This window comes from Oncorhynchus keta, chromosome 21 (genome assembly GCF_023373465.1).
Source record: "Oncorhynchus keta strain PuntledgeMale-10-30-2019 chromosome 21, Oket_V2, whole genome shotgun sequence".
Lineage (NCBI taxonomy): Eukaryota > Metazoa > Chordata > Actinopteri > Salmoniformes > Salmonidae > Oncorhynchus > Oncorhynchus keta.
The window spans coordinates 10,644,126-10,932,483 of NC_068441.1; the positions used below are offsets into that span (position 1 = coordinate 10,644,126).

At 42.0% G+C, this 288,358-nt stretch overlaps 9 protein-coding genes and 2 pseudogenes across 27 annotated transcripts; 1 reads left to right on the forward strand and 10 right to left on the reverse strand.

Moving 5' to 3' along the window:
* Positions 1 to 53,212: 53,212 nt before the first annotated feature.
* Positions 53,213 to 81,570, reverse strand: LOC118400088 (macrophage-stimulating protein receptor-like). Of its 2 annotated transcripts, XM_052473306.1 has the most exons (22): positions 81,343 to 81,570; positions 77,720 to 79,040; positions 66,050 to 66,226; positions 65,788 to 65,910; positions 65,512 to 65,682; positions 65,035 to 65,195; positions 63,409 to 63,544; positions 63,040 to 63,176; positions 61,808 to 61,987; positions 61,572 to 61,671; positions 61,246 to 61,464; positions 60,944 to 61,087; positions 60,494 to 60,647; positions 60,199 to 60,288; positions 59,516 to 59,734; positions 59,234 to 59,314; positions 58,791 to 58,972; positions 58,539 to 58,648; positions 58,179 to 58,344; positions 57,861 to 57,997; positions 55,917 to 56,161; positions 53,213 to 55,558 (listed from the first exon to the last, which is right to left on the reverse strand). In XM_052473306.1, the coding sequence occupies exons 2-21, from the start codon at positions 78,935 to 78,937 to the stop codon at positions 55,933 to 55,935; spliced, it is 4,134 nt and encodes a 1,377-aa protein (XP_052329266.1). In that variant the 5' UTR covers positions 78,938 to 79,040; positions 81,343 to 81,570; the 3' UTR covers positions 53,213 to 55,558; positions 55,917 to 55,932. The 2 variants fall into 2 exon arrangements, with proteins under 2 accessions (XP_052329266.1, XP_035652435.1); XM_035796542.2 differs by having other exon boundaries at positions 53,213 to 56,161.
* Positions 81,571 to 88,443: 6,873 nt separating this feature from the next.
* On the reverse strand, positions 88,444 to 102,109 carry LOC118400090 (protein SAND-like; annotated as a pseudogene).
* On the forward strand, positions 89,393 to 107,022 carry traip (TRAF-interacting protein). 2 transcript variants are annotated; one of them, XM_052473307.1, is made up of 16 exons: positions 89,393 to 89,522; positions 102,624 to 102,735; positions 102,885 to 102,942; positions 103,084 to 103,170; positions 103,293 to 103,332; positions 103,448 to 103,575; positions 103,650 to 103,744; positions 103,869 to 103,982; positions 104,579 to 104,666; positions 104,793 to 104,882; positions 105,021 to 105,109; positions 105,225 to 105,380; positions 105,493 to 105,544; positions 105,699 to 105,806; positions 106,036 to 106,086; positions 106,312 to 107,022. In XM_052473307.1, exons 2-16 carry the CDS (start codon positions 102,638 to 102,640, stop codon positions 106,423 to 106,425), a joined length of 1,368 nt encoding a protein of 455 aa, XP_052329267.1. In that variant the 5' UTR covers positions 89,393 to 89,522; positions 102,624 to 102,637; the 3' UTR covers positions 106,426 to 107,022. The 2 variants fall into 2 exon arrangements, with proteins under 2 accessions (XP_052329267.1, XP_035652437.1); XM_035796544.2 differs by lacking the exon at positions 89,393 to 89,522 and adding an exon at positions 102,213 to 102,369.
* A 599-nt stretch (positions 107,023 to 107,621) lies between these two features.
* LOC118400091 (metabotropic glutamate receptor 6-like) lies at positions 107,622 to 145,969 on the reverse strand. 3 transcript variants are annotated; one of them, XM_035796547.2, is made up of 12 exons: positions 144,900 to 145,969; positions 143,131 to 143,741; positions 116,986 to 117,202; positions 116,694 to 116,829; positions 116,392 to 116,546; positions 116,107 to 116,247; positions 115,792 to 115,992; positions 114,907 to 115,046; positions 114,033 to 114,656; positions 113,548 to 113,859; positions 109,141 to 109,376; positions 107,622 to 109,006 (listed from the first exon to the last, which is right to left on the reverse strand). In XM_035796547.2, the coding sequence occupies exons 2-12, from the start codon at positions 143,671 to 143,673 to the stop codon at positions 109,003 to 109,005; spliced, it is 2,709 nt and encodes a 902-aa protein (XP_035652440.1). In that variant the 5' UTR covers positions 143,674 to 143,741; positions 144,900 to 145,969; the 3' UTR covers positions 107,622 to 109,002. The 3 variants fall into 3 exon arrangements, 2 of the variants coding, with proteins under 2 accessions (XP_035652440.1, XP_035652441.1); XM_035796548.2 differs by lacking the exons at positions 143,131 to 143,741; positions 144,900 to 145,969 and adding an exon at positions 123,245 to 123,598; XR_004828969.2 differs by lacking the exons at positions 107,622 to 109,006; positions 109,141 to 109,376; positions 113,548 to 113,859 and adding an exon at positions 115,517 to 115,589 and having other exon boundaries at positions 114,510 to 114,656.
* A 145-nt stretch (positions 145,970 to 146,114) lies between these two features.
* On the reverse strand, positions 146,115 to 151,728 carry LOC118400093 (catechol O-methyltransferase B-like). 2 transcript variants are annotated; one of them, XM_035796552.2, is made up of 6 exons: positions 151,589 to 151,728; positions 149,097 to 149,268; positions 147,745 to 147,862; positions 146,996 to 147,189; positions 146,714 to 146,845; positions 146,115 to 146,474 (listed from the first exon to the last, which is right to left on the reverse strand). In XM_035796552.2, exons 2-6 carry the CDS (start codon positions 149,265 to 149,267, stop codon positions 146,292 to 146,294), a joined length of 798 nt encoding a protein of 265 aa, XP_035652445.1. In that variant the 5' UTR covers position 149,268; positions 151,589 to 151,728; the 3' UTR covers positions 146,115 to 146,291. The 2 variants fall into 2 exon arrangements, with proteins under 2 accessions (XP_035652445.1, XP_035652444.1); XM_035796551.1 differs by lacking the exon at positions 151,589 to 151,728 and adding an exon at positions 151,116 to 151,271.
* Positions 151,729 to 151,813: 85 nt separating this feature from the next.
* Positions 151,814 to 161,548, reverse strand: LOC118400092 (SRSF protein kinase 3-like). 3 transcript variants are annotated; one of them, XM_035796549.2, is made up of 15 exons: positions 161,037 to 161,182; positions 157,971 to 158,331; positions 157,753 to 157,861; positions 157,545 to 157,632; positions 157,267 to 157,354; positions 157,034 to 157,140; positions 156,725 to 156,890; positions 156,441 to 156,466; positions 156,238 to 156,294; positions 155,213 to 155,585; positions 154,404 to 154,501; positions 153,476 to 153,583; positions 153,325 to 153,394; positions 153,102 to 153,194; positions 151,814 to 152,924 (listed from the first exon to the last, which is right to left on the reverse strand). In XM_035796549.2, exons 2-15 carry the CDS (start codon positions 158,218 to 158,220, stop codon positions 152,740 to 152,742), a joined length of 1,818 nt encoding a protein of 605 aa, XP_035652442.1. In that variant the 5' UTR covers positions 158,221 to 158,331; positions 161,037 to 161,182; the 3' UTR covers positions 151,814 to 152,739. The 3 variants fall into 3 exon arrangements, with proteins under 3 accessions (XP_035652442.1, XP_052329268.1, XP_035652443.1); XM_052473308.1 differs by lacking the exon at positions 157,971 to 158,331 and having other exon boundaries at positions 161,037 to 161,548; XM_035796550.2 differs by lacking the exon at positions 156,238 to 156,294.
* Positions 161,549 to 162,176: 628 nt separating this feature from the next.
* Positions 162,177 to 189,070, reverse strand: LOC118400095 (coiled-coil domain-containing protein 120-like). 2 transcript variants are annotated; one of them, XM_035796559.2, is made up of 11 exons: positions 188,920 to 189,070; positions 170,745 to 170,906; positions 170,551 to 170,653; positions 169,965 to 170,083; positions 168,896 to 169,000; positions 168,671 to 168,791; positions 168,043 to 168,102; positions 167,462 to 167,618; positions 167,274 to 167,375; positions 165,899 to 166,918; positions 162,177 to 165,796 (listed from the first exon to the last, which is right to left on the reverse strand). In XM_035796559.2, the coding sequence occupies exons 3-11, from the start codon at positions 170,597 to 170,599 to the stop codon at positions 165,700 to 165,702; spliced, it is 1,830 nt and encodes a 609-aa protein (XP_035652452.1). In that variant the 5' UTR covers positions 170,600 to 170,653; positions 170,745 to 170,906; positions 188,920 to 189,070; the 3' UTR covers positions 162,177 to 165,699. The 2 variants fall into 2 exon arrangements, with proteins under 2 accessions (XP_035652452.1, XP_035652453.1); XM_035796560.2 differs by lacking the exon at positions 170,745 to 170,906 and having other exon boundaries at positions 188,920 to 189,037.
* A 1,252-nt stretch (positions 189,071 to 190,322) lies between these two features.
* On the reverse strand, positions 190,323 to 202,821 carry LOC118400094 (uncharacterized). 5 transcript variants are annotated; one of them, XM_035796558.2, is made up of 17 exons: positions 202,667 to 202,821; positions 200,824 to 201,531; positions 200,127 to 200,270; positions 199,685 to 199,823; positions 199,240 to 199,562; positions 198,101 to 198,183; positions 197,879 to 197,928; positions 197,543 to 197,683; positions 197,406 to 197,459; positions 197,170 to 197,190; positions 193,864 to 193,962; positions 193,419 to 193,583; positions 193,011 to 193,199; positions 192,802 to 192,873; positions 192,407 to 192,493; positions 192,074 to 192,250; positions 190,323 to 191,851 (listed from the first exon to the last, which is right to left on the reverse strand). In XM_035796558.2, the coding sequence occupies exons 2-17, from the start codon at positions 201,297 to 201,299 to the stop codon at positions 191,375 to 191,377; spliced, it is 2,697 nt and encodes an 898-aa protein (XP_035652451.1). In that variant the 5' UTR covers positions 201,300 to 201,531; positions 202,667 to 202,821; the 3' UTR covers positions 190,323 to 191,374. The 5 variants fall into 5 exon arrangements, with proteins under 5 accessions (XP_035652451.1, XP_035652446.1, XP_035652449.1 ...); XM_035796553.2 differs by having other exon boundaries at positions 193,011 to 193,220; positions 202,667 to 202,820; XM_035796556.2 differs by lacking the exon at positions 202,667 to 202,821 and adding an exon at positions 202,571 to 202,641 and having other exon boundaries at positions 193,011 to 193,220.
* A 1,214-nt stretch (positions 202,822 to 204,035) lies between these two features.
* LOC118400096 (CXXC-type zinc finger protein 1-like) lies at positions 204,036 to 213,829 on the reverse strand. Of its 6 annotated transcripts, none has more exons than XM_035796562.2 (14): positions 213,713 to 213,829; positions 209,186 to 209,298; positions 208,992 to 209,092; positions 208,756 to 208,898; positions 207,128 to 207,283; positions 206,858 to 207,004; positions 206,596 to 206,703; positions 206,193 to 206,371; positions 205,901 to 206,108; positions 205,649 to 205,759; positions 205,250 to 205,299; positions 205,068 to 205,164; positions 204,794 to 204,946; positions 204,036 to 204,479 (listed from the first exon to the last, which is right to left on the reverse strand). In XM_035796562.2, the coding sequence occupies exons 1-14, from the start codon at positions 213,713 to 213,715 to the stop codon at positions 204,333 to 204,335; spliced, it is 1,716 nt and encodes a 571-aa protein (XP_035652455.1). In that variant the 5' UTR covers positions 213,716 to 213,829; the 3' UTR covers positions 204,036 to 204,332. The 6 variants fall into 6 exon arrangements, with proteins under 6 accessions (XP_035652455.1, XP_035652454.1, XP_035652457.1 ...); XM_035796561.2 differs by having other exon boundaries at positions 208,992 to 209,116; XM_035796564.2 differs by lacking the exon at positions 213,713 to 213,829 and adding an exon at positions 213,307 to 213,472.
* An 18,922-nt stretch (positions 213,830 to 232,751) lies between these two features.
* On the reverse strand, positions 232,752 to 246,384 carry tfe3b (transcription factor binding to IGHM enhancer 3b). 2 transcript variants are annotated; one of them, XM_052473312.1, is made up of 9 exons: positions 246,110 to 246,384; positions 243,146 to 243,357; positions 242,764 to 242,988; positions 240,653 to 240,748; positions 238,610 to 238,721; positions 238,337 to 238,387; positions 238,124 to 238,199; positions 237,446 to 237,593; positions 232,752 to 235,100 (listed from the first exon to the last, which is right to left on the reverse strand). In XM_052473312.1, exons 2-9 carry the CDS (start codon positions 243,335 to 243,337, stop codon positions 234,654 to 234,656), a joined length of 1,347 nt encoding a protein of 448 aa, XP_052329272.1. In that variant the 5' UTR covers positions 243,338 to 243,357; positions 246,110 to 246,384; the 3' UTR covers positions 232,752 to 234,653. The 2 variants fall into 2 exon arrangements, with proteins under 2 accessions (XP_052329272.1, XP_035652460.1); XM_035796567.2 differs by lacking the exon at positions 246,110 to 246,384 and adding an exon at positions 244,953 to 245,404.
* Positions 246,385 to 258,343: 11,959 nt separating this feature from the next.
* On the reverse strand, positions 258,344 to 260,577 carry LOC118400099 (red-sensitive opsin-1-like; annotated as a pseudogene).
* Positions 260,578 to 288,358: the final 27,781 nt, after the last annotated feature.

Genomic DNA, 288,358 nt, shown 5'->3' on the forward strand with positions numbered 1-288,358 from the left:
TTTTCTCTTACTGATCTACACACATTACCCCATAATGACGAAGTGAAAACATGTTTTTTGACAATTTTGCAAATGTATTGAACAGGGTTGCAAACCAGTCACCTTTTGGCGATCTTTGCGATTTTTAATCCAAAATAGGTGATTTACGTGATTTGTGTAGATCTAATGAGAGATTTTTGGGCGGGGGGGGTGGGGCTTTGGATCACTACTGGCTTTAAGTGAACAAGTGATGTGCGTTTGGAGCAATGCTGGCTGTATTCAAGGCTCAGAAAATCATTCACATAACAGAATGCAGCACGTGATTGAGAGAGAAGAGACAACCAATTTGCTAGTTACAGCATCAGCGTGCGCTCTGGAAAGACCGAGGGGACGGGGGTGAGAAGGTGATGAAGCATACTTCATGAGCTGTAACCGAAAAACAACTGGCATTTGGAAAGTTTGAGGTGAGGGAGAAAGTGTGGTGGAACATCATTGGGAAATGAAAAATATGGAACTACTCAGACTGCATTGAGCTGGCCGGCTGAGGAAACTGGGCAAAAAGGCCTTGGTCAGAGAGGTATCCAAGAACCCAATGACCAGACACAAATCAAATCAAATTGTATTAGTTACATGCGCCGAATACAACAGAATACCTTACAGTACAATGCAGAGAGAACAGTCTATGGCTAGGGTGGCTGGAGTCTTTGACCATTTTTAGAGCCTTCCTCTGGTATAGAGGTTCTGGATGGCAGGAAGCTTGGCCCTAGTGATGTACTGGGCCGTTCGCACTACCCTCTGTAGTGCCTTGCGGTCAGAGGCCGAGCAGTTGCCATACCAGGCAGTAATGCAACCAGTCAGAATGCTCTCGATGGTGCAACTGTAGAACATTTTGAGGATCTGAGGACCCATCCCAAATCTTTTCAGTCTCCTGAGGGGAAATAGGCTTTTTCGTGCCAGCTTCACGACTGTCATGGTATGTTGGACCATGTTTGTTTGTTGGTGATGTGGACACCAAGGAACGTGAAGCTCTCAACCTGCTACACTGTAGCCCTGTCGATGAGAATGGCAGTGTGCTCGGTCCTCTTATTCCTGTAGTCCACAATCATCTCCTTTGTCTTGATCACGTTGAGGGATAGGTTGTTGTCCTTGCACCACATGGCCTGGTCTCTGACCTCCTCCCTAAAGACTGTCTTGTCGTTGTCGGTGATCAGGCCTACCACTGTTGTGTCATCGGCAAATTTAATGATGGTGCTGGAGTCATGCCTGGCCATGCAGTCATGAGGGAACAGGGAGTACGGGAAGGGGCAAAGCACGCACTCCTGAGGGGCCACTGTGTTGAGGATCAGCCTGGCGGATGTGTTGTTACCTACCCTTACCACCTGGGGGCGGCCCGTCAGGAAGTCCAGGATCCAGTTGCAGAGGGAGGTGTTTAGTCCCAGGGTCCTTAGCTTAGTGATTAGCTTTGAGGGCACTATGGTGTAGAACGCTGAGCTGTAGTCAATGAATAGCATTCTCACATAGGTGGTCCTTTTGTCCAGGTGAGGAAGGGCAGTGTGGAGTGCATAAGGGTGTTGATGTGATCCATGACCAGCCTTTCAAAGCACTTCAATGCTACAGACATGAGTGCTACGGGTCGGTAGTCATTTAGGCAGGTTACCTCAGTGTTTTTGGGCACAGGCACTATGGTGGTCTGCTTAAAACATGTTGGTATTGCAGACTCAGACAGGGAGAGGTTGAAAATGTCTGTGAAGGCACTTGCTAGTTGGTCAGCACATGTGCAGAGTACACGTCCTGGTAATCGTCTGGCCTTGCGGCCTTGTGAATGTTGACCTGTCTAAAGGTCTTACATCGGCTGCGGAGAGGGTGTTCACACAGTCGTCCGGTACAGCTGGTGCTCTCATGCGTGTTTCTGTTATTTGCCTCGAAGCGAGCATAGAAGTTATTTAGCTCGTCCGGTAGGCTTGTGTCACTGGGCAGCTCTCTGCTGTGCTTCCCTTTTGTAGTCTGTAATGGTTTTCAGTCCCTGCCACATCCGACGAGTGTCAGAGCCGGTGTAGTACGACTTGGTCTTAGTCCTGTATTGACACTTTGCCTGTTTGATGGTTCGTTGGAGGGCATAGCAGGATTTCTTATAAGCTTCCGGGTTAGAGTCCCGCTCCTTGAAAGAGACAGCTCTAGCCTTTAGCTCAGTGCGGATGCTGCTTGTAATCCATGGCTTCTGGTTGGCGTATGTACGTATGGTCACTGTGGGGACGACGTCATCGGTGCACTTATTGATGAAGCTAATGACAGATGTGGTGTACTCCTCAATACCATTGGAGGAATCCGGAACATAGTCCAGTCTGTGCTAGCAAAACAGTCCTGTAGCTTTGCATCTGCTTCATCTGACCACTTTTTTATTGATCTAGTCACTGGTGCTTACTACTTTAATTTTTGCTTGTAATCAGGAGGATCGAATTATGGTCAGATTTGCCAAATGGAGGGCGCAGGAGAGTTTTGTATGCATCTTTGTGTATGGAGTTATTTTCCCTCTAGTTGCTGATCGAAATTTGGTAAAACTGATTTTAAGTTACCCTGTATTCAATGCTATCTTAGTGCCAGCCTCTGACTGTGGTGGTATGTAAACGGCTACAAAGAATATAGATGAAAACACTCTCAGTAGGTAATGTGGTCTGCAGCTTATCATGAGAAACTCTACCTCAGGTGAGCAATAGCTCGAGAATTCCTTGGATATCGTGCACCAGCTGTTGTTTACAAAAAATATATAGACCGCCGCCCCTTACCAGACGCCGCTGTTCTATCCTGACGGTACATCGTATAACCAGCCAGCTGTATGTTTATATTGTCTTCGTTCAGCCACGACTCAGTGAAGCATAAGATGTTAGTTTTTGTCCCATTGTTAGTTTAATCTTCCCAATAACTTGTCAATTTTATTGTCCAAATATTACATGTTTGTTAGTTGAATTGAGGGAAGTGGGGGTTTATTTTGACAGAACTACAGAGCACAGAGTTCGTTGGTTGAGATGGGGGAACCTGCCAGAAGGGCAAGTCTCTACAGCGCTTTACCAATCTGGGATTTATGGGAGAGTGACCAGACGGAAGCCACTACTGAGAAAAAGGCACATGGCAGCACACCTGGAGGTTGCAAAAAGGCAAGTGAAAGACTGAGATCATAAGGCAAACTATTATGTGGTCTGATGAGACAACACTTTGACTTGGATGCAAAATGCTATATCTGGAGAAAACCAGGCACAGCTAATCACCCATCTAACACCATCCCTACCGTGAAGCGTGGTGATGGCAACATCATGCTATGTGGATGCTTTTCATCGGCAGGGACTGGGAGAGAACAATGAATGTAGCCAAATGCAGACAAATCCTTGATGAGAACCTGCTTCAAAGTGCAAATGAACTTAGATGTTCCAACAGGACAATGACCCCAAGTATACAGCCACAATAATGCTGGAATGGCTTCGGATCAAGAATGTGAAAGGCCTTGAGTGGCCCAGCCAATGACCAGAATTAAATCCCAATGAAAATCTTTGGAAAGACCTAAAGATTGGTGTTCCTCATCGACCCTTAATAGAGCTTGAGAATGGGGGACAAATCCTCAAATCCAGATGAGGAAAACTGATAGACATTCCCAAGATGACTCAACGCTGTAATCACTGCAAAAGATACTTCTAAAAAGTAATGACTCGGGGGTGTGAGAACTTAGTGCATTCGGAAAGTTTTCAAACCCCTTGACTTTTTAGTTTGTTACATTAGTCTTATTCTAAAAAGTGTTCATTTTTTTCTTCTCATCAATCGACACACAAAACCCCATACTGACAATGCAAAAACAGGTAATATTTTTTGCAAATGTATTAAAAATAAAATGGAAATATGACATTTTTACATAAGTAATTTCAGCCTTTAGTCTTCTTAGCTATGACACTACTTGCTAGGCACAGCTGTATTTGGGGAGATTCTCCCATTCTTCTCTGCAGATCCTCTCAAGCTCTGTCAGGTTGGATGGTGAGCATCACTGCACAGCAATTTCAGGTCTCTCCAGAAATGTTCGATTGGGTTCAAGTCCGAGCTCTGGCTGGTCCACTCAAGGACATTCAGAGACTCCTGTGTTGTCTTGGCTGTGTGATTGGGGTCGTTGTCCTGTTGGAAGGTCAACCTTCACCCCAGTCTGAGGTTCTGAGCACTCTGGAGAAGGTTTTCATCAAGGATATCTCTGTACTTTACTCTGTTCATCTTTCCCTTGATCCTGACTACTCTCCCAGTCCCTGCCGCTGAAAAACATTACCACAGCATGATGCTGCCAACACCATGCTTCACCATGGGAATGGTACCAGATTTCCTCCAGATGTGACACTTGGCAGTCAGGCCAAAGAGTTTCATCAGACCAGAGAATCTTGTTTCTCATGGCTGAGAGTCCTTTAGGTGCCTTTTTGGCAAACTCCAAGCAGACTGTCGTGCTTTTTACTGAGGAGTGGCTTACGTCTGGCCGCTCTACCATAAAGGCCAGATTGGTGGAGTGCTGGAGAAATGGTTGTCCTTCTGGAAGGTTCTTCATCTCCGCAGAGGAATGGAGCTCTGTCAGAGTGACCTGTGGTACCTTATATAGACAGACGTATGCCTTTTCAAATCATACAAATTTCATTTATCACAGGTGGACTCCAATGACGTTGTAGAAACAGCTCAAGGATGATCAATGGAAACAGGATGCACCTGAGCTCAATTTTGAGCTTCACAGCAATGGGTCTGAATATTTATGTTTAAGTTATTTCAGTTTTTTTTATATATATACATTTGCAAAAATGTATAGCCTGTTTTCACTTTGTCATTATCGGGTATTGTGTATAGATTGATGAAGAAACCGTTTTTAATACATTTTGGAATAAGGCTGTAACATAACAAATGTGGAAAAAGTCAAGGGGTATGAACACTTTCTGAAGGCACTGTATATCTGTTGATGTATATTTTTAAATCTCACAATAGACCCAGACTCTGCAAGACTGCACTGGTTGCCATAGTTATGGGAAGGCAGTGGAAAAAACACAGCTCAATGAAGAAATTATTTATAAATGAATAAGACCATGCTTCTGCACAGAGCGATTGCATGCACATGTTCTGCAGAGTATGCTAATAACATCCCTGCCTGTGTAAAGACAATAGAAAATGGCTTCACAATTGCACAGCTCAATTTAATACAACAGTTGATTTGTTGTTCTGGATGCAGTCCATTTTATGCTTAATTGAAAGATCAGTGTGTTTTTGGATGCAGAGATGGTATATTTGCTGGAAAGGGAAGAACTCAAATTACCTCTTTTCTTCACTGAAACATTTTGACCATCGCATGACTACCCAACCAGTGTCAAACGCCTCTTTTATTCCAGGTGTTTGTTAAAAACCGATAACCATGCTGCATTAAAGAAAAGCACATTGTTTCCTGTGGAATCGGACAGAGAATTCAGCAACCCACTCCAAAATATATGAACCGCTGATCCTCTGGTTGACAGATGCAACACTGCCATTAAAAGGGAGAGGCAGCCATATAGAACAAATGGACATAGCATGAATTGTAGACTTGGCCTAAGCCTTTGTTTATGACGTTTGTGTGGGTGTATGTGTGAATGTACAGATCTCTGTTACCATGTGTGAGAATGCAGGTTAATAAATTAGCAGGTTTTTTGACATGTTGGTTCACACTCCACAGTAAACGACCCAGATGAGGTGATTTTATTGTTTTACTGTTCCATTGTGATTCATGAAGCCTGTTTATCGACACGTCTCCATAGTCAATCTGTACCCACAGACACCTAAGGCACCAATGCTCAATGGCCTCCGTATAGTCAATTTGACTGCTGTCTCAGTGTTTCTAATCAAGTGTTTGCAGCTGCCATAGAGCTCCCCAAAGTGTCCATATTCCATGATGACATCCTCAGTTCATGAGAGCCCTTATGTCAATCCAAATAATGAAGTGGCCACTAAAACACGACCACAGATTAGGTCCTCGTGAGGCCTGCAGAGATGATGGTGAGGATGATGATGATTGGGGGGGGGGGACTTGACTACTGCCCTCCTGATCCCACTCCCCTTTATGTACACCACACAATCAGGAAATTCATCAACACTGCCCTGGCAACGGCTGACGTGTGTAAGGTCAGTAGTGCACAGTGGCGTGGGTCGGGAAATGCCGTGGTATGCTAGGTGGAGGGGATGATGATTATAATGGTCAGGTGGGGGTAGGGTGTGTAAAGGCTCTTCATCACTCTTCAGAGTGATTACTCAGTTTAGACCACACTATTACATAAACCAGCTCTCAGGTCCTATAGCAGCCAGCCCAGTCTGCAGTTCCAAATCAACATACCTGGGTAGAGGTAGAGTAGGACTACATTATTGTGGATAATCATGTTCTTTTGGGCCAAGGGCATAATTGTAGGTTGCGGCTAAAGCTTGTCTGTTGCACAAATACATATTTGCTCTTTACATAACTAATGTCAGCAAATAAGTTAGAGTAAATTGTTGTAAAAAATATGTGTTTTTTCATTACGAGCAAACTGGGATAATTGCTTTTTAATTGCAACCATTAATACTGCTAATGCCAATCTGTAGTGATTGATGATTGGGGATTACACTGGACACTGATTTAATATTAAGTATTTGCCCCCTTTCTAATTTGCTCTACTTTTGCATATGTTTGTAATTGAATGCTATTAGATAAAGAGAAATTGAGTGAACAAATAACACAAATGACATACTTTATCACACAGTGGCATTGGATGTTGCATAACTTTATGAAATAAATGAAATTAGTAATTGCCATTTACACTCAATAACTGGTTGTGCTGCCTTTACCTGCAATGACTCAAACCCAGCGCTGCTTGTACAGTGTTTGGTTTTCGACAGGCATAAGCATAATGGGACCCATGTCGTCCAAAAAGTTATACTTTCGACTTATCAGTCCGTCGAACATTCTTCCAAGAGTCTTGATGATCATCCAGGTGCTTCCCGGTGCTTTTTGGCAAACTTAAATCAACTGTTTGGATGAGATGGGTCCCATTATGTCTGGCGAAAACCAAACACTGCATTCCACAGCAAGAATCTCATACAAAACGGTCAAGCATGGTGGTGGTAGTGTGATGGTTTGGGTATGCTTTGCTACTTCAGGTCCTGGGCGACTGGCCTTAATAGAAGAAACTATGATTTATGCTCTGTATCAGAGAATTCTACAGGAGATTGTCAGGTCATCCATCTGTGAGCTGAAGCGCTGCTGGGTCATGCAGCAAGACAATAATCCAAAACACACAATCAGATCTACATGAAAATGGTTAAAAAGCTACAAATTTGAAGTTTTGGAATGGCCTAGTCAAAGTGCAGACCTAATCTGATTACCAGGTGGCGAATCGCATCTCTGCATGTCTGGCAGACATATCAGTGTGGATGACGGATCACCACCTCAAGCTGAACCTCGGCAAGACGGAGCTGCTCTTCCTTCCGGGGAAGGACTGCCCGTTCCATGATCTCGCCATCACGGTTGACAACTCCATTGTGTCCTCCTCCCAGAGCGCTAAGAACCTTGGCGTGATCCTGGACAACACCCTGTCGTTCTCAACTAACATCAAGGCGGTGGCCCGTTCCTGTAGGTTCATGCTCTACAACATCCGCAGAGTACGACCCTGCCTCACACAGGAAGCGGCGCAGGTCCTAATCCAAGCACTTGTCATCTCCCGTCTGGATTACTGCAACTCGCTGTTGGCTGGGCTCCCTGCCTGTGCCATTAAACCCCTACAACTCATCCAGAAGGCCGCAGCCCGTCTGGTGTTCAACCTTCCCAAGTTCTCTCACGTCACCCCGCTCCTCCGCTCTCTCCACTGGCTTCCAGTTGAAGCTCGCATCCGCTACAAGACCATGGTGCTTGCCTACGGAGCTGTGAGGGGAACGGCACCTCAGTACCTCCAGGCTCTGATCAGGCCCTACACCCAAACAAGGGCACTGCGTTCATCCACCTCTGGCCTGCTCGCCTCCCTACCACTGAGGAAGTACAGTTCCCGCTCAGCCCAGTCAAAACTGTTCGCTGCTCTGGCCCCCAATGGTGGAACAAACTCCCTCACGACGCCAGGACAGCGGAGTCAATCACCACCTTCCGGAGACACCTGAAACCCCACCTCTTTAAGGAATACCTAGGATAGGATAAAGTAATCCTTCTCACCCCCCTTAAAAGATTTAGATGCACTATTGTAAAGTGGCTGTTCCACTGGATGTCATAAGGTGAATGCACCAATTTGTAAGTCGCTCTGGATAAGAGCGTCTGCTAAATGACTTAAATGTAAATGTAAATGTAAATGTAATCCCAATTGATATGTTGTGGCAGGACTTGAAACGAGCATTTCACGTTTGAAAACTCACAAATGTCACTGAGTTAAAGTTCTGCATGCAAGACTTTTCCCACACAGTTGGGTGTTGCATAACTTGGTTAATTAAATAAATAAAATAAGAATACATTTTGTTTTGTTATTTGCAAACTCAGGTTCCCTTTATCAAATATTAAGTTTTGGTTGAATATCTAACATTCTGTATCAAAAATATGCAAAAATAGAGTATCAGAAAGGAGGCAAATATTTTTACAAATCACTATACCTCCTACTGTATGTCAAGGTCTTATGATTAGGCAGGGAGTTGTGTATTCCTGTATTTATTCATTATTTGTGACCAACTTTTATTTAGTTCTGTATTTTTTTCAGAGGGGGGTGGGGTTACAGGTACAAAAACAATCAAAGAAATGCATAAAAAGATAACCCCAACCAATTCCCCCCTCAGTCCCCATCCACTCTCCAGCATCGTCCCTCCCCACCCGGAAGCCATGTTTCCCACCCGCCTAGTAGTAACTGTATCCACTGGTTAAAATGGGAGCAAGTGAGATGGTTGCCATCTTAGAGCCAACATTTTTGCCTGCCATCAGTAATCTTCTGATTATTGATTTAGAGATTCAAGGAGCTATAATCGTTAAGTAGCATAGTAAATGTAGTCCCGTATTTCTTCAAGGAAAACATGTCCTACTTAGGTGCTCCTCTCATTTCAATATTTATTTGGGACTCCCCTACATCAATTGCGCAACGTTGTTTCCAATACGGCAGTCCTGTTTTCTTATCCTCATCCAAAATCAAATCAAAATGTATTGGTCACATACACATGGTTAGCAGATATTAATGCAAGTGTAGCGAAATGCTTGTGCTTCAAATGAAAGGGGGTACATACTGGCGACAGAGAAGTCAGATGCAGGAGAGCAAAAACTGTGTTTCCAAACGGCACAGTTTAATAACAAAAAAACTCACCGGGAAACAGAACAATCAAATAATGTGTACATAACCCGACGCACACCAGAACAGACGTGCACAAGTACTTACAACAAACAATCACCAACAAGGACGTGAGGGGGAACAGAGGGTTAAATACACAACATGTAATGGATGGGATAGGATAGGAAGCAGGTGTGATGGAAGACAAGACAAAACCAAAGGAAAATGAAAAAAAGATCAGTGTGTCACGTTCTGACCTTAGTTCTTTTATTTAGGTCTTTGTTTTAGTATGGTCAATGCGTGAGTTGGGTGGGTTGTCTGTGTTCGTTTTTCTATGTTGGTTTTTCAGTTTGGCCTGGTATGGTTCTCAATCAGAGGCAGGTGTCGTTAGTTGTCTCTGATTGAGAATCATACTTTTCCACCTGTGTTTCGTGGGTGTTTATTTTCTGTTCTGTGTGTTGTTGCACCGTTCAGGACTGTTCGTTTGTCGTGTATTGTTTTTGTTTCAGTATTCATTCTTTATTAAATTACAATGAATACTTACCACGCTGCACATTGGTCCTCTCTTTCTCCCGACGACAACCGTTACACAGTGATGGCTAGAAGGTCGGTGACTTCGAACGCCGTCCAAACAAGGAGAGGGACCAACTTCGGCGGAAGTCGTGACATCTAGTTCTGACCATGCAGTAATATCTAACAAGTAATCAAATAATTTCACAACAACAAAGGAATGACTAAGAATATGTACATATAAATATATGGATGAGCGATGGCCAAACGGCATAGGCAAGATGCAGTAGATGGTATAGAGTACAGTGTATATACATATGAGATGAGTAATGTAGGGTATGTAAACATTATATAAAGTGGCACTGTTAAGTGACTTGTGATACATTTATTACATCCAACTTTTAATTATCAAAGCGGCTAGAGATTTGAGTCAGTACGTTGGCAGCAGCCACTTAATGTTAGTGATGGCTGTTTAACAGTCTGATTGAAGCTGTTTTTCAGTCTCTCGGTCCCAGCTTTGATGCACCTGTACTGGCCTCGCCTTCTGGATGATAGCGGGGTGAGCAGGCAGTGGCTCGGGTGGTTGTTGTACTTGATGATCTTTTTGGCCTTCCTGTGACATCGGGTGGTGTAGGTGTTCTGGAGGGCAGGTAGTTTACCCCCGGTGATGCGTTGTACAGACCTCACTACCCTCTGGAGAGCCTTACGGTTGTGGGCGGAGAAGTTGCCGTACCAGGCGGTGATACAGCCCGACAGGATGCTCTCGATTGTGCATCTGTAAAAGTTTGAGAGTTTTTGGTGACAAGCCAAATTTCTTCAGCCTCCTGAAGTTGAAGAGGTGCTGTTGCACCTTCTTCACCACGCTTTCTGTGTGGGTGGACCATTTCAGTTTGTCCGTGATGTGTACACCGAGGAACTTAAAACTTTCCACCTTCTCCACTACTGTCCCGTCGATGTGGATAGGGGGGGGGGGGTGCTCTCTCTGCTGTTTCCTGAAGTCCACGATCATGGGTGAACATGGAGTACAGGAGAGGGATGAGAATGCTCCTTTGTGGGGCCCCAGTGTTGAGGATCAGCGGGGCGGAGATGTTTCCTACCCTCACCACCTGGGGGCGTCCCGTCAAAGTCCAGGACCCAGTTGCACAGGTCGGGGTCGAGTGCCTTTTAATCTGCATATGTACTGTACTCAAGACTTCTCCCAATGGAACTCCTATACACATTTACACAAGATATTGATGGACCTAAAATATTGTTTGATGTGTTTGAACTTAATTTCAATTACCTTCCATATCAAAATCAAACGATTTGATTAGCACATTCTGACATTCTGCATAAATGCAAACACATATTTATTTGAAATGCAGCTGGGAATTGTGCCTTTGTGTTTCATGTTTAGAGTTAGATCTAAAAATAGCCGTACGAATGTTCAGAGGACCAGTAATGTAGTCAGTTGATTTCTGAACCTCAGCTTTCCTGCAGCAGGCCATTCCAATGCCAGGTCAGGGTGGCTTGTCCAGTTAGAGTATCCCATCAACCTTAATCCCGGGAGGTACTCCCACTTCCCCATTAACATTTAAACTGGCAAGAATGATCCTCAGATCCTCCAAAAATTCTACAGCTGCACCAATGAGAGCATCTTGACTGGTTGCATCACCGCTTGGTATGGCAGCTGCTCGGCATCCGACCGTAAGGCGCTACAGACGGTAGTGCATACGGCCCAGTACATCACTGGGGCCGAGCTCCCTGCTGTCCAGGACCTCTAGACCAGGTGGTGTCCGTGGAAGGCCCTAAAAATAGTCAAAGACTCAAGTCATAGACTGTTCTCTCTGCTACCGCATGGCAAGTGGTACCGGAGCGCCATGTCTGGAACCAAAAGGCTCCTTAACAGCTGCTACCCCCAAGCCATTAGACTGCTGAACAGTTAATCAAATGGCTACCTGGACTATTTGCATTGACTCCCTTGTTTTTGTGCACTGACTCTCTTGTACTGGCTCTATGCACACTCCCTGGACTCTACTCACACATATTATTACACTGACACTCCAACACACACACACTACATAGGCTCACCCACTCACACACACAAAACACACACACACATGCATATTGATGCCACACACAGACACACTCACACAGACACACTTTCACACACTTCACATACGCTGCTGCTACTCTGTTTATTATTTATCCTGATTGCCTAGTGACTTTTACCCCTAACTACATATTACCTTAACTACCTTGTACCCCTGCACATTGGCTCGGTACCGGTATACCTTGTATATAGCCTCATTATTGTTATTTTATAGTGTTGTTATTTCCTTTTTTTAATTGAGCAAAATTGGTCTTACTTTTTAAATCTGCATTGTTGGAAAGGGCTCGTTAGTAAGCATTTCCCTGTAAAGTCAACACCTGTTTTATTCGGCGCATGCGACAAATAAAATTTGATTTGAATGAGCTGAATCATTCAGTTACGCAATTTTGCTCTGGGTAAGGAGCACGTTGGTGTTTGCTTCATCCTCAGGCCATACCCTATGACATTCCCATTCCCAGCTCTTAATGCTGATGAAAGGTGTTGCTGGGTGGGAATGATGGCTCCAACAGCGGAGGACCCAATGGTGACAGGGCATAGTACGTTACTGCACGAATAGGTTTGTGGAACTCACTTCCCATGCTCAAGACAACGGCGAAGCTATTAGAAAACATTGACTTGCCATGTGTGATTTGCTTTTAATTTATCAGGAGCAATCCAAGATGCATCTCATTCTTGTTGGTCTTTTAATTTGTTTGTCTCCTTGACATTCAATTATTACTTTTCATGTACAATTTTCTGATATAACAGTGTGATAAGTAGATGCAATATGCTAGATTTATCAAGTCCTACTAGCAGTTGTTGTGTTTCAAACGTGAACCATGGGGAACATGCTATATCCTTGTAGTGCCTCCAACTATTTTGTTGTTTTTCAATTTGTCCTACTTGTGCAAAATGCGCAAGTTGAACAAACATAACATAAGCCTACATAGCGTAAACATTTGAGAAAAAAGGTGTGATTTTGCCTGGAGTTGAGATTGTCCAAGCACACACAATATATCCCTTCATGCTGAACCTAATCCATTATTCACAAAATGTATTCCTCACAGAAGCCAGAGCAGCAGCATTTTGATCTGGTTTTCGGAAGAAATTTCCTTCACACCAAGACAATCAAAATAGCTAGTGCTTCCTACAACTAGAAAACAAATACATATTTCCAAATGTAACTCAACTATGTTGCAATGTAGAAATAAAGACGTATATTGTATGTTGAACCAAATTCTTGCATCGCTTTTGGCAACCTACACATCCTCATTACAAAAACAGCAGTTACCTTGGCAACAAGCGCACCACAATAAGGGCATGTTGGGAGACAAACGGATCGTGCTGTGAGGTGGAGGCTGGATCCATGTAATAGATTTACGTAATCGAGGACATTTTACTGTACAGCTACTTATACTGAGATCTTGGGTGAAATCTCCACAGCAACACCCATGGAGACCATTCTGTCACATGGACACTGCAGTTCCTTTTTTCTCACACTTACTATCACTGTAGAGGAGGTGGGATTCTCACATGCAGCAGCCAAGTTGCTCAGTCCTGGTTTGAAACGGTGCCAGATGGCACTCTGGTACCTCACAAAGGAGGAAAACCTCAGTCCGTCTATACAGTATGTTTGGTGAATGCTTGATGAATTGATGCCAAAATGGTTGGCAGGTGGTATCTCTCGACCCTATTGGATCTGAATTTCATCCAGCCACTGCTGCTGATAACATTTCACACACTTCAACTGCTTGGCCCATTTCAGTTAAGCACTGAACAAAGAATGATTCCTCTGGGGGAGGTTTTATATTGCTGCTGCTTGTAATGCTGAAGGCTCCAGAGGCATCTCATTATGTCACTTGACTGAATTATTGTTAGGAATAGATTCTGTCTAGATGTGACTTTTCCATGTGGGCCTTTTGCCAAGCAACACCAGCCAGCTCAGCTTCACACCTAGACTGCAGCTCATGGAAAATACTGGAGCATGGATGGCTTCATTAGGGCCCTGTCGTATGATGGGCCACCATGTGTGCTCATGCCCAAACACAGCCGCTAACAAGGAAGTCATGACAGAAGAATCGCACCAGAGCGACAGCCTTGGATAATTGTACTAAGACCTACATTCTGTTTGCCTGGAGGAACTGCACCCATCCAAAATTGAATTACCGCCTACCTTGCTATTCTGGCAAGGGAAATGTGGCAAACATGATTTGGTCTGCATACACACTCAATCACTGATGAAGTTCATCTGGAGCTCGATTATCATGTCCCTGCCCTGAGCAGGAGCCAGGGTTTGTTTGTTTGGTTGTTTTTACATCATTAATTTTGATGTTCAGTTATGAAATACAGAATTGTTGGAATGTATTCAAGATCAGAAAAGTCAAAGTTACAACATTAAAAGGCCACTTGTGGAATAAGTAAGTCATTTATGTGGGACATTGTGCAAGAGAAGTGGTGTATTTAAAGGAAAACAAGCAGGATTACACAGACAACATTGCATATATTGTAATACTGAAACAAATCTAATATTATTTGTTACATGCGCTGAATATAACAGGTTTATAACTTACAGTGAAATGCTTATTTACAAGCCCTTAAACAACAATGTAGTTAAGAAAATAGCCCAACAAAGTAAGAGATAAGAATACCAAATAATTAAAGAGCAGCAGTAAATAACAATAGCGGCACTATATACAAGGCTACCGGTACAGAGTCAATGTGCGGGGGCACCGGTGTCGAGGTAATTGAGGTAATATGTACATGTAGGTAGAGTTATCAAAGTGACTATGCATTGATATTAAAAGAGTAGCAGCAGTGTAGAATAGGGAGAGGTGGGGGGAATGCAAATAGTCTGGTTAGCCATTTGATTAGCTGTTCAGGAGTCTTATGGCTTGGGAGTAGAAGCTGTTTAGAAGCCTTTTTTACCAAGATTGCGCTCCGGTACCATTTGCAGTGCGGTAGCAGAGAGAACAGTCTATGACTAGGGTGGAGTCTGACCATTTTTAGGGCCTTCCTCTGACACCGCCTGGTATAGAGGTCCTGGATGGCAGGAAGCTTGGCCCCGGTGATGTACTGGGCCGTATGCACTACCCTCTATGCTCTATGCACTACCCTCTTGTGGTTGGAGGCCTAGCAGTTGCCATACCAGGCAGTGATGCAACCTGCCAAAGTGGTCTCGATGGTGCAGCTGTTAAACCTCTTGAGATTCTGAGGACCCATGCCAAATCTTTTCAGTCTCCTGAGGGGAATAGGTTTTGTCGTGCCCTCTTCACAACTGTCATGGTGTGCTTGGACCATGTTAGTTTGTTGGTGATGTGGACACCAAGGAACTTGAAGCTCTCAACCTGCTCCACTACAGTACCATTGATGAGAATGGGGGCGTGCTCGGTCCACAATCATCTTCTTTGTCTTGAACACGTTGAGGGAGAAGTTGTCCTTGCACCACATGGTCAGGTCTCTGACCTCCTCCCTAAAAGCTGTCTCATCATTGTCGGTGACACTGTTATGTCATCAGCAAACTTAATGATGGTGTTGGAGTCGTGCCTGGCCGTGCAGTCATGAGTGAACAGAGAATACAGGAGGGGACTGAGCACCTCACCCCTGAGGGGCCCCCATGTTGAGGATCTGTGTTTTTACCTACCCTTATCACCTGGGGTGGCCCGTCAGGAAGTCCAGGATCCAGTTGCAGAGGGAGGTGTTAAGTCCCAGGGTCCTTGCTTAGTTATGAGCTTTGAGGGCACTATGGTGTTGAATGCTGAGCTGTAGTCAATGATTAACATTCTCACATAGGTAGGTGTTCCTTTTGCCCAGGTGTGAAAGGGCAGTGTGTAGTGCAATAGAGATGGCATCATCTGTGGATCTTTTGGTGTGGTATTAAAATGGGAGTGGGTCTAGGGTTTCTGAGATAAGGGTGTTGATGTGAACCATGACCAGCCTTTCAAAGCATTTCATGGCTACAGGCGTGAGTGCTACGGGTCGGTAGCCATTTCGGCAGGTTACCTTAGTGTTCTTGGGCACAGGGACTATGGTGGTCTGCTTGAAACATGTTGGTATTACAGAATCAGACAGGGAGAGGTTGAAAATATTAGTGAGGACACTTGCCAGTTGGTCAGCGCATGCTCGGAGTACACATCCTTGTAATTTGTCTGGCCCTGCGGCCTTGTGAATGTTGACCTGTCTAAAGGTCTTACTTACATCGGCTGCGGAAAGCGTGATCACACTGTCATCCGGAACAGCTGATGCTCTCATGTATGTTTCAGTGTTACTTGCCTCAAAGCAAGCATAGAAGTTATTTTCCTTTTTGATAATGTCGCAAAGCTAACTAAAAAGCAGCATTCCCCAAGAGAGGATGGCTTTCACTTCAGCAGTAATAAATTCATGAACTTCTTTGAGGAAAAGATCATGATTATTAGAAAGCAAATTTCGGACTCCTCTTTAAATCTATGTATTCCTTCAAAGCTCAGTTGTCCTGAGTCTGCACAACTCTGCCAGGACCTAGGATCAAGAGAGACACTCAAGTGTTTTAGTACTAGATCTCTTGACACAATGATGAAAATAATCATGGCCTCTAAACCTTCAAGCTGCATACTGGACATTATTCCAACTAAACTACTGAAAGAGCTGCTTCTTGTGCTTGGCCCTCCTATGTTGAACATAATAAACGGCTCTCTATCCACCGGATGTGTACCAAACTCACTAAAAGTGGCAGTAATAAAGCCTCTCTTGAAAAAGCCAAACCTTGACCCAGAAAATATTAAAAACTATCGGCTATATCGAATCTTCCATTCCTCTCAAAAACTCACTGCCTTCCTGAAGACAAACAATATCTACGAAATGCTTCAGTCTGGTTTAAGACCCCATCATAGCACTGAGACTGCACTTGTGAAGGTGGTAAATGATCTTTTAATGGCATCAGACCGAGGCTCTGCATCTGTTCTCGTGCTCCTAGACCTTAGTGCTGCTTTTGATACCATCGATCACCACAGTCTTATGGAGAGATTGGAAACCCAAATTGGTCTACACGGAAGAGTTCTGGCCTGGTTTAGATCTTATCTGTCGGAAAGATATCAGTTTGTCTCTGTGAATGGTTTGTCCTTTGACAAATCAACTGTAAATTTCGGTGTTCCTCAAGGTTCCGTTTTAGGACCACTATTGTTTTCACTATATATTTTACCTCTTGGGGATGTCATTCGAAAACATAATGTTAACTTTCACTGCTATGGTGAAGCCCCAAAATTGCCCTCGCTAGAATCATGTGTTTCAGAAATAAGGAAGTGGATGGCTGCAAAACTTTCTACTTTTAAACTCGGACAAAACAGAGATGCTTGTTCTAGGTCCCAAGAAACAAAGAGATCTTCTGTTGAATCTGACAATTAATCTTAACCTGTTGCAACGAGCAATCCCGTATCCGGGATCCTATTTATAGCCTCAAGCTCATTACCATAACGCAACGTTAACTATTCATGAAAATCACAAATGAAATGAAATAAGTATATTTGCTCTCAAGCTTAGCCTTTTGTTAACAACACTGTCATCTCAGATTTTCAAAATATGCTTTTGAACCATAGCTAAACAAGGATTTGTGTAAGAGTATTGATAGCCTAGCACAGCATTAAGCCTAGCATTCAGCATGCAACATTTTCTCAAAAACAAGTAAAGCATTCAAATAAAATAATTTACCTTTGAAGAACTTCAGATGTTTTCAATGAGGAGACTCTCAGTTAGATAGCAAATGTTCAGTTTTTCTAAAAATATTATTTGTGTAGGACAAATCGCTCCGTTTTGTTCATCACGTTTGGCTACGAAAAAAACCTGTATCCAGGAGTGTAATTATCGCCGCAAGCTCATTAGCATAACGCAACGTTAACTATTCATGAAAATCGCAAATGAAATAAATATATTAGCTCTCAAGCGTAGCCTTTTGTTAACAACACTGTCATCTCAGATTTTCAAAATATGCTTTTGAACCATAGCTAAACAAGCATTTGTGTAAGAGTATTGATAGCCTAGCATAGCATTAAGCCTAGCATTCAGCATGCAACATTTTCACAAAATCAAGAAAAGCATTCAAATAAAATCATTTACCTTTGAAGAACTTCAGATGTTTTCAATGAGGAGACTCTCAGTTAGATAGCAAATGTTCAGTTTTTCCAAAAATATTATTTGTGTAGGACAAATCGCTCTGTTTTGTTCATCACGTTTGGGTAAGAAAAAAAACTAAAATTAAGTCATTACAACGCAAACTTTTTTCAAAATTAACTCCATAATATCCACAGAAACATGGCAAACGTTGTTTAGAATCAATCCTCAAGGTGTTTTTCACATATCTATCGATGATAAATCATTTGTGGCAGTTTGGTTTCTCCTCTGAAGAAAATGGAACGCGCATGGACCTGGAGATTACGCAATAATTTTGATGGAGGACACCGGGCGGACACCTGGTAAATGTAGTCTCTTATGGTCAATCTTCCAATGATATGCCTACAAATACGTCACAATGCTGCAGACACCTTGGGGAAACGACAGAAAGTGCAGGCTCATTTCTGGCGCATTCACAGCCATATAAGGAGACATTGGAACACAGGGCATTCAAAATCTGGACCATTTCCTGTATGAAATTTAATCATGGTTTCGCCAGTAGCATTAGTTCTGGGGCACTCACAGAAAATATATTTGCAGTTTTGGAAACGTCAGAGTTTTTTCTTTCTAAAGCTGTCAATTACATGCATAGTCGAGCATCTTTTCGTGACAAAATATCTTGTTTAAAACGGGAACGTTTTAATTGCAAAAATCAGAAACTTTCTGTCCAAAAATTATGCAGAAAAATTCATCCATTCTTTTGTCACTTCTAGGTTAGACTACTGCAAGGCTCTACTTTCCGGCTACCCGGATAAAGCACTAAATAATCTTCAGTTAGTTCTAAATACGGCTGCTCGAATCCTGACTAGAACCAAAAAGTTTGATCATATTACTCCAGTGCTAGCCTCCCTACACTTGCTTCCTGTCAAGGCAAGGGCTGATTTCAAGGTTTTACTACTAACTTACAAAGCATTACATGGGATTGCTCCGACCTATCTCTCTGGTCCAGGAGTGTGAAGGTGAACAGAAAGGCTCTGGAGGAACGAACCGCCCTTGCTGTCTCTGCCTGGCCGGTTCCCCTCTTTCTACTGGGATTATCTGCCTCTAACCCTATTACAGGGGCTGAGTCACTGGCTTACTAGGGCTCTTTCATACCGTCCCTAGGAGGGGTGCGTCACTTGAGTGGGCTGAGTCACTGATGTGATCTTCCTGTCTGGGTTGGCGTCCCCTCTTGGGTTGTGCCGTGGTGGAGATCTTTGTGGGCTATACTCGGCCTTGTCTCAGGATGGTAAGTTGGTGGTTGAAGATATCCCTCTAGTGGTGTGAGGGCTGTGCTTTGGCAAAGTGGGTGGGGTAATATCCTTCCTGTTTGGCCCTGTCCAGGGGTGTCATCGGATGGGGCCACAGTGTCTCCTGACCCCTCCTGTCTCAGCCTCCAGTATTTATGCTGCAGTAGTTTATGTGTCGGGGGCTAGGGTCAGTTTGTTATATCTGGAGTACTTCTCCTGTCTTATCCGGTGTCCTGTGGGAATTTAAGTATGCCCCAGTCCACCTGGCCGTGCTGCTGTTCTGCCTGTGATTATTATTATTTGACCATGCTGGTCATGTATGAACATTTGAACATCTTGGCCATGTTCTGTTATAATCTCCACCCGGCACAGCCAGAAGAGGACTGGCCACCCCACATAGCCTGGTTCCTCTCTAGGTTTCTTGTAGAAGCCACCGTGCTTCTACACCTGCATTGCTTGCTGTTTGGGGTTTTAGGCTGGGTTTCTGTACAGCACTTTGAGATATCAGCTGATGTACGAAGGGCTATATAAATAATTTTGATTTGATTTAGCTTGTCTGGTAGGCTTGTGTCACTGGGCAGCTCTCGTCTGTGCTTCCCTTTCTAGTCTGTAATAGTTTGCAAGTCCTGCCACATCCAACGAGCATCAAAGCCGGTGTAGTACGATTCGATCTTAGTCCTGTATTGATGCTTTGCCTGTTTGATGGTTCGTCGGAGGGCATAGCAGAATTTCTTATAAGCTTCTGGGTAAGATTTCCGCTCCTTGAAAGTGGCAGTTCTGCCGTTTAGCTCAGTGCGAATATTGCCTGTAATCCATGGCTTCTGTTTGGGGTATGTACGTACAGTCACTGTGGGGACGACGTCCTCGATGCACTTATTGATAAAGCCAGTGACTGATGTGGTGTACTCCTCAATACCATAGGAAGAATCACGTAACATATTCCAGTCTGTGCTAGCAATATAGTCCTGTAGTTTAGCATCTGCTTCATCTGACCACTTCTTTATAGACTGAGTCACTGGTGCTTCCTGCTTTAATTTTAGCAGGTAAGCAGCAATCAGGAGGATAGAATTATGGTCAGATTTGCCAAATGGAGGGCGAGGGAGAGCTTTGTATGCATCTCTTTGTGTGGAGTAAAGGTGGTCTAGAATTTAAGTTTCCCTGCATTAAAGACCCCGGGCCACTAGGAGTGCTGCCTCTGGATGAGCGTTTTCCTGTTTGCTTATGGCGGTATACAGCTCACTGAGTGCGGATTTAGTGTCAGCATCGGTCTGTGGTGGTATGTAGACAGCTACGAAATATACAGATGAAATCTCTCTAGGTAGATAGTGTGGTCTACAGTTTATCATGAGGTACTCTACCTCAGGTGAGCAACTCATTGAAGAAAAACTCTGTCTAATCTGAGGTGAGTAATCGCAGTTCTGATGTCCAGAAGCTCTTTTCGGTCATAAGAGACGGTAGCAGCAACATTATGTACAAAACAAGTTACGAACAATGCAAAAAAAAACAAGCAAAATAGCATGGTTGGTTTAGAGCCGATAATATAATGGTTGGTTAAGAGCTGTAAATCGTAATATATGAGTAAAATATGACACCCACCAGACATATTCAGACACCGTAGCAGGTCAACAGAGTGGGTTGGTTTGTGTTAGTCCGCTCACAGACAGGCCTAAGACAATGACAATAAATACAATTATCCTACCACACCTCATTCATTCTAACCTAGTATATCTACACTGTTTGCCAAAGTTTAATTGGCTGTTGTGAGTGTGAGGAGTTACTGAAATATAGAAAACAATTGGTTTGGACTTTCCTTCAATTTTCAGAGACGGTTCGATAGAATGCTACGTTGATTCATTCCTCATTTTTGTTGTTTTGTCTTGATTATGGCAACATTTACATATTTGTTGCCTTGCCATGGTCTCAGAACAACAGTAGACCTCCTATGTTATTCCACCCCGTCACTAATTATTCCTGCAGATGTATTGGCTCCGAGCGGAGAAGCAGTCTAAGGCACTGCATCTCAGTGCTAGAGACGTCACTACAGACCCTGCTGTGATCCCGGGCTGTATCACAACCGGCCGTGATAGGGAGTCCCATAGGGCGGCCACAATTGGCCCATGTCACACCCTGATCTGTTTCGCCTATCTTTGTGCTTGCCTCCAACCCCCTCCAGGTGTCGTCCATCTTCCCCATTTTCCCCGGTGTATTTATACCCGTGTTCTCTGTTTGTCTATTGCCAGTTTGTTTTGTTCGTCAAGCCTACCAGCGTTTTCCCCTTGCTCCTGTCTTTTTCTAGTTCCTGTTTTCTAGTTTTCCTGGTTTAGACCATTCTGCATGCCCTGAACCTGAGCCTGCCTGCCGTTCTGTACCTTATGGACTCTGGACTACTGACCTTTGCCTGCCCCCGACCTGTCATTTTGCCTGCCCCCTGTTCTAGTAATAAACTTTTGTTACTTCAACACTGTCTGCATCTGGGTCTTAACCCAGTGTCGTTCGGGTTAGGAGGGTTTGGTCAGGGTAAGCCGTCATTGTAAAGTAAGAATTTGTTCTTGACTGACTTGCCTAGTTAAATAAAATATTGGAGTACCCTGATTAATGTGACTTATCTGGGTGACCCAGTTGGCCTGTTGCTTTTTATCAACTCATATTTAAAGTTGGAATAATTTCAATAACACCAAATGTCACAAGGACTACAACCCACAACAGGATATGTTCCATTTAGTATGCCAGCTAGCTAATGAACACGCAATGGCAAATTGTGGAATTGCAGGACATTAGCTTTAAAACTGCAAAATGTCCTCTTATCCCCATGGCAAAATATGAAGAATGTCACGCCCTGACCTTAGAGAGCCATTTTATTTCTCTATTTGGTTAGGTCAGGGTGTGATGTGGGGTGGGCATTCTACGTTTTGTTTTCTATGTTTCTTTATTTCTATGTTTTGGCCGGGTATGGTTCTCAATCAGGGACAGCTGTCTATTGTTGTCTCTGATTGGGAATCATACTTAGGTAGCACTTTTTCCCTCCTTTCAGTGTGGGTAGTTGACTTTTGTTACTGGCACTGTAGCCCTGTAAGCTTCACGGTTGTTTCTTCGTTTGTTGTTTTGTTGGCGACATTTTAAGTAAAAGGAAAATGTACGCTCACCACGCTGCACTTTGGTCCACTTCTTTCGACGGCCGTGACAAAGAATAGCATAAGATGAGGTATAAAACAGCACATTTTTCTTTCTCCCCCACGGCAAAGTGTGTGGAATTGCAGGAAATGAACTTTAAAACTGCAACATTTTCTCTCAGCCTCATGACAAAATGTGTAGAATAGCATTATATAACAGCAAATGGAGATATGTGGCCCGGGGCCCCAAATGCCTTAGTCCTACCCTGATGATATTATAGTTCCCCAGTCTGAGTTTAAAGTACATAATTACAACATGTCTATGAGACAAATCATTCTACAGTATCTTGGCCTGAAACATTTGTATTGGGAAATTCCACGATAACAGGATTCTACAAACTGGCTAATTTAATGAGTTCCGTCACCAAACAAGACCAAATTTGGTTGGTCCGGATAGGACCAATTCTTAACGGATCATAGCCGTCTATGTTTCACAAGTTTGGACATCAAAGTACAGTACAATACATTGTCTACTCAACGCTAGTGTGCTCTACTGTGTACTGTACTGTACCAAATTTCAACAACTTTTCAACGTCCATGGACATCCGATGTCAGTCAGTGCTCAGTGGGTGAGGATGCTGGTTACAGTAAATGGTAAGATAGGGGGCTCATGGGTAGGTGCTCACCAAATTAGTGTCTTAGGAGCAACAGTGCATGAGGACAAACAAACAAGCACTGGTGACAAAACATTTTAGAGTTTGCAGCACGCTGGTTTTCACAGCATTTCTGTGTTATTTCGATATGAGCTAAAGCTGCAGCAAGAGGGGAGAAATGGTCTACAATGCTGGCGATATCATTATTTTACGTTTCAAAGTGATATTTGGCTGTAAAAGCCAAATGAGGGACAAGAAGTAGTCACAATGAGGTTAGGTTTGACATGACTTGAGTTGTATTTTGAGGGGTGTATGGAGTGGTCTTTTTTTACATTTAATTTAACATTTATTTAACTAGGCAAGTCAGTTAAGAACAAATGCTTATTTACAATAACGGCCTACCTCAGCCAAACCCTAACCTGGACGACGCTGGGCCAATTGTGCGCCGCCCTATGGGACTCCCAATCACAGCCGGTTGTGATACAGGAATAACCCCACCAGAAAAAAAAAATGTAGGATTTTTTTTTAATTAGGGGGGGTAAACACCTAACTTCATGCATTTCAACACATTTTGTCACGAGTCTGGGAGAAAATTGTGCAGTTTTAAAGCAAATTTCCTTCCGTAGCTGGGATCTCACCTCGTTGTAGGTTACCCTCTGTTTCAGCAGCTTGGCACTCAGACCTTGGCAGATGCTGATCCTCTTCTCAGCATAGGTCAGAGCCCCCGATTCTGCTGCGACGTTTGAATTCAAAATTGTGGATTCGTACAATCATGCGCAATGTTTATCAGCAACAAGGGACACAGCTTCAGTTCAGAGAAAAGATTGCTCATGAAGGAAGTTGGATTGCCTGTTTCCACACCAGTTTCAAGTCCTGTGACACACACATTGAATTTACAGGAATGATTTGATGGATTTCGTTTTCTTATTTAGAAGACATTCTTGTTATTTCCTTATAGTTGAAGATGATAAGCGGGCAATCAGCTGTCTACTTGCATGAATATTTGTAATGGCCGGTATAAACCCACATCATTCTGTTGTTGGGGTACACCCACACCATTCCAACACAGAAAAACTGCTTTTTAACATACATAATAACAACATTTGGGAAGGAAAAAGATTTAATTTCGACTTTGGTCAAAATGTTTAAAATAATGGCTTTAAACTGTATAACTGATCGACGCACCATCATACCAGGTTATTTCATGCTTAAAAACAAAAACGAAATGGGATGAATAAGATACCGTGTTTGGCTACAGAAGTGCCATTTTTTTTATCAATCTCTACAACTTCTGTCCAAAGACAAATCCTGTGGAATGACGTCAACGCATACTGAAGGAGTTACTGGCTGGCTACAAGTGGCTAGCTTAGCTAACAAACTAGCTACGTCGTGGCGTGCATGGTCAGAATGACACATTGATGAACCATCAAATGCACATCCCATTTCTGTTTGAAAATGTTTGAGTTTTACATGCCCAAAGTTGCCCATTTAAAGCTAATTTCCTACAATTCTACACATTTTGCTGTTGCTTATGACGTGTTAATATGCTATCCTCCCAAATATTAAACTTTAAACATTTTAAAGTTCGATTTAATTCGATTTTATTGTATTTGACTATTTAAAATACATACAGAAGCCACACCAGGCAACCAATTCATGTACCAAAACTGACGAAGATTATACACACAAAAAGACAACGACTTGTTTCCATTGTGGTCCTCTATTGGGGAGACGAATCGACTCCTGCTTGTTTTACGTTTGTACGCACAGGGCATGATGATGTCCACTTTTTAACAAAACAAATGCATGACACATTGCAAAAATACTATGCATATTATGCATAAATCTGACTAAATTTAATCATCATGGGTATGGTGTATATGGGGTATTCCTTCAGTCACCATGAAATGACCTCTTCCTATTTGGTCACATGATACATTTTTTTTGTATGGTTTCCTAGAAGCAAGGGATGGCCCAACTAACCTTTTGGCTCAACTTACCCCACTCTTCCCTACTGCTGGAGTGTGTGAAATGTGAAGGAATGACCAAGAGCCATACAGTATGTCACAGATCCAAGTAGGCAAGATGAGTTGCACTAGAAGAGACAGAGTACCTTGTGAGTGATGTCAGGCCCCAGATGCCTGAGGGACAGCCTTGGACTCACTGGTCCTTGTACAGAGACAAATCCTGGGATGGTTACTATAGCTCCATGTGCTCTGATATGATAGGCAAGTCTCACTGTCCAAAACAGCCTTCAACACAATACTGGCCAACGCTTTCCATCTGTTCATCTTGGAAGGTTTTCAAAAGACCACATTGTCATCAGCATACCCAAATGTCACTGTTTTGATTGAATTTCTTTACATAACAACATTGTGGTAAAACTCAACTGTGTTATATCTGAAACCAATTTATTGGAATAAGGTGCATTGGTCTGTAAATATCTGACATGAGAAACTGGTAGAGAATTATACATGATGTATGCTTTCATTGCATTGTTCATAGTCTCTCTAGTCTATAAGTATAATAGGAAATGTTGAAATATCCAATTATTCAAAATTTAACTTAAAAAAATGTCCAAACATCCTCATTGTATTCTGATGCAAATACAACATTTAACACCAGTTTGATGTTGTATAACACAATTCCTTATAATCTCCTTAACTCAAACATTTTCCTTCGCTATTATCTTTTGTCACCCTTGAAATATATTGGCAGACACTTTATTTGCATTAATTAGTAAATTTGAGGAGAAAATAGTTCATTCTTTTCAGGTGAACATTATATCGTATGGTGTTTATTCAGGTGGTAGCATGGCAATGCTTTTTTTGGTCAATAATGGCTCTCAAAAACGCACAGATATCATAGAGAAAATATGACCAAACAATCTTTTTTGAGAATTATTTATCAATTCCATAACAGCTGCCTTCAGAAAGGCCTAATGACTGAGTCTCATTATACAGTATGCTCCATCCCAAATATTGCTTGCGCTTAACCAAACAGAGGAAATGTATTATTTAAAATAATATAGTAAACAGGCCATGGGTTCTATGGCATTTAATGGGTCAGCATTATTAAGACAAAAACAAAACTGCAAGATGTTTAAAATGTCACTTCAGAGTAGACTTTTACTTCCAGGAAGCATACTGTATTCTAGTATTATCTAACTCGTGCCAAAAGCACACATATTTCCAGTGAACCTATATCTGTCAAAAATGTGTATAAGTCCCAGATAATCGCTTCACTTTGCTAATACAAAATGACTCGGCAGTTTCAAACCTTTAACGAGTGTGAGGACAAGCAGCACAACAACTATCGACACAACTCCACTTTACTCAGATCTGGGGCAGTGAAGGAAAAAAACAAATCTCAAATCCAGGAAAAGAAAAAGGGAAAATCTGGGATAGCAGTGAGTTGCTGACGGCATGCCTGAGCTCCAATCACTCTCTCCTTTTCCTGTGTGTGATTAGCAGGAGTCTGAGATGAGGTGAGAACATTTGGAGAGAGGTGTCACTGGGTCCAGAAATAGGGTAGAGTAAGAGAGGCTCATTAGAACAACAATGTAGCAAGACACCACCCAAGGGCCAGAGAACCACTGGCATGATGCATCTTTCTCCATCTCTCAGATGATACTGCCTGGTCACATACTTCACCACGGCATTGTGGTAATATGGTATTGATTATAATTCACGAGGTGTTTTGAACCCAACGTCAACATATTACATGTCGTATAAATTAATTCTCAATCAAATAACAATTAAGTTGTGTCAAGGCAAGAGGGTAATGTCAGGTTACAATATGTGTGGCTTGTCTGGAAGAAACCCCATTATAATGTACAACTAACTGGAATGGCCAAACATGTCCTTATCGTGTACTCTCTTGCTGTATTTAGCAAGCTGTATCTGTCAGTGGAATGTGACGTGTTCTCAGGACTGGGAGACAATATTTCGACAAGTTATTATTCATTATAACATGATTGATCTTTTCTGAGGGGTTCGAATATTTACTGTAACAAAAGGGCAAGCTCCTCAATGTGCATACCCTGAGTATACTACTGATGAAATCACTGTGACACAATGCCCTACTATAACCTCAACCCACTGTACTGGCATTGCCATAATTACAAAAAAATACAATCAAATATACTGTAACTGTAACCTTACAGCTTACTTACTGCACAAGCTCTTTCCCAATAATGCAGAGTTAAATAAGAAAATAAAAACACATGAGAAATAAACACACAAGAATGAATCTATATACAAGGAGTACCAATACCATATCAATGTGCAGGGTTGTGAGGTAGTTGAGGTAGATATTTCATGTAGACAGGGGTAAAGTGACTAGGCATCAAGATAGATAATGATAACAGTAAAAAAAAAGTTGCAGCAGCGTGTGTGTGTATGTAGGTGTGTGTCTGTGTGTGTGTGATAGTGTCAGTGTAAGTGTGTGGATAGAGACCTGTGAGTGTGCATAAAGTCAGTGCAGATTGTCCAGGCAGCCATTGACCAGCTATTTAACAGTCTTATTGCTCACAGACAGAAGCTGTCATAGAGCCTGTTGGTCCGAGACCTGATGCTCCGGTACGACTTGCAGTACGATATCAGAAAGAACAGTCCATATCTTGGGCAATTTTATGGGCCTTCCTCTGACACCAGCTGGTATAAAGGTCCTGGATGGCAGCGAGCTCAGCCTCTGTAATGTACTGGACCAGACACAGTACCCTCTGAAGTTGTCATGCTATATTTGGCTTCTCTTATTGTTTCATTGACCACAGACAGCATTCAGAGAAAGGTCATACCATGTTTTTTGTTCGTGGGAAATTCTACTTGAGAACAAGAACATGAGATCGGTTGTTGTCAAGAGCTGTGTCTGTAGCGTACATATTGCAACTGTAGCGTACATATTGCAATGACCACCTTAGCTATTCCTATGTTATTGAATCATTGTGAATTCAGCTGGCAGGGGTGTGCTCTGCAGTCCTACCCCTGCCGTCATTTCAATGTTGTAATTAAGTATTTTGTTAATTGCCATTGCTGGGGTTGTGGAGTTGCAGGTTTTCATTAGCTCCTGGGACAAGTACTTATTTCTTAAGGGGAGGAAGCCAAATCAAATCTAATCATTATTATGCGCTGAATACAACAGGTGTAGGTAGACCTTACAGTGAAACGCTTACTTACAAGCCCCTAACCAACAATGTAATTTAACAAAATATTAATAAGAATAAGAAATAAAATAAACAAGTCATTAAAGAGCAGCAGTAAAATAACAAAAGCAAGACTATATACAGGGGGTACCAATACAGAGTCAATGTGCAGGGGCACCGGTTAGTCGAGGTAATTGAGGTAATATGTATGTAACGGCAGATTTCCTCTTCGTCTGAAGAGGAGTAAGGGTCGGACCAAGATGCAGCGTGGTAAGTGTTCATGGCGATTTATTAAAAACGAACTGAACACTGAAATACATAACAATAAACGATGTGATGAAAACCGAAACAGTACCGTGTGGCGACAAACACTCACATGGAAACAAACACCCACAAACCAACAGTGAAACCCAGGCTACCTAAGTATGATTCTCAATCGGAGACAACTAACGACACCTGCCTCTGATTGAGAACCATACGAGGCTGAACACAAAAACCAACATAGAAAAACAAACATAGACTGCCCACCCCAACTCACGCCCTGACCATACTAAATAAAGACAAAACAAAGGAAATAAAGGTCAGAATGTGACAGTACCCCCCCAAGGTGCGGACTCCGGCCACAAAAACTGAACCTATAGGGGAGGGTCTGGGTGGGCGTCTGTCCGCAGTGGCGGTTCTGGCGCGGAACGTGGACTCCACTTCACCATAGTTTTAGTGCGCCTCTTAGCCGGCCTTCATGGCCTCTTTAGAGCGGCGACCCTCGCTGCCGACCTTGGACTGGGGACCCACACCACGGGTCCCGAATGGACGGGAGACTCCGGCAGCGCCGGACAGGCAGGAGACTTCGGCAGCGACGGCCAGGCGGGAGACTCCGGCAGCGCAGGACAGGCGGGAGTGAAGGGCGATTCCGGCATCGCCGACGTGACAGGTGGCTCTGGCAGCTCCTGGCTGGCTGACGGCTCTGGCAGCTCCTGGCTGACTGACGGCTCTGGCAGATCTTGGCTGACTGACGGCTCTGGCAGCTCCTGGCTGACTGACGGCTCTGGCAGATCTTGGCTGACTGACGGCTCTGGCAGCTCCTGGCTGACTGACGGCTCTAGCAGCTCAGGACAGACGGGCGGCTCTAGCAGCTCAGGACAGACGGGAGACTCAAGCAGCTCAGGACAGACAGGAGACTCTAGCAGCTCAGGACAGACGGGAGACTAGCAGCTCAGGACAAACAGGAGACTCTAGCAGCTCAGGACAGAGGGGAGACTCTAGCAGCTCAGGACAGACGGGAGACTCTAGCAGCTCAGGACAGGAGGAAGGCTCTGGCAGCGCTGGACAGGCGGGAGCACCTGTAGGCAGAAGACTGAGAGACAGCCTGGTGCAGGGGGCTGCCACCGGAGGGCTGGTGCGTGGAGGTGGCACTGGATAGACCGGACCGTGCAGGCGCACTGGAGCTCTTGAGCATCGAGCCTGCCCAACCTTACCTGGTTGAATGCTCCTGGTAGCCAGGCCAGTGCAGCGAGGTGGAATAGCCCGCACTGGGCTGTGCTGGCGAACCGGGGACACCATGCGTAAGGCTGGTGCCATGTACGCCGTCCCGAGAAGACGCACTGGAGACCAGATGCGTAAAGCCGGCTTCATGGCACCTGGCTTGATGCCCACTCTAGCCCGGCCAATACGAGGAGCTGGAATGTACCGCACCGGGCTATGCACATGCACTGGGGAGACTGTGCGCTCCGCAAAACATGGTGCCTGCCCGGTCCCTCTCTCTCTCTGGTAAGCACGGGAAGTTAGCGCAGGTCTCCCACCTGGCTTCACCCCACTCTCCATGTGCCACCCCTCCCAAGGAAATTTTGGGGCTGCTTCTCGGGCTTCCAGCCGCGCTGCCGTGCTGCCTCCTCATACCAGCGCCTCTCTGCCTTCGCTGCCTCCAGCTCTGCCTTGGGATGGCGATATTCCCCTGGCTGTGCCCAGGGTCCTTTACCGTCCATAATCTCCTCCCAAGTACAGGAGTCTTGTGTTCGCTGCTGCTGCTGCCCGTTACCACGCCGCTTGGTCCTTTTGTGGTGGATGTTTCTGTAATGGCAGATTTCCACTTCGTCTGAAGAGGAGTAAGGATCGGACCAAGATGCAGCGTGGTAAGTGTTCATGACGATTTATTAAAAACAAACTGAATACTGAAATACAAAATGGTGTAACTGAGTCAGGTTTGTAGGCCTCCTTGCTCGCACACGCTTTTTCAGTTCTGCCCAAAAATGTTCTATAGGATTGAGGTCAGGGCTTTGTGATGGCCACTCCAATACCTTGACTTTGTTGTCCTTAGGCCATTTTGCCACAACTTTGGAAGTATGCTTGGGGTCATTGTCCATTTGGAAGACCCATTTGTGACCAAGTTTTAACTTCCTGACTTGAGATGTCTTCAGATGTTGCTTCAATATATCCACATAATTTTCCTCTCATGATGCCTTCTATTTTGTATAGTGCACCAGTCCCTCCTGCAGCAAAGCATCCCCACAACATGATGCTGCCACCCCCGTGCTTCACGGTTGGGATGGTGTTCTTCGGCTTGCAAGCCTCCCCCTTTTTCCTCCAAACATAACGATGGTCATTATGGCCAAACAGTTCTATATTTGTTTCATCAGACCAGAGGACATTTCTCCAAAAGGTACAATCTTTGTCCCCATGTGTAGTTGCAAACTGTAGTCTGGCTTTTTTATGGCGGTTTTGTAGCAGTGGCTTCTTCCTTGCTGAGTGGCCTTTCAGGTTATGTCGAGATAGGACTTGTTTTACTGTGGATATAGATGCTTTTGTACCTGTTTCCTCCAGCATCTTCACAAGGTCCTTTGCTGTTCTTCTGGGATTGATTTGCAATTTTCGCACCAAAGTACGTTCATCTCTAGGAGACTGAACGCGTCTCCTTCCTGAGCGGTATGACGGCTGTGTGGTCCCATGGTATTTATACTTGCGTACTATTGTTTGTACAGATGAACGTGGTACCTTCAGGTGTTTGGAAATTGCTCGCAAGGATGAACCAGATTTGTGGAGGTCTACTATTTCTTTCTGAGGTCTTGGCTGATTTCTTTTGATTTTCCCATAATGTCAAGCAAAGAGGCACTGAGTTTGGAGATAGGCCTTGAAATACATCCACAGGTACACCTCCAATTGACTCAAATGATGTCAATTAGCAGCTTCTGTCAATCAGAAGCTTCTAAAGCCATGACATCATTTTCTGGAATTTTCCAAGCTGTTTAAAGACACAGTCAACTTAGTGTATGTAAACTTCTGACCCACTGGATTTGTGATTATAAATGAAATTATAAGTGAAATAATCTGTGAATTATAAGTGCAATAATCTGTCTGTTAACAATTGTTGGAAAAATTACTTGTGACATGCACAAAGTAGATGTCCCAACCAACTTGCCAAAACTATAGTTTGTTAACACGAAGTTTGTGGAGTGATTGAAAAAGGAGTTTTAATGACTCCAACCTAAGTGTATGTAAACTTTCGACAACTGTAATAACAGAGAGTAGCAGCGGCGTTAAATATGCGTTGGGGGGGGGCAATGCAAATAGTCTGGGTAGCCCTTTGGTTAGATGTTCAGGAGTCTTATGGCTTGGTGGTAGAAGCTGTTTAGAAGCCTCTTGGACCTAGACTTGGCGCTCCGGTACCGCTTGCCTTGCGATGGCAGAGAGAACGGTCTATGACTAGGGTGGCTGGAGTCTTTGACAATTGTTAGGGCCTTCCTCTGACACCACCTGGTATAGAGGTCCTGGATGGAAGGAAGCTTGGCCCCAGTGATGTACTGGGCCGTACTCACTACCCTCTCTAGTGCCTTGCGGTCGGAGGCCTAGCAGTTTCCGTACCAGGCAACGATGCAACTAGTCAGGATGCTCTCGATAGTGTAGCTGTAGAACCTTTTCAGAACCAATGCCAAATCTTTTCAGTCTCCTGAGGGGGAATAGGTTTTGTCGTGCCCTCGTCATGGGAGGACCATCTCTGTGTAACACTGGATCATAATTATACTCTGTTTTTTACAGGGAAGTGGGAGGGCCATGGTTGCGCCAGAAGTCAGATGAGACAGATTGGAGGTTTACATGTGCATACTATAATATGTGATCCAGATTCTTGTAACTATGCCCCCAACTGTGGTTTCCATTGTCAATAGGAAATCATATACAGTATATCACATATACAGTATATCATAAAGTACACCCCTCACATTTTTGTAAATATTTGAGTATATCTTTTCATGTGACAACACTGAAGAAATGACACTTTGCTACAATGTAAAGTATTGAGTGTACAGCTTTTATAACAGTGTAAATTTGCTGTCCCCTTAAAATAACTCAACACACAGCCATTAATGTCTAAACCGATTGGCAACAAAAGTGAGTACACCCCTAAGTGAAAATGTCCAAATTGGGCCCAATTAGCCATTTTCCCTCCCCGGTGTCATGTGACTCGTTAGTGTTACAAGGTCTCAGGTGTGAATGGGGAGCAGGTGTGTTAAATATACATAAATGTGAGGGGTGTACTCACTTTTGTGATATACTGTTTATATATAATGTTTTGGCACTTCAACAGCAAGATACAATCCCATTTTTGAATAAGAAAACTGAAATTTCTACAAATGTTTCCATTTGACTGATCTGGCCCTGGTGAGAGCTATTAACCAGAGGTAACAACACATAGGGGCTTGCCTGCTTGTGTTCACTGGAGTCAGTGTGGCAGAGGGAGAATGGTAATTTGCCAGGTGTTGCTCCGGGACAGTTCGTAACCTCTGGGTGTGAGACTGTAGCATGCCCAGTGAACTTAGCATGGCATCGTACAGTACAGCAGGACTTCTGGAGCCAATGGCAACACAAGAACCACCAGAATATCTGACATGTTGTTGTCTAATTCTCATTCTATCATCTTTCAACCATCATTTGTCATCAGTGTCTTGCTATATCATTCTCTTTTTGCTTCTTCTCTTTCAAAGATAGAATCATACGCTCACAAACATAATTGAGGAACAGCATTGTGTTTTGTGTTTTGTGACTATTTAAGATCCCTGGGTATAAGTCAGCTTTAGGATAAAACATCTATTGAAGGCATATTTAGCCATTTATTTTAGTTTATGAAGTTGTTGATTTCTTAGATGCATATTTAATGGTTGTGAATATAAGTTATTGCAATAAAGGTCCATCCAAAGATTTGTATTCCCAGGTCAAATAGATTTACATAATATAATATGCAAATATACACACACACACGCAAACTCTACTCAACTCTAACCCCAACACCAATCAAAACTTTAAAGCTATTACTGACACATCATCAAGGTAAAAACTGCCATTTAATAGGGAACACATCAAGAATGAACCAGGTTAACAATACTGTACACATTTTGAAGTAAACACACATAATTTGAAGGACTTGTAATAATAAAGTGAAAGAAGAGGACTGTTTGAATGCCTTGTGTAACGGTCACCTAAATAGCTCTGACACTCCACAGACGTGTCAGGAGAGGTAGGCAGCCGTTCCAACACTATTTCAACATAACAGCGGTAAGAGCTCTTATCCCTCTCTGCAAGCCCACACTCGGACAGGGGCTGAGGCACTTGGCAAGCACGAGCAACAGCAAGACCAGATACCACAATTAAAAATGGATGTAATAGTTGTAGTGTCCAGACATTTTTTTTAGCGATTTGACTTATTTTTGATAAACTTACCCCAGCGTTGATTTTCTCATCCTCGTTCTTCAGTATGAGGGCTAAAATAAAAATATATATACAAAAGCTCCATAACATACAAATAAGTAATTTTAGAAATGGACAGTATAGTGACGTAGGTCTTTGGATGTTGTACACATGAAACTATATTCCAATTTCTTTACTATACAGAGCTGTAAAAAATGTTTTTGTATATATATACATGTAACTCCCAATGTTTATTGACTTAATTATTCCTGTCATTCTTAGTTTAGCTAAATGGTATAGTCGTTGTAGAGCTCAACACCTGTTAAATATGTCCGGTGTCAGTAAACGTCAGCAAAAAAAGCATAATTAAATTGTTGCCAGCAGCACAGTTACAGTCACCAACGCTTTGGATAACATGAAAACTGTCTAACCAGCTCTGCTAGGATGAGTAAATTGGTCAGAGTGGTCTCATTTATGTCTGGACGTAGCTAGCAAGCTAGCCAACATTAGCGTTGGTGCTTGACTGCCGTTGTAAGGTCAGAAAGCTCAAATCAACCCTACTCCTCGGCCGAGTGTCCAGTGTGCACTCCGAGAGCGAAACGCTCTGAATTTACAAACGGACAATCTGACAACGCGCTGAATTTACGAGCACACTCTGGCACTCCAGATTGAATTTAAGAACACACCCGAAGTCGTATAATATCTAACTAGTAATTTATGCTAACTAGCTAGCAAGAGGTTGCATAGCAACAGCATCAACTTCTGGTAGACAGGCGAAGAGCTAGTACGCTCAACTGAAATTATAGCGTTTGTTTACAGTATACTAAATTTAGCTAATAATATGTATTATAAATTGGGTGGTTTGAGGCCTGAATGCTGATTGGCTGACAACTGAGGTATATCACGGGTATGACAAAACATTTATTTTTACTGCTGTAAATATATTGATAACCAGTTTATAATAGCAATAAAGCACCTCAGGAGTTTGTGATATATAGCCAATATACCAAGGGCTGTGTCCAGGCACTCCGAGTTAAGAAGAGAACAGCCCTTAGCCGTGATATATTGGCCATATACCACACATCCTCGGGCCTTATTGCTTAAGTATATACTCATTAAGTGTGTAGTAAACAGTATGTTAGTATGGGTATTCGAACACAGCTATGGTCTCTTTGTAGTTTTTTTTGAGTAAGGCAGCTCCAAAATTAAGGTGTTTTAGCCTAGCTCAGTGCTTTTTGTGGTCGTGGGGCAGACAGAGGAAAATACTGAGTGTAGGGTTTGGTAATGTTCTCTAATTGTGCTGTGATTGGCTCAGTGTTCTCACTCATGGGGACACTACGTCACCACCAAATCTAAGTGTAGAGCTGGAAAATTCAAGCCCCTTGGATGCTGCCATGGAGTTACATTAGAAGTGACCATCCAAAAAGGCTCAAGGTCATTGGCCACAGATAAAATGACGTCAAATCATGTTATATCTACATTAGCTTTGATTGGACTGATCATGTCAACATCATACTTTCAACATCTTAACTAGCAGTCATCATCACGAATCAAGTCGACAATCTACTGCCAAATCCTTTTTAATCATTGTCATATGAAGAGAAATAATGAAGAGAATTGGACATAAACATTTCATAACAAGTTGGAAATCGCAAATTCAACAATGAGTGGTTTGGAAGGAATCCGTGGCTAACTGTAAGCATTGAAAAGCAATCACTACATTTACATTTACATTTAAGTCATTTAGCAGACGCTCTTATCCAGAGCGACTTAGCCCGCTATTCAGTGGAGTGGCTGTGTGGTCCCAAGTCTGGGTTTAACCCTTGAGTAGTCTTAATATTCTGTAAAAAATTACCCGCCTTCACTAAACCCTTAAAATAAAGCAGCTTAATTTAATTTTAAACCCCAAATATATTTTGCATGACGAAACAACCTGTCATTCATCACAAACTTTGTGAATATCTTGATTTTCCCTCTTCACAATGCAGAAAGACGGCATTTAATCAGTGGACACCATACATTTTTATTACAACACACCTGTCATAATTGTGTTTTTATAAAGTAGAGGTTTATTATTGTTTTTATTGGTAAAGGTACTACATAGGTGTAAACATACCTTTTTAAAGTACAGTGGCTTGCGAAAGTATTCACCCACCTTGACGTTTTTCCTATTTTGTTGCCTTACAACCTGGAATTAAAATTGATTTTTGGGGGATTTGTATTATTTGATTTACACAACATTCGTACCACTTTGAAAATGCAAAGTCTGTTTTACAAACAAGAAATAATACAAAAAGACTGAACTTGAGCGTGCATAACTATTCAATCCCCCCCCCACCACCACCTTTTCAGACACCTTTTGCAGCAATTACAGCTGCAAGTCTCTTGGAGTATGTCTCTCTATAAGCTCGGCACATCTAGCCGCTGAGATTTTTGCGCCCATTCTTCTAGGCAAAACTGCTCCAGCTCCTTCAAGTTGGTTGAGTTCCACGTGTGTACAGCAATCTTTGAGTCATACCACAGATTCTCAATTGGATTGAGGTCTGGGCTTTGACTAGACCATTCCAAGACATTTAAATGTTTCCCGTTAAACCACTCAAGCGTTTCTTTAGCAGCATGCTTAGGGTCAATGTCCTGCTGGAAGGTGAACCCCAGTCTCAAATCTCTGAAAGACTGGAACAGGTTTCCCTCAAGAATTTCCCTCTATTATTATATATTATATTTAGCGCCATCCATCATTCCTTCAATTCTAACCAGTTTCCCAGTCCCTGCCGATGAAAAACATCCCTGCAGCATGATGCTGCCACCACCATGCTTGACTGTGGGGATGATATTTTCGGGGTGAGGCGAGGTGTTGGGTTTGCGCCAGACATAGCATTTTCCTTGATGGCCAAAAAGGTACCAGAGTACCTTCTTTCATATGTTTGGGGAGTCTCCCACATGCCTTTTGGCGAACACCAAACATGTTCGCTTATTTTTTTCTGGCCACTCTTCCATAAAGTACAGCCCTGTGGAGTGTATGGCTTAAAGTGGTCCTATGGACAGATACTCCAATCTCCGCTGTGAGAGCTTTGCAGCTCCTTCACTGTTATCATTGGTCTCTTTGTTGCCTCTCTGATTAACACCCTCCTTGCCTGGTCCTTGAGTTTTGGTGGGCGGCCCTCTCTTGGCAGGTTTGTGGTGGTGCCATATTCTTTACATTTTTTATGGATTTAATGGTGCTCTCTGGGATGTTCAAAGTTTCTGATATTTTTTTACAACCCAACCCTGATCTGACCTTTTCCACAATTTTGTCCCTGACCTGTTTGGAGAGTTCCTTGGTCTTCATAGTGCCGCTTGCATGGTGGTGCCCCTTGCTTGATGGTGTTGCAGACTCTGGGGCTTTTCAGAACAGGTACTGAGATCATGTGACAGATCATGTGACACTTTGATTGCACACAGGTGGATTTGATTTAACTAATTATGTGTCTTCTGTAGGTAATTGGTTGCACCAGATCTTATTTACGGGCTTCATAGCAAAGGGTACATATGCATGCACCACTTTTCCGTTTTGAATTTTTTTGAATTTTTGGAAAAAAGTTATTTTTTTCATTTCACATCACCAATTTGGACAATGTTGTGTATGTCCATTACATGAAATCCAAATAAAAATACATTTAAATTACAAGTTGTAATGCAACAAAATAGGAAAAACGCTAAGAGGGATAATACTTTTGCAAGGCACTGTAACACTGTCACACCACCACATATCCAAAACACAAAATGTGTGATACCACCACACAACAATATTACAATGTGTGTAAAGTGCATGTGCTAGTAGTTGAAACAAAAATCTTGGTACATTCAGTTTGTCAATACTTCTTACAAAAACAAGTAGTGATGCAGTAAATCTCTCCTCCACTTTGAGCCATGAGAGATTGACATGCATTTCATTAATGTTAGCTCTCCATGTACATTTAAGGACCAGCTGTGCTACCCTGTTCTGAGCCAATTGTAATTTTCCTAAATCATTCTATGAATTTGAAGGGAAAGGAACGTTCTGGCCTCAGCTCGTCAAAGGGTGTACAGGAGAGAACAGTTTTTATTCAGCAGACTCTTTTGGTGTTTCTCTCTGTCTCTCTCTCTCTCTTACTCTGAAATGCCGAGACACAAGTTCTTTTGATTACAGAAAAACATCTGAAACCTTGAGCAGTGCTGACTGGCTTTACTTTTCCACAGATATTTCCACAGGCGCAGGCCTCTAAAGGATAAAAAACAAGCCAGTGCCTCAAACAAATATACTCATACACCTCTGAAACAATCAAGTCTTACTGGCTGAATACATTTGAATTCCATTCTTGCATTTTTCCCTGAGGTCATTCTGATTCACTGTAATAAGATGGACGTTCATGCAAAGGCTGACTGTCTACATGCAATTTCTGTAACAAACCCTGACCTCCAGCAGAGCAGATGAGTATCTGCTACTCAACATAATCCATTAGCAAATACTCTTGTTGGCACTGAGGTGATGTGAGGATAATGTGGATGTTGTTGCAAATCTGTTCGCCTACTTAAACCATTTCTTGTGAGATGGGGAGTGGTTGACTTATCACAGGAGAACCCTATCACATACAGTACCGTGATGAAGTCTAATTTTGCACAGGTATTTTCAAAAACTGGATTGTAATTATAAGGCTTGTTCAGTCGCTGGATTCAGCTGCCATTTGCATATAAGAGCTTAGAATCCTTATGTGTTAATTGTAGAACAAAATTATTGAAAGATAATCAGATGAGCACAGGGACAACATTTTTGCACATGTTAGCTACATTTTTTCTGGCTCAGTTCGTGTGAAGCACAGGCAGTCTCACGGTGCTATTGCGAGATGATTTACTCTGGGGTGATTCAGTCCTGTTGTTGGACAAACAAACACCACCCTGTAGGTCACTGTGAAGCCAATGAGATGGTGAGTGACTAAGTGTTTGCCATTGTAAATTATTCTTCCAGTTCCCCAAACAGTTCACATGCTGAGCTGCTCGCTTGGGGGTTTATTGTACTTTAGCATGGACGGTAAGCAGTGTCAGTAATTATTAATAAAACAGGCTTTTCATGACATAAAGAGCTGCACGGCCATATCATAAACAAGATACAGTGTACATTATAAAGAATGTATGGATTTGGACCAAGGGGCAGACTGAACAAGGTGGTCAGTTTGACCTGTCCTTGACTCCATTCGAACACATGTATAGCAAGGTTATTATAGCAAACTGAAAATGAAAACTAATCATGATAAAAAAAATGAAAAAATAATAATAATTAACAAACCTGTTTGAAAAACTAAAACTGCACTGAAACTATTATCTTTGAAAACTATTATCTCCAAAACAAACAAAAAAAACATCATGAATTATGTTCCGTTTTAGTTTTTGGGGGGAAAAGTGTAATGTTGTTTTCAAGTACTTTTTCTAATGGTGTTTTCAAGCTTTGAATCTGGCGGTGCACATTTACCTTTAAATGATCAAATAAATCTCGACTCAGCATGATGTTGCCACAAGCATCACCGCAGATATTGGGAGCATTTGAGTGGTAAGGCTAAAGCAACCGACTGTAGACAACAGTCGAGGAGTGAAGTCGGGGGAAGGTGCATCAGCGACAGCCGCAAGTCTGTTTTCTAACAGCAAGGCTCAGATCAACATGGCAGTGTTGCCATTGTTTATAAACATATTTTTTACCCAGAGAAGAAGGAAGTAGGGGTGCGGGTATGTGGCAGCAGGGGGTGTTGCCGCATAACCGCACCCCTACTTCCTCCGCACACTCACTAGACTATATAGAGTATACACACCATATACACACTCACTCACACACACACTAAATTGACACTCCCACACAAAATCCACACACATGAACATACACTAGATATGCATACACACAGTGCCTCCAGAAAGTATTCACACATCTTCACCTCTTTTTCCACATTTTGTGGTTTTACAGCCTGAATTTAAAATGGCTACAATTTAGATTTCTTTGTTACTGGCTGTCACAACTTCCGCCGAAGTCGGTCGACAAATAAATGAGCTTAACAAGTCACATAATAAGTTGCATGGACTCACTCTGTGTACAATGAGAGTGTAGGCATGATTTTTGCATCCTGATTGCGACAATGCACTAAGGTAATACTGCAAAAAAAATTGGCAATGCAATTAACTTCTTATCCTGAATACAAAGTGCTATGTAGGGCAAATCCAGTACAACACGTTACTGAGTGACACTCTCCATATTTTCAAGCATAGTTGAGGCTGCATCGTGTTATGGGTATGCTTGTAGATGAAAAAACATGAGCTGGCGCACACCCAGACAAATTTGCTTGTGTGGAGGCGCTGACTAACGGTGAATAAACTATAAACTATCAAAATAAAGAAAGTTGCACAGTCCATACCAGCAATTTAATGCGTATTTATCAACATCACTGTGCCTTCTTCAGGGTAATGTCATGAATACTTGAACCAGGTTATATAGACAAACAGTGCAATTAGTGCAACCAATGACAATGGTGAGGGGTGTATCATAATGAGTAAATTAATTCAAATTAATTAGTGCAAATGTTAATTAAAACATTTTTTTTTTTTTTATGGCATATTAAATGTATTACGCTATTATCATTTAGAAACAATTGAATATTGTACAGTATTGTTTAATTCAATATCACATAATTGTTTTGTATTTCATTTCATATTTGTTACGTGTAATCTTTTGGTTTAACTTTAATATACAATGAGCATCATCAACAGGGGGAACATATTAGATGTACGCTAATAAGCGTACAAGAATATATCAATTTCTAAGACGTGTTCATAAAATAAAGATTTGTTCATAAGAAGGCCTGAGATCAAAGTCAATATTTAGACCACTAGGGGTCAATGTTTTTAGATAGGATCTCCAGTAAGCCTCCCTTTGTAGTAGTAGGATCTCGATGTTACCTCCTCTCCTTGGTAGAGCAATATCCTCAATGCCTGTTTATTTGAGGGAGGAGATTGGATGGTTAGCGTCAACAAAGTGAGCTGCTACTGGATAGTCAATGTTCTTACACCTGTTTGAGCTGCGGTGTTCAGCTATGCATTGTTTTAATAGTCTTTTAGTTTGTCCTACGTAGGCTTTTCCACGTGAACAGGTGATGAGATCGATTACTCCTTTGGTCTGGCATGAGATGGTACCCCTAACAGGGATCTTTCGACCTGTATGTGGTTGTCTGAAGAAAGACGTTTTATAGTGCTATTGCACTGTTCGCATGAGCCACATTTGTAGTTCCCATTTGGGATAGGTGTCAGGAGTGTCTGAGTGGGCTCAGGGGGCAGGTCAGATCTCACCAAGCTATCTCCAATATTAAGACCACGCTAATAGACTACCAGTGAGGGTTGCTTGAAGAGGTGTGCAATATTTTTTTTTTGTCTGATTGCAGTATATGCCAGTGTTTTATCAGGATTGCTTTCATTTTCTCCGAACCCTTGGTGTACTTAGTGCAAAGGACGGTTGCGTTGTTTTTTTTCTTTGGTTGAGTTTTTAGTAATTCCTCTCTTGGTTTTTGAGATATGTTCATCATTGCAGTATCAGTAATTAGTGCATAATTGGCTATATGGTAGACCATTCTTGAGGGGAAGGGGATGCATACTATCCTCACATAGCAAGGTGTTGCGATCTTTGGGCTTTGTATATAAGACTGTGTGTAATGCATCATTCTCTTTAATAGTCCATAAGTCTAGGTAGTTTTTTCTCTCATCAGTCTGCATGGTGAATTTCAGAACTCTCGTTCAGTAGAGTTTGTAATTAATTTAGTTCCTGCTAACTTCCTTCCCAGAGCACAAAGACATCTATGTATCTCTTCCATGGGAGTATTTTAGAAAGTAAGGGGTGTGTCTCTGTTTTATGAAGGAATGCTTCTTCAAATTGTCCCACATACAGGTAGGTTTGCATAGTTGGGGGGGAAAAGGGGAGCCCATGGCTACACCCCGAAGTAATACCAGTTCAGTCATTTGTACGATGCAATCATTGGATGGAGCAAAGGAAGAATCTCTCTGCTGAAGGAAGTGTTGGAGCGCCTGCAAGCCTCCAGTGTGTGGGGTGTTAGTGTACAAGCTCTCCACATAAAAAGTGGCCAGCAGGGTATGCTTGTAATCATTAAGGATTGGAGAGATTTGTTACAATAAAAATGGAAAGGAATGGAGCTAAGCACAGGCAAAATCCTAGAGGAAAACCTGGTTGACTGCTTTCCACCAGACACTGAGAAATTAATTCACCTTTCAGCAGGACAATAACCTAAAACACAAGCCCAAATCTACACTGGAGTTTCCTTCCAAGAGGACAGGGAATGTTCCTGAGTGGTCGAGTTAGTTTTGACATAAATCTGATTGGTTGTACCGGAGCGGTACCGGAGCACCATGTCTTCTATATATCGACATAACCTGAAAGGCCGCCGCTCAGCATTGAAGAAGCCACATCTCCAAAACCGCCAAAATAAATCCAGACTACGGTTTGCAACTACACATGGGTACAAAGATCGTACTTTTTGGAGAAATGTCCTCTGGTCTAATGAAACAAAAATAGAACTGTTTGGCCATAATGACCATCATTATGTTTGGAGGAAAAAGGGGGAGCCTTGCAAGGCGAAGAACACCATCCCAACCGTGAAGCACGGAGGTGGCAGCATCATGTTGTGGTGGTGTTTTGCTGCAGGAGGGACTGGTGCACTTCACAAAATAGATGGTATGAGGAGGAAAATTATGTGGATATATTGAAGCAACATCTCAAGACATCAGTCAGGAAGTTAATAAAGCTTGGTCACAAATGGGTCTTCCACTGACCTAAAACAGGGAATTTTTACTTGGATTAAATGTCAGGAATTGTGAAAAAATGAGTTTAAATGTACTGTAGATCTGGTACTCCCTGTATATAGCTCCCTTCTTGTGTATTCTATTTTATTCCTCTAGTGTTACTATTTTAAACTCTGCATCATTGGAAAAGGCTCCTAAGCAAGCATTTCATGGTAAAGTCCACACCAGTTGTATTCACCACATGTGACAAATAAAATTTGGTTTGGGATCATGACGCGCGCAGACAGCAGTGGACACATAAATCAATTCAGAATACAAGTGTGCCTAATGAAATTGCCGAATGTCATTACATTTTCGGTGTTCTAAGATGAATGGCAGATGCACAGTGCACTGTTTTAGATGCTGGAATCAATATAAAGGTGATTGAACGTGCACAGGTAGCCTACTTTTTGAAGTGATTTGTTTGACAATCAGATAAAAACATCATGCCTCGTTTTGTTCATGCCAAAAGTTAATAGATTTTTTTTTTTTACAGTTAAATGACGTCTTTACTATTATGCACAATGGAGGTCCCGCACCCCCTTTGAAAAAATCCTGTTCTAACCCCCATATCACATACTCACAAACTGAAAGCATAATATAATATTGTGTACACATTGTACAGTCAATTAGTGAGAGAACCTCATATCACATTCATTAGTATATGTAAACTGTACACAAATCACAGCAAATTGGTTCCTGTTTCAGTCATGTCTAAGGTCACGTTCACGTGAGTCAAACAAAAACACCCTAATGATTGGTTGACAATAGAGCCTCCCACAATGCAGGTGATGGCAGCAGGATGAAGTTGGTGAAGAGCAACTGCAGAAACTTGCAGTCAAAACTTCATGAGCTTTGGTTGGATTTAAACCCTTCTCTTACAGTGAGTCAGACACAGCAGTGTTTTAAACACAAACCCATGTTCTTTCTTAAACACTACTACTTGAGGTGAGAATGGGCCTGAATAACTATTCACATTCTTGATGAGGATTTACTGCTGTCCAGAGATAAAGTTTGCTAAAGACTGATGTCAGCAAGAAGTCATTAGCCCTGCTCCTCCATCTTCGATTGGGACATACCATGAAGTCCCAGGCCAAGTCCATTTGAGGGTTGAAAAGAGGAGGAAAATGCTAGACTCTGACTAGTATTGTTGGAGGACAGATGGGTCAGAACCACTGAGAGACCTTCTGTTTAAGGAAAATATATGGTACTTCTTCAGAATGCATCAGACAAGTTGTATTACCATAAGCAATCATTTACTTGGGAGAGACGGCATTAATCATTGATTTGTCTGTGTCTGCTTTTAGGATTCCAATTTCCTAATCCACTAACTGTAATGAGCAGGATTAACAGAGGTAATCAATTTGGAAAATGAAAACTACTTTCAAAATCTGAGACAAAATATATTGGAACTATGCAAATACTAAGCAAACAGTGTCTTTCCATTCACCAAAACCATACAGTTTATGGGTTTTTCACCTGGAGTGCAACATTTCAAAGAAAATATGTATATTCCTAAAGCTCTAGGTGCCAAACAATATTCCTAACCGGATTCTTTACACTTAATTGTTTTTACATCTCTTCTCTCTCAATCCATGCAAAGTGTTTCCAAAGAAATTAACAATAAGATTTATTGACCTCTTGCGGCAAATAATTCAGACATGTTGCTGTGAAATCAATAGCTTTTAACATCACCATATTTCAAACCCATCTTCCCGGACACTGGACCAATATCGGCTTGTCAGAATGAATCTCCTCTCTGCTGTCAACACAGTCTGCAGAGAAAAGGTTAGATTTTTTTGCTCCACTTTCAAAAAATGTGTAAATTATTCATGGCTTGTATTAAAGATGCAGACTGGATCTCTCTGGGGAGTAAAGACTTCTTCCAGATGAAGAACTGACGTAGTCCTAACAGTGTGCATTCTTCTCATCTGCTCTGTTGAGCTCAAGCCCCAATCAGCAGAACTAGGCAGGCTCTGTCAGAGGCCTATATACACTACTGATGGACGGCTGGATCAACACTGTCAGTCACTCACCATACCTCTTACATTACTGAATTATATTCTGACACATTGCTTTGTGCGCAAGAAACTAACCTTGATTTACCAGGAACCGGCCAAACGCATTGATAATGTGGAATTATTGTTACGAAATCAGCTAGCCAGCCCTCTGAAATGTCTACTCTCGCTGTGTCTAGGGTTCTAGGCATAACTAACTGAACCTATCTGAATGTGTGCATTTAAAACGTTAAAGTAAGAGTCCGGGGACAGGGTGTTGGATGCATGTGTCTAGCCAACAGCTTACTCACCAGGGTCCAGGGCAGCTCTGTCCGGACTCCAACAGTCGGGAAACCCAAGAAGGTTATGATCAGTTGGGTGACAATAAAACAATTATTGGGCTCCCGAGTGGCGCTGCCGTCTAAGGCACTGCATCTCAGTGCTAGAGGCGCCACTACAGACCCTGGTTCGATTCCAGGCTGTATCACAACCGGCCATGATTGGGAGTCCCATAGGGCGGCTCCCACAATTAGCCCAGCATCGTCCGAGTTTTGTAATTTAGTATTTGTTCTTAACTGACTTGCCTAGTTAAAGGAAGGTTAAATAAAATGAAAATTAAAAAATAAACAAAAAGATGGCATTCTGACACTGAAGATATAAACAATGCCAAAATCCAGATGCTACTTCAGCCTCACTGCATTCATCTAACACCCCCAAATCACCCGCACGGTGCGTAATTATTCACTTATCACGGGTAGCTGCTGGCTGCTGACTCCTAGATGTGGGTTGTGGAAGGGTACCTTTTACCTGTGCACCTAAGCACTTACTTACCTCCATTCCTGCCAGTGATTACACTGATTACACTAGCTTACGCTATAATCATACTGCAGTGCATGATACTATGTCTATAGCATTTGTTGAATCATTAAAGATATTGTACAACCTATAGTTTCAGCTGAGAATGCACTTGAATGAATATGTATTGAATGTGTATTGCCTGTACATGGCGAGAAGAATCCCTCTATAATAAGAGACCCAACATTGAACCGACAGAGATTCTTGGTCAGATAAAGATGAAAAGGAGAAGCATGCAGGTTGAGATGTGGGTTGCAACACACTGGCTCAGATTGTCGTGAAATAGACACATATTACGTATTTGTGACAGGCACAAGATTTTCTTCATAATGCATTCGTGTCCAGTGCACGATTTCCGTGTCCACCACACGATTTTCTTCATAACACATTCCATTTTTCTGTAGCAAACACGATAGCTAGGTGGCTAATGTTAGCTAGACCAAGGGGTTAAGGTTAGGGGTTAATGATAGGGTAAGGCCTGTCAACTATGTGTCTGTCTATCCCTGTTATCTCCTCTCTGCACAGACCATACAAACGCTCCACACCGCGTGGCCGCGGCCACCCTAATCTGGTGGTCCCAGCGCGCACGACCCACGTGGAGTTCCAGGTCTCCGGTAGCCTCTGGAACTGCCGATCTGCGGCCAACAAGGCAGAGTTCATCTCAGCCTATGCCTCCCTCCAGTCCCTCGACTTCTTGGCACTGACGGAAACATGGATCACCACAGATAACACTGCTACTCCTACTGCTCTCTCTTCGTCCGCCCACGTGTTCTCGCACACCCCGAGAGCTTCTGGTCAGCGGGGTGGTGGCACCGGGATCCTCATCTCTCCCAAGTGGTCATTCTCTCTTTCTCCCCTTACCCATCTGTCTATCGCCTCCTTTGAATTTCATGCTGTCACAGTTACCAGCCCTTTCAAGCTTAACATCCTTATCATTTATCGCCCTCCAGGTCCCCTCGGAGAGTTCATCAATGAGCTTGATGTCTTGATAAGCTCCTTTCCTGAGGACGGCTCACCTCTCACAGTTCTGGGCGACTTTAACCTCCCCACGTCTACCTTTGACTCATTCCTCTCTGCCTCCTTCTTTCCACTCCTTTCCTCTTTTGACCTCACCCTCTCACCTTCCCCCTACTCACAAGGCAGGCAATACGCTCGACCTCATCTTTACTAGATGCTGTTCTTCCACTAACCTCATTGCAACTCCCCTCCAAGTCTCCGACCACTACCTTGTATCCTTTTCCCTCTCGCTCTCATCCAACACTTCCCACACTGCCCCTACTCGGATGGTATCGCGCCGTCCCAACCTTCGCTCTCTCTCCCCCGCTACTCTCTCCTTTTCCATCCTATCATCTCTTCCCTCTGCTCAAACCTTCTCCAACCTATCTCCTGATTCTGCCTCCTCTCTTCCCTTTCTGCATCCTTTGACTCTCTATGTCCCCTATCTTCCAGGCCGGCTCGGTCCCCCCCTCCCGCTCCGTGGCTCGACGACTCATTGCGAGCTCACAGAACAGGGCTCCGGGCAGCCGAGCGGAAATGGAGGAAAACTCGCCTCCCTGCGGACCTGGCATCCTTTCGCTCCCTCCTCTCTACATTTTCCTCCTCTGTCTCTGCTGCTAAAGCCACTTTCTACCACTCTAAATTCCAAGCATCTGCCTCTAACCCTAGGAAGCTCTTTGCCACCTTCTCCTCCCTCCTGAATCCTCCTCCCCCTCCTCCCTCTCTGCAGATGACTTCGTCAACCATTTTGAAAAGAAGGTCGACGACATCCGATCCTCGTTTGCTAAGTCAAACGACACCGCTGGTTCTGCTCACACTGCCCTACCCTGTGCTCTGACCTCTTTCTCCCCTCTCTCTCCAGATGAAATCTCGCGTCTTGTGACGGCCGGCCGCCCAACAACCTGCCCGCTCGACCCTATCCCCTCCTCTCTTCTCCAGACCATTTCCGGAGACCTTCTCCCTTACCTCACCTCGTTCATCAACTCATCCCTGACCGCTGGCTACGTCCCTTCCGTCTTCAAGAGAGCGAGAGTTGCACCCCTTCTGAAAAAACCTACACTCGATCCCTCCGATGTCAACAACTACAGACCAGTATCCCTTCTTTCTTTTCTCTCCAAAACTCTTGAACGTGCCGTCCTTGGCCAGCTCTCCCGCTATCTCTCTCAGAATGACCTTCTTGATCCAAATCAGTCAGGTTTCAAGACTAGTCATTCAACTGAGACTGCTCTTCTCTGTATCACGGAGGCGCTCCGCACTGCTAAAGCTAACTCTCTCTCCTCTGCTCTCATCCTTCTAGACCTATCGGCTGCCTTCGATACTGTGAACCATCAGATCCTCCTCTCCACCCTCTCCGAGTTGGGCATCTCCGGCGCGGCCCACGCTTGGATTGCGTCCTATCTGACAGGTCGCTCCTACCAGGTGGCGTGGCGAGAATCTGTCTCCTCACCACGCGCTCTCACCACTGGTGTCCCCCAGGGCTCTGTTCTAGGCCCTCTCCTATTCTCGCTATACACCAAGTCACTTGGCTCTGTCATAACCTCACATGGTCTCTCCTATCATTGCTATGCAGACGACACACAATTAATCTTCTCCTTTCCCCCTTCTGATGACCAGGTGGCGAATCGCATCTCTGCATGTCTGGCAGACATATCAGTGTGGATGACGGATCACCACCTCAAGCTGAACCTCAGCAAGACGGAGCTGCTCTTCCTCCCGGGAAGGACTGCCCGTTCCATGATCTCGCCATCACGGTTGACAACTCCATTGTGTCCTCCTCCCAGAGCGCTAAGAACCTTGGCGTGATCCTGGACAACACCCTGTCGTTCTCAACTAACATCAAGGCGGTGGCCCGTTCCTGTAGGTTCATGCTCTACAACATTCGCAGAGTACGACCCTGCCTCACACAGGAAGCGGCGCAGGTCCTAATCCAGGCACTTGTCATCTCCCGTCTGGATTACTGCAACTCGCTGTTGGCTGGGCTCCCTGCCTGTGCCATTAAACCCCTACAACTCATCCAGAACGCCGCAGCCCGTCTGGTGTTCAACCTTCCCAAGTTATCTCACGTCACCCCGCTCCTCCGCTCTCTCCACTGGCTTCCAGTTGAAGCTCGCATCCGCTACAAGACCATGGTGCTTGCCTACGGAGCTGTGAGGGGAACGGCACCTCAGTACCTCCAGGCTCTGATCAGGCCCTACACCCAAACAATGGCACTGCGTTCATCCACCTCTGGCCTGCTCGCCTCCCTACCACTGAGGAAGTACAGTTCCCGCTCAGCCCAGTCAAAACTGTTCGCTGCTCTGGCTTCCCAATGGTGGAACACACTCCCTCACGACGCCAGGACAGCGGAGTCAATCACCACCTTCCGGAGACACCTGAAACCCCACCTCTTTAAGGAATACCTAGGATAGGATAAAGTAATCCTTCTCACCCCCCTTAAAAGATTTAGATGCACTATTGTAAAGTGGCTGTTCCACTGGATGTCATAAGGTGAATGCACCAATTTGTAAGTCGCTCTGGATAAGAGCGTCTGCTAAATGACTTAAATGTAAATGTAAAATGTAAGGGTTAGCTAACATGTAGTTGCAAAGTTGCTAAATAGCTAAAATACTAAAGTTGTCGATCATGTGATTCAACGGTTGGATTACTACTGTAGATTTTAGCCTTATACGCCCAAACATCCTCCCTGACCAACCTCCCTCCTATCGTTTCTGTCTTAAGTAACCTACTTCTTTAACCCTTCTGTTGTGTTCGTTTCATGTTAATTCATTCTGTGTTCCCGGTCCAAAATTACTGCCACATATAATATCACCTAATGTTGTGTTAGATCTTTTTATCAACTTAAGTTCTTGTGAACATTACACGTTTTGAACTTCTATTGGCTATTTATGGCCTGTAGGCCACATTGACCTGAGCTCATACAACTCATTCTTGAGTAAAAAAAAACGTAATGTATTAATTATTTTGACTATCCATCGATAAAAGACAGTACTGTGCAGCTGTCTTCATCGACCTGGCCAAGGCTTTCGACTCTGCCAATCAACGTATTCTTATCGGCAGACTCAATAGCCTTGGTTTCTCAATTGACTGCCTCGCCTGGTTCACCAACTACTTCTCAGACAGAGTTCAGTGTGTAAAATCGGAGGGCCTGTTGTCCGGACCTCTGACAGTCTCTATGGGGGTACCACAGGGTTGAATTCTCGGGCCGACTGTGTTCTCTGTATATGTCAACGATGTCGCTCTTGCTGCGTGATTCCCAGGTGATTCCCTGATCCACCTCAACGCAGACGACACATTCTGTATACATCTGGCACTTCTTTGGACACTGTGTTAACTAACCTCCAAACGAGCTTCAATGCCATACAACACTCCTTCTGTGGCCTCCAACTGCTCTTAAACGCTAGCAAAAACAAATGCATGCTTTTCAACCGTTCGCTGCCCGCACCCGCCCGCCCGACTAGCATCACTACTCTGGACGGTTCTGACCAAGAATATGTGGACAACTACAAATACCTAGGTGTCTGGCTAGACTGTAAACTCTCCTTCCAGACTCATATCAAACATCTCCAATCCAAAATCAAAACTAGAATTGGCTTTCTATTTTGCAACAAAGCCTCCTTCACTCATGCCACTAAACTTACCCTTGTAAAACTGACTATTCTATCGATCCTCGACTTCGGCGATGTCATATACAAAATAGCTTCTAATACTCTACTCAGCAAATTGGATGAAGTCTATCACAGTGCCATCCGTTTTGTCACCAAAGCGCCTTATACCACCCACCACTGTATGCTCTAGTCGGCTGGCCCAAGCCTGTATGCTCTCGTCGGCTGGCCCTCGCTATATATTCGTCGCCAGACCCACTGGCTCCAGGTCATCTATAAGTCTATGCTAGGTAAAGCTCCGCCTTATCTCAGCTCACTGGTCACGATAACAACACCCACCCGTAGCACGCGCTCCAGCGGGTGTATCTCACTGGTCATCCCCAAAGCCAGCACCTCCTTTGGCCGCCTTTCCTGACAGTTCTCTGCTGCCAGTGACTGGGAAAAAAATCGCTGAAGCTGGAGACTTACATTTCCCTCACTAACCTTATACATCAGCTATCTGAGCAGCTAACCGATCGCTGCAGCTGTACATAGTCCATCTGTAAATAGCCCACCCAATCTACCTACCTCATCCCAATATTGTTTTTATTTATTTTTTGCTGCTCTTTTGCACACCAGTATCACTACTTATACACCATCATCTGTTTATCATCATCTGCTCATCTATCACAGTGTTAATCGGCTAAATTGTAATTACTTTGCTACTATGGCCTATTTATTGCCTTACCTATATATCAAACAATGTTGCGATTGTTTGTAAGTGTGTGTGTGTGTGTGTGTGTGTGTGTGTGTGTGTGTGTGTGTGTGTGTGTGTGTGTGTGTGTGTGTGTGTGTGTGTGTGTGTGTGTGTGTGTGTGTGTGTGTGTGTGTGTGTGTGTGTGTGTGTGTGTGTGTGTGTGTGTGTGTGTGTGTGAGACCGGGAACACCACAGGTGTACAAGAGTTAAGAAAACACCCAAAATGTAATGAAAATCATAATCATGTATTTTGTGTGTTCAGATGCCCTTTGTGGACAAAGTCATGGAACCACATAACAATCTAATTAAATTAACACAAATTGTTAGAGCGAAAACTTGTAAATCGGTCCAATTCAACTGGATTGCAGCAGGAGGGTTAATATGTTTAGTTTAGTTTATTAGGATCCCCATTAGCTACTGCACCTGCAGCAGCTACTCTTCCTGGGGTCCACATAAAATGTACAAATACATGACAAAGTACAGAACAGTTATAGGCAAGAACACCACAAGATATCACATTAAATTCAAAATTAACAATAGACAGTTATATAGTGTAAAGACACCAAGAGACATCCAAAATACTTGTTACACACTATTCATGTATACATATTCATGTTCTTACACAGTGCCTTCAAAAAGTATTCAGACTCCACTTTGTTACGTTACAGCCTTATTCTAAAATGTATTAAATCGTTTTTTCCCTCATCAATCTACACAATAAGCCATAATGACAAAGCAAACTTTTTTTTGTTGAAATTGTTGCTAGTTTATTAAAAATAAAAAACTTAAATATCACATTTACAAAAGTATTCAGACCCTTTACTCAGTACTTCGTTGAAGAACCTTTGGCAGAGATTACAGCATCGAGTCTCCTTGGGTATGACGCTACAAGCTTGACACACCTGTATTTGGAATAGTCTCCCAGTCTCTGCCGCTTTAAAACATCCCCACAGCATGATGCCATCACCACCATGCTTCACCGTAGGGATGAAGCATTCTGACGCTTGGCATTCTGGCCAAATAATTCAATCTTGGTTTCATCAGACCAGAGAACCTTGCTTATCATGGTCTGAGAGTCTTTAGGTGTCTTTTGGCAAACTCCAAGCGGGCTGGCATGTGCCCTTTACTGAGGATTGGCTGTCATATGGCCACTACTAAGGCCTGATCGGTGGAGTGCTGTAAAGATGGTTGTCCTTCTGGAAGGTTCTCCCATCTCCACAGAGGAACTCTGGAGCTCTGTCAGAGTGACCATCGGGTTCTTGGTCACCTCCCTGACCGAGGCCCTTCTGCACCGATTTCTCAATTTGGCCAGATGCCCAGTTCTAGGAAGGGCCTTGGTGGATCCAAACGTTTTCCATTTAAGAATGATTGAGGCCACTGTGTACATGCAGACCTTCAATGTGACAGAAACATTTTGGTACCCTTCCCCAGATCTGTGCCTCAATACTTCAGACAATTCCTTCAACCTCCTGGCCTGTTTCTTTTGTTGACATGCACTGTCAACTGTTGGACCTTATATAGACAGGTGTGTGCCTTTCCAAATCATGTCCAATCAATTGAATTTACCACAGGAGGACTCAAATGAAGTTGTAGAAACATCTTAAGGATGATCAATGGAAACAGGATGCACCTGCGCTCAATTTATTTCGAGTCTCGTAGCAAAGGGTCTGAATAGCTATGTAATTAAGCTATTTCTGTTTTTTATTTGTAATACATTTGCAAACATTTCCAAAAACCTGTTTTCACATTGTCATTATGGGGTATTGTGTAGATTGCTGAGGAACAAAAACTATTTAATCAATTTTAGAATAAGGCTGTAACGTAACAAAATGTGGAAAAAGACAAGGGGTCTGAATACTTTCCAAATGCACTGTATACAGTACAGTTAAATTAGGTATTTAGAAAGAGGAGAGGCGCTGTGACACAAGATGATTTTATCTGTTTTTTAAAGCTAAACTTGCTTTTTTCCTGAGTAACCTCTGGTGGCATAACATTCCACGATGGCATGGCGCTATAGATAACTGAGTGATGCATTAAATCTGTTTTTGGTTTGGGTACCATGAAGAAACCCATAGTGGCATGTCTGGTGGGGTATGCATGTCTGTTTGAAGTGTATGCAATTGGATTATACAAGTAGTTAGGCATTTTCAACACTCAAATGTTTCTTAACCTTTTACTGTAGTGGGCTAAATCAGGGTCACACAGAGTGATTAAACAAATCTAATTTGAAACAAAAGTATGCACCTCACACACATGGTTATGGGCTTAACAAAAAGAAGACACCTGTACTACGACAGAGTTTGCACCCCAATATTACACTTAATATACATCACAGAAGAAGAGAAATATAACAAAACCATTTTGACATCAACACCAGATGTTTGGGGGGGGTGATAATCTGTATTAATTATGAAACTATGAAAAATATGAATAACATTCCACCCATGAGGCCATTGACTGCAGGAACGGGCTACAAAGACTATAAGATAAGTAGATTTCTCCTCAACCATGAAAGACTATTATGCATGCTGTTGATGTTAGTTCTGTGTGTGCAGTTAAGGGCAAGGCGTGCTGTTTTGTTTTGAGCAGCTGCAACTTTGCTAGGTCTTTCTTTGCAGCACTTGACCATATTACTGGACAGTAATCGAGATTGGACAAGATCAAAGCCTGAATCAAAGTTGATCTTTGTGTCAAAAACACAGAACGTCTTTTTTTATAACAGACATACCTCTTCTCATCTTCACTACAACTTTGGCCATATGACTTGACCATGATAACTGACCATCCAATGTCACTCCTAGGATCCGATGTTCAATGGTTACACCCTTTACTCACAACTCAAGTTGAGGTTTAAGTCTAAGAGAAGGCTTTGAATCAAATACAATGCTTTTGGTTTTAGATGTATTTAAGACCCATTTATTAATATTACCCATTCTGACACTGACTGTAACTCTTAGCACGCACACAGGCAGGCAGGCAGGCAGTGCGGTGAGAGAAAGAGCAGGCTCTTCATCCCCTCCTTCTATAAAACCCAGGGTTCTGCCCTCCCCGGTATCCAGACACATTTTTTGACGATGTGCGTTTCTCTCAGAACGAATCAAAGTCTCCGCCATCTGGGAATTCACTTTTGTTCTTTGGTAGCTTGGAAATAAAGAAACACTTTGTTTATTTCCCTCTGGTTTTATTTGTCTTTTATTATTTTTGTGTGCAAGAGGTGGGATTATTGTGACTTCTTTTTCAACTTTGCTGCTATTTTCCACAGAAAGTCAGCTCGTCTTTGGATGAGTGTTTTATGGTTGTTCTTCCCATTTATTCATTACAAAAACAACTCATGAGCTGCTGGCCACTGTGTGCAGTCTTAAAGATAGATAGATATGCAATTTGAGAGTAAGGAAAGGATGTGATTCATATGGAAAGTACACCAATACATGTTTTTCAATGAGATGTCTCCATTTTACTTTATGGTGTTCAGGAAATTTGATTTACATATTAAAGTGCTGTGTTTTCACCATAGTTCTCCAGTGTTCTAGTAAAACACTGGCCTCTAGTGGAAGTCTTGCTCAATGACAGTCTTGATGGACAACTCATGAGGGTTTGCCAGTGATGGTTTACACAAGTCTCATTTGTATCTGTTACTGTAAGTGTACAGTAACAATGGATGAAGCCACCACATGGGAAGAAGCTCATGTTAAAAAATAAATACTACTTAAATGGCAGATGAAGAATCTAGAATAAATATGTCAATTTATTACACTCTATCTAAAACACATTGTGCATGTGTAAAGGTGCAATTCAATTGTTACATTCCTGAATAAAATGGGTATTACGCCACCTCCTGGTAGATTAGTGTGTTTACATTGTCTAATACACTTAGTGATAAAGGCATGGGATTCTGGTTAATCAACAGTAGATTTATGGAGAATTTCTATGAGTGAGTTGAAAATTGAATGGTCCCGGGATAGAAATGTAATAAATTGACATTACATCATAAAATCCAGATTTTACATCATACATTAGCAATTGATGTTATTAGTAACTACTATTGTTTGCTTGGCATTAAATAAGCCACTCTATATTTGTTATTTGCGGAATCTCAGTTTTCCATGTGGGTTTTAAGCAAGCTAAAATTCCCACTTTGACGTTGGTAACTCGAAAATGCATCTTCTTTAGGAGTGATATTTATATCTTGTAGACTACTGACCATTCATCCATACTGTGTGTATCCCATCATTGCAAGTAATTTATGACAAATGTATAAAGTATATGTTTTATAAACTCATGAACATCAGCCAGTTTAATAGCCTGGTTTTGTTAGTTTAGGAAAAGATGTGGCACATTCTATGTATATTATATTTCTTCACCACAAATGTGACAATTTGTTCAGGTTAAGTTTATATATTTTGGATACTAAAATGGATGATAGTTTATTGTGATGTTGTAAATATGAGATTACACATGGAAACAATGTATTTATTTTATTATAGTTAGGAATTAGGAATTTTTAGAAATGGTTAAATCCACCATACGATCACAATGACTTTGATAGACATTTCAATTGTTTTGTTTTTTTGTTAGTATATTACACAGCAGATTTATGAAGAATCACTGTGGGAGTTCTATTTATATCCTGTCGACTCCTGACCATTCATCCATACTGTGTGTGTCACGTCATTGCAGCTTTGGAAATAAATGAACTATCCATCCATTGCTCCTTCCTGTGTTGACTCACTGACTTGAGGGACGGGACCAGGAAGGTCACACATGAAATAAAAGTAACAATGACAGGTCACTGTTAAAACGTTAGGGTCCATTTTGTTTTGTAAAAGTATGATCCAAATGATACAGTATAATTACTTTATCTCAAAAACAATTAATAGAAAACATATGGACATTACATCCACTCTTATAATACAAAAAACTTTGCCAGGTAGTATACTATAATGTGAATGGGGGAAGAACTTTCAAGTCCCTTAGACTTTGTGCATTGCAACTGCTTCCTATCGACACTAGGTAGTAAAAGATAATCAACAACCTTTAGTTAGACTTTTTGAGGTCCTTGTGCTCATAGCACCAAACCATACTACATGTACCTGTCCTGGTGTGACATCAGGACACTGAGCGTGTGTCTTCAGTGTCTGAGGAATCACACTCGTCTGCGGACTCAGTGAGGGCGGGATAGGGGCGTGGCTGGTCCAGGTTGACATAGGTGACCTTGAGGTTGATGTAGTGCTCCCCCTCCAGGCCAGACAGGATGGTCAGGACAGCAGACACCAGCGTGGCGAAGCTGGGCCTCACTTCTGGGTCTGGGTCCCAACACTGCAGCATGATGGCATACCTGGAGAGAGTTACATATAGCACTTAAATCAAATCAAATGTAGTGCCTTGGACCGCACTTACAGTTTTACTCAATCGCGTACAAGCATTTTTGGATCTGTGTTGAAATTTAACTATACAACTGACATTAAATTGCTTGTTACTGGGTAAGTACTTAGTAAATATGTGTATATCCATTGCAACAACATTGTAATTACAGAGTTGGTTGTTAAAGATTGTTATATTGTAAGTACAATGTAACTAAAAGGGATTAAATTACTGTTCTCCTGTCCCTTAATTTCTCCTAGTAATCTTATTGTCGGCAAAGGTTGTTTCATTCTAACTACATAGTAATTATAAAGGTTATACCCTACTGGGTTTCACTTTACATTGTAAGTTGTTAGCTCCTGGGTTGGTACATGAAAACTACAAGTATATCTTATGTAACTACATTGTTCTTACATTTCACTTTATTCAGTATACCCTTTGAGCCGGGTATGTATTGTAAGTAAATACATGTATTATTAAGTAAATACATTTATATTTAAATACGTACATGTATTGATCTACTGGGATTTTAAAAAGACAGACTAACTTTCTGTTTTGTCTGCTTGGACTCAAGAGGTAAATATGGTTGTGTTCATCTTTTTGCATGCAGTTTCTTTTGATTGATGTATTTGCAATTTTGACAGTATAATATATTTTTGACGGCCAAACCTGGGGCAATTGTGTGCCAGCCTATGGGACTCCCAATCACGGCCGGTTGTGATACAGCCAGGAATAGAAGCAAGGTCTGTAGTGACACCTCTAGCACTGAGATGTAGTGCCTTAGACCGCTGCGCCACTCAGGAGATCATCATGATTTAGTGACTGCAAAAAAAAAGTATTGATCTACTGGGATTTTAAAAAGAGAGACTAACTTTCTGTTTAGTCTGCTTGGACTCGAAATAAGTATGGTTAAGTTAATATTTTTGTAGACAGATTCTTTTGATTATACGAAAATCAACAACATTGTCTTGAGAAAAACTGTAATGTGGTGCTTTCTTATAGCAATAGGAGTATAATTCCTACAAAATGCTTAACTGAAATAAAATAGTATTGTACTAGCTATGTACTCATTGAAATTTACAGACATTTACCGAAATTATTAAGCAAAAGCGATAGGGAGGTGATATATGGCTTTTACATATTTGAGATATTGAGACCCATGTTTGTTCCCACATGGAAAAGTCAGCCATTATGTTGTGTTCTTCTTCTCTACAGTTTTTTTCTCAATCGTTAATCTGTCTTTCAACACTTCCTATTTATCACGGTGTGTGTGTGTGTTTGTGTGTGCACTTGCGCATGTGAGGATGTCTTTGAAGTGAAGCAAAGTGGTGATCATTAACTCTCAGACTACATTGCTTAACCATATTCGGATATGACTGTGCTGGACATTTACGAGTTTCACACTGCAGGTTGACCTTTCCAACATCCTTTAATTACTGGCTAGACTTTCCTGTTCCTCTTTGTTGCAACTGAAGGGGTGGGAAATTCATACTCCATAACTGTCTGATTTGTTTTAAGCCTCTCTGTTACAGTATAACAATATTTACTATAGACATATTTATTTTCTTTGAACAGGGCTTTTCTTCTTCTTTTGAGTTCTAATATGAGGAATAAAATATTTAAATACATTTAAAAAAATGAAATGTCACTAGACTATCATTACCACTACTTACAAAGGGTCAGGACAGAACTGTGGTTGGGGGAGTCTCCTGCCTTTCAGTAGGTAATGTGTGATGTCATAGGGGTCCACCTCTGGGTAGGGGCTTGCTCCTCTCGTTAACATCTCCCACATCAACACCCCAAAGGACCACTGCAGGGGGCGCATGATGAGAAACTTAGCTTGGTGAGAAAGGATTTGGGGGTAATATAAAGTTGCTCTTATTACTGTGTATGAACACTATAATTATTCAAGTAACAACATAGTCCGTTCTAATTCCACAAATGCTGCCTAATTCTTATTGTTGTTATCAGAAAGTAATTCCTTCCCTTACTACGTCTGACTTGGCAGTGAATTTCTGTGTCTGGAGGCTCTCGATGGCCATCCACTTGACTGGTAACTTAGCCTTCCTGTGGTCCTGAATGCTGTAGTACTCCTTATCAAACACATCCCTAGCCATGCCGAAGTCTGCCACCTTCACGGTGTACGACTCATCCAGCCTGCACAGACAATAACAAGGACAAACAGAAGGGCCCCAGATTGGTGATCTGTGAAAGCAAGCCTGCAACTATCGTACAGCAGCATTACTAAGTAAAATATCATCTGTTTGCTTATGTCAGGTCTAATGTATAGTTTAAATTGGCGACTAGCCCCAGTTACAGAGAACTGAACTGATTGCTTAACCCTGACTTACATGCAGTTGCGTGCTGCAAGGTCCCTGTGCACAAACTTCATATGTGCTAAGTACTCCATCCCCTTGGCAACCTGAAGCCCAAAGCCAATCAGGTCCTTCACTGTGGGGTTCTACAGGAAGAATCAATACCACACAAGAATAATGTCTGTCACATAAGCCTTGAGACACACTGTATCGTTGAGGTGTTAATGGAATCCCTTGTATGCTGATGAAAGTGAACAGATGGTAGTTATTGTTTTGTCACTTCCTTACCCTTTTCTCACAGCGTATGAAGTGGCGGAGGTCCCCGTGTTTCATATAAGGTAGTACCACCAGGGGTAGCCCTTCCTGAGGCAACAGGATGCCCAGCAGAGAGAGAACGTTGGTGTGATGGAACCCCTTCATCAGGATGCCCTCCTTCAGAAACTGCTCTACCTCCTCTACATCTGTTATCCCTGATATGACACACACACACATGCATGTACGTACGCAGGGCATACATACATATATTAACGTAAAAACTGCTTATGAACAGTCAACATTTACAGATAAAGCTTAAAAACCATAAACAAACCACATTTAACCGAGTTTGCATGTTCAATAATCCCCACACACGAGCAGGGTTGTTCCATATTTACCCAGTTGGTCACATGTACAGGTGACTAATGCTCAGTCCACCTGGTTCAGCTCTAGAACATTGTGAAGGAGATACTCACTGTTCAATGACTTGACAGCACAATGGATTTCTCTGTTGTTGTGGTCTGTGAAGTAGCCATGATAAACTGTGCCAAAGTGACCTGAGGGAGATAAGAGAACATTATAATTGGAAGGAGATGGGTTTAAGTTCCTATTATTTAAAATGGCCAATTTGATTTATATGGTATAATAACAGAGACTAAAAGGTATGGGAGTAGTAGCCTATGTGCATTTGATTGTCTAAAAAACGCAATTAAAAAGCACTCTATGTATAGTGCTGTACACACTATAATGAGACTGACCCTTGCCAATGATCTGGCAATGCTGGACAATGAGCATGTCTGCTGGGATCAGCACATCCTTCACCTCTTCCAGGAGCTCTGGTCTGAAGCTGGAAATGGAGATCTTCTCAGGGGGTAGGAGGGGGGTGAGTGTGGGGTCCATTCTGCCTGCAGGGTAGGCCAGACTGGGGAACACCACTGGGCTTCCCAGAGCCAAACTTGGCCTCTGAGGCAGGACTACTAGAGTGGAAAAGGGCAAGGTCAGTAGAGTTCCTTCAGTATGTGTAGGTAATGCACATACATTAGTATGTGTAGATAATGCATGTGTAGATAATGCACATACATCAGTATGTGTAGATAATGCACATACATCAGTATGTGTAGATAATGCACATACATCAGTATGTGCAGATAATGCACACACATCAGTATGTGTAGATAATGCACATACATCAGTATGTGTAGATAATGTACATACATCAGTATGTGTAGATAATGCACACACATCAGTATGTGTAGATAATGCACATACATCAGTATGTGTAGATAATGTACACACATCAGTATGTGTAGATAATGCACATACATTAGTATGTGTAGATAATGCACATACATCAGTATGTGTAGACTTCAACCACTGTTGTTGAAACCAAAGAATAGAAACTGATCGAAACACAATATATATTAGCCAATTAGAGTCTCACCTCTTCTGTAGTCAGCTACAGATGACAGTTCCAGACTACTGCTGTTGGAGCGGTTATGGTTTTGGGCCAAACGGGTCTCCACCTGAGAGTCTGGAAATGTGACAAGAGTTTTCAATCGTAAACCACGGGAGAAGGAAAATGCATCAAAATTCAGCAAGACAATGTTAGCTACCACTGTCACTGTGCATGGCTGTAGATGTCCTACGTTAAACCAGTTGCATAAGACATCCTCATTACCGGTCATGGGGTTGTGTAAGATGACCTGATCAAAGTCCAGACAGACAGGGAACCCCACCTTTCTTCTGCTTCCTCAGGTGCTTCATGACTACGAAGGCCAGCACAGCCCCCGCCACCAGGGCCCCCAGTATCCCCAGTACGATGCCCACCATGTAGTGATTACTGACCAGGACCACAGCCCCAACGTTGTGAACCTGCCCATTGATGGAGATCTGGGGATGGAGAGACAGTGGGTGGGTCTTGATTGATTGATTTTATTTCCTAGTTTTAAAAAAAACACATTCACACATAGATACAGATGTTTTTTTTTTGTCAGCTTTTGACATTCTTTTTAAACTAAATTATTGTCGGCATGGTCACACACTACTGCCAGAGACTGCTGTCTTGTTTTCCTGTAATTTCACCACACATGTAGGGAAAACAACCAAGTACAGACCAATAGTAGGATGTTTATTGTTAACATACTCTAATGTTGAATGCACAACATAGTGTCCAGTAACCAACAAACCTTCACAGGCAGTCCTTCACTGATGGTTACGTTTCTGGGGATCCTGCAGGTGATTTCATTGTCCAGGACTTTCGCGTCACAATCCACTCCTCCCACTGTCATAGTGATTGTCATGCAGGAACTCACAAGGTTCAGTTTCTGGTGCTGTGATGGGGAAGAAAATGAGACTTCTGAGTTTTCCTTCTTGAAAATGTTTAAACAATACGTAAGCAATATAAAACTATATTCCTACTCCTTCTGACAGTAACTGGCAGTCAAATAGACATTAATAAGGTGTGTTGTTATGGAACTGTTGCACTTACATGCAGTGACACTTCATCTTGTCCATGGTACAGCCTAAGTACATGGCCCTCAGTTTCAAAGGGTATGGGCTCGCCATAGGGGTGGTAGGAGAACTCTCCATTCCACAGTCCAACAGCTCCATCCATATCAAAGGAGAGCTCCCCTTCCTCTGTTTCTTCCCGGAGGAGAGCAGGAGTTATGCACTCCATCCGTGTAGGCAAAGACTTGCCTTTGCACACCTGGAGAGAATTATAAAAGAGTTGTATGCATCTGATTACATGAGGAAGAAAGAAGTTTTATCTCTATCATGTGGTATGTGGTTGTATAATATTTTATTGGACCGTACTCTGATGACAGGCTTCAGGTGGCCCTCATTGGGCTTAAAGCGGATGATGGTCCTGTAAACAGAGTCCAAGTTCTTCCCTTCAATGATTATCTTTGAGCCCCTGGAGTCGACAGAGAAAAACAATGGAGTGGAGCGAGTGACAATAACAGATTCTACAGAAACCCACCAGCAGTGCTTAGATCTATCCACCTTTTATTTTGGTTGAGATGGTGACAGATTGTAAAGGCTTGGCCTACCTGTCGAAACTGCAGTCTGGGAGGACAGCTGTGACCTCTGGGTTTTCTTTGTAGTAGAAGACTTTGGTGGTAAGGACAGGGGACTTGTCTATGAACACAGTGAGGGGGACGTCCCTCACCTCCGCGATGGGCTGAGACAGACAGATGATGGAGGACATGTTCCCTCTGGGCGCTGTGACACTGGAGGCAGGTGAAGTAGGGAGAAAGTCCAGGGTTAGTATACTCCTACAGGTAGGACTTATGGTCACCTCACTCCCCATGTGGCTTTATGTGTTTATCACCCCACAACATGAAAATGACTACTTAGAAGATATGTATATTTTGAAAAGAAATAAAAGGATACACCACACTGAGTTAGTCAGCACAACTACTAGTTTTTCATTCACTCCCTGTAATTGAACGGTACACAGTCAGATTGCGATCAGTTTGCGATTACTGTACACACACATGCTGGGACAAGCATGGGGCTCACACAGGTAAATAGTCGATAGTAAATGATGTCATACAGGCAGGTATTTTAGAAGTACAGGTTAGAGGAAACAGGCTTTGGGTGAAAACATCACAGGAGAGCCATAATGACATAACCAGTAACTGGATCGTTCCACGAAATGAGTGGCTTTGCATCCTTTGATATTTTAATTAGACATTTTGCACCAAAATTGAAATTAAAAGCCTGTTATATTCAACTAAGTGGCCATTAACATAGACCACATGGAAAATTGAATACCGGTAAATGTGTTTATTTTTAATAAAGACTTAATAACGGGCCAAAATCATAATTGTAAAGCCTTAGTTATTTTGTTTCTTTGACAAAGTCATTTCTGAAGATGATTATTTCTTTCATGTGATTAATGATTCATTTGATTAGGGATTCGTCCCATTTTTTAAGGTCAACCATGTTACGTGAATTGAACTCTCGTTTTAATATGGTTAAACAATTCCATTTAATTATTATTTTCAAAAGAAACATTGAACATCTTAATAGTCAAATCATAGTGAAAAAGCAGGTGAGCTGATCTGTCAATTTTCTGATGTTTTGTGATGGAAAACATAGTAGTCATTTTGTAGTCATTTTGTTATTTAACCTCTTGAGATGGAAAAACTTGTTTGTTATTCAGTTGAACATGCGCTTTATGACAATGTAGAACATTTTTGAAATCAACAGGTTTTTTTTCACCAAGTTACACATCTTAAAATGCACCGAATTGGTGGAATGACCCAACTTCATCCACCTGGTGATTGGGCAGGGATCTCCATTTAGAGTGACCCTCCTGTTCTTCCCAGCGTCCAGGTGAGGCCCAGTCACAGTAATCAGAGTTCCCCCAACACGAGGCCCGTAGTTGGGCTGGATGTCTGTGATGTTGGGAATCTGCCAAAGGGAGCAAAATGTCACCAATTTAATCCTAAAGCCATTCATAAAGTACCCCTGAAAGAGTGATGGTGACTTTGTATGTACAACAGAGGACACTTCCAAACTCACTTTGATATTTACAGTGTGTCTCTGTTACATGCAATAATACATCGTATTATTAACAGAGACATAATCAAATGAGTCACCCAACTGAAAATAGGTAGTGCAATCAATTGTAGATTCAAATTACCACAAAGGTAAATCCTGGCGTTTCTGATTTTCCGTCGATGGAGTAGCGGCCCTCTATCTTCTCCTCATGCACCTCCACAGTGATGTTAACTGATTTGGACAGCTCAATGGGCCCAGAGTGGATCTTACACACCAGGCTAAGGAGCGGCACAACAACAGTGTCAAAGTAACATAAAATGTCAAAAAGATGAAGCAGAAATCACCATGAGACGTTTCAGTTGAGTTAACATCTACAGTATGTTTCCTTAATGGCCCATACTAGTTGAGTAAAACCTACCTAATGTACATACAATAAACCTATATGTCAATATGACTAATATGATCCACTGTGCATCTCAAATCAAATCAAAACTTTCACATGCGCCGAACACAACAGGTGTAGACTTAACCGTGAAATGCTTACTTACAATCCCTTTCCCAAAAATGCAGAGTTAAAAAGTAAGAAAAATGTGCACCAAAACAAAAGGAAATAGTGACACAATAAAATAACAATAGCAAGACTATATACAAGGTGCACCGGTACTGAGTCAATGTGCAGGGGTACGAGGGAGTTGAGGTAATATGTACATGTAGGTAGGGGTAAAAGTCACTAGGCAATCTGGATAGATAATAAACAGAGTCACAGCAGCGTATGTTAAGAGTGTGAAAGTGTGTCTATGTGTGAGTGTGTGTATGGTGTCCATATGCATGCATGTGTGTGTGTGTGTGCGTGCACGTGTGTCCGTGCATGCGTGTGTGTTGGCATCTCAGTGTTGTATATGTGAGTGTGTGGTTAGAGTCCGGGGGAGTGTGCATACAGCCGGTGCAAGAGAGTTAGTGCAAATAAAAAGGTAGTCAATGCAAATAGTCCGGGTAGCCATTTGATTAACCATTCAGCAGTCTTGGCACTCTGGTACCACTTGCCGTTGAGTAGCAGAGGGAACAGTCTATGACTTGGATTGCTGGAGTCTCTGACACCGCCTGGTATAGAGGTTGTGGATGGCAGGGAGCTTGGCCCCAGTGATGTACCGGGCCGTAAAAACTGCCTTTGTAGCGCCTTACGGTCGGATGCCAAGCAGTTGCAATACCAAGCGGTGATGCAGCCAGTCAAGATGCTCTCAATGGTGCAGCTGTAGAAGTTTGAGAATCTGAGGGCCCATGCCAAATCTTTTCAGCCTCCTTAGGGGGGAAAAGCGTTGTCGTACCCTCTTCATGACTGTGTTGGTGTGTTTGGAACATGAGCGGTCCTTAGTGATGTGGACACCGAGGAACTTGAAGCTCTCGACCCGCTCTACTACAGCCCCATCTATGTGAATAGGGGCGTGCTCTGCCCTCCATTTCCTGTAGTCTACAATCAGCTCCTTTGTCTTGCTGACATTAAGGAAGAGGTTGTTGTCCTGCCACCACACTGCCAGGTTTCTGACCTCCTCCCTATAGGCTGTCTTATCATCATCTGTGATCAGGCCTACCACCATCGTGTCATCGGCAAACTTAATGACAGTGTTGGAGATGTGCGCGGCCACGCAGTCGTGGGTGAACAGAGAGTATAGGAGGGGACTAAGCATGCACCCCTGAGGGGCCCCCATGTTGAGGGTCAGCGTGGTGGATGTGTTGTTGCCGACCCTCTGTCATTGTGAGTGGTACTCACTGTGTGTTGTTGCTCTTCAGTGGCAGTATGGAGCAGGCTGTCTGTCCCAGTCTCACCAGGTGGGTTCTGGAGCTGATGGCAGGCCTCAGGGGAGACTGAAACTCCCAGCCACACAGAGTCAGCTCTGATTGACCATCAGGGGGAGCTGTCTTGGGGAAGAACTAGGCCAAACAGGAACAAACAGATTCAGCATATGAACTTTCAATCACAACCTATCATTATCACAACATACAAATACTATACAAAGTTATGGTCACGTTATGGTTATGCCCAGGTAATCTGTGACTATGGACAATCTCAAACATATCTTTATGATAACCATAAAGATATGTTTGGCATTTCTTTGAATTCAACAACACATTATTCCACATAGAACCTAGCCAGCAGTAAGATCCATTGTATGGTAGGGTAGCTAATTTCTCCAATCCAAACCTCCCTGCACAAAACAAACACATTCCTCTCCCCAGTTCTTCTCACCCCGGAAATACCAGGGGGGCAAGACTCGTTCCTCCAGTGGCCACTGCACTCCTCCTCCCAGGAACACTCTCCAGAGCACCAGCCACAGACCATAAACTCAGGGGCTGTCAGGCACATGGCACAGGTCATGAAGTGCTGGCAGCCTGGCCCCCTCTGAGGCACCTGGATCACCTGCCAGCCAAAGAGAGCGATTTGATTAACTTTGATTCAATCAAAGAGTCACTTTGATTGCTGTTTTTGCTAACTGTAACTGATTTTGAACTGGCTTTTCCAAACCTTGTCTCCAACCACAAACAGTAGAGATTCTGACGAGTACACAGCAGCAATTGGGGAGACCCTCTGGTTCTCTACCAAGGTGTAATTGGCAAAGATAATAGGGCTTGATCTTCTCAAAACAAGCTGCCAAAAAGACAGAGCAGATCGTTAATAATCTATCAAAGAAGAGCAGAACTATAATATGTTCACATTTTTTATTTAACTCCATCTTGGATTAGATCATCTTGGATCAGGAGCTGTTGTGAGCTGTCCCCCTCCATACCTGGAGGAGCCGTCCAGTGGAGGTGCCAATGTGTGCCACGGTCTTGTTCTCTATGGTGGTGACAAGCAGGGAGGTGAGCAGGATGTCATTCATCTGCCTGTTGAAGAGGTCCACTCTGTAATAGGGCTTAGACACCATGGTGGGGTGGTCCCTGCAGGTGGCGTTGTTCTCCATGCTCTGGTCACAGGGAGATGGGGCATAGTAAATAGGGAGATGTACGTTCTGAGTAGGGCCAGGAGTTTTTTCTGGTCACGAGCCTAGAGCGGGAAAATAATTGGGACCTAGATCCCAGAGTTTTTTCTGGTCAAGATTAATCAGAATAATTCTGGGCTGCAAACCAAGGACTCATAGGGGCATGTGTTATTAAATCTACTTGTGCTATTCAAATAACATATTCAAAACTACTTACACAATACTTAGATAATACGTTTTCAGCTTTTGGTAATTTAGTGTTATCTTGATCCATGTACAATGTGTTCACATTTTGGAAAAAAAGAAATATTACAAAAGCTCTCTATCTACAACCTGTTAAAGTGCAATAGTAAATGTAGGGTATTATATCTGGTACTTGACATCAGGCCTTGAGGCACTAAAGCCTACTGCTGTTGTTTCGTGAACAGATGTTCTCGGAACAAGGAACTGGGTGAGCAGCTTACCTGATGCCAAGTGAAAAACGAAGAAAAGGTTTTAAAGCAAATGCACCCCAGCTTGTGTCATGCTTTAGAAGGGAACACTTTGAGAACACACTGACCAATGAGTTCCTCCACAGCTCTGATAGTATTATATCAGCTATAGACTGTGCAACTTTATTGACTGATTTTGCCCACCTTCCTCATGGGACCAGAAACTTTCCTGAATGAACCACAATGGCTCTCGCTACTATATTATATTTATCATACTGACTTGGTGCAAAGAAACTCCATCTAAAGAGGTACAAATAACATGTTAAAAAAAACCATAATCAATTGTCTCAGATCTCAAGTTCCAACAGTCATTGTCATGAATATGCACAAAAACTAGAAGAACAAGGATATAACCAAGGAACAGTATGTGGTTATTAGTTCAGGTTCAACAGAACTGTTGGTGCTATTTGGGAATCAGAATTTGTACTACTGATACAGATGCCAAAATGGAATATGCCTTATCAGTGTATTTTTATGACACTCTGTATGTATATGTTTTCTCCCACAATACTGTCCTTGAAAAAGGTTGGCGATGGAGGATTTGTTTCCATGGTTTCATAACATCTGAGCATGCTGGAGGTAGACAGTGTGGCAAAGACCAGACAACAATAAGCACTCAATGCCAGGAACCAGTAAAAGTACACATAAATAGGCTTCAAATTATATAATAATTATATAGACAATGACACTCATGGGAGGTGTAGTTGTTCTTGTGAGATGCAGGGTTATTGGTAGCAGCTGTGAGATAATGTTGGAGAGTGAGGGACCCGGATTTCAGATTCCTGTCAATTCCAGCTGGCAGGCCACTCCTGTCCTGAATTGTGAAAACACAATGAAACAGCCAAGTACTGTGAAACTGTGGTTACGTTGGTCGTACTGGGGTACGGATGTAAAAATCCCTCCAAATCTGCTGTTGATTCAAATTAGCCCCCCTGAAGAATTTCAGAGCCAGAGGTCTGTAGAGGTCGGGGAATATTTGGGGAGTCAAATGTGATCTCATAGTAGTAACACTCACTGGCATGTTTTCAGCTATTTGCTGAGTAAATATAACATTTTAAAAGAACAGTCAAAAATGCAAATGGTCGTTATGGCAGACACGCAGTTCAATTTCACAGTATTAAAACATGTTCATTCCCAGATAAATGAGGCATACAATTCATTTGACTGACAATAAAACATTGCCAAAGGCACCGTTCCATGAGAGATTTATTCAAAGACGCATATCCGGAAACAAGTTTAAAAGCTAACTAACTCCCAAATACGTTGGCCTCTGTCCAAAATCATGTTCTTTTTCAGCTATTTGTGTTGCTATCTTGTGTTGGCTGTTTTCTTTTGTTGGCAACCTGTTGTGTCCTTTTTCCATGAAGCAGTTTTCCATCCCACAAAAAAAGCTTCCAAACAAATGGATTGCTCTCTAGAGGAGTCAAGAGCCAGTGAATGCTATTGGTTGCTACAGGAATCATGTTACAACTGTGTCATGGCCTTGTCTATCCTGAACCTGATCAAAAGGATAACAGCCTAATTAGATTTCAAAGACACTGTTTGGCTTACTGCTAAATATACATGTAAACTGGCAACTAAAGAATTTTGATTGTGCCTAAATCACAGTTTTCTTTTTATGGATATGTCATCTGGATCATGTGAGATATAGAGGATGTGTGCATAGTGGATCGACTACCCAAGGCAGAGAAGACAAATAACTTGAACACACTATAAAGTCTCTGCTTTAGACTGGGCAATACAGAAACATTTTGTGGAGCAATTGCATTATGACGTCAATGGATTTCTCTGTGCCTAGATTGCTGTTTGCACATGAAAATAGAGATAAAGGATTTTTTGTTGTTGTGATTAGTGATTGCTGTCGGAATCAAAATAACTCCTTCCTTTCAACCCTCCTCTGCTCCTGTGTCAACCAAATTTAGCAGGTTGAGACAACCTATTGCGTGACTAAATACAGACCATTAAACTCTGACATGCCTGCTTTTGTTTAACAGCCTTGTCATGTCCATGCACTTACTGTAAGAGAAAACATCATCCTTTACTTACCACCCACAAGAAATTCCATTGGCTCTTACTATACCTAGCCTACAGTGGCAGTCGGTGTCATTTAAGATGAGGGAGGACGATTATTTTTTGGGAGCATGGCCATATTTCTATTACAGCATACTGGATGACTGTCATTCAAACTCCATTCACCCAGTTCAATGTAACATTGATAAGTTTAGGCTACTACATGCTACTCAAATATTGCCGATACCCATCATGAGATTGTGACAAACGAGCCTATGAATTAAAGTTTTCAGTGTAGGTGCACAGTTTGAGAGAAATTTGAGTAATCAAGGGGACAGACATTGACACATTCAATACTGCCTTGTACAATCCTGCCTGCATCTAGCTGATCTAGGATGTAATCATTAGTCCAACCGTTGCAAACAAGAGTTTCTATTGGACAAATTCACGTATGTTTATCCCCGTTTCATTCGGTTTGCTTCCGTTTAAGAAACTATTTTTCCAACAGAATTGGCAGAGAGAATACACCCCTGATCACACGCAAACACAGTTCACTTTCATAGCAGCCACATACAAATAGCATGATTCCTTTTATCATTGGGATAATTCCTTCTCACATCTACACGCTCTCCTCCTCTCACCTATTCCCGTCGCTTGTGGACTTCAGTGCACAACACATCAGCTGTCTGTGACATGGCAAAAAAAACTTTCCAAGCCAAACCTTCATATAATAACCTCTAACCCCTACACACAGCCTACATCGTTGTCACCATATTAGCTAACATAGCTACTAGAACTAATGCGTTAGAAAAGCCGCTACAATCATACAGTACAGTGTACAGTTTGCAAGCAATTTAGCAGTTACAATACATCGGCGGGCCCCAGTGACAATCCATTAAAGTTAAGCTTAACTTGACTTGGAATAATTCCAGTGTTGGATAGCCATAGCCAGCTAGGTAGCATAGCATCCCTCTCTGTTTGAGCCAGGTGTTTGAGTAAGCTAAACAAGCTAGCTGCATATGCTAGCTAAGAAAGTTCATATACAAAATACAGCTCTCTCTCTCTCTCTCTCTCTTGCTTCTCCTTAATTTTTTAAGAAATTAATTTGTTCAAAACTGTTCAACTATTGTCTTTCTCTCTCTTTGAGTCAACTGCTCACCACATGTTATGCACTGCAGTGCTAGCTGGCTGTAGCTTATGTTTTCTGTACTATATTAATTATCTGATCCTTTCATGGGTGGGCAAGAGCTCTGATAGGTTTGATGACGTCCTCCGGAAGTTGTTATCACTACGTGTAAGTTTATGGAAGGGGGAGAGAACCACGAGTCTCCTAGGTTTTGTATTGAAGTCAGTGTACACAGAGGAGGATGGAAACTAGCTGTCCTCTGGCTACACCATGGTGTTACCCTACAGAGTGCTATTGAGGCTACGGTATACCATCATTGCAAAACAGTGTGTTTTAATCAATTATTTGGTGACATGAGTATATTTAGGATATATAAAAAGGACGTAGTTTTTAATGTTTCACTAGTTTAATTTTTATGAAATTCCCTGAGGAGCCTGGTCCTCCCATTCCTCCTCTGAGCAGCCTCCACTGATACACAGGAATGAGAGTCATTGAAATAATCTGTTTTTCTGCCGAAAGTGTAGTACAGGATGTTCCATTACTCCTCTGGAGAGTCCACTTCTTCCTGGTTGGAAAATAGCTCACATTTTTGTACAGTTGTTTTTTAAATTTTATCACTGGATCACCCACTCTCGCTGACTCCACAGACATCCAAGTCTCCATTTTACCAGTCCAGCCAGACATGTACGTAACGCATCTAGGCTCAGGGCCGGTCCGTCCTAGTCAAGACAAATAAATTGCAGCCCCTACTAGAATAGTCCCAGTAACCAAAATGACGTTGAAAAGATATCTAAAATACATATTTTCCAGATATCAAAGTTGGGTTCACTTTAGGTTCTGAATGAATGTGAAAATATGTGTTTTCCAGACGTTGAAATCAGGTTCATTTTCAGTTCAGAATGAAAGTTGAAAATACGTATTTTCCCTACATTGAAAATATGTATTTCCTGGGCATTGAGATCAGATTCAATGAAAGTTGAAAATACCTATTTTTCGGACATTGAAAATACGTATTTTCCGGATGTTGAAATCAGGTTCATTTTTGGTTCTCAATTAAAGCTGAAAATACTCTGTTTATAAACATTTATGTTTGGGCCAAATCAAGGCTGGTCCAGACGGACAAAATCTGAACAACACGTCCGTGGATGTGGAAATCAAGGCCGGTCCGGACTGCACCAAAAAAGAACGTTCAAAAGTATTTTAGGAAAGCCGATCTATGTGGTAAGCCTACCATATGTGACCGACCGTCTAGATTCGGTCTTATGTAGTGAACTTTTAAAGGGTGTTGACTGACTAAATAAAAGCAGGGCATCCTACTGGAGAATTTTAGAACTTGGACACTGTCTCATTGACCTAACGTTATATCCTAATTTGACTTTGATGCAGGTCATGTTGTTCTTCACATGACCTTCTATGGTAAACACACACTATATCAAATACAATCAATGTTTATTTGTTAAATGCACAGGACACAGAAGGTGTAAACGGGACAGTGAAATGGTTAGTAGCATAGTGGAGTCTTTTGTTTAGACATGTAGCTAGTTTAACAATGAACCATAATCCCAACTCATAACATTACTACCCTTCTAACGGCGTTCTTCGTTTGTGGAAAGAGAGTCGGACCGAAATGCAGCGTAGTGGTTACTCATGACTTTAATAGAAAAAGTGACAAATGAAATAACGATACCAAATACAAAACAACAAACGGAACGTGAAACCTAATTACAGCCTATCTGGTGAAACTACACAGAGGCAGGAACAATTACCCACGAAATACGAAGCGAAACCAGACTACCTAAATACGGTTCCCAATCAGAGACAACGAGAATCACCTGACTCTGATTGAGAACCGCCTCAGGCAGCCAAGCCCATACAACACCCCTACTCAGCCGCAATCCCAATAATACAAAAACCCCAATACGAAATATAACAACATAAACCCATGTCACACCCTGGCCTGACCAAAATTATAACGAAAACACAAAATACAATGACCAAGGCGTGACAGAACCCCCCCCCCCCTGAGGTGCGGACTCCCGGACGCACCTCAAAACCATAGGGAGGGTCCGGGTGGGCGTCTGTCCATGGTGGCGGTTCCGGCTCGGGACGTGGACCCCACTCCATTAAAGTCATAGTTCCTCCCCTTCGCGTCCTGGGATAATCCACCTTCGCCGCCGACCATGGCCTAATAGTCCTCACCCAGAACCCCACAGAACTGAGGAACAGCTCGTGACTGAGGGGCATCTCGGGACTGAGGGGCAGCTCGGGACTGAGGGGCAGCCCGGAACTGAGGGGCAGCCCGGAACTGAGGGGCAGCCTGGAACTGAGGGGAAGCCCGGAACTGAGGGGAAGCCCAGTACTGAGAGGAAGCCCAGTACTGAGATGAAGCTCAGGCAGGTAGTAGGCTCCGGTAGATCCTGGCTGGCTGGCGGATCTGGAAGATTCTGGTTTACTGGCAGATCTGGAAGAGACTGGTTGACTGGCAGATCTGGAAGAGACTGGTTGACTGGCAGATCTGGAAGAGACTGGTTGACTGGCAGATCTGGAAGAGACTGGTTGACTGGCAGATCTGGAAGAGACTGGTTGACTGGCAGATCTGGAAGAGACTGGTTGACAGGCAGATCTGGAAGAGACTGGTTACTGGCAAACCTGGAAGAGACTGGTTGACTGGCAGATCTAGAAGATCATGGCTGACTGGCGGATCTAGCTGCTCTATGCAGACTGACAGCTCCTTGCAGACTGACAGCTCTGGCAGCTCCATGCAGGCTGACAGCTCCTTGCAGACTGGCAACTCTTTGCAGACTGACAGCTCTTTGCAGACTGACAGCTCTGACTGCTCCATGCAGGCTGGCAGCACCTTGCAGACTGGCAGCTCCTTGCAGACTAGCAGCTCCTTGCAGACTGGCAGCTCTGGCTGCTTCATGCAGACTGACAGCTCTTTGCAGACTGACAGCTCTGACTGCTCCATGCAGGCTGGCAGCACCTTGCAGACTGGCAGCTCCTTGCAGACTAGCAGCTCCTTGCAGACTGGCAGCTCTGGCTGCTTCATGCAGACTGACAGCTCTGGCTGCTTCATACAGACTGATGGCTCTGACTGCTCCATGCAGGCTGACAGCTCTGACTGCTCCATGCAGGCTGACAGCTCTGACTGCTCCATGCAGGCTGACAGCTCTGACTGCTCCATGCAGGCTGGCAGCACCTTGCAGACTGGCAGCTCCTTGCAGACTAGCAGCTCCTTGCAGACTGGCAGCTCTGGCTGCTTCATGCAGACTGACAGCTCTGGCTGCTTCATACAGACTGATGGCTCTGACTGCTCCAAGCAGGCTGACAGCTCTGACTGCTCCATGCAGGCTGACAGCTCTGACTGCTCCATGCAGGCTGACAGCTCTGACTGCTCCATGCAGGCTGGCAGCACCTTGCAGACTGGCAGCTCCTTGCAGACTAGCAGCTCCTTGCAGACTGGCAGTTCTGGCTGCTTTATGCAGACTGACAGCTCTGGCTGCTTCATACAGACTGACAGCTCTGACTGCTCCGTGCAGGCTGACAGCTCTGACTGCTCCATGCAGGCTGGCAGCACCTTGCAGACTGGCAGCTCCTTGCAGACTGACAGCTCTGGCTGCTTCATGAAGACTGACAGCTCTGGTTGCTTAATGCAGACTGACAGCACCTTGCAGACTGACAGCTCCCTGCAGACTGGCAGCTCAGGCTGCTCCGAACAGGCAGGAGGCTCCGGCAGCGCTGTAGAGGAGGAAGGCTCTGATAGCGCTGAACAGGCGGGAGACTCCGACAGCGCAGGAGGGAAGGAAGGCTCTGATAGCGCTGAACAGGCGGGAGACTCCGACAGCGCAGGAGGGAAGGAAGGCTCTGGCTGTGCTGAACAGGCGAGGCGCACAGAAGGCCTGGTGCGTGGTGCTGGAACTGGTGCTACAGGATTGACGACACGCACAGGAAGCCTGGTGCGGGGAGCTGCTTACCGGAGGACTGGTGTGTGAAGGTGGCACAGGAAGACTGGACCGTGAAGGTGTACTGGAGAGCCTGAGAGCAGGACTGGCACAAGACGTGCAAGGCTAGGTAGGTTCACAGGAGGCCTGGTGCGTGAGGCTGGCACATTTTTCACCAGCCGACTAACACGCACCTCAGGACGAGTATGGAGCGCTGACCCAGGTGCCATTAAATCCCCGACACGCTCCGTCGGACGAATATCGTACCTATAGCTCCATGCTAGCAACTCCCTCATTACTCTCTCCTCCACTTTCCCCATTAACTCCTTCACAGTCTCTGCTTCGCTCACCTCTAACACCGGCTCTGGTTCTGGTCTCCTCCTTGGCTCCTCACGATAAACAAGGAGAGTTGGCTCTGGATAGACCGGACCGTGCAGGCGCACTGGAGCTCTTGAGCACCGAGCCTGCCCAACCTTACCTGGCTCGATTCCCCCTCTAGCCCGGCCAATACGAAGGGCTGATATGTGCCGCACCGGGCTATGCACCCGCACTGGAAACACTGTGCGCTCCATAGCATAACACGGTGCCCCCCCGGTCTCTCTAGCCCCCCGGTAAGCACAGGGAGTTTGCGCAGGTCTCCTACCTGGCATAGCCATACTCTCTTTAAGCCCCCCCCCCCCAATAATTTTTTGGGGCTGCTTTTCGGGCTTCCTTGCCAACCGTGTTCCCTCGTATCGTCGGCTCCTATCTCCGGCTGCCTCTGCTCTCCTTAGTGCCTCCACCTGTTCCCATGGGAGGCGATCTCTTCCGGCCAGTATCTCCTCCCAAGTGTAACAACCTTTACCATCCAACACGTCTTCCCATGTCCATTCTCCGAATAATTCATCCTCCACGCCACTCGGTCCGTGTGTGGTGGGTGATTCTGTAACGTCGTTCTTCGTTTGTCGAAAGAGAGTCGGACCGAAATGCAGCGTAGTGGTTACTCATGACTTTAATAGAAAAAGTGACACATGAAATAACGATACAAAATACAAAACAACAAACGGAACGTGAAACCTAATTACAGCCTATCTGGTGAAACTACACAGAGACAGTAACAATCACCCACGAAATACAAAGCGAAACCAGGCTACCTAAATACGGTTCCCAATCAGAGACAACGAGAATCACCTGACTCTGATTGAGAACCGCCTCAGGCAGCCAAGCCCATACAACACCCCTACTCAGCCGCAATCCCAATAATACAAAAACCCCAATACGAAATATAACAACATAAACCCATGTCACACCCTGGCCTAACCAAAATTATAACGAAAACACAAAATACAATGACCAAGGCGTGACAACCCTGTATGAATCTACTGGTAGCTAAAGCTAACCAACTAGCTAGGTTCAATGTGAGCCAGCTAGCTAGCTAACATTAGGCTATAACTAGAAATGCAAATGGCTCTGAAATATGAATAATATTAGTACACAGATCATACAGCTAACAGTATGCTTTAACTTGCAATGAAAACTACTTTCTGACTAAATTAGAAACATATAATATCTGATAATATAGCTTTTTTTTTTACCCGTATACATGGATGAACGCTTCTCCCTCTCTGTCATGGATGCTATGGTTGCCCTTAGTTTGAAGATGTCATCCGGAGACAGATGTTTTATACAACAGCCTTCTTCTGTGTGTTCTCTTTTCGACTCCCTCCGCAAATTCATAGCGGCAGATATGAGACCCTTCTCTGTGGTAGAGAATGCGGGGTTCAGAAAAATGTTTAAAGTGGTCGAGCCGCACTTCACTACTCCTTCCCGTACACTAATACCTGCCTTACACAACAACAAAAAATATAACAACTTGAGAGCGAGTTGTCAGAAACGTGGTCTGTTGCTCTAACCACAGACAGTTGGACATCTAGAAGTACCTTCCTGTAACGGCTCATTTCATTACGGCAGAGTGGGAGATAAAAAGCCATATCCTTCAAACACGTCCCCTTAAGAGTAGTCACACCAGTGTAAACTTGGGGGAAGAGCTAAGGGAAGTAGTCGCAGTGTGGAAGTTGGAGGGGGATAATGTAATGATTCCTGTGACCACTGATAACACTAGAAATATTGTAAATGCAGTTGCGCTACCTGGATTAAGGCCACAGACAGGATGCTTTGCTCACGTTATTCATCTAGCATCTCAAAAAGCAATGGCAGTGAATCCAATCTCTCGCCTCTTAGCAAAGATCAGGAAGGTGGTATCCTTCTTTCATAAAACCACAACTGCTGCACATGTTTTCAAGACAAAACAGGACCACAAACTAATCCAAGATGTCCCTACTAGATGGAATTCAAGCCATGACATGTTTGAGAGATACCTTGAGCAGAAAGTTGCGGTGTATTCTACACTGACTGATCAAGCTGTGAGGAACAATGTCAAAGATATTATGACTTTGTCTGAAAATGACATAAGACAAGCAGAGGAAGTAATCAAAGCGTGCAAACCTCTCAAAACAGTGCATTCCATCAGTTTCCATGGTCCTGCCTATGAAAACAATGATCCTGAAATCAATGATGGCATCTGATAAAGATGAACCCGTAGTAAGGGATGTCAAGACTGCTATCAGAGTTAACCTGGAGCCTAGTATGCTGACCATGGTGTCCAAGACTTCTGACACAAGAGCACCGCTTTGGACCCCCGGTTCAAGTCCCTGCTGCACCTGGATGCTGCTGCTCGTCTGAGAGTCTACAATGAACTCACAGCAGAGATTGTGACCAACATACAACAGGTATTGTAATTATTTTGTTAATGTGACGCTTATTTTATTAATTAGTGATTTAACTATTCATTATAAAGCAATAATTGTAATTGTCATAATAGCGTCTGATATATATATTTCTAAAAACAAATCATATTTTTAAAGCCACTTCAGAGATTTTAATCTAATTTAATTCTGCCGGGTAAAGCCACAGATACCACAGGAGCCAACCCCTCTCCAGAGACGACAGGCGACAGGGGTTCTCCTCCAGAAAATAAGTCTGCCATGGCTGAGCATTTTGGGGAGTTGCTCACGACCCAGGAGCAGGGAACCAAGTCAAAGGTCAAGGTCGTAGAGGAGGAGGTGACCTCATACAGGGAAGTGGACCTTATTCCTCTGGATGCTGATCCACTTACATGTTGGAAGACCAAAGAGTTAATATACCCTCATGTTACCATGTTAGCAAGGCACTACCTGGCTGTGCCTGGGACCTCTGTCCCTAGCGAGAGGGTATTCTCCACGGCGGCTGACATTGTCACAGTAAGCCGATCTGTGCTCACTACAGATAATGTGGATAGACTAATCCTCTGAAATAAAAACTAGAAAATCTGATTATTATTATTATTTATTTTTTCAAGTAACCAGTCTCAAGTGGTCCTATTTTGTTTAAAGCACTGCTATGTGACTTAATTTTGGTATATGCTGCTGGACTAAACACTTGTTGAAGTTCTGTTTTAAATGACTATATTACTTCCTGTTTTAAGGCAGGCACTGCTGATTTTTGTTGTCCCTTTGTTTCCATATCCTCCTGAGAATTCAAGCTACCCATGTTTACTATTATAATACATGGAAAATCTAAATACAAATTACATATTTCTCTGGCATTTATTTTGTGGATGTATCGAAACCGTACCGAACCGTGACACCACAGTACAGTATCGTACCGAACCATGAGTTTTGTGAATCGTTTCACCCCTATTAAGTAGCCAAACTAACTAACGTTTACCCAGTCTGTCACAAATATTACAGTGAAGTGAGGGAATAACTCTCATGCTATCTATGCATTGTGAAGACAACCTGAACAGACTGTGTACGCATAATGTATATAACACAATTTACCAACACCTCTCTGGATCAACCTGTGTGAGTGAGTGTTGAGTTGGTGGGCTCACCTCATGAGGACAGCTCTCGCAGGCCTGGAAGTGGCAAAGTCCCCGGGACAGCTGCTCCGGGCCAGACTTACAGCAGTCATCCACCCCGTCATCGATGGCCTTGTTCACATTGTCCATTGGAAAGGCACAGAGGGCTGAGTCGTGCTCTGTGACCCTATTGTCATCTGTGACAGCGAACACTCCATACAGGATGTCATCCTCTTCCTCTGCTCCAAGTTCTTCCGCCAGCTCACTGCCTGCCTTCCCAAAGTGGGCGGCCTGCACCATGTTGTACACCACATCCTTAAAGGCCTCACTCCCGCTTACCGTGTTCCTTCTCCTCCGTTTGGGTTCAAACCGGCACTCCAGAACCACCTCCCGGTACCTCCTCATCTCCCACTCATTCCTCGGCAGGCGGCCCAGCCGCGTCTGAAACGGGGAGAACTCTTGGTCAGGGCTCTCTCTCTGGACGGACAGGAAGTAGACAAACTCCTGGGTGAAGAAGCTGTAGACATACTCAATGTTGTAGGTCCTGCGCAGGCTAGGCAGAACGGTCAGTCCCCGCACGTCATTGTAAAAACCGTCTTCTGACGCCAATGGCCGGCGCACTGATATGGACTTCCTGTCATATCTCTGTGTCATGCTATCATTTACAGTGGAAGCCACAAAAAAGTATACAGTCTGTCCCTCCTCCACCATGGTGACTTTGGTGCCCAGCGGGCTGGCAAGGCAGTCAGGGCAATAGGCAGCAGAGTTAGATTCTTTTCTGAATAAACACTTAGATGAATTCTTATTGGGTGGTTGTCCATCTGTCTTAAGTTGGTGGAAATGGCATACACCATATTGAGAACTCCCACAAGAGTATAAATACATAAAGAATGTATCCAACAATAATACCTCATTGTCAGTGTTCTCTAGGAAGTTGGGATCCTTGTCAACGTCACACAAATCACAAATCTTACACTCAGGGCCGCCCACTGGGCCTGTAGGAAGCTCCCACACCTTCTCCAAACTCATGTTCACAGCCTCGATCACATTCTGAGATGCCACATACACTTCCTGGTACATTGAGTTGGTCACTATGTTTTGGATGGGGCTCTTTGTTTGGAAGAAGGGCATGGTGTAGACCACAGAGAAGTTGACAGGGCTAGGGGTTGTGGAGGGGCAGGTGTCCAATGTGGAGGTCAAGACAGTCTGGAGCCAGACACATGTCAACCACTGTGTGGCCCAGTGGACCATCTCCACTCTCAGATGCAGAGAGAAGGGGGGACTGACGTCCTTGCGTTACCTCCAGGTCTGATTGTTGGACAATGTCATCCTTATTGAGACCAGCTGCAGATCTCTGAGGAAAATAAAAAATTAGAAATGATTAAAGTGGTCCTGACTGTCCACAAGATTGCAATCAATATGATTCCTAAGCTATAAACATAATGGGATTCTATCTAAAATAACATAGAGTATAGTACTTTCTGGTCGAGACAAGTATGAGAGAGACAGTGATTGAAGAGATGTGGTCATATGGAAGCAATGTTAAAAGCTTCTGTTGTCTCATAGTAAACAACAGCCTAATAGGAAATGTTTAGATACCGGTAGCCTAAAAAGAGCTGTGTTGGTATTACACAGTATGTGTCTGTGAAACCTCTTCCATCATGACATACAAAAGCCTTTTTTTAATTAACAATCTGAAGTATTTCAAAGTGCCTGAAAATGTCATGCTCTGTCCTTTGAGCTTGAAAATGCCTTGCTAAAGCACAATCTAATAACCTAATAACGTAAAAGCCCTAGTAGCGTCGAAGCATCTACCCCAGATTGTGCCATGTTCTCATACAAAGCAGGTAAAAGTCATTCAAACCCTCTGTCTTTCCAGTGCAATACAGATCAATAATCCAGACATCTTCTAATGCAAGAGAATAGCGATTTCCCTAGAAGCTTTAATTTCCCTAGAGGTCTTTACGTTCCAATGATGAATGGGTTAAACACATTCTAATTGCTAATCAATACTGAGCCATGATATGACATACATGTAGCTACTGCTGAAGTTGACCAGAGCACTTCATTTTCCTGGGTAGTTGACCAGAGCACTTCATTTTCCTGGGTAGTTGACCAGAGCACTTCATTTTCCTGGGTAGTTGACCAGAGCACTTCATTTTCCTGGGTAGTTGACCAGAGCACTTCATTTTCCTGGGTAGTTGACCAGAGCACTTCATTTTCCTGGGTAGTTGACCAGAGCACTTAATTTTCCTCGGTAGTTGACCAGAGCACTTCATTTTCCTGGGTAGTTGACCAGAGCACTCCATGTCCCGGACATTGTGCATTTGCATTGAGCCACATCCCCTGGGTTGATGATTAACCAGACATATCACAGCCAGGTCACAGGTAGCACTCAGGAACCTGGGCCTCTCTACTTTGCATTCCTGTCACAACCGCTACATGCCTTTCAGGGAAAGAGATGCACACGGACTGATGGCCATACAATACATGCCTCTTAAGTCCCACATGGAAAGCGGGACTTCTCAAAAAACGAGTTGTAGAATTTCAACAACAGAAGCATTATATATGTGGTTATATAACAGTATTCAAGATACAGTAAAAAAAAGACCTATTATAAAGTTATTAGCCTTTAGACTTGATGAAAAGTTGGAAATCTGAATTTATATATATATACAGTATATCAATAATTAATCAATAATTCATAGAATAGCATTGGCATACATGTTACATTTTAACACCTTCAACTTCATGCCAAACAAACAGAGGTTTCCTGTTTAAAAGCAGCAGGGACATGGGTGTAAGGACTGAGTGACTTTCTTCATGCTCATGGTTAATAAACCAAAGGTTTGAAATTGAGTTTCCATTCGTTGCCATTTACAGGTAGGCATGCAACGCATTGCAATCTGGTCTTGGTCATTGAAAAGTCACAAATAGCATTATCCTCATTCAGGTGCTTTCTGCAAAGGTCATTTGAAGAGTAGAGCATTTCAATATGTATCAATGAATAGAGTGGAGTTCAGTAGTTCTGAGAATCCCATGATTTGTCTCTGCAGCTTGGTCCACTGTCTGAGCTTGTGAACATGTCCAATAGCGCTAATACATGTTTTAGCTATTCAAAACTACAGAGACGTGATTAATAGGTTTATAATTCCCACATACACCCTGTTAAACATGCAATAACGCAATATGAGCATATCTGGCTTGCAGGAAATGCCATGTGTATATCATATTGAAACAGTTATGATAAGGTACACAATTCCTCATAAATCCAGGTCGACACATACGGTCGTAATCAATACACTGATAGTATATCATTTGGGGATTTCAGCAACTATAAATCAAATTCAAAGACTGACAAAAACAACAAACCGAATAAATGTTCTGTCATTCAAGTGGAGTAGATATAAACAGAATATAGAATACCATATAAACAGAAATAATGGAGTTGACACGTTAGGAAATGTTTCAGATTATTAAATCAATCAGTGTTTACAATATACATTTTAATTCACTATAAAGTTGAATATATTCGATGATGTTGTCTAAAAATCACAATATAGATTTTTGGGTGAGAACCACAAAGAACGAATAAACTCAGAACTATGCAAAATTATGTAACACATGTTACTAAACCATAACTTTTCGCTACTTACCTGTTTGATGTAATGCACGAACGTCACGAATCTCAGAGTTGTCCTCTTGACAGCATAACTGACAATTCATTGACCACGCGCGGACTTCGAAAAGTTTTCCCTTCACCAATATTTATTTTCATGGAGAATGTGCTGTATGCGTAGCCTACGCTATTTTTCAAACAATGAAAACAGTTTCTATTTCCAGGCGAAAGGTGAATCATAGACTGCAGTGCACCAGACGGTTTGCTGTACTCTTCAACTGAGCGCATGCATTCACCTCCTCTTCGCGCATAATACAGCGTGCCAACTTCCAAGTGCATAAAATGACAGTGAAGTAGATAATGCAGCTTGCCACTTCACTTAAAACATTTATTTCCAATTTCATTATTCTAAAATAGTCAGTCATTTTTGCCAGTTCCTGTTGGATATATTCCGACATTTTGGTTGAACATAAATGGTTATAAGCCTACTGTACTTTGTTTCGGTCTTGTTCTTGGAATAATGAAAATCTTACAAAAAAATAAACAAAATCTATACGATCTCTTTTTATTTTACATAATAGTTTGTTACACTCCAGATACAAACGAACAACAATTTACAGACACACAAACAATGACTACATCTCATCTGGCCGGACACGCATGCTTACATGCGTTGGTGGTTGACATGGTGCTAGGGCTAGGCTGAGAGCTCTTGTAAAAAAATACAATTGTAAAACTTTCAAATCCATAATTTTTTCGTTGCTAAATCTCTTTTTTGTAGAATATTAAAACATACAATCTACTTGCAGTGAAGCCACTCAACATTTACATTATATTCAGTCATCTAACAGACTCCCATCCAGTGACCCACAGTAGCATCCAGGGTCAAAGTCCTGCTCAAGGGAACGTCGACAGATCTCCCACAAGATCAAAAACGAGGGCCAAACCAGCGACCTATCAGCCACAGGCGAAAGCTCCCAACCACCACGTTTTTTTCTCACCATCAAATATGGTAGGTAGTGAGAGGAAGTCCAGTCCCAGGTAATGGGAGAGGATGGATTTTTGTGAAACTGGGCCAACATTCTGCAAATCTTCTGATCAATAAAACATCTGATCTCAATAAATGTTTCTGTTTCCAAAACTAGAAACTGTTACAAACCCAGTGCACTAAGTTTTATAGACTTGACGCTTTGCCAAAGTAAAAAAAAAAAAATTAAAGTGTTGTTCAGAAGGAGTGCAAGGTTGAATTAAGTTTGTGCACATGCACACTTCACTGAGGAGGCATTCCCTAATGGAAATATGCAATTCATGCTACAACACGCCAATTGGATCTCAGAAGCTCGTGATTGGCTTTGCCCACCTCCTTGTTGTTCTGCTCACTATGCTTCTCCCACAGTAAATGACACAGGTGAACTGTCTTAGGTTAGCGATAAATATCTTTGGTTATACTTCTGACAGCCAACGTTCTAGCTACACCCACAACTTCCAGACTTTATAGCATTCCCAGAAAGCTTGGATTCTTGAGTCATTATTGGTTTTACACTTAAGACATTACTACTAGTGTGCTGTATAATTTGTGAATGTTGTCTCTTGTATAATGCATTCTATACATTAGTTTATACTGGATAACATGTTCCAACTTTCCCTCCATCTTGTGCCAACATCAGTTCTTTTTAAGTCTTGGTTCTAATAGTTTAAATCAAATCAAATCAAATTGTATTTGTCACATACACATGGTTGGCAGATGTTAATGCGAGTGTAGCGAAATGCTTGTGCTTCTAGTTCCGACAATGCAGTGATAACCAACAAGTAATCTAACTAACAATTCCAAAACTACTGTCTTATACACAGTGTAAGGGGATAAGGAATATGTACATAAGGATATATGAATGAGTGATGGTACAGAGCAGCATACAGTAGATGGTATCGAGTACAGTATATACATATGAGATGAGTATGTAGACAAAGTAAACAAAGTGGCATAGTTAAAGTGGCTAGTGATACATGTATTACATAAGGATGCAGTCGATGATGTAGAGTACAGTATATACATATGCATATGAGATGAATAATGTAGGGTAAGTAACATTATATAAGGTAGCATTGTTTAAAGTGGCTAGTGATATATTTACATCATTTCCCATCAATTCCCATTATTAAAGTGGCTGGAGTTGGGTCAGTGTCAATGACAGTGTGTTGGCAGCAGCCACTCAATGTTAGTGGTGGCTGTTTAACAGTCTGATGGCCTTGAGATAGAAGCTGTTTTTCAGTCTCTCGGTCCCAGCTTTGATGCACCTGTACTGACCTCGCCTTCTGGATGATAGCGGGGTGAACAGGCAGTGGTTCGGGTGGTTGATGTCCTTGATGATCTTTATGGCCTTCCTGTAACATCGGGTGGTGTAGGTGTCCTGGAGGGCAGGTAGTTTGCCCCGGTGATGCGTTGTGCAGACCTCACTACCCTCTGGAGAGCCTTACGGTTGAGGGCGGAGCAGTTGCCGTACCAGGCGCCCGCCAGGATGCTCTCGATTGTGCATCTGTAGAAGTTTGTGAGTGCTTTTGGTGACAAGCCAAATTTCTTCAGCCTCCTGAGGTTGAAGAGGCGCTGCTGCGCCTTCTTCACGACGCTGTCAGTGTGAGTGGACCAATTCAGTTTGTCTGTGATGTGTATGCCGAGGAACTTAAAACTTGCTACCCTCTCCACTACTGTTCCATCGATGTGGATAGGGGGTGTTCCCTCTGGTGTTTCCTGAAGTCCACAATCATCTCCTTAGTTTTGTTGACGTTGGGTGTGAGGTTATTTTCCTGACACCACACTCCGAGGGCCCTCACCTCCTCCCTGTAGGCCGTCTCGTCGTTGTTGGTAATCAAGCCTACCACTGTTGTGTCGTCCGCAAACTTGATGATTGAGTTGGAGGCGTGAGTGGCCACGCAGTCGTGGGTGAACAGGGAGTACAGGAGAGGGCTCAGAACGCACCCTTGTGGGGCCCCCGTGTTAAGGATCAGCGGGGAGGAGATGTTGTTGCCTACCCTCACCACCTGGGGGCGGCCCGTCAGGAAGTCCAGTACCCAGTTGCACAGGGCGGGGTCGAGACCCAGGGTCTCGAGCTTGATGACGAGCTTGGAGGGTACTATGGTGTTGAATGCCGAGCTGTAGTCGATGAACAGCATTCTCACATAGGTATTCCTCTTGTCCAGGTGGGTTAGGGCAGTGTGCAGTGTGGTTGAGATTGCATCGTCTGTGGACCTATTTGGGCGGTAAGCAAATTGGAGTGGGTCTAGGGTGTCAGGTAGGGTGGAGGTGATATGGTCCTTGACTAGTCTCTCAAAGCACTTCATGATGACGGAAGTGAGTGCTACGGGGCGGTAGTCGTTTAGCTCAGTTACCTTAGCTTTCTTGGGAACAGGAACAATGGTGGCCCTCTTGAAGCATGTGGGAACAGCAGACTGGTATAGGGATTGATTGAATATGTCCGTAAACACACCGGCCAGCTGGTCTGCGCATGCTCTGAGGGCCCGGCTGGGGATGCCGTCTGGGCCTGCAGCCTTGCGAGGGTTAACACGTTTAAATGTCTTACTCACCTCGGCTGCAGTGAAGGAGAGACCGCATGTTTTCGTTGCAGGCCGTGTCAGTGGCACTGTATTGTCCTCAAAGCGGGCAAAAAAGTTATTTAGTCTGCCTGGGAGCAAGACATCCTGGTCCGTGACTGGGCTGGGTTTCATCTTGTAGTCCGTGATTGACTGTAGACCCTGCCACATGCCTCTTGTGTCTGAGCCATTGAATTGAGATTCCACTTTGTCTCTGTACTGACGCTTAGCTTGTTTAATAGCCTTGCGGAGGGAATAGCTGCATTGTTTATATTCGGACATGTTACCAGACACCTTGCCCTGATTAAAAGCAGTGGTTCACGCTTTCAGTTTCACGCGAATGCTGCCATCAATCCACGGTTTCTGGTTTGGGGATGTTTTTATCGTTGCTATGGGAACGACATCTTCGACGCACGTTCTAATGAACTCGCACACCGAATCAGCGTATTCGTCAATATGCTTGGGGGGGGTTTATATATTTGTTCTAAGATATTGTCAGTTGGATATGCTCTCTGCAAGATTTTATATATCTTCCCTGTCATATGAACATCCTTTTCTGACTCAAATAAGATTTCAAAGACACTTTTGGCTTGCTGCTAAATATAAATTGACAACTAAATAATTTTTGATGAATCCTGGATATGTAATCTGGATCATGTGAGATATAAAGAAGGTGTGCATATGGGATCAACTACCCCCAACAGGATAAGAAAAATAACTTGAACACACAATAATGTCTCTGCTTTGGACTGGGCAATACATGTATCTCCAGGCCAGAAAAATGTTGTGGAGCTTGCATTATGTGGGCAATGGATTTATCTGTGTCTAGAAACCCGTTTGCACATGAAAACACAGTTAAAGGATATATTTAGTGATAAGTGATTATTGTATGTTGGAATCAAAATAAACCCTCCTCTGCTTCTGTGTAAACCAAATTGAGCAGGTTGAGACAAACCATTGCTTGATTAAATACAGACCCTTAAACTCTGACACCCTGGTTTTGTATGACATCCTAGTCAAGTCCATACACTTACTCTAAGAGAAAACATAATCCTAGACTTACCACCACCACAACATTCAATTGACTCTTAATATACCCAGCCTACTCCCTGAGTCAGCAAGAGAATGGATGACACCCCCCAAAAAAACTGTTCAATTGAATGCCTTTCATGATGCCCATCTTGACCCATTTAATAGATCACACTGTACATCATGAAAAATACCATCTAAAAATCATATCACATATAGAATATACATTATCTTATACTGTATCTTCATATACACAGGAATGGGAATCATTAAAATAATCTGGATTCCTGCCAAGAGTAGTACAGGAAGTTCCATTGCTCCTCTGGAGAGTCCCTCAAGGTTGCTCTGTTACCCAAAATACTTCAAATCAAAATATTATGATATGTAACTTTTAAGTTGCATGTACAATATTTGAAACTATTGGTCAGTCCAAAACGTATTTTTAATTCTGTCATGGAAATACATGTATTTCCTGTTGCCATGTCATTTACGGACTCTATGCCTTTAGTCTTCAATGTGGACCAATGTATTGGGGAATTCTGAAAAGCTAACCAAGGATTGCTCCAGAAAGGTTTTGTTTTCAGGGTGTTATATTGGTTCTTGTAGAATACGTTTCATTTTCTTCCATGTTGTTATAGTGTTCTTCACTATGAAGTTGTTCATGTTCTTAGCTTTATCGTTTATCCACATAAAAAGATCCTGGAGATGAGCATGTGCATCTTCAATATGTACCCATTACTCCTCTTTAGTGCATTTAACTATATGTCGCAAGTAGAAGCCTTGGGTGGCATGTTGATACCATTCCAAGTCTGGAAGGTTACAACCACTATCAGACTTAAGAAGATGTAAAACTTTCCTTTTTATTAATAGAATTGTATTTGCCCATATGAAGTCTATACTGTCTCTTGTAAGTAGCCTATGTGGTTAAAGTGGCAACAGCAGATGAAACAAAAAGTGTCCCCTGCCACTGCTTCGCTAAAAGGCTTAGGAGAGAAATGTAACCACTATCACATTTATAGACAGAGCTATGGATACAAGGACTGACCATCCATGATATCAACATTATACTTTTAACCATGTTTTGAAGCGATATAGTGTTTGTTTACATTTACTTTGTTTAGAAACATTGGAGTAAAACAAGCTTATAGTTTGTGTTCAGATTGAATACGGCAGTTGAACTAAGCTCATGGGGCATTTATAAATGAAATCCTTTAAGAATCAATGGGTACATATCATTCATATTACAAGTCAAAAAATGGATGTTGCTACTGCAGATTGCTAGCCTGACAACTCACACTAAAATCTTCCGCTGCTCTGTCGTTCGCTACATACTTTAGTCTGAGACTGCCATCATTGAAGTCGTTTGTGGTGACGAAGGGCAAGAAGGGCGTTGTGCAATAAAAAATTATCAGCGATTGTATCGTCTCTAACCAATCAGAGGGTCAAAGCCAATGAAGAATTTTCAAACCACCACTTTTCCCACGTGTGTTCTGGCTTTGGCCCAACCCATCAGTTTCTGGACCAATCAGATGGCCCAGAACGTGTTCGCATTCGGTGAAGGGTTAGAGAGGTACTCAGATCCAGGCTCATTGCGTAGAAGACACTAACGTCTCTGGGCGTAGCCTAGCGTTTGGCCGGAGCAAGGAGTCTGGGTAGCCAGGCAAGCAGATTGGTTTTTATTTAGTAACTATTTAAGCGGAAAATTCATGACAGGTCTATTACAGTTTCAAATAATCATCATCTTATAGCAATTGGGACACCCATCACAGATTTTGGCATTGTTATTAATAGAAATGTCTGCTGCATATCTCTCAATTCCCAATAAGTCAACCACCAATTAAAATCATGAAATTCTGTTTGATAAAACATAGCTTTACCCTCATTGTGATTACCTAATGCAATTTCAAAATTGGGTAGTGTTTTCCTCTTGTCATGTCAGTCATGCATACCATAGAGAGCTATTTATAACTTGTCAGAAATGTCCACATCAACTAGTCCATGCCAGCTAACATTTTTAGCTGGGTTTTTTAGCCCATAGAATTTGTTGTAATGTTTGAGTCACTTAAATATCACACATTAGACATGGCAAAATGTGGTCCTTCTGTAGCTCAGTTGGTAGAGCATGGCGCTTGTAACGCCAGGGTAGTGGGTTCAATTCCCGGGACCACCCATACGTAGAATGTATGCACACATGACTGTAAGTCGCTTTGGATAAAAGCGTCCGCTAAATGGCATATATTTATTATTATTATATATTAGAATTGCAAGAACATTTGCTTTAAAACTGCTACATTTGCTCTGCACCCCATAACAAAAATGTATAGAATTGCAGGAAAGCTTTAAAGCTGAAAAAAATATATTCACCAACATGAGGGGTGTGAAGAGTTTGTACCATGAAAAGTGCTTGTGCTAATAGAAATAGACATGGCATGCAGGGGGGGGGGATGTTCCCCAATACTTGAAAGGAGGGCCTGAAAGAAAAACTTTGGGAACCCCTGTTGTACATTACATAAATCGTCCATACTCACCTTGTGTAGATTCTAGAGGTCTTGGACTTGTACAGAAAGTGTCTGAGCTCTGGGATGCCGACCTGGCTGACAGAGTAGCTGGGGCACTTCAGTGCCTCATTCAAGGCCTTGTAGGCAGTGCGTTGGCTCAGCTGCTCCAGGAGGCGGTGCTTGCAATCAAAAAGGTTAAAGAATTCCTCCCGGTCGGCGGACACCAGGGTGAAGCAAAGGTCAGAGGCCGGCTCCAGGTAAGAGATGTGGGTGTGGAAGAAGCCAGCAGTGCTGAACTTAGGGTGACAGATGGGCGTCCAGCCTTCACCCTCGTGGAAAGAGGACGCCCACCAGGTTGAAGAGCAGGTGCAGGTCCATATGGTGCAGGTACTGGTCCTTCTTGCGTACCAGGGTGACCAGGCAGTCCCCAGCCAGGAGGATGGAGAAGACCAGGTTCTTGGTCTTGGCAGCCTGGGGGAGACCAAGTCGCTGGTGGAGCTGGCAAGGTGGAGGCAAGTGACAGTGCTGACGAGCAGGCCCGGGTCATGGTCCAACAGACGCAGCAGGTTGTCCGTGAGATGCTCGGAGCCTGTCAGTAGGCGGCCCAGGTCATAGTTCTGCTTGTGCTGGAAGATGTGGTTGAGCTGGGTGAGGTTGAGCAGGCTGACGATCTGGTGGTAGATGTACTGCAGCTCACGCGTCAGCTCTCTATCTGACTGACAGGTCCGGGATACGCCCACCAGGACCAGAGGAGTTTCGGGAAGGAACACCACTTTGTAACCATCTTGAACAGAAGATTTGAATGAGAGGGCAATGACACATCTACAGTACAGACAGATTTTTTTTTTGCAATATGGCATATTTTACTGACTGAGGTTTGAATTGCATAGCCTACTTTATAGTTGTTCACTATGATTCACTGACAAAAACTATGACAAAGCTACTTTACCCTCTAACTCTAATTTTCCACTCCACAGAGATACTCCCCAAGTCTTCTACTCACTTGCGTGAATGGAGCAAATGATACTGTTGTCTGCCTTCACGACGGAGACCAGGCACCATCACGACCCCATGGTGCTGGAGAGGGCCTCCTTTGTGCCGTAGCGTGAGTAGATGGGCTTGCCTGCCTCGCTCAGTACAAACACATGTTTCCTGTGGCTACGACAGGTCTCACTGCACACATCCTCTTCCTTAATCCTGCTTTCTGGGCACACCTCCTCCTCTACCTCCACTTTAGGCAGCTGCTCCTTCTGGGTCTCCTCCTCAGCCCCCAGACACAGAGCCTCCTCCTTTACAGACGGTCTTGACTCCCAAAGCACAGAGTCTCTTTCAGTTTCCATCTCAGTAGTCACCTCACTGTCAGCAGTCAGGTCCTCAAAGGACTGTGCATGAACAAACACTCTCCTGGTCAGCACCTGTGGAGATGAGATGTTTTTAATACAGTGAATCTTGACATAAACCCATTCACGTAAAAACAAAAAAAGGTGAATACAGGGGGAGCATCATAACACCACTATGACGTGGGTGCCTGAGGGGAATGGTAAAACGAGGGAGGCCATCTTTCATTGAACGACAGCAAGTCATATCCCATTAAGATATTGATCTAATCTAGATGACACTTGCATCTACCGTAAAAGAGTTCAAGTCTTTTGCCAGGTCAGATAATGATTTAAGTTCTCCCCTGGAAATATAAAATTGATGAAAACAAAGTTGAAACTCTCAGTCTAAAACAGAGCAAAACCTACCACTTATTTAAAATACCACTTATTCTAACTCCAGTTTTTTTTTAAAGTATGTGGATGAGAAAGGATACATGTGACCCCTTGTACACGGACATTCCTACTCCCCCTTATCCAGGCAACACACACTGACGGTTTGTACACATTTGATTTCAATCACTTTTTGACTGAACCCCTTGACTTGAAAACGTCCCATATATATTTGCCCATGGTAAAAGTGGTCAGTAAGTAACTTTCTGGACCTGAATACCAAAACATTAAGAAGACAGAAATGCTCTAAATTAGCCCATTTTGCATACCCCACCCTCCCACACTGTCTTTTATTTACATGCTCCCTCTTGGCCAAATCCTCTGAGATTATAACATCAACTTCTACACTGACAATAACCAGGTTCACATCAACACCAAACCGGACACCATCTCTGCCTTAGCAAAACTTAGCAGCTACCTAGAGGACATCAGGGCATGGATGAAAGAGAACGTCCTCCAGTTGAACAGAAGCAAGACTGCGGCTATACTTATTGGAACACCCAAGCAGGTCACCAATGCTGGAAACATCTGCCCTACAATCAACAGTCACCTGTTATCTCCAACCCAGGAGTCAAGTTTGATTCTTCTCTGTTCTTTAAATGCCCACATAAAACAAATATGTAAAACATAATTTTTTCAAAACATTGCCTGGGTCATGCATCCCATCAGCCTCCCAGTCAGATGCAGAGAATCTCAACCACGCCATCATTTTCTTTCAGATCGACTACGGAAATGTTTGTGGGCCTCCCAGCCAAATCACTACAGAGGATCCAACTAATCCAGAACAGTGATGCCAGGGTCCTTACCTGGACCAAGAAGTCAGACCAAATCAACCCGATCCTGGGCCAACTCCACTGGCTACAGGTGTTAGCAATTGCTGTTATTCTTCAATAACACAAGCCCCAAAACAAATCAGGGGGAGAAAAATAGGTTTATTTGAGAAGGACAAATCAAGATGTGATGCTGGGAGGTAGATGTTCAGTCTCCTCTGTCCTCAGCTTCTCCACTGAACAAAGGAACAGGATGCCATTTTTAACCCCTCACGGTAGCCTGGGATTAACCAATCAGAAGTCCTTGCAGTACGACTGGACTAATGTCCAAATAACAAGTATCCTGCTCCCGACTCAATGTACAGAACGTAGCACACGTAGCTTTGAGTTCAGAAGTGACATTCCACAGATTCTAAACAGCTGTTGAACTGAAACCCATCTCCTATTTACAATTCCCTATTGACCATTAGTACTCTAGTTTTTAGTCCTCTCAAACTCTGCAATGTGTATTTATCTTCAAAATAATCTTATACCGGTCAATTACAGGATCAACTTCAAAATCCTCATGCTTGTATTTAAAGCCTTGAATGGATTGAGGCCAACCGAAATCAGCAACCTCATCTTAATCAGCGAGCTACTTTGCACTCTCCGCTCCAGCCACTTCCTACTGCTTCAAGTCCCCAAACACGTCTGCGAACTATGAAGGTATGAGCCTTCTGCTCCCTTGCCCCTCGCCTATGGAATGCTCTCCCTGACAACTCTGAACTTTTAAAACGGGCCTTAAAACCCATTTCTACTGACTGTCTTTTTCATGGATGTCTCCAGCTATCACTGCTACCTAGTCTCAATCTAAAATGTATTGAGCACCTAGCGCACTATTGCTATTTTAACTGGCTTGATTCTAAATGTATGTTGTTTTTAACTCAGTAGAGCTTTGAGATAACACCGTTATGAAAAGGACCTTGCTGCAGCTGTACATAGTCCATCTGTAAATAGCCCACCCAATTTAGCTACCTCATCCCCATACTGTTTTTATTTATTTACTTTTCTGCTCTTTTGCACACCAGTATCTCTACCTGCACATGACCATCTGATCATTTATCACTCCAGTGTTAATCTGCAAAATTGTAATTATTCGCCTACCTCCTCATGCCTTTTGCACAATGTATATAGACTCTTTTTTTCAAATGTGTTATTGACTTGTTTATTGTTTACTCCATGTGTAACTCTGTGTTGTTGTCTGTTCACACTGCTATGCTTTATCTTGGCCAGGTCGCAGTTGCAAATGAGAACTTGTTCTCAACTAGCCTACCTGGTTAAATAAAGGTGAAATATATATATATTTTTAAAATTAACCTCCTGTAATTATAGTGTTTCTTAATAGGGAGAATCCATATTTATGAACAGAACACAATTTTCGTAGGTTTTGTCAAACTAAATTATATTGAAAACGTGTTTTAATGACTAGATTACTAATCTACTCCCTTCCCTGAAAATCCCACCCCTAATAATGAATTGACAGGTCTGAAACCCTACGAACCCTGTGGCTCAAACATCCCACCCATAGTGATTGATTGACAGGTTTAAAACCCTACCAACTCAGTGACTCTCACAAATATCCTGATCCTCCTCTGACAATCCCACCCACAGTGCTCGATTGACAGGCCAAACTGTTAAGAATGTGGCCAGAATAACAATGAGGAAATTCATTTTTTTTAAATGGGAGGAATAATATTATAATACTGTTAGAATTTTGCACTTGGTAGGTCAAGAAGAATCAAATGTTATTTGTCACATGTGCAGAATACAACAGGTGTAGAGCTTACAGTGAAATGCTTACTTACAAACCCACAATGCTTTAAAAAATTGTTAATTAAAAAATAGATAAGTAAAAAAAAAATTTTAAAAAAAAATTGAAAATAAAAGTAACAAATAATTAACAGAAGCAGTAAAACAGCAATAGCACGGCTATATACACGGGGTACAGGTACAGAGTCAATGTGTGGGGGCACCAGTTAGTCGAGGTAATATGTACATGTAGGCAGAGTGGTTAAAACTTCTTAAGGCTAGGGGGGACTATTTTCACATCCGGATGAAACGTGTGCCCAAAGTAAACTGCCTGCTACTCAGGCCCAGTAGCTAGGATATGCATATTATTGGGAGATTTGGATAGAAGAAGAAGTTTCTAAAACTGTTTGAATGATGTCTGTGAGTATAACAGAACTTATTTGGCAGGCGAAACCCAGAGGACAAACCATCCAGAGAAAAGAAATTGGAGGTCACACTCTTTTCAATGAACTTTCTATGGAGATCTAGATTTCTAAGTCACTTGCTTGCAGTTACTATCGCTTCCACTAGATTTCAACAGTCTTTAGAAATTGTTTGATGTTTTTCCTTTGAGAAATGAAGAAGTAAGGCAGTTCAAAACAAGGGTCGAGTGAAGTGTACTGTTTGTTAGAGGCGTGTGACCTGAAAGCTCGCTCCACTTTGTTTTTATCCGTTATTGAATGCAGTTTATCCCGTCTTACATTTTATCAATTATTTACGTTAAATTAATTAATTATATGTTATTTCTGATTTTTGTGTTGTGCCTGGTGGGTTGAATTATGATTTTCATGTGCATGTTTGATGGGGTGCTGTCCTTAGATAATAGCGTGGTTTGCTTTCGCCGTAAAGCCTTTTTGAAATCTGACACTGTGGCTGGATTAACAAGATGTTAATCTTTAAACACTTGTGTGTATAACACTTGTATGATTTATGAATTATTATGAGTATTTGTTTTTTAATTTGGCGAGCTGCTATTTCACTGGGTGTTGTCAAATCAATCACTAAGAAGTTCAATTGGACATTGAGTTTTCATATTGTCGTCACAAATAATGTGATCACAATCACGTACTACAATTACAAATGTGAACTTTGATCTTTTAATGATTTTCTTTCTCAATATGACAGTGTTATCTGGAAGGGCTTTGAACAAGAACTGTCATCTTGAAAATACAGTTTTGCAAATTAAAGTTGGTCATTGATCATGTTCACATAAAAACAATATTGCAAACACATTATTAATTTATCTGTATACAATTAGGATTTTTTGGGAAGCTATATATGCAGTACCAGTCAAAACTTTGGACACACCTACTTATTCCAAGGTTTTTTTTATTTTGACCGTTTTCTACAAGACATCAAAACAATGAAATAACACATGGAATCATGTGGTAAGCAAAAAAGTGTGAAACAAATATATTTCATATTTGAGAGTCTTCAAAGTAGCCACCTTTAGGACAGCTTTGCACACTCTTAGCATTCTCTCAACCAGCTACACCTGGAATGCTTTTCCAACAGTCTTGAAGGAGTTCCACATATGCTAAGCACTTGTTGGCTGCTTTTCCTTCACTCCGCGATCAAAATCATCCCAAACAATCTCAATTGGGTTGAGGTCAGGTGATTGTGGAGGCCAGGTCATCTGATGCAGCACTCCTTCACTCTCCTTATTGGTCAAATAGCCCTTACATAGCCTGGAGGTGTGTTGGGTCATTTTCCTGTTGAAAAACAAATGATAGTCCCACTAGGCGCAAACCAGATGGGATGGCGTATCACTGCAAAATGCTGTGGTAGCCATGCTGGTTAAGTGTGCCTTGAATTCTAAATAAACCACAGACAGTGTCACCAGCAAAACACCCCCAACCCCCCACCACACATGTAGAGATCATCTGTTCACCTACTCTAAATTAACTTAAGGCACACCTGTTAATTGAAATGCATTCCAGATGACTACCTCATGAAGCTGGTTTAGAGAATGCCAAGAGTGTGCAAAGCTGTCATCAAGGCAAAGGGTGGCTACTTTGAAGAATCTCATATTTTGATTTGTTTAACACTTTCTTTGGTTACTACATGATTCCATGTGTTTTTTTGCATAGTCTTGATGTCTTCACTACTATTCTACAATGTAGAAAATAGTAAAAAATAAAGAAACCCTTGAATGAGTAGGTGTGTCCAAACTTTTGACTGGTACTGTATATCCATAAATTGCGTCCCTGAACCTGCAATATAAATTCTAAAATGTTGCTCCGATAATATTGGACATGTTTGGGCTAGAGCAGCCTGGGTTTCCAACCATTTATTTAATAAAGGTTAGTTCATAAAACAGAAATCAAGAGCTACAAACAGCCTGCATATTTTGTTATTGTGCAGGCCTAATTTGATAAATAGAAACAAAAAACAGTACTGCATACATAATGTAATTGCATTTTGATTTGAACAAAAAAATATTCTACTGTTAGCCTCCCTTGAGAATCTTGCCTTTTTAAAATGAGAGAAAATATATGGGTTTTACATTTGAATCTGTAGCCTGCAGTTACAGGACTAGGCTACTATCAATTATTTGCATTTTGTCATTTTCAACAACCACATTGAGTTTGCGACATACTTTACTTGATAATAAATCGTGAAGGAAAATAATCATTATGAAAAGTATGAGGAATAACGTGTATTAATTGACCGTTCTGTTTCCCCCCCAACATGTACTTTTTTTGCCACTTTTGTTTGAAGCACTGTTACGGTCACCGTGAACATTTTTAAAATAGTCTCAGTAGCATACATATTTGATGCAAAGAGGGTAGATATTGTTTATTTTTTTCGATATTACTTACCAAGCCATGCAACGCTGTTTGTTTTAAAAACCTGTCTAGGACACAGGCTCCGCTAACGGAACTCCCCCCCCCCCCAACATTCCGCTGAAAAGGCAGCGCTGGAAATTCAAAAATATTTTTTAGAAATATTTAACTTTTACACATTAACAAGGCCAATACAGCAAATGAAAGATAAACATCATGTTAATCTACCCATCCTGTCCGATTTTTAAAACGTTTTACAGCGAAAACACAACATATATTTATGTTAGATCACCACCAAATCCAAAAACACACAGCCATTTTTCCCTGCCAAAGATAGTCACAAAAGCAGAATTAGAGATAAAATGAATCACTAACCTTTGATAATCTTCATCAGATGACACTCATATGACATCATGTTACACAATACAGTTATGTTTTGTTCGATAATAAGCATATTTATATCCACAAATCTCAGTTTACATTGGCGCTATGTTCAGAAATACCTCCAAAATATCCGGAGTAATTACAGAGAGCCACGTCATATAACAGAAATACTCATCATAAACTTTGACCAAAGATACATGTTTTACATATAATTAACGATACACTGGTTGTTAATGCAACTGCTGTGTCAGATTTTTTTTTAAACGTTATGAAAAAAGCATATCATGCAATAATCTGAGACGGCGCTCAGATGTAAATATATTTCTCCGCCATGTTGGAGTCAACAGAAATATGAAATTACATCATAAATATTCCCTTACCTTTGATGATCTTTCATCAGAATGCAGTGCAAGGAAACCTAGTTCCGCAATAAATTGTTGTTTTGTTCCATAATGTCCATTCCAATTAGCTACTTTTGCTAGCACGTTTAGTTCACATGTCCAAAAGCTGGCGCTGGTCCAGGCGAACTCGGACGAAAACTTCAAAAAGTTATATTCCAGGTCGAATAAACTGGTCAAACTAAGGAGAGAATCAATCTTCAGGATGCTATTATCATATATATCCAATAATGTTCCAACCGGAGCATTCGTTTTTGTCTACAGAGTAATGGAACGCAAGGCAATATAATGACTACTGCACGTAACCAGGAACTGGCATTCTGCCAGACCAGTGACTCAAATAGCTGCCATCCGGGCCCACATCACACTAGAGGCTTCATTCCAAGTTCTACTGACTGTTGACATCTAGTGGAAGGCGTAGGAAGTGCGAACAGATCCATATCTTATGTGAATAGATGATGAGAATTTCCACTTCCTGTTTGGAAGTTTGCCTGCCCTATGAGTTCTGTTATACTCACAGACATAGTTCAAACGGCTTTAGAAACTTCAGAGTGTTTTCTATCCAATAGTAATAATAATATGCATCTATTAGCATCTGGGACAGAGTAGGGGGCAGTTCACTATGGGCACGCAATTCATCCAAAGTGAAAATGCTGCCCCCTATCCCTAAAAGTTTTTAACGAGGTATAAATTACCCTGTGCTTTTTCATTTGACGCATTTGCGCGAATACACAGCTACAGGCAATTAGGAAATTATACAATGAATTAGCTCATGATGCACGCTGCTCAAATGATGAAACAACGAAACAAATGTAACAACATTTTTTTTAAACATTTTCTTTTGCAGGTGCCTTTTCATTGTATACACCAGCAGCGCGACCAGTGCTTTCTAATTGCACTGAACTAAAATAGTGGTGCGTGGGCGTGAAGCAAAACTTCTCAGTGGTCAAAACCATTCATCTTGAGGCGACGGGGTGCAAAATGCAATCTGTTAGTATGTATTAAAATAGATAATTATCTCAAAACATTACTCATAATAGAATATGACAAATGACCCAACGGATTATGATTTTCTGGTAAAAAAATAATAATAAAAAGTGGGGTGCAAAAAAACGTTTACTCACGCGACTATGTATGCAACAGTTCTTTCACTGCTGCTGTCTCTCTTGGGAAACCATGACACAGCGAGAGCCGTTACCGTAATCAATTGCGAATGTGGCTTGTACAGTATTTATTCTAAACTATTTCCAATAAGGAAATATCCAATATTAAAATAATTATTCTAATTCCTGTTGTCATTGGAGTAAATTTAGCCTATGTTCAAGTGGCCATATATTTCAATTAGAGAACTATTAATTTTCATTGTTCAGGACAACCACTGGATTTTGTATCCCCGACAAGGGAGCTGTTCTGTAGTAACATGACATCTACAGTAGGTAGACTACAAGTGGACATTGTTTGCTGGAGCACAATGCCACCATTAGAGTTGCCTTGCCCACCTGGTTCTGTGCCCTCCACCAGGCCTGTGGTGGGGCTTTCAGTCCTGTCCTTGCAGAGACGGTCCATTGGTGCCATTCTGTTGGACCTCTCATGAAACACCCCTGTTGTGGACGTCTCCAGCCATCACTGCTACCTAAGTAACTAAGGGACAACCACCTGAAACACAAGATAGTAGATACCAAGTCTGTCAACATCACAGATGGGGTGAAGGTCAACATTTGCTTACAAAACAGTGAGTTTCCGGATGAGCAATAGTGTCGTTGTGCATCCTGCCTCAGTTTTGAGTATGATACACTGACAGTTTTTCTGTGTGACTATGTTGCAATCATGATAAAAATAAAAGGGAAATATGACTGGTACAACACTCTTCAGTCAATGGCTATGGTCATAGAGATGGAAAGAGGCCTCATCATTGTACCTGTGCCATTATGGTGTATGTGACAGCATGAGCAATGCCATTGAGCTTATCTCCATTTTAGGGAATATGTTTTCTTCTTCACAATTGGCAGATCCCTCCTGATGACCCAGTTGGACATGACTCCAACAGGGTCACCAGGAGGGATCAGCCAATGAAGTTGGAAGTCACACAGTTGCCTACATTAAAATAGTGGAAGCGCTCAATGGCGCTGTGGTGCCAATGCTAAGACAGCCTTTCGGCCACTAGAGGCCTCTATCATTCTCTATGGCAATAATGTAAAACCACAATGTTAACAACTTGAGCTGAACTTCTTTGAGCTGTTCCTGATCTGCTGAGACGGAAAACAGAACAACGAGACAGACATTTCACCAGATGTATAAATGTGAAGCATCCGATTGGCATTTCCACTCACTACCAAATATGGTGGTGAGAGGAAGCCCAGTTGCCGGCAGTGGGAAATGATGGAACTTTGGCCTTGCTACATTCTTCAAATGTTCTCATTGATGAAACATGTGATCTCAATACAGTTTTGTTTCCAAAATTCAAATCTGTTACGAGCAGAGTGGGCCGTTTTGTCGACTTTACATTTTACATTACATTTAAGTCATTTAGCAGACGCTCTTATCCAGAGCGACTTACAAATTGGTGCATTCACCTTATGACATCCAGTGGAACAGCCACTTTACAATAGTGCATCTAAATCTTTTAAGGGGAGGGGGTGAGAAGGATTACTTTATCCTATCCTAGGTATTCCTTAAAGAGGTTGGGTTTCAGGTGTCTCCGGAAGGTGGTGATTGACTCCGCTGTCCTGGCGTCGTGAGGGAGTTTGTTCCACCATTGGGGGCCAGAGCAGCGAACAGTTTTGACTGGGCTGAGCGGGAACTGTACTTCCTCAGTGGTAGGGAGGCGAGCAGGCCAGAGGTGGATGAACGCAGTGCCCTTGTTTGGGTGTAGGGCCTGATCAGAGCCTGGAGGTACTGAGGTGCCGTTCCCCTCACAGCTCCGTAGGCAAGCACCATGGTCTTGTAGCGGATGCGAGCTTCAACTGGAAGCCAGTGGAGAGAGCGGAGGAGCGGGGTGACGTGAGAGAACTTGGGAAGGTTGAACACCAGACGGGCTGCGGCGTTCTGGATGAGTTGTAGGGGTTTAATGGCACAGGCAGGGAGCCCAGCCAACAGCAAGTTGCAGTAATCCAGACGGGAGATGACAAGTGCCTGGATTAGGACCTGCGCCGCTTCCTGTGTGAGGTAGGGTCGTACTCTGCGGATGTTGTAGAGCATGAACCTACAGGAACGGGCCACCGCCTTGATGTTAGTTGAGAACGACAGGGTGTTGTCCAGGATCACGCCAAGGTTCTTAGCGCTCTGGGAGGAGGACACAATGGAGTTGTCAACCGTGATGGCGAGATCATGGAACGGGCAGTCCTTCCCGGGAGGAAGAGCAGCTCCGTCTTGCCGAGGTTCAGCTTGAGGTGGTGATCCGTCATCCACACTGATATGTCTGCCAGACATGCAGAGATGCGATTCGCCACCTGGTCATCAGAAGGGGGAAAGGAGAAGATTAATTGTGTGTCGTCTGCATAGCAATGATAGGAGAGACCATGTGAGGTTATGACAGAGCCAAGTGACTTGGTGTATAGCGAGAATAGGAGAGGGCCTAGAACAGAGCCCTGGGGACACCAGTGGTGAGAGCGCGTGGTGAGGAGACAGATTCTCGCCACGCCACCTGGTAGGAGCGACCTGTCAGGTAGGACGCAATCCAAGCGTGGGCCGCGCCGGAGATGCCCAACTCGGAGAGGGTGGAGAGGAGGATCTGATGGTTCACAGTATCGAAGGCAGCCGATAGGTCTAGAAGGATGAGAGCAGAGGAGAGAGAGTTAGCTTTAGCAGTGTGGAGCGCCTCCGTGATACAGAGAAGAGCAGTCTCAGTTGAATGACTAGTCTTGAAACCTGACTGATTTGGATCAAGAAGGTCATTCTGAGAGAGATAGCGGGAGAGCTGGCCAAGGACGGCACGTTCAAGAGTTTTGGAGAGAAAAGAAAGAAGGGATACTGGTCTGTAGTTGTTGACATCGGAGGGATCGAGTGTAGGTTTTTTCAGAAGGGTGCAACTCTCGCTCTCTTGAAGACGGAAGGGACGAAGCCAGCGGTCAGGGATGAGTTGATGAGCGAGGTGAGGTAAGGGAGAAGGTCTCCGGAAATGGTCTGGAGAAGAGAGGAGGGGATAGGGTCAAGCGGGCAGGTTGTTGGGCGGCCGGCCGTCACAAGACGCGAGATTTCATCTGGAGAGAGAGGGGAGAAAGAGGTCAGAGCACAGGGTAGGGCAGTGTGAGCAGAACCAGCGGTGTCGTTTGACTTAGCAAACGAGGATCGGATGTCGTCGACCTTCTTTTCAAAATGGTTGACGAAGTCATCTGCAGAGAGGGAGGAGGGGGGATTCAGGAGGGAGGAGAAGGTGGCAAAGAGCTTCCTAGGGTTAGAGGCAGATGCTTGGAATTTAGAGTGGTAGAAAGTGGCTTTAGCAGCAGAGACAGAGGAGGAAAATGTAGAGAGGAGGGAGTGAAAGGATGCCAGGTCCGCAGGGAGGCGAGTTTTCCTCCATTTCCGCTCGGCTGCCCGGAGCCCTGTTCTGTGAGCTCGCAATGAGTCGTCGAGCCACGGAGCGGGAGGGGAGGACCGAGCCGGCCTGGAGGATAGGGGACATAGAGAGTCAAAGGATGCAGAAAGGGAGGAGAGGAGGGTTAAGGAGGCAGAATCAGGAGATTGGAGAAGGTTTGAGCAGAGGGAAGAGATGATAGGATGGAAGAGGAGAGAGTAGCGGGGAGAGAGAGCGAAGGTTGGGACGGCGCGATACCATCCGAGTAGGGGCAGTGTGGGAAGTGTTGGATGAGAGCGAGAGGGAAAAGGATACAAGGTAGTGGTCGGAGACTTGGAGGGGAGTTGCAATGAGGTTAGTGGAAGAACAGCATCTAGTAAAGATGAGGTCGAGCGTATTGCCTGCCTTGTGAGTAGGGGGAGGTGAGAGGGTGAGGTCAAAAGAGGAGAGGAGTGGAAAGAAGGAGGCAGAGAGGAATGAGTCGAAGGTAGACGTGGGGAGGTTAAAGTCGCCCAGAACTGTGAGAGGTGAGCCGTCCTCAGGAAAGGAGCTTATCAAGGCATCAAGCTCATTGATGAACTCTCCGAGGGGACCTGGAGGGCGATAAATGATAAGGATGTTAAGCTTGAAAGGGCTGGTAACTGTGACAGCATGAAATTCAAAGGAGGCGATAGACAGATGGGTAAGGGGAGAAAGAGAGAATGACCACTTGGGAGAGATGAGGATCCCGGTGCCACCACCCCGCTGACCAGAAGCTCTCGGGGTGTGCGAGAACACGTGAGCGGACGTTACTCAGTCAAAGTTTCCAAAAAGTGCTAGATTCCAATCTCGCTAGATCCTGCTTGGCTCTGCCCCTCTCCTTGCTTGTTATGTCCACTATTACTAATTTGTTCACATTGGAAACGACAGGCCGTGGTCTATCTTGAGTTAGTTATGAATATCATTTAGCTGCTAGATATGCAGCTAAATAGAATAGTTAAGAAGCTGAAGAATTTTCCTGCGTGTAACGTTACACAAAATATTCTTAAATCATAGCTACCTCTAATTTCTTCGAGTCGAGTTAAAATGCATATTGAATGTTGTAACGTTGACTGTCACTGTGTAAAATAATACCACTCGCTTGGGCTGGCTAGCACATCATTTTCTGACAGGGAAGGTACAGGGGTGCAATCATTAGTACACAGTTTCGTTTTGCAACAGAAACTAGTTTATTTTCGACAAATTCAGGTATGTCCCTCCCCGTTTCGTTCAGTTAAAGAAACGTTTAGCAACAGAATCGTTGTAATGAATACGCCCCAGTTGTTTCGCTATCATTGAATCTTCTGGAAGATATCTGAACGTACCATTTCGATGATTACGTACACGCAAGGGGCGGGGACTTTTACGTTCGAACTGCGCGGCGCGAGTGTTGTGCGTGCTAGCTAGGCGTAAACAGGATTTCATAGTTATTCGAACTGCAATGAATAATATACGTATTAATGTAACAAATACTCAATAACTTTAAGGTAAATACGGGCGAATGTAAGCAACACAGCCTGCTGTATCGTAGGTGACAATGAGGGTTAACAGCTATCTAGTTGGCTAACGCGATCTAGCCGGCTAGCTAGGTTGCTAACTAATGGTTAGATAACTATTGGCAATAATAACAAAGCTAGCTAGCTAGCTAGCAATTTCGCTACCGGTAGCTGATATCAACATTAGAACCAGCAAACATGACTATGTTGAACACAAATATGATAACTTGCTTTTTTCTTGACAGGGTGGTCTTCAAAAATGCCTATTCGTGCCTACTGTACCATCTGTTCAGATTTCTTCGATCACTCCAGAGATGTGGCTGCCATCCACTGTGGGCACACCTTCCACTATGAATGGTGAGTTACCAATGACTGTCTGATGAATCAGTCTATACATTAAGGAAATAGTTTGACTAGCCAGTACTTGTGGCCTAGCCAAATTTAATAGTCTAGCTATTGTTGAATGTCAGTTGTGTGTAACTTTTCACTCTTTCCTCTGCTTACAGTCTTCTTCAGTGGTTTCAGACTGCCCCCAACAAGACATGTCCACAATGTAGAAAACAGGTAGGACTAACTTGCTATACTACTGACCCCTTCTGAACACTGGTGTTTCATTCTGTACTTGTTACATCAATCCCATTCATCTCAAAATAACCCTACAAATACTTTTCTACATTTTTATCTTTGTCTGGACTCTCCCCTCAGGTTAGCACCAGACACATTATCAACAAGTTGTTCTTTGACATTGGTGGTGAAGGAGAGGGATCCTCTGCGGATCCAGAGTGTTTGCAGGTAGGCCTACACCATCTTGACTCACGTTGTGGCAACATTGAATAGAACATTGTCATGGCGTGTGAATTTGGGATATTATTGTATGACATTGCTTATTCAGTGTTTCATTTTTTCTTCTGCAGAACGAGCTCGATAGAATGAAAGCTGTTTTAAGTACCAAAGGTAAGAGGCCAGTGAACACAACTGATGCTTGCTTTGAGACCACATGCTATTATGATGGTGTAACTGTTTTTGGCATTTGGATGGCTGAAACATTGACTTGTATTTCTATCCTCAGAGAGAGACTGGGGGGACAGACTGAAGATGGTAGAGGGCTTGAAGGAGACTGTGGACAGGCAGAAGAAAGACTTGGACATTGTTCGGAAGGAGATTGGCGAGAAAGATATGCTCTGCTCAGTTCTCAGGGTAAGATGTTACATGCTCCTTTCTCTCCTTTCTACCTCACATCTCTAACATTTTGAGGGTTTTGGAACTTTCAGAAACAGATGAAATACCTGGAGAACCAGCAGAGTGAGACTCAGGCTGCTAAGGAGGAGGCCCGACGACTTAGGACCAAAATGAAAACATATGAGAGGTAGCCCACAGACTCGCACAATAATAATTTTCTGACTTTTGTGCCAACCCAAACCATACTGTGCTGGCCTGTATATTTTACTTGTGTGTGTGTGTGTGTGTGTGTGTGTGTGTGTCCTTCCCAGTCTGGATGTGGTGTTACAGGGTCAGAGGGCTGAGGTGGAATCCATGATCAGTGACATGGGTGTTGGCCAGGCTGCCATGGAGGAGCTCTCCATCTACTGCATCTCTCTCAAGAAGTAAGGAATGTCAAACATTTACATTATACACTGAGTATAGCAAACATTAGGAACGCCTTCCTAATATCAAGTTGCATCCCTCCCTTGCCCTCAGAACAGCCTCAATTCATCAGGGAATGGACTCTACAAGGTGTCAAGCGTTCCACAGGGATGCTGGCCCATGTTGACTCCAATGCTTCCCATAGTTGTGTCAAGTTAGCTGGATGTCCTTTGGGGGGTGGACCATTCTTCATACACACAGGAAACTGTTAAGCATGAAAAACACAGCAGCGTTGCAGTTCTTGCGTCTGGCACCTGCTACCATACCCCGTTCAAAGGCACTTAAATGTTTTGTCTTGTCCATTCACCCTGAGAATGGCACACATACACAATCCATGCCTTAGTTGTCTCAAGGCTTAAAGACCCTTCTTTAACTGGGCTCTTCCCCTTTATCTACACTGATTTAAATTATATCAATAAGGGATCATAGCTTTCACCTGGTCAGTCTGTCATGGAAAGAGCATGTGTTCTTAATATTTTGCATTCTCAGTTTACATTGTCAGGGCAACAGTGTTTTGTAAGGATATTTATCAAGTAATTCCTATTATCCTTTGCAGAGAGTATGAGAACCTAAAAGGGAGCCTCAGATATTCAAATGAAATGTCTGAAAAGCTCAAAAGGGAGGTGTTTGCTTCAAACAACAAGGTAATACATGTAAAAAAATATATATATATTTTTTTAGAAACACATTAATTGAATTGTTCTGTGATAATGTGGGATGTCTCACCTACTTCCAATCTGAGACTGACACAGTTTCTAAAATCTCTGTAGTTGCAGAAAGCCACAATGGAGATGAACAGGACCAATGATGACATGAAAGCTGTCCAAAATGACTTGACCAACGCAGACAAAGAGATCACTGTAAGGAGCCCTCAATTCTGTAAATTATCAGCACTATACAATTTGCAAAGCTATGTTATATTTGGGTAATTAAAAATACTAATGTATTTGAAAATCTGAGTTTACTATTCCACTACTTTGTGTTTTTAACACTGTTAGAGTCTGAAGAAAAAAGTTGAGATTCTTCAAAAGACCCTGAGCACACCAACCCGCACTAACGAAGCCTTGAGCCGACTAGTCTTCGAGAGGTTTGTCACTTCACCAATCGATTTTCTACACAGCGCGTGCTACTTAGTATATAGATACCTTCTTGGTAGATCTGTTGTTAGTCACTGATTGGGGTCTTTCCCCCTTGTCTTTCAGCCCTGCCCCAGTGCAGCTGCAACAGCCCCGTCTCCACCAGCCTGCCAACAGTGAGGACATTGACCTTAACATGACCTTTGACGTCACCACACCTGACCTGGTGGATAAGAGGGCGTCACAGGTCCCATCCAAAAAGATGCGTCTGGATCCAGCCACGTGAGTCTCCCTCTACAGTGTGTCATTGACGAGGGACACATGCTCCTGACACTTATTTGTTCAACGTTTCTGAAGTATTGATCATATTTATCTTATGTTCTTTCTTTCTCAGGTTGTCGTCCTCACCAACCAAACACCGTGACAGCGCCTCGTTTGGAAGCAAGGTATTTTACCACTTCCAAGGGTTCACTTAACACATGCACCACATGTACTGACTTTGTGATGACCACATTGCTTTGGATACATTTTAAAGCTAGACGTGTTGTACTTTAGTGTGCATGGCATGCCATAAGCTTCTGTGTTTATGAATTCTCCCAGGCCAGAGAGGAGGAGGTGCCAATGGGTACATTCTTCCGTAACTCCATTCTGTTCAGGAAGAAGACCTTTGGCAGCATGCTGGACCCCCAGAGGAGTAAACTGGGAGCTGTAAGTAACCTGACTCTATTCTCTTTCCCTCACAACACTACAGTTACTGTATGATTGTTCTGGTGTTTTTCTTACTATGAACCTGTTCCACATTTTCACACCCTCAATTACAGTGAAGTACAGTGCATTCCACCTAATGACTTCCAAAACATGACCTACAATTGCCCTTGCTTCCCTGTCTTGTTCCTGTCAATGAAATAACAAAATGTATGACTATCTCATATTCCAGGTCAGAAGTGGTTATGATGGACTTGGAGGGAGAACCAAATTCTTCCAACCTGTATCCTTTTCTTAAACCGTACAATTCAGGTTTCCTGACTGGTATTTCTCATTGAAGCGGGTGTTGAAGAACATATTTTGACTGTATTATATCCTCTATGATGTCTATTGATAAATGTCTGTTATACATTACTGTAACTAATCTCATAGGAAACAATCAGGGGGGAACTGGAAAATGCCATTTGTTATGGAATGCAATTTTCCTTAATTCGGCCACCCACACCAGTCTCCTTTGTCAGAGATTCGCCCGCTCATGATGAAGGCAAAGAGAAAAAAGGTTTCCCGACCAGCTCCTGCCAAGATCTCCACCTGTCTTACTCTGGACAGTTATCTGGAGTGACCTATGACCTGTCCATCCCTGACTAATACAGACGTGTCAGATGCAACTCTGACACTAGGGGCCAGCCGGTCTGGAACAATCGAGGGAGGCGCAACCTGAATAGGTTTACCGGTCCAGTAAAAGGACTATGATCTACTTTGGTTTGCACTTCTTACTTGAGGGCTTGCTCCAGGCTTTGGGCATGAATGGGCACAGCAGATGGTTTTGTTGTAGAATATTTGTTTTGGTGTATTGAGACTTCTTTTGTTTCATCATGAAATTGTGTAGTAATCTTCAGTTTCATCTAATTGTAATTAAGTGTGCGGTACAGAGTTATTCTAGGAACTTTCCTGTATTATGAGCATCTGTGAAATGTCAGCCATTTGACTGTTGCACATTACAAAAAAAGTTATCTTTCGCACTTGAACATTTATTGTTTTACTAACACTGTCTGAATATTGTAATACAGCACGGTATTGAATATTTGTTTCCCACTTCCCCAGAACTTCATCCTCTTGTCTTTTAGTGCTATTTATTTTAGATACATACATACTTTTACTTGTGATTATTGTGTAAGATCTCTTATGTTTGTGAAATAATAAACTATAGTTTCCTTAACTTGAGTGGGGTATGTTAATGTATGTTTTTTTTTATTTTAGTTTCCACACTATGCATCTCACTATGATACTGTAGCAGAGACGTCCTCTCCACCGCATGGTCCAGTAATGTGTCCCACAGTCCACTCTCCATGCTACAGAATGGTTAATTAAGTTTCTTTGCCAGCACGTTGCTGTTTTACTGTACATTATTAATAAATCTCCAGCAGGGGGCAGTGTAAGGATGGTGGCAGCCTCACAATGGCTACAGTTACAGAAGTGCAATAGTACGAAGGTGGAATTATTGGGTTTTATCTATATTTTCGTTTTCACAGTATTTTTAAGTTAAAATGATTATTTTTTTAATTAAAAACTTTGTTTCCTGAACTTGAGCATAATCCCAGCCAAGCCAAAAAAGAATCTTACTGCAAATAACGTAATGGAAACTGCCACATCCACTGCATTGTGTTCTGACAAAATCAGAACGCAATACCGCTCCGCACAGAGTGAATGCTACAATCATGCGATGTAGGACTGCTTGGAGTGTGACCTGAACTGGGCTACCGTCATTTTGTGTACCATTACAGTGCCAAAGTATTCATTTTCAAATCCGTTTACATAATTTAAATGATATAGTAATTTTATTTTAAGGGAAACTTGAAACATACATTTTGAGAACACAGAGTGATTTAATGGCACAATATTGAAGAACACAAGTGATCATTGATGCTAAAACCAGTGATATTCTCAGTGAACTCAAGTGTTACCATCAACTGTTCTCACAACCGCAACACCAGCAGCACTATAAAGAAATTAGGAACAATCTACGGAAATGCCATACGTTGCTGTCTAGTGTCTACCATGTGTTGTAGTGATTCTAACAACAATTGTCTCAGAACACAATATCCTGTTCAGAACCACTGCTTCTCAATTTTGAAAGTAGCATCGTATAGAAGTTATTACTGCTAAAGCAATTAACAGCAAACTAAACCAAAGCATAACAGAAAATGTTATAATATTAAAATGGTACCTTACATGAGATCTGGCAGTATTGATGTCAGTAATCAGAATTCCCTACATTTGTTTCTCTTTATCACTATGTCATTCAAGAACCCAACACTAGTTATTCCAGGATAAAGTGGTGCATAGAGAAGCTAATTCCTTCCAGTGTAATCAGTCAAATATAACCACGTGTCAAAGTTGTGACACCCATACAAACACTACTGTGGAAACATTCGTATAATGTACACACAAACTCACAACCCATGCAGTGCTGATAAATCACATAAACAACAAAGCTTGTTCTCAAAGGATCCTACTTTAGGTCCTCCAGTCAGGAAAAGGTTTAACATTTTATTCACTATTGATCCAACTAATTGTCCTGAGAGAAATCAAAGAGAGCTAATTCATTGCCATGGTCGCTTAGACATATCCTAATGTAAAAGGAGACTTTGTCCTGAAATCTAGCAAAGCTGTCCACGATGTTCATTGTGTTCTGTTCAGGATTCAGGATGATCCAGGATGATCCAATGCGTCGACTGTTCCATTTACAGTCAGGTCACAGCATCTGTGGCGAGTCAGTGAGTGTGTATTTCAAATTACAGAAAAGGTAGCATCTCCATTTTCCTTTATTTCCATTCCACCCATGAGACAATGTAGCCTTCACCACTGATCAAAAACTGTCTCCTTTTATTTATTTATTAGAATTTTAACTAGGCAAGTCAGTTAAGAACAAATTCTTATTTACAATGACGGCCTACCCTGGCCAAACCATAAGCCGGACGACGCTAGGCCAATTGTGCGCCGCCCTATGGGACTCCCAATCACAGCCAGTTGTGATACAGCCTGGAATCGAACCAGGGTCTGTAGTGACGCCTTAGACCGCTGCGCCACTCGGGAGCCCCCTCTCTGCATGTGAGGGAGTGCTTTGCCAAGGGAGACCATTATAAGCTGTCGTCTGTTAGGTGCCAGGTGTCGTATTCATCTCTGGTTTCCTGCTGGATTATCTAAAATCATTGAAGAGAGAGACCATTACCAATTGTTTTAGTGAAAAATGAACACTAATCTGTTTCTATATCATTGTGAATACATAAGGTAGCACAGGTGAGGGATCAGTGGATATCACCGCTGCTTTACTCACTGTGATCGGTCAGGCACTATGGCACTACTTTTGGACTCTCCGTTCTGCTTGTCGTCTTTCTGGGAGAGTTGTGAGGTCACTGTGGAAGCCACAGCCTTGGAGCTGCGCTTGCGTTTCTGTATGTTCTGCTCCGGTTGGAAGATGATGACATAGACCTTAGGGACGTACAACATGCCCAGGGACACAGTGGCACTCAGGCTCATGGACACCGTCAGGGTGGTGGTCTGGATGAACATCTAGAGCAGAGGGAAAGCAGGATGAAGGTTAATAATAAATACCTGAGTATACACCTAGACATTTTACAATAGGGTTTGGATTGCCTGGCTGAGTACTAAATGAACTGTTTGTGTTGCGTTCACAATTCAAAAGACACATTTTCCTAATTTTCCTTTCTATCCTATGCCTATCCTTCCATCTATTCATCTGATAATACCCCGAGATTGAGAATATAGTATTCTGATAATATTCTGAGAATACAGTAAAACTGTACATTCAATAAATATTCATAATAATGTATGGAGGTTGTCTTACATAATATTTTCCATGGCAATCCCCATGACATACCTTTATTATACCTAATTATTGTATGAAGAATTGATCGACAGCAGGTCAAATAGGAGGTACACAGTATACAGACGTTGTTTCTTCATCTGAATGCTCAAGGAGACAGTTGTGTTTTTAGCCTGGGATGAATGATTTATATCCCAGTATAAGCACTGATGAGTGGTGCTCTATTTATGGGCCTTCAACATGTCTCTTCACGTGTTGTTCCTCTGTTGTCAGGCTGGCAACAACAATACTGAGAACAGACTTGTGATCTGAGTCCGATGCACTGACAATTCAAACGCAGTACATGTCATGAATAAATGAAGAAATACATGCCATAAAAAAATTAATTAACAAAGACCTAATGTGCATTTGGAAAGTATTCAGACCCCTTGACTTTTCCCTCATTTTGTTACGTTACAGCCTTATTCTAAAATGGATTGAATTGTGTTTTTCCCCTCATCAGTCTACACACAATACCCCATAATGACAAAGCAAAAATAGGCTTTTAGACATTTTTGCAAATCTATAAAAAATATCACACGTAAACCCTTTACTCAGTACTTTGTTTAAGCACCTTTAGAGGCGATTACAGCCTCAAGTCTTCTTGAGTATGATGCTACAAGCTTGGCACACCTGTATTTGGGGAGTTTCTCCCGTTCTTCTCTGCAGATCCACTCAAGCTCTGCCAGGTTGGATGGGGAGCGTCGCTGCACAGGTTTTTTCAGGTCTCTCCAGAGATGGGTTCAAGTCCGAGCCCTGGCTGGGCCACTCAAAGATATTCAAAGACTTGCCCTGAAGCCACTCTTGCGTCGTCTTGGCTGTGCGCTTAAGGCCGTTGTCCTGTTGGAAGGTGAACCTTCACCCCAGTCTGAGGTCCTGAGAACTCTTGAAAAGGTTTTCATCAAGGATCTCTCTGCACTTTGCTCCATTCATCTTTCCCTCAAACCTGACTAGTCTCCCAGTCCCTGCTGCTGAAAACAATCCTCACAGCATGATGCTGCTACCATCATGCTACAATTTATGGATGGTGCCAAGTTTCTTCCAGACTTGAGGCTTGGCATTCAGGACAAAGAGTTCAATCTTGGTTTCATCAGACCAGAGAATCTTGTTTCTCATGGTCTGAGAGTCTTTAGGTGCCTTTTGGCAAACTCCAAGTGGGCTGTCATGTGCGTTTTACTGAGGAGTGGCTTACATCTGGCCACTCTAACATAAAGGCCTGATTGGTGGAATGCTGCAGAGATGGTTGTCCTTCTGGAAGGTTCTCCCATCTCCACCGAGGAACTCTGTAGTTCTGTCAGAGTGACCATCGGGTTCTTGGTTACCTCCCTGACCAAGGCCCTTCTCCCCCGATTGCTCATTTAAGAATGATGGAGGCCACTGTGTTTTTGGGGACCTTCAATCCTGCAGAAATGTTTTGGTACCCTTCCCCAGACACAATCCTGTCTAGGATTGGGACAAGACTGTACCTACCAATTGGATATCACGAAATTGGGGAGAAAAAGGGGGTAGAGTAAAAAATAAAAAAACATATATATATATATATATATATATATATATAAAATAATAATTCACACATTGAGGGAAGTCAGTAGAAAAATGTAAGAAAAATAGCCAACCTCCTAAGTTTGCCAACACCTTACATTCACACTTCCCTATTGATCAACTTGCAATTCTTTACACTTTTCTGAGTACCTCTCAAAGTCTAATGCATCAATAACCTTGCATCCAATCTAAGAACACTCCTTCCCTGTTACTGTAATGTTGTAATACTGTCTGGTCAAAAATGTCAACTAATGCGATCTGAGAACTAAATGTTATTGATGCTATTTTTAGATGTTCTAAGCTGTAAGTGTGTAATTGAATAGCATGCAGTGGATATTTATTTGTCTCTCAGAGACCCATTTTATCACTGAGCTTATCTGACCTCTTTTTTGACCTCTTTGATTCATTTAATTTCGATTTGCAGAGGTGAAAAGACTTTAAAGACTTAATTTAGGCTGACTGATTTAACAACATACTCTACTAAACTGAACATACACTACATTGCTAAAAGTAAGTGGACACATGCTCGTAGACTCTCTCATTCCAAAATCATGTACATTAATATGGAGTTGGTCCCCCCTTTGCTGCTTTAACAGCCTCCACTAATCTTGGAAGACTTTCCCCTAGATGTTGGAATATTGCTGCGGGGACTTGCTTCCATTCATCCACAAGAATATTAGTGAGGTCGGGCTCTAATGTTGGGAAATTAGGCCTGGCTTGCAGTTGGTGTTCCAATTCATCACAAAGGTGTATGATGGGGTTGAGATCTGAGATCTCTGTGCAGGCCAGTCAAGTTCTGCCACATTGATATCAACAAACCACTTCTGTATGGACCTCGCTTTGTGCACGGGGGCATTGTCATGCTGAAACAGGGAAGGGCCTTCCCCAATCTGTTGGCACAATGTTGGAAGCACAGAATCATCTAGAATGTCATTGTATGCTGTAGTGTTGAGATTTCCCTTCACTGGAATTAAGGGACCTAGCCAGACCATGAAAAACAGCCCCAGACCATTATTCCCCCTCCACCGAACTTTACAGTGGGCACTATGCATTCGGGCAGGTAGCGTTCTCCTGGCATCCGCCAAACCAAGATTCATCCATCAGACTGCCAAATGGTGAAGCATGATTCAACACTCCAGAGAAGGCATTTTCACTGCTCCAGAGACCAATGGTGGAGAGCTTTACACCACTCCAGGTGACGCTTGGCATTGCACATGGTGATCTTAGGCTTGTGTGTGGCTGCTCGGCCATGGAAACCCATTTCATGAAGCTCCTGATGAACAATTATTGTGCTGACTGTCAAGCCCTGACCGTAGAGAGCGTGTTATGTCTCTATTTTGGTTTGGTCAGGGTGTGATTTGGGTGGGCAGTCTATGTTCTATGATTTTCTATTTCTATGTGTTTGGCCGGGTGTGGTTCTCAATCAGAGGCAGCTGTCTATCATTGTCTCTGATTGAGAACCATACTTAGGTACCCTTTTCCCCCACCTGTTTTGTGGGAAGTTAACTTTGTCTTAGTTCAGAGCCCAAAGCGTAACGGTTTGGTTTTTGTTCTTCGTTTTGTCGGCGTCATTTTTGAATAAAGAAAAAATGCACGCTTACCATGCTGCACCTTGGTCCAGTCCTTCAGCCAGCCGTGACACTGACGTTGCTTCCAGAGGCAGTTTGAAACTCGGTAGTGAGTGTTGCAACTGAGGACAGACAAGTTTTTACCTGCTACACGCTTCAGGACTCGGTGGTTCCCTTCTGTGAGCTTGTGTTGACTACCACTTTGCGTCTGAGCCGTTGTTGCTCCTAGACGTTTCCACTTCACAATAACAGCACTTACAGTTGACCGGGGCAGCTCTAGCAGGGCAGAAATGTTACGAACTAACTTGTTTGAAAGATGACATCCTATGATGGTGCCACGTTGAAAGTCACTGAGCTCTTGAGTAAGGCCATTCTACTGCCAATGTGTGTCTATGGAGATTGCATGGCTGTGTGCTCGATTTTACAGACCTGTCAGAAAAGGGTGTGGCTGAAATAGCCGAATCCACTCATTTGAAGGGGCGTCCACATACTTTTGTATTATAGTGTACTTCCTTATTTTAAATCCTGACCATTGTTCCGCTGTAAGTCAATGAAGAGGATGCTGAACATACTGTGAGTGCCTCATGGAAAGAAATCTGATATTAAAGGTAACAAACAAGCATTTGATAACAGTCTAGAACCTATTCTAGAAAACATACTGATAGTTCTAGGGTTGCTTTTTTAAGTATATAAAAAATGATCTTTCTCTGCCAATGGATAAATACCAGCAAATATAGAAATGTCAAACCTTCTCAGTAGACTGTGCTGTACCAAAGAAGATGGGCACAAAGGCCAGCCAGATGATACAGGTGGTGTACATGGTGAAGCCAATGGGCTTGGCCTCGTTGAAGGTCTCTGGCACCCCTCTGCTCTTGATGGCATACACAGTGCAGGTCACCATCAGCACGATACTGTAGCTCAAGCAGAGGACCAGGGCCAGGTCGGACATGTCACATTTCAGGACCCCACGTGCAAACTCTGGGTTGGGCGGACGCTGCTCCTCATAGTCTATGATGGTGTGTGGGGGCACCACTCCGAACCAGATGAAAATGCCAAGTAACTGTGGAGATACAGAGAATGATCCAAAGATTGATGTGGCCCATGATTCAGCAGATCAATCTAATTCTCCTGTATACCATTCCAGATACCATTTCCTGTGTCTTTAACAAGCACTGTTGTATTACTGCCTTGTTTTCATCAAATGCAATAGGAGAGAGGCAGCAACTCACTCACCTGCACTCCAATGAGTATGAAGGTGATGATCAGCTGAGAAGCAGGGCTGATGAATGGAGGTGGCGTGACTGCTTTCTTGCCCTGCTCAAAAATACGGTAAATGCGGTTGGTCTTGGTGAGCATAGCTGAGTAGGTAATACACATGCCCAGGCCCAGCAGCAGCCTGCGGAATGCACACACTGGGGCGCTGGGCTCTGCGATCATGAGGAAGGTGATCAGGTAGATGAGGAAGATGCCTGTCAGGAGAACGTAGCTGAGCTCCCGACCGGAGGCTCGGACGATGGGGGTGTCGTTAAAGCGGATGAAGGTGATGATGCATCCGGAGGTGGCCAGGATGCCCAGGACAGCCAGGAACACAGGGATGATGGCCCAGGGGGAACTCCACTCCAGTTTGATGATGGGTGTGGACCGGCAGCCCGTTCGGTTTGGCATGGGACGCATATCGAAGGGACACATGTCACAGTTTAGCTCATCTAGCTGGTATTGATATCCGTCGCACAGTTCGCAGTGCCAGCAACAGGGTACACCCTTCACCATCTTCTTCCTCTCTCCTAGCTCACAGGGGAAACTGCACACCGAGTCAGGGACTGCACGGTCCCCACCCGACCACTGCATCTCCTCAGCCTTTAACAGAGACAGAGACAATGTTGAAGAACATCAAGTGAACTCCTGAAGTAGTCACATCATGTCATACTGGGGGAAAGAGAATGACTAAATGGAGCTAAATAAAAGTGCATGAATAACTGGAATGAGTTTGGTTCAATTGAAAGGTTGTTAACTCAAAACACAAACAGTACATTCCTCAATGCAATAGCAACACTGATAAAGTGAACATCATCATTGAAAAATAAAATAGACCAAAACAAATATTTACATTGAGTCGCAGATTGTTTGTCCACTGGCCAATACACCGGTAGCCGGGGTTGGTGGTGTTGGAAAGTTGGAACTGGAAGATGTCATAGCGACCAGGAGCATCTCCATTCTCATTGAACATGACCCCAGTCCCTGCACTGCCTGTTGGATAGAGGAGCAAGGATTTTTAACAGGGCTACCCGCTAGTGGGCCGTGCAATGCTTTTACCTTTGAACAAAGAAAAATGAAACCTACGGTGAACCTAAAGCTCATGTCTTATGCAACCAGTGCAAAGCTGAGCATAAGATTCTTCCTGCTGAGGGTTCCTTTCCATACATGCCGCTATTTCTGTACTCTCTGTTCCCTTCAAGCATTCAATCAGAGGGCTTCCACACAAGCAAAGGTCATCCACAAACAGGGAAAAGGAAATAGCTTTGCTTTTCATAGAAAGCTCCTTGGACTCCAAGAAAAATATTTTTCGTGAAAGATGGAGATGAAAAGAGGAGTGTTTCTTGTGTATGAAGAAAGAAGAGAGGCTGCCCTGTGGAAGAATAGTGCATTGAAGAGGTTAACACAGAGTGCAGTGATGTCTTCAGACTGACTTCCATGCACACTTTTTTGGAGTGACTGACCTCTCTGGTGGGATGTGATGGGAACCAGTAGTGGAAAAGGCTTCATGAAACCAGGACATTTCCTCTGTTTGGGCTTTAATTATAAAAATATATAATTTCAATTATCAAGAGTATTATCTGACTTGACAGCCACAACAAAAAGAAAAGTCAGGTTAGAAGATACAATTTCAAACTCGATCCAAACAAAGTTTATTGAACGTTCCCAGACCTGCTGCTTCAACAAAATTTCTCAAGACCCTTTTTAACAATCCCTGGTCTGTACATTTCCAACTCACCATTAAAGTTGACTGAGCGAATGTAATGGAGCAGCTGACTCCCTTCCACTGGGTCCATCTTCTCACAGATGCCCATGGAGCCCGGACAGAGGTCCAGGTGCATGCTGTGTAAGGCATGGGCCATGGCATACACCGCGTCTATCACAAACTGTACTTTCCCTTCCTGCTCGTACTGAGATTCCTGTGCGATTCTCTCTTCCCCTGAAGATGGGAGGAAGGGTGGCATACAATGGATAAAACCTGTGTAGCCTGTAAGTAAATCTGCTTATTTGAGATAAACCTTTGAAATATGTCAGAAATAACCTTTTTTCCTACCTGTACATTTTCTTCTACCAAGGTCGTACTTGATACCTGGTCGAGTGAGTTTACATTTGAAGTCGTCCTCCCAGTATTCTGCAAACCAAATGTTCCTTCTGTTGTTTTTCAGAGATCTCGAGGTGAAGTAGTTGTCGAACCCTGGGCAAAGGACCAACAGAGCATCACTATCACCTTATGTTTAAGACTTTCCCAGACTTTCCCATCCCCCACTAAAGTTAAATTCATATTGAACACCAAAATACAATGTATCTCTGCAATATCTTTTTCATGTGTTTGCCTTACCATCGATGGAGGCCCTCTTGGGGAGGATGGTGACAGCCCCCTCAGCCACATCCTCCTGGTCTAGGATGGGGGAGCTCTTGGCACCCCAGCTGTCAGAGCCCACAAACAGGAAGTGACCCGTCAGGTTAGCCCTCTTTGCTGCCTCCAAGACACGTCTGTGATAAGTGGTGATAATGGATTAGCACACTGGACCTTCATGAGCTTTGAGTCTATAGAAACTTGGTACTGTGGTGCTTAGAGAACAAGCAGCATGGTGGTTATGTGACAACAGTCCTAGGGAAAGGAACTAGTTTGCCACTAACCTGATGTCATCCTCATTGGCAAAGATGATGACCCCACGAGCATTAGAGGTCTCCATTAGTCTCTTGATGATCTTATCAAATCCACCTGGTTTCGGCTCTCGAGGGATTTTGATGGATTGGCCGATGCATAAACCTCCTGAATGAAGGGAGAAGAAAGACAAGACCCAAACCAAGGCTGCTCCTCCATTGGACGTCATGTCCTCCCCATATAGTACCATCAGTTCCAACACCATGTTGGCCATGGTTAGGCTACACCAGTACATTTGAATTCCCCACTAAATTCGGTACAAACCTGCCTCTCGTGAAATCTGGAGGAAGGCATCGACGCCGCTCTCACCGTAGTTTCCTTCTGAGGCCAGTGTAGATACATAGTTCCACCCCATAGCCTTGACGATGTCCACCATGGCCTGGGCCTGGTAGGAGTCAGGAGGGACCACGCGGGAGAAGAACTCATAACGACTTTTGTCACTCAGCTCTGGAGCCGTGGACGCATAACTAATCTGGGGGATCTGAAAGATACATACGTTACATGATGTTAATGGCTGCATGGTTTTAAGAAGAGACCGGAGACAGTCATTAGATTCAAAAGGAGGGTTAATGGACGTTGGACAGCTACTGAACCAGACACCATGTGTTATTATCAAATCAATCTTCGTCGGGATAAGTCAGACACAGTTGGTGATCTAACCACTTAATACCTTATGATGATACGTTGCCAGTAATTGAGAGTACTGAATAGTTCTCACATGTCCAGCCAATGTAATCCACTAGGACATGGCGACAATCATCCACTGTAATATTTCTAGAGCTTTACTACTGGTCTATGTCGGCCATAAAAACCAACGTCATGGTGAAATGCAGATGGTAAATTTCACTGCTGTAAAAGCATTTGTTTGAAAAAAATGAATGGATTAGAGGATTAATTTACTGGTGTGCTACTTCCTTAATGACATAGTTTATGTGAGTGGGCTTGACTCTGATCCCACTAATGCCCGCCCATGGCTTGATGAGAGGTTCTTTAGAGGGAGTAGAGAAAGGTAGACAAACAAAGGGTTGTGAAGGGAGAAGAAGAGAAGAGGGAGAGAACCATTTCACAGATTATCTGGAAGGATTATATGGGTTTTAGTCTAATTACATTGAACACAGAGGGACAGAGACAGAGATCAAGAGACAAGGTTACCATATCTCAGCTGTAAGCCATACAATATATTTAATTCTGATGGTCACGTGCAACTTACATTTGTTGCTTTACTTGAACTCTTTCTCTCTAGAACATTCATCTATTACTGTGATAGGTATGGCTCCTACTAGTTTATGATCTTTTGTCTGGGAGGGTGATATTCGATACACCAAACATTGATGTGATCAATGATAACATCATTTTCAAATGTTTACATTCCATCACTAATTCCTAAAGCAAAAAGGAAGCCTCCTTTAATCCAATATACAAGGATGGCATAATTTATCTTCAAAATCAAGTAATTATGGCTGTCAGACAGTCCATAAAAAATACATCTGTAGACTGTTATGCTATGTTGCAACCCTAACTGGTTCTTTGGCCCTGCTATGTTCATTTCAGTGCCATGCGTGTTGAGTTCCATGACATATCCAAGGATCTCTGACCTCAACCCCATAGACAAACCTAACCTTTTTCTGACAGGAACATTTAGAGCATAATTATTTAGATTTCCATTCAAATGTTGTTGTAATCCTTATCATTGGCATAAATCACTCATAACTTAACTGACCTAGAGTAGCTGACATGTTATTTCAAGGTGTTATGACACATTCCTCTTCTGTGCAAACCCTTTTCATTCAGAATATACTGAAATTACTGATGGCAAAGCATCAGTAGGCTAAGTATTGTTCCGTAAGTGCACTAGCACTCTCCATTTATAGAATCCTATAGAAGCTCTTACAATTCAATCTCAATGTGTGTGTCGTCACAATTCAAATGTCTGTGCTGAAATTCAATAAAATACCACAAAGAACATTTAGTTCAGATGTCATGTTAAAATATTATGTAATGTGATTAAAGAGAACAATCATTCAAATATCTGATATGGGCAGAAAGCTTAAATTATTTTTAATCTGACTGCACTGTCCAATTTACAGTAGCTATTACAATGAAAGAATACCATGCTATTATTTGAGGAGAGTGCACAATTATGAACTTGAAAATGTATATAATAAACCAATTCGGCACAGTTGGGCAGACAGGCAACATTTTGAACAGATATGCAATGGTTCATTGGATCAGTCTAAACTGCTGCCATCTAGTGGCCAAATTCTAAATTGCGCCTGGGCCTTTCTCTTGCATTTCAAAGATGATAGTGCAAAAAAGCATGTTTATTTCTTTGTATTATCTTTTACCAGATCGAATGTGTTATATTCTCCTACATTAATTTCCACAATTATTTCCATACACTTCAAAGTGTTTCCTTTCAAATGGTATCATGAATATGCATATCTTTGCTTCAGGTCCTGAGCTACAGGCAGTTAGATTTGGGTATGTGATTTTAGACAAATTTGAAAAAAAGGGTCAGATCTTAACGGAGTAACTGTGCATACTCTAAAAAAAAGTGCCTACTGGGAAATGCCAAAATAAAGGAATCACTTGATTAAATGAGGGATAGAAAGTATATCGAAACCACAGGTGTTTCCACACAAGTGTGGTTTCTGAGTTAATTCAGCAATGAATTCCATCATGTTTAGGGTAATGTCACATAATAGAGTCAGCTATAACTCTGAGTTGGACGGGGACAGACTGTATAGAGCACTGAGATGGACAGTATAGCAAGCAACTGGACGGACCCGCCAGGAGGAACCCTCGAATGGATGTTGAACTGGATGCAGTTCAACAATTGAAACAATTTTTATTGTTTCAAACATTTGTTTTGGTTGTAGCAGTTGGGCTAGCTAGCATGCTAGCTAACAATCATACTGGTTTGGTTAGCTAGTTAGCTAATACACACTAGCTATCTAGCTAGCACAATACAGCACTAGCTAGTTGGGTTTGGCTAGCTAGCTAGTACACATTAGCTAGCTAGCACAATGCAACACTAGCTATTTGGGTTTGTCTAGCTGGCACAATACAACACTTGATATGTAGCTAGTACAACACTCGCTAGTACACATATGTGCTTGAGCCAGACCCTACTGAACCCAACTCTTGCTTGGTACTACTTGGTGGGCACGGAGTGTAGTTGATCGTCACTACACATTGCGACCCACATGCCGTGCACCCCTGATAGACCCTACTCATCTAGCCTAGTTATTTGGATTCCAGTCTGTCCATGTAGCCAGTTGGCTCTTTGCTATGTGAAAATGTGTTATTTGTTCTAATGTCTCCAATTCATAAATGGTCAATGTCAAAACATAATTTGATAAACCACCAACGAGGCATTTTACCATTCAATTCAGCATGTATTTTTTCAATATTAGTGTACAAGATAACTTTACAGTGATCACAACTTTAGTTGGGTGATTCTGCAACTACGGACACTTCTACAGTGGGGCAAAAAAGTATTTAGTCAGCCACCAATTGTGCAAGTTCTCCCACTTAAAAAGATGAGAGAGGCCTGTAATTTTCACCATAGGTACACTTCAACTATGACAGACAAAATGAGAAAAGAATCCAGAAAATCACATTGTAGGATTTTTAATGAATTTCTTTGCAAATTATGGTGGAAAATACGTTTTTTTTCCCCCACAGTATGTCCTCTGGGTAAATGTTGAGGATTTTATTTCACAACATTCTTTTCTTCATACACAGTACCAGTCAAAAGTTTGGACACACCTGCTCATTCAAGGGTTTTTCATTATTTTCCTGTTTTCAACATCACAGATTAATTGTGAAGACATCAAAACCATGAAATAACACATATGGAATCATGTAGTAACCAAAAAAGTGTTAAGTAAGTCAATATATATTTTAGATTCTTCAAAGTAGCCACCCTTTGCTTTGATGACAGCTTTGCACATTCTTGGCATTCGCTCAACCAGCTTGAAGGAGTTCCCACATATGCTGAGCACTTGTTGACTGCTTTTCCTTCACTTTGCGGTCCAACTCATCCCTAACCATCTTAATTGGATTGAGGTCAGGTGATTGTGGAGGCCAGGTCATCTGATGCAGCACTCCATCGCTCTCCTTATTGGTCAAATAGCCCTTACACAGCCTGGAGGTGTGTTTTGGTCATTGTCCTGTTGAAAAACAAATGACAGTCCCACTAAGAGCAAACCAGATGGGATGGCATATCGCTGCAGAATTCTGTGGTAGCCATGCTGGTTAAGTGTGCCTTGAATTCTAAATCACAACAGTGTCACCAGCAAAAGCACCGCCACACAATCAAACCTCGTCCTCCATGCTTCACGGTGGGAACCACGCATGCAGAGATCATCTGTTCACCTACTCTGTGTTTCACAAAGACATGGCGGTTGGCACCAAAAATATCCAATTTGGAGACCAAAGGATATATTTCCACCAGTTCATTACTTGTGCTTCTTGGCCAAGCAAGTCTCCTATTTTATTGGTGTCCTTTTGCTGTTTTTTTGCAGCAACGAAGGCCTGATTCACGCATTCTCCTCTGAACAGTTGAAGTTGAGATGTGTCTGTTACTTGAACTCTGTGAAGCATTTATTTTTGCAATTTCTGAGGCTGGTAATTCTAATGAACTTATCCTCTGCAGCAAAGGTCTTCCTTTCCTGTGTCGGTCCTTATGAGAGTCAGCTTCATCATAGTGCTTGATGGTTTTTGCGACTGCACTTAAAGAAAAGTTATTGACATTTTCCTTATTGACTGACCTTCATGTCTTAAAGTAACGGACTGTGGTTTCTCTTTGCTTATTTGAGCTGTTCTTGCCATAATATGGACATGGTCTTTTACCAAATAGGGCTATCTTCTGTATACCAACCCTACCTTGTCACAACACAACTGATTGGCTCAAACCCATTAAGGAAGAAAGAAATCCCACAAATTAACAAGGCACCCCTATCAATTGAAATGCATTCCAGTTGACTACCTCATGAAGCTGATTGACAGAATGCCAAGAGTGTGTAAATCTGTCATCAAGGCAAAGGGTGGCTACTTTGAAGAATCTAAAATATACAGTATGATGACTTATTTAACAGTTTTTTGGTTACTACATGATTACATATTGTAACGACTCTCGTGGGTTGAAGAAGGAGACCAAGGTGCAGCGTTGTAGGTGTTCATGATTTTTAATAAATTGAACACCACAACAAAATAACAAAGCAGAAAAACAAGAGCACAGTTCTGTTAGGCAACAAAACAGCTAAACAGAAAATAACTCCCCACAAAACCCAAATGGAAAATCACAACTTATATATGATCCCCAATCAGAGACAACGATAGACAGCTGCCTCTGATTGGGAACCACACTAGGCTAAAACAACAAAGAAATAGAAAACATAGATTCTCCCACACGAGTCGCACCCTGACCAAACCAACTATGTGTTATTTCATGGTTGTGATGTCTTCACAATTATTCTACAATGTAGAAAATAGTAAAAAATAAAGAAAATCCCTTGAATGAGTATGTGTGTCCAAACTTTTGACTGGTACTGTATATGTTAAGTTCACACAACAATCACCCCAGAATTTTTTTTAACACCTTTCTATCAAGTATTTTAGCTACTTTTCAGATACATTTTATACCTACATTTCACTGTTTTGCTCTTGTCCCTGACCCAGACATTTGAGCTTCTACTATGTTTTTCTATGAGAAGACATTAATAATTACACATTATATAATGTTATCTACTATAGAAAGAGTCAATGGCATAAAATCTATATCAATATTTATTTTGAGTATGCCCTTTATATATTTTTTTCACACAAAATGTACCTGTCCTTTGGTAGTGGTGTCATTTCCACCACTGAGGACAAATAACTCATTGATAAACTTTTTTTAAGAGAATGTTACCATGGAAACTTAATGTGACACTGAAGCAGATGGCTGCAGCGGACATTTGTTCCAGATGTGATGTACAGAAGTTTGCTTGTGTAGAGAATAGTCTTTTTGTCAGACATTTCTTAACAGGCTATAATTTCTTTAATTTGTGGTAGAATTTTGTATATTTTTATGTATTTATTGTAAACTATATGCTAGTTGTAATACTAGCCAAAGCATATTAAACAGTCTGTCATTTTTCTCCAAAAACTGTATTAAGCATAATTTCCACCACAGTAATTTCCGTTACAAACTTAACTATGGTGGAAATGACAGAACGTGGTGCAAATGATCCATTATGTTTTTTACTTTAGGTTTATTTAATCATGTTTTAAATTAATTAGAAGATGCCACATAAAACTGCACAGACATAGAAACAAAATAAAAAAGGATCCTGTACGATACCAGGAACATCTGCAAACAGACAGGGAGAGATACTGGAAGAAAAAAGAGAAGGGAGAAGTGAAATCTATCTCTGAATTTACAAAGCGAGAACAAAGAAGCAAGCGAAGAATATAGAAATGCAACCAATGGAATAGAAGACAGGCTTTAAAGATAAAAGTTGCAATGGAGACCTACCTATCAGGCAACACACCACCTCAGTCACCAGATGACTTGCAGCCAGAGGTCAACATAACTGCCCCTAACTTACCTACCCCGATGCATGCCCTAATACCCCTTCCTCATTGTCTGCAAGAGGAATGAAAAGTTGAATACTCGCAGGAAGGAAAAAGGTTGGAAGAGGTCGCTCAAAAACATACAGAGATCTTTGCATGACAAATGTCAAACTTCATAATGCTTTACAGGAAAGCTGAGAAATACAAAAAAGGTATTCCCCAAAGACAAAGACAAAACAGCAAATGAAGGGAACTCTGAATGACTTGAGAAGGATTTAATTGTTTCAAGATTCCATCATTGCAGAGTTAAAGCAAAAGTATCAAAACATGTTCAGTGCCAAGGACAAACAAGTGGCTTCAAAAATGCTCAGAGGCTACATCCTGAGAAAGTATGGCCTGGTCAAAGCCACAAACAGAGAATGAGGGAAAAGGGAAACAGGCCAACAAGTCTTCAATACTCCATTAAAAACAGATGTATTACAGCCGCAGGAGACAAAATCACTAGATTCTATGAACGTGATGACAACAGAGCAGCAACCGGGAAAAAGGACACACTAACGAGGAACAAGAAGAAAAATATATGCTTCTTGAATGGTACATTTCAGAACCTTTATCATAAGTTTAAGAGGGAATATTCAGAGATTAAAATGTCCTACTATGAATTCTTCAAAAGAAGAATTTGGGTTGTCAAGCCAACAGTCCAGAATAGGGACACATGCCTCTGCAAAATCCACGTCAACCTCCAGTTCATGGTGGACAAACGACAGTATCACAATGTGATCAGCTGCAACAACATTGAGAACCTTATTGAGTCTTTCTGCTGTGAGGACCTAAAGAAAGAGTGCATGTACACAGAGTGCTCCCTTTGCCAAGCAAAAGAGCTTAAACATCTGACTTTGATGCTGGTGAGCAGACATGCTGGTTTAGGTGGAAAAACAAAGCTGAAGAGACAGAGAGAAGACAAACAAAGAGGGAACCATGGAGAAGTTCACGGTACATTTGACACTAAAATAAAATGTGTGCGGCACACTACAGACTCTACTGGAGTACTTCTCCAAAGGAATGAAAGAGAACTTTGGCAAACACGTGTACAATATTCGACATCAATAAAGACAGTACTGTGCAGCCGTCTTCATCGACCTTGCCAAGGCTTTTGACTCTGTCAATCACCATATTCTTATCGGCAGACTCAGTAGCCTCGGTTTTTCGGATGACTGCCTTGCCTGGTTCACCAACTACTTTGCAGACAGAGTTCAGTGTGTCAAATCGGAGGGCATGCTGTCCGGTCCTCTGGCAGTCTCTATGGGGGTGCCACAGGGTTCAATTCTCGGGCCGACTCTTTTCTCTGTATATATCAATGATGTTGCTCTTGCTGCGGGCGATTCCCTGATTCACCTCTACGCAGACGACACCATTCTGTATACTTCTGGCCCGTCCTTGGACACTGTGCTATCTAACCTCCAAACGAGCTTCAATGCCATACAACACTCCTTCCGTGGCCTCCAACTGCTCTTAAACGCTAGTAAAAACCAAATGCATGCTTTTCAACCGTTCGCTGCCTGCACCCACACGCCCGACTAGCATCACCACCCTGGATGGTTCTGACCTTGAATATGTGGACATCTATAAGTACCTAGGTGTCTGACTAGACTGTAAACTCTCCTTCCAGACTCATATCAAACATCTCCAATCGAAAATCAAATCTAGAGTCGGCTTTCTATTCCGCAACAAAGCCTCCTTCACTCACGCCGCCAAACTTACCCTAGTAAAACTGAATATCCTACCGATCCTCGACTTCGGCGATGTTATCTATAAAATAGCTTCCAACACTCTACTCAGCAAACTGGATGCAGTTTATCACAGTGCCATCCGTTTTGTCACTAAAGCACCTTATACCACCCACCACTGCGACCTGTATGCTCTAGTCGGCTGGCCCTCGCTACATATTCGTCGCCAGACCCACTGGCTCCAGGTCATCTACAAGTCCATGCTAGGTAAAGCTCCACCTTATCTCAGTTCACTGGTCACGATGGCAACACCAACCCGTAGCACGCGCTCCAGCAGGTGTATCTCACTGATCATCCCTAAAGCCAACACCTCATTTGGCCACCTTTAGTTCCAGTTCTCTGCTGCCAGTGACTGGAACGAATTGCAAAAATCGCTGAAGTTGGAGACTTTTATCTCCCTCACCAACTTCAAACATCTGCTATCTGAGCAGCTAACCGATCGCTGCAGCTGTACATAGTCTATCGGTAAATAGCCCACCCATTTTTACCTACCGCATCCCCATACTGTTTTTATTTATTTACTTTTCTGCTCTTTTGCACACCTATATCTCTACCTGTACATGACCATCTGATCATTTATCACTCCAGTGTTAATCTGTAAAATTGTAATTATTCGCCTACCTCCTCATGCCTTTTGCACACAATGTATATAGACAATTTTTTTATATTTTCTACTGTGTTATTGACTTGTTAATTGTTTACTCCATGTGTAACTCTGTGTTGTCTGTTCACACTGCTATGCTTTATCTTGGCCAGGTCGCAGTTGCAAATGAGAACTGGTTCTCAACTAGCCTACCTGGTTAAATAAAGGTGAAATAAAAAAAATAAAAAATCATTGTGCATATTGACTTTGCAGAGAACCACTTCTGTAAATACACCAGTGAAATCCAGGCAGTTCACGTTGGTGATTCTCACAAGCAGGTGGCCCTCCACACCTGTGTTGGATATACCACAAACTATACAGTTTCACTTTGCTCACTGAGCTCTGCAGCTTGACCCCTCAGCTATCTGGGCCCATCACTTAGAAACACTGGCCTACTTCCTTGAGCTCTGCCCATTGGCTACTTTTGGAATCTTACTTTGTCTTATATTAATTCAATGTTTAACAATGGTTGTTGTTTCAAAATGTTTGCAATAAAATATTGTTTTCATATGTTTTGTTTTAACATACTGTAGATGTAATTTCCACCACACCCATATTTTCTGGGTAAATTAGTATAGTATATATCATTTACATTGATTGGTTTGTTTTAGATAGGTGGTTGATATCATAATCTCACAAAACGTTTGGGTGGAAATATTTTATTTTTCAGGATAGATAAACCTTTTCACCTGTCTCAAAGGCAAATTTATTGAATTATTAGTATTAGGAAAACCTTAAACATCACTTAAAATAATATTGAATACAAGTTCATGTACAAATGTATAAGAAATGTTCTAAATAAATTGTATGATATTTCATTTTCAACTAAAATGGATTTTTAATGACGTGATGGAATTGACATTTGTCCATGGCTGTCTGGGGAAAATGACAAAAATATATAAATTCCTGAATAGTACGATCACAGCCATTATCAGATATTGTTTCTAGACAAATCAAAGACAATTATAATACTGGTCAAATGGTGTTTCAATAAGTTTCAATTTCTGAAATCTTGCAGGGCCAAAGTGCCCGAAGTTGCAGAATCACCCAGTTACCATGTTGATCATTTTACATTTGTCTATCTACTGTTGCCAACTTTAAGGTAGACCCACAACATGTTGATGCTCTCATTATCACTGTGTTGACACATACTGCTTTATTATGTTACTATTTTGCATGGGTGAGCCTGGTGGATGCCACACCACTAACTCAAGCTGAACGGAAAGAGGTGGCTGCAGCTTTGGTCCATGTTGTGTCTAGAACTGTCTCCACACTGACAGGAAAACACACGCACTGCTGTGAAGAAGCTTTCCAGACCCAAATGCTTCAAATGACACAATTACATAAGGGGCTGTCTGTTTGACAATGTGTTTATCAAAAGGAAACCACCAGAACAATCCCTCACAAGGTTGACTAAAAACTGTGAAAAAAGTACATTTATTGAAACTGTTTTATCATAAACTAATGATTCATTAATTACATGTTGCCTTTCCTGATGCCATTTAATAAATCCTGACTGCTGTCTCTAGGTTAGTATTATATGGCACTTGTAGCTGAATGTATTGCTAATACCGCCTCAAAAACATCGCCATTCCCATGCTGTTTCATTCTGTGTATCTCATTAATCATTTACATAAACATCTGTGTGAGCTATGTTGTGTTGTTATTCCTGTGTTGACAGCTGGTCAAAATGGCAAGAATTACAAATATATTTATACATTTTCTTTCATTGATTTTGATCTCAGTGCCAGTTCCAACATCATAAATGGTGTACTCTTCCAGGTCTGAACTACATGCTCTCTGTGGTATTTTATTGAATTTGGCCAGTTCATTAAGTACACGTCCCTGTGACTTGCTATATAAAGCAGGCAGACGGGCATCGATGCATTCCATTACTGTTCGATTGAATGGTCAAAACGAGTGACCTAAGAGACTTTGTGCATGATATGATCATTGGTGCCAGGCGTGCCGGTTCCAGTATCTCAGAAACGGACGGTGTCTTGGGTTTACCAAGAATGTGGCGACAAACAAAAAACATCCAGTCAGCGGCAGTCCTTTGGGCGAAAACAGCTTGCGGGTGAGAGAGGTCGAAGTAGAATGGCAAGAATCGTGCAAGCTAACAGGCGGGCCACAAACAGGCAAATAACGATGCAGTACAACAGTGGTCTGCAGAACGGCATTTCGGAAAGAACAACTTCTCGGTCCTTGTCATGGTTGGGCTATTGCAGCAGAAGACCACACTGGGTTCCACTCCTATCAGCTAAAATCAAGAAGAAGTGGCTCCAGTGGGCACGCGATCACCAACACTGGACAATTGAGGAGTGGAAAAACATTGCCTGGTCCAACGAATCCCGGTTCCTGTTGTGTCATGCTGATGACAGAGTCAGGATTTGGTATAAGCAGTATGAGTCCATGGCCCCATCCTGCCTGGGGTCAATGGGACAGGCTGTTCTGAATTCAGGCTGTTCTGGAGGTCTGACCCGCTACTAGATGGGTGTGGCCAATAAACTGTCAAGCGAATGTATATATTTAGCTGTAGAGGAATAAGTGTGTTGACTACCGATGCCACCCCAGGTTTAAACGAGAGCATGTAGAGCTCTGCCTAGTAATACAGTACAATACAGGTTCTTAGATCTGATGGGAACTCCCACTGTTTCACCCAGGGAAGAGGCTAAGACTGAAATAACTTTCTGGGATTTGCTTATTTTAATGTTACTTTTAAAGGTAGAGTCAGCGATATGACATTGATACAGACGTAAATGCGTCCTTTCTGGTCCAAGGCAACATAATATACTGTAAGTTGGGCTAACATGAACAAAAGGTTTGGGTTAACAGGATCACATTGTGTTTATGAACAGTGAGCCTCAAAAGTACTGGGACAATGACACACTTGTTTGTTGTTTTGGGTCTGTACCCCAGTACATTGGATTAGAATTTATATGATGACTATGAGGTTAAAGTTCAGACTGTCAGCTCTAATTTGAGGGTATTTTCATCCATATCGGGTGACACCTGTTCTGCCAGTCACATTCTGTTAAAGGTCCCTAAAGCACACACATCCTTGGGTCACTTGTCTTTTCAGTTCGCTGCAGCTAGTGACTGGAACAAGCTGCAACAAACACTCAAACTGGAAAGTTTTATCTCAATCTCTTCATTCAGACTTGATCGTGGACACTCTTATTGACAGTTGTGGCTTTGTATGATGTATTGTTGTCTCTAGCTTCTTTCCCTTTGTGCTGTCGTCTGTGCCCAATAATGTTTTTAGCGTGTTTTGTGTTGCTACCATGTTGTGCTGCTGCCATGTTGTGTTGCTATCATGTTGTTGTCATGTTGTGTTGCTACCATGCTGTGTTGTCATGTGTTGCTGCCATGCTATGTTGTTGTCTTAGGTCTCTCTTTATGTAGTGTTGTGTTGTCTCTCTTGTCATGTAGTGTGTTTGTCATATTTTTTATTTTATTTATTTTATTTTGAATCGCAGCCCACAACTCCACAAGAGGCCTTTTGCCTTTTGGTAGGCCGTCATTGTAAATAAGAATTCGTTCTTAATTAACTGACTCGCCTAGTTAAATCAAGGTTAAATAAAATGGTAAAATTAACAGATATCTCAATATCAACTGTTCAGAGGAGACTGTGTGAATCAGGCCTTCATGATCGAATTGCTGCAAAGAACCCACTACTAAAGGAAAACTATAAATAAAATAAAATAAATTGTATTGGTCACATACACATGGTTAGCAGATGTTATTGCGAGTGTAGCGAAATCCTTGTGCTTCTAGTTCCAACAATACAGCAATATCTAACAAGTAATCTAACAATTCCACAACAACAACCTAATGCACACAAATCTCAGTAAAGGGATGGAATAAGAATATGTACATATAAATATATGGATGGGCCGGCATAGACAAGATGCAACAGCTGGTATAAAATCAGTAGAAACATCTGGGATGAGTAGTGCAAGATATGTAAACATTATTAAAGTGACATTAATAAAGTGACGGGTGATCCATTTGTTAGAGTGGCCAATGATTTCAAGTCTGTATGTAGGCAGCAGCCTTTCTGTGTTAGTGATGGCTGTTAACAGTCTGATGGTCATGAGATAGAAACTATTTTTCAGTCTCTCGGTCCCAGCTTTGTTGCACCTGCACTGACCTCGCCTTTTGGTTGGTAACGGAGTGAACAGGCAGTGGCTCGGGTGGTTGATGTCCTTGATGATCTTTTTGACCTTCCTGTGACATTGGGTGCTGTAGGTGTCTTGGAGGGCAGGTAGTTTGCTCCCGGTGATGCGTTGGGCAGACTGCACCACCCTCTGGAGAGCCCTGTGGTTGTGGGCGGTGCAGTTGTCATACCAGGCGATGATACAGCACGACAGGATGCTCTCAATTGTGCATCTGTAGAAGTTTGTGAGGGTTTTAGGTGACAAGCCAAATTTCTTCAGCCTCCTGAGGTTGAAGGGGACAGCAGTGGAGAAACTTGAAACTTTCCACGAGAAACTTGAAACTTTCCACCTTCTCCACTGCTGTCCCATCGATGTGGATAGGGGGGTGCTCCCTCTGCTGTTCCTGAAGTCCACGATCATCTCCTTCTTTTGTTGATGTTGAGTGAGAGGTTGTTTTCCTGACACCACACTCCGAGTTCCCTCACCTCCTATCTATAGGCTGTCTCATCGTTGTTGGTGATCAAGCCTACTACTGTTGTGTCGTCTGCAAACTTGATGATCGAGTTGAATGGCCACGCAGTCACAGGTGAACAGGGAGTACAGGAGGGGTCTGAGAACGCACCCATGTGGGGCCCCAGTGTTGGATCAGCAAAGTGGAGATGTTGTTTCCTACCTTCCCCACTTGGGGGTGGCCCATCAGGAAGTCCAGGACCAAATCGCACAGGGCGGGGTTGGGACCCAGGGCCTCAAGATTAATGATGACCTTGGAGGGTACTATAGTGTTGAATGCTGAGCTGTAGTCAATGAACAGCATTCTTACATAGATATTCCTCTTGTCTAGATGGGATAGGGTAGTGTGCAGTGTGATGGCAATTGCATCGTCTGTGGACCTATTGGGGTGGTATCCAAATTGCAGTGGGTCTAGGGTGACAGGTAAGGTGGAGGTGATATGATCCTTGAATAGTCTCTCAAGGCACTTCATGATGACAGTCCAGTTACCTTTGCCTTCTTGGGTACATGAACAATGGTGGCCATCTTGAAGCATATGGGGACAGCAGACTGGGATAGGGAGAGATTGAATATGTCCATAAACACACCAGCGAGCTGGTCTGCGCATTCTCTGAGGACGAGGCTAGGAATGCCATCTGGGCCGCAGCCTTGCGAGGGTTAACACATTTAAATGTCTTACTCATGTTGGCCATGGAGAAGGACAGGGGAGGGCACAGTCCTTGATGGCGGGCCACGTCAGTGGCATTGTATTATCCTCAAGGCGGGCAAAGAAGGTGTTTAGTTTTGCTGGAAGCAAGATGTCGGTGTCCGTGACATGGTGGTTTTCTTTTGGCAGTCCGTGATTGCCTGTAGACCCTGCCAAATAGGTCTTGTGTCTGAGTCGTTGAATTGCGACTCCACTTTGTCCCTATTCTGACTTTTCGCTTGTTTGATTGCTTTGTGGAGGGATTAACTATACTGTTTGTATTCGGCCATATTCCCGGTCATCTTTCTATGGTTTAACGCGGCTGGACACGCTTTCAGTTTTGCGCGAATGCCGCCATCTAGCCACGGTTTCTGGTTAGGGTAGGTTTTTATAGTCACAGTGGAAACAACATCTCCTATGCACTTCCTTATAATCTCCCTCACTGAATCAGCGTATAAACCTATATTATTTTCTGAGGCTATCTGGAACATGTCCCAGTCTGCGTGATCAAAACAATCTTGAAGTGTGGATTCCGATTGGTCAGACCAGCGTTGAATGGTCCTCGTCACGGGTACATCCTGTTTGAGTTTCTGCCTATAGGAGGCGAGAAGCAAAATGGAGTCGTGGTCGGATTTGGCGAACGGAGGGCAAGGGAGGAACTTGTATGCATCGTGGAAGATAGAGTAGCAGTGATCCAGTGTTTTGCCAGCCTGGGTACTACAATCGATATGCTGATAGAATTTAGGTAAGCTTCTTCTCAAATTTGCTTTGTTAAAATCCCCAGCTACAATAAAAGCAGCCTCCGGATATATGGTTTCCAGTTTGCATAGAGTACAGTTGAGTTCCTTGAGGGCCGTCGTGGTGTCTGCTTGGGAGGGGATATACACCGCAGTGACAATAACCGATGAGAATTCTCTTGGGAGATAATACGGATGGCATTTGATTGTGAGGAATTCTAGGTCCAGTAAACAGAACGACTTGAGTTCCTGTACTGTATGTTGTTACAATTACACCATGAGTTGTTAATCATGAAACATACACCCCCACCCCCAATGTTTATTCCTCTCGTCGTGACGCACAAAGAATCCCGGTGGCTGTAACCGATTCCGACAGCATGTCCCCAAAGAGCCATGTTTCCATGAAACAGAGTATGTTACAGTCCCGGATGTCTCTCTGGAAAGCAACCCTAGCCCTAATTCCGTCTACCGTGTTATCAAGAATCTGGACATTAGGGAGTTAGATACTCGGAAGCGGTAGGTGGTGTCTGACCAAGTCTGACCAGAAGGCCGCTCCGTCTACCTCTCCTGCGGTGACGTTGTTTTGGGTCAGCCTCTGGAAACATTTTGAATGCCTTAGGTGGTTTGAACAAAAGATCCGCTTCAGGAAAGTCATATTGCTGGTCGTAGTGCTGGTAAGTTGATGTCGCTCTGATATCCAATAGTTCTTCCCGGCTGTATGTAATAATACTTCAGATTTTCTAGGCTAACAATGCAAGAAATAATAAATAAAAAAACAAAATACTGCATAGTTTCCTAAGGACTTGATGTGAGGTGACCCTCTCTGTCGACGCCATCTTGCTAAGAAGAAGAGATTTGCTTGGTCCAAGAAAAACGAGCAATGGACATTAGACTGGTGGAAATGTGAGATTTTTGATTCCAACCGCTGTGTGATTGTGAGACGCAGAGTAGATGAATGGATGATCTCCGCATGTGTGATTCCCGCCATGAAGCATGGAGGGGGAGGTGTGGTGGTGCTGGAGTGCTTTGCTGGTGACACTGTCAGTGATTTATTTAAAATTCAAGGCCCACTTAACCAGCATGGATCCCACAGCATTCTGCAGTGATACGCCATCCCATCTGGTTTGCTCTTAGTGAGACTACAATTTGTTTTTCAACAGGACAATGACCCAAAACACACCTCCAGGGTGTGTAAGGGCTATTTGACAAATAAGGATAGTGATGGAGTGCGCATCAGATGACCTGGCCTCCAAAATTCCCCGACCTCAACCCAATTGAGATGGTTTGTGATGAGTTAGACCGCAGAGTGAAGGAAAAGTAACCAACGAGTGCAAAGCATATGTGGGAACTCCTTCAAGACTGTTGGAAAAGCATTCCAGGTGAAGCTGGTTGAGAGAATGCCAAGAGTGTGCAAAGTTTTCATCAAGGCAAAGGGTGGCTACTTTGAAGAATCTAAAATTCTTCAAATTCTTCAAAGTACAGTGAGTACAGGAGGGAACTGAGCATGCACCCCTGAGGGGCACCAGTGTTAAGGATCAGCATGGCGGATGTGAATTTACCTACCCTTACCACCTGGATGCAGCCCATCCAGGATCCAGTTGCAGAGGGAGGTGGTTAGTCCCAGGGTCCTTAGCTTAGTGATGAGCTTTGAGGGCACTATGGTGCTGAATGCTGAGCTGTAGTCAATGAATAGCATTCTCACATAGGTGTTCCTTTTGTCCAGGTGTGAAAGGGCAGTGTGGAGTGTGGTGGTGTGCAAATTGGAGTGGGTTTAGGGTTTCTGGGATAATGGTGTTGATTTGAGCCATGCCCAGCCTTTCATAGCACTTCATGGCTACAGATATGAGTGCTACGGGTCGGGAGTCATTTAGACAGGTTACTTTAGTATTCTTGGGCACAGCGACTATGGTGGTCTGCTTGAAACATGTTGGTATTACCGACTCAGACAGGGAAAGGTTGAAAATGTCAGTGAAGACACTTTCCAGTTGGTCAGTGCATGCTCATAGTACACGTCCTGGTAATTCGTCTGGCCCTGCGGCCTTGTGAATGTTGACCTGTTTAAAGGTCTCACTCACATCGGCTGTGGAGAGAGTGATCAGACAGTCGTCCAGAACAGCTGGTGCTCTCATGCAGCGTTACTTGCCTCGAAGAGAGCATAAAAGTAATTTCGCTCGTCTGGTAGGCTCCTGTCACTGGGCAGTGCTTCTGTGCTTCCCTTTGTAGTCTGTAATTGTTTGTAAACCCTGAAACCTCTGACGAGCGTTGGAGCCGGTGTAGTATGACAGTGCCGACTGAGATGGTAGCATAGCGACTAGCTCTTAGAAAACTTTGCAGTATTTTTATTTTTTTTGTACTATTTTTTACATTATTAGCTCAGGAAATGTTTTGTGTCTTTATGTACAGTTGGGAAGAACTATTGGATATTAGAGCGGCGGTAACTCACCAGAACTACCAGCATTATGTCCAGGAATACAACTTCCATGGAGAAGATTCTTTGTTTACTCTCCCCAGAGCAATTTAACTTATTCCAGAGGCCAACCCAAACCATCACTGGCAGTGGAGAGGCACTCAAGGTGGTCTACTGGTACACGCATACCACCCACCGCTTCCGAGTATATTACTCGCCAATGTTCAGTCTTTGGATAACGAAGTTGATGAGCTTAGAGCAAGGATTTCTTCCAGAGAGACATCGGGGCCTGTAACATACTTTGTGTCGGAGTCGGTAAAGCCAGCAGGATTCTCAGTACATTGCTCAGACAGGAATAAATATTTATCCGGGAAGCAGAAGGGTGGAGGGGTGGGTTTCATGATTAACGACTCATGGTGTAATTCTAGGAACATACAGGAACTCAAGTCATTTTGTCCACCCGACCTATAATATCGCACAATTAAATGCCGACCTTATTATCTCCCAAGAGAATTCTCCCCCATCATCGCCACGGCCGTTTACATCGTACCTCAAGCCTTTGATGGCCCTCAAAGAAGTTCACTGGACTTTATGCAAAATGGAACCCACATATCCTGAGGCTCAATTTATTGTAGCAGGGGATTTTAACAAAGAAAATCTGAGGACTAGGCTGCCGAAGCTCTATCAAAATTTTGACTGACTTTCTCGCGCTACTAAGACTCTCGACCATTGCTATTCAAACTTCTGGAATGCTTACAAGGCCCTCCCACTCACTCCCTTTGGAAAATCTGACCACGACTCCATCTTGCTCCTCCCGTTCTATAGACAGTAACTTACAGGAAGTGCCCGTGCTTCGTACTATTCAACACTGGCCTGAACAATCAGAATCCACTCTTCAGGATTGTTTTGATCATGTGGACTGGGATATGTCCAAGGCAGCTTGCGAAAATCATCTAGACGCATACACAGATACGGTGACTGAGTTCATAAGAAAGTGTATATGAGATGTAGTACCCACTGTGACTATTAAAACCTACCCTAACCAGAAACCGTGGATAGATGGTAACATTCATCCGAATCTGAAAGCGCGAACCACCACATTTAACCATGTCAAGGTGACTGGTAATATGGCAGAATATAACAGTATAGTTATTCACTATGCAAGGTAATCAAACAAGCTAAACGTCAGTATAGAGATAAAATGGAGTCGCAATTCAACGACTCAGACACGAGACCTATGAGGCAGGGACTACAGACATTCACGGACTACAAAAGCAAAATCAGCCACATCGCAGAGACCAACGTCTTGCTTCCGGACAGGCTAAACACATTCTTCGCACACTTTGAGGATAACACAGTGCCTCCGACGCGGCCCACTACCAAGGACTGTGGGCTCTCTATTATTGGTAACATTTGAAAGGAAACACTTTCAAGTTTATGGACATGTGAATGGAATGTAGTAGAATATAACACAATCGATCTGGTAAAAGATCAAATAAATAAAAAACCAACCGTTCTTTTGTATTTTTTTTGTATTTCATCTTTGAAATGCAAGAGAAAGGACATAATGTATTATTCCAGCCCAGGTGCAATTTAGATTTTGGCCACTAGATGGCATCAGTGTATGTGCAAAGTTTTAGACTGATCCAATGAACCATTGTATTTATGTTGAACATTTTTAAAGACTGCCCAAATGTGCCTAATTTGATTATTAATAACTTTTCATGTTCAAAATTGTGCACTCTCCTCAAACAATAGCATGGTATTATTTCACTGTAATAGCTACTGTAAATTGGACAGTGCAGTTATATTAACAATACTTTAAGCTTTCTGCCAATATTAGATATGTCTATGTCCTGGGAAATGTTCTTGTTACTTACAACCACATGCTAATCATATTAGCCTACGTTAGCTCAACCGTCCCATAGAAAGGACACCAATCCAGAAGAAGATTTATTAACCCTTGCAAGGCTGCCGGCCCTGACAGTATCCCTAGCCGCGTCATCAGAGCATGAGCAGACCAGCTGGTTTGTGGGTTTACGGGAATATTCAATCTCTCCCTATCCCAATCTGCTGTCCCCACATGCTTCAATATGGCCACCATTGTTCCTGTGCCCAAGAAGGCAAAGGTAAATTAACTTAATGACTATCGCCCCGTAGCACTCACCTCTGTCATCATGAAGTGCTTTGAGAGACTAGTCAAGAATCATATCACCTCTACTTTACCTGCCACCCGAGATTCACTTCAATTTGCTTACTGCCCCAATAGATCCACAGACTATCCAATCTCCGTCACTCTGCACACTGCCCTATCCCACCTGGACAAGAGGAATACCTACGTAAGAATGCTTTTTATTGGCTATAGCTCAGCGTTCAACACCATAGTACCCTCCAAGCTCATCATTAAGAGGCCCTGTGTCTGAACCCCATCCTGTGCAACAGGGTCCTGGAGTTCCTGACGGGCCACCGACAGGTGGTGAAGGTAGGAAACATCACCTCCACTCCACTGATCCTCAACACTGGGGCCCCACAAGGGTGCGTGCTTAGCCCCCTCCTGTACTCCCTGTTCACCCATGACTGCGTGGCCAAGCACGCCTCCATCTCAATCATCAAGTCTGCAGACGACACAGTTGTAGGCTTGATTACCAACAATGACAAGACAGCCTACAGGGAGGAGGTGAGGGCTCTGGGAGTGTGGTGCCAGGAAAACACCCTCTCACTCGATGTCAACAAAACAAAGGAGATGATAGTGGACTTTGGGAAACAGCAGAGGGTGCCCCCCCTATCTATGTCTACGGGACCGCAGTGGAGAAGGTGAAAAGCTTCAGGTTCCTTGGTGTACACATCACTGACAAACTGAAATGGACAACCCACACAGACAGTTGCGAGGTCAGTACAGGTGCATCAAAGCTGTGACCGAGAGACTGAAAAACAGCTTCTATCTCAAGGCCATCAGACTCTTAAACAGCCATCACTAGCACATTAGAGGCTGCTGCCTATAGGCATAGACTAGGAATCACTGGCCACTTTAAGGAATGGAACACTAGTCACTTTAATAATGTTTACATATGTTGCATTACTCATCTCATATGTATATACTGTATTCTATACTATTCTACGATATCTTAGTCACTTAATAATGTTTACACATCTTGCATTACTCATCTCATATGTATACACTGTATTCTATATTATTCTACGATATCTTAGTCACTTAATACCGTTTACATATCTTGCATTACTCATATCATATGTATATACTGCTGTTTTCTATACTATTCTACTATATCTTAGTCTATTCCGCTCTGACATCGCTCATCCATATGTATATAGTCTTAATTCATTCCTACTTAGATTTGTGTGAATTGAGTATATGTTGTGTAATTTGTTAGATATTGCTTTTTTGATATTACTGCACTGTCGGAGCTAGAAGCACAAGCATTTCGCTACACCCACAATAACATCTGCTAATCACGTGTATGTGACCAATAAAATTTGATTTGATGATTCGAACTTAGTCCTGTTGTCATGCCCTGACCTTAGAGAGCCTTTTTATTTCTCTCTTTGGGTAGATCAAGGTGTGATTTGGGTGGGCAATATAGTTTTCTATTTATTTGTTGGCCAGGTATGGTTCCCAATCAGAGGCAGCAGTCTATCGTTGTCTCTGATTGGGAATCATACTTAGGCAGCCTGTTTTCTACCCTATTTTGTTGGATCTTGTTTTAGTACAGTTATTGTCTAGCCTGCAGAACGTTATGTTCATTTATCTTTTTTTTTTTTTGGTGTTCATAAAAATAAAGAAAGATGTACGCTTACCACGCTGCGCCTTGGTCTCATTCCAACAACGGACGTAACAGCTGTATTGACACATTGCCTGTTTAACGGTTCGGCGGAGGGCGTAGCGGGATTTCTTATAAGCTTCCGTGTTAGAGTCCCGCTCCTTGAAAGCGACAGCTCTACCCTTTTAGCTCAGTGCCTGTGATCTATGGCTTCTGGTTGGGGTATGTACGTACAGTCACTGTGGGGACGACATCATCGATCCACTTATTGATGGAGCCAGTGACTGATGTGTTGTGCTCCTCAATGCCATTGGAAGAATCCCGGAACATTTTCTAGTTTGTGCTAGCAAAACAGTCCTGTAGCTTAGCATCTGCTTTATCTGACCCCTTTTTTATTGACACTGAGTCACTGGTGCTTCCTGCTATAATTTTAGCTTGTAAGCAGGAATCAGGAGAATATAATTATGGTCAGATTTGCCAAATGGAGGGCGAGGGAGAGCTTTGTACGCGTCTCTGTGTGTGGAGTAAAGGTGGTCTAGTGTTTTTTTCCTTCAGGTTGCCCATTTAACATGCTGATAGAAATGAGGTAAAACAGATAAAAGTTTCCCTGCATTAAAGTCCCCAGCCACTAGGAACGCTGCCTCTGGATGTGTATTTTCCTGTTTGGTTATAGTGGTATACAGCTCATTGAGTGTGGTCTTATAGTGAAAGCATCGGTCTGTGGTGGTGGTATGTAGACAGCTACGAAAAATACAGATAGTGTGGTCTACAGCTTATCAGGAGATACTCTACCTCAGGCGAGCAAAACCTTGAGACTTCCTTAGATATCGTGCACCAGCTGTTGTTTACAAATATACATAGACCGCACCCATTGTCTTACCAGAGGCTGATGTTCTATCCTGCCAATGCAGTGTGTAACCTACCAGCTGTATGTTAATCATGTCGTTGTTCAGCCATGACTTGGTGAAACATAAAATATTACAGTTTTTTATGACCCGTTGGTAGGATATATGTGCCTTTAGCTCGTCCAATTTAGTATCCAGCGATTGTGCGTTGGCAGTAGTACGGATGGCAAGGGCAGATTAGCCACTCAATCTCTTTCTGCGATATCTTTTCCGTCTCTTTCTCCTGCGAATAACGGGGATGAGGGTCTGTTCGAGTGTCTGGAGTAAATCCCTCTCGTTCGACTCATTCAAAATAAATTATTTGTCCAGTTCAAAGTGAGAAATCGCTGTTCTGATTTCCAGAAGCTCTTTTTGGTCATAGACGGTAGCAGCAACATTATGTACAAAATAAGTTACAAAAAATGTGAAAAAAACGAACAAAATTGCACGTTTGGTTAAGAGCCCATGAAACGGCAGCCATCCTCTCCGGCTCCATCTTACTTGCGCCAATTGTTTACAGATCCTTGCAACATGGGGCCATACATTATCATGATGAAACATGAGGGGATGGCGGCACGACAATGGGTCTCAGGATCTCGTCACAGTATCTCTGTGCATTCAAATTGCCATTGATAAAATGCAATTGTGTTTGTTGTCTGTAGCTTATGCCTGCCCATACCACAACCCAATCCACCACCATGGGGCACTCTGTTCACAACGTTGACATCAGCAAACCTCTCGCCCAAACGACACCACACATTCTGTCAGCCATCTGCCCAGTAACCGGGATTCATCCGAGAAGAACCTACTTCTCCGGGGCATCGAAGGTGAGCATTTGCCCACTGAAGTTGGTTATGATATTGAACTGCAGTCAGGTAAAGACCCTGGTGACAATGACAAGCACGCAGATGAGCTTTCCTGAGACGGTTTCTGACAGTTTGTTGTGCAAACCCACAGTTTCTTCAGCTGTCCAGGTGGCTCGTCTCAGATGATCCCGCAAGTGAAGAAGCTGAATGTGGAGGTCCTGGGCTGGCATAGTTACACGTGGTCTGCTGTTGTGAGACCGGTTGGACGTACTGCCAAATTCTCTAAAATGACTTTGGAGGTGGCTTATGATAGAGAAATGAACATGCAATTATCTGGCAACAGCTATGGTTGACAGTCAGTATGCCAATTGCACGCTCCCTCAAAACTTGAGACATCTGTGGCATTGTGTTGTGTGACAAAATTGCACATAATAGAGTGGCTTTTATTGTCCCCAGCTCAAGGTGCACCTGTGTAATGATCATGCTTCAGCTTCTTGATATGCCATACCTGCCAGGTGGATGGATTATCTTGGTAAAGGAGAAATGCTCACTAACAGGGATGTAAACAAATTTGTGTACAACGTTTTAAAGAAATTGGCTTTGCTTTTTGTGTGTATGAAAAATGTCTGGGTTCTTTTATTTCAGATCATGAAACACGGGACCAACACTTTACATGTTGCATTTATATTTTTGTTCAGTGTATGTGAAAATATGTGAAAATGTTTGCTATTGGACTGAATGTAAATATATACTTTTACATAATCTATACAGCTAAAAACAACAATGGCATTGACATTGAGGTTAAGAACGTGTACTATATCAATTTACCTAATTTTGCTAACCGTTACTCTGGACAAAAACATCAGTATTGTTTAATGCTTTAAATATAAAAACTAAATCCTAAAATTACAGCACAATGAGCAAACTCTGAAATTTCAATTAATCTTAATTAATCACAGCAAATCCTACGATTAACTTGATTGCATGTGAAAATCCATGTGGAACTTCACATGTCCTAAAACCACGTGTCTGACTCATGTGAAAGATATAACAATATATTGTGTTTTTCTTTACGTGTCATTTGTCACTTGTGTCCGAAAGCCACATATTATTTTTTTTCCACAATATTGTTTTAGCACATTTGGTTCTTTGGAAGTTATGGGAACATATGTTTTTGGTTTCACATTGGTTGGGGGAACAAAATCATACGTTTCCTGCAAGCACATTTATTTTTTATTGTGAAACAGCATAATTGAGATTCACACTTATAATCTTCTGGTCTCTATCTGTGGAATTAGACCACTGCACCACCAGAATAGAGCTACCATGCCATGTTTTCTTAAGTGTGCAAAGCTGTTTATTTTAGTTGATTCAAATTAGAGGATAGACAGAGTTTTGTTGATGCTGAGAAAGGAATGTATATGTTTTTATATAACATTCTTAGAACGTTCTCTGAACGTAATTAAAGTTTTATTGTGTTTTTTTATGGATAGTTTTCTTAACGTTCTCTGAACAATTTGAGATCATGACTTTAAAATAGAACAATGAAGAACCCTGTAGGGAACGTTATGCTGAAGTACTGAAATTCCCACAGAAGAACATTATTTCTTAACATTCTTAACACAATGAGTAGATTACTTTAAATAGAATCATGAGGAAAGCTTATGCTGAAGTACTGAAATTCTGAAGTACTGTTGTTTCTTAATGTTTCTTAATGTTCTCAATGTTTTTTCTTAATGTTTTCTAAACTACAGGACCAGTCAAAAGTTTGGACACCCCTACTCATCCAAGTGTTGTTGTTTTTTTTACTATCTTCTACATTGTTGAATAATAGTAAAGACATAAAAACTATGAAATAACACATATGGATTAATGTAGTATCCAAAAAAGTTTTAAACAATTAAAAATATATTTTATATTTGAGATTCTTAAAAGTAGCCACCCTTTGCCATGATGACAGCATTGAGGTGCAGTTAATTGCCGATTTCTGAGGCTGGTAAATCTAATGAACTCTGCAGCAGAGGTAACTCTGGGTCTTCCTTTCCTGTGGCGGTCCTCATGAGTGGCAGTTTTATCATTGCGCTTGATGGTTTTTGCGACTGCAATTGAAGAAACTTTCAAAGTTCTTGAAATTTTCCAGATTGACTGACATTAATGCCTTAAAGCAGGGGTGGGCAATTCCAGTCCTCAAGGGCCTGAATGGTGTCACAGTTTTGCCCCAGACCCAGCTAACACACCTGACTTCAATAATCACCTAATCATGATCATCAGTTTAGAATGCAATTTGATTAATCAGCTGTGGGGGATGGAGAAAAAGTGTGACACCAATCAGGCCCTCGAGAACTGGAGTTGCCAAAGCCTGCATTAAAGTAATGATGGACTGTCGTTTCACTTTGCTTATTTGAGCTGTTCTTGCCATAATACGGACTTGGTCTTTTACCAAATATGTCTATCTTCTGTATACTACCCCTACCTTGTCACAGCACAACTGATTGGTTCAAATGCATGAAGGAAAGAAATTCCACAAATAAACTCTAAACAAGTGACACCTGTTAATTGAAATTCATTACAGGTAGCTGGTTGAGAGAATGCTAAGAGTGTGCAAAGCTGTCTTCAAGGCAAAGGGTGGCTACTTTGAAGAAACTAAAATCTAAAATATATTTTCATTTGTTTAACACTTATTTGGTTACTACATGATTCCTTATGTGTTATTTCATAGTTTTGATGTCCTCACTATTATCCTACAATGTAGAAAATAGTAAAAATAAAGAAAAACCCTTGAATGAGTAGGCGTGTGCAAACTTTTGACTGGTACTGTAAGTCTGTAACCTCTCATATATTTTAAATATTAACTCATGCAAAAATCAGTAGCTGTGCATTGGTAAAATCACTGTGGAAGTCAAGCCCCCCAAAAAAAAAAAAAACATATTACAACTTACATGTTGTGATAATTGCGTTGTTTGCATTAAAGGGATGACACACACTGTCATTGCACTCTGAAAATTCTCAAAGGGAAACGCTGTTGTAATACCTTTCATGGCAGGCCTCTGGAAGAATCACAATACCATAGTAACAATGGTGAACTTTTGACTTTTAAGGCACACCTGTTCATTGAAATGCATTCCAGGTAACTACCTCATGAAGCTGGTTGAGAGTATGCAAAGCTGTCATCAAGGAAAAGAGTGGCTGCTTTGAAAAATTTCAAATATATTTTGATATTCTGTTTAACACTTTTTTGGTTACGACATAGTTTTGATGTCTTCACTACTATTTTACAGTGTAAAAAATAGTACAAATTAAGAAAAACCCTTGAATAAGTAGGTGTGTCCAAACTTTTGACTGGTACTGTATATTAACTCTGATGAAGAAAATGTGTGTGAGGATGAGAATTCAGCATGGGATTATAGTATAGGGAGGGCTAAAAATGCACAGCACAGGAAGGAGTCTCACCGCAAAGAGTCTCAGCACGTTGGCCACCATGATGGACACAGAGCTGCCTGATGCTCCGATTACTCCCACCACCCTCTCTGGTTTGCGAATAATGGGTGGCTCATTGTTGGAGCAACGCACGTCTGAGTTATCCTTCTGGATGAGGGCCTGGACGAAGGTGAGTGACTGCTCCAGAGCGTAGGTGTCTCTGGAGCAGGTGTCCAGGACCATGGCCCCCAGGGTGATGTTAGGAAGGAGGTCAGGGTCACTGTTGATCTGATCCAGCGCATACAGCATGGCCTCCATTCGGTGGATCCCCTTCTCCCTCTTGATCTCCCCACAGGGCACACCGGCTGGCCCACGGGAGTGCACTGGAAACAGGCCACCCAGGGTGATGTCCCCCTTGATCTTGATGGAGTGTGGTTGTGTGCTCTGCTGAGCCCATGCATATGAACTTAGACCCAGAAACAGCATCCACAGTAACCTGAGCAATGTAGTTACATGGCATCCAAACAGTGGACCAAATTGACAGCAGAACTGTGATGTGTGGCACTGTGATATCATGATTCTGGCCACCAAAGGTTCCTGTATCCAGTGTTAAAGTACCAGGCTTCTCCCTCTACATGTGATACCTGTGAACAGTAATGAGGACATGTTGGTCTTTGGTTTAAGTTCAGTTATAGCTTTTGTTACATCAATTTTAGACTAACACTGAGTGAATAAAATAACTGTTAATCATACAAATGGATCTGCAAGCGCTCTTACCATGACATCAGAAATTACTATACAGTATGACTTGGCATCAATGGCATATTACCAAACATTATCATTCAATCGGACAATAAAGGACATGCCACTTCAGTTCTTCACCACAATCTTAAAATGGGAATAAAAATATGTCTGTGGAAGAGAAGATCTACTGCTTCTAGACTTAAACATAGTCACACTCAAACTCCACAGCAAAGAGTCTTCTAAGTAAAGGGTATCTGCATGGTTAGACAAGTAAAACACAGCCAAGAGAGCAGCAAAGAGCATAGTGATAACATCTCATAAATATTGCACAAAAGCTAACATGGACAGATATGTGTTTTATGAATGTTTTTTTATGTTCTGTAATACTATTTATGTTTAAGGAAACATAAGGGAAACATTGGGGTGAGAAATAGAATTAAGGGGCTTGATCAAGATACAAATATGTGTTACGCAAAGATCAAGTCTTATCCTGATTCATTTCATCCTAATATGAAGCTAAGAATATAAATATATACTGAAATATTTATAGCTCCGTTTGACTGCCTATCCAGCTTACTTTCCTTCCAATTTCACTGTGTCATCCAATTAAGTTATGACAGTATTGAAAAATGGCATATGATGTAAAAGATTTGGTTTAAGACAAATCTGACTAAAGATATTGAAATTACAAATATGATGTTCCACCGAGTAAGTTTAATTAAAGTTGTATCTGTTCACGTTTTTTTGCAAAACAGATTTTAATCTTAGTTGTATGATTAGCATCCAACCAAACATTATATTCTATAATTTGATGCAACATATCAATATTGTGCAAACAATGAAAAAACTGCATTGGATACTGGCATGAAGTTTACACAAATGATGCAATGAATTGAAATAGAGATATGCCTCACAGAGATGACATGTTCAATACACAGTATGGGTAGCAAGTTTAACATGTATATGACACATATAATAAAAGAGTCAAATGTGACCTAGGTACTTGAAATCTGAAAAGAGGTTTATGGGTGTAATAAATATAAGAATTGACTGCTTACCTGAACATTCCATTTGGACCAGTCTTGATTTGACCCATCACTCCAACACTCCCAAACAGGTCTATTCCCATATTCAATATGTGATGAGGTTCAGTGCCAGATTCTTCATTGTTTTAGCAAAAAGTAAATCCATTAACATCTCAGACATTATATGTATTTTCTAAAAAATAACTGGAATGGACTCAAATCCTTCAATAACATAACATTTTTTTTAGTTAGCAAAAAAAGATCGAACATTTTGGCTTTCGAGTCTTTAGTGTATAGCATTGTCTGAATCACGGAAAAGTAGAAAAAACACCATATTATGCCACTGAGATTCTACAAATTACTGCCAAATCCCTTTAAAGTTCTCTCCCACTTGCTCTCTGTTTATGTCTCTGCCTCGCTCTCTCTGTTGAACCCTCTTCTCTCTCAGTGCACTAATGGGCACGGATTGAGATTATCATACGCCCGTCTGTGAAGAAATCCCTAGGTGGACTAGCCTTTATATTTGTATGCAGCTGTACTATATGTAGTACCCTCCCCCTTTTATGATGGAACTCCCTCACTTTGCAGGGGAGATTAGAAAGGCAGCGACATGAGAATACATTCTCATACACACCTGTAGAATATCATGTTCTAACTACTGAAACATGTTCAACTAAAACAATAGTGATTCACACAATCACATGGAAATTAAAAAAGATGCATCTGTTTCTCTGCTGTATAGACAAAATCATTTTCTATAGCATCCCCAGGATCAGTCACATTAAATAGTACTGTTAATCCACGGCGTAAATTGATATTTTCGTGATCTGTTCGATACCCATTGGATTTGATCAAATCAACGATTTTGGTGCAACAGACCTTTCTCACATAATATTTAATAACTAAATGGAGACCTGATACAGATTCATAACAAAACATAAATAATTATTTCCAGTTGCTAGATATGGTGTGAGATTTTAGTCTGTTTTCTGCCTGCCTGTAGCTGAAAGAACATACATGCTATGAAGATATGATGGGGCCACTTTGCAAGCTGCTTTTCAGTTGTTTGATTGGAATCTCTAAAAAGGCACACTACTGCCACCTAGTGTATTAGATCCATGTTTGACATCACACTACCGTAATCCGGCAGCGGTAAAACTGACAGCACTAAATGTAACTGTCAAGACCTGACATTTTAACAATTTGCATAGCTAGATAGCATTGTGACAAAGTCAAAACACACAGAAATACTTTTCAAAGACATATTGGTTTACTCTAGATAAATATACAGGGCAAGAAATGCTTAGCACAGTAAGTTACAGTATGTCATAACTCAGATGTAAGGCAGCGCTTAAATTGAAACAAACAAAAAAATACATTACAAAGAGAGTTACAGTGTTTTAAAACAAGAGGTTCAATGTTTGGCTAGTACCCTAAGAACACAGACTTCTCCAAGCCGTCCTCTGCTTTAGTGTACTCCAGGTGGGATCTGTAGTACTGGCTGTTGTAGTGAGGGCTGTTGCGGACATACTCCAGATAGTCAGGGGTTCCTGGACAGATTACATTGTCTGCCAGCAGCACTGTGCCTTTCTGTATGAGACCACACTCCTAGAGAGAGAGGGATATAGGAAGAGATATAGTTGGGGGAATGGGAGAAAGAGAGGGAGATGGGAAGAGACATAGTTAGGGAGATGGGAGATGGGAAGATATATAGTTAGGGGAATGGGAGAAAGAGGGAGAAAAGAGAGAATTGACATGTGTTTTGTTTATTCATATCGGGGTAAGAGTGTAGGACTATCAATGCTTCACTATCATCACAGGATGATCAGACTAGTTATCTTACTTACCTCCAGCAGTTTTGTGTCAGGAAGGTAGCGCTCTTTCCAGTGGTCCAGGAAAACTAAGTCAAACGCCTGGACCCCGAAATGCTCCTTCATCCAAGGGATCCAGTCTCCTGAGGCTCCCTCCACTAGCTGCACCTGGACAACAGTAATGAGATCTCATCTAAGCTTCTGAGTTTACAACTGACCCGTATCTTTTAACATCTACTACCCACCCATATTTACATGAATGTACATCACGTTCATCATCAGATGTAATTATATTCATCTATCCTAATCTCCTTTTACCTTATCTTCCAGTCCTGACCATTTGATGACTTGACGAGCAATGGCAGCATAATCTGGGTTGAACTCCAAGGTAATGACACAGGCTCCAGGGGGTAATAGGCGGGCTATGCGTACTGTTGAGTAGCCACAGTAAGTGCCTAACTCCAAGACAGTGACTGGACTCACTTCATTGACCACCGAGTCCAGAATGGAGCCTGTAATGAAGTCACAATATATAGACACACACACGAAGATGTGGACACAGTCAAGACCAGGCAGACATGTGGCCTGGGGTGGTCTAGAGGTCTAAGAACACATCCTGTATATACGGCTGCAACATGGGTTAATTCAATCTGACTGCTCTTTCAGCTCTCTCCCCTACCTTTCACCTCTATCTATCCAATAAACATACAAAATATTTACTATATACTGTGTTTGTGTATATATATATGTATATATGTGTGTATATATATATATATATATATATATATATATATATATATATATATATATATATATATATATATATATATATATGTGTATATATATATATGTGTATATATTTATATATTATTTAGGTTTTAAATATCAGGCAGACTGATGATAGGGTAAAGATCAATTAAAGACTTTAATTCTCATTTAGCTGGTTATCTGAGGCCACCTGATTATAAAATCTATGCACACATGACTAAGTCGCTTTGGATAAAAGCGTCTGCTAAATGGCATTTGTTATTATTATTAATAACCCATTCAAAGCACACGTAGAGTACCTTTCTCATCCCCCACATTCATGGCCCATTCTCTATGTCTGCAGAAGTGGTCGATGGCTGTGATCACACTCTGGGGGTCTCCTACAGTGGCTTTCGTCTGCACTGCCTTCAGAATACGCTAGATATTTCAGAGGGAAAAATTAAGGATGGTATTGTACCTACGATGATGCCTACATTACATTTAGTATTTACTATTTTATTAGGATCCAAATGAGCTGCTGCCAAGGCAGCTGCTTCTCTTCCTGGCGTCCAAACAAGAATAAAGCGACACATCACAACAAAACAATAGTCTACTCTACATCATAAATAAAACAACACATCACACAATACATTGTGCACTATACACATTTACACTGGTCCACCATAACAAATGTACAATATAACATGTACAACATTACACCAATACAATATCACAAATACAATGTGTGTGTGTGTGTGTGTACGTGCATGCATGCGTGGCAATGGGTGTGTGTGCGTGTCTCTTTACAGTCCACTATTGTCACGCTCTGACCTTAGATATCTCTGTTTTCTTTATATTTTGGTTAGGTCAGGGTGTGACGAGGGTGGGTATGCATGTTTTTGTATTGTTTAGGGTTTTTGTATGTCTAGGGGTTTTGTAGGTCTAGGTAATATTTATGTCTATGGTGGCCTGATATGGTTCCCAATCAGAGGCAGCTGTTTATTGTTGTCTCTGATTGGGGATCATATTTAGGTAGCCGTTTTCCCTTTTGTGTTCGTTGATTCTTGTCTATGTGTCGTTGCCTGTCAGCACACATTTGTATAGCTTCACATGTTGTTTTGTTATTTTGGTTTGTTCAGTGTTCATTCTTATAATGAACACTGAGCAAAAGGTGGCTACTTTGAAGAAACTAAAATCTAAAATATATTTTCATTTGTTCAACACTTTTTTTGGTTACTACATGATTCCTTATGTGTTATTTCATAGTTTTGGTGTCTTCACTATTATTCTAAAATGTGGAAAATAGTATAAATAAAACCGATTGAATGACTAGGTGTATGCAAACTTTTGACTGGTACTGTAGGTCTATAACCTCTCACATAGTTTTAATATTAACTCATGCAAAAATCAGTAGCGGTGCATTGGTAAAATCTCTGTGGAAGCCAAGCCCCCCCCCCATTTAAAAGAATATATATATTACAACTAATATGTTGTGATAATTGCGTTGTTTGCATTAAGAGGATGGCACACACCCTGTCATTTCACTCTGAAAACTCTCAAAGGGAAACGCTGTCGTTATACCTTTCATGACAGGTCTCTGGAAGAACCACAATACTATAGTAACAATGGTGAACACCAAAGACTGAACTATACATCTGTTTAGAGAGCTCACTTGAGGACGTGAAGTCCGGGTCAAGGTGTCCAGTGCACGCTCCACGATGACATCATGCCACAGTAGTGCCAGTCCTCCATGATACTGCACAGCCATGGGGATCACCCAGCGGTAAAGAACAAAGAGGACAGTCGCTCCCATGATCAAACCAGAAAGAAGGCTCAGCAACATCCTAGGACACACAAAGATGACTGTCATAAAAATGAATTCACTGTAATATAAACTATTTCTAATTTAGTTATGAAGACAGAAAAACAGATAAATAACCATAGACACACTGTACCCATTTTAAAAGATTTTGCAATACAGTATGTCCTCTTATAAACAACAAGAAATCTGTGTGATCATAATGAAATGAATACTGATGGAAATCAATGCCCACGTCCATCAGATGTTGTATCTCTCCTTTCGTTCCTCCTTTTGTACTAGGCTAATGAAATGGGTATTTACTATGCAGCTGATGACACTCAAACATGTCCTCCTCTCATTATCATTCAACCACTGTTGTCATATCCACTCATTACTCTCCATCACTCTCACCATCACTCATCAAGGGGAAATGTATTTCATGATTGGCACTTTATATTAATATTTTTAACAAATACATTCATGTGTCCATGTGTTTCAAAATAATACTAACTAAATCACACTGGACTATGAAAAAGTAACAACAAACACAACAAGTGTCTATTCGTGAAGAAAAGTCAACAACCTAGTTGTTACGTTCTGACCATCGTTCGTGTGTGTTTTCCTTGTTTTAGTGTTGGTCAGGACGTGAGCTGGGTGGGCATTCTATGTTGTGTGTCTGGTTTGTCTATTTCTATGTTTGGCCTGATACGGTTCTCAATCAGAGGCAGGTGTTAGTCATTGTCTCTGATTGGGAACCATATTTAGGTAGCCTGTTTTGTGTTGGGTTTTGTGGGTGATTGTTTCTGTCTCTGTGTTTGCACCAGATAGGACTGTTTAGGTTTTCACTTTTCTTGTTTTGTTTAGTCTGTTCATGTATAGTGTCTTTATAAATTAAACATGAATAACCACCACGCTGCATTTTGGTCCGCCTCTCTTTCACCAGAAGAAAACCCTTACACTAGTGCTCATATTGAAAATCAAAAACAGCTCTGAAACATGGTGGTTGAGTTGAGAAAAGTGCAAAAAGGGATAAGAACAAAGCCTAAATCCACTACAAAACAAATGATTTGCACGTATGGAGGCGGGGGGTGGGAGGGTGGACTCTTGAACCTTTCATAGAGAATGCAACTCATGTCTATAAGCCCAGGAGAGGCTGAGCGGAGGTAATGCCTCGAGGTGGGCTTTGCGTTGCATAGCAACGGGCAGAACAGGTCAAGCTGTGAGACAAAACCCATGGCACTTGGGCTGAGACCATCTTTACTTAGCCTTTCTGACATGTACGTGTACTGTAGCTACACACATAAAAGCTTCTGGAAATGTAGTCAGGCGCTTTGAGAGAGTGCCTTCATTAGATGGCAAATATACAGCAAATTGTTTGATGAAGCGGATTAACTGTACCATATTCCAGTGGGCCTTGCACCCTCAAGGTGCTTGAGATGTATAAAATGTATAAAGACAAAATAAAACGTATAAAGACAAAATATTAACATCCGCTTACACTAAATAATTATAAACTGCAGTGTACAGAGAGAGAGCTCAATAAAACAACTCTGATCGTTCCAGGACATCATGAGGTGAAGAGGGGCATGCGAATCAGATGATAGAAAACACATGCCACATATATTTAACCCAATCCCCTCTGATGTAATTATGGAATCTAAACAGTTCCAATGAAATCGACACAATTCAGTCAGTCAAACATCAGAATGCTCCGCAACATCTTAAGCTTTTTAAAAAGGGAGAAGACAATTTACTGCACTGTTATCATGAAACCACAGTTGAAACCAACAATGTAAGCATGTAAAAAGTAGAAGCTATTTCCTATACTATTTCAGCATGCAAAGGTAGATTAAAGACATGTCAATGGCATAATAACATGGCTATACTTACATCTGAAGCTTGTCAGTCTCCAATCAGGATGGAGATATTCTTCCTTTTCTTCACTTACACTTCTCCTTCTTGATGCCACCTCTCTCGCCATAAAACTGTTCCACACCTTCCAGCACAGTTCGTCTCACACACCAGCGCACGCACATTTTCACGAGACTAAACCCTCCCTACTTGCCAACCCTCCCCCTCACTTTCCGCTGCTGAATAATTAGCTAACCCTTAGTGTGAACAGAGAGGAATCCCACTGGGCACGGACGTCAATTTAACATCTGGTCCACGTTGGATCGACATAGCTTTGTTGAAATGTGGAAACAACGTTGAATCGACCAGTGCGTGCCCAGTGGGATGTGGAGGTCTCACTAGAGAAAGCCCACTTTCAGTCATCAACACACTCACAGCCCACCTCACGCATAAGTTGGATCAGAAGGGACAACACAGAAGGAAGCAACGAAAAGAGAGGAGGTATGGCTTACCTTGCATGGACTGGGTGACCGGGTTGCAGTTTTGAACCCTACTCATCAGTATCCTAATCCCCTTTGAAGCCACTCCTCCTCTGTCATTCCACGAGATCTCATCACAGGAGTCAGGTGAATCAGAGTATTATGAATTCATGCATTAATTGGCTAAATTAACACAACGTCTAATTCTAACCCGATTTCTATTAATTGTTTTAAGAAACGTGGTAGATAATGAAAGCCTTGTATAAACAAATAGCATTTATTCAATGAAAGACAACAACAAAAGTAATGTTCCCAGTGTCCTTTTGAAAAGGCAGTATTCCAGTAAGTCTTGCCTTCTTTATGATTTTGGTCATTGATGTGCTCCAATTTCAATAATCTGAACACAGGCCATCACATCAGAAGTAATCTGGAATATCAAATGAATATCTAAAGAGAGCTGTAAAATTAAACAGTGACAGTTTTACATAAACTGGATTTGTTTCTCATGTCATCTCTCCATATCAAAAGTTATTTCCTCCACATCAAACGCTTCAAATCACCCAACAAAATATAGTGATAATTGATTGCTCTCGCAGAGCAAACAGAAAAATAGCACATGATGAAAATCACTTGCTGAATTTCATACGTGACCCACAAAACCCCTTCCCCCACTTTAATGGCAATTCTGCCACTTTTCAACCTCATAATTATCACCAGCACCAAACCAGTGTCTACATACGGTATGTGAAAACAGCACGTTTCTATGATCTGTGGTTAAACAGATAAGGTCCTAAAAAAGACTTCTATGTGACATCAGCTCCACACGTTGCCGCGTATCTCACAGTGTTAGAAAATCACTTTTTCTTTTTTATGTTTCAACTCCTGATGATGTCATCGCGTTTAACTTTTTAAATTTATATTTTGTTCTACAAAAAGTAGAAATACGCTAATTTCATATTTAGACACTGGTATTGTGCTTGAGATAATGACATGAGGTTTAAAATGGGTGGAATTGCCCTTGAAATCATCATCATATTATGGGACTTCACCTCTGTAACCTCTGTGGCCTCGGTGAGACGGCTGTGTCTATGATGTAATTCAGGGTGGTTCAGACACTGAGCAGTGGTGGCGACTCTGTGTCCATGAGGGGATCCAGAGGGGTTCAGACACTAGCAGTATGATGTCTATGAGGAGATCCAGGGATGTTTTAAACACTGGGAAGCGGTGGCTCTCTTCTCTGGGAGGGGCTCCAGCATGGTGAGGAGGAAGGCACTGAACTGGACTGCCTGCTCCCGTGGCCACTCGTATTTATCCAGCAGGATCTCACACAAACTCCACGGCTTCAGCCTTGAGATGCGCCGCAGATGCCCTGTTAGCAAACAAAGGAAAGAGTCTTAGTATTGACTGAACAGAATATGTCAAATTAATTTGATAGTCATTGTGTGGGTGAAATTAAAACAAGGGTGATTCACATAAATATGAATCAGATGCTACAAGAAACCCTTTGTGGAAACAACAGTTCACAAGTCATTGTGAATAGATATACCTTTGTGATTGAAATATCGCCTGGAGTTTCTCCCTGAGAGGGCAAACTGGGATGGAAGGGGTCCCAGCAACTCAATTATGTGAGCAATGTGATCTGAAAGGAGACATTGGACTATGCTGGTGAAATAAATATTATAGCATGTATTTTCTTTCCTTTTTTTTATGAGCAAGACCAATCACCAGGAAAAACACAGGACAGAGAGGAGAAAGGACAAGGCTTTTACCTTCCTCTCGAGAGAAGTTGTCCCCTGAATGGGGTTCAAACAGATATTCTCCAGTGGCCAGCTCAAATGCCTGTATGGAAATGTTAAGAGTTCTTAGTAATAGATATTATGGACAGTCATTAGGGTGGATGTGGTGCTCCTGGGTTCTCACCATGCAGGCTGTGCTCCAGATGTCTGCAGGAGTGCCATAGCCAGCCCCAATCAGGACCTCCACAGAACGGTACTGACAGGTCTGGATGTCCTCTGTGAAGTGTTTGTACTGGAGAGCAGACGTGAAGAATTAGCCCTCCATACTATGAGCAATTACTTGATATTAGCCTGTTGAATGTTATATTAATGTATTTTGTCATCTAAGGTACCATATTTAATACCTATACAGTACCAGTCCAAAGTTTGGACACACCTTCTCATTACAGGGTTTTTCTTAATTTTGACTATTTTCTACATTGTAGAATAAAAGTGAAGACATGAAAACAATGAAATAACACATATGGAATCATGTAGTAACCAAAAAAGGTGTTAAACAAATATATTTTAAATTTGAGAATATTCAAAGTAGCCACCCTTTGCCTTGATGACAGCTTTGCACACTCTTGGCATTCTGTCAAACAGCTTCATGAGGTAGTCACCTGGAATGCATTTCAATGAACAGGTGTGCCTTAAAAGTTGAAAGTTAATTTGTGGAATTTCTTTCCTTCTTAATGCATTTGAGCCAATCAAGGGTGTTGTGACAAGGTAGAGTTGGTATATAGAAGATAGCCATATTTGGTGGATTCCCAAGTCCATTTTATGGCAAGAACAGCTCAAATAAGCAAAGAGAAATGACGGTCCATCATTACTTTAAGGCATTTTCCCACATAATTTTGCACGCCCAATTTTTCAGTTATTGATTTTGAAATATCCAATAAATGTCGTTCCACTTCATGATTGTGTCCCACTTGTTGTTGATTCTTCACAAAAAAATACAGTTTTATATCTTTATGTTTGAAGCCTGAAATGTGGCAAAAGGTCGCAAAGTTCAAGGGGGCCGAATACTTTCGTACGGCACTGTACATAACGTCTGTCAGATAGTAACTCACCACCCAGCAGGCATTGCCCAGATCTGCAATCTTGATGCTGATTTCATCAGCATTCTGTGGCTTCAGAAGATTCACCAACATATCTGTTTCACTGAACCCTGAAACAAAATACAAGACAGATGGTGCAGATAGATATTATGGTAGATGGATGTGCCGTGAGTGCTCTGGTGTAAAATGGATGCTATGTATGATGTATTACAACATAAATATCATTCATATACACTGAGCATACAAAACATTAGGAACACCTGCTCTTTCCATGACATAGATATGAAATGAAAGCTATGATCCCATATTAATGTAATTTGTGAATTCTGCTTCAATCAGTGTAGATGAAGGGGAGGAGAGAGGTTAAATTAAAGAAGGATTTATAATCCTTGAGACAATTGAGACATGGATTGTGTTTGTGTGCCATTCGGTGGGTGAATGGGAAAAAACACGCTCAAGTTTCCCTGTGTATCAAGAATGGTCCACCACCCAAAGGACAGCCAGCCAATTTGACACAACTGTGGGAAGCATTGGAGTCAACATGGGCCAGCATCCCTGTGGAATGCTTGACACCTCGTAGAGTCCATGCCCCAACGAATTAAGGATGTTATGAGGGCAAAAAGCATTGAAACTCAATATTAGGAACGTGTTCCTAATGTTTTGTACACTTCATGTAACTTAATCATCAGCATATGCATGAAATACTGTAATGCAAATCATGAAAGTTCAATTGAAACACTGAACAGGTATTCTGACATATACTATACGGAAATATGCTGTGACAATATACTCTATACAGGGGGCTCCAGATCAAGACTGACCATGTGATGGTGATGAGGGCTGCTTGTCTCTCTGGGTAGAAGGATGCAACACTGTAGATTGTCTAGAGCAGTGAGACTTTGTAGTCAATGATGGTGCATCTTCTATCGGTGACGAGACTGACTCCTTGCTGTCAGAGCCCATTGCTTCTTCATGCAGCAGGTTCCGTCTCCAAGTAGTACGCACAGAACCTGAAGGCTTAGGGGGAGAGGTGGAACTGGGAGGGCTACAGGGAGTGGTGATATTGGAGAATGACACATGAGGTTTTGCCCTCTTCTGACGGTCAACTAAAGTGTCCTCGCCCTGCTGCGGCTGTTGATGTTTGTTCTCCTTCCTCGACAACCTGGCCCTCGGGATCCTGGAAACCTTCCCGGTCTATGAGCACAGTCACAGGACTTTGATGGGAAACTTAAAATGAGACGTCTCTCATTTTGCAGCATGCAACAGTGTTAAATATATTTTAAACCAATCTCTGCAAATAAGGTACATTTCTTTAAATATTAGTACCACAAATCACTTTTGCATGCAGTGCATGCTAATTTTCAATGAATTGTTCAAGGTGAACAATTTCACTACAAACACAAAGGTATAGTTATACATACTGAATGTATACAAATAGCAATTAGTAAACTGTGCATCTTCATTCATAAATGCTGTGCAAGTTAATGATTAATACACATTTGTTATAACACACACACACCACTGCTGGTCCTTCTGTAGCTCAGTTGGTAGAGCATGGCGCTTGTAACGCCAGGGTAGTGGGTTCGATTCCCGGGACCACCCATACGTAGAATGTATGCACACATGACTGTAAGTCGCTTTGGATAAAAGCGTCTGCTAAATGGCATATTATTATTATTATTATTATTATTATTATATTAAAGGTTGAATGAGTAGAACACCTGAAACAATACTGTAACTATTGACAACAGCCAGATTCACAGATCAATGCTTTCCTCCAGAAGAACCTTAATAGGGCCAAGATGCAGTGAATCAGCACACACTCACAATGCCAAGGCCATCTTACCCAAACCCCAAGAGTCTGGAAAGCCGCAGTCAACTTCCCCAAAAAGTTTGACACAATCTAATACCAAAAGTATGATAGGAGGGGTCAGAAAGACATAGGTGAAAGATGAGGTCATCAAAAGATTACCAGAAACTATGTTTCCCCCTTTGTAGCATTATGGTTGGTTCATGATTTGAGACAAGACAAAGAGTTGATTGCCATACCTGCTTCTCTCTTAGACTGGTATTTTCTGGCATCAGTAGTAGATGAAGAGATCAGCAAGGCACAAGAGAGCATGAAATCAAATCATAGAGAACAAAAATAATAACATTAGGTAATATTAAACTTTGACTCCTAATATTCAACATTGTTATTGCATCTCCATCTCTCTGTAACAAATCTTTAACATTTCCCTCCATCTAAAAAATAAAATACGTTTAAAAAAGACAAGAGGGAATTGTACTTAATAACACATGTATGCCAACTTCGAATAGAGAGCAATCCTAACCTGAACAGCTTGTGGGAGCAGGAGAAACTGGCAGCTCCTGTAGGTTGGTGTCGGCTGCCAGCTCCTGGACGTAAACATCATCCACTCTCAAAAGGATGTTCTCTGGCTTGATGTCTGTGTGGATAATCTTGCATTTAGTGTGCAAGTAATCTAAGCCCTGGAAAACCTGTGATATGAGACAACAATGGTGATATACTATGGCTACATGACACCAGGGAACACACAAACGAGATCATCCTTTCACAAAAGCTGCTCTGGATGATAAAACGGTAGAGACAGGATTTAGAGATCACAGGGGAAAGACACCACCTGTCTGAGGATGCTCTTAACGCAGGGCAGGGGAAGGCCAGTGTAGTTGGATTTGATGATCCACTTCAGCAGTTGGTGACCCAGCACTTCAAGAACCATGCATACATCTGACACATAGCTGAATTAAGGAGAAACCATTTCACTCAGATGTGCAAGTTAACATACGACACATACTGTATGAGAAATAGATCACGGGTAAAATGATAACACGTGGAGGACTTTTAAAAGGATACGCTCCCCATTGACTCCAGAGACCTTGAAGTCATCGATAAGTTGCACAACAGTGTCTCGTTTAGGGTCAGATGGGTCACTGTCCCTTACCTAAATGCAATTGATAACAGGACATAACTGGGGAGTAAACATGTGACTTTTCATTATCACCATTGTGCAATTAATAAAAGGCAATATTTCCTAATAAGCTTGGCTCTGGTTGATGAACAAGCAAGGTATTAGACTGATTAAGCCTATGTAGCAGAGAATAAAAGGTTGAACATGGGTATACAATACTAACACATTTCAGAAGCTTGATCTCATCCAAACCAGTCTCTGTGAAGGTTGGAGCACTCTTTACCACCTTCAGAGCCACAAAACGCCTCTTCCTGCTCATACAAATACAAAATGTGAATCACTTGCTTCAACTGTCATAATCACAATATGAAACCGAAGGTCAATCAATAACAAAAACAATGTTATCAGTATACTGTAACTATTATACTTACTCAATGTCCCAGCCTAGCCACACAGTGGAGAAGTGGCCCCATCCCAACTTCTTCACCACCTGGTAACGGTCAATGAATATTGCTCCAATTTCCACTGGGTAGTAGCCACCTACAATGAACATTGAAGCCTCTTTCCGATCAACAATAAACTGTATAAAAACTCCTACCACACAATATTGTATTGTTGTTTGGTGATATTTGGCACACTGGTGAAGTACCTATACAGTAATCAGATGGATTCTCCTGTTCCTCATCATCGGATCCGAAAATCTCAGGTGAAGGGGAATATGATGATAGTTTGATGGTAAGGGGTGGTTTGGGGGTAGGGTCAACTAGTGGTTTAGGGGTCAGGGATTTGGGGGTAAGGGATGATTTGGGGGTAAGCGGTGGGTTGGGGTTAACAGCAGGTAAACTGAGGGAAAGGGCTGATATTGCAGCAGCATATCTAGATGAAGGCACATTGGACATTGTCAAAGGACACAATAGAACAGGGAGCCGACGCCTTCTAGCCTAGGCAGCACAGGTCATGCAAGTGTAGGGTTGAAGGAAATGGAGATGAAGATGGTACACGCAGAAGGTCTACGGCAAAAAGAAAAACAGACACACTTTTCATTAAACACTTTCACACTATTATAAATTGACATCCTAAGCATTTATACATAGGATATATGAGGTTAAATCAGGCAACACAACGTGACCAATGTACAGGTAACTGCCAAAATAAAGGAAACACCAGCATAAAGTGTCTTAATAGGGTGTTTGGCCACCACAAACCCCTCTTTTAAAGTCGTGAGATCTCTTCTAGCCATGGTAGTCAAAACAATGGGAAATGGGCATTTTCATACATGACCCTAAGCCACTGATGCAGACCTTTGGAACACCTACATTTTAAAAAGTCTAATAAAATCCATGTAATATATCCTACACCATATCCTACACCTTCACAATGAATCCATTATTTATTTTAGACAGGTCTAAAGAAACATGATATGAAGAAAATGTAGCCTATTTCAGAAGAATGAATAGCATACTTTGAGTTGTCCTTAATTAGTTCCTAATATGGCTATGCTATGGCTGTGGGCTACACTAGTTCATTTAACAGACAAGACTTGCTTAGAATTCCGTGGCATTATTTCATATTATTTTGTATTATGAAGAATACAATTGAACAAAGCTGAATAAAATAGACAGGATATATTCTCCAACTGATTTGAGGCAGTGCACACGTGGCTATTCTGTTGAGCAATTAACAAAAAAATATGTACTCCTATATGCTTATTGATAGGTATTAATGTAACTTTAGTTGTTCTACAAAAACTGGGCTATATGTTTGGATTTGTTAATACATTGTAAGGCTGAATGATGCGACTCTAATGATGATTTTTAAAAAGTTGCTTGGAAGACATGAGCTCTGCTGTTTTTTTTTGTTGCGAAGTCTGTACACTCTTTGTCAGTCTCTACATTACAAATTGAGAAGCACTTGATTATGCCTCGAATTTCCCGGCGGCCTCCCCTTTGTGTGGCGATAATGCACCCTAAAATCAGAAGCACCTGGGACGCAACTTTGCGTGTCCTTATCCAATTCCGAGGTGCATATTGAAGATATAGCCAACAAGATGAATAGGCTTAACGAACTGCAAAAGCACTAGCCTATGTCAATCTACTATCCCCCATAGTACAAATTCTACTCTGTGGGATAAATACATATCCCAAACATACAGTTGTAAGATGCGATAGATCCCAAATTAATATAATTTTTTTACGCAATGAGGCTGACGCAACAGATCAGAACATTTAGCTAAAAATGTTGATAAACTATTCGGCTATATCTTCCCATTATAAGTACAGTAATGCACACACAGCAGTAGGTTATAAGCGCAAATGTTCCATTAGCGGGAAAACACCATTATCAAAAGTGACCATGAATGCGATTATGCATGTAATGCTTTTATTATAAAGATGCATTTTTATGGTGAAAATTATATTTCCCAAACTTGAAACTCACGCGCAGTATGTATGCCCGTTAGGCTCTGCACCCCTTGTAAAGAGGATTAATGTACTTCATTTTAAGAAGTTTTTTGGCCACTTTAGTTATGATTACAAACCTTATCAAAACATATAGGCCTATGGGTTAGGCTACATGAGGTGTCCGACTCTGATTCGAAACAGTCACACAAAAATCTTGTCTTGACATATAATAAATGATATATGTGTGAAATTCGCTTTGATTTAGAATGGCACTGTTATTTAAATGTAATGTAAATGTTATTGGAGAAGCCCAATAACAGTGACTGAAAGGTCACGTGGAATTTGACTGCCTTCATGACTGGTGGCACACGGTGTTGCGGTAATAGGGTCACCACAAAAGCCCTAGGTGTGAATACTTATGTAAATTAGGTATTTACTTTTGATTTTCAATAAATCTGCAAAATATGTCTTCACTTTGTAATTACGAGGTATTGTGTATAGATGGGTGAGATTTTTATTTGATTCATTTTTAATTCAGGCTGTATGTAACAACACAATTGTGAGTAAGTCAAGGGGTACGAATACTTTCTGAAGGCACTGTACTTGGTATTCCTCAATTACTGAAGTATTTTCCTTTATTATGGCACTTAATTGTATCTACTAAAGAGTAAAGCCTATTCAAATTCTAAATTTAGTAAATCTTATCATTCTAGATACTGTCTGCAAATACATTTTCAGGATCCAGTGAATGTGCAAGAGACAGTTTATTTTTAGCTGGGTTTCGATGAATGGCTTGTCAACTTAAATAGCTCTTCAAAGCTGGCCTGTAACTATTGACTGGTTGCATGCTCTCAAGCAGAGTCCTTCTTGTAAACATGTCACAACTATAGCTAGATGGGGCCGTCTGTGAAGTCATTCTCTCAGTCAAGTCATGAAGGTGTCAAACACAACCTCCAGTTTGAGTTGTTTGGTAAGACCTCAGCACTGCCAAGTACAGCAAACCTGTCCTCTAAATAAAACAAATGTTTAAAAAATGTAACAGATGATTTACATTTGTGTAACTGATTTATAAAAGTAACTATCGAAGGCAAAACAGAAATTAGCGTGCTAATAATAGTCGTTAGGTAGCCTGAGTCTGTTCTCGACAAAAGTTGTTTATATGTTGCAGTTTGTCATTGTTTTGAAGCTGATATCAGCGAACAACTTCAAGTTCATGGAGTTATTACACGGTGACACATTAAATAACAATTGGTTCTAAACTTTATTACACTCTGTAACTGTGAAATTATTTTTCAAATATTTACCCAAATACTTACATATAATAGTGAAAAACGGTGTCCTCCGATTTCTCTGGCAGCTGAGGGACCGTTCTTCCCTCGTCAATGTTTGCTCTGCGTGCCTGCCTGCTTGCCCATAAGCACAGCACATGTTCTGAAAATGACGTGAGCTGAGCTGAGCTGTGCTGGTGGCTGGCAGGACACTGGTTTCCACTTTCCACTAGAATCAGTGGTATTTAACTGGGTCTCCGCGGCCCGCTGTAGGGGGTTTCAATGTTTTTATGAATATTGCTAGAAACAACAGAATACGTTCATTTGGAATTTCAAACCTACAAGTGTATGTGCCGCTGCCTGCTGGTAAGGTTTCTTAACTTGGACATACATTTTTGCCAACACATGGCTAACCTTTGTTTAACCAGCTAAACAGCTGCTCCTAGTGAAAATGTGTTTGGGAGTTATCTTTCTAGCTAATAGGCTATGCTAGAGTGTACAATTCCGCTTCCAATTATAATGTGGGGTGGTTAAAATAATGAAAAACTGTCTACCAAATCTATTCATTTTAAAATGTTGATTACTTCTCCGTCCCATTATCATTCACCTGATGAGAAAACATGATTGGGTCACTGGTTTGCCTGGGAGGGGGTCCCTGGGCAATATATTTTTTTAAAGACCACTGCACTAGATAACACAGCCAAAGTCAAATTGGCTATATTATAAAGATTCATGCTTTTTGGTCTAAATTTAAGGTTAGGGTTAGGCATAAGGTTAGCAGTGTGTTAAAAGTTAGGGTTTAAGGTTAGGTTTAACATTTTAACTCACTCATGCGCTCTTTCCCTCACTCACAAACTCCCTTCAGGGGTGGAAAGAGTACTGAAATATCCTATTCAGGTACTGTGACTTTAATAACATTTTACTTCAGTAGAAGTAAAGTTACTCAGAAAATCTATTCAATTTTAGTAACAAGAGTATTTGCAATTAGTTACTTTGCACCTCTGTAAAAAAGTAATCTGTCAAATTGTGTCATTCTTCAAGCAAAGCCAAAGCCATTAGAATTAGGCTAATAAGGATGAACTGATGAAATGTCCTATGCTACTTATTTTATTTAACTGAGGCAAATCACTCACAGTCATTACATTGTAAATACATGAAAATCAATATACTGTAAGTTTTCTTTTTGAATGATTCCATTTCAACATGTTTAATTAACCATGATTACACTTTATTAAAAAAAGATCAATAAATGCACCCCATCCTCCTCCCACACAAAATGTACAGTATGTCTCACCCCTTTCAAATATGGTCATCGTGTAATGGGATGAAAAAAACATGTCTCAACTCATTCCAGTCAATCAATATAACTCATTTGTGGCATTACTCCAAAAATCGAAAAACAAATACATTTGTAAATGTCAATTAACACCACACTTATCTTGCTGGTGCTGAGAATTGTATGGGCTTTATGACAGAAGTGTATTTCACAAAAAGATACAAAATATTATAAGTTCATAAATATACAATATATATTCTGGATAAATTTGCTTTGAGCTGAGTGTATATTCATTTATGTTTTACAGACATTAGTTACATCACCTGAAAAATACATTTACGACCCCCAATGCACAGCAGTTTGGTCATCAGTTTCAGGTTTAAACTAGCTGGAAGAATTTCACAGACTAACTACTGAATGGGAAAACAGCAACATTTAAAACCATATAACATTCCACTAAAGGTACTTGAGAAGAAAGGAACATTTTCAGCTGTAAAACATGTCAATAGATGAAAAGCCATGGCATTCATGAGTCTATTATCCTCAGTAAAAATGAAAGATCATTATTAGCTACGTACATACTTTTTTTGTTTTCAGATGACAGTTTGCACCATAATGATCAATGAAGAAATACACTTACACTTTCAATATTATTCCAGAGGTATTCCTTTCCTACCATTAATTTAGTTAATTTTGCACTTTTATAATGGTATAATCATGAACCTATGATACACAAGAACAGGCAAGCACATACACTATAAATACAAAAGTATGTGGACACCCCTTCAAATTAGCGGATTCTGTTATTTCAGCCACAACCATTACGGACAGGTGTATAAAATCGAGCACACAGTAATGCAATCTCCTTTGACAAACATTGGCAGTAGAATGGCCTTTTCTGAAGAGCTCAGTGACTTTTAATGAGGCACCGTCATAGGATGCCACCTTTCCAACAAGTCAGTTAATCAAATTTCTGCCCTGCTAGAGCTGCCCCGGTCAACTGTAAGTGCTGTTATTGTGAAGTGGAAACGTCTAGGAGCAACAACGGCTCAGCAGCTAAGTGGTAGGCCACACAAGCTCACAGAACGGGACCGCTGAGTGCTAAAGCGCGTAGTGCATAAAAATCGCCTGTTCTTGGTTGCAACACTCACTACAGAGTTCCAAACTGCCTCTGGAAGCAAAGTCAGCACAATAAGTGTTAGTCTGGAGCTTCATAAAATGGGTTTCCATGGCCGAGCAGCCACAGACAAGCCTAAGATCACCACGCGCAATGCCAAGCTTCGGCTAGGGTGGTGTAAAGCTCGCCATCATTGGACTCTGGAGCAGTGGAAACGCGTTCTCTGGAGTGATGAATCACGCTTCACCATCTGGCAGTCCAACGGACAAATCTGGGTTTTAGAGGATGCCAGGAGAATGCTACCTGCCCCAATGCATAGTGCCAACTGTGAAGTTGGTGGAGGAGGAATAATGGTCTGGGGCTGTTTTTCACGGTTTGGGCTAGGCCCCTTAGTACCAGTGAAGGGAGGTCTTAACGCTACAGCATACAATGACATTCTAGACAATTCTGTGCATCCAATTCTGTGACAACATTTGGGGAAGGCCCTTTTCTGTTTCAGCATGACAATTCCCTCGTGTACAAGGCGAGGTCCATACAGAAAGGGTTTGTTGAGATTGGTGTGGAAGAACTTCACTAGCCTGCACAGAGGCCTGACCTCAACCCCATCGATCACCTTTGGGATGAATTGGAACGCTGACTGCGAGCCAGGTTTAATCGCCCAACATCAGTGCCTGACCTCACTAATGCACTTGTGGCTGAATGGGAGAAAGTCCCAGTAGCAATGTTCCAACATCTATTGGAAGGGCTTCCCAGAAGAGTGGAGGCTGTTATAGCAACAAAGGGGGGACCAACTCCATATTAATGCCCATGATTTTGGAATGAGACGTTCGATTAGCAGGTGTCCACATAATTTTGGTCACGTAGCACATCATGGGAAGCTTATAAAAGGGTCATTCTTGAATTGTGGTGGCATTAATGACTTAAAATATTTGTATCATTATGATAACATTGTGCCAACACTAGTAGTAGCGTATGACAACATGATACATTGGAAATGGAATCTCCTACTAGCACAGTTCTGACATAAGGCCTGCTCATGCCATCATTCAGCAGTGCCATCCCTAGCCCTGTTCTTGTTAGATCCTTTTAAAAGGAATTTATTGTCAAATCTTTCTTATTATCATGATATATACAGATCCAAATATGTGGTTTATTGTTGATCTTGAATGTCCAATTGGGCCACACATTTTCTTATTTGCTCAAACTTGATACCCTGTCAACCATTTTCTGGTTTTCAAGTGTTCTCTCTTGGGGAAAATGTCCCATCCCACTGTTCTACTTGCTTTTGAGGGGTTAAGGCTTTTGACATTCATAAAGTGCTCTGAAGAAAAACATGCTACGCAACTGAATGAATAAAAATGACTAGAAAGTTCATTAAACGACTGTCCTAGACCAGTAAAAGCCCTCTGAACTTTACTATTATGACTTTCAGCAGCTGGACTCAAAAAATGCAGAAAAATGAGATTGCATGAAACAACTCAATTTGGCAACAACAGGCATTACTTTCATTTGTTGATTGAAGACCAAGCTTTGAAAGGATTAGTGTTAGCATTGCAGATTATTAGAAAACACTAACGTTTTTACAAAAGGTAGGGTTCTGTTTTAAACACAGAGCCACAGCTCCTGTTCCTCAGTCTACGATATTGCAATGTAAGTCCCCATTCATTTAACAAAAATGAGAAATAGCAAGCCAATGCATGTTTGATGGACAGATGAAAAGATAAGACAGATGTAATATATTCATCTTTACAAACATGTACATTTACACATTCACTGGTGTCTAAATACTTTTTAGATCATATGAGTTCATTACATATGTTTGTAAATCACAAGACTAATGAGCAATACATGACCTGTTCTATATCTATTCTTTATACCTCATAAGATACAAAATAGTTATTTAGAATACATATACTATATTCTGTAAAAAAATTATATCTTGGGAGATTTGTTAGGTTAAACAAGGAGGATGTTTGTTACATGTGGCTTGGGTCTGACCAACGATAGAATACAATACAGTATACGGTAGCTACAGAATAACAGGGCATTCAGAACGGCTTTACAGTCTTTTTCTGCTGGGGTTGTAATGTGTTTTTTTTAGCTTGTGAGGTCACCTTATATCAGCTCCTTTTACATTGTCTGGATCTCTGTGTGTGTGTGTGTGTGTGTGTGTGTGTGTGTGTGTGTGTGTGTGTGTGTGTGTGTGTGTGTGTGTGTGTGTGTGTGTGTGTGTGTGTGTGTGTGTGTGTGTGTGTGTGTGTGTGTGTGTGTGTGTGTGTGTGTGTGCAAGTATGTGTTTAAAAAATGATTCAGCTACATTAGACCAACGTGCCAGGGTCAGCGCTGGGCTCCTTCGGAGTCATGTCTTGCATCTGAGGATGAACGGGCTCTTGATACAGTGAGAACTCCATTGACCTGCCATAGAGAGAGCACAAATCATCACAGCACTCAAAAGTACCAGAATCTGTACCTATGTGAATGTTACCAACAATCATTACAAAGTACAGAAATACTCACCTTCCATGCAGTGGGTGGCCATGGAAGCTGGCTGACTGAGACATCTGGGACCTATGGAGTGGATCACCTTGTATAGACTGAGCCTGGTGCACCAAAGGGTGTGAGAGGCGGGAGACCCCTGAATCATGCCCCTTTGACGTGGTAGTAGGATAGCCAAGGGCGTTCCTCAGGTACCAGTCTCTGAGACCCTCCAGCGCCAGAGCTTTATGTAGACTCCTCGTCGAGTCCTCCGGGGTTGGGCGAGAGAACTGGGGAGGCCTGTGATTGAATGAGGGGCCGGACAGCTCAGTCTGGTAGGGGTGCAGGTTGGGAATGGAGGAGGTAGTGGAGCTTGGGGCAGGGTGGGGAGACTCATAGGCAGAGAGCAGGATGGTGTCATGCTGCAGGGGGATGAAGGGTCCACAGGACTTGGTCCGCGTGACTTTGACTCTGTGAGGCTCAGCCTGGGAGCCACGGATCACCATGGGGCTGTAGGGTGGGGCAGCACTGGGTAGATGCACCTGGGATAGGGAGAAGCCGTTGGCTTGAGGAGGCACTGCAGCAGTGGACGATCGAGGAGAGGAAATGTCCTGCCAGATTCTACCTGTTGATTGGTACAGCTGGTGTTGCACTTGAATCCTCTGTTGCTTCCCCCAGATGTAATCCATTAGGAGCTCGTTGTAACCCCCTCCCCCTGCTTCTCCTCTCCCACCCATGGACAGCCTGTTGCCCTGCTCCACAGAGCCGTCCAAGTGTCTCTCAGGACTGCCCAGGTGGATGTGCCTCAGCTTGCCATCAGTGAGGGTCTCAGAGCTTTTGTAAGGCCCTCCTTTGGCGGGCATCCCGTTCCTGGGGCCTGGGTCCTCGGGGAGACTGGAGCGGTCAAGCAAGGCCTCAGAACTGTTGCTCCGCCGGGCACGGGAGCTGTACGGGCAGCCTCTGCGCTCCGAGGAGGAGCCTTCCTGGGTTAAGGGCACCATATGAGGTACATCCAGGCTGCCAGACCACTGCTTTAGTGCAATCCCACCAGAGCCATCCGATCTGAAGGAGAGAAAGAGAGCAAGGAGCTTATTGTAATAGGTTAGTCCTAATGTAAACACAGTATCTTTACCTTTCATATTCCATTGATTGAATGTGTGATATCAACGGGAGCATGATATAAGTATCTATGGCACTAAGCATCTGACTTCTCACAAAATAAATCATCTTAAGAGCTTTGATGATAAAATGTTGATGCAAATGTTGATGCAATGTTTACCATGGCTGGCATGTTCTGTAGTCTAATTACCTGCTGCACTCATCTGTTATTCTGTCAGCCTCTCTGTCATCATAGTGGGTGGGTAGCAGTGGATGTGCTGCATTAAGCAGAAGCACTGGACCAGAAGAGGAATATTACCTGACATGAACACTGATTGGGGCAGTCCGGGCGATGAGGGGGGTAGCAGGAACACTTCTGCCTTCAACATTAGATGTACTCCTTGGTAGAGAATGACTAGGGCTAGCAAAAAAACACGAGTTCATAGCTTTAGACCCATGAAGAAGGAGAGCATTACACGTGTACACACACACACACACTGACAATACCTGATGGAGCTGGTCACAGAGTTACGGCGCGTCCTCATTTCATAGTATATCTCCACTGGGGACAGTTTCCTACAGACCTGGTGGTCTGGGCTGCCCAGGGACAGACGGGGCTGGGACATGGAGCGGTGGTCTGCTGCCACACTGGGAGAGGACTCCTCTAAGGGAGGGAGAAGATGAGGTTTGGTCAACTTGAGTCACCCTAACTCACAATCGACACGCAAATACAGTACATTCTCAGAACATTCTCTTTCATGAACATAATCAGACAGCAGCCGTGTAATTCTGAATTTAAGGAAGACAAATGTAAGTCTTCGCTCTTCTCATTTTTGCGATAGGTACTGAAATGTGATCTGTCATCTAGTAACTGATTATAAACTGAGTATGCACAGTACCAATCATCCAATCTCTCTTTTCATGTAGCCTCACCGAATAACGCAATGAAAACAAACTCTGTCTAGACGTTTGGATAATATTTTGCAAGACTTCAGTGTTTGGGTGAAACAGACAAAGATAACTGCTCAATCATTTTTACCCACTAGCATTAACAGATTTGGTTGTTATGATTGCTCTGGCTAGCTCACCGTTGTCATGGGATGTTGAATCTGACATGGAGCTAGTGCTCTCTGACATCACCGTGTCCTCTGCAAGAAAAACAAACACACAACCTCTTTATATCACAGGGAGTAGAGACCAAATACACATACTGTACCATCACATCATTGGAGGGGACAGGAGAGGAAACTGGCTCATATCAAAGTGAACTTCTGTGAGGTTAACCTTTCACTGCAGTGGGCTAAATCAGGGTGAACACAGAGAGTTTCTTGGTAGTCTTAAACAAATACACATGACACACATGGTTATAGGCTTTAAAACAAGAAGACACCTGTACCATGTCGGATATAGAGTTGAAATGTATTACATTTTGAGTTTGCATCCCAATATTACACTTTATATACATCACAGAAGATTGAAATATAACAAATAATTGAAATGGAATCACTGGATTTCCAGCAGTAAATTTGTATTTATTTGATTAATTATCAAATGATGAAAAATATGAATAACATTCCTCCAATGAAGCCACTAGGTAATGTGACTGCAGGAAAGGGCTACCCAGTACCCAGTTGTTTGGCCTAGATAGATATCATGGAAACATTTATAAAGATATGTATGTATAGCTGTGAACACGTCTTTGAACTCCTGCCTTACCTGTGTGGCATCCCCGGTGAACGGTCCTCCTGCTGTTGGGGACATTCCTGTCTGACTCTGAGTGCCTGTACAGAGCACCACTGAAGATTGTTTTCATCTGCCTTCGCTGACCTGTCTCATCCTGCACAAAGCAATAGTTTAGTCAGTGATGTGTTGATAACCAGTATTAACAGACATTCAGGACCTCTGTGACCAGTGTCATAGTATTTGAGAAAGTCCTCTGACCTCTCCCCTGGTGTTGTTATGTGGCAGGCCAGACCTGCGCTGTACAACGGGAGCTCTCTCTCCTGTCTCCAGGGGGAAAACATGTGGGACCTTCCCGGTCAGCTCCTGCAGACAAAATACATGCCACAGAATTAGCCTAGTTAGATTAAAAAGTGAACACTGTTTTCATACAGCCAATGCCAAGTCAAATGTCATACTGTCTGTTATATAATATAGTTATATAATTGAGCAATAGAAACAAATGTAATAAACACCGATACATATCCTGTTAGTCTCCAGTCTTTGTATCTTAAAATAGTTCATTGTTGCGCTTGAATACATGTGCTAGAACTAACGTGATAATAGTCCAATGAAGATTAAACCATGTTGTTCAAGAATAGTATCATTTGAATGGTGGTACATCCGACCACCAAATCAAAAGTACTGCATATAGAGAGTATATAGAGAGTGTTCCCCATGCATTAATAATCTTATTCTAGAGAGAAGCTGAGACACATCTGTGTTCAATTTCAAACCAAAAGCAGGGGGATGTGTGAAACAGCTGTGAGTGAAAAGCTGGAGCTGCTGCCTGGTATGTCTGGCTCTGCCTCTGGAGAAAATCAGGCTAACATTGATACGCTGTCGCTACATATTCTTGACTCATGCAGCTCTGGAAGGGGAAAGCTTTAAACTTCGCTATGTAACAAAAGTTGCCAAATGTTGTTCTTTCATCTGTAGCCAAACTCAGTGAGCCTGAGTTACAATTTCAGGTGGTTGAGGTTTACAGGGGTTTAGACCTGCTCCGTACTGAGTCAGATACAGAAAACAAACCCAAAGTTGGTTTATGCTTTTCAATAATCTGATAAAGCACACGTCTCTATATCATGGCTTGGGTGAATGGAGCCATTCCCTCTAACCTGACCTGAGACCTACAATGGTTCAAAGGTAGGAAAGAGGAACTGACCTGAGACCTACAATGGTTCAAAGGTAGGAAAGAGGAACTGACCTGATACCTACAATGGTTCAAAGGTAGGAAAGAGGAACTGACCTGAGACCTACAATGGTTAAAAGGTAGGAAAGAGGAACTGACCGCCTCCAGCAGACACACTTGTCTCAGCTCTCCCACTCGGCTGCTGAGGAGGTCCTCCAGGAGTTGCTTTCTCTCCTGCAGTGCTGAGATGCGTTCAGCTTGCAGCTTGCTGTCCTGATCTGCACACCAACACACACATCAACACATGCAGCTGAGACAACAACCATTTATACAATTACTTTGTTGCAACAATTGTGTTACTAGGTAATTACAGTATTACTGAGCACTTAAAATATTGTGTAATTGCATCAGATTATCAATTAAATTCTGGGGGCAGATCTGTTAGAAAAGATACTAGAACGAGGAGCGGAAGCAGGGCGGTAGTTCCACCCCCCTGTCTCTGCAAGTTCCAGGCAAGTCTATGGGCCAAATGTCCCCTCCCCGAAAGATGTGAACACCTGCGAAATTGGGATTTGTCTGAAGGATCAGTGACGGAAAAATCTGTGCACCGGAACAAAGTTAGTTGTTAGTCGTTACATCCCACAGGCTGTTGACAGATGCTACGATACCATCTTATGTTACATGCGTCTGTCCACAAGAAATTAGTAAGTAACCCCAAATCTCTCTGTGGAGGTGTAAAACTCACCTGGAGCCCCCACACTCATGGATGTGATGAGGCGCCCTTTGACCTCCATGTGGTCTGATTTGTGAGGTCGTGCTTCTCAAACCTCAGCCAATCAAAACCTCACCTGTTGAGAGAGAGCACTGTGATTACCTAATAGAAATGGAACAAATAATGTGGGCCTAGAGCACAGGTTGGTTTAAATACATTCATCTTACCTAGCAACTTCAAGCATGTGTTCTCCAGTAGTTTGGTTAGCCATCTATTTTTGTTAAACCAGTAAGAATGTGTCTTCCACTAGTCAAAAACAATAAAGTGATCCCAGCCACCGCCAGTGGGGGGAGCCTCTGTGATTCTTTTCAGGTCTCTAATGCTAAATCCTGTAACAGAGAGGCAGAGTTTACATTTTTGGTGTGACTAAAAACAAATTGGCCTACAGTTAATATAGAATAAGAACCGTGTGTGTTGTTTCAATGATAGACTATCAGGCCTAGCCTGTCTATGTCCATCGTATGTGCATTATATAAAATGTATGCTTGGTGGCATAGGATGGCTTCATGTTAACAGGATAATTCAAAAGTGTGCTTAATAGAGTGTTTAACATGATAGTGTAGACTGTGCCAACATAATAATATTAAAGCAATTGTACGAGGGCATGGCATGCCTGCCTGTATCTCTTAGCTCTGACAATCATGTCTTTCGAAGAGGAGTGAGAGTGAAACAGAATTAATAACATATGGAGAAGAACAGATGGAGAGAAACCTAAACTGTGTTTCATGTCTCAATTTCCAAAGGTAACCAACACAAAATAAAATAATACCAAAAGTAGTACCAAAAGTAACAGCAATAACTTTTCACTGAAAGTAAGACACAACCTGCTCTGTTTATGCCCAGTTGCACACATTCAGTGAAGACAACTTACACCAGCATTCCCCAAGTGAGGATGGCTTTCACTTCAGCAGTAATAAATTCATGAACTAAATTCATGAACTTTTTCGAGGAAAAGATCATGATCATTTGAAAGCAAATTACGGACTCCTCTTTAAATCTGCGTATTCCTCCAAAGCTCAGTTGTCCTGAGTCTGCACAACTCTGCCAGGACCTAGGATCAAGAGAGACACTCAAGTGTTTTAGTACTATATCTCTTGACGCAATGATGAAAATAATAATGGCCTCTAAACTTTCAAGCTGCATACTGGACCCTATTCCAACTAAACTACTGAAAGAGCTGCTTCCTGTGCTTGGCCCTCCTATGTTGAACATAATAAACGGCTCTCTATCCACCGGATGTGTACCAAACTCACAAAAAAGCGGCAGTAATAAAGCCTCTCTTGAAAAAGCCCAACCTTGACCCAGAAAATATAAAAAAATATCGGCCTATATCGAATCTTCCATTCCTCTCAAAAATTGTAGAAAAAGCTGTTGCGCAGCAACTCACTGCCTCCCCGAAGACAAACAATGTATACGAAATGCTCCAGTCTGGTTTTAGACCCAATCATAGCACTGAGACTGCACTTGTGAAGGTGGTAAATGACCTTTTAATGGCATCAGACCGAGGCTTGGCATCTGTCCTCGTGCTCCTAGACCTTAGTGCTGCTTTTGATACCATCGATCACCAAATTCTTTTGGAGAGATTGGAAACCCAAATTGGTCTACACTGACAAGTTCTGGCCTGGTTTATATCTTATCTGTCAGAACGATATCAGTTTGTCTCTGTGAAAGGTTTGTCCTCTGACAATTCAAATGTACATTTCGGTGTTCCTCAAGGTTCCGTTTTAGGACCACTATTGTTTTCACTATATATTTTACCTCTTGGGGATGTCATTAGAAAACATAATGTTAACTTTCACTGCTATGCGGATGACACACAGCTGTACATTTGAAACATGGTGAAGCCCCAAAATTGCCCTCGCTAGAAGCCTGTGCCGTGGCAGAGATCTTTGTGGGATATACTCTGCCTCATCTCAGGATGGTACATTTACATTACATTTAAGTCATTTAGCAGACGCTCTTATCCAGAGCGACTTACAAATTGGAAGGTAAGTTGGTGGTTGAAGATATCCCTCTAGTGTGGGGGCTGTGCTTGGCAAAGTGGGTGGGGTTATATCCTTCCTGTTTGGCCCTGTCCGGGGGTATCATCGGATGGGGCCACAGTGTCTCCTGACCCCTCCTGTCTCAGCCTCCAGTATTTATGCGGGCACATTTCATCCGAGTACTTCCATGGCAATCAACAATGGATGGAGGGCTTCAGCAAAAATGTGCTTCTCAAAGTGGATGCTGCACCTACCATTAATGTTGCTTCTTAAGCATCTCAGACAGCTAGCAACACCAGCAGAGACCGCAAGTATGATCACTGGCATGGAAGTGAACCAGGTAATTGAAAGAGCAAGCTAGCATGCTACCTCTATGCTAATGTTAGCTAGCTGTAGAGCTACCACATTTAGCTGACGTCTTTTATCTAAATAACACTGATAAAACTACGCACATGTAAACACATCTATCATCTAACTGCTGATGCTGTCCTAGATAGGCTTGTACTATGGGAAATAGTTTTCAAGGTCTTTTGGGGGGCTGCGTGTTGCGGTAATTTGTCACTCTGTGGCTATAGGGGAGTTTGCTATACGGCCTGCTGAGTGCGGGCTAAACTGAAATGCTATGCTTTGGCCATGGCTCGGACCGTGGATCGGGTGTCACTTCAGATAAGCCCCGGAGCCATGTTTTCTTTTGAGGGGTGGATTTTGGTCCATGGGAAAGTTTATTTTTGGATCTTAGGATCAATGTAGTCACAGTTGTTTCTTGTTGAAGAGACAGCAGATAACATTAGCTTGCTATCCTCTTACTCCGTGTCTATATGACTTTGTGGCTAGATTTTGTTTGTGTACTACCATATGTCGATAACATAGCGAAGTTTATCACTGGTATGGGCTAGTAAATATCCTAAACCTAGCCAGTTAAACAGTGATAGCTGCAAGCTAAACCTTTGGATAAACCTTTCTGTTTCATCTGCAGCTGGCTTTCTGGTGTTCACTCAAATCTGTTTTTACACATTTAATTATTGAAATTATATTTTTGTTCTATAAAGATTGTAATTGTATCAATATGTTGTGAATATTGTTGAAAATCCTCAGAGCCATTTTACATACAAAAAATGAAGTTCAGGCAACATGTTCCTCCACCGTGTGAGAAATGACAATCTTGCTTTCTGGGTTTTCCGGCAGTCTACATGGTTTTTATAGCATAAATTGTACAATTTGTAAACTAACAAATCATTTTCAAGTTAGAACCCATGTATACTGAACAAACTTTAAAACGCAACATGTAGATCCCAGATCACAAAAACTCACAAAAAGCTAAATTCTCTCAAATTCTGTCCACAAATTTGGTTACATCCCAGTTAGTGAGCATTTCTTCCTTGCCAAGATAATCCATCCACCTGACAAGTGTGGCATATCAAGAAGTTTAATAAAAAGCATGATCATTACACAGGTGCACCTTGTGCTGGGGGGAAATAATTCTGTATACATCTGGCTCTTCTTTGGACACTGTGTTAACAAACCTCCAGATGAGCTTCAATGCCATACAACACTCCTTACGTGGCCTCCAACTGCTCTTAAATGCAAGTAAAACTAAATGCATGCTCTTCAACCGATCGCTGCCCGCACCTGCCCGCCCGTCTAGCATCACTACTCTGGACGTACTATATATATGTGGACAATATGTGGACAACTACAAATACCTAGGTGTCTGGTTAGACTGTAAACTCTCCTTCCAGACTCACATTAAGCATCTCCAGTCCAAAATTAAATCTAGAATCAGCTTCCTATTTCGAAACAAAGCATCCTTCACTCATGCTGCCAAACATACCCTTGTAAAACTGACTATCCTGCCGATCCTTGACTTGGGCGATGTAATTTACAAAATAGCCTCCAACACTCTACTCAGCAATTTGGATGTAGTCTATAACAGTGCCATTCGTTTTGTCACCAAAGCCCCATATACTACCCACCACTGAGACCTGTATGCTCTTGTTGACTGGCCCTCGCTTCATATTCGTCGTCAAACCCACTGGCTCCAGATCATCTATAAGTCTTTGCTAGGTAAAGCTCACTCCGCCTTATCTCAGCTCACTAGTCACCATAGCAGCACCCACCCATAGCACGCTCTCCAGCAGGTATATTTCACTGGTCATCCCCAAAGCCAACTCCTACTTTGGCCGCCTTTCCTTCCAGTTCTCTGTTGCCAATGACTGCAACGAATTGCAAAAATCACTGAAGCTGGAGTCTTATATCTCCCTCACTAACTTTAAGCTTCAGCTGTCAGAGCAACTTACCGATCATTGCACCTGTACATAGCCCATCTGTAAATAGCCCACCCAACTACCTCATTGCCATATTGTTATTTATTTTTTGCTCCTTTGCACCCCAGTATCTCTACTTGCACATTCATCTTCTGCACATCTACCACTCCAGTGTTTATTGTAAAATTGTAATTATTTTGCCACTATGGCCTATTTATTGCCTTACCTCCCTAATCTTACTACATTTGCACACACTGTATATAGACTTTTCTATTGTGTTATTGACTGTACGTTTGTTTATCCCATGTGTAACTCTGTGTTGTTTGTGTCACATTGCTTTGCTTTATCTTGGCCAGGTCGCAGTTGTAAACGATAATTTTTTTTCTCAACTAGCCTACCTGGTTAAAGGTGAAATAGAAAATAAAATGCCACTCTAAAATGTGCAATTTTGACACACAACACAATGCCACAGATGTCTCAAGTTTTGAGGGAGCATGCAATTGGCATGTTGACTGCAGGAATATCCACTAGAACTGTTGCCATAGAATTTCATGTTCATTTTCTACCATAATCTGCTTCCAACACAGTTTTAGAGAATTTGGCAGTACATCCAACCGGCCTCACAACCGCAGACCACGTGTAACCACGCCAGCCCAAGACCTCCACATCCGGCTTCTTCCCCTGCGGGTTAATCTGAGACCAGCCACCCAGACAGCTGATGAAACTGAGGAGTATTTCTGTCTGTAATAAAGCCCTTTTGTGTGGAAAAACTGGCTCCCAAGTGGGCGGGCCTACCTACCTTCCCAAGTTCACCCATGGCTGTGCCCCTGCCCAATCATGTGAAATCCATAGATTTGGGTCTAATGCATTTATTTCAATTGATTGATTTCCTTGTATGAACTGTAACTGTAAAAAATGTTGCATGTTGCATTTATATTTTTGTTCTGTATATATGAGTGGAGACCATCCTCCTCAGTGAAAAATAAAAATAGTAAAACATTAAAGGTATCCTTTTTAGATAAGACTCTACTAAATATATTCACGTCACCAAATAATTGATTAAAACACACTGTTTTGCAATGAAGATGTACAGTAGCCTCAGCCGCACTCTGTAGGGTAGCACCATGTTTTAGCCAGAGGACAGCTAGTTTCCTTCCTCCTCTGGGTACATTGACTTCATTACAATACCTAGGAGACTCATGGTTCTCACCCCCTTCCATAGACTTACACAGTAATTATGACAACTTCCAGAGAACATCCTCCAACCTATCAGAGCTCTTGCAGAATGAATTGACATGTTGTCCACCTAATCAAAGGATCAGATAATTAATCTATTATTGAAAGCATAAGATACAGCTAGCTAGCACTGTAGTGCACAACATGTGGTGAGTAATTGACTCAAAGAGAGAAAGACAATAGTTGAAAAGTTTTGAACAAATTAAGGAGAAGCAAGAGAGAGAGAGCTAGCTATATTTCATAGTGTATATATTTGTTTTAACTTTCACTTACTTAGCTAGCTAGTTTAGCCTACACAAATAGCTGGCTCAAACAGAGATGGGTGACGTGTTAGTTAGCTGGCTATGGCTATCCAACACTGGAACTCTTCCAAGTCAAGTTAAGCTTTTGGTTTTATTAATTTATTGCCACTGGGCCCTGCCGGTGTAACTGCTTAACTGCTTGCTGCTGACTGTACACAGTACTTCATGATTGTAGCGGGTTTAGTAACGCGTTAGTTCTAGTAGCTATGTTGACTATGACGTGACAACGATGTAGGCTGTGTAGCGGTTAGTGGCCATGATATGAAGGTTTGGCTTGGAAAAGTTGTTTCACCAGGTCACAGACAGCTGATGTGTTGGGTACTGAAGTCCACAAGCGAAGGGAAAAGGTGAGAGGAGGATAGCGAGTAAATCGATGCGAGAAGGAATGATATACAGTGGGGTAAAAAAGTATTTAGTCAGCCAATTGTGCAAGTTCTGCCACTTAAAAAGATGAGAGGCCTGTAATTTTCATCATAGGTACACTTCAACTATGACAGACAAAATGAGAAAGAAAATCCAGAAAATCACATTGTAGGATTTTTTATGAATTTATTTGCAAATTATGGTGGAAAATAAATATTTGGTCGATAACAAAAGTGACTGGCCTAGCCAGTCTCCAGATCTCAATCCCATAGAAAATCTTTGGAGGGAGTTGAAAGTCTGTGTTGCCCAGCAACAGCCCCAAAACATCACTGCTCTAGAGGAGATCTGCATGGAGGAATGGGCCAAAATACCAGCAACAGTGTGTGAAAACCTTGTGAAGACTTACAGAAAACGTTTGACCTCTTGTCATTGCCAACAAAGTGTATATAACAATGTATTGAGATAAACTTATTATAGTTGAAGTGTACCTATGGTGAAAATTACAGGCCTCTCTCATCTTTTTAAGTGGGAGAACTTGCACAATTGGTGGCTGACTGAATACTTTTTTGCCCCACTGTATATTAGTTCATATACAGCACCAACTAAATAAACATCAGATAAGGTTCATTATCTACTGCCTGGACTTTAAAGCCTGCCAGCAATGGCCAAAGCAGGAGGTTTCTCATCTCAGTCTAAAGAAGTCAGGGGTAGCCTATCATTTTTATTTATGGTATTATTCAGAATTCCATGCAAGCTTGTTCCAAATCAGGCCTTATTCCCTTATGCTGCATAGAGAACAAACAATAGTGATTCTCTTCAGTGCCAGAGCATCTCTCACTCCAGAATCTTAATCATAAAGAACAGGCAGCTCCTTGCAGTTTACTAAATAACCACATCCTTCTTTCCTAAGCAAAACACCATCAACAACACAGAATGTCTCAAGAGCTAAGAGTAAGGTGGGAACATTTTTAAGATGTGTACAGAGAACGGCACCATATTATCATCGTAAAAAAACAAAACATGTATCTACCACCTCATTCATACCATATGGGAGATTCATGCTTCAAATACCTCACACATTTAACATGGGGTCCAGTCCTGGAGTTGAGACGGTCCAGCTTACACGTACTAGTGTGAAATTCCCCTTGTGTGACTTCCCATTGATAGACACCGTTTCTTAAACGGAAGCAAACGGATTCAGTTGTTTGTCTTAAACAAACAACTGACACGGTAATGATTCACTGTCCATTGACACTGATAGTCTGGCCCAACCCATTGCATGAATCCACTCCAGTCCTAGTCAATCGATTATTCTTCATTTAACTTAATGTGCACTGAAGAGGACATCATGTTATTGACCAGAGGGAGGTGGTGTACCAAACTTCGACCAAAATTATTAATAAATGTGCCATTCAACAGTCTAAAAACATGGGGGGAAAGGGGAAAGACTGAGAGATTGATAGGAAAAATGGCCGAGACAGACAGGAACAGTTGGTTGTCCACTTTGACGGAAGTGTGGTGAGTTGATGCCTGGAGCCATAAGGCCGGCACGTCATCTAGGAAGGTTTTCTTCCACACAAACCAAGTAATACACACAGCACAGAAAGGCAGTGTGAGCAGCTAGATCTCTACTTTCCACAATCAGTTTAGAAAGTTCATAAATAATGAAGGTACGTTCATAAATAATCAAGGGAAACATGGCATGAGAGGGATGAGGAGCGGGGGAGCTGGTAAAATACAACAGGACTCCTATCTTACTGTTCTGGATTTACTGCCTTTTGAACCTAGAACCAAATAAAGCACACCTGAAAGGACTGCTGATCCCATGGTGTGAGTCAGAGGTAACTACCGTACTGGCACATCTGGAGGGCAGATGTGTTCAGAGACACAGGTACAATAACTCAGCACTAAACTCACATTCCTGAGTGAATCCTACGGGAAAGAAAGAAGGTTTAGAGTCAGACCAAATGAGGTAAGAGACAGTGAGATGAGTGGGATGATCAGAGAAACAAGACGGAGTGACTATTGACAGTATAAGAACGAGATGGACACTTGGGAGACCCAGCCGGAATATGCTAGGAGTGAGACGATGGTTATCGTGATACAGATGAGCTGTGGAGAGAAACAGGCGGATTAAAACATGAGCTTTGAGCGCAGGCAGGCAGCCCGTGTGCAGCTCGCATCACACGCATGCAAAATGCAAATCAGCCAGGAGTTTAATATTCAAGTCCAGGGGGGCCACATAGTCAATGGTGCAGGGCAGGCCTCTCTTTCTCTTCTACTATGTCCACACATCTTTACAAGCTTAGCCTATTATATGATAATATTCACAGGCCGTATAGCCCCACCACTGCAGGGCAGGCAAAAATCCATCACAGCTCAGTAAACAATGCGTTATTCCAGCCCATTTAAAGATACTAAAATGGTTTTCTTCTGTAGCACGGATAGTCCAAATACGTATTAATTTGCATATTTTTGTGCATACTACTTTGAATACTGTGATGTAGGCTACTATATCTTTGCCAAATGGAAATAGTTTCTTATTTATAGGTACCCAATGCTTTGATACCATTATGATGTTGATGCTACTAGCAGAGACGCGAAGAAGAGCAGCTGAAATGTGTCCTCGGCTCCAGTGCAGATAGACCATCGGTGATGCTACAGTGACACACTCAATCCTGGTGGTGGCTACAACCATTGTTTACACAGCTGCTGCCTGCTCCTGTCATGAATTGTCAAATGACACACAAACTCACCTCAACAGACATACTATAAATATATATACTCAGCATCAGATTTTTATTTTTTTTAAAGGACAAGCATTCTTTTTATTTTTTAGAAGAGATCTCTCTCATAAGTAAGCATTGCTGTATCAAACAGATTTTACCTGCTCTGTTCTGTAGCTCTGGCACATTTTCTCTATGTTCATTTGTGTAACATTCCTGACTTGACCTCAGATAATAATAATAGTATAGTAAGTATGCAGTATTCCTGGAGGACAGTTATGGAGACGAAAGCTTTAGCATAAGACAGTGGGTGGGGGATAGAAAGTTAACAATATAACAGAGGAAATGTCCACACCTGGGAAGGAACTTCAATTGAAAATGCAGAGTTTGAAATGTATATCTTACCATATGCATTTTGGCCGAATTTTTTCTGTTTAGTTCATTTTATTGTCATTTTCATTTGCGTACCCCTCTAAAGGTCCCTGACTCCTGTTGCTTTTGCAAGAGATACACTACCAAAAGTATGTGGACACCTGCTTGTCGAACATCTCATTCCAAAATCATGGGCATTAATTTGGAGTTGGTACCCCCTTTACTGCCATAACAGCCTACACTCTTCTGGGAAGGCTTTCCAATAGATGTTGGAACATTGCTGCGGGGACTTGCTTCCAATCAGCCACGAGCATTAGTGAGGTCGGAAACTGATGTTTGGCGTTTAGGCCTGGCTTGCAGTCAGTGTTCCAATTCATCCCAAAGGTGTTCGATAGGGTTGAAGTCGGGCCTCTGTGCAGGCCAGTTCTTCCACACCGATCTCGACAAACCATTTCTGTATTGACTTCGCTTTATGCAAGAGGGCATTGGCATGCTGAAACAGGTAGGGACCTTCCCGAAACGGTTGCCACAAAGTTGGGAGCACAGAATCGTCTAGAAAGTCACTGTATGCTGTAGCGTTAAGATTTCCCTTCACTGGAACTAAGGGGCCTAGCCCAAACCATGAATATCAGCCCCGGGACATTATTCCTCCACCGCCAAACTTTACAGTTGGCACGATGCATTGGGGCAGGTAGAGTTTTCCTGGCATCTGCCAAACCCAGATTCGTCCGTCAGATTGCCAGATGTTGAAGCTTCCCTCCAGAGAACGCGTTTCCACTGCTCGAGAGTCCAATGGTGGCAAGCTCTACACCATTCCAGCCGACGCTTGGTATTGCGCATGGTGATCTTAGGCTTGTGTGCGGCTGCTTGGCCATGGAAACCCATTTCATGACACTCCTGAGGAACAGTTATTGCTAACATTGCTTCCGGAGGCAGTTTGGAACTCAGGAGTGAGTGTTGCAACTGAGGACAGACAATTTTTATACGCTATGTGCTTCAGCACTCGCCAGTCCCATTCTGTGAGCTTGTGTGGCCAACCACTTCGCGTCTGAGCCATTGTTGCTCCTAGACATTTCCACTTCACAATAACAGCACTTACAGTTGACTGGGGCAGCTCTAGCAGGGCAGACATTTGTTGGAAAGATGGAATCCTATGAAGGTGCCACGTTGAAAGTCACTGAGATCTTCAGTAAGGCCATTCTAATGACAATGTTTGTTTATTTAAGGAGATTGCATGGCTGTGTGCTACATTGGTGCACTAAAACTCGTAATGTTTTAAGTACACTCTTAGAAAAAAGGTTTCCAAAGGGGTTCTTCGGCTGTCCCCATGGCATAGGATAATCCTTTTTGGTTCAAGGTAGAACCATTTTTGGTTCCAGGTAGAATCATTTTAGGTTCTAGATGGCACTTTTTTTAAGAGTGTGCAGTCGTGGCCTAAAGTTTTGAGAATGACACAAATATTAATTTTCACAAAGTCTGCTGCCTCAGTTTGTATGATGGCAATTTGCATATACTCCAGAATGTTATGAAAAGTGATCAGATGAATTGCAATTAATTGCAAAGTCCCTATTTGCCATGCAAATGAACTGAAACCCCCAAAAACATTTCCACTGCATTTCAGCCCTGCCACAAACGGACCAGCTGACATCATGTCAGTGATTCTCTCGTTAACACAGGTGTGAGTGTTGACGAGGACAAGGCTGGAGATCAGTCTGTCATGCTGATTGAGTTCAAATAACAGACTGGAAGCTTAAAAAGGAGGGTGGTGCTTGGAATCATTGTTCTTCCTCTGTCAACCATGGTTACCTGCAAGGAAACAAGTGCCATCATCATTGCTTTGCACAAAAAGGGCTTCACAGACAAGGATATTGCTGCCAGTAAGATTGCACCTAAATCAAGCATTTATCAGATCATCAAGAACTTCAAGGAGAGCGGTTCAATTGTTGTGAAGATGGCTTCAGGGTGCCCAAGAAAGTCCAGCAAGCACCAGCAAGCACCATCTGCTAAAGTTGATTCAGCTGCGGGATCGGGGCACCACCAGTACAGAGCTTGCTCAGGAATGGCAGCAGGCAGGTGTGAGTGCATCTGCACGCACAGTGAGGCGAAGACTTTTGGAGGATGGCCTGGTGTCAAGAAGGGCAGCAAAGAAGCCACTTCTCTCTCTCCAGGAAAAACATCAGGGACAGACTGATATTCTGCAAAAGGTACAGGGATTGGACTGCTGAGGACTGGGGTAAAGTCATCTCTGATGAATCCCCTTTCCGATTGTTTGGGGCATCCGGAACAAAGCTTGTAAGTTCTGTGTCATGCAAACAGTAAAACATCCTGAGACCATTCATGTGTAGGGTTGCTTCTCAGCCAAGGGAGTGGGCTCACTCACAATTTTGCCTAAGAACACAGCCGTGAATAAAGAATGGTACCAACACATCCTCCGAGAGCAACTTCTCCCAACCCTCCAGGTACAGTTTGTTGGCGAACAATGCCATTACAAAAAGTCATTACAAAAATGACAGACAAACAACGTGGAAAAACTACAAGTAATCTAGTAAAAACCACAGAATTCACAAGAGTATAACCAAATCAAAAACTGCTAATTAAAAACATTGACGGGTCAGTGAATCAGTCTCAAGATCATTCATCAGTGATTTAAAATACCAATCGGGACAAGTTCTTCCAGTTTAAAAGTATTTTGTAAGGCAAGAATTAGTCAGGATGTGGCCCAGATGTTAATTGACAGTATGCCAGGGCGGATTGCAGAGGTCTTGAAAAAGAAGGGTCAACACTGCAAATATTGACTATTTGCATCAACTTAATGTAATTTCAATAAAAGCCTTTGACACTTATGACATGCTTGTAATTACACTTCAGCATTCCACAGTAACATCTGACAAAAATACCTAAAGACACTGAAGCAGCAGACTTTGTGGAAATTAATATTTGTGTCATTCTCAAAACTTTTGGCCACAACTGTAGGCAGAGGGAGGGAAGCCATTTCGTTGGTGGGTGAGTGAGGCTTCGATTTTAAAAAAAATATTGTAAATACAGTCTTCAGGATTTATTACAGTCATTCTGTCTCTCATTCAACAAGCTGCACCTGAACAGCCAGCCACCAGCTGGACCCTGTGGAGAGATTATGGAGGGTCAGGTGACCTTCCAATATGATATCGTCTCACTCTCTGTGCCTCCCTGAACTACTGATTATAACATGCTTATCAGCAAGACCCAGAGCAGCTTTGCACATGGTGGCCAATCCTATGGCTAGCGCAGTATTCCCATTTTGAAATCCTACTCCCTCCCCTCTGCCCTTGATGGCTCGCTACCCTACGCAGATCTGAAACAACAGTATAGGTGAAAGCAATCTGGTGTGTCCTCCTACTACTAGATTTCTGGTAGGTTCAAGGTAGAACAGAATGTAATAAAAAATGGAATGTGGCCCTATGTCAATAGAGATTATTACTACACTGTTTTCCCACATGAAGGGATCTCTGTATCTATTCCAAATCCTTGCAGTGAAAATGTTTTGTCCTAATCCCCAAGCCCTTTATACTGGTTCAAATCCTCGCTGTTGGATGACACAGAGTCTCATTGGCACATCACAATGTGTACGATACAAGGTAACACTTTCGGCACCTTCGCCTATCCAGCTGAGTCTGGGTCAGTGTGTGGGTGGGACCCAAAAATGTTATTGTATAGGCTACTTTAGACAGAGTGTACAAAACATTAAGGACACCTGCTCTTTCCATGACATAGACTGACCAGTTGAATCCAGGTGAACGCTATGATCCCTTATTGATGTCACTTGTTAAATCCACTTCTATCAGTGTAGATAAAAGGGAGGAGACAGGTTAAAATAAAGATTGTTAAGCCTTTAGACTATTGAGACATGGATTGTGTACCGTGCCTTCGGAAAGTATTCTGAAAGAATAAAAACATGTACTCAGCCATCTACACACAATACCCCATAATGACAAATGCTCTGGGTTGACGTGTACAACAGCGTGTTCAGGTTTCCGCCAATATCCAGCAGCTTCGCACAGCCATTGAAGAGTGTGAAAACATTCCACAGAACACAATCAGCATCCTGATCAACTCTATGCAAAGGTGATGTGTCAGGCTGCATGGCAAAAATGGTGGTTCTGATCTACGGCCCATTTTCTTTAAGGTACAGTGCATTCAGAAAGTATTCGGACTCCTAGACCTTTCCACATTGTTACATTACAGCCTTATTCTAAACTGGATTATATAAATGTTTTCTCAATCCAACACACACACTAGCCCATCATGACAAAGTGCAAACATGTTTAGAAATATTTGCACATTTATAAAAAATAAAACCGAAATACCTTATTTACATAAGTATTCAGACCCTTTGCTATGAGACTCGAAATTGAGCTCAGGTGCATCCTGTTTCCATTGATCATTCTTGAGATGTTTCTACAACTTGATTGGAGTCCACCTGGGGTAAATTCAATTGATTGGACATGATTTGGAAAGGCACACACTTGTCTATACAAGGTTCCACAGTGCATTTCAAAGCAAAAACAAGCCATCAGGTGAAAGGAATTATAAGTAGAGCTCCGAGACAGGATTGTGTGGAGACACATATCAGGGGGAAGGGTACCAAAAAATATCTCCAGCATTGAAGGTCACCAAGAACACAGTGGCCTCCATCATTCTTAAATGGAAGAAGTTTGAAACCACCAAGACTCTTCCCACAGCTGGCCGCACGGCCAAACTGAGCAATCGGGGGAGAAGGGCCTTGGTCAGGGAGGTGACAAAGAACCCGATGGTCACTTAGACAGAGCTCTAGAGTTCCTCTTTGGAGATGGGAGAACCTTCAAGAAGGACAACCATCTCTGCAGCACTCCACTAATCAGGTCTTTATGGTAGAGTGGCCAGACAGAAGCCAATCCTCAGTAAAAGGCACATAACAGGCCACTTGGTGTTTGCCAAAAGGCACCTATAGACTCTCAGACCATGGTAAAAAAAAGATTCTTTGGTCTGATGAAACCAAGATTGAACTCTGGCCAGAATGCCAAGCGTCACGTCTGGAGGAAAACTAGCACCACCCCTATGGTAGCAGAATCATGCTGTGAGGATTTCTTTTCAGCGGCAGGGACTGGGAGACGAGTCGGGTTTGAGGGAAAGATGAACGGAGCAAAGTACAGAGCGCTCAGGAACTCAGATTGGACAACAACCCTAAGCACACAGCCAAGACAACGCAGAGGAGTGGCTTAGGGAAAAGTCTCTGAATATCCTTGAGTGGCCCAGCCAGAACCCAGACTTGAACCAAATCAAACAACTCTGGAGAGGCCTGAAAATAACCAACCTGTCCAGGCTTGAGAGGATCTGCAGAGAAGAATGGGAGAAACTCCCCAAATACAGGTGTGCAAAGCTTGTAGCGTCATACCCAAGAAGACTTGATGCTGCAATCGCTGCAAAGTAAAGAGTAAAGGGTCTAAATACTTATGTAAATGTGACATTTTATACATTAGCAACAATTTCTAAAAAACTGTTTTTGCTTTGTCATTATGGGGTATTGTGTGTAGATTGATGAGGGGAAAAAACTATTGAATCAATTTTAGAATAAGGCTATAACTATCAAAATGTGGAAAAAGTCAAAGGGTCTGAATACTTTCCGAAGGCACTATGTGTGCCATTTAGAGGGTGAATGGGCAAGACAAACGATTTAAGTGCCTTTGAACGGGGTATGGTAGTATGTGCCAGGTGCACCAGTTTGTGTCAAGAACTGCAATGCTTCTAGGTTTTTCACGCTCAACAGTTTCCTGTTTGTATCAAAAATGGTCCAACACCCAAAGGACATCCAGGCAACTTGACATAACTGTGGGAAGCATTGGAGTCAACATTGGCCAGCATCCCTGTGAAACGCTTTCGACACCTTGTAGAGTCCACACCCTGAAGAATTGGGGCTGTTCTGAGGGCAAAAGTGGTGCACCGATATAACATTGTTTGGCCGATACCGATATCCGATATTTTCCTTGGCAAAAATAAATAAATACTATAAATTTCTTGTACCCATCGAAGCAGCGGTCCTTGTACATAGCATCGAGCATGGTGGCGACACAGTGAAGAGAGAATGCCACCGAATCGCTTGTTCACAGCCTGCCGCCAGTTTTGTTGAGCAGGTGTTTCAATGCCATGACAGAGGGTATCTCGTCTGCTGCAGGCGCAGTTGATGAGCTTATTTCTAGAGTCAGTTGTTTGAATGGAGCTAGCTAGTGTGTTCATGATTCCAAGTTTCAAACATGTTCTCAAATGCATTGAAATGGCATTCATGAGCATGAAATACGACTTTCCTCAGTATGAAATCCTCGGTGACCCACTGTGCTGTCAGACTCAGCATGCTCATGGAGCTGATATCGCTGGTCCAAATGTCAATCATGAAGCTAATAGCAGTGAAGCTATTACTGTGTAACTCCTGTAGGCCAACATCTGACAAATAGCGCACTTGGGAACTTAGTGTGTGCCGGTGCTCGACCACTCGGTGAGCCAACATCACCCACGACAGAGAACGGTTGATTGTCAAGGGCAATGAATTCCATTATCTTGGCGTTAATGGATTTTGCCTTTTGAGTTGTCTGGCTGAAATGTTCTTACTCTTTCAAATGACTGCTCGACGTGTTGACTGCTCGATCCACACAGCAGACATTGTTGGCTATGTTAGGAATGCGGTGTTGCATGTGTAGCACTAAATCTTATGTGGCGTCATTACGTCATGTACCTACGTTATATAGGTATGCACATCAGCTTTGACATCGGTTTTGCACATCGCCGTTAAACTAGATATCGGGCCGATGTCGATGTTGGCATTTTAAGCTAATATCGGCCAACTCCGATATCTTCACCAATATATTGTGCATCCCTATTAGGAAGGTGTCCTTAGTGTTTTGTACACTCAGTGTATATCTGGTAGCTGATAACTACATTCATGGAACATCAAACCAGCTTCTCAAATCCCGTCAGTCCGTTCCAGTTCAACATCCAATAAATGGCATGGATATGGTGTCTCCTTGGCGCAACAGCCAATTATAATGTTTGTGTTCACCTGAGTCTGAAAACTGTACACAAGTTCAGAGCATGCTTTATAGAAAAGTAGAATAATAATTATACTTGATATACTTGATTTATATGAAACAATGACATGATGAGGGGAAGAAGGCCAAACCAACCTGCAGCTCTAGTTTACTTTGGCTACAAGAAAACAGTGTGCACAAACGATACTCCTAGACAAGCATTCAAAAAGGTTTACTGTCTGCCGCCCACTGATTTCCAGACCATTCTTTAACTTCATGGATGTACTGTGACCATCCTCTAATGGCCGTGCTCAATGAACTCAAAGACCATGTGAAAAGGATCACTTCTAAAGTGATCAGTGCCAAGCATCACTGCATTTTGCAACAATATAGAAAATCCTTTTCTGAGAACACTGCAGTGTTTCCCAGACAGACCAAAGCGGCAGCAGCAGTGATTTACCCCGAGGCGCTGTCCGGGTGAACAGATTTGGACAAGTACCTCAGATCCTGGCAAATCTGGATATCCTTGTTCATGAATGTTTCTACAATAGTGTTAATATCAGTGCCGGTCAATGAGTGTGGGAACATGCACAACCTACAGACCTCGTCTCTAACAACTCTACTGTTAAAGCTGAAATGATAAATATAAGTAACATAATATAACCACCATAAAGGTTGAGAAAATATCAAAAATATTTATCCTAAATATATATAACATAATGAACCATCTTAAAGGATGAGAAAATAAAGAAATATTTAATTATGTTGGATAGTCAGACAATAACAGGGACAGATTACATGAAAATGGCTTTTGAGAACAACAAGGCTCTAGGTAGTAACTGTATAAACTATTGATGGGCCCAGTGTATGTATGTATGTATGTATGTTCCATATCATCATCATATGCAGCAACAGCTCGAGGACATTAAAGCCCCCCCATCATACATGTGCCTCAGTAAATCCTACAAACATAGAGTTTCATAGTATTCAGAATAAAATCTTAATATCTTTTTGAAATGTAGTATGTGTCAAACATATGGGAATTCATCAATGTGTCATGATGAAACGTCAAAATGTAAGGTACAACTAGAAGAAATCACAACCAAAAATAGGCAGATGTTTTGGTTTTTCATGTGACAGGAACACAGTGGAAAGGCTACACAAATATTACAGTAGCAGTGGTGAGGTTGTTGAATAGAAGATATTTAATTATAAAAATTATATTTAAAAAAGAGCATGCCACCTCCCCATTCAATTAAGCCCATCTTAATAGGCTAAAAGAGCAGGAGCCTACCCTACATCTGCATAGATGCTGCAGATGGACACATTAGACTGGTACAGCCTAATCAAAAACAGCTGTGGGTTGATGAAGGCATCTCATATTGCATTTCTTAATTGCATTGCGTCAGGAAATAATTTGAATGCACGTTTTTGTTGTAAAGTAATTCTACAAAATGATATTGCTGAAGGTTTTACTTGCCTGAAGGGAACCCCGTGATGACGAAGATTTGAATCTCAAATGAATTAAGACGTGCCATGAACTCATGGCTTGAGTATATTATTGGCTATAGGCTAATATTTTCCATGATGTACACTTGCCTATACTGTTACAACGAAGAGGACACATTAGAGCCTATAGAATCCCCTTCACTGGGAGTATGACCGGTGTGTGCAGAGGTCTCCATGGTGCTGTTCAATGTGGTAATACCACGGGAGACGGCCCGATCAAAGCGCTCGAGGTTATGTTCTTTGACTAAAATGTTAGTGTAGCAATCAATGGACCATTCGCTACAATTTCACGATATTCTTCTTCTGTTTATCCAATGTGGCTCCATATTCCAATTGAAATGCATCAGCTGCCCCTTTCTCGCGCGTCTAAAACCCCCATTCTCCCTTGCGTCGACGCCTTCCGCATCTCAAACGTGAAATCTGTCTTCACGGTAAAGGTTGTCCTACCTAGTGCAACGGACAAGATATAGAACGTTTTGAATAGCAGGTTTCCTATCACACAGACCTATTAGTATAATTTCACTATCAGTCATGTTTCAGAATTAAATAAATACCTGCGTTTTGCCTACATTTCCAATCCGTGGCGCGCTCCGTGTCGTCCTACATTATAGCCTATACTGTTTGCTAAATTCACAAACCATGGTCACCACACCTTGTATGTAAATTAGTAGCGTGCTCAACCCTTGATAAAGAAGCAAATAGGCTTGTAGCTAGAATAGCAAGTTTTTATTTTCATACGGTCCTTCACTGCCTCCTGTTGTAGCCGAACTGACATTTTACAATGAATCCTATCCTGATAAAAAAAAATGTATTTGCCCTAAATACTATATAAATTCGTATAATGAATCACAGCCACAAAACTAACGGCCAAAATACTTATATTTTCATCATAAACCACCACTTTTATTTTTTTAATTGGCTTTATTATATCACCAGAATTTCCCACTTTACAGATGCAGATTTCTCCACGATACCAACAGTTACAAAGAAACCATATCGAATAACTGAAGTAGAAAAGAAAAAAAAACACGGACCAGCCCCATAGGAATATAATTCACATGCTTCAAACAAGGGGCAATAAGAGGGATAATAATAATAATTTCGGGGTTAATTTTTATATATTTTTAAATACAAATATTACTTATATAAACTAAAATAGCTGTACAGAAAACGAAATAGTGCTTAAATTTTAGCACATCTGTATTTTTCAGATGTATATCTGAAGAGTACATCTTCAACAGAGACCTGACTGTAGTTCTGTAGCAACGTTTCCATGAGCACTGTCAAAGATACAGCATAACATGCTTAATTCAAATCAAGCAAGCCATTTGGTTGTGGTTCTCTTCAGATGATGATTGACAGTGGCAATAGGAAGATAATGCTTGAGAATTATCACTGTCTGTCACCCTCTAGAAGAGGTTCTGGAAGCCTTTCTCTCAAAACAACATTGTGTTAAATGATTGACAATGTGATAATCCCATCACAGGAGGTTGGTGTTACCTTAATTGGAGGATGGGCTTGTGCTAATGGCTGGAGAGGATTCAGGGAAATGGTACCAAATACAGGTTTTTGATGCCATTCCATTTACTCCATTCTGGCCATTATTATGCACCGTCCTCCCCTCTGCAGCCTCCTGTGAATCCCATCCATGTTGGTCTTCATTTAGGGCATTGGTTTCACATATTGATTTTCACATCAATGATCTAATCAAACAATATTCATGTGCTAATGGTCAATAACTTGAAGGTTTCTTACTTTCCCAAGATAATCAGTGGTTTATCTACACAAGGAAATGTGGACACACCGACCTTCCACCTTGAGCACTAAACAGAAGAAAAATAAACAGGACACACGGCTCACATTGGATGTCAGAGAGCAGCTGAAAGCTATATCTGTATGTTGTACTAGTTCTCCAATCAACCTGAACACCTATTGGAAAAAAGCAGGCTTTAAACCCTCATGATTTGTACATTTATTTGTAAGACAAAATGGGCTATAAACAAAATGGGCTATAAAAAAAACACTTTCCTCAATTTCTTAAATATAATTGCAAAGTCTAGTGGTAAAAGTGTAAAATACTACAGTCCTGGTTGTCCATTGCCAGCAGACTTGAAATGTTCTTTAAGGGCAGAGCTGTGATGCTCTGTACTGTGACACTGCTAAGTGCTGGTGACTCTTAACCCTGCGGCACCAAATGTTTTTAAGGCCAGGCACCACAGGCTGAAATGACATCACAGCATCTACCTATCAATTTTTAGATTTGTTGGTATTTTGGTCCATTAACATTAGTATTTTCAAAAAGTAAACAAAAATGACAATCTTGATAGTGCATATTTTCATTAGTTTATCATACTAGTCATCAAAATGTCATTAATTTTAACCACTTTAAAATGGACAAACATCCATAATTTCAAAGCCCACTACATTGGATTACACAATTTACAAGCCCATTTCATAGAAAATGTAAAAAACTGAACTATATGTAGTAACTTACTTTGAAGAGATGGTGATTGGGTCTAAATAGGTGTTTGTTAGTCTAAATTCAGTGTACTTGTCGAACTGCCAATTCCGAAAAGTCAAGACTCTTCCCACATGTCAACTAATTTCCCCCAGCTTCAGAAGCAAATAGATATATTCTCATACTTGCCTAAATATGTTTGTTTTTTAATGTGCCAAAATGCATTTTACTTTCATGTCTTTAGTATTTTACAGATTAAAAATATTTTTCAAGTATTTGTCCACAATGCACTGAGTAAGTCCGGTCATGGAGTGTCTTAACAATATGAAACCAAAAATATTTAGGCTGACTTAATCCAGTGTCCAGACTTTTTTTGTGTGTGGGATATGCAAATATTTAATTGAGATGTCACCTAGTTTATATATTTGAATTTTTTTTTAAATCTGAAATTGTAATACAAAAAAATATTATTTGTGCCTACATTCAACTGTAGAAAGTTGATTGTGATATGATTAAGGGGGGGAATCTCTATTACGGTGTGGTGTCTGGCCTTAATAGCTGCAGGATAAGGCCTTACACCTCACACAGTGCTCGGTTTCTTTAAGTACCAGAAAGTCACAGGTTGATGCCCGCTCAATGATAATTGGAGCCTGGCTGAATGGCTGTTCCTTGGTCGGGACCCCCTGGCACACGTTGTACTTCTCCAGATCCAGGAGCAGGTTCGCCACCTGGGGCACAGATGTCAAGCAGGATGGGTGAGCTTCATACAGCGGGTGGGTGAGGAGCAGCGGCTGGCCCTGTACACAGATCTGATAGTAGAAGCTCGGGTCAATCTGCACGGTTGTGTCCACCATGTGGGAGAGCTTAGAGCACTGCAGTAGCTGTAGTGTCGGGCCCTCCACCATTATGGCAAACCAGAGTGTGGGGAGTGCAGAGCTGTGAATGGACTTCAGTAGCTTTAACAGCTCATGTTCTTGGTCGATCCCACTTGTTCCTGCACTGTCAGCAAGACTGAAGATCTGAGTGATCTAAACAGAACATATTAGGGGTAACAAAATACAGTTGGAATCAATTCCGAGTTACAGATTTACTTTCACATGCATCTCCTATAGAATATTTTAAGATCCAAGCAATCCAATGTAATCCCTAACTTCTTGTAGTTTGAAATTGAAAGGTAATTATTGGCCTTAAATATCAGTTACAATGTTGTAAAGTGTACTTATGCACCAAAGCAGGAAGTGGTCACTTACCATAGGTGTGACCTCCTCCACTTCTGGCTCCACAGACGGCGTTTCTACATCCATGTCCACACTTGGCCTTCCTCCATTCATTCCACTCTGTCTGTCCGGAGCTGCTGAGGATGTATTCTCAACTGGGGGTCCAACATATTTCACCGCGGGGTCTGCCGGTTTGAACAGTGTGCAATACTGGGCAATAAGAAAGAAATACACCATTACACCATACTCCAGTCTAAATGTTAAAAAAGGTAAACACTGAAGAGCACACGAGTCATGGGATTTTATTATACTGTAAAACATTACATGCTTAAGAGAATTTCAATAAGGTAGAGAAGGGTGACTCACTGCTGGAGAACTTATAAGGTTGAGGATATCTGGGACATGCTCCAGAAGTGAATTATTTTTGACAATTTCCACAGTCTCTTTGTGAGCCTGTAAAATATGAAACATCTGTTGAAAATATTGTGAATTTGAAAGATAAGAGCATTTTTAACCAATATAAATGCCAAAAGGCAGATGCCACAAAAGTAAACATAAACAGAAGCTTAAAAGGGAAAAACCATTGCATTTTGCACCATCATGATGTGGCCAGTGACACTTCTAGATCTTGAAAACCTGACTGCTGACATGCAAAACATTTTTGGGATTAACAGTGGACTAATGAAAAAAAAATGAAAAAAGACCAAAAGATAGGTTTGAGTTGATGTTCTCTTTAAGTTTGAATCCAAATTGATTCCAACCTGGACTGTCGGTATGTGGTTTCTGAAATTCTCATCCCGGCGTTTGCTGGGAAGCATAGGGCGCCAATGTGCCTACAACAATAAGACACAATTAATGCACATATCAGTATTTGCATGGAATCCTGTACTCAAGACAATGCGACGTTAAGATGGGACAACAATAAACATTGCCTTTCCCCATTGTGCCATCTCCACATAGCAGTACTCACTGTTTCCATGTAGCGATAATCCTCTTCTTGCTGCAGTGGCTCGTCGTCATCATCAGTGAACTCCATGTGCACTTGCAGATGCGGTGTTTTTCTTTTCTTTGAGGTTGTCTTGCGACTGTATGTAAAGTGAGGCCTAGGCCTGCCAAGCTGCACCCACCCCTCTTGGGACCCAAAATCAGTCTGGCCCAACTGAAAGGGCAACAAGTGTCTCTGTCAAACACATACATACACATAAGAGCACCATTGAAAGCGTTGTTAGGAGTCCATTCATGGCATAACAATGAGTACGGCCATTGCTTAATTCCAAACAAGGACCACTTCAAACGGTACTTTCAAAATATATTGTCACCCTCAAAATGCTCATACAACTGACAATTATTTCAACATAGGTGAGTAATCAACCCTTACCATGGCCTGTCTCTGGCACTGCCGTAGACGGCACTTCTGTCTCTTCTTATTGCTGCCTCCAAACTTGGGTTTGTCTATGCAGAAATCACAAGTGCCACAGTCTGTCCTACTATTACAGGCTTCACACTTCCCACAGGAGCGCCGCTTACGTTTCCTCACCCAAGCCTGAAAGCCAGAATGATAATTAAAATGTTTTAAAATACAAATCATTATTTGTACTACTATCGTTAAATGTAAAAAATTTCAATTAAAAATCAAACAAGTACATGTCACTGTCTAGATATTCAGTGGACCGATATAAGGTAGCTTGTTGGCCCAAACTGTGACCAAATTCAGATGGAGACCTCACTAGGAAGAGCAGGGTTTTAATGTGGGAGGTTGTAATTGGCCAGCAGAGGGCACTCCTCGATAGAAGTGGGGTAAGACATCTTGAAGCAGAGCACACCTCATAGTCAGCATCATCACCATCAAACTCTTCATCGTCATCTTCTATATCGACATTCACAGAGAAGTCCTCAGGGTCACTGTATTGAGAAGTGGAGTTCTGTGGGAATAATGAGATTTATCTATTCTGCCCTTTCCTCTTTATTCAATACCAAATCTGATTTTATTTGTCACATGTGCCAAATACAACAGGTGTAGATCTTACTGTGAAATGCTTACATACAAGCCCTTAACCAACAATACAGTTAAAGAAATAGAGTTAGTAAATACTTTCTTAAATAAAATTAAAAATAAAACAAAAAGTAAAAATAACAAGGCTATATACAGGGGGTGCCAGTACCGAGTCAATGTGCGGGGGTACAGGTTAGTCTAGTTAATTTGACTATGTAGGTAGGGTTAAAGTGACAATGCATAGATAATAAACAGCGAGTAGCAGCAGAGTAAAAACAAAAGGGTAGCTGTGCCACTAGAGATTCTGGGTGCGAGTCCAGGCTCTGTCACAGCCGGCAGCGAATGGGAAACCCATGGGGGGGCTCACAATTGACCAAGCGTCGTCCGGGTTAGGGGAGGGTTTGGCCGGCAGGTATGTTCTAGTCCCATTGCGCACTATCGACCCCTGTGGCGTGCTGGGCGCAGTGCATGCTGACACGGTCGCCAGGTGTACAGTGTTTCCTCCAACACATTGGTGCGGCTGGCTTCCGGGTTAAGTGGGTATTGTGTCAAGAAGCAGTGTGTCTTGGTTGGGTTGTGTATCGGAAGATGCACAGCTCTCAACGTTTGCCACTCCCGAGTCCGTATGGAAGTTGCAGCGATGAGACAAGACTAACTTCTAACTGGATACCACAAAATTGAGGGAGAGGTTGTTGTCACATTGAGGGAGAGGTTGTTGTCCTGGCACTACACCTGCCAGGTCTCTGACTTCCTTCCTATTGGCGGTCTCATCGTTGTCAGTGATCAGGCCTACCACTGTGGTGTCAGCAAACTTAATGATGGTGTTGGAGTTGTGCTTGGCCACGCAGACATGGGTGAACAGGGAGTACAGGAGGGGACTAAGAACACACCCATGAGGGGCCCCAGTGTTGAGGATCAGTGTGGCAGATGTGTTGTTGCCTACCCTTACCACCTAGGGGCAGCCCGTCAGGAAGTACAGAATCCAGTTGCAGAGGGAGGCGGTTAGTCCGAGGGTCATTAGCTTAGTCCTGCGCTTTGTGGGCACTATGGTGTTGAACGCTGAGCTGTAGTCAATAAACAGCATTCTCACATAGGTGTTCCTTTTGTCCAGGTGGGAGAGGGCAATGTGGAGTGCAATTGAGATTGCAAATCTTTTGGGGCGGTATGCGAATTGAAGTGGGTCTAGTGTTTCCGGGATGATGGTGTTGATGTGAGCCATGACCAGCCTTTCAATGCACTTCATGGCTACCAACGTGAGTGCTACGGGGCAGTAGTCATTTAGGCAGGTTACCTTCGCTCTCTTGGGAACCAACCGGGACGATGGTGGTCTGCTTGAAACATGTAGGTAATACAGACTCGGTCAGGGAGAGGTTGAAAGCGTCAGTGAAGACACTTGGCAGGGGGTCCCGCGCAATGCTCCGAGTTCACATCCTGGTAATCTGTCTGGCCCCGCGGCCTTGTGAATGTTGACCTGTTTAAAGGTCTTGCTCACATCGACTACGGAGAGCGTGATCACAGTCATCCGGAAGAGCTGGTTCTCTCATGCATGCTTCAGTCTTGCTTGCCTCGAAGCAAGCATAGAATGCATTTAGCTCGTCTGGTAGGCTTGTGTCACTGGGCAGCTCGCAGCTGGGTTTCCCTTTGTAGTCCATAATAGTTTGCGAGCCCTGCCACATCCGACGAGCGTCAGAGCCGGTGTAGTAGGATTCAATCTTTGTCCTGTATTGAAGCTATGCCCGTTTGATGGTTTGTGAGGGCATAGCAGGATTTCTTATAAGAGTCTGGATTAGTGTCCCGCTCCTTGAAAGCAGCAGCTCTAGCCTTTAGCTCAGTGCAGATGTTGTCTGTAATCCATGGCTTCTGGTTGGGATATGTACGTACGGTCACTGTGCGGACGACGCCGTCGATGCACTTATTGATGAAGCCGCTGACTGCGGTGATATACTCCTCAATACCATTTAATGAATCCCGGAACATATCTGTGCTAGCAAAACAGTCCTGTAGCCTAGCATCCACGTCATCTCACCACATCCGTATGAAGCGAGTCACTGGAACTTCCTGCTTTAGTTTTTGCTTGTAAGTAGGAATCAGGAGGATATAATTATGGTCAGATTTGCCAAATGGAGGGCGAGGGAGAGCTTTGTATGTGTCTCTGTGTGTGGAGTACAGGTGGTCTTGAGTTTCCCACTGGTTGTACATGTAACATGCTGGTAGAAATTAGGTAAAACAAATTTAAGTTTGCCTACATTAAAGTCCCCGGCCACTAGGAGTGCAGCATTTTCTTGTTTACTTATGGCCTGATGCATCTCATTGAGTGCGGTAATAGTGCCAGCATCGGTTTGTGGTCGTAAATAGTCATAAATAATTGTTTCAGGCTTCTACTGTGAAGGGGGAGAGAATAAGAGCTGTTTGACTAAGGGATCTGGCAAAAGGCCATGAGCTCAGTCAGTAATTTTCTCTCTATTTCTGCTTTTTGTAACTCCTCTCTTTGGCTGGAAAAATGGCTGTGTTTTTCTGTGACTAGGTGCTGACCTAACAATCACATGCTATGCTTTCGTCTTAAAGCCTTTTTGAAATCGGACACTGTGGTGGGATTAACAACAAGTTTATCTTTAAAATGGTGTATAATACTTGTATGTTTGAGGAATTTTAATTATGAGATTTCTGTTGTTTGAATTTGGCGCCCTGCACTTCCACTGGCTATTGTCAAGTCGATCCTGTTTAAGGGGATCTCAGCCATAAGAAGTTAATGTCCCGTTGGTAGGATAGTCTCGATCATAGATCATCTAGTTAACTTTCCAATTATTGCACGTTTGCCAATAGAACGGATGGTAGAGGCGGTTTACCCACTCGCCGATGAATTCTAGCATGGCATTCCATCCTCGGCTCCCTGTATTTCCGTCTTCACGCGAATGACGGGGATTTGGGCCTGGTCTTGTGGAAGCAGTATATCCTTCGCGTCGGACTCATTAAAGAAGCTCTTTTCGGTCATGAGACGGTAGCAGCAACATTATGTACAATATAAGTTACAAACAACGCGAAAAAAAAGCCCCATTATTATTAAATTACATTCATAGTTTCCTTTGCATATTAAATGATTAGATGAGTATTATTAGAGAGGGCTGGGTATTGTTACCTGCAATTCTCTGCTGTCAATCTGCAAAACAAATGCTTTACATTCAGTTATGGGAGCTTTTCATGGAGAGGTGAAGAGAATATTGCAAATTCACTGCCAATGTTCATATGTGGACTTGTGGGACATACTGCTCTATATTGAGTAAGCATAATAGATATTAATAGACAATAGCCTTCTGCAGTTGTCATATACATGCAAACTAAGATATCCTAGGTAATGGGGTTCTAGCAAATTACCTGAAAATTCGTCATGGGATAGGGATCCAACATTTGGGGACCATCGGGGTTATACTGAAATACACATACATAAACAATCAAACTAAATCACCACTTGGATTTCTTCCATCTCTGTTTGTTCTTTGGTCAGTCTGTACCTTGAGGATAGGACATTTGCATTTGCGTTTCCGACAGCGGACAAGTTTTCTGGTGTCAGGGTTCAGTGTTTTTTTGCAGTTGGCACAACTACCACAATCTTCTGTGGTAAGGCAAGCCCTACAGTGACCACAAGGAATCCACTAAAACAGACAACAAGAATTCTGGAGTTAGAGTATTCCTATCCATTTAGACCTGTTGATAAATTCTTGTTTAACTACGTAAAACTGAAATAATTAAAGAGTCAAAAATACAAAACGGGAAGTCGAGGAGCATACACGCATGTTAAAAACAGAAATGGGAGTAGTAGACTCGTTAGTTGAGGAACACCTGTTTACCTTTCTGAATCTTTGATGAAGTTGAATCTTGGCTATAGTTGGATTGTTGGCTAAAAGCAAAGAGGGATACTGTTAACACAATATTAAACATATACTTCATAAAACAGTAAAAACAGGCACATTTACAATGTTTTTAAACTTAAAAATATGTAAATTCTATTCCTCTTTAAAACAAATTTGTAAAATGTTTTTCCTTTAATTGACACTAAAGAGTTGACATACCCCTGCATATGGTGCAACAGGGACTCTTCATCTGCCTTTCATACTCTAAGCCTGTATATGAATTACCACAAATGGCACAGATGCTGAAATAAAGAGTATCGAAGCAAGTTACCTAAGGTACCAAGTGCATAATATCACAATCATCCTCAAGATATTAACATCAACCCCTTCAATCACTCCCATGTATTCTTTGCTTATTTTACATTTAAGAAAGCTGTATCTCAGGGGAAATACTCAAGCAGACATGCAAAAAAACATTTCCAATTCACACATGCGTATAATAGGGCAAATATAAGCAAATTAACAAATATGTACTGAACAAAAATATAAACGCAACATGCAACAATTTCAATGATTTTACTGAGATACAGTAAATCTGTCAATTTAAATAAATTCATTAGTTCCTAATCTACCCCTGAGGCCATGGGTGGGCCTCAGGGGCCATGGGGGGGGGGAAGAGACAGCCAATCAGAATGATTTTCCCCCAAAGGTGCTTTTTTTACACACAGAAACACTCCTCAGTTTCATCAGCTGTCTGGGTGACTGGTCTCAGACGATCCTGCAGGTGAAGAGACCAGATGTGGAGGTCCTGGGCTGGCGTGGTTTCATGTGGTCTTGAGGCGAGTTGGACGTACTGCCAAATTCTCTAAAATGACGTTGGAGGCAGCTTCAGGTAGAGAAATTAACATTAAATTCTCTGGCAACAGCTCTGGTGGACATTTCTGCAGTCCACATGCCAATTTCACACTACCTCAAAACTTGAGACATCTGTAGCATTGTATTGCGAGACAAAACTACACATTTTAGAGTGGCCTTTCATTGTCCCTTGTGCATCATGATGTTTAATCAGCTTCTTGATATACAACACCTGTCAGGTGAATGGATTATCTTAGCCGAAGAAGAAATGCTCACTAACTGGGATATAAACAAATTTGTGCACAAACTTTGAAAGAAGCTTTTTGTGCTTAAGGAAAAATGTCTGGTTTCAGCTCATGAAACATGGGACCAACACGTTACATGTTGCGTTTATTTTTTTGTTCAGTGTATATATAGCCTAAACCATGATTATGTATGAGGAATTTGTAAACTTAAATTCTCAGAGATAAAATTATAGGATAACATAGAAGCATTTGACTCACCCAAAGAAGGGCTCTGAACCAGCCTTCCCATTGATGGAGACTGAAAGTGATGATGCAGGGCTCAAGGGCAGTTTAGTTGCATTTTGCTTCACATCTTCCACATCATGAGCGACAGAAGCTGAACTAATCTTTGCGAGAGACGAGTTCGGTCTTGGGGGAGTGGTATGTTGGAGATCTTTGCTTGGCGTGCCCATAGAGCTGCGACTCAGAGGGGTCAGTCTGTGATGGGAGTCAGGACTGTCTGCCCGGTCCCCTCTGTCCTTCAAGCTGGACTCTGAGGAAAATCCACAGTCCACTAAGGGAGGAGGATCCTTCTGTATGTTCTAACAGAGCATGGGTTGGAATAGACAAGATGGTAGTTGTTATAAAATACATTCAAATTAGTGAAGTGAAAGAAAAGGTATAATTTCAAGTAAATACTGGGAGCTTTTTATTTTATTATTACCGTCTTTCTCGCACGCAAGGGCTTGGGTTGTCCAGCACCCCTGAACACCCCTGCTTTGTAATCAAACATTGTCATGTCCAGAGTATCTGCCAGGACTTTGGAAAGCTCAACCCTACTTCTCACACGCTCATTACTCGGACTTCAGATTCACAGAGAAGGGAATAAAGATAGTGTGATCCATTAGTGGCATCAATGATTTATAAAAAGTTACCTTAAAGCATATAATACTGACAATGAAATGAATGCGCTGTGGGCCTCTGTATTATTAAGAAATTGGTTTTACCGCGTTTTTATTTCAAACCAACGGCTTATTCAAACAGGTACAGCAAGTGAGCTCTCGTAAATAACAATGAACCTCATGTCATGAGACAATACCAATGGTTAAAAATCTAGACTGGCCCATGGTCTAAAAACGAATAGACTTTTGCCAGAATGTTTTTACCTCATGTAATAAACGTCACTCTGGCCAACACTAGAACCTGAACGACGAACAACGGCTTTGCGCTTCCACCCCTTTCCAAGTGCCGGCCAGTCCTCCCAGCCCTCTTCAACTGTTACTCTTTTCTTCCGTCTATAAACAGAAAACCTGGCATAAAATAAAAACACGTCAGCAAAGTATATCAGCATAAGAGCATAAAACATAAAAGCAGAGCATATCGACTGGCTAGTCTATATAGTTTGACTGTCTACATATTTGCTACAAGAAAGAACATTTGAGGCCCATTACAGCAAGTTGACGTTAATTGTGATGAATCTTGCCCTGGAGGCAGAACTGAGCGATTTCTGCTTGATAGGCCAGCTGCAAAGACAAAATTGTCTATATTGCAAAAAATATGAAAATAAAGCTGTGCTTTAGGTCTTAATTTAATGTTAAAATTTGATTGGATGACTTTGTGGCTGCGCCAGCTAACCTCCAGGACAAGATTCATGACAACAACAAAAAAAAACACTCAACTGCCCCAATTCACTGCCCCAGATTAACCCTTCTTTAAAAAAGTTGGGTACTTTTATGTTGGGGAGTAAATTAGCCAACTTATGTATTTATTTATGGGCCCTAGAAACCCTGACATGTTTTAATAACATTGATACAACAGCAGCCAAAGCTAGTCAAAGCAAGTGTCACATCTCAGTCAACATACAGGTTGTTGCTGTTGATTTTCTTCTCAAGGCCTGCCACGCTACCGCTCCTTTCGCTCCCTGCAACACTCTCCTCTTCGGCATCCCCTTTTCCATTCACGCGTCGCTCCCCCATCGCAAGGCCCAAGTTCCAACCCTGTGTGTCATCTTCATAATTGTCATCTTCCAGGGGCTCAAACCAGTCTACAGGTTGTTCCTCAGCAACTCCCCCTGGGATCTTCTCTGTCTGCCCATGGCCTGTTATCACAGGAACAGAGGTGGCATGGTCCTGAATGTCAAGGCTGTCCGAGGGAGCCAGGGCCTCCAGTGGCGATAGGACCTGAGAGGTCCTCTCCAGCCCATTGTCCCCAACCTCAGTCCTCTCCTCCCTTTCTATAAGTAGATCATTTGTAGGTTTTAGTACCTCTCCGTTTATCTCCATGTCTTCCTCCCCTGGCCCTCTCCCAGAACCTCGGTTATCCACCAGTCCTTCATTCATTTCTGTGGCTCTATACACTCATGAAGCCACAGGTCTAAATGTTCTCCAAAATGTTCTTGAACAACGACTTCCAAGGTTCACACATCCAAGACCTTACATAACAATACAGAGGAGTGCTCACATCCAGTCGGGTCCTAGAGTAACTCAAGCATAAACTTTGCTTCTCTGTATATGTGCTTGCATCCCCGCAGGGCTTCCCAAAACCTTCAGTCTTCCCATTGATGTATAGGACCTGAAAAGATAAAGTTGAGAAATAACAGCATTGGCTGGAAGCAGAATTTCACATGGGTATACCCTGAATCAATGCATCCACATCATAACACCATCCCAATACAGTCAGCTGAGCTGTTCAAGAAGTTTCAGCCTAATCAAACCAGTCTGCTATTGCCAGAGACTGCTACTCATAATATATTTCTAACTTGACAGTCAGCTGTCCGGTAGTTGAAAGTAGGTAAGTTTTGTTAACATTTAGAAACATCACGTGTATATGAAAATAATAGGTACTTAGTTGTATTAGTAGTTTTTATTAGTTGTATTGCTTTTAGTAGTTATACAACAACTTCATTTTGTTGTTAAGTTTTTTTATTTTATTATTATTATTTGACAGTATTTGCCATATTATTGTTTCTACTTTTTTTTTACACTTGAACAGAGGTGGCATGGTCCTGAATGTCAAGCATCATTCAAGACATTGCATCCTCCACAATGTCAAATATATTCAGACATGTCAATTCCTATCTACTGTAACGTTAGCTACAATAATCAAACCAACGTTAATCAATAACTCTAACATTGTAACAGTTAGCTAATGCTCCTCTACTCTATGTACTGATTATTTTAGTGACGGCGTTAACAGGTATTTGGTAAGAACGACATAAGTGGACATAATAGCATCATACAGATAAGCTAGTTAACGTTAGCTAGCTAATACTACCATACTTCGTCGCCTTTTGATTGTGAACTAACGTTAGCTAGATAGCTAGCTTGTTAACATAGCAGCTAACGTTAACAAGCAAACGACAATTCACGACCACCATGGCAAAAAAACGAAAGTCATTTCAAACACAATCACATATTGAAACCAAAACCGCGAAACAGCTACCGAAATACCACAGACAAATATATGAAACATATTAGGGCTAATGTTAGATAGATAACGTTACCTATTCATATAATCAGTGTAAGCGGAAGTATAGCTAGATCAGTTAGCCACATTAGCTAGCAAAAACGTCGTTGACTGTTTATTGGACAGAGCTAACGAGCACACCCACCACTTACGAGGAGAAACATACATGTCAAAATGGACGCAGCTCCAAAACAAAACAGTATAAATATTTTCAAAACAGCATCTAATATCGAAAACTTACCATCGACGGTTAAGAACCGGAAATTACATGCAACATAACAGGAAACACAAATTAAACGCAAATATGGATGCTTGGGTCGTCCCTACCCTCTACCCCTTACTATTTCTACTGCTATACGTTAGTTTACCCCAAATGTACCTTAACCTTAGACAGTGTATATTACATTGACAAGACATTCGCGTGACCGCTACAACAATGGAAATTCCTGTCCTCAAAGATGGAAGGCAGGCGGGAGAAGGTGAAATCAGGTGGGACCATTCTAGCCAATAAGAGGGCAAATACTTGTGTGACCAACATGCCATAGAGATAGATATGTTAATACAACATGTAATTATTTTATTAACACTTTATTAACAACTATTAACACTATATATAGACATAATCTGACATTTGAAATGTCTTTATTCTTTTGAAAATTGCGTGAGTTTAATATTTACTGCTCACTTTTTGATAATTTCACTTTTGTTGATCCATTTCACTTGTTTTGGCAATGTAAACATGTTTACCATGCCAATAAATCCACGTGAATTGAATAAAGGACTCATCTTTGTATCTGTGACATTATAGCATCTTTTACAGAATGGACAGTGCCAGAGACTATCTCCATTTTAAAGTAGTCAATTTTCTTCTCCATTAGCTAGCTGATTGCTTGAAAATCATAGGAATAGCCACTTCGTTGACTACTTTGAAATGGTGGAACCCCTCAATGGCAATTGTCCATGCTAATGTCCATGATGACTCGGTCCTCTGTCTCCATGACAACAGGCATAACTCCAAAATAAAGTATTTTTTTTCAAAGTTGCCGAAATGCCACGTGCATCCACTCATAACAACCTAGCCATTCAATCAAATAAGCCTCACGTAAAAAAAAGTAGTAATTCAATGTATTTTTGACCAAATTCGACACTGACAAAAATTCTTAACTTCGTGGACTTATTTTCGTTGCCAGATTTTGGGCGGAGTAAAACCTCTCGCTTCACTTAACCGAACTTCAGTGGGGTGACGTCAGAGTTGGGACGTCCCAATGATACCGTTTAGACGTGTCCTTTCTCGCTCACGTGAAATGCCTGCTTTTAGTAGCTAGCGCGCGTCTTTTTTTGTTTGTATACTGGTGTTGTAAAGTATGACTGTATATTTTATTTCTTAATAAAAAAGTATCTAGCTAACGACTACTAAACTAACTTGTGGTGTGAATGTGTGGAATATTCCATCTCATGACAACTTAACAGTTGATTGTGGTATAGTGCAGCTAAAGGGGTTTGAAACCACTGGTGTACCTGTTTCTTCGTGGGTGCGATAACAGAATGACATTACACATGGTGAGACAAACATCAAACAAAGATACAAAGCAAAATACTCAACACAAATATAAATGCAACAGAAAATTATCAACTTCTTGTGTTGTACACATCCTTTATTTTCTTGACTAGAGAGATACCAGCAGTGACAGTGCAGCAATAGTACTGGACACAAGGAAAAATATATTAATTTATCATTCAAATATTTCAGTTAATCAATTTCAGCACAAAAGTCATAAAATCCTTAATAAAAATAGCCGAAGCCTCTACAAAAAGATGGAAAGGATTATATTCTAAGATATACTATAAATCTGACAAATGTACAAAAATGCCACTCAGAAATAACATGAAGATGCAGATGTGGCTGTCTATCTGTCCTTGTTGCAACGGAGATCCGTTGTCAGTGGGTCGTGCTGAATGGTTTGGTGCAGCATGAGAGCAAGTAGACCTGCCCTGTTGGTCATAGCAGTCCTCATGTTGCGCTCCTGCTCAAAGAGCTCGTCTAGTTTGTACCACTGTTCACAAATACATGTTGGGAGAAAAGCAAGGTGTAATGATTAAAATACTAAAATAATTTTTGAAAACTGTCTTTGAAATCAAATGTTTAAAATTCACTTTCACATCAATTACTACTTATGAAGGGTCAATTATATGTTTGTTATAACCAGGGTCTTAGTCTATTCCAATTCAAGTTAGCTAGAAATCAAAAGATGAACTAGAATTCTGGGATCTTTCTGATTCTAATCTAAAGGAATTCTAATGGAATTGACCCCAACCTGGATGAAGTGGCCTAAAATAAGAGATTGATGTGGTGCATTCCACTACTAACCACTCGGACACGCTCCAGGTCCACCTCGGCTCTTCTGAGCTTCTCCCAGTTGTAGTGCTTATTACATTTGCGCTTAGAAACCCTGCAGTGCTCTCCCGTCACCTCAAACACATTACGGACCAGAGGACAGCCGCACACCTCATCCCCTGGGACCTACCCACAAAACATAAAAAGGGCAAGAGAAGCCAAGGTACAAATCATGAGGCAAACAGCAGGACAATTAGTGTGCTTTATGACAAAGTTCTTTGGATTTGACTTGCCAATCATCACTGACCTTTGGGTCCCTGGAATGCTCTGGGCACAAGACCTGAAGCCTCTTGCAGTAGGTCTTGCTCTGGGGATTGTACACATCACAGAACAGTCTTGTTGCTCTGAGAAAACAAAAAGTACATAGAATACCTTGGTGAAACAAAGTCCACTTCTAGCAAACCCATTCAAAGTGCTGGACTCTCTTACCCTTCGATCTTAGTTGGGTACATGGAACCAAAAGAAGTCTGGCTCTCATACTGTCAACGCAAAAGAGAGCGAAATACAGAATGTTATCAGTTTATACAGTAAAGAGTACACATTTCCTTGGTCATTTTGGTAGGAGTGCATATTTGCAACTTATATATTCGTATTGTTAGTACTCTATATTAAGTGTTCATTCTGTACGTTTCATCTTCTCCCCATATAGGATGTTGCAGCAACTGCAAGCAAACACTCATCAGGCAAGTGCACTGCAGTCTGGATGTATACCACAAACTGTCAGAACCAAGATCAGAGAAACTAAACAGGACGTCTCTGTCTGAAGCCTGTCGCATGTTTCCCAGTCAAAAACGTTAGCGCATATATTATGATGATCTACAGACTCACCTTAGCATAACATCTCTCCATGTGTCGCAATGCCACTTTTGGGTTGATAGGGTGACTGCAGGACACACAGAAAATCAGCAGATCTGTTTCTTCATTATCCCCTTCATTCGCCTGAAACAGGAACCAAAAGATTAACAAAAGAAAGATTTGAACCCAAACGGGAAAAACATATCTCTAGTTGAGGAGCTTTGACCTTATTGGATAAATACTGCAGTGGGCAACAACAAAAGTTCTTATACTGAAGGCGCTCACCTCCTCATCCTGCTGGACCACCTGCTGCTTGGCCTTGGCAATGATGCCCTCCAGCTCGTGGAAGCGTTTCTCCATGTCGGTGAGGCGTATGCGGGCGTTCTGCTGATCCCTCCGGATCCGCTCCAGTTGCTTCTTGCCCTGCTCCTCAGCGACGCAGGGGCTCTGCTGCCACTGCTGGATACGCTGAGGGAGAATCTCAAAGATCCGGCTGCAGACAGAAATAGAAAGTATTTTACTGTTGACACATTTTCTTACTGTTGCATTGTGTCAGTGTTGTAATTTGTGTTCTTACTTGGCAGCCAGCTTTATGCCACATTCCTCTGAGCAGTATTTGGAGTTGGCGCATGCTGCCTCAACACAGCTGGGCCCGAGGCACTGCCGCTGTCCTCCTCCATCTCTGGCATCGCCCTTATTGTTGTGCCGAAGTTTGTCCTTGTGCTTCTGCTTCTGTTTGTGCCGCCGTGACTCTCTCTGATGTAAATTCACAAAAACAAATCCCATTGTACACATATTATATTGTCATGTAAAATCATTCCACTTCTACGTATTTTGTCACAACAGTAATATTCCCATGATGCAATAAAAAACAAAAGCTGAAATATTCAAATATTTGGTAGATGTGGACAGCAACTGCATGGATACAAGTAACAATAATCTTTGAGTGTTTGCTAGATCTAAAAATAAAATTTGCTTACTTTCTTGTCAAATTTATTTTCACGTCTCTTCACATGCTTGACCTTAACAGCTTTCTTTCGCCGGACAGGGCTGAAGGGAGGGCCGTCCTCCTCATTACTGAGCCATGGCTGGGTTAAAAAAAAAACGATAGATGAACCCACATTCAAAATACTTGAAAGTGCTGCCCAAACTAAAGATGATCTGTGTGTATTTTGAATGCATTTCAATTTGTTGTTGTTGTTAGATACATGAGAAACTAGGATGAACATTTGATTGTAATACCATGTTTTCGTCGTATCCTGCCGCCTTGTACTTTTCGTAGAGTTCTGCCTCACTATCGTAGTCATCTGAATATCGTCTTCGCCGGTGGTAGGAATTATCCCTCCTTTCACGCAAATTAAACTCTTCATCCTTCACACGCAACATTTTCTGCAGAGAATTTAGAGACATTATATCACATAGTTTGCAAGAATACAACTGTTTATTGACCAGTTGAAAATGTTAGGAGGAAAAATGAGATTGAAGGCATAGTCTCATCATTAGGAAACTGACCCTGGCTCGGACATCACACTGCCTAAATCGACACTTCTGTCTTATTTTGTTGGGACCACCAAATTTCTTCATATCCTTGCAGAAGTCGCATGTGGCACAGTCCTCAGTCCTCAAGCAGGGCTCGCACTCCCCACACATACGAGCGGAGCGCTTAACCTGAGAAACACAAAAGAGACAAAGATACAGTGCCTTCAGAAAATATTCACACCCCTTGACTTTTTCCACATTTTGTTGTGTTAGACTGAATTTAAAATTGATGAAGAATTGTGTCACTGGCATACACATAATACCCCATAATGTCAAAGTGGAATTATGTTTTTCAAAATTTTAACAAAAATAATGAAAATCTGAAATGTCTCGAATCAATAAGTATTCAATCCCTTTGTTAAGGCAAGCCGAAATAATTTCAGGAATGAATATTTGCTTAAAAAGTCACATAAGTTGCATGGACTCACTCTGTGTCCAATAATAGTGTTCAATAATAGTGTTATCCCTTTGAGCATGATGAAGTTATTCACTAAACTTTCGATGGTGTATCAATACACCCAGTCGCAACAAAGATACAGGCATCCTTCCTAACTCTGTTGCCAGAGAGGAAGGAAACTGCTCAGAGATTTCACCATGAGGCCAATGGTGACTTTAAAACAGTTAAGAGTTTAATGGCTGTGATAGGAGAAACCTGAGGATGGATCAACAACATTGTAGTTACTCCACAATACTAACCTAAATGACAGAGTGAAAAGAAAGCCTGTACAGAATAAAAATATTCCAAAACATGCATCCTGTTTGCAACAAGGATCTAAAGTAATACTGCAAAAAATGTGGCAAAGCTTTTTGTCCTGAATACAAAGTGTTGTGTTTGGGGCAAATACAATCCAATACATTACTGAGAACCACTCTCCATATTTTGAAGAAGAGTGGTGGCTGCATCATGTTATGGGTAAGCTTGTTATCATTAAGGACTGGGGAGTTTTTCAGGATAAGAAATAAATGGAATGGAGCTAAGCACAATCAAAATCCTAGAGGAAAACCTGGTTGTCTGCTTTCCACCAGACACTAGGAGAGGAATTCACCTTTCAGCAGGACAATTACCCCAAACACAACACCAAATCTACACTGGAGTTGCTTACAAAGAAGACAGTGAATGTTCCTGAGTAGCTGATTTACAGTTACAGACTTAAATCTACTTGAAAATCTATGGCAAGACCTGAAAATGTTGGTCTAGCAATGATCAACAACCAACTTGACAGAGCTGGAACATTTTTTTAAATTAATAATGGGAAAATGTTGCACAATCCAGCTGTGGGAAGCTATTAGAGACTTACCCAGAAAGATCAAAGGAGTGTGACAACTTATGTAGATTAGATAACTGTATTTAATTTTCAATACATGTGCGCAAATGTCTAAAAACATGTTTTCACTTTGTCATTATGGGATATTGTGTGTAGATGGGTGAGAGAAACATTTTATTTGATCAATTTTGAATTCGGGCTGTAACACAACAAAATGTGGAATAAGTCAAGGGGTATGAATACTTTCTGAAAGCACTGTATGTTTGCCAACAGAGTAGCTCCAAAGATACATTGAAAGAAAGTGGCGACATAACGTTTAGATGTAAAATAACTAACATTTGATCCACGGCACTTTTCAGATTTATAATCTGGAGTGCTGTTCTGTCTTTCAAAATTTCTCTCTGACTCTCTCTGGCTCTCTGGCTCCTTTTCACGGCTCTTCTTTGGACGGTATTTTATCTCCAATGATGGGTTGTCGTCTAATCAAAAGCAACAGACATTGTGTAAGGTTAGAAAGCACATGTGAGTACCCAATGTGAATGATAGTGAATGGTAAACCATTAAAACCTCACCTTGGCATCGCAGGCAGTACCACTGCCTGATAGCTTTGGCCATCTTCTCTGTGAGATTGATGCAGTTACCATGAAACCACTCATTGCAATTGTCACAACCACTACAAGGAAAACAGATGTGAGCCCTATGAAACCAAGGTTAATGTTTTAAAGTCATTTCATGCTTACTTGTATGATCATCTGAATAAACTCACATCATGAAGCAATTGATGTCAGGTTTTCGACAAATGCAGTACACCGGTGCCTTCTCCCCCTCCATAGTGCTCACAAGCCCCGGTGCAGGCTCGAAGTCTGACACTTCACTGTCCTGGAAGAGATAAACATCAGAAGATCATAATCATCTTGCCAATCAGATCAAACCTCATAGCTAAACTAGCCCATTCAATAGACAGTAATATTTAAACCTCTTACTTAAGGATCGGACCCCTTTTTTCAATTTTTGCCTAAAATGACATACCGAAATCTAACTGCCTGTAGCTCAGGTCCTGAAGCAAGGATATGCATATTCTTGAAACCATTTGAAAGTAAATACTTAGAAATGTGTGGAAATGTGAAATTAATGTAGGAGCATAAAACACATTAGACCTGGAAAAAGATAATACAAAGAAAAGCATGCATTTTGTTCTGGTTTTTGTACCATCATCTTTGAAATGCAAGAGAAAGGTCCAAATGTAATATTCAGTTTAGGTGCAATTTATATTTCGGCCACAAGATGGCAGCAGCGTATGTGCACAGTTTAAGAGTGATTCAATGAACCATTGCATTTCTGTTCAAAATGTTGTACCAAGACTGCCCAAATGTGCCTAATTGGTTAATGAATACATTTTCAAGTTCATAACTGTGCACTCTTCAAACAATAGCATGGTATTATTTCACGGTAATAGCTACTGTAAATTGGACAGTGCAGTTAGATTAACAATAATTTAAGCTTTCTACCCATATCAGATGTCTATATCCTCTGAAATTGTCTTGTTACTTACAACCTTGTGCTAATCACATTAACTTACGTTAGCTTGTGTGTATGTTAGTATCTGTGCGATGGGTATGACGTGTTTCCAGGACACTGAGCAACTATATTAATTTACTCCCGTTACGGCTGGTATTTACTTCCAAAAAATGTCAAAAAATAATCATTTACAGGCAACCCCACCCCCCCCCAAAAAATGCTTCGGCACCTCCAATGTATTGAGCTGTTGTTGTAGACTTCCGAACCTGTGCGTGGAAGTAATTGGTGATTTACATTGAAGGTGTCAAATAGGCATTTTTTCAGTTGCTTGAACTGTGACAGTAATTGAATAACCGTGTAACTGAAGGTTATGGATGAAGACGGTCATGAAAATAAAATAACCGTCAAACCATTTAAATAGGCCTACATTAAATGTTACGATATATTTGTATTAACTTTATTTTCATGTAGATAAACTTGACCTAATAGCTGGAATGTTTACCAATTATAAGCAAACAAATACAACTAACCTGTCTGTTAAACTTTCTACATCTCCTCCTCTTACCAACTTTCCTTTGATGCTAGAGCAGCTAAATCACTAGATGCAGAGCGCTATAGGCTATGGCAACTTCAGTAAAAAAATAATTGTGTGGACTTTCTTTGATACAATGCACGTTTTCATTGCTTGATATATATATATATATATATAAAAAGGGTTGTACATTAATAATTAATGAATAGTCAAGACAACAGCAGTCAAAAAGGTTGTTCTGGCTCTGAGGCCTAAAATGTGCTTATGTTGTGTCAAATGGACAATTCGCCAATCCTCTCTAACCTGGCATGTTATAATTTGATACAGATTTTTTTCTTAACTTAGACTAATCAACGCTGATCAGGCCCGGTCCTGGCCGATTTGCAGCCCTTGACGAGGCTAAAAAAATGTCCACCCTCCTATCCCAGCAAAGTAGAATAGTAGCCTAGGCTATTCAGTGTGAAATCAAATTGTAGTTGTCACATGAATCGAACACAACAGGTGTAGACCTTAACGTGAAATACTTACTTTACAAGCCCTTCCCCAATAATGCAGAATCTTTAAAGAAAATATCTATTTTTTTTAAGTAAGAAAATAATTGCAAAATAAAAATAATAAAATCTATATACAGCTATATACGGTACCGAGTCAATGTACGGGGCTACAGGTGAGACAAGGTTATTGAGGTAATATATACAGTGCCAGTCAAAAGTTTGGACACACCTACTCAGGGCTTTTCTTTCTTTTTTTACTATTTTCTACATTGTAGAATAATAGTGAAGACAAACTATTAAATAACACATGGAATCATGTAGTAACCAAAAAAAGTGTTGAACAAATCAAAATATATTTCAGATTCAACAAAGTAGCCACCCTTTGCCTTGACAGCTTTGCACACACTGGTCATTCTCTCAACCAGCTTCACCTGGAATGCTTTTCCAACAGTCTTGAAGGAGTTCCCACATATGCTGAGCACTTGTTGGCTGCTTTTCCTTCACTCTCAATTGGGTTGAGGTTGGGTGATTGTGGAGGCTAGGTCATCTGATGCAGCTCTCCATCACCGCCCTTATTGGTCAAATAGCTCTTACACAGTCTGGAGGTGTGGTTCGGGTCATTGTTCTGTTAAAAAACAAATGATAGTGCCGCTAAGAGCAAACGAGAGGGGATGGCGTATCACTGCAGAATGCTGTGGTAGCCATGCTGGTTAAGTGTGCCTTGAATTCTAAATAAATCACAGACAGTGTCACCAGCAAAATCACCCCCGCCACAATCAAACATCCTCCTCCATGCTTCACGGTGGGAACCACACATGCGGAGATCATCCGTTCACCTTCTCTGCGTCTCACAAAGACACTGCGGTTGGAACTATGAACCTCCAATTTGGACTCATCAGACCAAAGGACGGAATTCCACCGGTCTAATGTCCATTGCTCATGTTTCTTGCCCCAAGCAAGTCTCCTCTTCTTAATGGTGCCCTTTAATAGTAGTTTCTTTTCAGCAATTCTACCACAAAGACCTGATTCACGCAGTATCCTCTGAACAGTTGATGTTGAGATGCGTCCCTGTGAAACATTTGGGCTGCAATCTGAGGTGCAGTTATTCTGAGTCTTCCTTTCCTGTGACGGTTCTCATGGGCCAGTTTCATCATAGCACTTGATGGTTTTTGCGACTGCACTTGAAGAAACTTTTAAAAGTTCTTGAAATTTCACTCGTTTGCATGCTTTTCTGGTGATATACAGTGACTTCGAAAAGTATTCAGACCCCTTGACTTTCTCTACATTTTGTTACGTTACAACCTTATTCTAAAATTGCTGAAATAGTTTTCCCCTCATCATTCTACACACAATACTGCTAATTTATAATAAAATAAAAAACTGATATCACATTTACAGAAGTATTCAGACCCTTTACTCAGTAAGTACTTTGTTGAAGAACCTTTGGCAGCGACTACAGCCTCAAGTCTACTTGGGTATGATGCTACAAGCTTGGCACACCTGTATTTAGAGAGTTTCTCCCCTTCTTCTCTGCAGATCCTCTCAAGCTCGGGCAGGTTGGATGGAGAGCGTTGCTGCACAGCTATTTTCAGGTCTCTCCAGAGATGTTTCGATTGGGTTCAAGTCCGGGCTCCAGATGGGCCACTCAAGGACTTTTCCTGAAGCCACTTGTGCGTTGTCTTGGCTGTGTGCTTAGGGTCACAGTCCTGCTGAAAAGTGAACCTTTGCCCCCAGTCTGAGGTCCTGAGCGCTTTGGAGCAGGTTTTAAATCAATGATTTCTGTACTTTGCTCTGTTCATCTTTGCCTCAAGCCTGACTAGTCTCCCAGTCCCTGCCGCTGAAAAACATCCCCACAGCATGATGCTGCCACCACCACCACCATGCTTCACCATAGGGATGGTGCCAGGTCTCTTCCAGACGTGACACTTGGCATTCAGGCCAATCTTGGTTTCATCAGACCAGAGAATCTTGTTTCTCATGGTCTGAGTCTTTAGGTGCCTTTGGGCAAACTCCAAACAGGCGTCCCCAAGAACACAGAGACCACCATTATTCTTAAATGTAAGACGTTTGAACGAGCTCCAGAGTTCCTCTGTGGAGATGGAAGAACCTTGCAGAAGCACAACATTCTCTGCAGCAGTCCACCAATCAGGCCTTTATGGTAGTGGCCAGACGGAAGCCACTCCTCAGTAAAAGACACATGCCTGTGGAATGTGTCTATCTATATCTATCTATACCGCTGGAGTTTCGGTCTGATCGGCTAATCATAATTTTTAAAAACAACTACACTGATGACAAAGACAACATAAACATTTTAAATTGTGTCATATCTACTATTTTACTTACTCTACATCGAGTCGTACTGGTCTGCGCAATGAGACATTTGTTTACAAACGAATTCTGCCGCGTTTCAGATGGCAAATTCGCTAGTAATATGGCTGTTGATGATACCACAGACGAAAAAGGAAGCGAGACAACCCACTCACTGTTTTCTTCTGGTTCATTATTGCATTGGTGCCTATGGGAGACACACCCAGTTAAGTAGACCGGAACTTACCTTTTTTTCAATGGTAAACGGCCAGGGTGAACTATATTCCTTTATCCACCATCTTTGCTTAATACCCCAAATTACTGGCTAACTACCTACCTTAGCCAGGGACTAGCACGAATCTACCTCAATGCTAGGCAACTAACCGTGAAATTCACATAAAATAAAACGCCTCTCTTTATTAATTTAGTTAACCAACGTTACCATTTGTGATGTCTTTGCAATCCTCGATCAAGTTTCAACGATAGTAAACAACTGCTCCGGGTCAAAATCTGGTTCGACGACGCCGGAAATCATCGGCTGAACTCGGATGGATTCGGTATATAGCTGGCCAACCATTGGTTGGGTCTTCTTCTTCTATGATGTCATTGCGGTGGCGGTCCGCAAACAAACGTTGAATGTGCATGCCCCCGCCTACTGTGCTGGAGTGTGCGATCAATCATGGCGTGCCTAATTCTGTAATACTAAGAAAAGAAAATGTAAAAACCAGATAAATCCCTACTAATTTATACCCCCCCCCCAAACGAAAAAATTCCCAAGCCCCCAACCATTGGACTTGATATTATGCTGAAACAATCCCACCTAAGGATTATTCAGCATGTCAACAACCATTTCGACAGAAGCATCTGTTACCCTGAATAACTATTTTGCCTTATCCACAATAACCTTCCATTTCTGCTCTCCACAACCTGAGGCATGTTGATAAAATTAAAAGAAAGCTATGAAGTTAACTTTATTTCACTATCAAAGTGTCCTTTGACACAGCACATTCATGAGCACAAGATTTCTGAACAAGTCTTGAAACCATGCCAGGCCCAGCAGAAGCACCAGCTACCACATTAGGTCCACTTAGTACAGGAGCAGTCATGGAAGCTCCATCAGCCTGCACTGTAGTTCCACCATTCTGTCTTACAGCCTTTGCATATGATACATCATGACTGATTCTATATCGCTGTGCCGCTCTAGATTCTCTCTGCACCTGACATCAACCAAATTCTGCACTATGCCCCCCCCACTCCACTGCTTTCTGTATCATGATCTCTTTTCTTCATATGTCTTTCCACTACCGGCAGTTCCGGTCCTCAACCCTCATCCTCCCACTCCATACCATCAGAACTGCACAGCTCTTTGTTCTCCAACCTTTGCTCCATTTCCTCCATTTCGTCCACACTACTCGTCTCCATTTTCATCCAACTTCATCAAACCAACAATCACGCTTCCTTTTTTCCTCCAGCCATTAGTTGGTTCTTCTTCTTCTTTGAGGTCTATTGGCAGACTACAACGATTCTGTCTATTGCCGGCACCTACTGTATGGTGTAGTAAACTATAGAAAACAATTATTTGCACGAAAGGGAAAGGGGGGGGGGGGGGCTGGAGACATCATGCAAAATAGAAAAATAGACACATTCAAAAAAAACATCCCTCTCCTTCAGTCACAATCCAACTCGAATCACATCCCAACAGGCTCAGGGACCTGTGAGGGTGGAACATTCTTCAACAGGATTCCTTGCAAGGCCTCAGTTGTAAAACATTTAATCTTAAAAAACATTCAGCTGATACCAGTTGTCTCTGATTTCTTCTCTATTTACGCTGATAATTTTATGACCATTGCAATAAATGACACAAAGTCCACCTTTTTAACGTGGATTATATTAGCATCCCTCAGATGCCTAGAAACATTCACTGGTGCAGGCTCTACTACCATTGCATCCTCAACATTACTCACTCCTTCAACTATTTTCTTCGCTTCCAGATAGGAGACACGCTAGCCAGCCCTTACTCTTGTGACATCTTTCTACTTCAGCCTAACAGGACAATCAGGAAATTCGGGTGCATGTTCGTCACCACAATTGCAACATACAGTATAACCTCCGCTAGCACTCAATACTCTTCCCGTATGCATGCACTTGCCACATTACCAAATCTTTTGCATTTATGACACTGAAAGGGTTTATGCACAAAAGCTCTTAAAAAGCCACTGAACACACCGACTAGCACATGTGCTTTTCTGTTGCTCATCAGAAAAATGAAATTTCAGTCTTGGATGTGTGTTTCCTGACCGATTCTGCATTTGGTTAATGATGTTTGTTTCCCATGAGACACTAGATGCAGAAGCCTATTTCCCTTCTTTAAAATCCCTAGAATTAATCTAAGGTAACTCAAGAAATCTGTAATTAATGTTGAAGTTTTTGCCAAGAATGTTTTAGTTGCACAATTTTGCATCTAATTAAGGTGTTTGGTGCAGTATTTCTCAAGTTAAAAAAAAATGCAATGTGTTGTCTTAAGTAAACAAAGTCAGAGCTTCTGGCAGGTCTGTCTCACTATCTATGCATAGAGAGCAATCAGCGCAGCTGTTCACCTCATGTTGGTGGTCAAATGGACATCGTCAAGTCAAAACCAAACCTTAATTTACCCGTTGTGACACACGGATGATCCAAACGTCGTTTTAGACGATACTGACTTTATAAGAAAACACGTTGTAGTAAATTTTGACACTAGAATAACTGTTTCTGACTTATCAAATCAAATGTATTTATATGGCCCTTCGTACATCAGCTGATATCTCAAAGTGCTGTACAGAAACCCAGCCTAAAACCCCAAACAGCAAGCAATGCAGGTGTAGAAGCACGGTGGCTAGGTAAAACTCCCTAGAAAGGACACCTACACCACCCGATGTTACAGGAAGGCCATAAATATCATCAAGGACAACAACCACCCGAGCCACTGCCTGTTCACCCCGCTATCATCCAGAAGGCGAGGTCAGTACAGGTGCATCAAAGCTGGGACCGAGAGACTGAAAAACAGCTTCTATCTCAAGGCCATCAGACTGTTAAACAGCCACCACTAACATTGAGTGGCTGCTGCCAGCACACTGACACTGACACTGACTCAACTCCAGCCACTTTAATAATGGGAATTGATGGGAAATTATGTAAAATATATCACTAGCCACTTTAAACAATGCTACCTTATATAATGTTACATACCCTACATTATTCATCTCATATGCATACGTATATACTGTACTCTATATCATCTACTGCATCCTTGTGTAATACATGTATCACTAGCCACTTTAACTATGCCACTTTGTTTACATACTCATCTCATATGTATATACTGTACTCCATCTACTGTATCTTGCCTATGCTGCTCTGTACCATCACTCATTCATATATCTTTATGTACATATTCTTTATCCCCTTACACTGTGTAAAAGACAGTAGTTTTGGAATTGTTAGTTAGATTACTTGTTGGTTATTACTGCATTGTCGGAACTAGAAGCACAAGCATTTCGCTACACTCGCATTAACATCTGCTAACCATGTGTATGTGACAAATAACATTTGATTTGATTTGAAATGCCAAAACCTAGGAAGAAACCTAGAGAGGAACCAGGCTATGTGGGGTGGCCAGTCCTCTTCTGGCTGTGCCGGGTGGAGATAACAGAACATGGCCAAGATGTTCAAATGTTCATAAATGACCAGCATGGTCGAATAATAATAAGGCAGAACAGTTGAAACTGGAGCAGCAGCACGGTCAGGTGGACTGGGGACAGCAAGGAGTCATCATGTCAGGTAGTCCTGGTGAATGGTCTAAGGGCTCAGGTCCTCCGAGAGAGAGAAAGAAAGAGAGAATTAGAGAGAACATATGTGGGGTGGCCAGTCCTCTTCTGGCTGTGCCAGGTGGAGATTATAACAGAACATGGCCAAGATGTTCAAATATTCATAAATGACCAGCATGGTCGAATAATAATAAGGCAGAACAGTTGAAACTGGAGCAGCAGCACGGCCAGGTGGACTGGGGACAGCAAGGAGTCATCATGTCAGGTAGTCCTGGGGCATGGTCCTAGGGCTCAGGTCCTAGGGCTCAGGTCCTCCCGAGAGAGAGAAAGAAATATTGATGCCACATTGTCACGCTCGCTATCCTCAAACTCCCTGTCATAAATCGACCAAGGCGCAGCGTGTATGTAGTTCCACATCTTTTAATGAAAGTGAAACAACCAAAAAACAAACAGGTAAACAACAAAGAACGTGACACAACCTAAGTACACACACACACACACACACACACACACACACACACACACACACACACACACACACACACACACACACACACACACACACACACACACACACACACACACACACACACACACACACACACACACACACACACACACACACACACACACACACACACACAACAAGAATTACCCACAAAACACATGTGGGAAAAGGCTACCTAAGTATGGTTCTCAATCAGAGACAACGATTGACAGCTGCCTCTGATTGGGAACCATACCTGGCCAAGCACATAGAAGAACAAAACCTAGAATGTAAAACATAAGACTGTCCACCCCAACTCACGCCCTGACCAAACCAAAATAGAGGCATAAAAAAGGAACTAAGGTCAGGACTTGACACACATAGGCCGTTTTCAAAGGGATTCGTTGCTTTTTAAAGGCAGTCACTCTTTAAGGGTATCTCATAACCCCTATTTTTAAATGAGATGGGAGACTCTTCATCAAAGAACAAAAGTATGGATGAAGTGAATTTATTCAGTCCATCCACCATATGGGTCAAATGACGGGTCACCTTCTTCCTCATGTATTTAATCTGCATGCATTTCATGCGCTAACCCCCTTGATAGGCACACTGCTCCCAGATAACACTTGTCTAGAACCCTCACTCCGATTAAAAACACATCTAGACTAGACTTGGATTTCCTCATTTCCAGCGCAACTTTACTTCTCTTGTTTACTTTCTTTTTCACCACTGTAGCCCACCCATTCTAATTCTTTGTAAGAATCTTCAACCGACATGCTGTCAGTTTCAAACAGAACACCTGTGCAGTCAAGTCCATCTCCTACGGTGATTCATCAATGTGTCACTTAATCAGGTGCATTCAAATGTAAAACATTTTACCTTGTTTGGCTGGGTAACATTCAAGATAGCAGCATTACACCCCATATATTGTTTCTGAATCCAGTATCTAGAAATATTAGTCTCTAATCCCACTTTATGTTATTTAATCTCATCAGTCACTTCTCTCTCTTGCACACACACACACACACACACACACACACACACACACACACACACACACACACACACACACACACACACACACACACACACACACACACACACACACACACACACACACACACACACACACACACACACACACACACACACACACACACACACACACACACACACACACACACACACACACACACACATACAAACAAACACCAGGGAGAGAAGCATGGGAGGGAGGGGAGAGGTAGTCCTCAGTGTTGTTTAGGTTGTTAGTACAGTAGGCTGTATCCACTTTGAACTACAATGCCAGAGAGCTTCTATCCATGCCAAGGCTTCTAATGTAGGTACATTTTGTTATTGCAGAATATGTAATTACAGTGGTTGCATTGCAAAGTTTTTATTAATCTATTAGTAAAATTCATTGCCGTGTGTGATACTGCTGTCCCGTACAAAAAAATAATAATTCTCAATCTATTTAGAAATAGATTCACAATAAGTAAAATATATTTGCTATGCATTTGATAAAACCGATATGCTTTTTAATATTTAATTTAGTGTACTTTGGGATTATGTCTTTAAAAAGATGAAAATAGAATTGCTTCTGAATGTGATGTGGATTCTACTCTATCGTTCACAGAAGTCAAAGCAAATTCATTTTGCTTTGACTACAATGAATACATGTTTTTTTATTTATTTTATTTATCAATGACATGCACAGATTAAGTTTGCTGGCTGATCGGAGCCATATATGGGGCCTGGTGGTCAAGACTCGTACCTCAAAAGAGACTCTTGGCCAGGGAAGGGTGTTGTGCTGATGTGACGGTCAATTCTTACACTTACAGAACTCTCAAACCCTTGCTGATTACTAGCAAAGGCAAATTGTGTGCTCTTATACTTTCATTAGGATGTCAGCATTTCCTCATCCTGGCCAGTATCCAGAAGTCTTTTTCAAAATGTAGATTAATAATATATTAACTATGCTATTTGTTGCATATCTGTGCATTTCCACCAGGTCCTGATTGTAAATTAAAGTACCTGAAACTGCTGCCTCCAACCAATTTAGTGAATACCTGAAATATCCTTTGTCTCTTTCATGCCTTTTAGATTTCAAATGGATTGAGCTGCTTTAGAGACAGAAAATGTTTCATGACTGATGCCATGGATGGGAACCTTGAGTCTGGAGATGTGAATAAAAAGAGATCAGAGTTGTGCTATGTAATAGACGACCTAAGTGCACAACATGCTCCTAATGGATTGGACCACACAGGTACTTCATGTGCTTCATGTGTACAGATTGCTAGCCTTTCAAAGTGAATGTTCAGTATTTCTGGGTGTATTGTCATTTCATAGCTATGTGTTATGTTTTCTTCCCCTCACCTAGGAAACAAATATTGCATGTTGTATGTGGTCATTTCTTGCCAATCAAAGAATCTTTGACTTTGTCAGACCAGGTGCACAATGACAGTCAACTATCTTTGACTGAAGTCTCTGCCAATGAGAGCTCCTACCTGCTTCCTATTTATTCTGTATTACCAACAAAAAGATTAGGTATCACTTTGAATGAAGATTGAAACAATCTGTACATTGCATTAGCTGAAAACGTAACAGACCACCACTTATGTCTTGATTTCATTTTATATCAGGTCTGTCACATTCAGAAACTCCTATTGGTGAGAATTCTGAATTTCATCACCAGAACATCCATATAACCTTACCAGCAGACGACATGAGTGACGCACAACAATGGTCGGTGGCAAAATACCAACCACAGCTTACTTCCCCACAGTTGACCCCCACAAAGCATTGCCCGCCATGCCAAATGAGACAACCATCCACTTCAATCAGCAAGAGCAGCCACAAAACTTCTGCTGCACAGATCCACCAAGTGGAAGGAGATGGTGAGAGCCTATTCTGAATGTGATGCAATTAATTGCTTATAGATTTAGATAGTATAAATATATTTTTTTATTTATAGTGTTGTACTTTCCAAATGCCTCTGCCCTTCCAATCCATGTTTCCCTGCTTCCTGTCTTATCACACCTTTAGGCCTGTGTGCCTCAATCCTCTTGGCATGTCTGTTCTGCCAGCCTTGGGACTGTTTACTGGCCACGGGGAAAGGATGCCATGTCTGTGCCTCGTCCCTGTGCTCTTCCCTATGCTCCACAGTGTGCTGCTGTGAGCCGGATTCCCTGGAGCCTCTGTTGGACACGTCCCATCACTGTGGCTGTGGTGGGTGTCTGGATGCCCACTGTTGCCCGTGTGGAGGTCCAGGATTTGAGTGCTGTGTCTGTGCTACATGCATACATGCCACAGAGTGTCTGGATCTAGGCATGGAGATCTCACAAATGCTCTTCCACTAACCAGATCAGTGTCAAACGAATGTGAACACTGTGAAGAGTCGGATATTGTAGAGATTGTGGGCCAAACTCAAAGGACAATAATGAATCTGCTAAATCATCTAACAAATGTAGGTGTTGTACAGTGGAGGCTCACAATAATGTCCGGAATGGCGCTAATGGAATGGCACCAAACACCTGGAAACCATATGTTTGATACCATTCCACTGATTTCGTTCCAATCTCCAATCCTTGCCACGAGCCCGTTCTCCCCAATTAAGTTGTCACCAACCTCCTGTGGTGTTGCATCTAGATCTTGGGGTAACTGACAACGTCTACTTGGTTCTTTGTATTTCTAAGTCTGCACTGGCAACCAGATTTTCTAACCAATGACTCAAGGTGACCCACAATGTAAAAGAGAGATCACTGTAACCACATATAGATAACTCTGTGATCATTTTATTGCTGTTTATAAGCTGTCTTGATATTGGCAGCAGAGAGAAAGGATAGGAAGTGAGAGTGACTATTGAGAGGGTACCACTGCACTTTAAATTTATTGAGATTAGTGATGAACTAAATCATAAATCTGCTCATATACCAATGTACATTTAATTCAGAGCAAAGTGGCCCTAAGTGGTGAGTGAGGTGGGGGTGGGGTGGGGTAAAGTATCTGGAATTCTTAACTGCAAGGAAGGCATCAGCATTTAGAAAGACAACTGAGAATGAAAATTTAACAACAGCATGGTAATATTATTATGGACAATAAAGAGTATGACTTCTACAAATGTAATATATTGGTAGTATAGGGCACATTTTCAGTATGGCTGGATATTCAGAAGTTTCTTAGCTACACTGCATACATTTATAGAAAATTAGTGTTGATATTCTTAGTATTCAAGAAAAAATATTTATAATGGAATTAAAGTTATTAAAATGAACCCACTTACACAGAAACAGTATCTCTAGACAATTGCACTCATGTATTGAATATCTGTATTTTTGGAGATTGCACTAAGTATACTCTCCATCTTGACACAATAACTTCCGACACTTCAGCAATTTAATTACAGAAGTTCGGGAAAATAAAGCTGTAAACCTCCTTGCTCTCATGCAATCTGTGAAAATTATGTATAATTTCCTGCAAAGTTAAGGGGATCCACAACACTACTATATTGAATAGATTCCAACTCCATGTGCCAGTTGATGCCTAAGTATGTACTGATACGTGTGTATGTTTGTGACTGGTAGAAGCTCCTGGTGTGAATGTGGTGTAGTGGAAGGGCGGTGAAAACCCTTAAGTTCAAACTTTAGACTGAGGAAACTACGTAGCTTCAGCGGGAGCCAAGGACCATAGTTGAAACTCCCATCTGATTCTGGTTCATTTGACTGAGCAGTAGGACCTTGTTCAAAAACCCAGCACAATACCTCATACAACCATTATGGGTGGTAACTGTAACACGTTACACTAAACCACAGCTAAAGCCTGTTAAAGGTGATAGACTGTAACAAGGCTCAAGATAGAGGGCTGCAGCCACAACAGAGATCATTGCAGTGCGGTCAGCATATTTCATGCTGCTGTTGGGATGTCCAGCAGATTATTTAGAAACGTCTTTGTATGCATTAGCTTACATCTTTGTCATCTTTGTCACATTATTCACTCTCTCAGAATTTGCTGCTTCAAGTGAAGTAGCCTACCTCTCCTAGTTGGGCATGCAAGATCAAATGTGACTAGTACACTGAGTGTACAAAACATTAAGAACACCTGCAATTTCATTGACATATACTGAAAGTCATGATCCCTTATTGATGTCACTTGTTAAATCCACTTTAATCAGTGTAGATGAAGGTGAGGAGACAGGTTAAAGAAGGATTTTTAAGCCTTGAGAAATGGATTGTGTATGTGTGCCATTCAGAGGGTGAATGGCCAAGACAAAATATGTAAGTGCCTTTGAATGGGGTATGGTACTAGGTGCCAGGCACACTGGTTTGTGTCAAGAACTGCAACACTGCTGGGTTTTTCACACTCAACAGTTTCCTGTGTGTATTAAGAATAGTCCTCCATCCAAAGGGCATCCAGCCAACTTGATAAAACATTGGGAGTCAACATGGGCCAACATCCCTATGGAAAGCTTTCGACACCTTGTAGAATCCATGCCCGCAAAAAACTTAGGCTGTTCGGAGGGCAAAAATGATATTGATCACCCATATTTGTCTCCATCCGGAAATTGTCCCACTCCTAAAAAGGTTGGCTATCAAACGTGGCTCAAGAGAAAATGCAAGTCTCTTCAACTCGGATCTCTTTAAACTACGTCTAGCTTATTTGTCGATATAGCCCAGTACTGATAGCCTAATATAATGGGCCACATGAGAATGTCTGGTAATTTAACCTTCACTGAGTGTACAAAACATTAGGAAAACCTGCTCTTTCCACAACATAGACCAGGGGTATTCAACTCTTACCCTAAGAGGTCGAGAGCCTGCTGGTTTTCTGTTCTACCTGATAATTCATTGCACCCACCTGATGTGGTTGATTAGAGGGGAACAATGAAAACAAGCAGTGGAACAGGCTTCAAGGTCCAGAGTGGCGTTTGAGGGACATAGACTGACCAGGTGAAAGCTATATTCCCTTATTGATGTCACTTGTTAAATCCACTTCAATCGGTGTAGATCACGTGTCAAACTCATTCCAGAGGGCTGAGCGTCTGCAGGTTATCGCTCCACCCTTGTTCTTGATTAACAAATTAAGGTCGCTAATTAGTAAGGAACTCCCCTCACCTGGTTGTCTGGGTCTTAATTGAAAGGAAAAAACAAAAACCCGCAGACAATAGGCCCCTCTGTGGAATGAGTTTGACACCACTGCAATGCCAACCCGTCATTCAGGGTAGGTAGGCCAGCGGAAAATACTGAGCGTAGGGCTTGGTAATGTTCTCTAGTTGGGCCGTGACTCAGTGTTCGGTCAGTCATGGGGACACTACATCGCCACAAAATCTACAGGGAGAGCTCAAGTATTCAAGCCCCTTGGGCGCTGCCATAGAGTTACATTAGAAGTGCCCATCCAAGAAGGCTCAAGGTCATTGGCCACAGATAAAATTACGTCGCATCACGTTATATCTACTGTAGCTTTGATTGGACTGATCATGTCAACGTCATACTTTCAAAATCTTAGCTATCAAGCAGTCATCGTCATGAACCACGTCGACAATCTACTGGCAAATGTTTTTCAATCCTTGTCATATGAAGAGAAATTAAAAATAGAACATATCGGTGCTCATCAGTCATTGGACATAAACATTACACAACAAGTTGGAAATCGCAAATTCAACAATGAGTGGTTTGGAAGGAATCTGTGGCTATTTAAAAAACATTTTTTTGCCAATAGCTGGCAAGTGAGCTGCGTCATCACATATGCCTAAAATAACATTGGTGGACTGAGGTTGTGTTCTGGACCAGTTGCGGTAGGAGATGGGAGTTGGACAGAAAGCCAGCTGGTGTGGCCTACCGAGTGGATCAGCGGTCTAAGGCACTGCATCGCATGCAGTGCTAGAGGCGTTACTATAGACCAGATTTATTTCCAACCGGCCGTGGCCGGGAGTCTCATAGGATGGCACACAATTGGCCTAGCGTCCTCCGGGTTAGGGGAGGGTTTGGTCGGTGGTGCTTTGCTTGGCTCATCACGCTCTCGTGACTCCTTGTGGCGGGCTGAGTGACTGCGGGCTTACCCCGGTTGCCAGTTGTGTGTTTCCTCCGACACATTGGTACGGCAGGCGTCCGGGTTAAGCTGGTGGGTGTTAAGGAGCGCGGTTAGGCGGGTCATGTTTCGGAGGATGCATGACTCCACCTTCACCTCCCCCGAGCCAGTTGGGGAGTTGCAGCGATGAGACAAGATTTTTTTTAAATGGGGAGAAAAAGGGGGTATATTTTTCCCTTCAAAATAAACAAAAAAGAATGCCAGCGGTGTTGTATGAAAAGCTGCTGGTGTAGGCGGGAGCTGGATGAATAAATCAGTTGCATGCAGACATCTAGCTCAAGATTCAATGCCGATTATTTAATGTTCTTTAATGTTTCTTTTTACCTAATGAAACCAATAGCGGGTGGTAATTGTAACAAAAGCCCTTCAGGTTTAAGAGATTACATGTTACCCCAGGAAACCCTGGCCAAATTAGGAGAGGATGTCAATTCAGTATTATTCTTTGTTTGCCATTATAGTTAAGATCAAATGATGGTTATTGGCGAGAGTGGAGATGGGCTCTATCCGAGGGATCAGGACAGGGGAGCTTTGAGGTCATCAGACACTTCCCTGAAGTATGTGTGGTGCCTCCACTCATCTCATTTCGGTCTCTCGGTGGACCCACTCTCCCCAAATAGAGCCCCACCTGTCACTATACTTTAATTCACAAGGTATTACAAACTGACCACTGTATTTAAGTGGCAGTCTTCTTCAATGTATTTACAATGACATAAACCACAGACAGATTCTTGGTATATTAGAGGAGGAGTAGGATCTTTAAAGTCCTAAAAAAGCATAGCCCATCAAATAACTGTTTTTTTGTGTTCTCTGTTAAATGTTTACTCAGCCTACATGTTCACACGTTTTATATATGTAATGTATGCTATATTTATTCATACTCTGACTCTTCCATATCCATGTGATGTCGACCGCCCTCATGTGACCTCCTCCTACCATAACAGACGAAACAGTAAATGTTAACTTTGATTCTATTCTATACAAGTCAATCAAATCCACCTTATTATATGGAATGTGCACAGGCTTCATGATGGCATAAAAAGCATGGTTCTTTAACATTTAAAGAGATTGTCAGCAGATGCGGTTTTCCTGCAAGAACTACAAATGTATGTCTCTATGTCTACAAATGTAGACATAGAGAACAGAGAATAGCTGACCTCTGACATCATTTGGGATGTTTTTAAGGCGTACATTAGAGGAATGAATATATAATACTCAGCTAAAGTTAAATCTGAGTTTAACATGAAAAATAAATCACTATCTTGGAATAAGCCAATCAAAATCTTTACAGGGTAAAAATGATAATGACAATGACCCCATTTGCAACCAAGCTTTAATACCCACATCATTTTCCTCCCTCATGATGCCATCTATTTTGTGAAGTGCATCACAGTCCCTCCTGCAGCAAAGCACCCCCACAACATGATGCTGCCTCCCCCGCGCTTCACGGTTGGGATAACGATGGCCATTATGGCCTAACAGTTCTATTTTTGTTTAATCAGACTGGAGGACATTTCTCCCAAAAGTACGATCTTTGTCCTCATGTGCAGTTGCAAAACATAGTCTGGCTTTTTTATGGCGGTTCTGGAGCAGTGGCTTCTTCCTTGCTGAGCGGCCTTTCAGGTTATGTTGATATAGGACTCGTTTTTACTGTGTATATAGATACTTTTGTACCAGTTTCCTTTCCCCATGATGTTAAGCAAAGAGGCACTGACTTTGAAGGTAGGCCTTGAAATACATCCACAGGTACACCCCCAATTGACTCAAATGATGTCAATTAGCCTATCAGAAGCTTCTAAAGCCATGACATAATTTTCTGGAATTTTCCAAGGTGTTTCAAGGCACAGTCAACTTAGTGTATGTAAACGTCTGACCCACTCGAAATGTGATACAGTGATAAAGTGAAATAATCGGTCTGTAAACAATTGTTGGAAAAGTTACTTGTGTCATGCACAAAGTAGATGTCCTAACCAACATGCCAAAACTATAGTTTGTTAACATGAAATTTGTGGAGTGATTGAAAAACAGGTTTAATGACTCCAACTTAAGTGTATGTAAACTTCCAACTTCAACTGTACAATCATTTCCATAATAGAATTTAAAAGACATTTTGGACTGATCAATGTAGACATTTTCAAATATATTGTCCTTGTGATGTACTTGTCTGTTAATGTTATGCATTACCTCATGTTTTATACCCAAGATGGTGCAGCAGTGCAGACGTGTTTTGTTCATCCTCTGGTGTACTTTTATATTTTTTCGTCTTTTTTTGTATATATTTCAATTGTATTTTCAATCTCATCTTCATTTTAGTTCATTTATACCTTCCGGTAACCTGCCTCACCCAATGTGATACGGAACCGCTACTATTTGTCAGTTTTAGACCTTATAGCAAGAACCACAGCCATCAGAAGCTAACCAGCTAATTTAGCTACAAGCTATTTAGTCATTGTTAGCCACTGCTAGCGGCCTTTACCTTCACAGGTACCAGCCCTTTTTTTTTTTGCCTGGATAATACTCGCCAGCCTACCAGTAACGGACTGTCTCTCCACTACAACGCCGGATTCCTGCTGTAATCCCTGGACCATTCTCCTGATCTTCACAGCTAGCTAGCACCCACCGAGTTACCCAGTACCGAAGCTATCCCTGAGGCCCACCTCCCGGCCTACTCAGTTGTTCACCCGGACTCCACCCAAACACGGCTAAAACACACTACTCCACCGGATCTTTGCCGTAAGCTCTGGACTTTGGCACTGGATCACCACTGCTACCAAGTGGCTATAGTGGCTAATGCCTCTGCCCCGAAGCTAGCACCAGTTAGCCGTTAGCCAGGCGCATCTCCCGGATAGAAAACTAAATTACTACAACTACAATACCTCTTTCGCCACCTGGCTTGGATCCTTAGTCGACACGGCGCCCCGCTGCACCACCACGACAGGTCTGCCGACGAATACTCCATCCGCTGTGCCTTCAACAGGCCTCCGACGGAGCAGACGCTTCTACTAGCCCCGGGCTACTAACTTTAAACGCCGCGTCGCCCGCGTGCTAGCGTAGTAACTACTACTCTGCGGTTCCCCTGTTCCTTCTATTGCTGCCCCCTGGACCCTATGATCACTTGGCTACATAGCTGATGCCCGCTGGACTGTCCATTAATCACAGTACTCCATTCTGTTTATATATTTATTTATTTGTTTTTTTGTTTATCTGCCGGCCTCAGCCGTGAACTCAGGCTCTGTGTGTAGTTAACCGACCCTCTGCCCATTCATCGCCATTTTACCTGTTGTTGTTGTTTTAGGTGATTAGCTGTTGTTGTTGTCTTAGCCAGTTCTCCAAATCAACACGTGATTACTTTATGCCTTACTGTATGTCAATATGCCTTGTATACTGTTGTTTAGGATAGTTATTGTTTTAGTTGACAATGAAGCCCCTAGTTGCGCTCATTATACCTCTGATACCTCCTTTGTCCCATCTCCCAAACATGCGGTGACCTCACCCATTATAACCAGCTTATCCAGAGATACAACCTCTCTTATCATCACTCAGTGCCTGGGCTTACCCCCGCTGTACCCGCACCCCACCATACCCCTGTCTGCACATTATGCCCTGAATCTATTCTACCACGCCCAGAAATCTTCTCCTTTTATTCTTTGTCCCCAACGCTCTAGGCGACCAGTTTTGTTAGCCTTTAGCCGTACCCTCATACTACTCGGGTGATGTGGAGGTAAACCCAGGCCCCGCGTGTCCCCAGGTACCCTCATTTGTTGACTTCTGTGATCAAAAACCTGTTGGTTTCATGCATGTCAACATCAGAAGCCTCCTCTCTAAGCTTGTTTTACTCACTGCTTTCGCACACTCCGCCAACAATGATGTCCTTGCCGTGTCTGCATCCTGGCTTAGGTAGGCCACCAACAATTCTGAGATTTCCATACCCAGCTACAACATTTTCCGTCAAGATAGAACTGCCAAAGGGGGAGGACTTTCCCCCTTCTGATGACCAGGTGGCGAATCGCATCTCTGCATGTCTGGCAGACATATCAGTGTGGATGACGGATCACCACCTCAAGCTGAACCTCGGCAAGACGGAGCTGCTCTTCCTCCCGGGGAAGGACTGCCCGTTCCATGATCTCGCCATCACGGTTGACAACTCCATTGTGTCATCCGCCCAGAGCGCTAAGAACCTTGGCGTGATCCTGGACAACACCCTGTCGTTCTCAACTAACATCAAGGCGGTGGCCCGTTCCTGTAGGTTCATGCTCTACAACATCCGCAGAGTACGACCCTGCCTCACACAGGAAGCGGCGCAGGTCCTAATCCAGGCACTTGTCATCTCCCGTCTGGATTACTGCAACTCGCTGTTAGCTGGGCTCCCTGCCTGTGCCATTAAACCCCTACAACTCATCCAGAACGCCGCAGCCCGTCTGGTGTTCAACCTTCCCAAGTTCTCTCACGTCACCCCGCTCCTCCGCTCTCTCCACTGGCTTCCAGTTGAAGCTCGCATCCGCTACAAGACCATGGTGCTTGCCTACGGAGCTGTGAGGGGAACGGCACCTCAGTACCTCCAGGCTCTTATCAGGCCCTACACCCAAACAAGGGCACTGCGTTCATCCACCTCTGGCGTGCTCGCCTCCCTACCACTGAGGAAGTACAGTTCCCGCTCAGCCCAGTCAAAACTGTTCGCTGCTCTGTCCCCCCAATGGTGGAACAAACTCCCTCACGACGCCAGGACAGCGGAGTCAATCACCACCTTCCGGAGACACCTGAAACCCCACCTCTTTAAGGAATACCTAGGATAGGATAAAGTAATCCTTCTCACCCCCCTTAAAAGATTTAGATGCACTATTGTAAAGTGGCTGTTCCACTGGATGTCATAAGGTGAATGCACCAATTTGTAAGTCGCTCTGGATAAGAGCGTCTGCTAAATGACTTAAATGTAATGTAAATGAGTTGCAATCTACTGCAGAGAGAGCCTGCAAAGTTCTGTCGTACTTTCCAGGTCTATACCCAAACAGTTTGAACTTCTAATTTTAAAAATTAACCTCTCCAGAAATAAGTCTCTCACTGTTGCCGTCTGCTATCGACCCCCCTCCGCTCCCAGATGTGCCCTGGACACCATTTGTGAAATGATCCCCATCTAGCTTCAGAGTTCGTTCTATTATGTGACCTAAACTGGGATATGCTTAACACCCCGTCAGTCCTACAATCTAACCTAGATGCCCTCAATCTCACACAAATCATCAAGGAACCCACCAGGTACAACCCTAAATCCGGAAACATGGGCACCCTCATAGACATTATCCTGACCAACTTGCCCTCCAAATACATCTCCGCTGTTTTCAATCAGGATCTCAGCGATCACTGCCTCATTAACTGTATCCGCTATGGGTCCGCAGTCAAACGACCACCCCTCATCACTGTCAAACGCTCCCTAAAACACTTCTGCAAGCAGGCCTTTCTAATCGACCTGGCCCGGGTATCCTGGAAGGATATTGACCTCATCCCGTCAGTCGAGGATGCCTGGTCATTCTTTAAAAGTAATTTCCTCACCATCTTAGATAAGCATGCCCCGTTCAAAAAATGTAGAACTAAGAACAGATATAGCCCTTGGTTCACTCCAGACCTGACTGCCCTTGACCAGCACAAAAACATCCTGTGGCGGACTGCCATAGCATCGAATAGTCCCCACGATATGCAACTGTTCAGGGAAGTCAGGAACCAATACACGCAGTCAGTCATAAAAGCAAAGGCTAGCTTTGTCAAGCAGAAATTCACATCCTGCAGCTCTAACTCTGAAAGGTTTTGGGACACTGTAAATTCCATGGAGAACAAGAGCACCTCCTCCCAGCTGCCCACGGCTCTGAGGCTAACACTGTAACACTGATAAAACCATGATAATCGAAAATTTCAATAAGCATTTCTCCAAGGCTGGCCATGCCTTCCTCCTGGCTACTCCAACCCCGGCCAACACCCCCCCCCGCCACAGCTACTCGCCCAAGCCTCCCCAGCTTCTCCTTCACCCATATCCAGACAGCAGATGTTCTGAAAGAGCTGCAAAACCTGGACCAGTACAAATCAAATCAAATCTCAAATGTATTTTTATTTATATTTTTATATAGCCCTTCATACATCAGCTGGTACAAATCAGCTGGGCTAGACAATCTGGACCCTCTCTTTCTAAAACTATCCGCCCGCCATTGTTGCAACCCCACCCTAGACCCAAACTGTTACAGACCTATATCCATCCTGACCTGCCAATCTAAAGTCTTCGAAAGCCAAGTTAATAAACAAATCACTGACCATTTCGAATCCGCTGTGCAATCCGGTCACGGCTCAAGGTACTAAACGATATCATAACCGCCATCGATAAGACAGTACTGTGCAGCCATCTTCATCGACCTGGCCAAGGCTTTCAACTCTGTCAATCACCGTATTCTTATCGGCAGACTCAATAGCCTTGGTTTTTCTGACGACTGCCTCACCTGGTTCACCAACTACTTTGCAGACAGAGTTCAGTGTGTCAAATCGGAGGGCATGTTGTCCGGACCTCTGGCAGTCTCTATGGGGTACCACAGGGTTCAATTCTTGGGCAGAATCTTTTCTCTGTATATATCAATGATGTCGCTCTTGCTGCGGGCGATTCCCTGATCCACCTCTACGCAGACGACACCATTCTGTATACTTCTGGCCCTTCCTTGGACACTGTGTTAACTAACCTCCAAACGAGCTTCAATGCCATACAACACTCCTTCCGTGGCCTCCAATTGCTCTTAAAAGCTAGTAAAACCAAATGCATGCATTTCAACCGTTCGCTGCCCGCACCTGCCCGCCCGACTAGCATCACCACCCTGGACGGTTCCGACCTAGAATATGTGGACAACTATAAATACCTAGGTGTCTGGCTAGACTGTCAACTCTTCTTCCAGACTCATATTAAACATCTCCAATCCAAAATAAAATGTAGAATCAGCTTTCTATTTCGCAAAAAAGTCTCCTTCACTCACGCCGCCAAACTTACCCTAGTAAAACTGACTATCCTACCGATCCTCGACTTCGGCGATGTCATCTACAAAATAGCTTCCATCACTCTACTCAGCAAACTGAATACAGTCTATCACAGTGCCATCCGTTTTGTTACCAAATCACCTTATACCACCCACCACTGCGACCTGTATCCTCTAGTCGGCTGGCCCTTGCTACATATTCGTCGACCAGACCCACTGGCTCCAGGTCATCTATAAGTCCATGCTAGGTAAAGCTCCGCCTTATCTCAGTTCACTGGTCACGATAACAACACCCACCCGTAGCACACGTTCCAGCAGGTATATTCCACTGATTATCCCCAAAGCCAACACCTCATTTGGCCGCCTTTCCTTCCAGTTCTCTGCTGCCAGTTATTGGAACGAATTGCAAAAATCACTGAAGTTGGAGACTTTTATTTCCCTCACCAACTTTAAACATCAACTATCTGAGCAGCTAACCGATCACTGCAGCTGTACAAAGTCCATCTGTAAATAGCCCATCCAATCTACCTACCTCATCCCCATACTGTTTTTATTTTATTTACTTTTCTGCTCTTTTGCACACCAGTATCTCTACTTGCACATCATAATCTGCTCATTTATCACTCCAGTGTTAATCTGTGAAATTGTAATTATTCGCTCCTATGGCCTATTTATTGCCTACCTCATGCCTTTTGCACACACAGTATATAGACTTTCTTTTCTCTACTGTGTCATTGACTTGTTTGTGTTATTGGCTTGTTTATTGTTTACTCCATGTGTAACTCTGTGTTGTTGTCTGTGTCACACTGCTTTGCTTTATCTTGGCCAGGTCGCAGTTGCAAATGAGAACTTGTTCTCAGTTAGCCTACCTGGTTAAATAAAGGTGAAATAAAATAAAATGTTTTGTGTTGACCCCAGGAAGAGTAGCTGCTGCTTTAGCAATAGCTAATGGGGATCCTAATAAAATATCAAATACCAATCTGAGAAAGCAGTGGGTATGCAAGGAAAGGGTGTTTGGAACAATTAAGCCCAACCATTGAGACACATTGCACTCTGAAAACCCTTTACTTTGTCCATTGTGAAATATCATGATCAACAAGACAAAGCATGGAATTGAAATTTGAAGGTTTTCTAAATTTTAATTTTGGTTATACCAGAAAACAGTAGAGTGAAAGATTGCTTAATATTGCTGAGAATAGAAAAAGCAAGTAATTCAATACACTTTCAAATATAATTCAAAGTGGCCAACAATATATTCCCTTTAAAGCTGTTAAAGGTTTCTGTTCCAGTAAACGCAGAACCATAAGTGAAAATCAGAACAGCAATATATATTTTTCGAAATGATTCAAAATAGAGGATCTCATATCAAACCACAGCCGCAGTTCAAGTAACACTAAACTGCATTTTTAAAAAAACATTCAGATAATCAGACATATTGCATTGTTTTTTGAGTTCACGTGTCAAACATCTCTCTTTTTATGTTTTTTAAAATAAAAGCCTGTTAGGAGAGTAGACTCTGCATCCATCTTCCTTGACATGGAGGAAAGGCACAAATGTTTCAACAGCATCTGGGAAGCATCAATTGACAATACATAGAAAAACAGAGTTCCAGACGTGTAAACAGACCCCTAACATATACTGCTAATGAACGTACTTTTCTTTGAAAAGCTTGTCAATACAAATGAAAGAAAGACAGACTGAGGGCTAGAGGAGTAATACACACTAACCATGCACGGATTTCAGTCTCTTGGAAAAACATGTGGAATGTTACACATTTTCAGATTAGATGACTCAGAAAAAGGTAACTGTATGTCTAGAGCTAGAAGTCAAGTCTATGTGACAAGGCCTTGGAAAATCGCTATAGAAATCTTAGTCAACATAATCATATTAGTATTATCATCACAAATTACCATATGATCATCTAAGAAATATACTGCATAGCCCAGTACGTTTCTGCAACACACACAGCACGCAGTGTTTCAGAGATTAGTGCCAAACGTTAAAGCTATACTTCCATTGACTATGAAAAAAATATATATAATGCACCCGTATAAAGACTTAAATCTATGATCATTCTGTGAAAGGTGGCCTGCGTTGTCTGACGAGCTGCAGCAGCTTTTGCTTTTCTTGTATATTTATTTTGTTTGTAAGTTCAGTTACATACCGGCTGTATAGCCACTCAACAGACAAAAGCTTTTAAAAAAATGCATAGACAACAGGAAAAGGTGCAACAAACATGTTTTGAAAGTTCACAAATATTTTAGAAATGTAAGATACAGTAAATATATATTTTTGGTTTTTAGAGGTTATCAAATCATTTTTTTACATCACAAACTATGTGCCTTATATATTTAATAAAATATCCCTTTGGCACATTTTTGTTAGACAAACATGAGATCTGTAAAATGCATTCACTTGTGTACTTTAAGCTATAGAAATCCTGATATTCAACTCCGTTAAAAAAAAAACCTAATTTCAATAAAGCACCCGTTATGTAGTTCATGCCAATTTCACTAAATAGACAAGAACCTTCCCACAAAAGTTAAAGTGCACAAAGTATATACTCTACAATGAAGCAATAATATACTGTACTTAACTAAACCACCACTATTTCCTCTAATGTCTGTGCAGGGAAATCTTGGTTGAGTTGAGGCTTGCAAGAAAAAGATTTTTAAAAAATCAAATGTCCATATCCTAATTTTACTATGTTCCATTTGAAAATGATTGCATTTATCATTGATGGTGTGCTGGGAAAAAAAGGGGGGGGGTTTCTAAATTCAGGGACCAATATTAACTTGGTAAGGGAGGAAAGGATAGCCATTTACTTTGGACTAATGCATGATTCAGATCAAAGTCATTTTTTGTGAAACCGTTGGCTGTTTGTTTTAAAGCAGAGTCCAGTGCCATATGCAGTGTTCTAGCTCTTATTTTCCAGTGCTCCTCCTCCTTTCCCCAACCCTCTCATTACCCAACTCCCTGGTCTCGCTCTACCAGTTTGACCCCAGTATGTCCCTGCTACAAGTCCTCCTCCATACTGAAGCTGCTCCCACGACTGCTGGTCTTTGAGGCACCTGGTGACACGAAAAACAGTGGGTCCACCCTCTCTGGGGACAGTGTGTACCCCTCGTCCATGATGATGTCCCCCAGCCCCACGTCTAGGTACAGCCCAGCATTGGAGGGGTCATCCAGCTCGGTGAAGCTTACACTGCCCAGGTCCAGGGGGCTGCTTATGGTCACAACCACAGGGGAGTCAGAGGAAGGTGGGGAGGAGGTAAGGACAGGCTGTGCCATGGCTGCTGCCCCCAGGCTGAGAAAGGTTTGGGAGCAGGCCTCTCCAGCGCTGGGCCCTTGTTTATGGTCTCCCTGCTGAAGGTGCTGCTGCTGAAGGAGGGAGGGGTCTGAACTCAGGCCATGGGACATCGGACTGGAGAGGCCATGGAGCTGAGCCTGTATCTCCAACTCCTTCACATAAGAACAAAAAATAATAATCTCTAAATATATTGTATGATAACATTTCTAGATTTATTTCTCCTTATATTCATGATAACTATAGTAACTTCAGAAAGTATTCACACCCCTTTTGACTTTTTCCATATTTTGTTGTTAAAGTTGGATTTAATTCAATTATTTTGCCAACGATCTACAAAATACTCTGTCAAAGTGGAAACATTTTTACATGTGTAAAAATGAAAATATTAAATATAAAAATATATAAACTCAGTGACCAGTTTATTAGGTACACCCATCTAGTACCAAGTTGGACCCTTTGCCTCCAGAACAGCCTGAATTCTTCAGGGCATGACATTCAATCGTTGCTCAATTGGTATCAAGGGACCTGAAGTGTGCCAGAAAAACATTCCCCACACCAGTACACCACCACCACAAGCCTGTCCAGTTGACCCCAGGCAGGATGGGTCCATGGACTCATACTGTTGCGGCCAAATCCTGACTATCAGCATGACGGAACAGGAACCGGGATTCGTCGGACCAGGCAATGTTTTCCACTCCTCAATTGTCCAGTGTTGGTGATTGCATGCCCACTGGAGCAGCTTGTTGTTTTTAGCTGATAGGAGTGTAATCCGGTGTGGTCGTCTGCTGCAATAGCCCATCCGTGACAACGATCAACGAGTTGTGCATTCCAAGATGCGTTCTGCACACCACTGTTATACTGCGCCGTTATTTTGTCTGTTTGTGGCACACCTGTTGGCTTGCACGATTCTTGTCATTGTTCTCCAACCTCTCTCATCAAGAATGTTTTCTCCCACAGGACTGCCGCTGACTGGATGTTTTTTTGTTTGTCGCACCATTCTTGGTTACCACGCTCAAAGTCGCTTAGATCACTAGTTTTACTCATTCTAACAATCAATCGAACAGTAACTGAATGCTTGATGCCTGTCTGCCTGCTTTATATGGCAAGCCAAGGCCACTTGACTCACGAGAAGAGATCCATTTTTGTTTATGGTGTGGTTTGAAAAAAAGTGTGATTAAAATATTTTTTTTAAAGAATCACCTTTGGCAGTGATTACAGATGTGAGTCTTTCTGGGTAAGTCTAAGAGCTTTGCACAACTGGATTGCGCAATATTTGCCAATTATCCTTTTTAAAATTCTTTAAGCTCTGTCAAGTTGGTTGTTGATCATTGCTGTTTAACGGCTATTTTCAAGTCATGCCATAGATTTAAGCCGCTTTTAGTCAAAACTGTAAATAGGCCATTCAATGTTGTCTTGATAAAGTAACTCCAGTGTAGATTTGGTGAATGTCTCCCAGTGTCTGTTGGAAAGCAGACTGAACCAGGTTTTCCTCTAGGATTTTGCCTGTGCTTAGCTTTATTCCATTTCTTCTTATTCTAACAAACTTCCTTGCCGATGACAAGCATACCCATAACACGATGCTGCCACCACCATGCTTGAAAATATGAAGAGTGGTTCTATGTGATTTATTGTGTTGGATTTGCCCCAAACATAACGCTTTATATTCGCTTTATATAACGCTTTATATTCATATTTCACATAAGGTTAATTTATTTTAGAGCCTTATTGCAAACAGGATGCTTGTTTTGGAATATTTTTATTCTGTACATTTTTATTCTTCTTTTCACTCTGTCAATTAGGTTAGTATTGTGGAGTAACAACGTTGTTGATCCATCCTCAGTTCTATCACAGCCATTAAACTCTGTAATGGTTTTAAAGTCACCATTGGCTTCATGGTGAAACTCCTGAGCGATTTCCTCTCTCTCCAGCAACTGAGTTAGGAAGGACATCTGTATCTTTGTAGTGACTGGTGTATTGATACACCATCCAAAGTGTAATTAATAACTTCACCATGCTAAAAGGGATAATCAATGTCTGCTTTTTTATTTTTACCCATCCACCAATAGGTGCCCTTCTTGAGGCATTGGAAAACCTCCCTGGTCTTTGTGTTTGAAATACATTGCTCGACTGAGGGACCTTACAGATATTTGTATGTGTGGGGTAAAGAGATGAGGTAGTAATTCAGAAATCACGTCAAACACTATTATTGCAGAGAGTGAGTCCATGAAACTTATTATGTGATTTATTTAACAAATTTGTTGCCATAACAAAGGGGTTGAATAATTATTGACTCAAGACATTTCAGCTTTTCATTTTTAATTAATTAGTTAATTTTGAAAAACATAATTCCACTTTGACATTATGGGGTATTGTGTGTAGGCCAGTGACAAAAAAATCTAAATGTAATCCATTTTAAATTCAGGCTGTAACAACAAAATGTGGAAAAAGTCAAGAGGTGTGAATACTTTCTGAAGGCACTGTATGTCCAATAACTGACCTGGATGCGCAGCATCAAGCTGTGGTTAGCATGTTCCAGCTTCTTCTGACGCATCTCTACCTCCTTGGCTCTCTGCTGCTCCTTCTGCAGCTTCCTGATGTAGTCCACCGAGGCCTTCAGAATGGTGCCCTTATTCCAGCGCATCTCCCTACAGCCATGAGAAAAAGAGAGAAGGTTGTTACAGAGGAATATCAAATCTGATACAAATTGAATATTGCTTTTCAGTGGCCTCCCGGGTGGCACAGTGGTCTAAGGCACTGCATCGCAGTGCTAGCTGTGCCACCAGAGACTCTGGGTTCGAGCCCAGGCTCTGTCGCCGCGGGCCGCGACTGGGAGGTCCATGAGGCGACGCACAATTGGCCCAGCGTCGTCCGGGTTAGGGAGGGTTTGGCCGGCAGGGATATCGTTGTCTCATCGCGCACTAGCGACTCCTGTGGCAGACCGGGCGCAGTGCACGCTGACCAGGTCGCCAGGTGTACAGAGTTTCCTCCGACACATTGGTGCGGCTGGCTTCCGGGTTGGATATGCATTGCATCAATAATTATTTTAATTTTTAATATTGCTTTTCATTCCCAAAATGTAAAATCTGATTGAGATTTATTTGTATACCAATACCACCACTGATCAAGTCATCTAAAGTAAATGTCCTGAATAAGAGAACAATAACGGCAAACTCACGGGTCACTTGACTTGGGTATTATGGCCCCAAGCTCCGTTATGCGGTCATTGATGTTAAACCTCCGCCTCCTCTCAACTGTCAAGAGAAACAATGGGGAAAGAGATTAAGAAATGAAACTCACTGCCACTCCAAGAGGAACAAGAGCTGTCTAGCATCATAGAGGGTAAAGAACAATACAGAAGTGAGTAAAAAAAAAAGAATGTATGACTCACTGAGGTTATGGTTGTCCTTCTTCTGTCTCTCTTTCACCAGCGCTTTGGTATCTGCATATTGAACATAACATATACTTTAGAGGTGCTGCTGTGCAATCTAAAAATCCATTCTAACGATTTACAATTTAACAAAATGGAAAGTTACATAGGACATAACATAAGAAGTTTATAATCCCCCCCAAAAACATTCTTATCTCCAGAGCTATAGAAAATATGGAGGAACTGGACAGTGAAGATCATGGACCTAGTACAGGGAAAGGAACAAGGCCATACCAGAGTATTCCCTTTTAATATTGGTCAGATCCGCAGGGCAGGAGTTGCTGACAGTGAGGGTAGGTGCTGCCATTCCAGGACTATGGTATACATCCAGGAGGTTCCCAGGGAGCTGTAAGAGGCAAGGGAAACCACTGCATTAACATCAAAGCAAACAAAGGTTAACACTGACAACCTGGACAAGCTTCCAGGAGAAACTAATGAAACATAAAACTTCAACTCAATATATTTTCTATTGTCATATGTTTTCTTGTTCTACATGTATCAGAATACTCATTTAACTGTCATAACTTTCAAAACAGGCTGTGTCATAGCCGTCGGCGATCAGGCCCACCACCATTGTGTCGTCTGCAAACTTTATGATGGTGCTGGAGTCGTGCGTGGCCACACAGTCGGGTACAGGGAGTACAGGAGCAGGCTCCGAGACTGCTGAACAGCTAACTCTAGTGGTCTCCCTACAGAGACCTGCATCTTAGAAACTATTTGCACTGACTACCCACACAAACACCCACAAGCACACACTCACGCTGCCGTTCTATTGTTACATTTTAGACAATTAGCAGATGCTCTTAACCATAATTGCTCCTGTAAGTTGCTCTGGGTAACTGCCTTGCTCAAGGGCACAGACAGATTTTTCCCTTAGTCGGCTTGGAAATCCAAACCAGCGACCTTTCGGACACTGGGCCAACACTCTTAAGCGCTAGGCTACCTATATAGTATTTATTCCACTGTGTGATCCAAGTCAATACCCACTTTATATTTGTAAATGCAGTGTAATACAGTCCATTATTACTATGCATACTATCTCTCTTATTACTTGTCACTTTTGACTTGACCCTTTGTTATTATTGTTATTGACTAATGTACAGCCTTGTTGAGGGAGTTAGCACATAAGCATTTCACTGCACATGTTATACCTGCTGTAAACTGTGTATGTGACAAATACAATTTGATAATGGGAATCCAACATCCTAGATTTCCAATAACTCAAATTTGACATGCATATTCGAGGTACCATTTGAAAGGAAACACTTTGAAGTTTGTGGAAATGTGAAAGGAATGTAGGAGAATATACACATTAGATCTGGTAAAAGATAATACCATCATCTGATGTACCATCATCTTGAAATGCAAGAGAATGTATTATTCCAGCACAGGTGCAATTTAGATTTTGGCCACTAGATGGCAGCAGTGCATGTGCATACTATTGGACTGATCCAAGGAACCATTGCATTTCTCTTTAAAATGTATCAAGACTGCCCAAATGTGTCTAATTTGTTTATTAATAACTTTTCATGTTCAAAACAGTGCACTCTCCTAAAACAATAGCATTGTATTATTTCACGGTAATAGCTACTGTAAATTGCACAGTGCCGTTATATTAACAAGAAGTTAAGCTTTCTGCCAATATCAGATATGTCTATGTCCTGGGAAATGTTCTTGTTACTTACAACCGCATGCTAATTGCTTTAGCCTACATTAGCTCAACCGTTCTACAGGGGACCCACCAATCCTGAAGACATTTTAACAAGGCCACTCTGCCATGTGCTGCCAAACAACCCGATTGATTTACCTCAATGTTCTTTCTTTTCATGCTCCTGAAGCAAAACCCAAATCCCAATTTTCTGATGCGGGAAGTAATCTCTTCAATCTCTTTCCATCTAACAACTCAACTGTTAAAAACGTATTTTGAGCACCCTCTGAATTGTCCACTATTCCAACTTCACATACTGCCATGCCCTGCATGATTTGTCCTCCTCTCGCGTTTCCCCTGGTTGCTACCCCACCCAGACAACACTGGCCTGACGAGTCTTAGATAAGTGCCAGAAGAGTATGTTTACTCCTACAGCACCACTGAATTCCAGTTTGAGAAATTCAACCACGACAAAACAGATATAGCAAGATAATTCCAAAAATGATAGGCTAGTTGTTAATTGAATTTCACTGCATAATTGTCACTAATTTGACAGATCCACACATTTGTCCATACTTGTGTTTTCATATTAGCCCAATTGCAATTGACAAATACACATTTCCACATACTGTACTAGGCAGCTGTAGACCCAAGTCAATTAACGTCATGAAGTCATCATTGAAACTTGATTCAAGGCTGATGATGTCGTCAATTACGCCATCTATCTGGAAAGACACACAGACATAATAGAACAGCTAATAAAATATATATTTTTTAATGTGGAAAGTTAAAGGACAGCTTGAATTAAACTGTATTACATTACTTACTTGAAATGTGTATATATATATATATATATATATATATATAGTGGGGCAAAAAGGCATTTAGTCAGCCACCAATTGTGCAAGTTCTCCCACTTAAAAGGATGAGAGAGGCCTGTAATTTTCATCATAGGTACACTTCAACTATGACAGACAAAATGAGGGGGGAAAAATCCAGAAAATCACATTGTAGGATTTTTAATGAATTGATTTGCAAATTATGGTGGAAAATAAGTATTTGGTCAATAACAAAAGTGTATCTCAATACTTTGTTATATACCATTTGTTGGCAATGACAGAGGTCAAACATTTTCTGTAAGTCTTCACAAGGTTTTCACACACTGTTGCTGGTATTTTGGCCCATTCCTCCATGCAGATCTCCTCTAGAGCAGTGATGTTTTTGGGCTGTTGCTGGGCAACACCGACTTTCAACTCCCTCCAAAGATTTTCTATGGGGTTGAGATCTGGAGACTGGCTAGGCCACTCCAGGACCTTGAAATACTTCTTACGAAGCCACTCTCTCGAAGCCACTCTTGTTTCGTTGCAACTCAGCATTCTTTGTCCTCCAAACACGACGAGTTGAGTTTTTACCAAAAAGTTATATTTTGGTTTCATCTGACCATATTACATTCTCACAATTTTCTTCTGGATCATCCAAATGCTCTCTAGCAAACTTCAGACGGGCCTGGACATGTACTGGCTTAAGCAGGGGGACACGGCTGGCACTGCAGGATCTGAGGCCCTGGCGGCGTAGTGTGTTACTGATGGTAGGTTTTGTTACTTTGGTCCCAGCTCTCTGCAGGTCATTCACTAGGTCCCCCCGTGTGGTTCTGGGACTTTTGCTCACCGTTCTTGTGATCATTTTGACCCCACGGGTGAGATCTTGCGTGGAGCCCCAGATCGAGGGAGATTATCAGTGGTCTTGATTGTCTTCCATTTCCTAATAATTGCTCCCACAGTTGATTTCTTCAAACCAAGCTGCTTACCTATTGCAGATTCAGTCTTCCCAGCCAGGTGCAGGTCTACAATTTTGTTTCTGGTGTCCTTTGACAGCTCTTTGGTCTTGGCCATAGTGGAGTTTGGAGTGTGACTGTTTGAGGTTGTGGACAGGTGTCTTTTATACTGATAACAAGTTCAAACAGGTTCCATTAATACAGGTAACGAGTGGAGGACAGAAGAGCCTCTTAAAGAAGGTCTGTGAGAGCCAGAAATCTTGCTTGTTTGTAGGTGACCAAATACTTATTTCCCACCATAATTAGCAAATAAATTCATTACAAATCCTACAATGTGATTTTCTGGATTTTTTCTATCTCATTTTGTCTGTCATAGTTGAAGTGTACCTATGATAAAAATTACAGGCCTCGCTCATCTTTTTAAGTGGGAGAACTTGCACAATTGGTGGCTGACTAAATACTTTTTTGCCCCACTGTATATATCTATGGAAGGTACAATGACACAAAGTAATTATCTTGCCCTAATGAAGAATGATTTCAAAAGAAAAGGCATGTGTCTAAGAGAGTTGCAGATATCATTAAGCTGCCAGTGTAGTATTTAACAGCAGACTGTGCAACTAAGCCAACAATGGCAACATGACAAGAGGCATTACAGAACAAACAAAAAAGTAATTACGTGATCAGTAGGTTAGGCCTTCAACCCAAACTTTCATTGAAAATATGTCTGAGACAATGAGAAGCCGTTCAAGTGTGAGCTTTATCCATGGACTTCGCATAGCTTTATTCCACTTAGACTAAACAAAACGTCTATAAATTGTGGGAGTTCAAATTAGTTACAAATCTGATGCCTGCCACAAAAGGCAGTAGGTCCATACAAACCGTAGCATGATACCATCCCACTTAAGACATCAAGCCAATGTGAGTGGTGTATTGCAGTGTAATGCGGTCTTCAGTCATACCACATACCTCCTCTTTCTTGGATCCCAGATTGAGTAAAGCCATTGGGCTGTTTGGAGCACTGAGGGCAGTGGGAGTCATCTCAGGGGCAGAGCTAGACAGTGGCAAGGGAGATACACCTAGGATTTGAGGTGCCACCTTATTGCCGAGGGTGGTGGAGAGATACTCCTTCACCTGCTGCCTCTGAGACTGCTGGATGTGATACTTGGTGGGGTTCTCCAGATGGCTCTGCACCTAACACATTTAAAAAACATGTTAGTCAAACAGCCAACTAAGAAGGCAACTTGTAACATGCCAATTTAATATGGAGGTTATAAGCTACCATTTCATGATGTGGCATGCCATGCAAGTGTAGTTCCCTGGAGAGAAACCATTTGAAGTGGAGTCTCACCTTCAACACCTCCACGGGCACCTGTGCGGGTGGCTTGCGAGCAGCCATTGGGGGCAGAGTGACATAGATGGCAGGGGTGGAGTCAGTTGCCCTGAGCTGAGCCACAGAGTTCTGCTGCTGGGCCTCCCGTCTCTCTTGTTCCTGGGCTTGTTCCCGCATCAGCTGCTGCCGAAGCAGCACACGCGACGACATGGCTCGGTTGGGTTGTATGCCTCCATTCAAACAGGAGAGGGAAGAGAGAGGTAAGAATATATACATGTACAATATGCTCTGGGTTTTATATGGCTTGGCTGTATAGGTCTAACTCATCCTCAGATAGCAAGCTCTGGAAGTCAGACTCCTGAACAAGATTATATTTCCAACACCCAGATGAACCAGCAGAATAAATTGAAATGGGATTTTGTTCAACATTCTCACTTGCTGGGCTCCTTTCATTTATCCTGCTTTGTGGTATAACTACCCCTCTGTGTAGGTAATGCAGTCATTGGTGCAGGGTCTCATATGGTTAGTTCGCTTACTCTAGTTCTTCCTGACCAATGACTTAACCTATGGACCTTACTTCCGTCAACCCTTTTTGGCTGCAGATACATGTCCCCAGAGCTATGGTATTCAAACTTGTTCAGTGGGGACCCCATTTTTATCCCAGTCAGAGTTTATGGGGACAGCATTTTTTCCACCCCAAATCTAATGACACATCAACAAATAACCTTAAATTAATTACATGTTCATCAAAGAAACCAATAAATACATTTACTCAATAACGTTTTTTTTTCAAATTATCTTTCTCAAAAACGTTTGTATATTGTCCCATTAAATCATCTGTACTCTTAATTTTGTTCAAAAAATATATATATTTTACGTCCCCTCTGAAGTTCCCCGCGACCACGACTTTAAATACCACTGCCCCAGAAGCAAAAGGTCAAAACAGCCATGCCAATAACTTAAAGAGTATGGATATACTGACAAGATACACGTCTCTCCGCCCTAACAACGGGAGACGTTGTCCACACAGCTGCGCGGTGGGCTGTCTAGTTCCCGCATATCCTTTCTTAAAATTGGTGGATACATCTCATTGTAATACTTAAAAAATATATATATATTCGATGAGGGTTGTTGGCGTCAACCGCCTGTATTCAAGGGCGAGAAGACACTATGCTACTATCCTCATGACATCAATATGCCTCGCCATCTGCGAAAAACTTTTATTTCCTCAAAGTTGCTTATATCAGCACACTCGTAATAACTTAAACATTACAAAACTTTTATTCGATCAAATAAACCTCACGTAGCAAATAAGCCATTTATTTTGTGTTGACCAAATTCGACACTCATTGACCTCCATGCAAAAACAACTTCCTTGGTTGGCGACAGGAGGGAGACCGATTTTTCGACGAGTTGGGCCTCTCGCTTCCCCTCTGCTGTTTACCAACATGTGGAGTCCAGTTCAAGAATTTAACGATCTGTATTGGAAAGCTCTTGCATTGACTGAATTCAAATGGAATTCACCCAAACTGTTAATCAGATTAAAGCCTGTACATTTCAGTTTGCTTACTCCTTTTCTATTAAAGGCAGTGGATAGCTAGACCATAATGACGTTGGCTGGCTAGCTAGCTAAAGTTACACAATAATGACGACTTACGTAAAGATGTGTGGACATATTAGCTAGTTAGCTAGCTGCTAACGTTACGGAGAAAACAGCTACGCTTCCAAAGTGTTGGACAACAAATAATACAAGTTGGTCAGTGTGGCCACTATAATACAACAGTGTTACCACTTCAACACTTCTATAAACAAGACAAAAACATACCTTTACTTCAGTTCAAATAATTCAGAATGAGGCACCTGTGTGAGAGCAGCATTAGCCAACGTTAGCAGGGAGTTTTTTTTGGAGGGGGGGCAGGAAGTTGTCAAACTTGACAATTAGTTTGTCAAAATAACAACTGGAGAATTTGTGTTCCCTGTCATGTCTGCATTTAGCGTGAAATTTCAAATTCTGTCGAGCTAGGTACAGTATCTAACTAATAATGTGCCAATTGCGGAAAATGCCAGCAACGAGTAGTGGTGGAGTGTCGCTTCAAAAACAATCGAGTCCTCGAGTCCTTGCCCGTCTCTTCCCATTTACCGGTGTCAAGCTTCAATCGACTCCTACGATTCAGTATTTTTGCAACGACTAAACTATTTTCCGTAATCTCCTTCGAAATCACAAACTCTCGCATCTTTCACAGCAAAGAAAGAGAGATGGGAGGGGCACCGCCTGGGATGTTGGACACTAATAAAAATAGAATTGATCACATACACGTTATTGGCAGATGTTATTGCGGGTGTAGCGAAATGCTTATGCTTCTAGCTCCGACAATGCAGTAATATCTAACAAATTACACTACATATACCCAATACACACAAATGTAAGTAGGAATTAATTAAGACTATATACACATAAGGACAAGCGATATCAGAGCATAACGGACTAAGATACCATAGAATAGTATAGAATACAGTATGTGCATATGAGATGAGTAATACCAGATATGTAAACGTTATTAAAGTGACTAGTGTTCCATTCCTTAAAGTGATCAGTGATTCTTAGTCTATGCCTATAGGCAGCAGCCTCTAATGTGCTAGTGATGGCTAGGTAGACAGTCAGAACTGTGCATCAGTAATCAACAGATGTAAGCTATATAGCAATGCTACATTTAGCCTCCAATGTCTTGAGCAAGCTCACTAAAGTAAAGTAGGGGTTATCAATGAGTAGGCTGAGCTATTCGACACACAACAGACCAAACACACACTGGCGTTTTTTATAGCGAGGAGCAGGCGAGGGATCAGAACCGTGCGCATAGGCTATATCTTGGTAGTCTGGTAATCTAGCAATGCCTTGTAAATTCAACTAAAGTATAATAGTGTAGCGACCCGCACAGACAGTGTGTTATGTGTTAGGCTAGGAGGTGGTTGTGTTGTACTGACCAGTACCCGGTGTTCGCGGGGTCCGACATGTCAATCAACCTGCTATCTGCCAATCACGGGAATGCCTGGAATGTTCTGATGCCGGGCATCCTGGTGGTTGGCGGAGTGGCGTGGAGGGGGGTTGGGCAGGGGGGTGGAGCATTGGAAGTTAAGACCAGGTTCAGCCTTTGTTCTCTCTCTCTTACGTCTGGGCTTCACAAGAGAAGGTCACGTTTGGCTTGTGGGTTATCTGTCATCTATTTGGCGTGTGCTACGGCCCAAACAGTAGCCTGTGTAAAGTTGGTTTAATAAAACGTCAATGCGCAAACTCAAGCCTCTGTCTGGACAATTGTTCATTTATGATCTAGTCAGGTCATTACAATAGGTTATCAATAACTACGGTTAAGCTATTCTTCATAGTGCCAGTGAATTGAAGTTGAACATTGCCAAATGCATCAGTTTAATATAGTGTAGGATGCCACCCTTCCAACAAGTCAGTTTGTGAAATTTCTGCCCTGCTAGAACTGCTCTAGTCAACTGTAAGTGCTGTTATTGTGAAGTGGAAATGTCTAGGAGCAACAACAGCTCAGCCATGAAGCGGTAGGCCACACAATACATAATACCTGTTAGGAGCTTATTGAAATGGGTTTCCATGGCCGAGCAGCCGCAGAGAAGCCTAAGATCAACATGCGCAATGGCAACCATCGACTGGAGTGTGGACTCTACCTGCCCCAATGCATAGTACTAACTGAAAAGTTTGGTGGAGGAAGTGAATACTGGAACAATATTTCTAACATAATGTGGGATATGGTCAATGGGGAACTCAATAATAATAATGTAATATTGTTTTTCATTTTGTGATGTCATTAAACACTGTATGGATTAAATACTGTAACTTGGAAAGTATATCCCCTTTATCAAGTTTCCATCCAATACGTTCTGCATATGAAAAATTATGAAATTATTTTTGTTAAGATCAGATGTGATTATAGGAGGTATAAGAGAAACTCTTTCATATAAAAACTGTAGCCACGGCCCGAGTGAGGTCGGAGAGCGTGTCAGGCGAACGGAGCCGTCCCCTTTGGCCAGATTGCATAAAAAGCCTTGATAACGAAAATAACATTACATCAGGAAACGAGGCATTAGCTACATGTTTGAAATGGTTGAAACTTTGAACCTCAACACAAGGTGAAGAAATAAACTCACCTTCCTTTAGACCAGAGAGATGAAGAGCTTCAGCTCATGTCTATAGTGGTCTGAATCCTTAACCCTGAATAATCAACGAGGGAGAGAGGACAAACTCTCCTTTCAGACAATCACTGGTACAGCTGATTAGCTGTCCTGAGTCAAATATCTTGAACTCTTCAAACCATCCCATCCTACTACGAGTCTCAAATCAACCCACTGGAACCATCGGCACGGCTGGCTTATCTTCAAATAAGCAGCTTCAGAAGGGAATGGAAGAGTGAACTCTCTAGTTCTGTTTAGGACAAAGACACCCATACGTAAATACAGTTGAAGTCGGAAGTTTACATATACATTAGCCAAATACATTTAAACTTATTTTTTCACAATTCCTGACATTTGAATCTAGTACAAATTCCTTGTCTTACGTCAGTTAGGATCACCACTTAATTTTAAGAATGTGAAATGTCAGAATAATAGCAGAGATAATTATTTATTTCAGCTTTTATTTCTTTCATCACATTCGAAGTGGGTCAGAAGTTTACATACATTCAATTAGTACTTGGTAGCATTGCCTTTAAATTGATTAACTGGGTCAAACGTTTTGGTTAGCCTTCCACAAGCTTCCCACAATAAGTTGGGTGGATTTTGGCCCATTCCTCCTGACAGAGCTGGTGTAACTGAGTCAGGTTTGTAGGCCTCCTTGCCTGCACATGCTTTTTCAGTTCTGCCCACACATTTTCTATAGGATTGATGTCAGGACTTTGTGATGGCCCCTCCAATACCTTGACTTTGTTGTCCTTTTCTGCCACAACTTTGGAAGTATGCTTGGGGTCATTGTCCAAATTGAAGACCCATTTGCGACCAAGCTTTAACTTCCTGACTGATGTCTTGAGATGTTGCTTCAATATATCCACATAATTTTCCATCCTCATAATGCCATCTATTTTGTGAAGTGCACCAGTCTCTCCTGCAGCAAAGCACCCCCACAACATGATGCTGCCACCCCTGTGCTTCACGGTTGGGATGATGTTCATTGGCTTGCAAGCCTCCCCCTTTTTCTTCCAAACATAACAATGGTCATTATCACCTAACAGTTCTATTTTTGTTTCATCAGACCGGAGGACATTTCTCCAAAAAGTACCATCTTTGTCCCCATGAGCAGTTGCAAACCATAGTCTGGCTTTTTTATGGCTGTTTTGGAGTAGTGGCTTCTTCCTTGCTGAGCGGCCTTTCAGGTTATGTCGATATAGGACTAGTTTTACTGTGTATATAGATACTTTTGTACCTGTTCTCTCCAGCATCTTCACAAGGTCCTTTGCTGTTGTTCTTGGATTGATTTGCACTTTTCGGTCCCATGGTCTTCATACTTGCATACTATTGTTTGTACAGATGAATGTGGTACCTTCAGGCATTTGGAAATTGCTCCCAAGGATGAATCAGACTTGTGGAGGTCTACAATTTTTTTTCTGAGGTCTTGGCTGATTTCTTTTGATTTCCCCATGATGTTAAGCAAAGAGACACTGATTTTGAAGGTAGACCTTGAAATACATCCACAGGTACACCTGAAATTGACTCAAAGGATGTCAATTAGCCTATCAGAAGCTTCTAAAGCCATGACATAATGTTCTGGAGTTTTCAAGCTGTTTAAAGGTACAGTCAACTTAGTGTATGTAAATATCTGACCCACTGGAATTGTGATACAGTGAATTATAAGTGAAATAAGCTGCCTGTAAACAATTGTTGGAAAAATGACTTATGTCATGCACAAAGTAGATGTCCTAACCGACTTACCAAAACTATAGTTTCTTAATTAACATGAAATTAGTGGAGTGGTTGAAAAACTAGTTTTAATGACTCCAACCGAAGTGTATGTAAACTTCCGACTTCAACTGTACATTCATTTTTTCTTATTCCAAACGGGTGACAGAATAGTTATAGAATTTGTCCACGTTAAGTGTCCCCTTTACTCTGTCTCTCTTTTTTTCCCCTCTCAATCTCGGGGGAGCAAGACATACAGTGGGGCAAACAAGTATTTAGTCAGCCACCAATTGTGCAAGTTCTCCCACTTAAAAAGATGAGAGAGGCCTGTAATTTTCATCATAGCTACACTTCAACTATGACAGACAAAATGAGAAAAAAAAATCCAGAAAATCACATTGTAGAATTTTAATGAATTTATTTGCAAATTATGTTGGAAAATAAGTATTTGGTCACCTACAAACAAGCAAGATTTCTGGCTCTCACAGACCTGTAACTTCTTCTTTAAGAGGCTCCTCTGTCCTCCACTGATTACCTGTATTAATGGCACCTGTTTGAACTTGTTATCAGTATAAAAGACACCTGTCCACAACCTCAAACAGTCACACTCCAAACTCCACTATGGCCAAGACCAAAGAGCTGTCAAAGGACACCAGAAACAAAATTGTAGAACTGCACCTGGCTGGGAAGACTGAATCTGCAATAGGTAAGCAGCTTGGTTTGAAGAAATCAACTGTGGGAGCAATTATTAGGAAATGGAAGACATACAAGACCACTGAAAATCTCCCTCGATCTGGGGCTCCACGCAAGATCTCACCCCGTGGGGTCAAAATGATCACAAGAACGGTGAGCAAAAATCCCAGAACATGTCCAGGCCCATCTGAAGTTTGCTAGAGAGCATTTGGATGATCCAGAAGAAGATTGGGAGAATGTCAAATGGTCAGATGACACCAAAATATATATTTTTGGTAAAATATCAACTCGTCGTGTTTGGAGGACAAAGAATGCTGAGTTGCATCCAAAGAACACCATACCTACTGTGAAGCATGGGGGTGGAAACATCATGCTTTGGGGCTGTTTTTCTGCAAAGGGACCAGGACGACTGATCCATGTAAAGGAAAGAATGAATGGGGCCATGTATCGTGAGCTTTTGAGTGAAAACCTCCTTCCATCAGCAAGGGCATTGAAGATGAAACGTGGCTTGGTCTTTCAGCATGACAATGATCCCAAACACACCGCCCGGGCAACGAAGGAGTGGCTTCGTAAGAAGCAGTTCAAGGTCCTGGAGTGGCCTAGCCAGTCTACAGATCTCAACCCCATAGAAAATCTTTGGAGGGAGTTGAAAATCCGTGTTGCCCAGCAACAGCCCCAAAACATCACTGCTCTAGAGGAGATCTGCATGGAGGAATGGGCCAAAATACCAGCAACAGTGTGTGAAAACCTTGTGAAGACTTACAGAAAACGTTTGACCTCTGTCATTGCCAACAAAGGGTATATAACAAAGTATTGAGAAACTTTTGTTATTGACCAAATACTTATTTTCCACCATAATTTGCAAATAAATTCATTAAAAATCCTACAATGTGATTTTCTGGATTTTTTTTCTCATTTTGTCTGTCATAGTTGAAGTGTAGCTATGATGAAAATTACAGGCCTCTCTCATCTTTTTAAGTGGGAGAACTTGCACAATTGGTACCTGACTAAATACTTTTTTGCCCCACAGTATCTTGTCAGGAAAATTAGGGACCTTTGTCTCATGTAAAGGGTGTATGTTTATTCTGTGTTATTATTTAGTTTGCTAGTAAATAAATCATTAAATCAATTGGTGTAGTTCTGAACCATGAGCAAGGCTGGGGTTTTCGCAGATCCAAGAAGGTTACGACTGGTCAGAATGATGATATGATAAGAGATGATGACTGTTTGATTAAATAGATATATACACGTTATGGTGTTTAATTCGGGAGATGTTAACTCTAAACAACCTCTTCCTTGGTGCCCCAAATCCTAATGAGTACATTTTTACATGATTAATTTAAATCAGGTAACAATTAAACATAGTGGATTAAATAAATAGTCATCAGATTAATGAAAGTCACGACACTTGTTTCTCACAATTAAACTTTAATTTACCTGATCTGTGTAATCGGAATGACTTGATAAACTATTTACATCCAAGGTATTCCATACATCTTTCTGGATATTTACCCTCATGTATGTCTGCTCATTTGGAGTGAAAACTTTCAGGAGCATAATACTGTTCAGAAAATAAATCTAAAACCATTCCAAAAGTACAATAATGACATGGTAGACATTTCTTTTTGTCTAATATGTTTTCTCACAAGTTTGTTTCCCAAAAACATCCATTATTTACGTTTGATTGTTGGCCCCTTTGTTTCACCAACATTTGAGTCCTCTGTAGGTTCAGTATTAACCGCAGGCCACAAAGACTGACAACAATAGGGAAAGCTCTGGTCCTTCATAGCTCTAAGGTTTGCTAACTGCATCCTGTGGCGACTCCTTGAAGGTGTGGTGGCACATCAAGGTCTTTTTATGTATTGGTAAACTGCTCACGCGCCAATATTTAACAGGTGGTCACTCAAGACTGGAATTGATTAGCTTGTTCTACTGTAATCATTGGGTGCACAAATTAATCACTCACATTGACCTTTGTAAATAAATCAATGGAACTCGGACCACGATGACAAGACAAAATGTGGGCACTCTTCCTGATTTGGCATTGGAGAAATATAAGATTAATGCATAGGCCTCTCTCTCTGTCCAGTCTTAGCCTGTAATTTCTGTAGTTATCCGAGTTCCACCTGTAAGAAACAGTTTGTTTGACACAGGTTCCTTCCAAATTGAGAGTGAATTAAGTATCGCCAAGTAAAGGTTGGTCAAAAATATTAGGATCATATATTCCGTATGCACGACCTCAGACACACGCTTTAGATATGCCGGTGAGGTTCAAGTTCACATGGCTACTAATGTCATTTCTGCCTTTGATATACCAACAAGTCTTTATCTGTACTCAAGTTTTGAAATGTAAAATGTTGACTGAATTGCACGTCATGCTACCACTAGGGGATGTTGTGAAAATGGTATAACAATATCGACTGAACCGATATCATTATTATTATTATTATTTTTAAGCACTCTGTCTTAGATTACCTTTTGTTTTTCATCCATCTGAAAATGCAAAGTTCATTGCTGTCATCAGGCTGTCAGGCTGTCAGAGTTCGGTAGCAATTTTGTCTGAAAAAAAATGTTGAGAAATGGGAAATTGGATAAACTCACAGATGAACCTATCAATTACAGTACTAACGGTAGAATAACAAACAAAAAAACTAACTTCAAAGTAACAAACTAGGATTGTCATGTGATCTACAAACCAAGAATTTACCCAACAAAATGTTAGAACATAAGACATACCAGCTCTTTTCTGCTGTTTTTTCATTTTCTTCCCAGCAACCATGAGTGCTTGGCCCTGCTGAATTGTTTTATTTATTTTATTTAACCTTTATTCAACCATTGGGCTAGTTGAGAAGAAGTTCTCATTTGTAACTGTGACCTGGCCAAGCTGAACCACCCGTCTTTGCCCTTTGCACTTTTATCTCCACAGTCATAGATCTGAACTTGTGTGACAGAAAAATAAACATATATTAAGATTCAATTCATCAATGGACTTTGAAGTGGGCCCCAGCCCAAGTCATAATACTACTGTAAAAATGAAACAATACATGAAAGAAATGTACAAAAAATATAAGAAATTTAAAAACATTTTTTACAGCGAGTGACTAACTAGCACCCGTTCTCGCTCACCTCCCTACTGCAGCAACCACCACAGAACATCAAATTGTTTTTCACGCAACATAAATTACAGCCATTTCTGACTCAAAAGTTCTGTTACCGAAATCCCTCCATATTCCCTCAACCCTTGCTCTCTTTACGTGATTCGTGTACGCGTGACCAAAGACCTATTTGCGCGGGACTAGTATTACTAGAGAACTTTGGGTACATAAATATTACTCCAGAAATCCTGTTATTCCAGAGGACAATTCGGATGGGATCAGCTTTCTCCAAACTGCCCCCTTATTTCTTAAATATATATATAAATTGACAGTTATGATAGAATCCTGTAGGTTTTTATTATAGTCTTGAAGATACAGTATTTCAACATGTACAGGTGATAACTCGAGCTTGGTTCCCAAGTTTCTAAACCATACCAAACCATCTTTGGTCTAGTGTCGCCATAATATTTGAATTGAGGAAGTGTGATCATAATCATTAGTATATTTTAGTGATCTGCAGTGCGTCCTTAAATGCCCTCCAATCTTCAGATGATAAACATTGCACTTGAGACACGTTAAGTCTATGGATGAGAAAGTAAATTTAGCATTTCCATTATTTCAGTTGTATGTGGATTGCAATCTATTAACAGCAAGGGTTGCATTAAATATGCTCAATATTTTTTACTGATGCATTTGGCAATATTCAATTCATATGCAGAAAACATATACACAAAAGCATTCACTTTAATAGAAGTTGGCACCCCTGCCTGTTCGGGCGGTGCTCGGCGGTCGTCGTCACCGTCCTACTAGCCGCCACCGATCCCTTTTTCGTTTGTCTGTTTGTTTTGTCTTATTAGTTTCAACTGTGTTTCTGTTGTTTGGTTTTATGAGCTTCCCTATATTTAGTAGGTAGACCTGCCCTTGTTTTGTGCGGGATTTTCTTTATGTTACATGTGTGCATTTTAGGTAGAGGTGGATTTATTTTCTGAACTTGACACCCTGTGTTTTTTGTGTGCCGTAGTAAAGAGCACTTTACCCCAGTGGAACTATCTGCGTCTGATTCCTTCACCCACCTAGTCCCGAGTGACATTGACAGGCTACATGTCGGCCATTCATATAGCTTACGTCCAGCGAATCACCTGTCAAACTCGTTCCCTCAAAACACAGGGATGTCGATTCACAGTATTATCAGAGGACGGGACTAAAATTACAGATGTGAGCTTTTGTGCTCGTGTACATAATTGCATTACCCGACCTGACCCAGTATAACTAATCCAATCTGAATAGGGTACAATAGGGCCTGTCCTAAAGCATATCATAATTACATCAATAAATTAGTTATAGCCAACTCTAAACACTTAACAGCATATTAACAGCACCTAACACATATAGTGTCCAGGGCACAGCTGGGGGCTGAGGGGGGTCTATAACAAGCGGCAACGGTGAGAGACTTGTTTCTGGGAAGGTGGATTTTTAAAAGTAGAAACTCAAATTGTTTGGGCACAGACCTGGATAACATGAGAGAACTCTGCAGGATGTCTCTGCAGTAGATTGCAACTCTGCCCTCTTTGGCAGTTCTATGTTGTCAGAAAATGTTGTAGTTGGGGGTGGAAATTTCAGGATTTTTGGTCACCTTCCTAAACCAGGATTCAGACACAGCTGGGACATCTGGGTTGGCGGAGTGTGCTAAAGCAGTGAATAAAACAAACTAGGAGGCTTCTAATGTCAACATGCATGAAACTAAGGCTTTCACGGTTACAGAAGTCAACAAATGAGAGCACCTGGGGAAGGGGAGTGGTGCTGGAGGCTGCAGGGCCTGAGCTAACCTCTACATCACTTGAGGAACAGAGGAGGAGTTAGATAATGGTACTGCTAAAGGCTATAAGAACTGGCTGTCTAGTGCATTCGGAACAGAGAGTAAAAGGAGCAGATTTCTGGGCGCGGAAGAATAGATTCAAGGCATAATGTACAGACAAGGGTATGGTAGGATGTGTTTCAGTATGATATGTTGGATAAAGGAATAAAGACGGACACCAATGTCAAGTTCAATAGCCTTGTTTGTGCATTGTACAAATCCCTACATATGGAGTCCAGGGAACAGTCCGGCTAGTCGAATACCTATCAACTAGACTCCGTAACATCATCCTTTTCAATAGAAAGTGCAAACATAAAGGCATAACATTAAGCTCTTAACAGTCAGGTCATAACAATAGAAAAAGCATGACATTTTCTTTTTACTTCAGTTGTCATCTTCCTTTTTTAATTTTATTTAATTATTTAAGAAAAAACATAGATTTTAATTAACCGAGGGCAAGTTAACAGTCTCTTGCTTTACAGAGTAAGCCTGTCCGGTGGCTTGCACAGCCGACCAACCCGTGAGTAAGTATTGGCTCTGACAGGGGTAGGATTAGGGCCACGAGCTGGAGAGCTTGGTGGGGTAGAAGCCTCACCTTCAGTTGGCACATGTCTCAATTCTTAGCCCCTTACACTTAGGCCTGGACTGTGATCCAGCTCATCTAGGTGAGTGTATGGCGTGTTCTGGTTTGTCTGCTCTGCTATGCGCAGATCCACCCGATTGCGACGATAGAGGGAGCCACCAACATCCACCAGGTAAGAACGTGGTGCAACTCTCTGCAGGCATGTGCCCAGCCTCCAAAGTCCTGTGTGGTCTCCCAGCAGCGGTTTCATCCTTATCGTTTCACCCGCATCCAGCTCTGGTAGGTCTCGAGCAGTCCGGTCGTAGAAGCACTTAGCGAGCTGCTTTTTGTGACGCAGTTTGTCCGTGACGCCAACCATGACGCAGGGCTCAAGTAACTTGTTAGCTACGGGAATGGTAGTCTTCAGACATCTGGACAGAAGTCGTTGTGCTGGGCTGCTGTCCATGTTTTCGGTGGGTGTGTTCAAACTCTCTCTCTCTCTCTCTCTCAGTAGATGCCGGTGCGTATCCTCATTTGCAATTCCCAGTACTATTTTGTCACGAATCAATTCATCTTTCAATCCCCCGTATTCACAAGTGGCGGATTTCTCTCTCAAACGGGTTACAAAGTTGTGTACTGACTCACCCTCTTCCTGTTTGCAGCTTCCAAAAATGAACCGCTCGTAAGTGAGGTTTCTGGCGGGTTTGAAGTAATTCTCCAATGCATCCAATATAGCCTTTGCATCACACTGTTGTCGTGCTGTGAGGGTGAGATTGTGCCGGTAGATATGCCTGCATTCGCTGCCCATTAAACTCCTCAGAGTTGCCGCTTGTACCTTGTTGGGTTTCTCATGTAGACCGGTCGCCAGTGCATAGTCCTCGAATTCATCCCTGAAGTTGTCCCAATTAGTATTCCAGTCCCCTGTGAGAACCATGGGATTTGGTGGCGGAATGTTCGCTGCCATAGCAATGGAATATGAGATTTCTTTGCCTTCAGTCATCGACGTAGGTAGTGATGCTAGCTAGGCAGCTAACAACGAGTTGATCAGTGTTGTGAGTAGTAAACGGCGTGTGTTTGCATATGGAACGTAACTGCGCCTATACTGTACTTAGCTACAAAAATAACAAACGTGTGTTTTCCAAGCCACTTCTGATACCATGTTTCAGTATGATATGTTAGATAAAGGAATAACGACAGACACCAATGTCAGGTTCAATAGCCTTGTTTGTGCATTGTACGAATCCCTACAACTGGAGTCCGGGGAACAGTCCGGCTAGTCCATTACCTATCAACTAGACTCCGTAACAGATGGGCCTCAGGGGGACGTCGCAACGGAAGAGCCTGTTGAAACCCCCTCGAACGGTTTCGTCGGCAGACCAGTCGTGATGGATAAGCAGGGCTCCGTGTCAGCAGCAAAGGGTCCAGGCCAATTGGCAAAAGAGGTATTGAAGCCCAGGAATTGTCTGATGGGTCTCTTCGGCTAGCCGGGAGATTGGCCTAGCCCCAGGCTAGCTCCAGGCTAACTGGTGCTTGCTTTGGAACAGAGACGTTAGCCATGAATAGCCACTCGGATAGCAGCAAGCTAACTGCGATGATCCGGTGTAAAGGTTCAGAGCTTGAGGTAGGAATCCGGAGATGTGGTAGAGAAAAAGCAGTCCGATATGCTCTGGGTTGATTATTGCGCTGTGCAGACTGGCAGGAATTGACCGTGCTGAGGCTGGCTGATGTCTGAGTTAACGGTGATGACCACTAGAAGTGGCTAACTGACTACTATCTAGTAGCTAGTTAGCCGGTAGGGATGTCCTTGTCTCATCGCGCACCAGCGACTCCTGTGGCGGGCCGTACGCAGTGCACACTAACCAAGGTTGCCAGGTGCACGGTGTTTCCTCCGACACATTGGTGCAGCTGGCTTCCGGGTTGGATGCACGCTGTGTTAAGAAGCATTGCGGCTTGGTTGGGTTGTGTATTGGAGGACGCATGACTTTCAACCTTTGTCTCTCCTGAGCCCGTACGGGAGTTGTAACGATGAGACAAGATAGTAGCTACTAAACAATTGGATACCACGAAATTGGGGAGAAAAAAGGGGTAAAAAAAAAATATATATTTTTAAATCTTACAAATATATACACGAAGAAAAACGATATATACCTGGGACAGGACAAGACAAGACAAAGACATCTGACTGTTACTTGTGTCCTCCATCTGAGTAGGGTTAATACTGTACTTTTTCATTACAGTCTTTATTTAATCATTGTAGCCCTTTGTAGAGCAGTGGCCGCGGTGTAGTCGACCATACAAAGAAAATGACTATTAAAGGCCCAGTGCACTACTTTTGTGAAAAACGTTTATTTTATTTTTTATCCAGGGTTTTCAAGGGGAGTGCCTCAACTCAGCCCCTCTACTTCCTGCGGCTATGGATGTGGGGACTGTAGATGGTCAAGGTCTTGCAGCTGTTGAGGAGAGTTAGGATGATCACTGCCTGGTAAACAGACCAGACCATTTTTTGTCAAAATCTTGAGGGCACACGTGTCTGAAAAGGGAATGACTAATGACTTTTCAGATCAAGCATACTTGCATAAGGTGTGACTTAACCGGCCAGTACGGGTCACCTTTCCATCCACTTTAGTTTCTAAGGTCAAGATTACGGCCACTTCAATTGGTATGACCAATCCAATATCGCTGTATAATCCTTTACATTTACAGACTCCATACCAAATCAGTTATTTAGAAATCACGCATTCACTTTCAATTCTAACACATCTTGTACCATCTCAGTGTTGATATTGAATTGAAAAATGAAGTGGGCTTGTTTGTGAGATTTGAAATGATCATAATTGTACCAGAGTCCGTCTCTCGTTCACATTTATGTTTTTGATGTAAATAAAAATCCTATATACTGTATACTGCATATATGATATAGTTTCCAGGGGCTTACAATGAGAAGGTAGCAGATGGGGGTTATCATTGGTTATCGTATTGTAATATAAACGACATAAAACAAAATAGTCATTTCCAGTTTGTTGCATATTTTATTTTCATAAAACAGTCAAATGAAAACATGACATATAAATATATATTTTTTATAAATGTTGTATATTTGCAAGTCTGTCTAAAATTGAAGGTTTGCTTCATGGCAGAAATTTTATAAATTAACAAACAAATTTATGCATGTTCAATTCTCAGTGTGGTATAAATAATCTTCAAATTAATATGTACAATTCTCCCCAGATCAACATTGATTCAAAGGAGGTTTTGAGCCTGTACTAGCTTTTGGAAATATATTAAACACATGGCAGCAAAACATACATACAAGTTCAATGTAGAGAACTTCCTTTTTGTTTCCTTTCCTACATGTCTGTTTCCAGATCAGTTTGATGAATAGGGAAAGTTTATGTGGGTGCAACAGAGGAAACCTCTGTTCTGGGTGTAGACACTTCAGTGCCATCATCTTCTGCCTTGCCGAAGAGTTGCATGATGCAAGTACGGAACTGGAGAGAGAGGGATAATTAAACATAAGAATACTTTGAAATGGAATGTCTATCTACAAAGTGAGCGAACACATCGTCATCTGATGCTTTTTCAAATAAAATAAATGTACACAAGAAAGGCATTTGTGAAACATTTAGAAAAATGTGTGTTGTTAGAGCTTTGTAACATGAAATCGGTAAGAGATTTGAGAATCTTGTTACGATTTACCTGTTTGTTCATGAAGACATATTGAACTGGATTGTAGATGGTGGCGCTCTTGGCAAAGTAGGCAGGCATTGCGGCAGCCAGAGGGTGGAAAGCATACCCAGGGTTAGCCGCAGCAAAGCAGGCAAAGCAGGTATAAGGACCCCAGCATACACAGTAAGCTATAATCATGACAACCACCATCCTGGACACTTCCTTCTCAGCTTTCTGTGTTGACTCAGAGTCTTTCTGCTGTGCAGAAACCTGTGGTCATTCAGAAGGAATATCAAATGGTTAGATGTATCCCTCTGATATGCCTTTTCAAAAGGTACACTTGATCATTACTGTATTTACCAACATTGCTGCTTGCTACATTATAGTATATTTAAAATATCACTTACAGCACGGATGGCGAGCCAAACGAAGATGTAGCAGAAGATGATCACGAACAGCGGGAAGAAGCAGCATGTAATCATGAGAACAATCATGTAGGACTTGACTCCAGGATCCTCATTGCCTCCGAAGACATCAGGTCCACATGAAGTCTTCAGGCCATGAGGCCAGTACCTGGTGGAGGGAGAGAGAGATAGAGAAATTGGTTAAATAATTACATGTTTTGAACTTGAATCCTCTGTACAATAAGAAGAGAAATCCCCACCTGCTCCAGCCAAAGATGGGGGGAGAACACCAGAAAGCAGAAGATAATGCCTCCCATGGCCCATTTGGCATTAAACTTGACACTTCCAAAGGGCTTACACACCACCACCCATCTCTCCCAGGAGATGACAGCCAGAGACCATAGAGCAGCAATACCTGTATAAGATTTACATATACATTATACAAAAGAGACATTCTGATTGTTGTTATGGTGCTCTAGCAACTGCCAAATACTATTTCTCAGCACTATGTAGAAATGTAGAATTTCCTTGTTAAATATTAGATCAAATTGTTGTCCATGTAAAACTGCATTTTACCACAAGTGGAGACAGTGAATCCCTCAAAGACACACATTGGGTGTCCCAGAATGAAGTAGCCAAAAACCTGGTTGATAACGCTGATGGTGCTAGCCAAAAGTGTCTCCCCAATGTCAGCAATAGCAAGGTTGACCAAGATCCAGTTGAGAGGGTGTTGGAGCTTCTTGAATTTTGCAGTGGCCACCAGTACCAGGCCATTGGTGAAGACTGAGAGGATGACCACTATGATCATAAAGTGTTGAAACATTGTACACCCATCTTGGAGCAATGTGATAGTTGGGGCCCTCAAAGGGATCTGAGAAAAAAAAAATAGAAAAATCATTTTGTCAGAAGAAGAAAATGACAGGTGCAAGTGCCTGGTTAGATGAGCTACATGCTTTTAAAGTATCAGTGAAGATGCAAAAGCAATGCAAATTACAACAATAATATTAATTCATTAAAATGATTATGTATGAAGCACAAGTTCACTTATGCCATCCATGTTGTATATATCATCAATACATACAGGAAACATAACCTCATGATTTAAATCAAATAAAATATGAATTGGAAGTTGCAATCAAGGCAGAAGCAGTTGCTGGTTCTCTCCCACCTTTGGTGTTATTGCTATTGGTGTAGGTGAAGGACGATTCTCTTGTTGTCTCTTCATGTCGCCTGGCTGCATAAGCTGCATTTCCCCAACCCTCTGCCATTTCTGAGAAGGAATCTGAAGAATATGCAAATCAAGAAGACAATCTATTATATCCCTTTCAGTCATTAAATTGTTCTAAAATTTTCGCCTTGCCAGTTGTTTGTTGCCACAGTTGTGTTTTTGGCCTTTAACTGTTGACAGCTTTTTCTGTCTTCTGGTTTGCTTCTCTTGCTCTTCACCTGTTGTGGTGTTAGCAACCAACAAAATGGTGTACCACAACCTGTGGGGTTTTATACCAGCTACGACCTCATCGAGATTAAGATCTAAATCAGAAATGATTTCACACACACACACACACACACACACACACACACACACACACACACACACACACACACACACACACACACACACACACACACACACACACACACACACACACACACACACACACTTCAATTACTGTATGCTGACCCGGAAGAACTGAAGACCAAGGTTTGAATTTAAGGTTAATCCTTCTTGGATAAGAAGTGCTTTTGGTGTCGCGTTCCTCAGCATTCAGGCGAAATTGCTTATCCTTTTCATGCAAGAAAATTGTTGACTTAACAATTATTCTTAGAGAAAATGTATTTTGACAATACAGTAATACAATTCCATGCTCAAGCTTTTCATGCTGTAAATACAAACCAATAATGAGGAAAGTGGATCACTTTGGGTCTTTAGGCTGATTGGAGAGATAATCTCTATCCTATCCGCTTTACAAGAGAGTTCATATGGGGCGTGTCATGTGAGTTTGGTTTTTAAACAATCATTCATAACAGGTAGCAGTGAATAAACATTGAATAAACAGTTGAAAAACATAGAAAGTGAGACCAGAAGGTATTTTCATTTTGCTGCATGCATGATGTTTATTTTAAGCAGAAAAAAAACATTTTTAAATACATTGTATATATACACAGTTATCTATTTACATGTATTCTTTTTTTGTTTGTTTTTGCAAGAGGGCTACAAAATGTTTACCTCACAAGTTACTTTGAAAGTGAGAGGTTTTGAAACCATAAATTGTTCACATAGTTTTGAAATGATCAGATTTCCAATGGCAGTTCATTTCAGTTCTCCTTAGCAGTGATGCTGTCTCGTTTAGCCACTGAAGAGTGAAGGGAATGCCTTCCAAGATGGCAACTTTTTATTTGCCACTTGAAGAGACATTGATAGTAGTACTATATATACACATATTCCCATAATTTACCACTACAACAGCTAAAAAAAACTCCAAGGGGTGGTCCATATCAATTTAGGTTTTGTGGGTAAGGTTTTTTACACACATTGCACATGCGTTAAAGCTTAATAATCTCCTAAAAAGTTGTGGGAAATGATTTGTTTAAGAAACACAAGAGGATGTACTGTACATTTGTTTCCAAGAGGTCGCCTGGGGTTTATGCAGGTGCCACAGAGGAAATCTCTGTTTTAATGTAGACACTTCAGAGCCATCATCTTCTGCCTTGCCAAAGAGCTGCATGGTGCAAGTACGGAACTGGAGAGAGAGGAATAATTAAACATAAGAAGACTTTGAAATTGAATGTCTATTTACAAAGTGAGCAAACACATCGTCATCTGATGCTTTTTTAAATAAAATAAATGTACACAAGAAAGGCATTTGTGAAACATTTAGAAAAATGTGTACTGTTAGAGCTTTGTGACATGAAATCGGTAAGAAAAAAAGAAGACATATATATATACCTGGATTGTAGATGGTGGTGCTCTTGGCAAAGTAGGCAGGGATTGTGGCAGCCAGAGGGTGGAAAGCATACCCAGGGTTAGCCGCAGCAAAGCAGGTATAAGGTCCCCAGCATACACAGAAAGTGATAATCATGACAACAACCATCCTGGACACTTCATTTTTAATTTTCAGCCTTTCTGCTGTGCGGTAACCTGTGGCCATTCAGAAGGAATAGCAAATGTTTCGATTTATCCCTGTAATATGCATTTCCAAAAGGTACACTTGACCATTACTGTATTGAACAGCATAGTTGCTTGCTACAGTATAGTATATTTTAAATATCACAGATGGACAGCCACACAAAAATGTAGCAGAATATGACCACGGCCAGGAGGAGGAAGCAGCATGTAATCATGAGAGTAATCATGTAGGACTTGTCTCCAGGCTGAGGCAATGACCACGAAGATCATTCAAAGTCTTGAAATATGATACAACAAAATGTATTGTGCGTACTGCCAGTGCCAGTTACAAATGGCAGGTCTGCTGTTTGTGAAATAACTTATACAAGACTACACTGCAACAAAAGACCTTTAGCAACATCAATTTAGTTTAAAACCATTACCAGAGGTGTGGACTCGAGTCACATGACTTGGACTCGAGTCAGACTCACAAATATGATGACTCGCAACTCGACTTTGACTTTAACGCCAATGACTCGTGACTTAACTTGGACTTGAGCCTTTTGACTCGAACTGACTTGATACCCTCCCCAAGGCCAAATATAAAAAATGATGCTATTAAAAAAGGTGGCGTGGCAGTGCAGAGGAATGTCAGCGGGTGAATTCAGATGGAGCCCTTGGAAAGAGGATACCCAATATTATTATTTTCAGATATAAAGACTACAACTTGACTGCAAGACTGCAACTTGCAAAGCGTGAAGAAAATGACAGATGGAGGCGCAACAACTTCCAACTTTGTTCGACATTTGAAGCTGCACAAAGAACGGTAAGTCGTGGCTAATATAGACGACAGGGTCTTTCTCATTGCTACCCATGTATTTCCATGGAAATATAGAGTTTATTAGGAAAGTTATAAATATATATACAGTGGGGCAAAAAAGTATTTAGTCCGCCACCAATTGTGCAAAGTCTCCCACTTAAAAAGATGAGAGAGGCCTGTAATTGTCATCATAGGTACTATGACAGACAAAATGAGAAAAAAAATCCAGAAAATCACATTGTAGGATTTTTAATGAATTTATTTGCAAATTATGGTGGAAAATAAGTATTTGGTCAATAACAAAAGTTTATCTCAATACTTTGTTATATACCCTTTGTTGGCAATGACAGAGGTCAAACGTTTTCTGTAAGTCTTCACAAGGTTTTCACACACTATTGCTGGTATTTTGGCCCATTCCTCCATGCAGATCTCCTCTAGAGCAGTGATGTTTTGGGGCTGTTGCTGGCAACACAGACTTTCAACTCCCTCCAAAGATTTTCTATGGGGTTGAGATCTGGAGACTGGCTAGGCCACTCCAGGACCTTGAAATGCTTCTTACGAAGCCACTCCTTCGTTGCCCGGGCGGTGTATTAGGGGTCATTGTCATGCTGAAAGACCCAGCCACGTTTCATCTTCAATGCCCTTGCTGATGGAAGGAGGTTTTCACTCAAAATCTCACGATACATGGCCCCATTCATTCTTTCCTTTACACGGATCAGTCGTCCTGGTCCCTTTGCAGAAAAACAGCCCCAAAGCATGATGTTTCCACCCCCATGCTTCACAGTAGGTATGGTGTTCTTTGCATGCAACTCAGCATTCTTTGTCCTCCAAATACGACGAGTTGAGTTTTTACCAAAAAGTTATATTTTGGTTTCATCTGACCATATGACATTCTCCCAATCTTCTTCTGGATCATCCAAATACTCTCTAGCAAACTTCAGACGGGCCTGGACATGTACTGGCTTAAGCAGGGAGACACGTCTGGCACTGCAGGATTTGAGTCCCTGGCGGCATAGTGTGTTACTGATGGTAGGCTTTGTTACTTTGGTCCCAGCTCTCTGCAGGTCATTCACTAGGTCCCCCCGTGTGGTTCTGGGATTTTTGCTCACCGTTCTTGTGATCAATTTGACCCCACGGGGTGAGATCTTGCGTGGAGCCCCAGATCGAGGGAGATTATCAGTGGTCTTGTATGTCTTCCATTTCCTAATAATTGCTCCCACAGTTGATTTCTTCAAACCAAGCTGCTTACCTATTGCAGATTCAGTCTTCCCAGCCTGGTGCAGGTCTTTTGTTTCTGATGTCCTTTGACAGATCTTTGGGCTTGGCCATAGTGGAGTTTGGAGTGTGACTGTTTGAGGTTGTGGACAGGTGTCTTTTATACTTATAACAAGTTCAAACAGATGCCATTAATACAGGTAACGAGTGGAGGACAGAGGAGCCTCTTAAAGAAGAAGTTACAGGTCTGTGAGAGCCAGAAATCTTGCTTGTTTGTAGGTGACCAAATACTTATTTTACACCAATAATTTTTTTTCATTTTGTCTGTCATCGTTGAAGTGTACCTATGATGAAAATTACAGGCCTCTCTCATATTTTTAAGTGGGAGAACTTGCACAATTGGTGGCTGACTAAATACTTTTTTGCCCCACTGTATATATTAAAAGCATTCATGATTTGCGTAACTGTAAAATACTAACTATTACTCTTGTTAAAAATATGAAATGGTATTACATTTGGCGAAGAGCACATTATGACTTGTTTAGGACTCGAAACTCAAAGTTTAGGACTTGAGACTTGACTTGAAACTTGTTGGTCTTGATTTGAGACTTGACTCAGGCTTGCCTGTCTTGACTTGGGACTTGAGTGCTAAGACTTGAAACTTGTAAACAATGACTTGGTCCCACCTCTGACCATTACCCTCTGTAAATCTACAATAACTACAATATTTTGGGGAATGCACAGAATTAGGCTCTTTCAATACTACCAAATGATATCAACCAAGGCACTAAACTGTACAAAATGTACTGTACCTTCGGTGTGATTGCTGTTAGTGTAGGCAGAGCCTGATTCTCTCATTGTATCACCGTGCCCCCTGGCAACAAACACTCCTAGCTCTGCCTTCCTGGACTGGTTAACAGGAGTTCCTGAAGTTAAATGCTGAAGTCCTATCCATTCTTCTCAACTACCCTAGGGTTTATATACCATCCTTTGGGTCTTTTGAAAGGATTATGGCATTGGAGGAATTAGGGCAGAGTTGGCACAGGGGCCATGTAATAATTTGTGCAATGGCATGGACTTGATTGTCTTTTCTTAACATTTTCCACTTGCTATGTCAGTCACTAAATTAGCTCATGTCAGCAATTTTTTTTGTTGATTGCTTGGTAAGGTAGTCTAGCCAGCTATCTAAATCTTGTCATTAGCAAATTACCAACCGGGCATGCAGGGCATGTGCTCAGGGGGCCTGACCTCCAGGAGGCCCCCATTGATTTTGTTAGTCACTCTCACATATATATCATATGAACACAGTGGCCAACAGTCATTCAGAGTCGCTGGTGCAGAGCCCCACATTTTTAGCAAATGGGCTTGCATGTTTTGCATTTTATTTTGCCATTAACACGTGTCACATATCAGTTTGCAAACAGGGGTAAAACAATATATATATATATCATTGAGTTAATAAAGCTGCATACAAACATGGTCTCTTTTTTGTTTTCTTGAGTAAGGGAGCTCCAAAATGCAGGTGTTTCAGCCTAGCTCAGTGCTTTCTGTGGTGGTGGTGGGGCAAGCCAGCAGAAAATACGAAGCATTGCACTGTGATTGGCTCAGTGTTCTGTCATTCATGGGGACACTACGTCACCTCCAAGTCTAAGGGTAGAGCTTGAAAATTCAAGCCCCTTGGGTGCTGCCATAGATTTACATTAGAAGTGACCATTCAAGAAGATTCAAGGTCATTGGCCACAGATAAAATGACATCAAATCATGTTATATCTACAGTAGCTTGGATTGGACTGATCATGTCAACATCATACTTTCAAAATAGCAAGCAGTCATCATCATGAATCAAGTCGACAATCTACTGGCAAATCCTTTTTAATCCTTATCATATGAAGAGAAATAATGAAGAGCAATTACAGATATCGGTGCTCATCGGCCATTGGACATAAACATTACACAACAAGTTTGAAATTACAAATTCAACAATGAGTAGTTTGGAAGGAATCAGTGGCTAACTGCAAGTATTAGCCTGCTATTCGCACAATAAGGTGAGTCCAAAAATGTCTTGTATGCTGCTGCATAAATTATGTAATATGCCAGGGGGATATGTATACTGTAGCTAAGAAAGTAATATTAAGTTTATGTTGTGTAGTAAGCTGTTAGTAGCCCATGTGCCTCACCCTAATAATTTGGTATATTTTCACCTCTTAATTTCACCTACTGTTCTGACTTGGTGGTGCACATGTAGCCTATAACCTGTTTTTGAGAAATGTAATCATTGAATATTGTAAGAGCTCTCATTGTCTGCTTATATGCCCTCTTTATTTATCCTACAGTTCTGACTTGGTGTACAGGGAGAACACTGTAAGAACGGCTGTTCTGAATTCTGTCGCTGTACATTTCAAAAGTGCTGAACAAATAGTTATATTGGCTACGTCGGTCCTAGCTCACTCATTAATGTCTTAATCTCAATTATGGATTGCCTCTTATTCGCTTGTCTTCCCCTTATGCCGTAGTTTGTACATCTCAATTGTCAGTAGAAACCACATTTGTTTCAGCAAGTCGGCCATATCAGCTATGTTTTTTTAAAAGGCTGTAAATGAGGCTGGATGAACTGTTTCGCTGCCAGACAAGGTTCCAGTGATAGCCATGTGTTGCTATAGTAAGGTGTTGGGACTGCTGTTGGGACTCTCCTGTTGGGACAGCTTTATGTAGGCTCTAACAGTTTGTGGGCACCGTTGTCACCGTTATAGAGCAATTCATTTATGGTTTATTTTTGTGTTGTATAGTGGCATTGCTGTCATGCATCACACCTTTTTTTTCAGCACCAAGACTTACATGCTAAAATCGCCACTGTATGAACATGGTACAAGCCATGGCAAAATGTCTAGAATGGCAGGAAATTTGGTGTTAAACTACCAGAGTTTCTTGCCAGTTCATGGAAAAATGTGAAGAATTGCAGGAAATTAGCTTCAAACTGAAAATATTTCTCCATCCAATGGCAAAATGTGAAGAAATGACAGAAAATGTACTTTAAACACTGCAAAAGTGGGCGCCTTCCCAACCATCCAAGACATTCATGCATGGCAGTGTCTGAGAAAAGCCCGAAAAACTGCAAAGGACTCATGCCACCCGAACCATGGACTGTTCTCTCTTCTCCTGTCCGCCAGGCTCCGAAAGAGCGTATTTCCCCAGGCCATAAGACCGTTGAATAGTATAAAACTGTTGAATAGCTAACTACCCATGTCCTCCCTCTGTCCCACAGACTATCTGCACGAACCCTATGCCCATTCTCAGGTCTCTACCACTCAACCACACACACCTACATTGACACTCTTTACATTCAATCATTTTCCCACACTCACTACTGACACCTTACATATACACCAGTGGTGGACATTGCCGTTTATGATGAGGGAGGACAATTTCATTCTTCATGAGCATGGCCTTATTTCTATTACAGCATGTTGGATGACTGTCATTCATATTCCGTTCACCCAGTTCAATGTAACATCGATAGGTTTAGGATACTACATGATACTCAAATGTTCCCTATACCCATCATGGGGTTGCTACAACCTCGCCTATGAATGAAGTTCACAACGTAGATACAGACAGGTCGAGACAAAAATTTGAGATGACAGACAGTGACAGACATTGACACATTCAATAACGCATTGTGCGCTCTTGTATGCATCTAGTTTATCTAGGGTGTAATCATTTAGTCCAACAGTTGCAAACGAGAGTTTCCATTGGACAAATTCAGGTATTGTTATCCCCGTTTCGTTTTCTTCCGTTTAAGAAGCAGTTTTCAAACAACAGCGGAATGGAAACACTCATAATCACGCATAAACACAGTTCACTTTCATAGCAGCCATGTTTTATTCCTTCCCGCCTCCATGCACTCTCCTCTCACCTTTTCCATTTGTTTATGGACTTCAATGAACAACACAACAGCTCTATGTGACCAGGTGAAAAAAAGCTTTCCAAGCCAAACCTTGTCATGACCGCTACACACAGACTACATCGTTATCCCCATATTAGCTAAAGTAACGTCCTTAGTCAACATAACTAATACAACTAATGCGTTAGTAAACCCGCTATAATCTTGCAGTAACGTTACAGTGTATAGTCAGTAAGCAGTTACACCGGCAGGCCTCAGTGGCAATAAATTAATAAAACCAAAAGCTTACCTTGACTTGGAAGAGTTCCAGTGCTGTGTTGGATAGTCATAGCCAGCTAGCTAACATAGCATCGCTCTGTTTGAGCAGTGTGTTTAAGTAACTAGCCAGCTGCATTTCCTAGCCAAGAAAGTGAAACTGCAAGTGAAAAAAAGAAGACAAAATCTTTCTCTCTCTGTCTCTTACTCGATTCTTCTTCTTTTTTGAAGAAACACATTTTTTGAAAACTGTTCAACTATTGTCTTTCTCTCTCTTTGAGTCAACTACTTAGCACATTTTATGGACTGCAGTGCTAGCTAGCTGTAGCTTATGCTTTCAGTACTAGATTAATTCTCTGATCGGGTTGACAACTTGTCAGTTCATGCTGCGAGAGCTCTGATAGGTTGAAGGACGTCCTCCGGAAGTTGTCATAATTACTGTGTAAGTCTATGGAAGTGGGTGAAAACCAAGAGCCTCCTAGGTTTTGTACTGAAGTCAATGTAACAAGAGGAGGATGGAAGCTAGCTGTCCTCCAGCTACACCATGGTGCTACCCTACAGAGTGCTGTTGAGGCTACTGTAGAACTTCATTGCATTTTAATCCATTATTTGGTGATGTGAATATATTTAGTTCAGTTTCAGATAAAAAGTAGAACTTTTTCAATTTTTACTATTTTTATTTTTCTGAAATTCACTGAGGAGGATGATCCTCCTATTCCTCCTCTGAGGAGCCTCCATTGATATAAACTCACACTCACTCATTACCATGCACACACCACATACCCTACTGCCAAAATAAATGTATTTATTATAGTGATTAATATTACCATTCATTGCTACTATATTGTTTATTACGATTATTATTATCATTAGTATTTATCCTGCTACCAGACACATTTATCCCTGTTTACATGTACTTTTACCGCTGTTTACATGTACAATCTCTCCAGTACCCCTGCACATTGCAATATCAGTGCTGGCACTGTACTGACCTGTACAAGACCTGCAAAACTGAAATATCACATTTACATAAGTATTCAGACCCTTTAAATCAGTACTTTGTTGAAGCACATTTGGCAGCGATTACAGCCTCGAGACTTCTTGGGTATGACGCTACAAGCTTGGCACACCTGTATTTGAGGAGTTTCTCCCATTCTACTTTGCAGATCCTCTCAAGCTCTGTCAGGTTGGATGGGGAGCGTTGCTGCTATTTTCAGGTCTCTCCAAGAGATATTCGATCGGGTTCAAGTCCGGGCTCTGGCTGGGCAACTAAAATACATTCAGAGACATGTCCCGAAGCCACTCCTGCATCGTGTTGGCTGTGTGCTTAGGGTCGTTGTCCTGTTGGAAAGTGAACCTTTGCCCCAGTCTGAGGTAATGAGCACTCTGGAGCAGGTTTTCATCAAGGATCTCTCTGTACTTTGCTCTGTTCATCTTTCCCTCCATCCTGACTAATCTCCCAGTCCCTGCCGCTGAAAAACATCCACACAGCATGATGCTGCCACCACCATGCTTCACAGTAGGGATGGTGCCAGGTTTCCTCCAGACGTGATTCTTGGTGATTCCAAACTTCTTCCATTTATGAATGACGAAGGTCACCGTGTTCTTGGGTTCTTCAATACTGCAGACATGTTTGGTACCCTTCCCCAGATCCGTGCCTCGACACAATCCTGTCTCGAAGCTCTACGGACAATACCTACAACCTCATGGCTTGGTTGTTGTTCTGACATGCACTGTCAACTGTGGGACCTTATATAGACAGTTGTGGTTACAGTCTGAATAAAAAATGGATTAAATTGATTTTTTTGCACCCATACACACACACAATAGCCCATAATGACAAAATGGAAACATGTTTTTAGAAAGGTTTTCTAATTTAACGAAAATTAAATTCAGAAATATCTCATTTACATACACTACAGGTCAAAGGTTTTAGAACACCTACTCATTCAAGGGTTTTTCTTTATTTTTACTATTTTCTACATTGTATTTTATATTTGAGATTCTTCAAATAGCCACCCTTTGCCTTGATGACAGCTTTGCACACTCTTGGCATTCTCTCAACCAGCTTCACCTGGAGTGCTTTTCCAACAGTCTTCAAGGTGTTCCCACATATGCTGAGCACTTAAGGGATACTTTTCCTTCACTCTGCAGTCCGACTCATCCCAAACCATCTCAATTTGGTTGAGGTCGGGGGATTGTGGAGGCCAGGTCTGATGCACCACTCCATCACTCTCCTTCTTGGTCAAATAGACCTTACACAGCCTGGAGGTGTGTTGAGACATTGTCCTGTTGAAAAACAAATGATACCATCCCATCTGGATTAGGCTTAGTGGGACTGTATCGCTGAATAATGCTGTGGTAGCCATGCTGTTTAAGTGTGCCTTGAATTCTAAATACAGCACAGACAGTGTCACCAGTAAAGCACCCCCATACCATAACACCTGCTCCCCCATGCTTTACAGTGGGAAATACACATGCAGAGATCATCCGTTCCCCCACACCATGTCTCAAAGAAACGGCGGTAGGAATCAAAAATCTCCAATTTGGACTCCAGACCAAAGGACACATTTCCACCGGTCTTAATGTCCATTGCTTGTGTTTCTTGGCCCAAGCAAGTCTCTTCTTATTGGTGTCCTTTAGTAGTGGTTTCTTTGCAGAAATTCGACAATGAAGGCCTGATTCAGACATTCTCCTCTGAACAGTTGATGTTGAGATGCGTCTGTTACTTGAACTCTGAGAAGCATTTCTTTGGGCTGCAATTTCTGTGGCTATTAACTATAATGAACGTATCCTCTACAGCAGAGGTAACTCTGGGTCTTCCATTCCTGTGGCGATCATCATGAGAGCTAGTTTCATCATAGTGCTTGACGGTGTTTGTGACTGTACTTGAAGAAACTTTCAAAGTTCTTGACATTTTCCGCATTGACTGACCTCCATGTCTTAAAGTAATGATGGACTGTCGTTTTTCTTTTCTTATTTCAGCTTTTCTTGCCATAATATCGACTTGGTCTTTTACCAAATAGGACTATCTTCTGTATACCACCCCTATCTTGTCACAACACAACTGATTGGCTCAATGAATAAAGAAGGAAAGAAATATCACAAATGTACTTTTAAGAAGGCACACCTGTTAATTGAAATGCATTCCAGGTGACTACCACATGAAGCTGGTTGAGAGAATGCCAGAGTGTGCAAAGCTGTCATCAAGTCAAAAGGTAGCTATTTGAAGAATCTGAAATATAAAATATATTTTGATTTGTTTAAGACTTATTTGGTTACAACATGATTCCATTTGTGGTTATTCAATAGTTTTGATGTCTTCACTGTTATTCTGCAATGTAGAAATAGTACAAATAAAGAAAAACCCTTGAATGAGTAGGTGTTCTAAAACTTTTGACCGGTAGTTTAAGTATTCACACATCTGAGTCGATACTTTGTAGAAACACCTTTGGCAGCGATTACAGCTTTGAGTCGTCTTGGGTAGGTACAGTATGTCCAGTGGTGAAAATGTACCAAATTGTGATACTTAAAGTATTGATACCTTAACAGAAAGTTACTCAAGTAAAAGTTAAAGTCACCCAGTAAAATACTACTGTAAGTATTTGGTTCTAAATATACTTAAGTTTCAACAGTAAATGTAATTGCTGAAATACACTTAAGTATCGAAAGTGAAAGTATAAATCACTTCCAATTCCTTATGTTAAGCAAAGCAGACGACACCATTTTATTATTAACAAATGTATTGCTAGCCCCGGGCACACTCCAACACTCAGAGTGAGTCCGCCAGATCAGAGGCAGTAGGGATGACCATGTGTTCTCTTGATGAGTATGTGAATTGAACCAATTTCCTGTCCTGCTAAGCATTCAAAATGTAACGAGTACTTTTGGGTGTCAGTGAAAATGTATGGAGAAAAATTTAATGTAGTCAAAAAAATGTATAGCTAAGTACAGATGCCCCCCCAAAATGACTTAATACTTGAAAGTATTTTTACTTAAGTAGTTTACACTACTGAGTATGTCTGTATCAGCTTTGCACATCTGGATTTGGGCACTTTCTCCCATTTTTCCTCTGCAGATTTCTTCTGGGAAAACTAGATGGGGAGCAGCTGTGAACAGCAATATTCAAGTATTTCCACATATTTTCAATAGGATTCAATTAATGGCTTTGAAAGGCCAACCAAATACTTTCACATTCTTGTTATGAAGCCATTCCAGCATTGCTTTGGCTGTATGCTTGGGGTCATTGTCCTTTTGGAACGGAAATCTTTACCTCGGTCTAAGGTCATTTGCACCCTGAAACAGGTTCTCATCAAGGATTTGCCTATATTTGGTTCCATTCATTGTTCCCTCTACCAGTCTCCCAGTCCCTCCTGCTGAAAAGGACAGGTGATGAGCTGTGCCTTTGCAAACTCCAGGCGTGCTTTCGTTTGCCTTTTTCTCAGGAGTGGCTTCTGTCTGGCCACTCTTCCATAAAGCCCAGATTAGTGAAATGCTGTAGAGACCATTGTCCTTCTGGCAGGTTCTCCCATCTCAGCCAAGGAACTCTGTAGTTCTATCAGAGTGGTCATTGGATTCTTGGTCACCTACCTGGCCAAGGTCCTTCTTGCCCAGTTGTACTGTTTGGTCGGACAGCCAGCTCTAGGCAGAGTCTGGGTAGTTCTATATTTTTACAGTTTTCCAACGATGGAGACCACTGTACTTTTGGATACTTTCAACAATCTCAAAATTGTTTTATACCCTTCCCCAGAGACCCCTTCCCCATATGCCTCATCACAATTATATCTCAGAGATCTATGGAGAGTTCCTTGGACTTCATGGTATAGTTTAATTTGGAATGTCATAGCTTAAGGTGTGTGAATACTTATGCAAATTAGATTTTCTGTTCATTTCATTTTCAACCAATTAGCAACAAGTTCTAAAAACATGTTTTCACTTTGTTATTATTGGGTATTGTGTGTAGATGGGTGAGAGAAAAAAATATATTTATCAATTTTGAATTCAGGCTGTAACAAAAAAATGTGAAAAAAGTCAAGAGGTATGAATACTTTCTGAAGGTACTGTATGTGGGTTAGACAGATGTAAGCATGGAGGGATTTGTGTACAGACTAAAGCAGCTTATTTGGACAAATGGGGTTCTGCAGGATTTAGCCTACCAATTAAAGTCTAATTAGTATTGACAGGAGTCCAGTCAGAAACGTCTTAATCTCTCCTGATTGATGATTCATTTTGTCGAGGCGGGGTTTATCCAAAACCCAGAATGGAGACAGATTTAGTCCCTGGAGGGAGAACACACGCATGGTTAAGGGTTTTATTTAACTCCTGGTATCGTTTTCCGTTTTCTAGATTTGTTAAATGAGACGTTTAACTAACAGACTTCAGAAGACCTCCAAGAATGGGAGAGGATGGAAGCAGCAAACACGATGACGCGCAAGAACAGTCTGTTAAAGTGTTACCTCTGTGTTTTCTTTTGTCCTACTTTCACTATTCTTAGCTGTTTGGCTGTGTTACGATTGACAAATGCTCCTTTATCCTGTTACGCCATTGTTTTTTGGGGGGGGAGGCACAACTATAGCACAACTGAACCATTCAATTGAAGGAACTTCTTGTCAAGCCTACCTGCCATCTCCTCATCGAGCTCCTCCATAAGATGTTGCATCGCTTCGAGGGTAAGTCTGGAATTCCGCTAGTTCTGAACTATTCGTGATTGGTAAAAGTTCACTACTAGCAGAACTCGGATTTGCCCCCGACTTTCTTCAAGAAATCTGACCAGAGGTGAAAATAACGCTCTTGTGTAAATTGGGATTTTGGTATTGTCTTTGTTGTTTATGAAAGACTAATGTAGGTCTACAGGGATATATTGGGATGGAATGGACTTTTAATCATGTAAACATGGTGTGATCTGAACATGGGTTGCAAATTGTATTTGTGTGGCCTTGTGTTCGTTTTACACCATTTCATGATTTCATTTCAATCATATTACTTCGTTATTTTTATTATAATACTAATAGTAACAATACTACCACATTATTTTTTAAATTATTATTATTAGCCTACTATTGGTGGTATTACTAATTTGTTAGTATTGTTTTATTTAGCATATTACCTTATTAATAATGTGTGAATACTTATTGATAATAATTGTGTTGTTGTTTTCGCTGTTGTTCTGGAAGAATTGTGTTGTTCTGGAAGAAATATCCTCCATTACAATCAATATTTTTCCAGGCTAAATTCTTTGACAGATTTTGCAGTAGCCTACAGTACATGGGGAAAACCAGGTAGGTTTTTAAAAATGTTTTATTTCATCATAATATAATTTAAATATCCTTATTTATTAGCCAATTTTATCACAACAATGTATACCTTATAAAGGATATATGATTCTATGTTTTAAATACTGTAGTCTATGAGGGGGCACAAAGTCCTGAGGATGGCTGGGGGATGATCCGAAGGGGGGCTAGGCCCCCGACCATAAATTTAAGAATTTAGCATTTTTGAAACACATGACAACTTTTTTCCTGCTATATGGGGCCATAATTATTATGATGAATTCTATGTAAAAAAAAAAAGTAAATGCATATTTTTCAGCATATGTAAGCTGTCTGTATCCTCCTGACTTGTTTTTTTATTTTTAAGAAACTAAATATTCTTCGCTGCATCTCTGCTAAAATCTGGGTAAACGATTGAAAGGAATTTGAGCCTTGTTCAGTATATTTAGTTATTGCTTGCTTTTCTAAAGTCTACCAACTTTGTCAGCAGCAATGCCAGCTAAAAGAGATAGACAAAGTTAGTTACTAACTTGATTGATAGCCAGAAATGGCTTCTTCATAGCTAGTTATGAGGTTGGGAGATTGGGAACCTATCTGTGCCAGCTGAAGCCAAATTAATAAAATTCCTAGGTGGCTAGTAGCATTACAGAGAAACAACAACTAGATATACATTATATGACCAAAAGTATGTGTACACCTGCACATCGAACATCTCATTCCAAAATCATGGACATTGATATGGAGTTGGTCCCCCTTTGCTGCTATAACAGCCTCCACTCTTCAGGAAAGGCTTTCCACTAGATGTTGGAACATTGCTGAAGGGATTTGCTGTCATTCAGCCACAAGAGCATTAGTGAGGTCGGACACTGATGTTGGGCGATTAGGCCTGGCTCGCAACCGGCGTTCCAATTCATCCCAAAGGTGGTCAATGGAGTTGAGGTCAGAGCTCTGTGCAGGCCAGTCATGTTCTTCCACACCGATCCCAACAAACCATTTCTGTATGAACCTCGCTTTGCGCATCTGCCAAACCCAGATTCGTCTGTCAGGCTGTCAGATAGTGAAGCATGATTCATCACTCCAGAGAATGCGTTTCCACTGCTCCTGAATCCAATGGAGGTGACCTATACACCACTCCAGCCGACTCTTGGCATTGCGCATGGTGATCTTAGGCGCTTGTGTGCGGCTGCTTGGCCATGGAAACCAATTTCATGAATCTCCCGACAAACAGTTATTGTGCTGACGTTGCTTCCAGAGGCAGTTTGGAACTCGGTAGTGATTGTTGCAACCAAGGACAGACGCGCTACACACTTCCACACTCAGCGGTCCCATTCTGTGAGTTTATGTGGCTTACCACTTCATGGCTGAGCCGCTATTGCTCCTAGACATTTCCACTTCAAAATAACAACATTTACAGTTGACCGGGCCAGCTCTAGCAGGGTATTTGATGAACTGACTTGTTGGGACATGACACCATCACAGTGAAAGTCACTGAGCTCTACAGTGAGGCCATTTTACTGCCAAAGTTTGTCTATGGAGACTGCGTGGCTGTGTGCTTTATTTTATTCACCGGTCAGCAATGGGGTGGTTGAAATAGCGAAATCCACTAATTTGAAGCGATGTCCACATACTTTTGTATTTATACTGTACTTTTGTATATATACTGTATTTTTTAAACAGGATAAATCTGAGGGGGCACGCTTCTGTACGCACCTGTGGCTGCATAGTTGAATTAAGGATAGAGCTGTTACGGACTAATTAAGTAATTAAGGACTAAGTGTAATTACGGTGCAGACTATGCCAATTGCTTATTACTGTAAAGGAGGCATGAAGATAATGCTTTAACCTGTTAAGCCTTTTGATTTCAATACTTATTGAAGTAAATCGCTTTTCTTTCAGAAGGTGGGAACAAAAGCATTTTAATGAAGGAAAAACATTACCACAATGACCTCAGGCTGTCTTTTTTTTAGATTAAGAGATTAAGATCACTATATTAGTCAGTTGTACACTGAAGGTCCAATCAAAGCGTTACTTTCACTTCATCCTAAACGCTCCGAAAGACACACATGCAGGTCGGAGAGGTTGGAGCAGTGGGCTGCTACACTGGGTGCATGTGGAGCAGTTGTTGTGAGGGGTTTAGTGCCTTGCTCAATGGCTCACCGACAGGCAATGTCATCTAGGATTTGATACCAGCAACCCTCCCGTTGCCAGCTAAATTCTCATCAGATTTTTTTCAGTCAGACCTGGGATTCAAATGGGCAACCCTCCGGTTGCTGGCTTGTCTCTCTAACCGCAAGGCTACCTGCCGTCCAGGAGAGTGAAATTCCACTTTTGTCATTTGTCTTGTTTTATAAGAATAGACAATGGTATGAGAAAGCGGGGAGACATATGAGAGGGGACAGAGTAGGAGAGTTTCCAAGTTATCTGATGTCACCTAAACTATATAATTACCACTACTCCCCCTATCATTAGCTGGTTGAATTAACTCTGTAAAAATGAATACCCTTCCGAAATCCTCCTACTTTTTTCAATAGATAAAAAAGCTCGATGGGATTATCTCAGGGTTCCCTTGGAATAAACAAAATTCAAGGATCCGCAAGGTGTACTTGTAGCCAAAGGGCTGGTAAATGGTGATATTGAGTCATTTTATTTTTCAATCGAAAGGGAATGCATGGAGCCATCTATACACTCGCAGTCCCCCGTGGACCCGTTCGTACATAAAACATTCTCCATTCAGGCTGCAAAGTTGTCAAATTCCTCCTTACCTTGATTTAATGGTGGGTGGGGGTGGGGGGGGGATATGAATACTTTCTTTATAAAACACAATTTTTCACCACCATACTACGGTGGCTACGGCTACTAACCTAACATTGCGTACAGTGTTCAACCAAGGGTAAACAACAGACTGCTGTAACATGATTGGCTGAAGTACAGTTGAAATCGGAAGTTTACATACAGTTAGGTTGGAGTCATTAAAACTAATTTTTCAACCACTCCACAAATTTCTTGTTAACAAACTATAGTTTTGGCAAGTCGGTTAGGACATCTACTTGGTGCATGACACAAGTAATTTTCCCAACAATTGTTTACAAACATATTATTTCACTGTATCACAATTCCAGTATGTAAGAAGCTTACATAAACTACGTTGACTGTGCCTTTAAACAGCTTGGAAAATTCCAGAAAATGATGTCATGGCTTTAGAAGCTTCTAATAGGCTAATTGACATCATTTGAGTCAATTGTAGGTGTACCTGTGGATGTATTTCAAGGCCAATCTTCAAACTCATTGACTCTTTGCCTGACATCATGGGAAAATCAAGAGAAATTATCCAAGAACTCAATATAAATTGTAGACCTCCACATGTCTGGTTCATCCTTGGGAGCAATTTCCAAATGCCTGAAGGTACCACATTCATCTGTACAAACAATAGTACGCAAATATAAACACCATGGGACCACGCAGCCATCATAACGCTCAGGAAGGAGACGTGTTCTGTCTACTAAAAATGAATGTACTTTGGTGTGAAAAGTGCAAATCAATCCCAGAACAACAGCAAAGGACCTTGTGAAGATGCTGGATGAAACAGGTGCAAAGGTATCTATATCCACAGTTAAACAAGTCCTATATCAACATAACCTGAAAGGCCGCTCAGCAAGGAAGAAGCCACTGCTCCAAAACTGCCATATAAAAGCCAGACTACGGTTTGCAACTGCACATGGGGACAAAGTTTTCCTTTTGGAGAAATGTCCTCTGGTCTGATGAAACAAAAATATAACTGTTCGGCCATAATGACCATCGTTATGTTAGGAGGAAAAAGGGGGAGGCTTGCAAGCCGAAGGACACCATCCCAACCGTGAAGCACAGGGGTGGCAGAATCATGTTGTGGAGGTGCTTTGCTGCAGGAGGGACTGGTGCACTTCACAAACTAGATGGCTTCATGAGGATGGAAAATTAAGTGGATATATTGAAGCAACATCTCAAGACATCAGTCAGGAAGTTAAAGCTTGGTCACAAATGGGTCTTCCAACTGGACAATAACCCCAAGCATACTTCCAAAGTTGTGGCAAAATGGTTTAAGGACAACAAAGTCAAGGTATTGGAGTGGCAATCACAAAGCCCTGACCTCAATCCCATAGATAATAATTTTCCATTTGTGGGCAGAACTAAAAAGTGTGATCCAAGCAAGGAGGCCTACAAATCTGACTCAGTTACACCAGCTCTGTCAGGAGGAATGGGCCAAAATTCACCCAACTTATTGTGGGAAGCTTGTGGAAGGCTACCCGAAACATTTGACCCAAGTTAAACAATTTAAAGGCAATGCTACCAAATACTATTTGAGTGTATGTAAACTTCTGACCCACTGGGAATGTGATAAAAGAAATAAAAAGCAGAAATACATCATTCTCTCTACTGTTATTCTGACATTTCACATTCTTAAAATAAAGTGGTGATCCTAACTGGCCTAAGACAGGGAATTTGTACTATCTCCCAATTGTCAGGAATTGTGAAACTGAGTTTAAATGTATTTGGCTAAGGTGTATGTAAACTTCCGACTTCAACTGTAGATGCTTCCTCCTGTGTGCCAATCCTCACTGGCGGCTTTGGCCACTCCTCTATTAACTCTGCTACTTCAGGTTATAACGGAGCCAAAAACATTTAAGTAAAAACCACCCTTAAGAGCTGGAACCAGTTTAGATGTAAAACTTTGGATTACAAACCTCTTCATTAAGGACCCCACTACTCAGACATCACATTTTCCGTGGTAGATGGAGCCTTCTCCATGTGGTTTAACCTTTACAAATCATTGAATGATTTGATGCATTGTGACGGCACATTTGCATCGTTCCAACAATTCTCAGCAAAATTTCACCTTCCAAATAGTAATTTATTTATTTACAGGTGAGCAGCTTTGTCCGTGACATGACATCTCAATTCCCCAGTCTTCCTGTGTGCCCTTCCACTGATGCATTTTTAACACAATCCCCAAATATAAAAAGGTATTATTTGATATAACTATGATAAAACCTACTCTCTTCACAATCGTTCATTAACATCTATTCAAACTTTATTGGAAAAAATATCTAGTTGATGAGTTTACTAATGATGCATGGAAAGGTTTTCTGTACTGTGTTCACTCCTGTTCTATTTACAGATGTAAAATCCTCCACCACACTCGCTGGACACACAGACTACCCTACGTACAGGGTTCCTTTGACAAATTCTGCCGAATGTGGCAGACGTTATTTTCCCTCTACTCCACTTTACTGCTTTGAGGGTGTTTAATACCAGCCTGACTTATTATTATAATTGTTCTATTTTTTTGTTGTTGTTATGAATATATTTCCTCTCTTGAAATTATTTATATTTAATATTTTTGTAAAGGTATATACACTGAGTGTACAAAAACATTAAGAACACCTACTCTTTCCATGACATGGACTGACCAGATGAATCCAGGTGAAAACTCTGATCCCTTATTGATGTCACTTGTTAAATCCACTTCAATCACTGTAGATGAAGGGAAGGAGACGGGTAAAATACTTTTTTCAATTTCACCTTTATTTAACCAGGTACGCCAGTTGAGAACAAGTTGTCATTTACAACTGCGACCTGGCCAAGATAAAGCAAAGCAGTGCGACAAAAACAACAGAGAGTTACGCATAAAGAAACATACAGTCAATAACAATAGAAACATATGTACAGTGTCTGCAAATGTAGAAGAGTAGGGAGGTATGGCAATAAATAGGCCATAGAGGCAAAATAATGACAATTAAGCATTAACACTGGAGTGATAGATGTGCAGACGATGATGTGCAAGTAGAGATACTGGGGTGCAAAAGAGCAAGAAGATAAATAACAATATGGGGTTGAGGTAGTTGGGTGGGCTATTTACAGATTGGCTGTGTACAGGTATAGTGATCGGTAAGCTGCTCTGACAGCTGATGCTTAAAGTTCGAGGGGGAGAAATAAGTCTCCAGCTTCAGTGATTTTTGCAATTCGTTCCAGTCATTGGCAGCAGAAAACTGGAAGGACAGGCGTCCAAAGTAGGTGTTGGCTTTGGGGAGGACCACTGAAATATAACTGCTGGAGCACGTGCTACAGATGGGTGTTGCTATGAGGAACAGTGAGCTGAGATAAGGCGGGGCTTTACCTAGCAAAGACTTATAGATGACCTGGAGCCAGTGGGTTTGCGGAAGAATATGTAGTGAGGGCCAGCCAACGAGAGCATACAGGTCGCAGTGGCGGGTAGTATATGGGGCTTTGGTGACAAAATGGATGGCACTGTGATAGATTACATCCAGTTGGCTGAGGAGAGGGCTATTTTGTAAATGGCATCGCCAAAGTCAAGGATCGGTAGGATAGTCAGTTTTATGAGGGTATGTTTGGCAGTATGAGTGAAGGAGGCTTTGTTGCGAAATAGGAAGCTGATTCTAGATTAAAGTTTGGATTGGAGATGCTTAATGTGAGTCTGGAAGGAGAGTTTACAGTCTAACTAGAGACCTAGGTATTTGTAGTTGTCCACATATTCTAAGTCAGAACTGTCCAGAGTAGTGATGCTGGGCGGGCTGGCGGGTAGGGGCAGCAATCGGGTGAAGAGCAAGCATTTAGTTTCACTAGCATTTAAATGCACTTGGAGGCCACAGAAGGAGTGTTGTATGGCATTGAAGCTCATTTGGAGGTTTGTTCACAGTGTCCAAAGAAGAGCCAGATGTATACAGAATGGTGTTGTCTGCGTAGAGGTGGATCAGAGAATCACCAGCAGCAAGAGCGACATCATTGATATATATACAGAGAAATGAGTTGGCCCGAGAATTGAACCCTGTGGCACCCCCATAGAGACTGCCAGAGGTCCAGACAACAGGCCCTCTGATTTGACACACTGAACTCTGTCTGCGAAGTAGTTGGTGAACAAAGGCTGTTGAGTCTGCCGATAAGAATACGGTGATTGACAGAGTCGAAAGCCTTGGCCAGGTCGATGAAGACGGCTCCACAGTACTGTCTTTTATCGATGGCGGTTATAATATCGTTTAGGACCTTGAGCATAGCTGAGGGGCAACCATGACCAGTTCGTAAACCAGATTGCATAGTGGAGAAGGTACGGTGGGATTCGAAATGGTCGGTGATCTGTTTGTTAACTTGGCTTTCAAAGATTTTAGAAAGGCAGGGAGCTGGATGGATATAGGTCTATAACAGTTTAGGTCAAGAGTGTCTCCACCTTTGAAGAGGGGGATGACTGCGGCAGCTTTCCAATCTTTGGGGATCTTAGACGATACAAAATAGGTTGAACAGGCTAGGAATAGGGGTTGCAACAATTTCGGCTGACAATTTTAGAAAGAGAGGGTCCAGATTGTCTAGCCCAGCTGATTTGTAGCGATCCAGATTTTTCAGCTCTTTCAGAGCATTAGCTGTCTGGATTTGGGTGAAGGAGAAGTGAGGGGGGCTTGGGCAAGTTGCTGCAGGGGGTGCAGAGCTGTTGGCCGGGATAGGGGTAGCCAGGTGGAAAGCATGGCCAGCCGTAGAAAAATGCTTATTGAAATTCTCGATTAACATAGATTTATCGGTGGTGACAGTGTTTCCTAACTTCAGTGAAGTGGGCAGCTGAGAGGAGGTGCTCTTATTCTCCATGGACTTTACAGTGTCTCAAAACTTTTGGGGATTAGTGCTACAGGATGCAAATTTATGTTTGAAAAAGCTAGCCTTTGCTTTCCTAACTGACTGTGTAATGTATATTGGTTCCTGACTTCCCTGAAAAGTCACATATCGTGGGGGCTATTCGATGCTAATGCAGTACGCCTCAGGATGTTTTTGTGCTGGTCAAATGCAGTCAAGTCTGGGGTGAACCAAGGGCAATATCTGTTCTTAATTCTACGTTTTTTTTAATGGGGCATGCTTATTTTAGATGGTGTGGAAAAAGGAGCAACCAGGCATCCTCTATTGACGGGATGAGGTCAATATCCTTCCAGGATACCCGGGCCAGGTCGATTAGAAAGGCCTGCTCGCTCCAGTGTTTTAGGGTGGGTTTGATAGTGATGAGGGGTGGTCGTTTGTCCATGGACTGCTTAAGCACAGGCAATGAGGCAGTGATCGCTGAGATCCTGGTTGAAGACAGCAGAGGTGTATTTAGAGGGCAAGTTGGTCAGGATGATATCTAAGAGGGTGCCCATGGTTACAGATTTAGGGTTGTACTTGGTAGGTTCCTTGATAATATCAAATCAAATTTTATTTGTCACATACACATGGTTAGCAGATGTTAATGCGAGTGTAGCGAAATGCTTGTGCTTCTAGTTCCGACAATGCAGTAATAACCAACGAGTAATCTAACCTAACAATTCCACAACTACTACCTTATACACACAAGTGTAAAGGCATAAAGAATATGTACATAAAGATATATGAATGAGTGATGGTACAGAACGGCATAGGCAAGATGGAGTAGATGGTATCAAGTACAGCATATACATATGAGATGAGTTATGTAGGGTATGTAACCTTAAAGGTCCATAGTTTAAAGTGGCTAGTGATACATGTATTACATAAAGATGGCAAGATGCAGTAGATGATATAGAGTACAGTATATACATATACATATTAGATGAGTAATGTAGGTTATGTAAACATTATATTAAGTGCCATTGTTTAAAGTGGCTAGTGATACATTTTTTTTCATTCATTTCCATCATTAAAGTGGCTGGGGTTGAGTCAGTATGTTGGCAGCAGCCACTCAATGTTAGTGGTGGCTGCTTAACAGTCTGATGGCCTTGAGATAGAAGCTGTTTTTCAGTCTCTCGGTCCCTGCTTTGATGCACCTGTACTGACCTCGCCTTCTGGGTGATAGCGGGGTGAACAGACAGTGGCTCGGGTGGTTGTTGTCCTTGATGATCTTTATGGCCTTCCTGTGACATCGGGTGGTGTAGGTGTCCTGGAGGGCAGGTAGTTAGGTAGTTTTCCCCCGGTGATCACTACCCTCTGGAGAGCCTTGCTGTTGTGGGTGGAGCAGTTGCCGTACCAGGCGGTGATACAGCCCGACAGGATGCTCTCGATTGTGCATCTGTAAAGGTTTGTGAGTGCTTTTGGTGACAAGCCAAATTTCTTCAGCCTCCTGAGGTTGAAGAGGCGCTGCTGCGCCTTCTTCACAACGCTGTCTGTGTGGGTGGACCAATTCAGTTTGTCCGTGATGGGTACGCCGAGGAACTTAAAACTTACTACCCTCTCCACTACTGTCCCTGTCGATGTGGATAGGGGAGTTCTCCCTCTGCTGTTTGCTGAAGTACACAATCATCTCCTTTTTTTTTGTTGACATTGAGTGTGAGGTTATTTTCCTGACACCACACTCCGAGGGCCCTCACCTCCTCCCTGTAGGCCGTCTCGTCGTTGTTGGTAATCAAGCTGTAGTGTCGTCCGCAAGCTTGATGATTGAGTTGGAGGTGTGCATGGCCACGTAGTCGTGGGTGAACAGGGATTACAGGAGAGGGCTCAGAACGCACCCTTGTGGGGCCCCAGTGTTGAGGATCAGCGGGGTGGAGATGTTGTTACCTACCCTCACCACCTGGGGGCGGCCCGTCAGGAAATCCAGTACCCAGTTGCACAGGGCGGGGTCGAGACCCAGGGTATCGAACTTGATAACGAGTTTGGAGGGTACTATGGTGTTAAATGCTGAGCTGTAGTCGATGAACAGCATTCTCACATAGGTATTCCTCTTGTCCAGATGGGTTAGGGCAGTGTGGTTGCGATTGCGTTGTCTGTGGACCTATTGGGGCAGTAAGCAACTTGGAGTGGGTCTAGGGTGTCAGGAAGGGTGGAGGTGATATGGTCCTTGACTAGTCTCTCAAAGCACTTCATGATGATGGAAGTGAGTGCCTCTTGGTTCCAACCGCTGTGTCTTTGTCAAACAAAATCAAAATGAAATAAAATGTTTGTGGTCACACACATATTTAGCAGATGTTATTGCGGGTGTAGCGAAATGCTTGTGTTCCTAGCAGTGCAGTAATATCTAACAATTCACACAAAGTGTTAAAGAATGGAGATAAGAAATATATAAATATTAGGACAAGCACTGTCGGAGTGGAATTGACTAATCAATAACGTAACTTTTGGATTTCCCAAACTCAGTAAAGTAATCGGATTTACATTCAGTCAAAAGTTTGGACACACCCACTCATTCCAGGGTTTTTCTTTATTTGTACTATTTTCTACATTGTAGAATAATAGTGAAGGCATCAAAAGTATGAAATAACACACATGGAATCACATGGAATGTAGTAACCAAAAAAAAAAAGTGTTAAACAAATCAAAATATATATTAAATTGGAGATTCTTCAAAGTAGCCACCCTTTGATGACAGCTTTGCACACTCTTGGCATTCTCTCAACCAGATTCATGAGACAGTCACCTGGAATGCATTTCAATTAACAGGTGTGCCTTCTTAAAAGTACATTTGTGGAATTTCTTTCCTTCTTTATGTGTTTGAGCCAATCAGTTGTGTTGTGACAAGGTAGGGCTGGTATACAGAAGATAGCCCTATTTAGTAAAATACCAAGTCCATATTATGGCAAGAACAGCCTAAATAAGCAAATATAAATGACAGTCCATCATTACTTTAAGACACGAAGGTCAGTGAATCTGGAAAATGTCAAGAACTTTGAAAGTTTCTTCAAGTGCAGTCGCAAAAACCATCAAGCACTATGATGAAACTGGCTCTCATGAGGATGTCCACAGGAAAAGACCGGCCCAGAGTTACCTCCGCTGCAGAGGATAAGTTCATTAGAGTTAACTGCATTTCAGATTGCAGCCCAAATAAATGCTTCACACAGTTCAAGTAACAGACACAGCTCAACATCAACTGTTCAGAGGAGTCTGCATGAATCAGGCCTTTGCTGCAAGGAAACCACTACTAAAGGGACACCAATAAGAAGAAGAGACTTGCTTCGGCCAAGAAACACGAGCAATGGATATTAGACAAGCGGAAAGCTGTCCTTCGGTCTGATGAGTCTGAACTTTAGATTTTTTGGTTCTAACCACCGAATCTTTGTGAGACGCAAAGTAGGTGAACGGATTATCTCTGCATGTGTGGTTCCCACCATGAAGCATGGAGGAGGAGGTGTGATGGTGTGGGGATGCTTTGCTGGTGACACTGATTTATTTAGAATTCAAGTCAAACTTAACCAGCATGGCTACCACTGCATTCTGCAGCAATACACCATCCGATCAGGTTTGCACTTAGTGGGACTCTCATTTGTTTTTCAACAGGACAATGACCCAACACACATCCAGGCTGTGTAAGGGCTATTTGACCAAGTAGGAGAGTGATGGAGCACAGCATCAGATGACTTGGCCTCCATAATCACCTGACCTCAACCCAATTGAGATGGTTTGGTATAAGTTGGACAGCAGAGTGAAGGAAAAGCAGCAAACAAGTGCTCAGCATGTGTCTCCTTCAAGACTGTTGGACAAGCAATCCAGGTGAAGCTGGTTGAGAGAATGCCAAGAGTGTGTAAAGCTCTCAAGGCAAAGGGTGCCTACTTTGAAGAATTTCAAATATATTTTGACTTGTTTTACACTTTTTTGGTTACTACATGATTACATACGTGTTATTTCATAGTTTTGATGTCAACACTATTATTCTACAATGTAGAAAAAGTGTAAAAAAAGAAAGAAAAACCCTTGAATGAGTTGGTGTCGACTTCTGACTGGTACTGTACTTTCAGATATTTATCATATATGTAGTCATTACCTGATCATGTATGGATCCGTATTTCTCCCAAAAGTCATAATTTAAAAAATATCCTTACATGATATATAATATACATCTTCATATGTCTGATTGAGAATGGACTAAAGCTGACTCATGATCAATGTCCAGCGCCCAAATTAAATTTACCTGTTCAGGTGCCAAAAATCATTGTGTTTCTTCACATGAAGGTGACATAGCTGAGCATGCATTTGCACCATATTCAGTCGTAGACTACAAGGCACAGAAAAGCAAACATTGTCATTTTTAATCCAAAGCACATCCCTGACTTTTTTTTAATGCAGCACAGCAAAGCCAAAGCTGCAATCACAACATGTTTTCTGTAAAGACGCAAATGTAGGCCAATCTTTGCTAAAAATGTATTTTATTTAACAGAAAATACAAGTTGCACACAGTTGTTATGGATGTGATGGGTGCAGATTGGGTCGTCAGCGGCGGTCCCTCATAGTCCAGACCCAAGGTGGTGGTAGTGTTGGTCTGTGATCCACTTCAAACTGTTAATGCATAAATCTAAATTGTGTCAAATGGCAAGAAAATGTAATTTCACATAACCATACCGAAAAGGTAGCTACTCTACCTGTTTCATTCATGATGAGAAAACAAACTGAAACCAGCTAGCTAGCTAGCCAAGTTGCTAGTTAGCTAGCTAGCTAGCTTATTTTAACCAGTAATACAAAATACACTAAAACATTTTTAAAATGTTAGCTGTCACCTAGAGGATTAATAAGGGGTGAAAAAAAAACATCCTTGAAGGGAAGTAAATGTTATTTGTTAGTGTTAGATTAATTTAGTTATTATGTGTTCATTAACCAATTCAATTTAAAACACTGTTTTATAAGAATTTGTAAGCTTCTTATTTGCATAAAATAGACAGACCAGTCAATCAAAATTTGCCAATAGCGTTTATTCTTGAGATCGCTCTACTTAAAGTACCATGTACATCAGTTTATATACCACATATAACGTCATTGCGTTTTTAGATGTCCCTCCTCTTCTTCGACAAAGACAAAGCAGAATCAAAAGTCCATTCCAACCCACTAACGCACATACATTACACACTATATCTGGATTATCTCCCGAAGTCTCACCACAGTTTATTACCACTTAGCTGACAGTTCCAGTCCCCCAGATACGGGAAAACCTGGAGGGGCTCTCGCTGTCTTATTTTATACCCACAGAGTTATAGCTGGGTCGGTTCAAACATAGGATCCTTAACCTCTTTGTTTTTGTTAAGCACACACATACATTCCTTCTTCCACAATCTTTATCATTTCCAATTAGCCCTTGTCCATGCTACATAACCTCTTTCTTATGAACTAAAATTATTAACCAGATATAGTAAAACAGGGTAGAGTTTAATTAGTTATAGTTATAGTTAAATGTATACATTGTTTAGTCATTATTCATAAATTCATAACAGTTAGCTAGCTAGGCTACGAGTTAGCTTTTACTCGCCTATCAAGCCTAGCTAGCCCTCCCTACTGATTGCTGGCCAAATTAGCTAACGTTCTTGATTCTAGTTACTAAGATAAATAAAACATCTAAAAAGTAGCTACTCTAACTTATTTGAAGTATTTTCTGAACAGCTTCTCACTTCTTTGTTTCTTCAGTTGTCAAGTCGACCACATACCGATTACAAACTCATAAGTCAATAGCCGGCCATACCATGAATGATATCCGGAGGAATTTCATATTTGACAAATTATTGCTTTAAACTCAGAAATACATCAGAAA

Excerpts from the sequence above, each read along its gene's own strand:
- LOC118400088 (XM_052473306.1), bottom strand. The coding sequence starts at position 78,937 with ATGGTCCACTGGGCCACACAGTGGTTGACATGTGTCTGGCTCCAGACT. Across the intron at positions 61,088-61,245 it reads AAGATGAAGTGTCACTGCAT|CACCAGAAACTGAACCTTGT; the intron begins GTAAGTGCAACA and ends TCCCCATCACAG. Across the intron at positions 59,315-59,515 it reads TTGCCAGATCATTGGCAAGG|GTCACTTTGGCACAGTTTAT; the intron begins GTCAGTCTCATT and ends TATCTCCCTCAG.
- traip (XM_052473307.1), top strand. The coding sequence starts at position 102,638 with ATGCCTATTCGTGCCTACTGTACCATCTGTTCAGATTTCTTCGATCAC. Across the intron at positions 103,983-104,578 it reads TACTGCATCTCTCTCAAGAA|AGAGTATGAGAACCTAAAAG; the intron begins GTAAGGAATGTC and ends TATCCTTTGCAG. Across the intron at positions 105,807-106,035 it reads AGAGGAGTAAACTGGGAGCT|GTCAGAAGTGGTTATGATGG; the intron begins GTAAGTAACCTG and ends CTCATATTCCAG.
- LOC118400091 (XM_035796547.2), bottom strand. The coding sequence starts at position 143,673 with ATGATATCACAGTGCCACACATCACAGTTCTGCTGTCAATTTGGTCCA. Across the intron at positions 117,203-143,130 it reads ACGTGCTGAGACTCTTTGCG|ATCCCCCAGATTAGTTATGC; the intron begins GTGAGACTCCTT and ends TGTATCTTTCAG. Across the intron at positions 115,047-115,791 it reads TCGCTCAGTCAACTTTAATG|GCAGTGCAGGGACTGGGGTC; the intron begins GTGAGTTGGAAA and ends TCTATCCAACAG.
- LOC118400093 (XM_035796551.1), bottom strand. Across the intron at positions 147,863-149,096 it reads CCCGGACTTCACGTCCTCAA|CGTATTCTGAAGGCAGTGCA; the intron begins GTGAGCTCTCTA and ends TGAAATATCTAG. Across the intron at positions 146,475-146,713 it reads CTGACACAAAACTGCTGGAG|GAGTGTGGTCTCATACAGAA; the intron begins GTAAGTAAGATA and ends CTCTCTCTCTAG.
- LOC118400092 (XM_035796549.2), bottom strand. The coding sequence starts at position 158,220 with ATGTCCAATGTGCCTTCATCTAGATATGCTGCTGCAATATCAGCCCTT. Across the intron at positions 157,355-157,544 it reads AGATCAAGCTTCTGAAATGT|GTAAGGGACAGTGACCCATC; the intron begins GTTAGTATTGTA and ends AATTGCATTTAG. Across the intron at positions 155,586-156,237 it reads TCCAGACTCTTGGGGTTTGG|ACCGGGAAGGTTTCCAGGAT; the intron begins GTAAGATGGCCT and ends CTGTGCTCATAG.
- LOC118400095 (XM_035796559.2), bottom strand. The coding sequence starts at position 170,599 with ATGGAGGTCAAAGGGCGCCTCATCACATCCATGAGTGTGGGGGCTCCA. Across the intron at positions 170,084-170,550 it reads CATGAGTGTGGGGGCTCCAG|ATCAGGACAGCAAGCTGCAA; the intron begins GTGAGTTTTACA and ends GTTGGTGTGCAG. Across the intron at positions 167,619-168,042 it reads TTCAACATCCCATGACAACG|AGGAGTCCTCTCCCAGTGTG; the intron begins GTGAGCTAGCCA and ends TCCCTCCCTTAG.
- LOC118400094 (XM_035796553.2), bottom strand. The coding sequence starts at position 201,299 with ATGAATGAAGGACTGGTGGATAACCGAGGTTCTGGGAGAGGGCCAGGG. Across the intron at positions 197,191-197,405 it reads ATCCCATGACGAATTTTCAG|ATTGACAGCAGAGAATTGCA; the intron begins GTAATTTGCTAG and ends TTTGTTTTGCAG. Across the intron at positions 193,584-193,863 it reads GTGATGATGCTGACTATGAG|GCTTGGGTGAGGAAACGTAA; the intron begins GTGTGCTCTGCT and ends TCTGGCTTTCAG.
- LOC118400096 (XM_035796561.2), bottom strand. Across the intron at positions 207,284-208,755 it reads AAAAGTGCCGTGGATCAAAT|GTTAAGCGCTCCGCTCGTAT; the intron begins GTTAGTTATTTT and ends TGTGTTTCTCAG. Across the intron at positions 205,300-205,648 it reads TGGAGAGATGTTATGCTAAG|TATGAGAGCCAGACTTCTTT; the intron begins GTGAGTCTGTAG and ends TTGCGTTGACAG.
- tfe3b (XM_052473312.1), bottom strand. The coding sequence starts at position 243,337 with ATGTCGTCGCGTGTGCTGCTTCGGCAGCAGCTGATGCGGGAACAAGCC. Across the intron at positions 238,200-238,336 it reads GAAGGACAACCATAACCTCA|TTGAGAGGAGGCGGAGGTTT; the intron begins GTGAGTCATACA and ends TTCTCTTGACAG. Across the intron at positions 237,594-238,123 it reads ATACCCAAGTCAAGTGACCC|GGAGATGCGCTGGAATAAGG; the intron begins GTGAGTTTGCCG and ends TCATGGCTGTAG.